Here is a 288,358-nt window from a genome sequence, read left to right on the forward strand (position 1 = left end):
ATACATTGAACCCACCTTGTAGCAACTTTCACTTGGAGACTAAAAACATAGCCACTACCCGTGGATTGCTTTGATGAGCAGGCCATCTGGTAGAGAGTTCACCTTCAAAACCCATGAGCATGATTACTAGAATGACAAGGACAGCACAATCATCAATATCCCCTCCAAGCTACTCATGATCTAGACTTGGGAATATATCACCATTCCTATAGTGTTGCTGGCCCAAAATCATGAACTCCCTTTCTAACAGTATTGTTGATCTATCTACACCAAATGGAGTTATAGCAGTTCAATAAGACAGCCCAGCACAACCTTCTCAAAGACAACTAAGGTTGGGCAATCAATACTTGCCCAGCCAAAATGGGGCTGTCTGTTCCTACTATTTCTATTGATTCCATTGTTTGCATTAGTACTGGTTTGTTTTGACAACTGTGCCTATTATGAATGCTTGGCTGAGTTTTGAATTCTACAAAGCTATTTATCTCAGCAGGCAGGCCTGTGCTTGGATATTGTTCAGTAATTTTAAGAGATTGGTAAAGAATTATCTAGTTGTGATGTGGTTACTAAATATGAGATTGTTTTTACAAGTTCATCACTTGAGTGCTATTCATTATTTATGAATAAGAGATTTTATTTCAAAATGAAGAGAGTTTGAATTACAGCTGGATTAGTATTAAAGGCTTTTAAAAGTATCTATTACAAAGATAAGCTCATAGTTAATAATGGATGTGTGGCTAGGGCATAGAGGGAGCATGGAGAGTATGTTTCAGGTTTATGAGGTTGCGGCAAGTGGAGAAGGGAGCAGGGAAGGAACAGAGGTGTTATGGGGTATGAGGGGAAATGGAGAATACAGCAGAACATGGAATGAGAATGTGTTGTGAGGGCAATAAAGATATAAGGACCATGAAGGGGTCATATGAAATAGGTATCAGAATGCAGGGTGAGATTTAGGCAGCGTAAGACTGATGTTGGGAATGATGTAGCTTGTTACAGTTTGGAATTATCTTTCCTTGTGGAGGTTTGATCCCTAATTATAGTAAAATCTAAGTTGGACAGATATTTCATTGACACAGGAGTTGAGGGTTATGGAGGGAGGGAAGCTGCTGAGGGACTGTCAGCAAAATGGAGGTAAGGCCATAATCAGATCAATCATGATCTTATTGAATGGCAGAATAGACTCAACGGATCAGTTTGTGTTCTTGTCACTGTCTCTGCCAATGTTTGTACTCAGCCTAAGTCTCCTCCCATCTTCTTCTCATCTAAATCAATCCTTGTAACCATCCAATACCTTTTCCCTCACATGATTACCTAGTTTCCTCCTTAAAAAAATGTCTCTGTGCTGTTTTATTTCTCAACAGTTTGCCTCTCGTGTGCTGAAACTAGCCATGACCTCAATTTAGTTTATGTCACTACCTTTACTAGGACACCTTGCTGCTTACTCAGCCCATTGTTACAAGCAGCTGTAATCCATTGTAAAACTATTGCCAGATTGAAAAGAAATTAAATGACCAACTTTTCAGGAAAAGAATCAAATAGCAATCTGCTGCCTTTTGTCAGGAATTAAACTAAATTAACTCTACGTAGCTCAACACTCTATACCATTGAACAAATTCTAAGTGAATCCCTATGGTGTCAAAATGTAATAGTACCAGTCATCTGTCAATGGTCAATTATTACTCAGTTAATTTTGAAGGGTTGAACGAACGGAACTAATGAGCCTAGCTTTCACTAACTATCTGATAGCCACTCAAGCTGGGAATGTCAGACCTATGATGAAGCCGACAAACAAAGGAATCAAAAGTGCAGCAGCTGATTGTTGAGTTTAGAGGAATTTTGTCACTTGGAACCCAGAACACCAGATAGAAAGAGGAAATTTCAATTAGCATGTCTCTAACATAAATAACATGAGACTGGATAGGAATGTATAAATTTGAACTGAGAGAACTGCTCAGCCGTCAGGTGGATCAATATACAAATGAGTAACTGAGAGAAATGAGTGGACTCTGCTACAAGGTTTGGATGGCAATCTTGTGCAGCAGGATTCAGTTTTCACATCTTCAAATTTTGTCTGGTTCCTACATTCTGGCTCAGGATTGATAGACTGTCAGAACTTATTCACTATCCAGTACAGATTTCAAACATAGCCCAAATTTTCATCATTACATTGAAAAATGATTTGTCTTTTTGTTTTGATAAATGAAGTGGGATGGAAGAGGGATTGCATCATCAACAGGGACAGTGGAATCATCAGGCACTCGGTCAGGACACAGAGGCAATTCAAAGGAAAAATACACGAATATTGTTCCTACAGCATGGTGCAGTGCAGGAAAACTTTATTGCTCTCACATAAATGGTCAGCTAGTGAGTGCATCCAGTATCCTACTAGATGCACAATTAGCCTAAGCCACTGCCGAGTTTGCCACTCCCATCACTCAGCTACCAACAATTTTGGTTATTCATGACACATACTAATAGTAAAGTGCATAGACAGTGTTGCTTGGGGTACCTGCATTGGTCCTAATTATACTATTTCTTCTTGTGAGATCTTTGGAACATTCCTTATTCCAGTCCAGTGTTTGGCCTCTTCCCTCAGCTCATTTTTTCGGGCATTGATGATTGCATCTTGTTGTTTTCTGCTCTCAACCTGAGCTAATACATATAATTAATGCTGCTTCCATTTTCCACCCTTCTGTTACCTTCACAGAGTCCATTCCTGTCTCCTTCCTTAACTTTGGCATCTCCGTTTCTGGGGACAAATACTATAGGTTTATTTACTCCCATAGCTACCGTGACTAGTCTTACTTATTCCCTGGGTAAGTGCAAATTACTGCGGATGCTGGAATCTGAAACCAAAAGAGACAATGCTGGAAAATCTCAGCCGGTCTGGCAGCATCTGTAAGGAGAGAAAAGAGCTGACGTTTCAAGTCTAACTGACCCTTTGACCTGCTGAGATTTTCCAGCATTTTCTCTTTTGCTTGCTTATTTCCTACTTCCTGTTAGGACTCCATTCCATTCTCCCAGTTTCTCTATTGTATCGGTTGTGATGACGTACTCAATTCTGATGAAAGACCAATGACTTGAAATGTTAAAGAAACTGTGAGAACTGTCAATGCTGAAAATCCAAAACAGAAACAGAATTTGCTGGACAATCTCAACAGGTTTGGCAGCATCTGTGGAGAGAAATCAGAGTTAAACGTATCGGGTCCAGTGACCCTTCTTCAAAACTCTGATTTCTCTCCACACATACTGCCAGACATGCTGAGATTTTCCAGCAATTTCTGTTTCTGTTTCTGAAATGTTCTCTGTGTCTCTCCTGTTGCAGATGCTTTCTGACTTGCTGATTATTTGTGCCGTTTTGTGTTTTCATAGTTCCAGTTCAGCCTCATACAATTTTCACTGTTGCTAAAGCCAGATTCACATCTCACAGCTTGCAAATGCTGGCAAGTGGTCAAAATGTTGGCATAGTGATAATGTCACTGGACTAGTATTGGCAGAGCTGGGAATGTTCATTGTCAAGGAGCATGGATGGGACTGGTACTAACTTGACATTGTACAAGGCTTGGAGCCCATCTTTTCTGAGATGGAATGGGCTCCTCTTTTCAGACGCACACTGTTGAACCAAGCACCGTGCAACATCTGGTGGAAAATGTCTCAGCTTTCATTCCAGCCCAAGAAGCATCTATCCAACAGAATGGTAAACTGGAATATACTCAGATGCTGCAATGGTAGCTTAGCCTTCTGGATACTAGTGTGCAAAGTGGGATTCCAGGGTACTGCAGCACTCCTAGAAATCTGTTCTCTAGCAGAATCATGACGGGTATGGATAGGCTAAATAGACAAGGTCTTTTCCCTTGGCTGGGCGAGTCCAGAGCTAGAGGGTTTAGGGTGAGAGGGAAAAGATTTAAAAGGACTTAAGGGGCAACTTTTTCACACAGAGGGTGGTGTGTGCATGTAATGAGCTGCCAGAAGAAGTGGTGGAGGCTGGTACAATTACAACATTTAAAACATGTGGATGGTTATATGACTAGGAAAGGTTTAGAGGGATATGGGCCAAGTGCTGGCAAATTGGACTAGATTAATTTAGGATATCTAGTCAGCCTGGACAAGTTGGACCAAAGGGTCTATTTCCATGCTGAATATCTCTATGACTCTACCTGCGCCTTGATAACCCTCTATGGATATAGCCTACTGCTGGGAAATGTTGCCCCTCAATCTGCACCCCATTCATACAGCCCTGCACTATGTGGTTTCTGCTCATTCTTCCTATTATGTACAATGTCACAGGAAGCTTGACTAGATTGTTCATAATCCAACTGGTTTGGGCACAAGCCTAAAACCACGTCAGTACAAACTAGATACACTGTCCGATGGAGGGGGTTCAGTTCAATGGGGTCATTCCTGTAGAAACCTGCCATCAGTGAACTTCTCTTTGAATATGTGAGTCCTTCATAAGCATCATCTTGTTAATTGAAGAGGCTCAGAATGCATAAGAATGGAACATTTTTTAGCCCATTTTCCTAGCACCTTTCTGAATGAAACACCTTTCCCCATTCACTTTCCTGCATTCTTTTAGTGATTATCTTTAAGTTATGTATGTTTATTAACAACTAATTGTCCAGGAGAAATGATACTTGATCAACACCTCAAAACTATGAACGCTCCTATTAAATCCCTTAGCCATTTGTATTTCTTTACTTTCTCCTGAAGACCAACAGCTTCTAGGTTTCTAATGGTATTTTCTAGGATTTCAATTCATTTTTTTAAAACACTGTCTATTGTCTTCACTCACACTGCCTCATTTATTTCCCATTCTACTAAAAAGATATTCCTTGGCAATCACTGGTGCTGGATCTGTCTTCAGCACTATGAGTGCTTGACTGTGGAATCAGCTCCTATGTTCTGGTTGTGACTGAACAAACTACTTGCAAAGGTGTGGCATTCACTTTTCTTTCTCAGTCTGTGGCCTTATTGATAATAGCTGGAGCCTCATGAGCTATATTTAAGTATATGTCAATGTATCGTTTGATGTTAAAAATTTATACAGTACACCTGAATACCTAAGGCCACCTGGTTAAAATTGTTGCCATTTAGTGTTTATTAGTTTTCCTGCCAAAATGTACCACAACAAACTTCATCCCAAATGTATCAGACTGTTCAGTTAATCGTTCCTGTCTTCCTAATGAGGATAGAGTTCTCTTTTCCAACAACTAGGAACATTATACATATTTGTATAAACTCATTTACAACACAGAAGAAGGCCATTTGGCACATCCTGCTCCACTGGCCAACAAAGATCTGACTACAGTAATCCCATTTTCCAGCTTTAGCTCAGGAGACTATGACAATGCAAGTGTATATCTAAATAGTGCTTCAATGTTGCCAGAGTTTCCAATTTAACCACCCTTTCAGGCAGGCAATTTCAAACTCTCACCATCTTCTGGGTGAAAACTATTCTCAACTCTCCTCTTAACCTTCTGCATCTTACTTCAAATCTCTGCTCCTGGATTACCGATTCCTCTAATAATGGATAAAGTACCTTCCTATCCCCCTATTTTTACCGATTATAATCTTACACACTTCTATCTGGTCCCATCTCAACCTTTGCTGATCCAGTTTGCTTCAAAGACATTATTAAGGTGTCGAAATGATATTGAACTTCCAAAAGGACACATCTTTATTGAAATCAGCGTGCATCAGTGGCACAGTGGTCAGCACTGCTGCCTCACAGCGCCAGAGACCCGGGTTCAATTCCCGACTCAGGCGACTGACTGTGTGGAGTTTGCACATTCTCCCTGTGTCTGCGTGAGGTTTCCTCTGGGTGCTTTGGTTTCCTCCCACAGTCCAAAGATGTGCAGGTCAGGTGAATTGGCCATGCTAAATTGCCTGTAGTGTTAGGTAAATGGGGTATGGGTGGGTGTGGACTTGTTGGGCTGAAGGGCCTGTTTCCACACTGTGAGTAATCTAAACTGAATTTAGTTAGTGACAACGAAAATACAAAATAATCGGAAAGGTTTCCACTTTTGGATCCTAGGTCTCTCAGCAGAGAATGTAGCGATTTGTTATTTGATTGGGTGTGACTTATTTTTCCTCCTTTTGCTGATCGCGATGTGTTGTCTTTTCACCAGTTTAGACACTCGGAAAGTTTCAGTTTTTCTCCACAGCGCGGCGTCCTTTTCTGCTCCATTGCCCTGTTTTAACAGAGCCCATGCCTCACGTTGCGAAAAAAAAATCAAAGACACTGTTTAACCGGATTTTTATTTTTGGAGTTCATTTCACAATCTTCGCATCTGAACATCCGGCAAAACACGATTCCAGAAAGCTACAAGGCTGGAAAGTTATTTTTGTTTTACTTCCACAAGAGTTATTTAATGTGAACTAATATTGATTAGAGGATAGTCGTTCAACATAATTGGTATTGATTTAATCCTCTGATTCTAGTGAACTATTCTGTTCACATTAGTATGACATAGATTTCACACTTTAGATTAAAAGCCCTTTCGGAGCAAAAGTAATTTTATTAGTACACTAAACATGGGCTTCGTTATTTGAAATTAATGTGAACTTATCACGAGTAATTCTCATTGGGTTTCTTTTAATTAACGCTGTGTATGTGTGTGATTATATGTGTGTCTCTGTGTGTGTATGTTAAGTGTTTGGGTAAGTTATCAGACATCTACATTGGCTTGAGGTTCGGAGAATATCACGCTACAATATTCACCTATTTTAATTATCTTAATTTCCCTGGTTTTACTTCTTTGTTTTTCATTTGTGGAATGTCAATCTAGCGTTTATTGCCCATCCAACGCGCCCTTGTGGTAGTGATTTGTACATATGTATTTGTTACTGACCCTGAACAAGACATGGGGTGTTAGAAACCGGTCCGAGGAGAAGTAAATATGGATAAAGTGGACTGGGATGAGCAGTGGAAATACAATAGGACAACTATAGAAGGAGAACCAAGTCAGTCTGGAATGCAGTGCAAATATAGCCAAGTTAGCACAAATAGGAGAATGGTAAGGCTAGATGGCCTTTATTTTAATGCAATGAGTCTTGTAAGACAAATGTGTTGATTAACATATAGGATGTGATATCATTGTTATCAAGAAAATGTAGCTGAGGGAGGGATGAGACTGTCAGCTCACTATTACACAGTGTAGAGTATTTTGGCATAATGGTGGGGTGTAAGAGATGAGTTAGCATTACAGTATTGATCAAGGAATCAGTGCTGCAGTATGGAGGGATGATAGCTTAGATGCTTCTTCAAATCGGGCATATAGGTAGAACTTTTATGAGGCAGTACAGTTGCTCAGTGGTTAGCACTGCCACCTCACAGCACCAGGGACCTGGATTCAATTCCAGCCTCGGGCAATTGTGCATCTATTTGTGTGGAGTTTTCACATTCTTTCAGCGACTGCATGGGTTTCTGGGTGCTCTGGTTTCCTCCCACATTCCAAAGGTGTGCAGGTTAGGTGGATTGGCCATGCTAAATTGTTCATAGAGTCTAATAGGGATGTGTAGATGAGGCGAATTAGCCGTAGTCAATGTGGGTTACAGGGATGGAGTAGGGGGCTGTGTCGGGGTGGGTTGCTCTTCGGAGAGTCCATGTGGTCTCTGTGGGCCGAATGGCCTGCTTCCACACTATAAGGATTTATGATTCTATGAACTTAACAACAAAATCACTTTGCTGGGTGTGGACGGAAGACCTCCAAACAATCAGGGAGAAATATGTAGGCAAATCTCAGAAATATAAAAAATAATTGGAGAATAAAAGTAGGGGATTACAAATTGCCCAATATTAACAAAGTATGAAAGGCTCAAAGAGGACAGAATTCTTAAAACATGTCCAGGAGAGCTTTTCAAGCCAGCGCACAGCAAGTCCTATAATAAAGGGAGGAGCTAGACCTAATTTTAGAGAATGAAGCCAAACAAGTGGTAAATGTGGCAGTGGGAGAGCATTTCTATGACTGCATTAATTTTCAAATCCTCTCTGGCCACAAGAGAGATGGGTGCCAGAGGACTGGAGGACAGCTAATGTGGTGCTATTACTGGAAATGGTGGTAGGGATAAAGCAGGGAACTACATGCCAAAGAATCTTACATCTGTGCTCAGAAAACCATTGGAAAAAAATTCTGATGGATAGAATTAATCTCTACTTGGAAGGGTAAGGATTAATTAGGGAAAGTCAGCATGGCTTAGTCAGGGGATTTCATGTGAAATAAAATTGAATACATTTTTCAAGGGTGACTAGGTGTGTAGGTGAGAGTAGAGTAGTTGGCATAGTTTACATGGACTTCATTAAGGCTTTTACGTAAATAGTGAGGTCTGCAGATGCTGGAGATCAGAGCTGAAAATGTGTTGCTGGTTAAAGCACAGCAGGTTAGGCAGCATCCTAGGAACAGGAAATTCGACGTTTCGGGCCAGAGCCTGATGAAGGGCTCTGGCCCGAAATGTCGAATTTCCTGTTCCTAGGATGCTGCCTAACCTGCTGTGCTTTAACCAGCAGCACATTTTCAGCTTCATTAAGGCTTTTGGCAAGATATATATCACAGACTGGATAAGAAGCTAAGAGGCCATGGAATCAGGGTAACTTGACAATTGGATCCAAAATTAGCTCAGTGGCAGAAATCAGAAAGTGATGGTCGAAGGGGTTTTTTTGTGACTGGATGTCTGAGTCCAATCATGTACCACAGGGTTTGGTGCTGGGCATTTGCTGTTTGTTGTGTATGTTAACGATCTAGGCATAATTGTCAGAGGTGTGAACAGTAAGTTTGTAGGGAATGCAGAAAATTGGTAGTGTGGTAAATAGTGAGGAGGAGAGCCTTAGACCACAAGACAATATAGATGGTCTGGTCAGTTAGGTTGAATGATGGCAATTGGAATTTAATCCTGAAAAGTATGGGGTGATGCATTTTAGGAGGACAAAATAGAAGGTTAAACAAGGCAAGGAAATTCACAATGAATAGTAGTACCCTAGGAAGTACAGAGGATCAGAATGAACTTGGTGTGCATGTCCACAGATCTTGGAAAGCAGCAAATCAGATCGGTAAGATGGTAAGAAAGCATCTGGTACACTTGCCTTTATTAGTCAAGGCATTGCATGCAACAACAAGGAATTAATAATGGAGTTGCATGCAATATTAGTGAGCTCACAACTGGAATACTATGTGCAGTTCAGATATCCACATTAAAGGAAGGCTGTGATTGCTTCATAAAGGGTGTAAAAGGAAAACACCAGGGATGTTGCCTGGGCTAGAGTGATTCAGTGAAGAAGAGAGACTGGATAAATCAGGGTTGTTTTCCTTAGATTGAGAAGGGGGATCTGACTGAGGTATAAAAAGGCCTGAAGGGCATAGAAAGGGTCAATAGAGAGAAACTACTCCCCTTAATAGAGAGGCCAATTTTATTTGAAATCCTTTTTAAAACCTGTATTCAGCAAATTAATTACAAAACACAGGACTTGTGAATTTAGCAAGGTATTGAATTTAGCAGTAAAACAAAGCAGAAATATTGTCCTCCTGGGAAAGAGGCCCAGTAGGAAATGTGTGTGGTTTCTGCAGGTTGGTATATCACAGATAATGATGTGAGAGGAGGCTATCAATAAGATAATTGCATGGGGGCATCCCACTGCTATTCCCTGAGGATCGATCTCTCCAAGGGGAGGGATGGCAGTTGTATGTTACCACACTAAATTCAAATGAACTTAATAAATAAACTGGTATGATCTTTGAAGCTCATTCACATAGGAATGTGTTATGGGCCTATATTCCTTTCCAAACCATTTTTATTCTGTGTTTCTTTCACCCTGGCCTTCTCTTCACTCCATAATTTGGTGGCCATTCTTCAGTGGCCTAGGTCCCAAGCACTAAAATTCTCTCCCTAAATCTCTACTGATCTGTCCTCCTTAAAACCTATCTCTTTCTTTAGGTTTTGTGACCACCGTTATAAATAACTCATGACATTTTCTGCTAACTTTTGTCTGACAGTACTCTGTGATGTGCCTTGGAATATGTTACAACATTAAAAGCATTATATAACTGCACGTCATTGCTTTATTGCTTATAGTTCATCTGTCATGATTTTAGTGAGCTTTTGCATTTTGAAGTTTCAGGATGTAACCTTGTACTTTCTGTCTTATTCTTGAAATGAATAGCTATTAACCCATTTATGCTGCATGAAGTTTCAAGGAACTTTAAAATCATGTGCAGTACAGTACAGCAAAAGGAAGGTAGCTGTTTGGATTTACCAGTGGTTCAGTAACAAGGGCTTTCCATGTATGATGGCTCATGTAGATCACAAAAAGCCCTTCTTAGCAAAAATCCAATTCTCCTCCATTGAGTTATAATGCTTCTGAATATGTTGCAATAAAATCAATGATTGTTAATTACCTCCAATCTCTAATCTTCTTTTCTGTCTAAAGTTTTAGAGACTACTGTTTCTGCCAGGTCCTGTTGCTTTGTCCTCCAGTTTCCTGTGTGAATTCAGTTGAATCATGATTCTGCCCCTTCCACATCACTGAAAATGACCTAACTAAACTCATAGAAAGACATTCTCTTTGATTGTGGCTAAGGTGCTTCTTTGAGTGGCACGGTGGCTCAGTGTTAGCACTGCTGCCTCACAGCGCCAAGGACCCAGGTTCAATTCCAGGCTCGGGTGACTGTCTGTGTACATTCTCCTTGTGTTTGCGTGGGTTTCCTCCGGGTGCTCCGGTTTCCTCCCACAATCCAAAGATGCGCAGGTTAGGTGAGTTGGCCATGCTAAATTGCCCATAATATTCAGGAATGTATAGGTTAGATGCATTAGTCAGCGGTAAATGTAGAGTAGTAGGTCTGGGTGGGTTACTCTTCAGAGGGTGAACTTGTTGGGCCGAGGAGCCTGTTTCACACTGTAGGGATCCTATGATTCTTGGTGATATATTCAAAGTTGATGTTGGAGAAAGTGAGCAAGCCTCTTTGTCACATTTGACATTTGAAGGAGCTACGAAATGAAATTACCTTCCTCAATTGCTCTGCAATCCATGGCATCTTCAATCACATCCTCTTCTTTCTACACTTCATCCCTTGTTCAGCTTGCTGCTCTTGCTTGTGAGGTTGTCTATCTGATTGTATCCAGAGCATCTACAATGATGACTTCTTGTCCTATGTTCAAACTAACAACACCTTAGTCTTCCTTTGTCCCGTCCTGTTCCTCATTTTCATGGTATCACATTGTGACAACAATTGAAACATGGGATTAGTCTTTACCAGCAATGTGAACTTGTCTACATTATCCTGAGCTGAATCAGACTGTGATGCCTTGATTGACCCCTAACTGAAACTGAGTTTCTGACCTCCTCCTCCTTCCCATCGTAAAGATGGAGGAGCTTCCACGTGTGTAGCATTGTTTTTCACCAGCGCTATATCAGCCTCCCCAGATCTGAAATCCTTGTACAAGCCTCTGCAGTCTTCACATATGCCGATGTTGTCCTGGCCAATGAAGCACACACTACTATCTCTAAGCTAAATTATCTAAAATTCTGTTGCTTTGATCAAGTACTCCCCGAAGTGCTACTTGCTCATCTCCTTGTCCTGTCAAATATACATTTGCCCCCGTGCCCAATATATCAACATTAAAATTTAAATCCTTGTATTTAAATTCCATCATATTTTTGTAACCTTATCAAATGCTGGAAACCTCCCCCTTTCCTGAACTCTATACTTGACTCCTAACTGTTGTATACTTTTCTCTCTTTGCCTCACCATTAGTCCCTGTGCCTTCAGGTGCTTAAGGCCTAAGAATGTGAATTCTTTCCTAAAACCCCTTTGCCTCTTTACCTCCCTTCTTTAAGGACATTCATAAAATCTATATCTCTGACCATGTTTATGGTCCTCCTTTCTTAATCTCTCCTTTGGCTTAGCATCTGTTTTGCCTTAAAGCTTACTGTGAAACATCTTGAAATGTTTTTCGATGTGAAATGTGATTATATAACTGCAGGTCATTGTTTGTTGTTGTTACATTCAATTTATATATAAAAAATTGAAATCGAGATGGATCGAGTGGAAATTCTGTCTGACCTGCAAAGGAGAATAAGATAATAAGTGAAAGTGTGGGTTGGTCTCTCAGCTTTAGTTCCTTTCTTTTAAGTGAAATGACTCACGATATAATATGCTAAATAAACAGTGTTGGCAGATGGATAGAGGAAGGGAGATGAGAGCATCAAAATTGAAATTAGTTATTAAAACATTTCATTTCAAAATTGGAATATTTGGACAGTAGTTGCAAGAATTAAGTAAAATTTGATTCATAGTTCTCTGCTCTATTGTTTCTGAAATTGCTGGGATAATGAAAGGCCATCTAAAATCAGCAGAGCAGTTGACAGGGGATTGAAATGAATCGTATACAAAGGAAAATAGAAACATCTACTTCACTGTTAGTGTGAAATAGAATAATCCAAAAGGAATGTCATGTCAGAGATTCTATAATATACAATCACGAACATGCACTCAGGTAAATTGCATTGCTTATGTTGATGTTTATAAAATAAAAAGTATGTGATATTTAATGTCCTGTTAAAGTTAGATGAATTTATTGAATGTTGGACTATTTTAAAACTGTGCTTAATGAGTTCAGACAATGTGGAGGGGAGGTGGAAAATTTTCCCTGGTCACTACATGATAGTGAAATTGTAAACACATTTTGTAATGCATTTGTGATGTTGCAGCACATAATAAACAAGCTCATTCTTTTGCCATGTTCTGAGCTTAACTCGACTAGTTTGAAGGTCCCTTTGTCACACCAAACACTCTAAACTCAAGAGAATTGTCCAGTTGCACTGAACTGATATAATGTTCTAGTCACTAAACAGGGAATAGGACACCATTCTCTGATTTTATACATCTGGCAGATCATCCAAAGACAGTTCAACAACCTCTGCCCTAAAATACTTGCAAAACTCTCTTTATCTACAAAATTTGGCTATTGTCTGGTGGGGAAGGAACTGAAGATATTCTAAGTTTAAGCATGTTTTTAAAAAGATTGCTGTGTACATATGTGCGATTGTAGTTCTTCAGGAAGACATGATTCACTTTGAGTGTTTGCTTTACCAAACACCACTGTTTTGTCTACAAGAGTGATCCTAATTCCCTTGTGGAATGACACTGTAATGTTCTGTTCTACCATCGTTGTTATCCTTTGAATGTGGCTTTCTGCATTGCTACAATCCTGCTCAACAAGGGATTCATGACTTTCCATTATGTTAGCATCCTGGAGTCTCCTGGTCTGAAGTCACCAGGCTATGCAGATCTGCAGTATACTTTCTAATTCCAAGCTTAGTTACTAGCCCCTCATCTGCTCTGTTGGCAATATAGAACTTTCCATCTCTGCATCATTAAAAGCTTCTACCACTGTTAAAAGGTTAAACCATTCCTAATTAGTTAAAATCTCAATGTCTCTGACACCCTCCTATTATCCTATCAATTTCAACTCCAGTGACAAGCATTTTGAAATGCCAACAATTCCCTTGCACAAAGTGCACTCCTGCATCTTAGCACTTCTCAAAGGCTCTACCTCTCTTTCGTAGTGTGTCAAGTGGGGTTCATTTTCTTGTTCCCACTTTATTTTGCTCCCTGGTTTTGTCCCACCCTATTCTAGTTATCTCGTAGGTTGGAATCACAACACTATAAGTGCGGGAGTGCAACATAGTCAAAAATGCTATTTTTTTAGATGAAGTGTTTTCTCTGTCTGAGTGGATGTAATAAAACCCCTGGCATTGCCTATGATACAGCAAGGCATTCTTTCTGTGTCTCAGTAAATAAATATCCCCCAATTAATGTCGCCAAAGTCTGCTCATTTAGCTCATGTCTCCTGTGGAGTTAATATTGTATAACAGCTTCAATATATTAAATGCTCTTTAAACAGTGATCAGAACAGACTTTTATGCACCTTAACCTAAAATAGTACCTTATTAAACACCTGCATTGCACTCTCATACAAATCAAACCTCACAACGTGACAAGCATTAACATTCTTTCCTGCTAACCAATCACCAGTCAACAGAATCATCAATTTTTATTTTATTCTTTAATTTTCAATGCCCTTCTATCCAATCTCTAGGTAACTATTGCTTCGTTGAGAATTCCATATTTAAATATAATGGAGTGAAAGTTAACATTCTTTAGAGAAAGAAATTGCTATCCCTTACCTGATGTGGCCTACATGTGACTCCAGACCCATAGCAATGTGGCTTATCAGTAATTAAGGGATGGACAATAAATGCTGGCCTAGCCAGTGACATCCACATCCCGTGAATGAATAATCACAAAAAAGTAATTACAAAGAACTAAGTCTAAAATAAACTTAATAAGAAGGTATTAGTATAAATTCAATTCAAGCACAGAATTAAATAAATCAGTAGAAATGTATAGCACGCACTCCTTTATGTGAAAACAAACTTGGCTGGAAACTCCTCTAGCCAATGACTGCTGACGAATGAATCACACCAGGGACAGAACCCTACTGCACATGAGAAGAAAATTGGGTTAACTGCTTGTCCATTCTTCCAGCCCGTGGGAGAGTAGGAATTTTCCTCGTCCTTTTCCTTACGTTTTCAGCTTTATTCCAACCCTTGCCTGAGTCCAGCTATTCTCACCATCCTCGAACCCTGCTGGTTCTGAATATTTCTCATTGTCTTGATTCCTGAAATATTTACGTAATTTTCAGCATCATGAATAATGCAACCTCTCCATCGTACATAAAGATAATTAAAACTCTACATTCAACAATGACCAAACAAGAACATTACTGGTATAATATGATGGGTAGTTACAGAATGTTCAAGATCACTTGGTGGTAGACAGGAGTTGCTATTATAGGTTTTTATTAATTGTGATTACCTACTGAAGACTTAAAACACACTGAAGAAAAACCCTTTGACCTGTATGTTCTGTTATTTAAGTAGACAGTATGTGGAGACTTACTCACTGTATTTCTGGTATATATACTCAGTAATTTGTACAAGTACGTGATTGCAGGCATTCTTTACGCTGTGAAATAATGTGTCTGGTCAACTGACAGTTAAACCCAAAATAAGCACTTGACACAGAAAGGATTTATTGCATGCTTGCATTGGTCTTGGCTAGCAATAAATTGCATTGCCCACCACAACCAATTCCTTTCAGTTCTTAAAATGATGGTAAGCAAAGGAGCTTGCAACATTTTGGTTTTTCGGCATTAATATTGCTGCATCTACAGTAGTAGTTGAAAGTTCACAATTCTGGTTTATAGTGTCCAGGCTCAAACAAACCCAGGTCGGACTGCTGCACAATGTGTGGTTACAATGCCTTCATTCCAGTGATAGAATTGTGAATGCTTATACAGCACAGTTATACTTTTCCAAGCTCTCTGATCATTCAATATAATACATCCATTTATATTTTAAAATACTCAGAAGTTGGTTTATGGCATAGGTTCCTAAGAACCTGGTAAATTTCTAACTCAGGAATTGACCTCACTATAATAGAATGCCAGCCATTGCCCGATGGTTGCACTTTACTTCTGAGCTATGGAGACTATGGATTTAAAGACTTGAGCACATGGTTCAAGTTGACCCTGCAGTGCTGTACCTTCAGAGATGCTGTTCCTTGGATGAGACATTGGAGCTCTCCAGTATCTGTGACAGATTCCATGCCCTACTTTTAATTGGAGCAGGGAATATTTATCTCTTAATCTACATCAATGCAACAAAAGGTTTTATCATTACTGCATTGCCATTTGTGGGCCCTTGCTGTGTGCACATTGAATGCCACAGGCCCCTACATTATAACAGTGACCACATTTCCAAAGCACTTCACATGATCACATTACAGCCCATCCAGACCACACAGCTCTCCAAATGAACATTGTCTTATTGCCATTTCCCTGCCTACTCCATTTAATCTTGCATCTTTTCTCATGCCCTAATTCTCTCTCGAATGCTGAGTTTGAATCATCCTTTGCCACGCTGCAGGTAGTGCATTCCAGACTTTAACCAGGGCTCTCCAATGTGGGCTTTGGTATATGAAGTGGGGTTGTGAGCTGAAATGTGGGGGTTGCAAACTTGGGGACAGCATTTCCTGACCCTGGCAACCTCCACTGCTCAGGATTGTGACAATTTATGCCTTGAACTGGCACACGCACCAACAGATTCAAGAACAGCTTCTTCCCTGCTGACATTAGACTGATGAATGGACTCTCTAACTTAAAATAATGTTGAGCTTGCTTTGACACGTGCGCAGTGTAACGTGCCTCACTCTGTCTAAGCACTCTTTGATCTTTATGTCCTTACTTGCTATGATCTGCCTGTACTGCTCGCAAAACTACACTTTCCACTATACTCCAGTACCTGTAACTACAATAAATCATATCAAAGGTGGTGACAGTGAGAAGAGCGCTTGGGATGCACCTCTCGCTGCATTTCCATGTCGCTTTTATTTCTTTTACTAGTGGCTGGAGCTCTCTCGTTCCCATTGGCTGCAAAGTGCTTCCGAGGTTGTGCAAGGTGCTATTTAAGTGCAAGTTCTTCCCTTCGTTCATGCACACCACGTTGTGTCAAACTGAAGCGTTGTTACTCTGTCTCCTCTAGAGGCTCCCGTAACTGCTTCAGGTAGACAGGAGAAAGTTAAAAGTTGTAGTTTAATTGAACATTCCAGGGCACAGAAAACAAAAGAAACCTGTCAGAGGTCTAGGTGAATAAACGGGTTGCCCTGATTTCTGTTGCCTCGAGGACACCCTTTGAGTAAGGGCTGCTTTTAAATTCTTCCATTGTTTACAATCACGATTTAATTTAAATTTCTGATTCAAGCTGTAACTTGTGAAATTGCTTGAAACTTTGAAGCTGTGTTTTACAGAAGTGTATTTAGTCGTAACCGAGGCAGGGGGCATAAAAATACTTACATTTAAACATCACATTTAGTTATTTACAGCATCTGGTACTAGACTAATAAAGGGTGGGCCCAGCTAAAGTTATGAGCTTCTCAGCTCCCCCCCGACCTCAGCGTTTTCTACAATGAGTTGTGAGTGTTCGAGTTGCACACCTCCAGGAGTTTGTGTGCGGGGGGGGGGGGACCAAAGACTGTCAATCAAACACCACTGAGCCAATTGAGCGCCAGGAGGCGGCGGTAGGAGTTTGGAACCCAGTCTGAGAAAGTAGACTGAGAAGTGATCGCGTTCAGGACGGACTCATCAGCCCACGGCTTCAGACATCAAAACGCGAGGCTTTTTACCCTGGCAGCCCATGGCTCGGTGCAGTTCCCTGGCTGCCCGTGTGGCCCTCGTCCTGTGCATTACAGCCGGCTGGAGTCTGGCTGGCCGCAAGCAGGAGGAGGAGTCGCTCGCCAACGACAGTGTCTCCAAAGCCAGATGCACATCCCGTTGCCTGAGCCTGCACATCACCCGGCTTTCAGCTTTGTTCAAGAACTTTCAGGTAGATTAGAGCTCATTACTTCCACACGGTATAAAGGGCTTGCTTCAGCCGGGGCCAGGCTGCTGTGTTGGCTCCCTGAGACTTACTGCACACTCACGGAGTTCTCATTCTCTCCAGTGATGCAGAAAGTCTTGGTGTGAGAATTGTTCAGGTGATGAAGGTTCGGTTCAGGTGCGGTCGGAAGTGTCCACAACACTGTCCAAGCACACACTGCGCCGCCAAACAACGCTGCCATTTCGGCTGCTCTTGAGATTTTACAGACGGCGAATGAATGGATAGATAAAAAACATGCAGGGTTCACTCCTTCAAACAAAATCACGAGTTTTGGAAATTGCCTTCCAACTTTTTGTATTCCCCTAATGTTTTGAAAGTGGATATGGCCGGCACTGAGGTGCTTTTATAGGGAAATAACTCGTGTGCTAGGATCGGGACAGATGGAGTTAGATGTTTAGTTTCATTTCTGTCAAACTGCCCGGGTTGACAGGATATGTGGGAGGTACCGTGAAGATTTTCTTGGTTAAATTTCGGGAGTCCAGTTCAGCGCTTTCGGCACATTATGTAACGTGTGAAACTTCGGTGAAAGAAAGTGTTGGGATCGTGCCAAACCTTTCCAGGAATTTTTCTTTTGGGAGAAAATCAACTGAAATAGTTGAAAAATCGATTTGGGGAGAATAAAAATCCGGGGGATGGCTACTTCATAATCAAGTGTTTGTACTCGACAGTGATGTCAGCTTCCATGTTCCAGTTCAGGTTTAATTCATTGATACAACAGAAACAACGATTGAAATATGAGATAGTTTCCATCCCTCTGTGTCTGTTGTCCAACCCGGTTCGGTTTCAATGTCGTTGTATATTCCGGTGGACCTGGAGTGCAACAGTTAAAAGTTGCACTGCACAAGGGCCATCTGCCGCCCTCCTTGTAATTGGGTTTAGTTTTGGGTGAACAGGCGAACAGGCGGCAAGTGTTGGTTAAAAATACGGGGTAGACCATTTAGGACAGAGAGGAGGAGAAACTTCTTCACCCAGAGAGTGGTGGCTGTGTGGAATGCTCTGCCCCAGAGGGCAGTGGAGGCCCAGTCTCTGGATTCACTTAAGAAAGAGTTGGATAGAGCTCTCAAGGATAGTGGAATCAAGGGTTATGGAGATAAGGCAGGAAGAGGATACGAATTAGAAATGATCAGCCTTGATCATATTGAATGATGGTGCAGGCTCGAAGGGCAGAATGGCCTACGCCTGCACCTATTGTCTATTGGTTGAGGGCGAAGAAGGGAGAGGGAGGTCAATTCGAAGTGCCGCGACGCCTTCTCAAGGTGGACTTTTTATAACCTGTCCTTGATGTTCCTTCACACTGCTGACGGCATTCCGATTGTTCCCACTGCCGTCAACAACAAACACCCACACACTCGGCAGGTCAGAGGGAAAACCCAAGTCTGTCTTTCTTTCTGAGTGGGAAGGTAACTTATTGGCGAAAATCCAACCATTTCAAGAGAATTTGGGTGCTTATATTGAATCGTTTTTTATTTAAGTCTCGCTTGCACTAAAATGATCCCATTTCTCCTGAAGAAACTTTGGGTGCAGTAACCCGGCGTAATATTGGTAGCAAAAGTAAATCTAGACTCAGTGCGAGGCAAATTTACCAGAAAAAAATGACGACAGACACTTTACCAGAACAAATAAACGAGCCGCCCCTTGACTTGATTAGCTGGATGGAGGATGCCCAGATTTAGCTCCAGGTATATGACAGGATTGGCCGAAGGAGTGAGAACAGCCACTATCTCAGTACAGAACATCATCCTGTTCTGTCCACCCTCCACGCTGATACTGTAGATCCAATCTGGGCACTGCATGAAACGGACGCCTGAGGATTTCTTTTGGGATCTCCGTTTTATTGGGTTTTCATCCAGCCAGCATGCTTCACATCAATATCTTAATTTCCTATCCAATTGCTGAGTCTGCAATGCAGAATAAATATTACCGAGGTACAGTGGGCAAAGCCACCGAGGCGGACACACGTGGCTCTGTTTATAGGTCACACCAGGCGAGGGCTGAAGGGAATTTTGGTCGGCACCAGTGTTGTCTAGTCTTTCTGCCCCCGAGGGTGAAGGCGAACTTCGCCTGATCCAACCACAGCAGTCACTGAGGGAAGGTTGGGGGTGTGGAAGGGGGTGTCTGTCATTGAGAGAGGGGGCAGTCATCGAGAGGGAGTCCGTCATAGAGAGGAAGGCAATTAAAGTGAGGGGGCAATTATAGAGAATGGAGGCAGTTATAGAGAATGGGGCAGTTATAGAGAGGGGACAATTATAGAGAGGGGACATATAGAGAATGGGGGCAATTATAGAGAATGGGGACAATTATAGAGAGGGTAGTTATGGGGGGCAATTATAGAGGGGGGCAATTATAGAAAGGAAGCAGTTATAGAGAATGCGGCAGTTATGGAGGGGGGCACTTATAGAGAATGGGGCACTTATAGAGAATGGGGCAATTATAGAATGGGGCAGTTATAGAGAATGGGGCAGTTATAGAGAACGGGGGCGTTATAGAGAGGGGGCAGTTATAGAGAGGGACAATTATAGAGAATGGGGCAGTTATAGAGAGGGGACAATTATAGAGAGGGGACATATAGAGAATGGGGACAATTATAGAGGGGGTAGTTATGGGGGGCAATTATAGAGAGGGCAATTATAGAAAGGAGGCAGTTACAGAGAATGCGGCAGTTATGGAGGGGGGCACTTATAGAGAATGGGGCACTTATAGAGAATGGGGCAATTATAGAAAGGGGGCAATTATAGAGAATGGGGCAGTTATAGAGGGGCAGGTATAGAGATTGGGGCAGTTATAGAGAGGAAGACAATTATAGAGAATTTGGCAGTAATAGAAAGGGGGCAGTTATAGAGAGGGACAATTGTAGAGAATGGGGCACTTATAGAGAGGGGGCAGTTATAGAGAGGAAGGCAATTATAGAGTATGCGGCAGTTATAGAGGGGGCAGGTATAGAGAGAGGGACAATTATAGAGAATGGGGCAGTTATAGAGAGGGGACAATTATAGAGAGGGGACATATAGAGAATGGGGGCAATTATAGAGAATGGGGACAATTATAGAGGGGGTAGTTATAGGGGGACAATTATAGAGAGGGGGCAATTATAGAAAGGAGGCAGTTATAGAGAATGCGGCAGTTATGGAGGGGGGCACTTATAGAGAATGGGGCACTTATAGAGAATGGGGCAATTATAGAAAGGGGGCAATTATAGAGAATGGGGCAGTTATAGAGGGACAGGTATAGAGATTGGGGCAGTTATAGAGAGGAAGACAATTATAGAGAATTTGGCAGTAATAGAAAGGGGGCAGTTATAGAGAGGGACAATTGTAGAGAATGGGGCACTTATAGAGAGGGGGCAGTTATAGAGAGGAAGGCAATTATAGAGAATGCGGCAGTTATAGAGGGGGCAGGTATAGAGAGAGGGACAATTATAGAGAATGGGGCAGTTATAGAGAGGGGACAATTATAGAGAGGGGACATATAGAGAATGGGGGCAATTATAGAGAATGGGGACAATTATAGAGGGGGTAGTTATAGGGGGACAATTATAGAGAGGGGGCAATTATAGAAAGGAGGCAGTTATAGAGAATGCGGCAGTTATGGAGGGGGGCACTTATAGAGAATGGGGCACTTATAGAGAATGGGGCAATTATAGAAAGGGGGCAATTATAGAGAATGGGGCAGTTATAGAGGGACAGGTATAGAGATTGGGGCAGTTATAGAGAGGAAGACAATTATAGAGAATTTGGCAGTAATAGAAAGGGGGCAGTTATAGAGAGGGACAATTGTAGAGAATGGGGCACTTATAGAGAGGGGGCAGTTATAGAGAGGAAGGCAATTATAGAGAATGCGGCAGTTATAGAGGGGGCAGGTATAGAGAGAGGGACAATTATAGAGAATGGGGCAGTTATAGAGAGGGGACAATTATAGAGAGGGGACATATAGAGAATGGGGGCAATTATAGAGAATGGGGACAATTATAGAGGGGGTAGTTATAGGGGGACAATTATAGAGAGGGGGCAATTATAGAAAGGAGGCAGTTATAGAGAATGCGGCAGTTATGGAGGGGGGCACTTATAGAGAATGGGGCACTTATAGAGAATGGGGCAATTATAGAAAGGGGGCAATTATAGAGAATGGGGCAGTTATAGAGGGACAGGTATAGAGATTGGGGGCAGTTATAGAGAAGAAGACAATTATAGAGAATTTGGCAGTAATAGAAAGGGGGCAGTTATAGAGAGGGACAATTATAGAGAATGGGGCAGTTATAGAGAGGAAGGCAATTATAGAGAATGCGGCAGGTATAGAGAGAGGGACAATTATAGAGAATGGGGCAGTTATAGAGAGGGGACAATTATAGAGAGGGGACATATAGAGAATGGGGGCAATTATAGAGAATGGGGGCAATTATAGAGAATGGGGCAATTATAGAAAGGGGGCAATTATAGAGAATGGGGCAGTTATAGAGGGGCAGGTATAGAGATTGGGGCAGTTATAGAGAGGAAGACAATTATAGAGAATTTGGCAGTAATAGAAAGGGGGCAGTTATAGAGAGGGACAATTATAGAGAATGGGGCAGTTATAGAGAGGGGGCAGTTATAGAGAGGAAGGCAATTATAGAGAATGCGGCAGTTATAGAGGGGGCAGGTATAGAGAGAGGGACAATTATAGAGAATGGGGCAGTTATAGAGAGGGGACAATTATAGAGAGGGGACATATAGAGAATGGGGGCAATTATAGAGAATGGGGACAATTATAGAGGGGGTAGTTATGGGGGGACAATTATAGAGAGGGGGCAATTATAGAAAGGAGGCAGTTATGGAGGGGGGCACTTATAGAGAATGGGGCACTTATAGAGAATGGGGCAATTATAGAAAGGGGGCAATTATAGAGAATGGGGCAGTTATAGAGGGACAGGTATAGAGATTGGGGGCAGTTATAGAGAGGAAGACAATTATAGAGAATTTGGCAGTAATAGAAAGGGGGCAGTTATAGAGAGGGACAATTATAGAGAATGGGGCAGTTATAGAGAGGGGGCAGTTATAGAGAGGGGGCAGTTATAGAGGGGGCAGGTATAGAGAATGGGGCATTATAGAGAGGGGGCAGTTATAGAGAATGCGGCAGTTATAGAGGGGGCAGGTATAGAGAATGGGGCAGTTATAGATGGACAATTAGAGAATGGGGCAGTTATAGAGAGGAAGGCAATTATAGAGAATGGGGCAGTAATAGAAAGGGGGCAGTTATAGAGAGGGACAATTATAGAGAATGGGGCAGTTATAGAGGGGGCAGGTATAGAGAGGAAGGCAATTATAGAGAATGTGGCAGTTATAGAGGGGGCAGATATAGAGAATGGGGGCAGTTATAGAGAGGGACAATTATAGAGAATGGGGCAGTTATAGAGAGGAAGGCAATTATAGAGAATGGGGCAGGTGTAGAGAATGGGGGCAGTTATAGAGAATGGGACAGTTATAGAGAGGGAGCAGTTAGAGAAAATGGAGGCAGTTATAGAGAGGGGGCAATTATAGAGAATGGAGTAGTTATAGAGAGGAAGGTAATTATAGAGAATGCGGCAGTTATAGAGAGGGGGCAGTTATAGAGAATGGGGCAATTATAGAAAGAGGGCAGTTATAGAGAATGGGGCACTTATAGAGAATGGGGCAGTTATAGAGAATGGGAGCAATTATAGACAATGGGAGCAATTATAGAGAGGAAGGCAGTTATAGTGAGGGGGCAGTTATAGAGAATGAGGCAATTATAGAGAATTGGGGGCAATTATAGAGAGGAAGGAGGTTATAGTGAGGGGGCAGTTATAGAGAGGGGGCAATTATAGAGAGGAAGGCAGTTATAGTGAGGAGCAATTAGAGAGAGGAAGGCAGTTATAGTTGGGGGCAATTATAGAGAGAGGGCAATTGTAGAGAGGGGGCAGTTATAGAGAATGGGGGCAGTTATAGAGAAGGAGAAAGTGAGGACTCCAGATGCTGGAGATCAGAGCTAAAAATGTGTTGCTGGGAAAGCGCAGCAGGGCAGGCAGCATCCAAGGAGCAGGAGAATCGACGTTTCGGGAATGAGCCTGAAGAAGGGCTTATGCCCGAAACGTCGATTCTCCTGCTCCTTGGATGCTGCCTGCCCTGCTGCGCTTTCCCAGCAACACATTTTCAGTTATAGAGAATGGGGGCAGTTATAGTGAGGGGAATGCAGTCACGGGGAGGGGGCGGGAACATTCGGAGAGAGGTCTGCAGCATGAAAAAAGGTTTTTGTACTCACCCAGTCCGGTCATTTACCTGCTGGTTCTAATCCCATTTCCCACACTTGGCCCAGAACCTTGTAGGTTTGGGTACCACAGTATTACTGATGTGTCTTGTTGGATGGAGGGCATGTAAATATGGTACAACACAGGAGGAGGCCATTCGGCCCAATACTGCCTGTGCTTACTCTCTCAACGAACTTACGCGATTAGTCCTACCTCCCCGGTCTGATCCCACTCCCCGCACCCCGTTATTTGTTAAATTCGAGCCTTTTGTAATGTATTGAACTGGGGTTCAGATGTTGTCAAGGTGAACCTAGAGCCCATGGTTCCTGTCTGAAGTACACACGGAGCAGCATTGGAAACCTGGTACTGTATCTGTCCAGAGGGAGATGGGATGGTGTTTTTCCTGGAGGTTCCGCGTGTGACCAGGCTGTGAGCTGGAAAGGCGAAGTTCACCAATGAGCTGGACAAATATTGAAAGACACTTCGCAGTAGAACGCAGAAAGTTCCCGATTTATGTGCTCGGTTTTCAACAGATCAAACACCTGTGGGTTTTATTGATCCGAGGCGGCTCTTGTTGGCTCTATTACAACCGCAGGTTGATACTCACCACGAGTAAATGTTTATTTCCCTTCACCCCTCCAGCCTGGGGCTCAGCATGTTTACAAATGAATTACAGCGCCAAGTCCCCGAAAGGTTCCTATCTGGTGTCAAAAGTTTTTCCTCCTTTGTTCACAGTGAGCCCAAATACTTGTATTATTTCAAGGCACATTCTCCTCCCCATTATGTTTGCTTTTTTCTATCACGACACAGGTATTTTCGTTGTGTCCCAGACCCGTTACTCTCCTGCCTGCCTCCTGCCTCAGTCACCTGTTTTTCTGAACTTCTTTTGAGATAAAGATTAAAAATCAACTCATTTTGAAATACAAAGCAACGAGAGAAAAGACGGAAAGATACTTCATGGTCAATGTAACTTCATTTGAGGATGAAGTTGTTCACCTGAACAATTAGTGCAAGCTATTACCATAATTTCCGAACGCACTTCTGTGCTGAACCTGCCCTGAAAGAATTAGTCCCCCTGCAGTAACGTGCAAATATGGAGTTAGATCAATGTTTAAGGCAAAGTGTCAATTAATTTGGTATATTCCCCAGAGTTAAAATTTGAATATTGCTTAGAAATGGGATGCACAGAGTAAATAATATTTTAATATCAGAAATACAGAAGGCAAGCATTCAGTACTCAATGGTTAATGAACGTGATACATCTTCAGTAGAGAGTAGACACTATGCTCACATTCTGTCATGTGCCAATCCCTTTATATTTAACACCTAGTTAAAGAAGTAAAACATTCTTGTGCTGCGTGGGTGTTCCCAGCAAACTCCATCTACTCCAGTAGCGATATAATGTAACTGTTTTCAGTGTATATCCTGGAGAGGGAGCTAAATTGCAATTGTAATGTTCAACAACGTTTCCTTTATGATACACCAACAATTAGCCACAGGATTCCTTGTAGCTGAATTATTTACCAGTAAAAATCTGTGAGTGGCATGCATTATATAACGAGTATAATTCACAGCCCTGTCACTGAGATTGACAGAAATGAATAATATGATTGCAGTGTTTTCTGCTAATTTCTTCATGGGGCATAGGCCACACTGGCTGGTCAGCAATTACTGCCCAGCCTTAATTGCACTGGAGAAAGTGACCACTGCAGTCCTGGGACTGGTGGGAACACACACAGTACTTTTAGGAAGTGGATTCCACGATTTTGAACCAGCAACACTGGTTCAAATAGTGATGTGGTTCCAATTCACAATGGATTTGCCTTTGAGGCGATCTTGCAGTTGGTGGTTGTCCTTCTAGCTGATACAAGTCAAAAGTTTGAAAGATGCCATCTGATGAGCCTTGGTAAGTCAGCACATTCTGTGGTTAGCATATACTGTACAGCTGCCACCCTGCCCCAGTGCTGAAGGAGCAACAATCAAGTAGGCTGCTTTGTCCTGGATGGTATCCATTGTTTTTGGGGGATATCAGAGCTGCACTCATCCAGGCAAATTTTTAAGATGGCATTCATGTATTTGAGAGATAGGAGATGGGTTACTTGCCACAGAATTCTTAGTCTCTGACCTGCTGTTGTAAATGCTAAAATGCTGTACATTTCAGTTTCTGGTCAATGGTAACCCCAGAACGTTGATAATGGGGAATTCAGTGATAATAATGCTACTGAGTATCAAGGAGCTATGGTTAGATTTTCTCCTGTTGGAGATGATCATTGCCACACATGTAATAGTACAAATGTTACTTGCCACGTAACATTCCAAACCTGGATATTGTCCAGGTCTTGCTATATCTGAATGCAGACTACATCAGCATCTGGGAGTTGCAAATGGTGCAAGTAGTTCAGTGCAGGACTGAGGGATGCTATGTTTCCAGGAAAGCCTTCTTTTGGAGGAGTGTTAGTCAGGCTCCCATCCACAAAATTCGGTGGATAGAAAAGAGCTTATGGATGATTTTGACAATTCTTTCCCTTGAATATTGGTTAATATCCTGGTGAATACTTATAGGAAACAAAGAGTAGTGATAAACGGCTCCATTTCAGAATGGCAGGCAGTGACCAGTGGGGTACCTCAGGGATCGGTGTTGGGACCGTAGCTTTTTACAATATATATTAATGATATAGAAGATGGTATTAGTAATAACATTAGCAGATTTGCTGATGATACTAAGCTGGGTGGCAGGGTGAAATGTGAGGAGGATGTTAGAAGATTACAGGGTGACCTGGACAGGTTAATTGAGTGGTCAGATGCATGGCAGATGCAGTTTAATGTGGATAAATGTATGGTTATCCACTTTGGTGGCAAGAACAGGAAGGCAGATTACTACCTAAATGGAATCAATTTAGGTAAAGGGGCAGTACAAAGAGATCTGGGTGTTCTTGTACACCAGTCAATGAAGGTAAGCATGCAGGTACAGCAGGTAGTGAAGAAGGCTAATAGTATGCTGGCCTTCATAACAAGAGGGATTGAGTATAGAAGCAACAAGGTTCTGCTGCAGCTGTACAGGGCCCTGGTGAGACCACACCTAGAGTATTGTGTGCAGTTCTGGTCTCCAAATTTGAGGAAAGACATTCTGGCTATTGACGGAGTGCAGCGTAGGTTCACGAGGTCAATTCCTGGAATGGCGGGACTACCTTACGCTGAAAGACTGGAGCGACTGGGCTTGTATACCCTTGAGTTCAGGAGCCTGAGAGGGGATCTGATTGAGACATATAAGATTATTAAAGGATTGGACACTCTGGAGGCAGGAAACAGGTTTCCGCTGATGGGTGAGTGCCAAACCACAGGACACAGCTTAAAAATACGGGGTAGACCATTTAGGACAGAGATGAGGAGAAAACTTCTTCACCCAGGGAGTGGTGGTTGTGTGGAATGCTCTGTCCCAGAGAGCAGTGGAGGCCCAGTCTCTGGCTTAATTTAAGAAAGAGTTGGATAGAATAGGATAGTGGAATCAAGGGTTATGGAGATAAGGCAGGAACAGGATACTGATTAAGGATGATCAGCCATGATCATATTGAATGGTGGTGCAGGCTTGAAGGGCAGAATGGCCTACTCCTGCACCTATTGTCTTGTCTACTGTCTATAGATTAGATTAGATTCCCTACAGAATGGAAACAGGCCCTTCGGCCCAACAAGTCCACACCGACCCTCTGAAGAGCAACCCACCCAGACCCATTCCGCTACATTTACCCCTGACTAATGCACCTAACTCCATGGGCAATTTAGCATAGCTAATTCACCGAACCTGCACATCTTTGGACTGTGGGAGGAAACTGGAGCACCCGGAGGAAATCCACACAGGTTGTGAGATGCAACACAGTTCACCAGTAAAGTCTTGGAAGCAACAGTTGTATAAAAATTAGTTTGACATAGAGGATCTTATTTTGATGAATGCAATGTAAGCCACACTGAGTTATTAGAGGAGGAGATTATATTGTGGTATGATTACTGGAACGTTGACTCCCTCAACATAAGAAAAGGCAGAATTGCTTCTATGAGCATGTGACAAGTACTTACAGTTCATGGTGAGAGGGAATCAGCTCAGTGCCTTTTTGCAGCCAATGGAACCTTGGATTGTCTTTTTTGAATTCTGGCCCTCAGGCGACACTTTTAAGATCACCTGTGATTACTTCTACTTCACAGAGATGGCCATGATCAATCTGTAATGACCAATGATATGGTTGCTTATGATTAGGAATTGTATCCCACACTTTTGGGCACATGCAAGATACTATGATAATAGATGTCTTCAGTTTGTACTGTGTAAGTGCCTTATTAATAAAGTTGCCCCTTGAATGGCCTCACATCACTCACAAGTAGATCCTTCTACCTCAGACAGAAAATTAACCAATGGTGCATGCCCAATCATTTTCCATTTCCATTGTGAATTGACAATTTGCGTGAAGATAGAAAACAGTGCAGGTTGCACTTGGCAGAGTGAGTTGCTGATGGTGGTAATCATTGCCCCTTCCCCACCCTGAACCTTCATGTTCCTTTCTTCCTGCTCTCTTTGTTGACCCCATCAGTGGTCAGATGGGCAGATCAGTGGCAAATGGAATTCAATCCGGATAAGTGTGAAAAGATGCACTTCGACAGGACAAACAAGGCAAGGGAATACATAGTGAACAGAAGCACCTAAAATCAGAGGGACTTTGGTGTGCACATCTACCAGTCCCTTTAGATAGAGGGTCAGGTAGATGAAGTGGTAAAAAGGACGTGTGGGATACTTACCTTTATAAGTGGAGGCATAATGTTTAAGAGCAGGGAGGGTTATACTGGAATTACATAAAATGTTGGTTAGGTCACAAGTGAGTCTTGTGTGCACTTCTGATCCTAATCATGGAATGGATGTGATTGTACTATCAAGGGTGCAGAGGAGATTTACCAGGATGTTGCCTTGGCTAGAGAGTTTTACTTATGAAGAGAGAAGTTGGATAGAATATGATTGTTTTTCTTGGAGTAGGGTAGACTGAAGGGGGACATGATTGAGATGGATAAAATTATGTGACAGAAGGATAAGAAGGAACTTTCCCCTTTGGTGAAGGGATCAATAACCAGGGGGCATCGATTTAAGGTAAATTACAGGGGATTTGAGGGATTGTGAGGAAATATTTATTCATCCATAGGGTGATTGGAATCTGGAGCTCACTGTCTGTACGGGTGGTACATGTAAAAAGTATTCAATGTACACTTGCCAAGGCGTACAAGGCTATGGACCAAGTACTGGAAAGTGGAATTAGATTAATCAGGTGGTTGTTTTTGACGGGTATGGATGCGATGGGTTGAAGGGCTTTATTTCTGTTCTGTAGCCCTCTCTATGGCTCAATGAGTACTGAGCTTCCACAATCTTGCATTTATATCTTAATCTCCCAATGTTGCCTAGTAAGGTCCAGCCCTACAACATAGTCATCACAACCGCATGCTACACTGCCCACTCAATGAGGATGAAGTGGCTGTGACCATTGAAGACTCCCCCCTCCATTGCCTTGTAGTAACCTGTACCTTCCAATAAGCAATCATCTCCTGCTATCCTGTCTGCCTCCAGTATGCTGCCTCCTAGTGCCCCAATTAACCTTCCAGACCTCCCTTGCCAAAGCACTGGCCCCGTAAGTGCTTTGACTTTCATTAAGCAGATCCCAGGACTGATGTTTAGCCTAAATCCCTCAACTGACCTAGGCAGACAGCCTTGACTGATAAAGGACTGGGTCCTTTACTGATTTTTCCACAGCTCCCTGCCTGATGAACTTCAAATCTCTGGGCTGTTTGCATTGAACCAGAAAGACTGATTGTGGGCAACTCCCTGGACTGTAATGATATGGACCTCCTGAGCCTGACCACTCCAAATAGCCAACTGGAGCCAACTCCAAGTATCCAAGCCCCTGAACTGAGATCAGATATCCTTCTTGACTGACCCCCTGGCTATAGGCTCTCTCCCGTTACCTGATGGGGGACTACTCCCCTTAAACTTCATGCACATGCGATGTGTTTGCAGCATAGTCTCCTGTTGTAGGTGTGACTTGGTGCCATACTTGCAACATGTCCATCCCTTTGACTGATCATTTCTGACAACCATGGCAAGTTACCTGGCTTTGGGTCTGTGCAGAAATACTGTGAATCTTTTAAGTTGTGAATTAAATGGAAAATTGCAAAAAGGCAGCACAAAGAAACACAGAGATGCTGTGAGCATTCAAGGAGGTGCAAAGTGGCTGAGTATGAAGAGAGTAAGCAAGGTGCTAGGAGATGCACCCTGGCTCAATCCATGTAATGGATGCTTGTTCCTCCTTGCAAAGTGTCCAGGAAGCAGCATTGCAATGAGAGGTGCTGGTGACCTCCAAAGTACTGCACTGATGTGGAGAACTGTCTTCTGATTGAGTAGGAGGTATGTTACAGAAGGAGGTATGGTGATGTATGTTCATTGCCAACCTCCAAGGAAGTGGTCACTGTCCATGGAACATAAAGTTGGTGATTGCTGTCCAGGATGGAAGACCGGAGGAGGAGGAGCCTGGTACCTGACCCACTTTCAGGTTGGCAATTAACTCTGTCTTGTTCCTATTGGTGCACTGGAGAATAGGAAACTGCATATTAATAAGGTATGATTAAGCACTAAATATATGAAAATAGGCCTCTCGCCATGCATATTTCTCGACTAGCTGTTCAAACCATGGTTGCAGAATTGGACTTTTTTATTCCTGGCATTGAGAATCTCATTTTACCAAACTCACCTTATTTTCTCATCTGACTAACCATTATTCATATCCCTCAGAGCCTGGATAAATTCAGCCCAAAGGTTGGGAGCATTCAGACCATATATTCTGGCCCCAAACACACCAGTTCAATTGTGAAGTGAATTAATTAATGCACCCTATGTTTTTCTCTGTTGTGAGTAATAGCCCTTCAATTTTACTTAGAACATTTATTTCCATAGGTTTTACAAAATTATTATGCATAAAATAAGTAACAAATGTTAAGAAATGCTGATATATAATGTTCGTTCATTTTGAGAGTTGAATTGCCACACAATTGCATGTGTGTTGTAGTGAACTGCTATGATATCATATTTGTTGTTGTATTGTGCTACATAACTAACAAATGCATAAACTATGACCATGTTTAGGGCAGCTTCCTATATTTTGAAACTATGAATTGAACAGCTTGTGCTCATTTAAGTTGAAGTGGTTTCACAATTTGCATTTATTTGTGTAGCTGGTAACTAATGGAAAAGAATCGCGTTGTTATGCATGATTCATTTTTTTGATTAACTTCTGAAAGAAAAAGTAATCACATGTAATAATTAGAGATATAACCCCTGTAGAGTGTGATATTGATTTACTGATGAAAAATGAGCCACACAATGGATTTACTCATGTGTGCAGTGTCAGGGAGTTATGGAGTCTATTATTCATAAAGTAAAAGTCAATATCACACTTGCGATGACCCGCTGTCCTTCTATTTATCATTGGTTGTAAGGCACTTTTGTAATTCTATTGAAATTACAAATCTTCCTTAATGATTATTAAACTATATACCTCCATTTTGAGAATAAAGCCATTTAATTTCTGTGTACTGAACCTCAAGGGATTAGCTGGTTAGTTTACTTGATGCAAAAAGTTTCACACCATTTGACAGAGGCATGATACATGAACATTGCACCTTTTAATAGATATATTCAAATCTTTACTGAATCATGTTTCACTGGTGATTTTAAATGAGGAGGTAACTTGTTATTTAAATAATTTCACTTTGAACTCATCATAATTTGCTCTGTTGGGAAAGACTACTCCAACCCAGCAAGGATTGTATTTCACTTGTATTTATGCTCTTGTCATAGAACGCAACCAGCATATGTTAATATATAAATGCATCATATTTTAGGCAAATATTATGCTGTCTTGCTGATAAACTGCTTTTCTAAGTTTTAAAATATTTTGGTCCATTATTATTATGAAATGCATGGAGGTTTTTTTTTACTGAAAACCAGAACAGAGAGGTGTTTATCTCTTTACTTATATGGGGAAATGGCCTTTATTGTTGTAGCTTGTTATAGCTGGGAACAAGTGAATACTTTACTCAATTGTACATAAATGTTTTTTGTCATTTCATCCATGCATCTTTCACCAATTTCCCCTTTTTTTGAAATTCCTTCAAGGATGTGGCCATCATTGGCCAGGGCACTTTTTCTTGTCCATCCCTCATTGCCTTGAGTGCAATCAAGAGTCAACCACATGGAGTGACCCCATGTGGGTCAGACTGGGGGGAGGACAGCAGATTTCCTCCTTTGCAGACATAAATGAATTGATTTTTTTTTCAACAGTGGATATTGGTTGCAGATTTCAGATTTAATTTCAAACTTTTCTTGAAATTTAATTGAATTCAATTTTCACCATCTGTCATGGTGGGAGTCAAACCATGTTCCCTGAATATTAATATGGAGGTCTGGATCAGAATGACCACTACCCTCCCGACTCCCCTTATTTCTTTTTTCCTCTCATTTCTGTCTCTGCCTTGTTTCCTTGTCACCTAGATGTTTCTTTTCATATCCTTTCTTTAGTTAACATCTTTTTCCTGTTTCTCATTCTTGCTGCGATATCCAGAGCCACAGTCTATATATGGAAGCTGCTGTCATTAAATTGGTTTCCACTGACATGTTTGCTGTTGCTATGGAAGACCACATCTTGTGCCCACCCGAGCAACCATGGTGATGACAGTGGCATTGTGCTAACCAGAGCTTTAGTACAGATTGTGGTCCTTTCAAACAGGAACATTTAAATGTTTTTTTTAACTCACTCATAGAATGAGGGTGTCGCTACCAGGTCAGTATTTATTGCCCATCCCTACTTGCCCAGAAGGCAGTTAAGAGTCAACCACATTGCTGTGGGTCTGGAGACACATGTAGGTCAGACCAGGTAAGGATGACAGATTTCCTTCCCTGAAGGACATTAGTGAATCCAGATGGGTCTTTCCAACAATCGACAATAGATTCTTAATTCCAGATTCATTATTGATTTCAAATTCCACCATCTGCCATGGCAGGATTTGAACCAGGGTCCCCAAAGTGTAAGCTGAGTTTCTGGATTAATAGTCTAATGGTAATACCACTAGGCTATTGCCTCCCCTGAAAAGTAAGTGGCATATGAATTTTCCTTTCTGTCTCTACTGAGAATGTGTGGCACATTGCCACCTAATTATCAGGGCCCTGAAGAATAATCTCCTGATTATCATTTTACTCTTTCATGGGATGCCCTGGCTTGGCCAGCATTTATTACCCATCCCTGATCGCCCTTGCAAAGTAAGTGGGGAGCTGCCTTCTTGAACTGATGCAATCCATCATGTGGTTTAGGTACGACAGTGCAATCAGGAAGGGATTGCCAGGTTTTTGACCCAGTGATGGTGAAGGAATGGCAAATGGTTCCATTATAGCTGGGAAGGGAATCTGCAGCTCGTGGTGTTTCCATGCATCTGCTGCCTTTGTCCTTCAAGGTGGTAGGGCTTGTGGGTTGGAAAGTACAATCAACTGAGCCCTGGTGAGTTGCTGCAGTCATCATATGTGCAATGCACCCCTAATTCATGCATAATTCAGAATTCTTCAGTTATTTTTGTTGAAAGGTGGTACAGTAGTTGAAACAGGAAACTGTGATGGCAATGCTTAATGTTTGAGGTGCCATGCAAGCTGTCGTATCTGCGCAATAACACTTTAAATAGTAGATTCAGTGGTATCATGTGAGCAATTCCAAGATTGTTCACATTTTGTGACAAATGTCTCATTGCAATGTAAGTAACACTGCTGAATCATATCTGAGAATCTTTATATCTGAGATTTCCTTTCTAGAAATCAGCCTGAGAGCTCATTTGTGAATGAGTGTGACAGAAATATTCAGTGTACAGGGATGAAAGAAGAATGGCGTGTCTGCGGATTGATAAATTGCTACTTAAATGAGATTACTACTAAATAAATTGCATACATTTATGTTGTTTGTTCATTAATATTCGCATGCCAAGTGTATGCTTGTCAGGTTATTATTGAGAAATAAATTGCAGGTACTAGTAAAGTGGATCTGACAGCTCTCAGAACCGTTGGACTAAAAGGATATTCAGAGAATTTTAAGTAGCCTGTTCAAACCTATTTCCAAGATTCCCACTTTTTTGTCCCATTATCTCCTCTCCTGAATTGCACTTTCTCCTCTCAGCATAGTCATTGTGCTGAAATCAAGAATACCTGGCATCCTGAAGCATTCTTTTTCAAAGACTTAACATTGTGTGCTTTCTTGCCTTCCCTTCCTTCAACTAGTCAACTAGCATTTAAACCCACATCTTGATGCCCAATAAATTCCACATCTTGATTCATTTCAGGCATTGCTTTTCGTCCTTGTAAGCTAGATGGTATCAAGGACAGCAGCTCCTCCTCCTTTACTGAGGCTTCTAAACAAAACACTGACAAACTTATTGTTTATGTTTTGTACTTTATTGAACTTATTTTAACCATTGACTTTTTTTCCATTCTTTCAGTTGATCATGAATATATGTTAACCTTACGTGTTCCCAATTATGTATTATCCCTTTAAAATTAATGATCTGTTTTGCTGACCCATCTGTGCGTGTGTGAAAAGGAAAGTGTGAACAACTCATTTGGCAGCAGCAGATTGGATTTCTATTTTTAGCTGAATTTCCATTTGGCTGCTGGATACCATTATTCAGAGTCACCTCAGGTAAATGGTGGTTTTTAACATCAGGAGAGAAGGAAAGGCGATGCCTTTTGTTACATTCCAAATGCTGTGGGATGCCTGCTTCTGGGTGTCCATTAGACCTTGTTGCACCCTTTGAAAGCAGCAGGAAGCTAACAGGCTGGCTTGTAGTCAGCTGCACAAATACTTTGGCCCTTTCAGCACCAAATGAGGTCCTGATGGGTAGCCTGGTTTGTGTAATGCTGCAGTATTTCTTGTAACTTGCACAACTTGAGCTGAGTTTATTCCTGTCACTTACTGTCTGGCAAGTGACCATATACCTCTGGACAAAAATAAAAGCATCTTTCAAACCATAAATGTAACAGCTGATTGTATATGTATGTATGTTTGTGTGTATATTAGGGAATATCAAAATGGTGTTTCTGATCATTACTTAAAGTAACTATAAACAAACCTTTACAATAACATGATATTTTGTTTACACAAAGTAAGTTTGCAAATTAACGGCTAACTTTGTTAATTGTGAACTAATTTTGCTTGGTTCACTAGAATGGACTTCCGACTTCACACTGTTTTTGGCCGTTGTAAGGATTATAAGGTAATTCAGAAATTAAAAAAAAATTGATGAGAAGCTGAATAATGGCCCCCTCCCCCAAATATCAGACACCATCCATAACCATAACATAACACCATCTGTCTCAATGATATTACTGTATGAGATTGTCTTATTAGTGACAACTTCTAATTTGTAATTTAGAGCAATGTTGATAGGGAATATGATTGAGACTTCCAAAATTCATTTAACATCCTTAATATTCACCAGAATAGAAAAGGTGTTTGTTGTATTTGTTGGGTGGGATTTAATCAGGTGAAAAATGCATGTTCTCCAGTCCATTTCCTTTCTTAAACAGGAATCTGTTGAGATGTGAATGATAATTTGTCAGCTTTGTCCCATTCCTGACGTAGCTTTCATACTCAAAACTACACATGTGACAAACACATCTAATGTGCTAAAGTGTGTTTGGAAAAAAATTACACAGTTCTCTGTAATTATTTCATTGTTGTGTTATTGCTGTGATAGCTAAAGTAAAGAAACAACGCAAAACAAAAGATGTTTAGCGAGTAAAACATAAAGCATCATTGCCTACATGTTTATGTAAGAATATAAACACTATCATTTGTATTGAAAAGCTTATTTACCCAACATGAATAATGTTATGCTAAACTGGAGTGTTGAATCCTTTAATTAAGAAAGGCATACCCACACGTTTTAAGCATGTGTTGAATTTTAATAGAGTCTCCTTCTGGCCATAGAGTTCGTGGTTGGCACTGTTTAAACAGTTTCAAATACTGCAGAAGAGATTTAGTCCTCAATGGTGGGCTCAGCAAGATCTTATGCAGCTTATATTGTATTGCTGTCATATAATCAAAGATATGTTGTAACCACTTAGTAGTGCGATGTTGTCTAGACAGTAATTTTTTTCAAAATTTATGTCCCAAAAGCAGTGGGAAGTTTGAGTCATTGACGTGAGTAGGGGTAAACAGGAGCTGAGTCATAAAACGTTTAAAGCTATCCCCAGTGCTTCCACAGTGGTGTTGTTAATGGAAACTCTTGTTTCTATTCAAAGCACTGTTTCTTTTCAACGCGACAAAGCTTTCATTTGAAGAGACATCCACTCGAAGGCCTTTTTGTTCTCTGTCCACTCTCCAGTGTTTACCAAGGACGCATGATCAGATAAAGAAGTATTTTGCTTGCTGGAGGATGTTCTAATTGAGAGGCTTCTGTAAATTAGCAGTGTGCTGAAAATGATCTCTAAATAAGGCCATGCCATTGTTTGGAAAGAAATTAGAGCCCCATTAACAGTAATCTTATGAAATTATAATTCTGACACATTCCCTTTTGAAAGATAGTCTAAGGACAAGAATGTTTGAAATTTTCAATTGCAGCCCTATCAGGAATGTCTAATTTGGTGAGGACATAGTTTTTAAATTACAGCAACAAAATAAAAGCCACTGAAAGTTGATGAATTGAGGGGAGAAAATGTTTTTCCAGGTTTTCAAATGCACAAAATATATTACTTTGATATATAATGTAACATAAATTTTCAAAGTATTTTGCACAAAGGCTTTATTGTTGCTGGTTCTTTACTGTTCGTTTATAGGCACCGTAGTGTTAGGTGAAGGGATAAATGTAGGGGAATGGGTCTGGGTGGGTTGCACTTCTGTGGGTCAGTGTGAACTTGTTGGGCCGAAGGGCCTGTTTCCACACTGTAAGTAATCTAATCTAATCAGGATTTCAAGTCCTATTTAGATTCAAATCAATAGGATTGAAGTTTATAATATAATAATAGAGCCAGTTGGCAAAAATATGGATGTAGAAACACATTCAAATATTAGAAGTAAAACTCCCTGGTAGTTAACATCAATAAATTACATTGAGCAGACTTTCCTCCCTCTGTTGAATTAGTTGATGTGAACTGGATGCCACATTGGTGTCAGTACCATTAGGTTAGACAAGGGTAACAATTGGGAGAAAGTGAGGAATGCAGATGCTGGAGTACCAGAGTTGAAAAATGTGGTGCTGGAAAAACACAGCAGGCCAGGCAGCATCCGAGGAGTAGGAGAATCGACCTTTCGGGCATAAGCCCTTCTTCAGGTAACAATTAGCCAGGCTTCCTTTATTCTAGTTACTATCATTGACCACTCCCTGACCGTATGTGAAAATTGGGTAAAGACAATGACTGCAGATGCTGGAAACCAGATTCTGGATCAGTGGTGCTGGAAGAGCACAGCAGTTCAGGCAGCATCCAACGAGCAGCGAAATCGATGTTTCGGGCAAAAGCCCTTCATCAGGAATAAAGGCAGAGAGTCCAGCACTACTGATCCCGTATGTGAAAATTGTTTTAAATCAACTTATTCAGCTAGATTATGTCACATCTCCAGGGCTGGTGGGACTTGAGCCAGGACCTTCGAGCATGGTCAAAGACAAAGGTTTTAAAGTAGGAAACAGTGCTGGAGAGAGGATTATCCAGGGCATACCAGAGCTAATGGAATAGCTGACAAAAACAGAGTCATTAAAGTTGAGGCTGCTCATGAAGCCAGAGTTGAAGGACTGCAGTTTTCTTCTGGAAATTATATCATAGTTTGGTCAAGTGATGTTGGAGGGATCTGTAAACAAAGTTAGGAATTTTAAAATTGATGTCTTGCTTAGCCAGAAGCCAATGTAGGCCAGACAGCATATGGTTGATGGGTGAGAGGGACCTGCTTTGAAGTAGGTCCCAAATACAACATCTCCCTTAGCCCTGAGCCCTGAACTGAGTTTATTGGCTCAGTGATAAAAGATGGCACTTGGCGACTTCAACATTGGCTGGGTCAGGTGTAGATGGTGGTGAGGCGGTAGAGGAGGGAATGGTGGTGGAGGTATCATTGAGAATGATCTGGCTCAGGACTGATGGACTTTCTTTAAGCTCTATCGTTTTTTTTCTTAGAACTATTCAAAATTGCACTGGATCATGGTGACTGGAAAAGCTTTTCATTGTATTTCACTACTTTGTCATTGTAAAATACAATAAATGAAAATAAATTCATTCATTCGTTCACAGAATAACAAGTCAGACATTGGTGTTGGAAACAAAAGGTTATGGTTGATTTCTCTGCATTGCTTTCAAATACAATTTTTGTTTTTTTTATCAGTGAATACCTTCAGTGCAATTATTTTCTGAACCATTATAAGTGCAACCTTTAGAAGCAAGATAGGGCTTTCTAATAATGAATTGCTTTTATTTCATGTCAAAAATTCTTAAAATGCTACACAAGTTTTATATGTAGTTACTGTGGTTGTAAAAGAAAACACAGACACTGTTAACCATTCTAAAGGTGAAACTGCTTCTCTAAATGTCTCCACTCTCTCCTCTTTTACAATCTTCTTAAATCTACTTCTTTGACAATGCTTTGGTCACCAATCCTAATATTTCTTCAGCTGCAAAATTTTATTTGCCAAGGCTTCTTCTGCAGGTCTTGGGACCATTTGTCACATTAAAGACTGTTATATAAATGCAAATTATTGCTGTCCCAGCAATATTCCACAAACTCAATGACATGTGCAACAGTCTGGTGCTGTTAGTTGAGAGAGGAATGTTAGCCAGGATGTTGAAAACAAATTGCTTGCCTGAACCATAGAACAAAAACTTGAGACTTTTAACTTCATGTTGTTATGATCTCAGTAGAGACTGGTGTTCCCTTTTTTTAGGAATCTGAAAACTCAAAGTACTTACTAAAAGAATGCTGTCATATGGTTCACAGTTTAACTCAAAGGAACTTTACAATCTAAGAAGATGGATATTAATAACTATGCCTTAAATAACCAGTAATAACCAAATATCAAAAGCATAAAAAACACAGTTGCTTGTATTTTATTCTCAATGCAACTTTTTCCTAACACTCATTTGATTTACACCTCCTATAACTTAAGTTGGATACTTATTAGAAATTGGAAAATTAGCCACTTAACCTGAGTACTGATTTGTCGAAGGGCTTTATATTTTTGGACTCTCTGCTTACTTCTGGCAAAGTTAAAGATCACACAACACCAGGTTATAGTCCAACTGATGTATTTGGAAGTACAAGCTTTCAGAGCACTGCTCCTCCGTCATGTAACTAGCCACTGGCTACCTGATGAAGGAGCAGCGCTCAGAAAGCCTGTACTTCCAAATAAACCTATTGGACTATAACATGGTGTTGTATGATTTTTAACTTTGTCCACCGGCAGTCCAACACCAGCACTTCCACATCATGGCTACTTCCGGGAAGGCTGTTGCTTTGAATCTCCATTAACTGTCACTTGGTTTGTAGGCTTGTAGTTGTTCACAGATGGGGCTATTGTCATAGCCTTATAGGCTGTTGGGGTTAGAACTCTCCTGGTCCAATTATTTTTTAACTCTGGAATGCTGCTGGACAGAGCTGTTCCTGACTCTGTGTATATCTTTAAGAGTCAGTGTGCCATATTTCCTTTAAGAGATGTATGCTCATGATATTATCGCTATATATGAACGGTGGGTGTAAAAGTCTCATACTCCATATTCCTGTGGATTACTTGAAATGTGACATGCTACCAAAAGCATAACATCTGTTGCAATTGACTCACTTAATATCAGCCTAGGCACTTACTTGTCGATGAATGTAAAGTTTGATCTAATTCTTAGCTATAATAAATGTCCATTGGTCTCTTCTATACCACAGGATCCACACTAGTTGCTTATGCTATGGAAGATAATATGAATATTGCTGAGCCCTTTGCTGGATACATTATTACATCAGTCCACAACCAGATTCCTGTTTGACATTGGAGTCACACCCACAATCTACTCACCCGATAATTCACCTTTTGAAGACACTTTGCTATTCCACTATTTATCTCTCAGGCAATCTAATCACAGGATTGGTTACAGGAAGTTGGCTGCTTTATCAGAAAATCTAATTCATATTGGGATGACTGTCTCATCGTGAAACATACTTTGTTCCTCAAAGCACATGGGCCAACACAGTATCGCATTTCTGGTGAAATAGTAATTTCTCACCACTGCGTTCGGGGTGTCAGAATGGAATAGAGACTGAATTCATCATGTTGGTACAAACTCTCAAGCTTCTGATGATGAGGCACTGCAGTTCCTGAACTTTGCAAGCAACAAAGGTGATTCTTAATTCATATTTTGTTGGCTGCTTTCAGCTTCAAACATAGCTGCACACATATTTTCTATTCCTTACCACTCTGGAGCAAATTTTGTTCAAAAAAACATCGGCATGAGTGAAAGTAAAGTGATAGCAATATTATACTGTGTGCTGCTTATGTTGGAATAAACTTGCAACTCTCAAGATCTAGTCCCGTACCTAAAAGATGGCATCCTACTTCAGAAAAATCATTCGTTCTAGCAAAAGAGGGAGATTAGAGAAGGAAAGAAAATCTCCTCTTGCAAAAGCATGACCAGCAAGTGTAATAGCAAAACAAAGTAGGATAAGCATTCAGAACAAGAGAAAAGCATTTAACATTCTAGCTAAATGCCAGTCCTCACATCATCCTAATATCCCTCTGAATCCAAAAGTCCTTTGATAAAGATGGACAATATAATACCAGCAAGTAGCATTGAATAATCATTAAATATAATTGAATAACATTAAATACATTTAGTTATCTAAAGCAATAGGCACACAATTGCTGATCTGCTTGTGGTCTCTTGTAAGAACAGAATACTTAGATCACAACAGATTAACCTTTTATTGGATACAAGTGACATATATTTTCATTTTACAATGCTGTTCTCATGTTTCTATCTTTCCTGTGGACTGAGAAATAACTTACTCCAGATATCAAAGACTAACTTGCCAAGCTTTAATCATTCCATCACTTATCTCTGTGAATGGTAGTTTATACTTTGTCACCGTTCTAACCTAACTGCAACAATATTTGAATTATGCCAGTAAATGCTCAGTTTCCAACTACAGCTGCACCTTCGCAAGCAACCACTGTACAATGTTGGATGTCACCTGCTTTTGGCTGTGATGTAGGCATTTTAATAACATTTGGCCCAGTATCAATGACTTTGAGCCTTTTAGGGTACTGTATGTTATCGGAAGAGGCAGAGATTTACTTCCCAAGTGCCATGTTTAGTACAAAGTAATTAATAGTCCCTTTCCTTGACGATGTCACTGATGTCTGTAAATGTTGAACATCCTTGACTTGTGTGATTTTGGCAGGAATGGCCTATTATAGGAGACCCTAATGGTTTTCTTTTTTTAACCATTTTTGTTCTTGTCAATTGCAAGATCTTAAGTTGGAACAAAAATGCTTATTGATGTGATGTTATGTGATAATTGGAATGGGATTAATTATACATGCGCATCAAAATGGTTTCAGGAATCTTTGGACTTTCTTCATTCCATATTATCTTTTCAGATTTTGTGACTGGAAATTTTCTGCACTTGTAATGATGAAAATTAAGATAGTCTATTTTAAGTTTCAATTAAAGCATTGGAAGGAACATAATATTTCACTGATTGCTGTTACTTCATAAGGCTGTTAAATGAAATTTTAAAAGATTGTTACATTTGCTAAATTTTCATTTATCGCATACTTTCACTACAACGTCTTTTAGACTGGAAGACAGTGAATGTAATTCCTTTGTCAAAACATGCAGGAGATTGAAAGAAGCAATCTCCAGGCCAGTTAACATTTAATATTTATCATCAAGAAGATGTTACAAGCTATTATTGAGTACTTTACAGCTGAAAATTTAGAAAAATTCAAGGTGTTCAGGCAGAGTCAACATGGCTTTATGAAAGATAAATCATTTTTAACTCCATGGTATTAGAGTTCATTGAGGAAAGAACATATGGTGTGGATAAAGGGGACTGTTAGATGTACTGTATTTAGATTTGTAGAAGTGAACAGGTGCCACATTCAAGGTTACTGCAGGAAATAAAAACTCATGGGGTATGTGGCAACACATTGGCATGGCGAGAATAGGAAACAAAGTGTAGATCATTTTCTGGTTGGCAGGTATGGCCTCAATTTTTACAATTTACGTGAAGTGAGATTCACCATAGTCTACCAGGTCATAGGGCTGCTCATAATAGAAAGAGATGACTGGCAGTGTTCCCACACATCAGGGAGATGGTGGGAAGGATTCCTTCATGATAACCCGCACTGTTGGCATCACAAACTAGCCATCCAACCAATTGAGCTATGTATGTATGACATAGATGAAGGAGACAGAGGTATGGTTGCTAAATCAGCTGACAATACAAAGATAAATGTATCTATGTTCAGGATCTGGAAAATGGAGCATCATGTGGGAAAATGTGTAATTGTCCATTTTGGCAGAAAGAATGAAAAAGAATCTGATTATCGAAAGGATGAGAGATTGCAGAGCTCTGAGATGTCCAGTGATCTGGATGTCCTAGTGCATGAGTCACAGAAGATTTGAATGCACGTACAGCAAATAATTAGGGAAACTAGGGCAGTTAATGGCAATTGTCTTTTCCCTAGGATAGGGGATTTCAAGACTATGGGGCACGTTTTTAAGGTGCAAGGAGAGAGAGATTTAAAAAAGAAATGAGGGGTAAATATATTACACAGAGGGTGATTTGCGTGTGGAATTAACTTCCTGAGGAAATGTGAATGTGGATATAGTTACAGCAGTTAAAAGACATTTGGATAAGCACATGAATAAGAACGGTTTGGAGGGATATGGGTCACAGGCAGGTAAGTGGGACTAGTTTAGTTTGGGATTATGAACGGCATGGACTGTTCGGAACGAAGGGTCTATTTCTGTGCTGTATACTCTATGTCTATGACTAACATTATTGTTACAAAAATAAGGAGATAAAATAAATAACTGCAGATGTAGAAATTTGAAACAAAAACAGAATTGAGGGAGAAACTCAGTAGATCTGAGAGCATCTGTGGAGAGAAAGCAGAGTCAATGTTTTGAGTCCATTGACCATATTGAAGAAGGGTCATGAAGTTAAAACATTTATTCTGTTTCTCTCCACAGATTCTGCTAAGGGTAAGGAGGTTATGTTTCAGTTAAACCAGGGCACTGGTAAGACGACATCTGGTAAACTGTACAGTATTGGTTTACTTATTTAAGGACATAAATATGTTGCAAGAAGCTCAGTGACAGGTTACAAGACTAAAACCCGGACTGGGTAGGCAATCTTGTAAGGAAAGGTTGGAGAGGCTATGCTCGTAAAAAAAGTAACTGGTGACTTAATTATAGTGTATCTCATGCTGATGAGTTCTGATAGGGTGCATGTGGAAAAGATGTCTTCTCTTGAGGGAGATCTAGAACAAGGGGTCACATTTACCACTTCCTCAGGAAGTTCATTCCACACGTGAATCACCCTCTGTGTAAGATATTTGCCCCTCATGTCTTTTTAAATCTCTCTCCTTAAAATAAAAAGTTAGTTTTTATGACAGAGATGGGGAAAAATTCTTCTCACAGCTTTTGGAACTCGTTTCTTCAAAAGGCAGTGGAAGCAGGATGTTTGAATATTGTTGAGCTTAGGTAAATTGATTATTTATAAGCATGAGGGTGTAACGTTATTGAAGGCAGGCAGGAATGTGGACAAATCATATCAGCCACGATCTAACTGCATGCCAGAACAGGCTCGAGAAACTAAGAGGTCCATTCCCACTCCTAATTCTTGTGTTGTTAAGAGGATCAAAGTTTGTTACAGCTCTGAGTGCAGTGCTTTCCAAACAGTGTTTTCTTTCTAAGCTACACGATGTTTTTGTGCACAATGATCACAATACAGTATTAGGGTCTGGAAGTTGTTTGCCATGCATGGGCATCGTTGCCTAGAGGGAACAATGCTTCCAAATCCTTTCTCCCTGTGGACCCATTTTAGTGTTCTTAACATGATGTTAACCCAGAGATGGAGGACAGCTTCTGACAGCTGTCAGTTGATTGGGGTTGGGTGAGTGGTGCGTGGGGCGGGGCATTGTGGTGTGAAGTGGCAACATTAAAACCATTTCTGTGGCACAATATGTTTCATACTCCTTTACTATGAAATGGATATCTTTGATAAAGGTCTTTCCATCCAAACACTTATACTGCCTTGTATGTATAAGTGCATCAAAATTAAAATAATACATCCTCCAACAGCAGACAGTCATCAGTGATAGATTGATAAGTCCATGCTGCTGTTGGGAGCACGACCATCACCAGGAGGTTTAAGATGATATATGTGCTTTTTTTAAAGAAAGGAAAGTTAGTTTTGTTGTTGGAAGATGTGGGGTGAGGGGGTTAATGTCAAGCCCCTCCATCATCACAGGTAAGTCCTCCCCTATAGGAACTGACAAGATGGCTTTTTGTGTTTAACCCATTCACAGGATGCAGGCCAGGTTTATTACTCAGAGGATAGTTAAGAGTCAACCATATTGCTATGGATCTGGAGTACATTTAGGCCAGACCAGTTGAGGACAGCAATTACTTTCTGTAAAGGACATTAGTGAACCAGTTGGGTTTTTCCACCAATTGACAATGGTTTCATTATACCCTTAATTCGAAGTTTTTAATTCATTTCAAGTTCCACCTTCTGCCCCATAATATTTCCTGGGTCTCTCTGGATTAATAGCCTAGTGATAATACCACCATGCCATCACCTCCACACGCCAACATTGATTTAGCAGTTGAGGAGCTGACTCTTTTCTATCTTGTCTTAATGCTTAACCATCTTAAGGGTCTGAATTGGCAGTGAAATGTGAAGGTCAAATTTGCCCAGAACTTAATTGCAGCAGAAGTGAGAAGGAAATGGAGTTCTGGCTTGCCACTAGCCAAGCAAATTAAGTTACCTCCTCACCTCTAGTCCGTCTGCCTCTGCCTCAGGAAGATTCTGCCCCTAGTTTTGGAACCCTTGCCATAAGGGATGCTGAATTTCTAAGTCAACTCTCCTGCCATCTAAACCTTAGTGGGTGGGGAGCTGTGTGAGTGACATACCTGTAGCACCGAGACACCAATTAGGTCATAAAATTATGCAGGAATTATCACTTAATGCTCTGTGGAGAAATTATATGTGAGAAAAGGATGGAAAATATTCTATGAGAAGCTGTGCACACCAGCTTCATTGATTGATAGTTTTATGCCTTCCTGAGTAGGATGTTATTAAAATGTCTTTCAGAAGGCAGTTACCGTCATTCTGAATCAGAGCTGTTGATGTTCTGATTTTGTCTGTTTCATTGCCAAATGAAATGGTGCTGATCTATCTTCATAATGATGCATTTGAAATAACTGCTTATGTATTGTTGTTATGTAATGATTCCAAAGGAGAGGGCAATTAGTTGTGCTGCATTATAAAAAGGAGATACTGCAAACTACAATGTTGCCTCAGAGTGCTTAATGGGATAGAGAGAAATGAGCTTGCTGTAGTCTTTTCTGAAGCTCCAGTTTTATTGGCCTCCCCTGAAGGTGCTCACTCATGTCTTATTATAAGGGTATGATCAGCTCTCTGGGACCTACCTGTCATTGAGACAGAAACAGTACACATTGATAAGCTAGTTGTTCCTGGCAGATATCATAGTCAAGCCCAATCCTGTTAATCTGGTGTCTGTGTGTGTTCACATTCTGTCAGAAATCACTGAGTAGCAATCAGGAGCAATAATCTTTTCCCTCCTCTCTGCTGAATGTAGCTAGACTGTTTATTGCCAAACCTAATTTTGCCTTCACCTGTTTGATGCTATTTCTCTTTCAGCACTTGCTGATTTCACTTTTTCTTGCCTAGTGCAGGAATGTTGTGGCTAATTATAATGTCCCACTTTCCATCACACTTCTGCTGAGCACATGTCGGCAGAATTTAATGTTTGTGTAGGGTATCTTGCTCATCAGTTGAGGAACTGGTGGGAGACTCTTGTTGCCTCTTTTGGGAAATGGTTAATTAGAATGAATTGCCAATCAGGCATTTAAAGGATCAGCATAAGCTTTCTATGGGATTTATGAATCTGAATGGAAATTCCAATCAGAGGTCAACAGCTCTCCATTGTTGACTTATTTTGAGCCCTTGAAATTAACAGTACTGTGACTTCACTGAAACTGGCTGCAAGATAGCAGTCCCCAGTCAGTACTTCATCATAAAAGGTAGAGTCACCATTGTCTTACCAGACTCTCACTAGAGAGCCTATGGTGGTTTAACATGAGGGTCACCACACCTCAGGAGAAGGTAAAAGTTGTGCCCTTCATAGTAACCTCAACTAGGGCAGCAATCAAACCCACACTGCTGGCATTACTGTGCATTGCAATCTAGTTCTCCAACCAGCTGAGCTAACAATCACATGGTTGTGGCACACTAGAAGGCATTTTGACACAGATTGCAATTCTATCCCAAAAAGTCTAAAAGAAATTGCATGCTTCCTCTTGTGGATTTTGACTTGCCCAAGATATACAATATATGCATGACAGTTCTAATGCATCAGTTGTTCATTATTCCCATCAGTCCCTGCATATGCAATTCACAACCAGTTGAAATTACAATCTGTTCTGTCAAAGATATGTTTGAGCTGATTTACAATCTTTGCATTTCTGCACATGATGATGACTTTCCTGAGAGTAATTTTCTCCTTTCTCAGTAGACGTGCTCTCCATGTGGATCACTTATGCCTAATACACTTTTGTTTTTAATGACTGGGCTTGTATACCCTTGAGTTTAGAAGACTGAGAGGGGATCTGATTGAGACATATAAGATTATTAAAGGATTGGACACTCTGGAAGAAGGAAACATGTTTCCGCTGATGGGTGAGTGACGAACCAGAGGACAGAGGACACAGCTTAAAAATACGGGGTAGACCATTTAGGACAGAGATGAGGAGAAACTTCTTCACCCAGAGAGTGGTGGCTGTGTGGAATGCTCTGCCCCAGAGGGCAGTGGAGGCCCAGTCTCTGGATTCATATAAGAAAGAGTTGGATAGAGCTCTCAGGGATAGTGGAATCAAGGGTTATGGAGATAAGGCTGGAATAGGATACTGATAAAGGATGATCAGCCATGATCATATTGAATGGTGGTGCAGGCTCGAAGGGCAGAATGGCCTACTCCTGCACCTATTGTTTATTAATTTAGTCATGTTTTCATTAGAAAGATTCTCAGTTTTCTGTGAGGTAAGTTAATGAAGTCACATATTGATCAACAGACCCTTTTTCACTTTGGGGCCGAATATTGAACACAACTTTCACAAATTATGTTCAGGTGGACTTCAAATCCATGCTTTATAAAATTTCTGCTGTATTTTTTTCTGTTCTGCAGAAAGACTTAGAGTGATGTACACTTTGAAACAATAGCCTGTCAGCAGTGACAAGATTGATAAGAGGGCAGCTATGCGAAGCTGCTCTGGCTTGTTAAGCAGACCTGTCACAATTTCAGAATTCAGGCGGGACGTGCAGAAAATTAATGGCTCTGCTTCATTTCATCTTCCATTTTGACTGGATGTGGAAGGGAAAAATTGCAGTCAGTGTGCCTCATCCTGTATTTCAGCTATTTCTTAGTACTTCCTCAAATCCTTTTCAGTGGCTTGTACCTCTGTGTGTCGGTCTGTCCGTAGTTGTGCTTTTTTTTCAACAGCTCTTCAACACTCGATCTCAGCTTCACTCCTGACACCGTATTTCAAGCTGTGATGACAACAATTTGTACAATACTGTAACTTTAGTGACACTGGTGAAAAGATAGCTGCCCACTGTCAGTGCCTCATAGAATAGATTACACTGGAAAGGCAAATTAAAGGGTACATTGGTTGAGACTACATTTCCATCCTAGACACTACTGGGAGCAGTCACTAGTCAGGGACCCAGACTATAGGTGACTGAGGGAGTGTAACAAAAGGATGGAGCCTTAATGTAGGTTTAGAAGGGGCCAGTGTTAATTGGAATAAGGGCAGAATATGGCTCTTAGTAGGACTTGCCAACTCCTGATGCCAGGTCTCTCGATCAAGCACTGAACTTCTTTTAACATGGGACCCACCAAAAGTCTATAAGCAAACTCAAAAAGGGCTTTGCTTCTTTGGATCCCTGCCTGGCAGCACCTTGCCCTACCAATAATTGCACATTCACTTAAGGGCTTGAATTACCAACCAAATGGGGAAGATCACCTGCAAGCCCCCCTGTCCCAGATTTTATTGAACTGGGGCGGGAAGGCAACAGGGTTTCCATTGTTCCAACGGCTAACCTATCCCAACACCTCCTAATACATTGCTGGGGGTGGAAACATTAAATTCCATCTAATGAGTTGAAACTTGGAACTTTGCTGATCCTCTTCAGTGAGTATGCGCTGTGGGCAAATGTTTGTTGAAAAATTGCACCAAACGATCATGGTACAGAATAATCTTGTCTCCTACCCCACTTCTTCACTCCTGGAATCACATAATTGGACTATTGGGGGGTCATCAAGCGTCAAACTGACATGCCCTGCCCGTCTAATTGTTCTTGATAAGTGCTCACAGTGATGTTTAGGAACACTTGCAGGCATGCATTTGTACTGCATTGTGAATATTTTTTGCAACATATTCAGACAGGACCTATAGGCCACCTCTAGTATGCAGAACTGTTACAATAATCTTCGAAAAACTAATCTGAATGAAATAGTTCTTTTTTACTGTGGAGTCTAATTTAAATAGAAGGTACGTGCAAGATATGTAAATGATTCAAATATAAAATTCTGTTGTTATATTAATAGCTTTCCCCTTTTTTTGCAGAATAATGGATCCCTGAATTGGTGTCAAAATCACAAACAATGCTCAAAGGTGAGTACACACCAAACAAGAGATGAGATGTAATTTGTAAGAACTTGCCATATGAAACTTTGCATATTTAATAGCAATGGCAGAGTAACATGCACTGTTACATGTATTACATGGCTTTATGTAGTGGCATGGTTTTAATTGAATCTGAACTGGCTGCACCCCTGCTCTCTTTCATAAATGTACTTGCTTGTGCTGGAATTTCACAGGTCTTCATTTCCTCTTTGAGTCTATGCTGCCACAGTGCTGCCAGGTTATTGAGCTATAGTGGGAGTTTGCAGACAAGTTTATTCTTGATTTGACCGTGTCCTTGCAGTTGTTTTTTTTTCCCAGTAGGGGGTTATTAACTTCCACTTATGAGTGAGAACCATTTCTGATTTTATCCCTGCCCTGATGTAGTAAGGTTGCAGAAACTAATGGCTGTTTTTCCATTACCAGTCAAACTGATTAATTTTCTCCATGTAGACTGGGGATTGAATATGGGACATTCCATAATGGACCATGCATTTACATTCTCAGCCTGGGGAGAAAAACTAACCTCAATGTCAAAGGATCAGACTATTTTTGTAAAAAAAGATTCTTGCTTAACTTTTGGATTCCTTTTGGAATTTTAAATCAATAATATGTATATATCTAATTATCGATTAAATATGCTTCCAGAATTGGGAGGTTTTTGAGGGGGCTAAAAATGTCATGAGCTTCTCAAGCAAATGATTTGAATTCATTTGAACAGCATCAGAGACCTACATCAGTTACTATTTGTCTCTGTTTCCTTGGTAAAAGTGTACACCACCTTTTGTCCTGCTTCTTGCTGACTCTTTGACCCCAATAGATCACACAGCAACAAAGCCCATATCTTCCTGGTCAGACTGTGTTCAAGACTCCTGGAGAGACGGGACAATGTGCTGGCATCATCCAGGGTCAGAATAGCACTAGAGACTGCAGGCTTCGGTTGTTCTTTTCACTCAGAAATAATGGAAGGATCACCCTTCTGTAGCTCCAGAAGATTATTTCACTCAAGGCTGAGAAGAATGAGTGAAGGCAAGCTGTCAGTTTCTTTGTCTACACATCAGTTGTCTAGCACAGCACATCAGTGACAGCAACTGAAAGAGTTGAGATTCAATCATTTGATGCAAGATGTAGCACTTTGAAGAGCTCTCTCACTTGACTGTAATGTATTAATTCATATTTAATGCATTATTCTATTCACCTTTCTGCCACACATGTCTGGATTATATCTCTAACAAATGCATTTTTTTCCTTTGTCAAACAGTAGTTCACAAATGAATATTTGCAAAATAATGAATATGTCCGATTACTATGATATAGCAGATGTTTATGTATCGCTAAAAATGAACTTCAAATAACTTAAAGTACTTAGGGCAAGTGATTTTGTCAATTGCCCTTGTCATTATTTAAATGTAGGAAATGGGTTTGAAATCTGTCCCAGTTAACCTGATATTATTTACAATAAAAATCTGTGTCAGTTATCTGCAAATGTTATCCCATTTTGTATCAGCAATTAAATAAGGAAGTGCTCACGTGGATGTTGCTGGCTGAGTGAGCATTTGTTACCCATCCCAAATTGTACTGGAGTTGGTGGTGATGAGCATCTTCTTGAACTGCTGCAGTCCAAGGCGTGTAGGGACAAGGGGAATCCTCGGGGTTCTGCCCTTAGCCTTCTGGGAAAGTGAGCTCCCAGGTTTGGAAGGTGCTGTCAAAGGATCCTAGGTAATTTACTGCAGTTCATCTTGTATATAGCGCACAAGACTGCCACTGAGCCTCAACAGTGAAGGGAGTGAACATCGTAGGTGGGGTGAATGGGATGCCAGTCAACCAGGATGCTTTGTCCTGAATGGTGGTGAGCTTTTTGAGTGTTATTGGAGTTGAACTCTTCCACGGAAGTGGAGAGTATTCTATCACACTCTTGACTTGTGCCTTGTAGGTGGTGAACATGACTTGAGGAGTTAGAAGGTGAGTTAAGCAATGCAGGATTCCTAGTTTCTGTGCTTACTTCTGTAGCTACATATTTTTACCACCAGCCCAGTTCAGTTTCTGCTCAAAGTAACTCCTGGATTGTTTATTGTAGGAGATTCTGCGATGGTGATGTCATTCAATGTTGAAGGGTAATGTTTAGATTCTCTCTTTATTGGAGAAGGCCTGACAGTTCAACAGAGAAAATGTTGCACTTATCAGCTCAAACCTTGAAGTTGTCCAGGTTTTGCTGCATTTGAACATGGACTGCTGCAGAATCTTAGGATTTGTGAAAGGTGCTGAACAGTATGCAATCATCAGCAAATATTCCCAAAGTGACCATATGATGGAGTGAAGGGCATTGATGAAGCAGCTGAAACTGATCGACATTAAGACATGACCATGAGCAGCTGGGTTCTTGTGGTGCAGTGGTAGTGTCTCTACCTCTAAGCCTGGAGGCATAACTTCACATCTCACTTGCTTCAGAAATGTGTCATTGGTTACTTAAAAACAAAACTCTGAGCAACTGCAGAGCCATCTTTTGACTGAGATAATTGACCTCCTTCACTTGTTTTTGTTGATCACTATGCGTGTTAGGAGTTTAAAATTCCTCCTCATGAAATTATAATTCCTTATTATTTAGACATTGAGTATTTTCAATCAAATAATAAACTAGAGAACACTGTTCCTTGGTGCATTCTGCATGGTAACTCCTCAGAGTCCATTTGATAACCCTGTTTCTCATGTGGTATAAATTGTTGTTCCCTTTGTATATTTGCATTCTTGTGCTATTCTGATGAGTTCAAGATGAAAAGCTTCTGCAGGATAACACTTTTCCAGCAATAATCATGTCATGAAATTGCTTGGGGATTGGGGGAATCTTGCCTTAAGAATCATTACTGCAGAGATTTTGACTCTATCATTTGCTATGTACAATGATGACCACACTAGAGAATAATTACAAGTTGTTTATCTAGAAATAGCTTGCAATCATTCATATACACAACTGACTTTACACAGTATTTTTATGTGCTGAATATCCATTGTTCACTTGGGAGCATGCAGGGGAAAACAAATTCATTTACTGGCTAGTTAACATGCATCCGTCTCTCTATAGTAATTTATTGCCAGAAGCTGGACCTATGCTAATCTATGTCTGTGACACCATGACCCTTACTCCACTAAATTAAATTGAGTTTCAGAAAAATCGGATTGTACCAGTCACCACCCTCAATACCTTCCCCATTCCCAGTACCTAATGTCATTGAGTAGCATGAGGCACAAAAACAGCGGGCTGACTCACAAAAACTGCTCTCCACTGAATCTCACCCCATCTTGGCAAAACATCATTTTGATGAGTTTCATGGAGGATTTCTCTCTGCGAGGCCTCACAAGCTTTCTCAAGCTATCATCCCCAAACTTGCCTCATGAATCATTCCTTTAAAGAGCCCCCTTATCCAGTGCCAGCCTCGTTCTCTCACAGTGGCTGGAAGTACTCACTCTGCCAGGATATCCTGGGACATTCTGCACCATGGTGCGGGCACTATTATGGAAACACAGATGTGCACCTAGTCAAACATTGACCATCTGGAGTTGCTCTTCACCATCAATGTAACAGCACAGCAAACCAATGCTTCTTATGGCACAGCCAGCACTTCCTTGCATAGAACTGCACACTCTGACACCTATTGTTGTTGAAGCACCAGTTCATACAGCTTACCCATATTTAATCACCATCCCATCTTATATTGTACTGTCACTGATACTCTAACCAATTCCCACTGGGGCCCCTCACCTCATCATTGTTCAATGTGGTATCATCGCCAACAGGGTAGCCTTCAGTTGCCTCAAAAACATTGATTTTATTCACAAACACTAAAACCAAACCAAATGAAACAAACAGAAGGTGCATTTGCCTCTCGGAATAGAAGGTAACTGTTTTGCCTGTAAAGCACCAACAAGTTTACAATTGATAAAGATCACTGCACCCAGCTCTTATCTGCTGGAATTCACTGTCAACTAATGAGTAGATTATTAATGAAACAGGCCAGGGCCACTCAGCTCCTGACTTTATTATAGCCTTGGTTCAATCATGGATAATAGAGCTGAATTCCAAAGGTGAGGTGAGAGTGACAATCCTTGACATCAAAACTATATTTAACAGAGTGTGGCATGATACCTGACACATAGGAAGATGGTTGTGGTTTGAGATCAGTCATCTCACCTCCAGGACATCTCTGCAGGAGTTCCTTAGGGTCCTCAGCAACCATCTTCAGTTGCTTCATCAATGACCTCCATCATAAAGTCAGAAGTTCTCAGACAATCGCACAACATTCAGAATGAATGTTAATACTAAAGCAGTCCATGTGTAAATGTAACAGAACCTGGACTACATCCAGGCTTAGGCTGACAAGTGGCAATAACTTTTGCACCACAGAAATGTCAAGCAATGGCCATCTCCAACAAGAGACAATCTAACCCCCACCCTTTGAAATTCAACAGTGTTACCTTCACTGAATCTCTCACTAATAACATCTGAGGGGTTATTATTGATCAGAAACTAAGCCATATAAATACAGTTGTTACAAGAGCAGGTCAGAGACTAGGAATCCTGCTGTGAGTAATTTCCCTCCAAAGCCTGCCCACCATCTTTTCAGGTATAAGTCAGGAATGTGATGGAATACTCTCCACCTTTCTGCATAGGTGAAGCTCCAACAATACTCAAGAGGCTTGACACCATCCAGGGCAGAACAGCCAACTAGATTGACACCACATCCGCTCCCTCCCTCAGTAGCAGCAGTATGTCCTATCTACAAGATGCACTGCAGAAATTCTCCAAAGATCCTTAGACAGCACCTTCCAAATCCATGATCACTTGTATCAAGAAAAACAAGGGCAGCAGATACATGGGAATATCAAGGGGTTGAAAGTTTCCCTCCAAGCTGCTCAGCATCCTAACCTGGAAATATATTGCCACTCTGTTACTATTGCTGGGTCAAAATCCTAGAATTCCCTCCCTAAGGGCATTGTAGGTCAACCCACAGCACATGGACTTTAGCGATTCAAGAAGGTAGCCCAGACAGCACCTTCTCAAGAGCAAATAAGGATGGGGAATAAATACTGACTCAGCCAGTGATATCAATGTACTTAAATGATTTTTTTTTAAATCACAAGGGAACTGAGTGTCATGGAGAAGTTGAGAATTATTAGATCAGGCATGATCTCATTGAATGGTGGAGTAACCTCGGCCAAGTCTTATACTATTACGGGAAACCTCTATAACTCCTCATGCCTTGGCCCTGAACATGCACCCTTCTCCAGTTTATTTCTTATAATTCCTTCATATTCCCTTGCTGAGCGAAACTTGTCAACGGGATCCACCTCTTGTCTTCTAGATACCGCCAAACTTTTGACTTCTAAAATCATGCTTCCTGGTCCCCAAATTAGCCAGTCTTTTTTAAATGGTTCTCCTTACGTGTTATTCCACTCACCTTTAAATCTGCAATCATTGCTCCTGTCCTGAGAAAAGTCAACATCTTCTGAAACTACAGTCATATCTCCAACCTCCCTTCCCTTTTTCAAAATCCTTGAACATGCCTTACAACTCATCGTTCCTGGTGTTCTAAGTTTAATTCCTTCCAATCAGATTTCCACCCCACTGCAGTTCTTGAATGGATCCAATCGACATCACAAATGGCTTCCTATGTGACTTTTGAAAAAGGTAAACTATCCCCTCTCGAGCTTCTTGACCTGTCTGCAGCCTCTGAGAAAATCAACTACGCCATCCTTCTCCAGAGAAATGTAGAAAATGTGAGCAGGAATAGGCCATTTTCCTCTTTGAGCCTGTTTTGCTATTCAAAATGATCGTGGCTGATTCTCTATCTCAATGCCGTGTTCACATTTTCTCTCCAAACCCTTGATGCCTTTAAAAACTAAAAATTCATCTATCTCTTTCTGAACATATTTGTGACTTGACTTCCACAGTTTTCTGTGGGAGATAATTCCACAGGTTCACTGTTCTTTAAATGAAGAAAAAAGTCCTCATTGACAAAATATACATAAATTACTGGAAAACCTCAGCAGGTCTGGCAGCATCTGTGGGGAGAAAACAGACTCAACGTTTTGGTTCCAGTGACTCTTATTCAGAACAAATATTCAGAACAACGACTGGAGCCATTGTTTTGGTCCCTGAACTAAACTCTTTCCCCTAGTTATCTGTGGTACTCATTGCTGCAGAAGGCTGTGGAGGCCAAGTCATTAAGTGTATTTAAGGTTAAGATAGGTTTTTGATTAGCAAGGGGACCAAGGGTTATGGAGAAAAGGCAGGGGAATGGGAATGAGAAATGTATCAGCCATGATTGAATGGTGGAGCAGATTCGATGGGCTGAATGGCCTAATTTTGTTCTTATGTCTTATGATTTTATTGTTGTGCTGCCATCCCTGTTTCTCATGATAACTTGAGTCTAAACCAAACTGTTCCTAACCTTGGTGTCGTATGTGACCCTAAGATAATCTTCTGACCATATGCTCCTACCATGAATAAACTGTCTATTATCACCTTCATAACATTGCCGGACTTCACCCTTCCCTCAACTAAACTCAATGCAACCTCTCCTCATATATCAGTCCCACCATCCCAGGAATCAATCTGGAAAACATTCACTGCACTCCATCTTTAGCAAGAACATACTTCCTCCAACAAGGAGACTAAAGCCAAGGGGCAGCATGGTGGCTCAGTGATTAGCACTGCTGCCTCACAGCGCCAGGGACCTGAGTTTGATTCCCACCTCGGGAGACTATCTGTGTGGAGTTTGCGCATTCTCCCCGTGTCTGCATGGGTTTCCTCCCACAATCCAATACAGCATGGAAGCAGATGCTTCAGTCCAACTCGTCCACGCTGACCAGACATCCCAACAATCCAAAAGGTGTGCAAGTCAGGTGAATTGGCCAGGTTAACTTGCCCATAGTGTTAGGTGCCTTAATCAGGGGTTAATATATGGTAGGGGAATGGGTTTTGGTGGCTTACTGTTTGGAGGGTCAATGTGGACCTTTTGGGCTGAAGGGCCTGTTTCCATACTGTAGGGAATCTAATCTAAAAAAAACTGCATACAATACCCTAAGTGCTGTCTCGCCAATGCTCTGTATAATTTCAGCAAAATCTCTCTGCTCCTGCACTCGATTCCTCTTTGCGACAAAGGCTAACATACCATTTCACAGCCTGCTGCACCTGCATGCTTGCTTTCAACAGCTGATGTATGAGGATACCTAAATCTCGTTGCACATACCTCTCTCTGAATTTATAGCCGTCAGATAATAAGCTGCTTCTATGAAGTACCTTGGGGCATGTAATCATGTTAACAGGGCTTTGTAAATATAAGTTGTTGTTGCATAGCATCATGTTACCTCTAATGTATGATACACTTGTGGTGTTGGCAACATTACTTTCAGGTGTTGCCATGGATGCAGCCTGCCTGCTGATGAGGAATGGACGATTTTGGGTTCGGGATTCTAGTTATGGAAGGTGTCTGTCATAGTGAACAGTGCATGACATTTTGAGTTGTTTTTGATCGGAAATGATCCATGTATCTTTATTCTTTCCATGACCCATCAAATAAGCTTTGAACTAAAAATGAAAAACAGAACTCACAAGCTTGAAAACATCAGTCATAGAGAATTAATGAGATGGATTATGACAGATGCTAACATTTATCTCATAATTGCTCTGCCTTTGGCTACAAACAAGTCCAGGTGCACTGATCTTGGTGAAGCAGACTTTTATGATCCATTCTTAAATTTCCTTTTATAGATTATTGCCAATATTTCAAAACCCACTGTGGCCTCTCCTCTTCCTAACTCTGTAAACTCCTCTCATCTCACAACATGCTGGGATATCTGTGCTTTTCTAATTCTGGCCCAACTGGTGCTTATGCCATTCGTTACCATGAACCCAAGTTCTGGAAAAGCCTCCTTCCACTTTTCTCCCTCAACTTCCTCCTTAATGTTTACCTCTTTGACTAAACTATTCATCATGTCCTCTTGTGTCTCAGTGCTATTTTTAATAATGCTCCTAAGCAATCTTAGCATGTTTATTATGCTAAAGATGCCAAATAAATTCATGTTATTGTTGTTGTACACATTGCAATTCTGACAAAGTGGGAGAAAGAGATATGATTGTGATGATCTGAGCAATTCTACTGTAAATTGAAGTATTTAGTTTAATGTGGTGTGGGACTTGATACTGTACGAAATGTGGGGTTGAATTAAAAATGGTAAGCAACTTGAATGCATAGAGCAGAATAAACAAATCGCCTACTCTTCCCTTTCTTCAACATGTTCTGACATTTGAAAGTTACCTATCTTCTCTTGACTACCAATCTTTACCTGTGCTGAATTTTCCAGTATCTCTGAAGTACAACATTTGACTTTGATGTACAATAACAGACGAAAATCAAAGTACCAATAATATCAGTGGTCAAAAACTTGTTGCACGTTACCTGTCTCAACATCTGTGGAACGCTTTGTCCTTGGGTAGTTTCAGATTCAATGTTGCACTGATGAAGAACTCAACAAATCACTTAATCTGTAATCTACACAGCTAAATGCAGTGTGATGTCTCCAATATTATTTAATTAATAGTCGCAAATAGGCTATGTTCCGTATTATCAATATGTGCCCTTTCCCATTTTATACTTGATGCTTTTGTTGTTTTACTTTGGGACCATGATAAATGTTGCTTTAACCCCTTGTTTGCAGACAGGAAGTGTTGGCTAATGTTTATCTAGAACTGCCCGGTCAATAACTTAATTTGCTCATTGAGTGCAGGTAGTTAGTTGGATCAAAGGATGAACACTGTTTGATGGAATTTTGTCATTGTGTTTATTTTGAGTTTTCTACAGAAAAGTATCTTCCATTGTGTACCTCATGAGAATATCCTGAAACATTGCAGTCTTCTAGCTAGTTTAAACCACACTGTATAATCAGATACAGTGATATAATTTTGTACATGTACTCAGGTCATAGAGATGTACAGCATGTAAACAGACCCTTCGGTCCAACCCGTCCATGCCAACCAGATATCCCAATCCAATCTAGTCCCACCTGCCAGCATCCTGCCCATATCCCTTCCTATTCATATACCCATCCTAATGCCTCTTAAATGTTGCAATTGTACCAGCCTCTACCACATCCTCTGGCAGCTCATTCCATGCACATACCACTCTCTGTGTGAAAAGGTTGCCCCTGAGGTCTCTTTTATATCTTTCCCCCTCACTCTAAACTTATGCCCTCTGGTTCTGGACTCCCCCACCCCAGGGAAAAGACTTTGCCTATTTACCCTATCCATGCCCCTCATAATTTTGTAAGCCTCTATAAGGTCACCCCTCGGCCTCCGACGCTCCTAGCCTATTCAACCTCTCTCTACAGCTCAAATCCTCCAACCCTGGCAACATCCTTGTCAATCTTTTCTGAATCCTTTCAAGTTTCACAACATCCTTCCGTATTTTCTTTTGAACTAGAATAGGAACTTAGGAGCAGGAGTATGCCTTTTGAACCTCCCCAACCATTCATTAATATCATGGTTCGACAGTTTGAGGTCTCACTTTCACTTTTCTATCTGCCCCTCATAACCTTCAATTCTCTAGACTATTAAAGTCTGTCTAACCCAGCCCAGAATAAATTTAATGACCAGGCCTCCATCCTTTTCTGGCAAAGATTGGGGCATGGAATAATGACCCTGTAAAGGAAAAAAAAATCTCATCTCCTCCTTAAAAATGACTCCTTTTATTCTTAAATCATGTTCACTGGTTTTATTCTCCTTTACAGAGGTATTTCCTTTTAAGATTGTACCCTGTCAAACCCACTCAGGAATTACACGTTTCAACAAGACCACCTCGTATTCATCTAAGCATTCAAAGGGTAAAGGCCAAACCTCTTTAACTTATCTTCATAAGACACACTCTTTATCCCAGGAATGGGTTGAGGTGAATGTTCTCTGACCTGCTTCTAACACAATTATGGCACTTCAAATAAGAAGCCACAATTGTATATCCAGATGTGGTCTCACCGAGGCGCAGTACAACTGGAAAACCATTTCCGTCGTCTTGCATTCCAATTTCTTATAATAAACACCAATTCGCCATGCTAATCACTTGCTGTACCTGCAAAGTGACTTTTGTACCAGGACTCCAATATCCCTCTATGCCTCAGAGTTGTGCAGTCTTTCCCCATTTAAATATCATAGTGTTTTTCTGTTTTTCCTGACAAAGTGGACAAGCTCATAACGTCTCACATTTACTCTAGCTGCTAAATTTTTGCCCACTTACTAAACCTATGTTCCTTTACAGACTCTCTACCTCCTCTTGTCAATTTATTTTCTTCCCATTTTGGTATTGTTGGTAAATTTAACTTTGATACGTTTTGATCACATTGAAATCATTGCTATAGCTTATAAATAATTGAAGTCCCACAACTGAACTCCAAGCATTTCACTGGTTAACGAATGACAATCCAAAATACACCCAGTTATCATTACTCTTTGCTTCATGTTAGAAAACCAATCATTTGTGAATGGCAATACATTACCCCTTACACTATAAGCTCTTATTTTGTGTAATAACTTTTGATGTGACACCTCATCAAATACATTTTGGAAATTCAAGGATACAACATTCATAGTCTATTGATGTTGTTTGTTACTTCCTCAAAAACCTAACTAAACATGATTTCCCTTTCACAAAATCATGTCGACTCTGCCTGATCCGATGACGCTTTTCCAAGTATCCTCCTATGTCTGGTTTAATTATGATTTTCGTAGTTTGTTGTGGTTCTGTTCGCCGAGCTGGGAATTTGTGTTGCAGACGTTTCGTCCCCTGTCTAGGAGACATCCTCAGTGCTTGGGAGCCTTCTATGAAGCGCTTCTGTGATCTTTCCTCCGCCATTTGTAGTGGTTTGAATCTGCCGCTTCCGGTTGTCAGTTCCAGCTGTCTGTTGCAGTGGTCGGTATATTGGGTCCAGGTCGATGTGCTTATTGATTGAATTTGTGGATGAGTGCCATGCCTCTAGAAATTCCCTGGCTGTCCTCTGTTTGGCTTGTCCTATAATAGTAGTGTTGTCCCAGTTGACTTCATTTTACTTGTCATCTGCGTGTGTGGCCACTAAGGATGAGTCCTAGTGGTCGCAGTAGTCTGGCTGTCAGTTTGGAAATGCTCTTGATGTATGGTAGTGTGGCTAGTCCTTTGTGTTGCGGCATGTCCTCATTCCATAACTTATAATAGCATACAAACCAACAGCCACTCTCAGACAACAACTCACCAGGACGAAGGACCTGATACCCAGCATGAGCAAAACCAATGTAGTGAACAAAATCCCATGCAAGGTCTGCACAAAACACTACATAGGATAAACAGGAAGACAGCTAACGATCCACATCCATGAACACCAACTAGCCACGAAATGATACGACCAGCTATCCTTAGTGGCCACACACGCAGATGACAAGCAACATGAATTCGACTAGGACAACACTACTATTATAGGACAAGCCAAACAGAGGACAGCCAGGGAATTCCTAGAGGCATGGCACTCATCCACAGATTCAATCAATAAACACATCGACCTGGACCCAATATACCGGCCACTGCAGCGGGCAGCTGGAACTGACAACCGGAAGCGGCAGATTCAAACCACTACAAATGGCGGAGGAAAGATCACAGAAGCGCTTCACAGGAGGCTCCCAAGCACTGAGGATGTCACCTAGACAGGGGACGAAACGTCTGCAACACAAATTCCCAGCTCAGTGAACAGAACCACAACAATGAGCACCCGAGCTACAAATCTTCTCACAAACTTTGAATTTTAGTAGTTTCTCTCTGACAGATGATAAGCTAAGCGTTGTTTACTTTCTGCATTCTGCCTTCCCCCTTTCTTGAATAATTGTTGAATTTCCTAATCTGCTGGGATTCATCCAAAATCTAAAGAATTTGTACATCAATATCAGCTGGCATCATATATTCTGACATTGCTATGCATGCTAGAGTAGATTTGTAATTTACAACCTTTATAGCTGCATCCATCATGAATAACAATTTGCTCATTTTTATACTTTGCTACAATGGAGTCACACATTGCTGTTGATTTGGCAATACAACGGTTTATGGTTTAAAGAATTATATTTTTTCATCCTTTTTGATGTTAAGCTAACCATATATTGGGACAATCTTTATTCCTACTTTCACCAGTTTCCTGAGCTTTAAACCTGCATATGTGAGATTTGATTTCTGTTCTGAGGGCCATGAACCATAATATTGACTCTCTGCTAAGCGACACTGCTGCACCACTGCCCCTTCAGCTGAAAATGGCCATCGTATGTAATTCTTACAGCTCCATTCACAAATCGTAAAATTTTGTGAATGGCTGTGCTTTTAATGTGTTTGGTGAGGAGTGTTTCTGAATATTCTCACACTGAATGGTGGCTGATGAGCAGAAAAACCTCCCTCAACAGTCATTATTGCAAATAATGCTAGGTAGCCCCATCACGTTGGTTTCAAACATAGGTGCTCCATACAGCCCTAACAGATGGCAGGAATGGACTGATAATCTGTGCCTCGATGCATGTACATGAGGAAAGCGGCTTCCATCTTTACTGTCAGTGGCTCGTTTCAAAGCTCTCCAATCCTCCACATGAAAAAGCCATTTGTCATTGACATTTTACTACCCTGCTGCATCTTACAAATAATGGCAGTCACCTCCAGCTGATGGCAGTCACCTCTGGCTTCAGCAGAAGCCCTCAGTACCTTCCATTTCTTTGCTGTATGAACATTTTAAAAAGTTTTGTCCTGGTAGGACAAAATCACAAATGTGTCTGTCTCCTTAAAGGCAGAGCTTCCAAGTTTGATAGCACCTTTCAAACAGCAATGCCTTTGCCGGTTCGGGCATTTCTGCAGAAAAGACAATGGTCCCTAACCGAAGGTCCGCTTTAAGGATGGTTACAAATATGACTTGAAAACCTTGAAGGTCGACTATTAAACCTGGGTGTCAGAAGCAAACTGCAACACCTGTGCTCAGGCCAAAATACTCAGTGGCTACAGTGGCACTGGTGTCGAAAGCATCAAGGAGCTGCACTCATGACACTTGTCACTCTAGCCATCTGCAAAGGTGCGCCAAATGACAGCATCCATCAATAATGGATCCTTTTTTCTGAATATCCATCACCTATCACAGATGGAAGGTACTGGTAGCAATGCTGTCAAACCAAGTTGCCATAGTCTTACTAGACTATAGGACATTAGAGAGAACTGACTGGTGGTGACTTAACCTGAGGGCCACGGTAACTTCAGATAACAGGAGAGGTTGAGAAGGAGAGCCCTTCATGGCAATTTCAGTCTGGCATGGAGATTGAACCCATACTGTTGGCATCACACTTCTTTGCAAACCAACTGTCCAGCCAAATGAGCTAAACCAACCCCCCTATGATGTAGTACTGAGGCATTGACAATTTCTCCTTATCTTTACAAGGCTTTGGCATCATTGGACACCCTCCAGCAACCAAATACTGATTTTAACCATCTAGTTGACTGTCACTTTGTTCTCAACATTTCTCAAAAGCTTCATGGTTTAACAATGATCATCCCTGTTGTGATGAGAAAATTTGTGCAGGGGACTAAAAATATTTTGTAAAAAGACCACTATTTATTGTTTGTGAACTCTGAAATTTCCGATGTGTTTGCAATGAAACAAAATCATTTCCAATCTTGTTTATCAGTTGTGGCTTTGAAAGTGTGTCAAGTGTAAATCCAATAAAGGGCGGATTCTGAAAGTCTGATGCCTGCTTAGAGGAACAAATAGGCAAATCGCTGTCCAGATCTGTCTGCTATTTCAAGGGCAAAGGTGAACGTCTGGCTTTCCATCACTGTCAAGTGCAAAAATAATTTATGCTGCAGTGGGAATTTGTAATGCACAATCCCTCTGCCTATATTTTGTTGGCTGAAGGAAATATTTCTTATTGTTATGTTAAGCGTGCTGTTTCCGAATCATTTAGGATAGTCTTAAAATAGAAGGTGAATAAAGACAGTTTTAGGAACAGCGCCAGGCTACCACATAACTTCATTTTGTAAAGGATTTTGTAGATATAGACTCAAGTGTAGCAATGAATCATTTGTTTAAAATGATCAAAGGGAATATTTACAATATATTTTCAGTGTAGATTATGTAAAATCTTTTTATTTAAATTTTGACAGTTACTGGTGAAAACATTTTATTTACAAATTTATGAATAAAAGATATGTGGCAACAGCAAGAACACCCTCCTGGTGTTCATGGGCAGAGCTAGAGATTGGCAAAGCTCCTCCAGTGATCGGAAGTGGCAGTGGCAGTGTCAGCAAGATTAGATTAGATTAGATTCCCTACAGTATGGAAACAGGCCCTTCAGCCCATCCAGTCCACACCAACCCTCCGAAGAGTAACCCACCCAGACCCATTTCCCTCTGACTAATGCACCTAACACACTATGGGCAATCTAGCATAGCCAATTCACCTGACCTGCACATCTTTGGACTGTGGAAGGAAACCGGAGCACCCGGAGGAAACCCATGCAGACACGGGGAGAATGTGCTAACTCCACACAGACAGTTACCCGAGGCTGGAATCGAACCTGGGATCGAACCTGGGATGATCTAGACAATTTTCTTACTTTCTCGTTTTCTATAATTTCTGCTGGTGTTCTTTAAAATTCTGGTTTTGTAACCAAAGTGGCACTGGAGAATGGTGACTTTGTACATTTTTCACTGTCCTCATGGATTCCTACACTTGAATACACATGATAATAAAATCTAATTCTAATTCTAATCAGTGTTGTTATAACCATGGCAGCTTCTTGTTATTATGTAGAATAATGACTCCTGTTGTGGGTGTTTTCACTCGCACTTCTTCAACATCACCAGGGAATATTTCCCATTAAAGAAAATATGTATGGAATATCTTTATCCTGTACACTATCTTGAAAATGAAGTTTGCTTTAAATTCAAGGTGAATCTTGGGTGCAAAAGTCCCTGATTGTAAACCATGTAAACATTTTGCCCTGGACAGGACAATGTAAGCTTCTCAAATACTCTGAACAATGTAATTTGTTGGATATTCTTTCATTTGAAGAGTTTAAAGAACATAGAATGTTACAGCGCAGTACAGGCCCTTCGGCCCTCGATGTTGCGCTGACCTGTGAAAATAATCTGATGCCTGTCTAACTAACACTGTTCTACTATTATGTATGTCCAATGCCCACTTAAATGCCCTTAACGTCAGCAAGTTTATTACTGTTGCAGGTAGACCGTTTCATGCCCCTACTACTCTCGGAGTGAAGAAACTACCCCTAATATCTGTCCTAAATCTATCAATTTAAAGCTATGTCCCCTTGTGTTAGCCTTCACCATCTGAGGAAAAAGGCTCTCATTGTCCACCCTATCTAACCCTCTGATATCTTATATGTCTCAATTAAGTCTCCTCTTTACCTTCATCTCTCCACGAAAACAGCCTCAGTTCTCTTAGCCTTTCCTCATTAGACCTTCCTTCCATACCAGGCAACATCCATGTAAATCTCCTCTGAACCCTTTCCAAAGCTTCCACATCCTTTCTATAATGCAGTGACCAGAACTGCATACAATACTCCAGGTACGGCCTCATACAGTGTGTTGTACAGCTGAAGCATGACCTTGTGGCTCTGAAACTCAATCCTCCTACCAATAAACACCAACACACCATATGCCTTATTAACCCTATCAATCTGGGTGGCAACATTCAGGGATTTATGCACCAGGACAACGAGATCTTTCTGTTAATCTACTAAGAATTTTACCATTAGCCCAGTACTCTGCATTCCTGTTCCTTCTCCTGAAGGGAAATACCTCACACTTTTCCACATTAAACTCCACTTGCCACTTCTTAGCCCAGCCCTGCATCTTATCCATGTCCCTCTGTAATCCACAACATCCTTCGACACTAACCACAACTCTGCCTACCTTACTGTCATCTGCAAATTTACTAACCCATCCTTCTACACCTACATCCAGATCATTTATGAAAATGACAAACAGCAGTGGCCCCAAATCAGATCCTTGTGGCACACCCACTGGTACCTGAGCTCCAGGATGAACATTTCCCATCAACGACCACCCTCTGTCTTCTTTCAACTAGCCAATTTCTGATCCAAACCGCTACATCACCTTCAATCCTGAAACTGTATTTTGTGCAACAGCCTACCATGTGGAACCTTATCAAACGCCTTATTGAAGTTCATTTGCATCACATCAACTGCTTTACCTTCAACCACCTGTTTTGTCACCGTCTTGAAGAACTCAGTAAGGTTAGTGAGGCACGACCTACCCTTCACAAAATCGTGTTGACTAACCCCAATCAAATTATTCCTTTCCAGATGATGATAAATCCTACTTTTTATAATTTTTTCCAGCACCTTACCCAGAACCGAAGGCTCACTGACCTATAATTACCAGGGTTGACCTGACTCCCTTCTTAAACAAGGGAACAACATTTGCTATCTTCCAGTCTTCTGGCACTACTCCTGTCAACAATGATGACATAAAGATCGAAGCCAAAGGCTCTGCAGCCTCCTCCCTGGCTTCCCAGAGTATCCGAGGATGAATCCCATCCAGACCAGAGGTCTTATCTATTTTCAGATCTTCCAAGATTGCTTAAACCTCCTCTTTGTCAACCTCAATCCCATCTAATCTAGTAGCCTGTACCTCCATAATCTCACTAACATTGCACTTTTCCAATATGAATACTGACAAAAAGTATTCATTAAGCACTTCCCCTATTTCCTCAGATTCCACACACAACTTTCCACTACTATCTTTGATTGGCCCTAATCTTATTCTTGTCATTCTTTTATACCTGATATACCTATAGAAGGCTTTAGGGTTCTCCTTGAGAATTCTCAGAATAATTTTAAAATCATATTTTTAAGCACAGCTGTAAAGCAACTTCTGCTGTCTTCTTGATCAAGTGTTTAGTCTATTGACATCTGTCTCGCTAGCCTTAGCTGGTGAGGTTCGCTCGGCTCAACTATTTTTCTTTGCCCTCCATATTTGGAATTAGAAAATTGGATGTCTGCATTTGACCTTTCCCAGGAAAACTAGTCAAGGCTGGAAGCATTACAACGTAAAGAGCCATGGACCACAAATCTGGAAAATACCATTCCAAACACATCACAAAAGCAATTCACCAAGCAATGCTATAATGAAGATCATTCTTTTCAAACGCCACAAGTTTGCCAGTTAACAACATTCCACATGTCTCCACCAATTTCCATCTTTACTACAATTTACTCCAATAAGGACAGATACAAAAAAAAACCATTGCTTGTAACACATGCTATATATGCAACACACCAACAATTTCAGTGAGTTATGCATTTTGGAAAGCTAGATGTTGTTCGTGAGCCCAGCTGATAGAGTCATAGAGATGTACCACATGGAAACAGACCCTTTAGTCCAACTTGTCCATGTTGACCAGATATCCTAGATAAATTTAGTCCCGTTTGCTATCATTTGGCTCATATCCCTCCAAATCATTCCAATTCATATACCTATCCAGATGCTTTTGAAATGTTGTAATTGTACTAGCCTCCACCACTTCCTCTGGCAACTCATTCCATACATGCATCATCCTCTGTGTGAAAAAGTTGCACCTATGTCCTTTTAAATCTTTCCCCTCTCACTTAAACCTATGCTCTCTAGTTCTGGACCCTCCCATCCAGGGAAAAGACCTTGTTTATTTACCCTATCCATGCCCCTCATCATTTTATAAACCTCTGCAAGGTCATCCCTCAGCCTCCAAACCTCCAGAGAAAATAGTCCCAGTCTGTTCAGTTTCTCCTTATAGCTCAAACCTTCCAATCCTGGCAACATTCATGTGATTCTTTTCTGAACCCTTTCAAGTTTCCCAACATCCTTTCTGTAAGAGGGAGACCAGAATAGCACACAGTGTTCCAAGTTAATACTAGACAAATCAAACCTCAGATTAGGATGTGAGATAGTAGACCCAAATTTTTGTGTTCAAATGTAGAGTTCAGTGGCTGAACAAGAGTCTGCCAGTATACAATTAGCATAAAAAGAAATTTATTAAACAAGAAAACTTGAACTATATCGCACTAAACAAAACGTTTGGAAACATTTCATTACAGACCTCAGAAAAAGATTTAATTTGATACAATTCCTTTTTCTCTTAATATCTGTACAAACATCAAAGCAACAGTGAAGAGTTACCACCATCAAGGTTGGGGTCACAATTATTTACGATACATATGAATGACTTGGTTGAGATAAGTTAAGATACTAGAGCCAAATTAGTGGCTGACACAAAAATATGTTGCAAGGCAGGTGATGAGGATGGTACAAGAAGTCACTTTATGTGATTGGTAGAAAACTTGGCAAATGGAATGTAATGTGCGGAAATGTGAGATTATGCACTTTGACAAGAAGAATAGAGAGAATATTCTTTAAATGGACAAAGATTGCAGAAAGCTACAGAACAAAGGGAACTGGGAGTCCTCATCAATGAGTCACAAAAAGGTATCGTGCAAGTTCAGTGGGTAATAGGGAAAGCAAGTGGAAGGTTTGCATTTATTTCAAAGGAATTGGAGTGTAAAAATAGGGAAGTCATGTTAAAATTGTACAAGACACATTTTACAATATATTTAGAACACAGTGAACAGTTTTGGGTCCCTTGCCTAAGGAATAAAATGTTGTCATTGGAAGCAGTCCAGAGAAGAACAGGTTGAAACCTGCACTAATGAAGAGTTATCCAGACTCAAAACATTAGCTTGCTCTCTCTCCACATATGCTGTCTTCCCTGCTGTGATTTCCAGCATTTCCTTTTGGTTTTCAGTACAGATTCCTGTATCTGCAGCAATTTGCTTCTTCATTAGGTTGATCCTGGGCATGGAGAGATTTCCTTATGAGAAGAGGTTGAGTGCATTTGGCATTATTCATTGGAGTTTGGAAGAATGAAGGGTGATCTTACTCTAATATATAAGATTGGTAGGAGTCTTGGCAGGATGGATGTGGCGAGAAGCATAGCTTCTCTACCCTTCTTGCCAGTGTGCATAACCTTGTATTTTCCTACATTAGATGCCATATGCCAAGTTTTTGCCCACTTGCTTAACCTGTTTATATCCCTTGCAGACACTGTGTCATCCTCACTACCTGCTCTCTGACTTATTTTTCAATTGATAACAGTATATCCACTACCCACATCCAAGTCCTTAATATGTATTGTACATAACAATGCCACAGTTTACAGGCTGGCATTCTGAAAACAACCTCTTTTTCTCAACTGTCTGCCTTTCATTAGTTTGCCAATCCTCTATCCAAGCTACTTTACCACACATAATATCATGGGCTCTTCTTATAAAGCAGGAGGGTTCTTGTGGCACAGCAGTATATCTCTACCTTTAAGCTAGGAGGTCATTGTTCAAGTCCCACCTGTTCCAAAAGTAACATCCCTGAACAGGTTAATTTAAAATAAACAAATTGAATAAACATATCTGCTCAGATATAGAGGTTGGGAGGTCATATTGTGGCTGAACAGGACATTAGTTAGGCCACTTTTGGATCCTGCATTCAATTCTCGTTTCCCTGCTCTAGAAAAGATATTGTTAAACTTGAAAGGGTGCAGAAAATATTAACAAGGATGTTGCTGGGATTTGAAGGTTTGAGCTATAGGGAGAGGTTAATAGGTTGTGACCATTTTCCCTGGAGCGTTGGAGGCTGAGGAGTGACCTTAAAGAAGTTTATAAAATCATGAGGAATAGATAAGATGAATAATTGAGATCTTTTCCTCAGGGCAGAGAAGTCCAAAACTAGAGGGGATAGGTTTAGGGTGAGAGGGGAAAGATTAAAAAAAACCTAAGGATCGACGTTTTCACGCAGAGCTGCTAGAGGAAGAGGTGGAGGCTGGTACAATTACAACATTTAAAAGGTGTCTGGATTGGTATATGAATAGGAAGGGTTTAGAAGGATATGGGCCAAGTGCTGGCAAATGGGTCTAGGTTAATTTGGGATATCTAGTCGGCATGGACAAGTTGGACTGAAGAGTCTATTTCCATGCTGTACATCTCTATGACTCTATAGGTAAAGCAGGCGCAGTCATATCTGCCTTCTGTCTGCCCATCTTCAATAAAGGGTAAAAAATGAGGTCTGCAGATGCTGGAGATCACAGTTGAAAATGTGTTGCTGGTTAAAGCACAGCAGGTCAGGCAGCATCCAAGGAATAGGAAATTCGAAGTTTCGGGCATAAGCCCTTCATCAGAAATGAGGAGAGAGTTATGTTCGTGCCTCGGTGTCCTAGGGTCGGGCACGACAGGAGATACAGTGTTTTATTTTTCCCTCCAACTTCACTGTAATTTACATAAAAACATAGGAGTAGGCCATTCAGCCCTTTGAGCCTGTACCACCATTCAATGTGATCATGGCTGATCATGTAATTTCAGTCTCCCACTTCCACTTTCTCTCCACACCACTTACTCCCTTTAGCTACAATGGCCATGTCCAGCTTCCTGTTGAGTATATCTAACAAACTTGCCCCAACAGCTTCCTGTGGTCGAGAATGCCACAGGTTCACAACACCGAGTGAAGAAATTCTTCCTCAACTTTCTTCCCGCATCTAGTCTCTCCAGTCCCACCAGGCCCACGAGCCCTCACTCTCCTAAATTCCAGTGAGTACAAGTCCAGTCGTTCAGTCTTTCTTCATATGTCAGTCCTGACATCCCAGGGATCAGTCTGATGAACCTTCGCTGGACTCACTCATTGGCAAGAATGTCCTTCCTCAGACTAGGAGACCAAAATTGCACATAATACACAAGATTTGGCCTCACCAATGCCCTGTATAACTGCAGCAAGGCATCAAATGCCCTCGCTATGAAGGCCAACATGCCACTAGCTGTCCTCACTGTCTGCTACACCTACATGCCAACCTTCAGTGGCTGTTCTAGCATAACACCCAGGTCTCGTTGCACCTCACCTTTTCCTAAACTGCCACCATTCAGATAATAATCTGCCTTCCTTTTTTGATGCCACCAAAGTGGCAAACCTCACATTTACCACATTATATTGCATTTAGCATTTACCCCCATCCCCTCCTCTCACTTTTGATGGTTTGCAATGCTCTTAACAGGCATTGCATGTAAACATCCAATTGGCTGAATTACTGGTGGTGGTTAACAGTAAAAAGAAAGACATGATAATTTGTTGGTGGGGAAAAAAGACCATTTGGTTGTGTGTGATAGCATTTCTGATTAAAACACAAAAAAATCAATTTCAGAAGGGCTCTTGTCACACAGTGGTAGTGTCCCTATTTCTAGGCCAGGAAGCCCAGGTTCAAGTTCCATGTACTCCTGAGGTGTGTAATGATACCTCTAAGCAGGTTGCTTAGAAATTATCTAAAGCTGGCTCAGGGATGGGTCTGCAGAACAGTCTGTCCAAGGCTGGGACTAGCCATTGTGTACCATGCGTAGTAGTTCTGTTTTGCTTTCCAACAATAAAAGATGTTCCTTTCCAATTGGGCTTCCTGAGGTATTACAGTTACATTTGCAGTTCTCCTTTATCTGTCCTGCTTGTTATAATTCTAATAAATTTGTCAGTGGAGTTACTTTCTGCAGGATTTCTTACCTCTAACTGTTCTTGTAGCCATTGTACTTATATGGTTAGTTCATTTCAGTTTCTGGCCAATTGTAACCCTTGTTCAATAGTGTGGGCATTCAGTGATGGTATTGTTGCTGAATGTCAAAGGTGATGGTTAAATTCTTTCTTGTTGGAGATGGCCACTTATATGGCACAAATGTCACTTGCCACCTATCGGCCCAAACATGGATATTGTCTCGGACCTACTGCATTTGGCCATGGGCTGTTTTAGTTTCTGAGGAATCATGATTGGTGCTGAATATTGTATAATCATCACTGTGCATCCCCATTTATGAACTGAGGATCAGTGAGCAGCTTATTGATGACAACTGTGACTTTAATGATGATCGAGTGTTGCCTGAGGGTAGATTTTGTTGTGCTTTTGTAGGTAGACATAGTTGGACAATTTTCCACTGGCAAATTGCACTGTTTTAGCTGTACTGGAACAATTTGGCTCGGGGCATGGCAGTTTTGGAGTAGAAATCTTCAGTACTATTGCAAAAATGTCTTCAGGGTTTGTAACCTTTGCAGTATGCAGTACTTCATGCTCTGAAACCAATATTCTCATTCTAATCAAAAAGTCCAAAGGTATATTGTTAATATACCACTCGTCTCACATTTAGTTGTTATATCTGACCCTTGCAGACAAAATAATAAAATAAAGCAAAGCACACTTGTTTTGCGCTAATACGTAATTTGTCAACGTCATTACTTGCATGGAGACAGCTTTGATCCACTAAAATGGAGAAACTTCGCTGTTACTATCTGTTACTTCGTGAATCTACAAAAATCAGCTTTTCAGCTTTCACGCTATAGGAATACAGCTAAAGGGCAGGGATCCTTTGATATTTTTAAGTTTAATTTTCTTTGTACTTTAATGTGATTTTAAAAAAAAAGCCTGTGAAAGGTTTTTAATTAACCTGGTCCCCAAACCTCAGGTATAGAGGAAGAAAAGTGGTTAAAGAAAATGTCTGGGACATTAATAGGGACAATCAAGACTTACTTTGTTCTTTGGCATGTATTTAATATTTCTTACAAGTAAAAACCTTTAAAAAGTAATGTATAAATGATGTACAAAGCAATTTACATGTAAATAACTGATTACAATACAGCACAGAAACAGGCCGGCCTCTTCAGCCCATCAAGCCTGCACCGATAAATGATGCCTTTCTAAACTCAAATTGCCACTATGCAGTCTGTATCCCTCTATTCATATATCTGCCAAGATATCTCTTAAATGTTGCTATTGTATCTGCCTCCACCACCTCCTCTGGCAGTGCATTCCAGGTACTTACCACTCTCTGTGTAAAAACATGCCTCTCCTTGAAAGCTAAAGTTAAAAATCACACACCAGGTTATAGTCCAACAGATTTTTTTGCCACGTTTCTCCAGTTTCTTGTTCATGTAGGTGGTATAGTTCCATTGCCTCGTCTCCTTGGTAGTACCTCATACTGTAATGCTGTATCTTATGCGCAAGCTGAGAATATGGACTCTATATCGATCTCTTACAGCGCCTGATGTAGAGTTGGTGTATGAGATGATTGAGGAATTTGCGAGAGGTATGATGGGAAAGTTTCTCAGTTTGGTCTGTTTTGTAAGTTGACTTGAGTGGGTTTGTGATCCATGGTCCTTTGGATCTTTGCTGCTTTCTTGCAGTTCTGCAGAAACTTGATGTCTGTGTTGATATGCGCAATCTTCTTGGAGGTCCTCTCCACTTTGAGCTGGCAGTTGGTGGTGTTCATGGAAGCCATGATGTGGAGGTGCCATTGTTGGACCTGGAGTTGTGTGATATTTAACTTTGTCCACCCCAGTCCAACGTCAGCACCTCCACACTATATCCTCGAGTAACTGACATTCTGCCCAGGGAGAAAAACTCAAACTGTCCATTCTATCCATGCCTCCCATAATTTTGTAAACTTCTGTCAGGTTTCCCTTCATCCTTCAGTGGTTCAAGGGAAAACAAACCAAGTTTATCCAACCTCTCCTCAGAGCTGAAACCAGGCAAGATCCTGGTAAACAGTTTCTGTGTCCTCTCCAAAGCCTCCACATCATTCTGTTAGTGTGATGACCAGAACTGTACACAATGTTCCAACTGCGCCTAACTAAACTTTTATATAATTGCAATCATCCTTAATCATAGAATTATGTTCACATGTATTACTGGTAAAGTGGTCATGAAATTATTTAATGGTAGTTCAGGCTCAAAAGACTGAATAGGCTACTTCTCCTCCAATGCCTTATGTTACATTTCTACACGTAATACCTAATGATGGAAGTTGCAGTACCTTCATAACAAAGTCCACAGATTGATTAGAAAATATCTTAACAGCTTTTATAGCCCAGTGTTAGTATCCCTACCTCTGTGTTGGAAGGCCTGGGTTTAAGTCTCTCCCTCTCTGAATAGAATAAGTTAAAAAGCATTAGAGCTTTGCAGCAAGTTTTTCCATCGCTTCAAATTAAGGATCCGGTTATGAATTTTTTGATTGTCCTCATTTTCGTAACCATACTTACATTTTAGAAAAAGGAGGAAGCTAAAGGCAAGAACAAATTGTTTTTAGCACAGTAGCTCAGTGGTTAGCACTGCTGCCTCACAGCACCAGGGACCCGGGTTCGATTCCAGCCTCGGGCAACTGTCTGTGTAGAGTTTGCACATTTTCTCTGTGGGTTTCCTCCCACAATCACAAAGATGTGCAGGTCAGGTGAATTGGCCATGCTAAATTGCCCATAGTGTTAGGTGCATTAGTTAGGGGTAAATATAGGGTCTTGGTGGTTTACTCTTCGGAGAGTCGGTGTGGATTTGTTGGGCCGAAGGGCCTGTTTCCATACTGTAGGAAATCTAATCTAATCTAACTATTTCACATCAATATCAACACTGCCTGAATGTTCATGGCCTTGGCCCTCAACAGTACAGTTGCTAAGTCTATGATGTTCTCTATTGGTATCCAGCTAAAAATCGATTTTGTTGTTTGGCTGAAGATGCTGTCGTACATAGAGCAGATGGCAGTCAGCATGGGACAATTGATTATTACAGAGGAGGGGGGATGATACATGATGAAGTGAACAGAATGGATCTAATTCAAAAGTTATTTATATTGTTGTTTCCAAATTAGCTTCAGCATGAGACCTTATTTAAACTAATTTGATAAAGTATGCATTACATGAAACCAGGAATCACACTTAGCTGAGTTCCGTTGTCTAGTCCACAGTTCCAGTTACCATTATAAATGAACTATTGGTTAGTATGCTATAGAATTTGGATGATAAAGAGTGTGCAAAAATTAACTGGATGAAGGAGACTGGAATGTCAAATGCAACTTGGCTGCAATGAGATTTTGTTCTGTTTATCGTTTGCTAATAATTCCTGTAAATGGAGAGTAGGCAAGTCTTCATCCTAGCCTTTCCCCCCATATAATAATGGTTATGTCTGAGAGAAGTTTCTGGGTTATTCTGGTATTTCTGCCACTTAGCTCCTGTTACATAAAATGAAAAGCAACTGTGTTTATTATATTGTTTAAATATCCAAACGGGAGCAATCGATTGATTACAATTAAAAATGTTCCCTAAGCAACTAAAGAAGATCACAGAATCACATGACTAATACAGCATGGAAGGAGACCATTTGTCCCATCATGTCTGTCCAGGCCCACCAAATGAGCAACAGTACTTAATGTCATTCTCCTGAATTTTCTCTGTACTCTTTCACATTGTTTCTATTTAACCAATAATCCAATACTGTTGAGTATTGCATCTGTTGAGCCTGCCTCTAACACACTTCCAAAGTAAACAAGCAGGAAGCTGGAAGAACACAGCAAGCCAGGTAGCATCAGGAGGTGGAGAAGTCACTGTTTCAGGTATAATCTCTAACAGACCTCCAGGCAGTACATTCCAAACCACTTGTGTGAAAAAGTGTTTTTTTTCTCACATCCCATTTGGTTCTTTTGCAAATCACTTTAGACCTGTGCCTTCCCATTCTTGATTATTTTGAAAGTGGGATCAGTTTTTCCCTCTCTACAGTATTCAGCTCCCTCATGATTCTGAAAACTTTTATCAGATTTCCTCTTAAACCTTCTTCTCTCCAGGGAAAATAATTCCAAGCTCTCCAATAAATGTTCATACCTGAAGTTTCTCATCCTTGGAAGCATTCTTCAAAATCATTTCAGCACTCTCTCAAATGTGATGACATTCTTCCAATAGCAGAGTTCCCAGAACAGTATACAATACTCCATCCAAGATCTAGCAAGGTGGCTTGTACAAGTTCAGCATCAACCACTGAGTCACAGAACTGTTACATCATAGGAGGAGGCCATTCAGTCTATTGTGCCATCAATAACTCGTTAAATAAGCATCATTAACTAGTACCAATTTTCTATTTTTTCCACACGGCCTTGCACAGTATTTTCATCCAAATAATAATCCAATGCCATCTTGAATGCCTTAGTTGAATCACCTCCTAGCTCTTGTAGTCTATGCCATTATTAATAAAGCTGAGGATACTGTTGTTTTATTAATTATTCTCTCCACCTTGTCCTGCCACCTTCAATGATTGGTACATGTATACAGCTGCAAATGTGTTGCTGGTCAAAGCACAGCAGGTTAGGCAGCATCTCAGGAATAGAGAATTCGACGTTTCGAGCATAAGCCCTTCATCAGGAATAAGAGAGAGAGAGCCAAGCAGGCTGAGATAAAAGGTAGGGAGGAGGGACTAGGGGGAGGGGCGATGGAGGTGGGATAGGTGGAAGGAGGTCAAGGTGAGGGTGATAGGCCGGAGTGGGGTGGGGGCGGAGAGGTCAGGAAGAGGATTGCAGGTTAGGAGGGCGGTGCTGAGTTGAGGGAACCGACTGAGACAAGGTGGGGGGAGGGGAAATGAGGAAGCTGGAGAAATCTGAATTCATACCTTGTGGTTGGAGGGTTCCCAGGCGGAAGATGAGGCGCTCCTCCTCCAGCCGTCGTGTAGTTGTGTTCTGCCGGTGGAGGAGTCCAAGGACCTGCATGTCCTCGGTGGAGTGGGAGGGGGAGTTAAAGTGTTCACCCAGGTCTCTCCACTCCTGCACCTCCTGAGAATTGTACTCCATATTTCATGTACTCTGTACATGTTCTTTCACACTCTCTGTGTTGAACCTCATCTGCCACCTATCTGCACACTCCTCCAACTTGACCTTGTCCTTTGGAAGACCTGCACTTTCTCACAAGGAATTTTCAAGCTTTGTGTCTTCTCTAAACTTTGGAATTATCCCTTGCACACCAATGTCTTGATCATTAATGTATATATCTGGAAAAGCAGGGATCCCAAGACTGATCTCTGGGTATTTCTGTTACAAATCTTTCTTAAGTTTAAGATATGTCCATTAACCATTACTGTCTTATTTGTACCAATCAGGCAATTCTGCATCCACATTCTCACAATACCTCAAAGAAAAGTACAGCAGATGCTAGAAATCTGTATTAAAACCAGAAAACATTAGAGAAACCCAGCAGGCCAAGCAGCATCTTTGGAGGGAGAAGCAGAGTTAACATTTCGAGTCCAACATGACTCTTCTCCAGATGGTAATTGTCACCTCTACCAGTCCGTGGTACCGGGTAAGAGTTGTTTGAAGGAGTTTTCTGCCACCACTTGTGGGATGTGGTTTTGTGGGCAGGGCCAGCATTTGTCGCCTGTCCCCAGTTGCTTGAAGAGGACATTAGTGAACCAGATGGGTTTTATTGACAATCGACAATGGTCATCATTGTATTCTTAATTCCAGATATTTATTGAATTCAAATTCCAACATGAGGTTTTCAAGCCCAGGTCACTAGAACATTATCTGAGTTTTGGCTTAATCTAAGGATATCTAAGCCATTGAATCCCCAGTGTTGAGATCTGAATTAAATAAAACAATCTAGAATTTAATAAGGACAGCCTATTGGCAACCACTGTCAATTATCATGCAAATCCAACTAGTTCACCAATGTCATTTAAAGAAGGAAATCTGCCCTCCTTTCCTGGTCTGGCCTACATGTGACTCCAGATGCACTGCAATCTGGCTGATTCCTAACTGCCCTCTTAGGCAATTAGGGATGGAAAATAAATGTTAGCCTAGGTAATAATGCCCACATCCCATGAATGAAGAAAAAATAGTTCATGAAGAAAACATCTAGGCATATTCTTAGTGAAATCTTTACTCCATTGGATGAATGAACAAACATTTGTTTTGTTGACTGGTTTTCCCCTTTAACTATTTTAAGAGATTGCACATTCCCCATACTTACACAGAAGGAGAATTGATTACCTCGGTAACATTCATAAAACGAGGATGGTTAGTGTTACTTGTTGTCATTCTTCCATTACATTTGATATATTATGTCTAGTTGTTCTAAAGGACTGTGACAATCAAAGTTCTTATTTAAATTAGGTTGTAAAGTGATTCATTAAATCGCAGGCGGCTGAGTCAATGTATAGATTAAGGTTGTAACATTGTTAATACCCTTTTAATATCTCTTCAGACACCACTTTAAACAGCCAAGCGATCTGTCAGTAAGTGAGTGAACTGAGCAGCTGTTTCTGAATCACTTTGTGTTTACTGTTCTCCAGAGATGTATCTTTACCCCATGACCTCAGTGGCTAGTGGGCAACTTGGGACATCCATTAGTGAGTACAGCAGCAATGTCTCTTCCCAATGTGCTGCTGGCTGATTTGAGGTCCCTGTTGATTCATTCAGGCTTAAGACTAGAAACTGGTGTGCCATTTTAGAATTGCATCTGCCAAATGTTAACTCTATCATAGCCCGAAAATATGTTGCTGGAAAAGTGCAGCAGGTCAGGCAGCATCCAAGGAACAGGAGATTCGATGTTTCGGGCATAAGCCCTCCTGAAGAAGGGCTTATGCCCGAAACGTCGAATCTCCTGTTCCTTGGATGCTGCCTGACATGCTGTGCTTTTCCAGCAACACATTTTCGGCTCTGATCTCCAGCATCTGCAGACCTCACTTTCTCCTCTATCATAGCCTGTCAGTAAGATGCAATCATTCATACATGAGCATAGAGTTTTGCAATATCAAGAATGTAGGAACCTGGAGAACACTTTGTTGGGTGCACTTAGGCTGGAAATCTAGCATTGGTGTGATGTATATTGTATAAATGGAGAGTGGTTCAACTTCTTCATGTAAAGTAGCTTACTCACACTTTCTCTTGTGTCAGACTGTATTCTGATACTAGATTCGAGCTACATTTGCAATAAAACTGGTAGTCTTTTGTTCTAGTATAGTTGTTCCCTGGCATTGATATTGACTGAAAAATGGTACCATTTACTATTAACATGAAACTGGTTAGCCTCGATTTGTCTCCATTACTTACATTCTGCCATTGTTGGTAACCCAATTGGCTGAAATTTTACCAGCTCCTTGCCAGGGGCCTGAGAGGAGGCAAGACTGACAAAAATGGTTCTGGAAAGACATTAAGCCCAAAGTCTTGATGCCTCCATGCCAATATGCTAATGGAATAAAAGGTAACATATTGGCTATCTCACATTTTTCTCATACTATCAGAAACCATCCAGTGATACCCAATACTGTCCAGGCACATTTTGGTCGGAAGATGGGTGGTCCTCATTTTCTGGGCATGCTAAAGGCCCATGGAGAGCCATTCCAGTGTCAATGACCATGTAATGCAATAGTACTATCTGCACACTCTGACTACTCTTACTTCAGTCACTGGGCTTGCAAACCTTCATAGAATTCCTACAGTGCAGAAGGAGGCCATTCAGCCCATCAAGTCCACACCAACCCACCAAAGAGCATCCCACCCTGATTGAGCCCCCTACCATATTTTAAATGGCTAACCCACCTGGCCTACACATCCCTGAAAATTATGGACAACTTCGTTTTAGCATGGCCAATCCATCAAACTGGCATATCGTTGGACAGTGGGAGGAAACCAGAACACTCAGTGAAAACCCATGCAGATATGGGGAGAACGTGTAAACTCCACAAAGACAGTGACCCAGGGCTGGAATTGAACCCTGTTCCCTGGCACGGAGAGGCACCAGCGCTAACCACTGGGTGTATATATACACCGGTATACTTTAGAAACAACAACATTTCATTAAGTATACCATGTCTCCCCTTGGTTAAATATCAAGTTATAGTCCAACAGGTTTATTTGAAATCATAAGCTTTTGGAGAGCAACTGATGAAGGAGCTGCGTTCCGAAAATTTGTGATTTCAAATAAATCTGCTCAACTCTAACCTGGTGTTGTGCGACTTCTGACTTTGCCCACCCCAGTCCAATATCGGCACCTCCACATCTTGGTTAAATGATTTGTTTTGGGCCACCAAAGTAATTCTGATCCTCGAGTAAACACCAGATAGTTTCCATTGATATTTTTAAAAAGTATTTATGTAGGGATGCTGGCTGCTTCTCTCTAATAAAAGCCAGTAAATGCACTCTTCTTATGTTTTGCTGTTATTCCAGTTTAACTGTAAAATAGTTGTTGTTTCTGTTTATGTAGGATTTATTCTGAAGTCACTGGCAGAGATCATTTGCCTGTGAATGGGTGATAACTTCAGTGATGGATGATGACTCAAAGCAGATGCAGAACCTAAGTGAAATGGTACAAGGTTTTCACTCAGTAGTCTGGCTCTCACTGCATTAGTATTAACCTTTGGTAATCGTGTTGTGATTGTCCCTCAAACAGCCTTTGGAGCCTCTTTTGCTGATTGAAGAAAGAGTGTGTGAAAGAAAAAGCAAACAAGATTACAAAGGCTTCAGCCCAAGCTGCATTATCCATGACCCTGACTTGCTTTTCTGGTTGCAGGATGATGTAGTCAGTTTTTTGCAAACCTTTCGCAAGTTATTACGATGCTGTGAAGTTAGTTAACCATTGACACAAGTAAAAATTTCCAACACCGTGCCATCTGTCGTTTTGGTGTAGATACAGATTCTGCTTTTGAAGTGAAGTTTGATCCTTGAACTCATCCTGAATGGTGTTAATGGGTTAGTTGTCCTGCCTAGATTTTGACAGTCATTAGAGCAATTCTTAAAGAGCTCGCTGATTCTGTTGCACGCATTTGGTAAATCGTTGGCTCAGGCTTGTGTAAGAACTTCCAATTTTTTCAAAAGACTTCCTTTTTAACAAGTGACTGTAAAAAAAAATTCTTAATGCTTTTACCATTGAAATATACTGCAGGCCCTAAATATGAGGTGAACTACTCATTATACCAGGTGAATGACAGAACTTAAATAGCATTGGCTGGCCTAGTCCTGGTGAATTTATACTACGTTACCTAATGAAACTGATATAATATGTATCAATGATAAAACTAAGATATTTGCACTATTTGAATTGTGTAGTTGGAGTTGCACTCCAGGAAATATGAAGTTGTTCAGTAAGTGTGAATCGTCACTGTTGGTTTAGAGCAATGTCTGCTTTCCCAGACCATGTCACCAAAGGATTTCAGAGCAGAATTAGGCCATTCAACCTACCAAGTCTGCTTCAGAATTTGATCATTTGATGTTTCTCAATCCCATTCTCCTATCTTCTCCTTGTAAAGCTTGATGCCCTTACTAATCTCTGTCTTAAATATACTCAATGACTTGGCCTCCACAGCCTTCTGTGGCAATGAGTTCCACAGATTCACCACTCTGCCTAAAGAAATTCCTCCTCATCTCAGTTCTAAAGAGTCGTTTCTTCACTTGACGACTATGTCTTCAGATTCTAGTCTCTTCTATTGTTGAAAACATCATCTCCACACCCAACCTCCCCAGCCTTCTCAGTATTCTATACATTTCAGTGAGATCTCCAACTCCATTGAGTGCAAACCCAGAGTCTTCAATCGCTCCTCAGATGAAAAGCTCTTCATTCCCGGGATCATTCTTGTGAACCTCCTCTGGACTCCATCCAATGTCAGTACATCCTTCTATAAAACTGCTCACAATACTCCAAATGTGGTCTGACCAGAGCTTTCTATGGTCTTAGCAGTACAACCCTGATTTTGAATTCTAGACCTCCCAAAATGAATGCTAACATTGCATTGCCTTCCTAACTGCCATCTTCATGATAACCTGAAGAAAATCATGAACTAGAATGATTTCTGAGGCCTTTCCCCATTTAGAAAATAGTCTCTGCCTCTATTTTTCCTGACAAAGTGCATAACCTTACACTCTCCCATGTTGTTTTCCACTTACCACTTCTCTGTCTACTCTCCTTCCCTGTCCAAGTCCTTATGCAGTTTTCCTGTCTGTCCCTCCAGCTATCTTTATCTCTGAGCATGGCTGGAAACATAAATCCAGAATCAGGCCCAGATTAAAGCGAGGCAAAGTGAGAGTGTAGGTACTTTAGCTTGAGTCGATAAACTGTGGAGCTAGAAAAAGCCCAGCAGGTCGAACGGCATCAGAAGAAGATGAGAGTTGACTCTTCATCAGGACTGGGGAGGGGGAAGGGGGTTGTAAAATAAATAGAGAGGTGTATAGGGCTGTGGGAAAGGTGGGAGGGATGGTGATAGGTGGATACAAGGAGGAGGTGAATGGGATTAGTCAGTGGAAAAGGTGGAGCAGATAGGTGGGAAGGAAGGTGTACAGGTAGGGTCAAGTTAAGGGGGTGGAATGGTCAGGGAGGACTGGGTCTGGGATGAGGTGGGGGGGCTGTGGAGATTTGGAAGCTGGTGAATCCTGTGCTGAGGCCATAAGGTTGTAGTTCCTGAGGCAGATGGTGAGGCAGTTTACTGTTGAGGAGGCCCAGGATATACATGTTGTTGGGGGAGTGGGAGGGGGATTTGAAATGGCTGGCAACTGGGAGGTAGGATTGATTGGAACATATGTATAAATAATTGTTCGCTGAATCCATTCCTGAGTTTGCGTTCGGTCTCTCCAATGTAGAGGAGACCACTCCAGGAGCAACGGATTCAGTAAATCAGGTAAGAGTAAATCTGTGCTGGACTTGGAATGATCCTTTGGGCCTTGGATGGAGGTGAGTGGGGAGGTGTGGAGGCAGGTTTTATGCCTCTTGCGGCAGCAAGGGAAGGTACCAGGTGTGGAGGAGGGGTTGGTGGGGAGTGTGGACCCAACAAGGGAGTTGCGGAGGAAACGACCCTGTGGAAAACAGATTGGGGTGGGGAAGGAAATATATTTTTGGTGATGGGGTCAGACTATAGGGGGTGCAAATGGCAGAGGATGATGCGTTGGATTTGGAGATTGGTGGGGTGAAATGTGAGGATCAGGGGGCTCTATCTTTGTTGTTGTGGGGGGTGTTTTGAGGGTAGAGGTTTGGAAAATTGAGGAGATGAGGTTGAGGGCATCTTTGATCATGGGGGAGGGGAAATTGTGGTCCTTGAAGTAGGAAGACGTCTGGGATGTCCTGGAGTGGAATTGCTCATCCTGCGAGCAGATGTGATGGAGGCTGAGGAACTGGGAGTAAGGGAGGGGGGCAGGGCGGTAGGTAAGGGATTGGAAGAGGTGTAGTTAAGGTAGATGTGGGAATTGGTGCGTTTGAAGTAGATGTCGGTGCTAAGTTGGCAGTCCTCACTATCTCCAAGTACTTTGGTTTGACATTATATGGCCTAAAAATTGGTTTTGATGTCAGAGCTACTTTTCAGAATACACTTCTGGATATTTAGTAAAATTTTAAAACTTAAGGAGCAGGAATTCCTCCCTCTTCACTCTCGGTTTATATCTCCAGCACCTGTGAAGTAGTTCAATTCTGAGCATGCATGAAGGCTTCCCCAGGGATTTATTCTCTACACTGGTCAGGCTGTGCCCCAGACACACAGGAGCCAGGTGTTGGTAAACAAGGTCAGAATTAGCTTCCCATCTTTTATTCTCAAGATCGGTGGTTGTAGTCACCTTTGGATAACTTCAAGATTGTCTCACAATACTTAATGACCCAGACAGACAAATGTTTGGTCTCTCAGGCAATCAAGGAATGTTGGGAATAGTTGGAAAAGTGATGTTGAAGACTAATTTCAATGATGTTTGTATAAACTGACAATGTGGGATTGATGAACCATGTAGACTCTTGTTTTGAACTTGTATGTTTGTGAGAATGTGAGAAATTAAGAATATATGAATGGCAGAGCAGATAGGCCTTTCTCCACCATTCAGTCAGATAATGACTGATCTGATTAATCCACATTCCTGCCTAGTCACCAGGTAAATGAGGATTATGCAGAGTCTACAGGGGCTGGATTTGCCACTGTTGTTTCTGGTGCCCAGCTTGTTGTATACAGCTGATTGGCTTGTTAGACCATTTCAGAAGGCAGATCACGAGACGAGCACATGGCTGTGGATTTGAAATCACATGTAGGCAAGGCTGAATAAAGATGGTGGATCTTCATCTCTAAAGGGTGTTAGTGAACCAGAGGGGGTTTTTACAACAATCAGCATTAGTTTTATGATCAGTGTTGGATGAACTTTTAATTCCACCTTTTTATAAATTGAATTTAAATTCTATAATTTTTCAGTGTAATTCAAACCCATGTCCCTAAAGTATTCACCAGAATGTCTCGGAATCTCAGCCACTTTACTGCTGCAGGACTGCTTCTTCCTAGGGTTCTCCTTCTTATGTTAACATTTGACAAAAAGGTTCCATCTGAGTGGCTTCAATACTGAGTTATGCTGTACATTTTTCTCTAATGTGAGGCCAAAATGACATAGATTAGAATGCGACGTGAAAGAGAAACCTGCATTTATATGGTCTCTTTCATGATCCCAGCACATGCTTTTCACTCAAGGAAGTCCTTTTGATGTGTAGTTAGTATCATAAAATGAAGGAGAAACAGGAACTAAATTTTGAAAAAAACTCATTCACAGGATGAAGGCATCACTGGCTAGGCCAACATTTATTGCCCATAGGGCAGTTAAGAATGAACCACATTGCTATGGGTCTGGAGTCACATGTCAGCCCAGACCAGATAGGCAGTTGACTTCCCTAAAGGACATTAATGAACCAGATTGTGATTTTCCCTCCAGCAATTGGCAATGGATTCATGGTCATCATTAGATTCTGAATTCCAGATTTTTATTGATTTCAAATTCCACCATCTGTTGTGAAGAGATTCAAACCCAGATCCCCAGAACATTACCTGGGTCCCTGGATTAACAGTCCAGCGATAATGCAACTAGGCCATCACCTTCCCCAATTGCACAGAGCAAAGTCCCACAAACACAACCAATAAAATAATGCCATCGCTTCCTTCATACATTTCTGCACAAGGAGAAGGGACCTAATTCAAAAGAGGCATTGGTGCACCATGGCTTCAGCCTAGAATTTTCACTTTAGCCTAGATTGTTATGGAGAAGTCTCTGAAATGGGTCTTGGAGGCGGAGCTTTGTGACTCTGAAGCAAGAGAGCTCCCATTGTCATCGGGATATGTAGATTAGCCAGCCTATTAAGTATTGAGTCCTTCTGTAGTTTGAAGACAATTGCTATCATCATGGTTATAGCACAATGTTAACATATCAATATGCCTCATGTGATGGTGCGATCCAGTATGGCTTAGCATCATTGCATCACCTGGCATGCATATTTTGCTCAAATCTAAATTTGTATTGATTTAAAACAGATGCGAGCTCCCTCTGAAGGCTTCTGAGAGCTCAAGGGGAATGCAAGTTCTGGCTACACATTCAAAGTGCAAGAAGTTTTTAAAAATCTGGAGTTCATCAGCAATTAGCATGCAGCTGCCTTACATGAACGCATTTCATTGAAGGTATCACATCATAAATTAGCTGCACTAAGTAAACTATTAAAATGACACCATCTTTAAAATGTGTAATTTGTGCATCTGTACCAGAAACACACTGTAACAGGCTTAGTCACACCTGAGTGATTGTGAGCACAGATTTAAATGGGATAGTAAAAGGACCTGAATCTGCCTTAAAACTGAACACACGTGTCAGTAATAAACAACTTACGCAGAAAGTAATGCGCATACTTCAAAAGCAAGTGGACTACACATTTCTCAGTGTTGGAAGAATGATGATTTCTCCTCTCCCAACTCTGCTAAAGTCACTCCTTTTAATGATCCTGTAAACAGCTGGCTTCCTATTTACCAGCCTTTACAGTCAATGAGCTCCGTTCACTTAATGCTCTGCCAATGCCATCCTATCCTTTACCAAATCCAGTTTGTCCAACACTATTTACTTCACTGAGCCACATCAGCTCCTAATCCCTCAGTACCTCAAATGCAAAATTCTCATTGTTGTGTTTTAATATCTCCATTGCTTACTCCTTATCCCTGCAATCTCCTGTTGTACTCCAAGGGCCTCCTCCTATCATATTGTTGGCAACTGTACCTCAGCTGCCCAGATCCAGACTCTCAGAATTCGCTCTCAAACACTTCCCCTTTACAACCCCTTTGAAAACATAGCTTTTTGACCAGATTTTCACCACTTCTCCTAATCTCTGCTTTGTAGTGACATCTGATTTTCATCCTGCCTTTGTGAAACAATTTAGGATGTTTCTCAGCAACTTGAAAGGTTCATTGGCACTTTAAATAGGAAGCTGTGAGGGTCTGACTTCCCATTCCGTAACCCTTTAAGGAATAAGACAGCCTTTTATTTTCAAAATATTATGTCTTATTTTAAAACATCTGGAAATGTTAGCTTTCTGAAAACAATATGCAAATGTATGGTGGCAAAAGGGCCAGTACCAAAAGGACATAGATTTAAGATGGCAGGCAAAAGAACCCAAAGTAACATGAAGGAAAAAAATATGCAGCAAAATGTTAAGACCCGGAATGCACTACACAGAATAGAATAGAATAGAACAGAAGTCTTTATTGTCACATGATCTTGAATGAATGCACTGAAAGGTTTGTAATGTTGCCTCTCGGCGCCATCTTAGTTACAGAGTATTTAGGTTCCAATACTTTAAATGTTGTCACAGATTTGAAATTGTAACAAAAGAATGGATTAGCATGCAAATACAGAGTTTAAAAAATGTCAGAATGAGAATAAAATGTGACTCGAGTTATCATCCTTTTCCAACACAAGCCCGAGCCCGCTGAGCTTCAGAACACGAGGCCATGCTGCATCCACGTGCTGGTCCCTATCCAGGACTCGCTCTGCTCCTGCTCCGGACTCCATGCAGGACTCACTCTGCTCCCAATCTGGGACACAGCCCGGGTGCTGTGCTGGCGCTCCGGTTCTGGCTCTGGATGTGAATTGTTCTGCTCCCTGCATTAGAATTTGGCTCACAAATCATCTTGCGCTCACTCTGATCCCTTCCGGGGCTCAGCCTGTGAATCGGCCCGTGCTCGGCCTGATCCTGCTCAGGGATCCAGCCTGTGAATCGGCTCATGCTCGGTCTGGTCCCGCTCCAGGACTCAGCCTGTAAATCAGCCCGTGCTTGGCCTGCTCCCACTCCGGGAGCCAGCCTGTGAATCCACCCATACTTGCTCTGATCCCGCTCTGGGACTAGGCCTGTAAATCAACCCGTGCTCAGTCTGCTCCCTCTCCAGGCCTTGGCCTATATTCACTCTGATCCAGCTCCGGGACGCGGCCTGTGCATCGGCCTGTGCTTGCTCTGCTTCCATTCCAGGACTCGGCCTGTGCATCAGCCCGTGCTCACTCTTCTCCTGATCCAGGACTTGACCTGTGAATTGGCCCATGCTCAGTCTGATCCCACTCCGGGACCCAGTGTGAATTAGCCCATGCCTGCTCCGAGACTCCGCCTGTGAATCGGCCCGTGCATGGTCTGATCTCACTCCGGGACTCCACCTGTGAATTGGCCCTTGCTTAGTCTGCTCCCTCTCTGGGACTCGGCCTGTGAATGGGCCCGTACTCACTCTGCTCTTGCTCCGGGACACGGCCTGCGATACAGCTCATGATCACTCTGATCTCGCTCCAGGACTCAGTCTGTGAATCGACCCGTGCTCACTCTGATCTGTCTCCGGGACTCGGCCTGTGAATCAGCCCATGCTCAGTCTGATCCCGCTCCAGGGCTTGGCCTGTGAATTGGCCTGTGCTTGCTCTAATCCTGCTCCGGGACTCGGACTGTGAATTGGCTCATGCTCAGTCTGCTCCCTCTCCAGGCCTTGGCCTGTATTCACTCTGATCCAGCTCCAGGACTCGGACTGTGCATTGGCCCAGGCTTGATCTGATCCTGTTCTGGCAGCTGGACTGTGTGGGCTCTGGCAGTTAATCATTTCCCTTCCTCTGGGCTCCATTCTCCAGGCAGGATAGGGTAATTTAAGAAGTAAAAAGTTGGCGGGGGAGGGGGGAGAAAAGAAATTGCTGTAAAAAGAGAAAAAGAAAGAAAAAGGAAAAGAAACTGATGAGCAGAAGAGCTCCGTCTGGACATTCTTACTCTGCCGCAAATGTGTTGCTGGTCAAAGCACAGCAGGCCAGGCAGCATCTCAGGAATAGAGAATTCGACGTTTCGAGCATAAGCCCTTCATCAGGAATAAGAGAGAGAGAGCCAAGCAGGCTAAGATAAAAGATAGGGAGGAGGGACTAGGGGGAGGGGCGATGGAGGTGGGATAGGTGGAAGGAGGTCAAGGTGAGGGTGATAGGCCGGAGTGGGGTGGGGGCGGAGAGGTCAGGAAGAGGATTGCAGATTAGGAGGGCGGTGCTGAGTTAGAGGAAACCGACTGAGACAAGGTGGGGGGAGGGGAGATGAGGAAACTGGAGAAATCTGAATTCATACCTTGTGGTTGGAAGGTTCCCAGGCGGAAGATGAGGCCCCCACCCCACTCCGGCCTATCACCCTCACCTTGACCTCCTTCCACCTATCCCACCTCCATCGCCCCTCCCCCTAGTCCCTCCTCCCTACCTTTTATCTTAGCCTGCTTGGCTCTCTCTCTCTCTTATTCCTGATGAAGGGCTTATGCTCGAAACGTCGAATTCTCTATTCCTGAGATGCTGCCTGGCCTGCTGTGCTTTGACCAGCAACACATTTGCAGCTGTGATCTCCAGCATCTGCAGACCTCATTTTTTATTCTTACTCTGCCACCATCTTAACATCAGGGGAAGCAAACTAAGTAATAACTTGTACATAGGAATTGGATAAATACGTGACAAGGAGAAACGTGCAGGACAATGAGAAAGTAGCAGGTGAATACTACTAAAGGGATTATGTTTTCAATGCACAATTGGAAAAAAAAGTCTTCTGTGTTGTATCATTCTGTGATTCTGTCATTTCATCTAGGACAGTTGAGGATTCTATATTTGTTAAATTTTGAGACTTTGCAATTCTGTTACTTTTGGGAAATTTTTTAGCAGAATTTTGACTACATTCTTCATAAATATTGTTGGTTAGACTGAACATGTGAGGAGAAAGTTTTACTAATGTACAGGACATTTGAACATGGAAGGACCCCTGAGATTCAATAAGATTAAATTTGGTGGTCATGGCCATGATCATTTTTATAGGTTGGCTTATTCAGATAGACATATGACCTGAACATATATAACTAACAATACAATTTTATAACTGAGTAGGGGAAAGTGCACATATTTTTACATCATTCTGAATATTTCCCTTTTGAGATCTTCTGACCTCATACCTGACCATCACAAATACTGTACCTCTGTGCTCACTTCAGTAATGTGCAGTGTGTATCTTTATCATCCTTAAACTGAACTCTAATGTCCTTCTGGTTTGACTCTCATTTCCTGCACTCCATCAACTTGAGCTTGTCTAAACTTCTGCACCAAATCCCACTCACTTATTATCCAATTGTCTTTTGGCATTTCAATATTGCAAACTTAAATTTATCCTTGCATTTTAATTTGTCAGAGGTGGGCCCAGCCTGTTTTGCTATCACCTTTTAGTCTGCCAGCCATATTCTTCATTGCTCTGACCCTGACCTCCTGTGCAAGCCTTTCTCACCTCCTTTGATCACTACCTTGGTCTAGTTATTGCTGAACATTTGGATGTTGTTCCTGTGGAACTCTTGGGCTGTTTTATCACATTAAAAATACCCAGCAAATGAAAGTTTATAAGAATCTGGCGAGTTCATTTACTGAAACAGTAAACCTCCTCAATGGGCAATCTCCTAAAATTCTGCCATGAAGCCGTTTATTTGGATCACATCTCTTGTGATTTACACAGAGATGCACTAGGAAATTAGAAACATGTCTGTCTGCCTTTACTCTTCTGGAGTCTTCAGCATCGCCTGCCCAAGTGGTTGAACAGGGAGTCTCGTCTGTGCAATTGTGCAGCAGAGCTTTCAAAGGCACCCTTAAAACCAGCACACTGAGGCATTAATTGTCCCTTTCGCTTCACTTTATCTGCATCAGTGAATGCAATGTGTGGAGTCAAGCAACTACATGAAGGGTCTCTTTTTTGTACAGCTCTTCCATTGACTTTTAATTTATCCAGTCAAAAGTCATTCTTGAAAGCAGTCTGTACTCACTGAACAGAGGATGTTAATCAACTGTAAATTCCAGTCAATTGGCATGAAGATGTTGATTAGCCAGCTCTGAAGTACCTGCCAAAACACATCTAAGGCAGAGAATTTCCCTGCTGTTTTCCCACTACGTAAAGCAACAATTTCTGAAACAAGGCTGTCTGCTTAATGGATGCCTTAAAAAAATCACATCTTAAACTCCCTTTCATGTATTTTTCAAAGGTTTGTCAATGAAAGTAATATCCATGTCCAGAATTGTTACAAGGGGAATTCTCTGAAGTCTGTCAGATCTGAATTAAAATTGAACTTTCAGTACGTTTCCCCCACAATCACATAACAAAGCAGAGAGTAGAGTCTGTCCTTTGGAGTTTCGCTCAGAAAGCCTGCTTGTTAACTACAGTAGTTGTGCAGGGTGGGGGTGGGGGTGGGGGCAGGGCTGGGCAGGTGGAGAGGGGGTAAGGTTGGCGTATCTGGTAACATTTCAGGGGTTTGAGGAGGAGCCTGATGAAGGAGCAGCGCTCTGAAAGCCGGTGCTTCCAAATAATCCTGTTGGGTCTCTGAGGTTGAATAGTTAATTCACTTTTGATCTCTTAACTTAAAAAAGGCAACCATGACTACGTGAAACAATTGACAGCTGACATATTGAATGAAAGTTTACAGACAATACAATTTGTTCTACAGGAACATTTTGGGCTATTTGAATATTGCTCCTGAACTGAAGCCACACTGTTTCAAAATCTGCAGCCCAGAGACTGAGGCTGTGCTGAATTTGGGGTTTTGCTGTCTTTGGATTTTGCCAGATTTCAGGGTGGGTACTTTCGACAATAAGTGGTGGACTGTGGCCAATAGTTGCTTGGAGGTAACTGGTCTGGTGCCAAGTAGTGCCCAGATGCCTTGTCCAGGTAGATTAATTTTCATTAAGTACATTTTTAAAAATATGCTTGGCAATTTCTAATTCAGTCTTTACACAACTCTGGTAATTGGACATCTGGTTTTCTGCCACCATGCTTCTATTTTAAAATAACTGAATAATTTGGTCACTGTGATTAACCATTTGTTCACTACTAAAGAAATATGGAATGTGACAAAAGTGAGAGGGAGTGACTAAAAATCCTTTTAAGAGTGTGAGATCCCAGGAGGAACAAGACTTATTAGGATGAAATAATAATGTATTAGAATAATAAGAAAGCTGTTTATTCCATTTTTTAAATGAAATCTTTTTGGCCAATATTTTATTGGAAATGTTGACAGGCTCACCAGCTGTTAAAATAGTACCAAACAAAAATTTCATAGGAAGGTGATAATATTAGTTAAAATGGAAAAAATCTTGTATTTGAAATAAAATCAGTCATATTCACACTGTTATATTGTATTTATTAAAAGTTGCACTATGCATTCTAGAATTTTTTAAACACCTCCTTCCCTATTCTCTGCCCTTCTTCTAAAAATTTTTTTTTGACAAAGTTATTAATGAACTTGCCTGATCCTATTCTTTCCTTTAATGCAATTTACATTCTCCTCATTTCTATTCCTGAAGTGCCTGGAGGACACTTTTTAAAAAAAACATTAAAAGCTCTCTGTATAATTATAAGTTAATTTTGTTGATTGTGCAATTGATTTCTAAAAAGCTTTTATTTATTCATTCACAGCATTTAAGGTGTTGCTGTAAAGACCAGTGCTGACAGCCAAGCCCTTGTTGTCTTTGAGAAGTTGGCTGGTGATCCTGTGCTTGGATTGCTGAAGCCCACGTGGGTTATCCTGCAGTGCAGTCAGGGAGGGAGCTCCAGAGTTTTGATTCAGCCAAAGATGATACAGTTCAAAGTCAGGACAGCGTGCAGCTTGAAGGGGAGCATGTCATGTCAGTGTTCTCAAACATCTCCTCATGTTAGAGATGATAGAGATCATGGGTTTGGACAGTGATATCAAAGAATTCCTGGAGAGTTGCTGCAAAGTATTCAGTAGATGGTAAATGCTACAGCCACCATGTAGTGGTGATGTATGACTCAATGTTTATGGTTGCGAATGGGTTCATTATCAAGCTTTCTTCTGGATAGTCTCTTTACTCATGTTGTCACTGCACCCATCCAGACAAGGATAATAAATATAGGACCTAATAGTGTCTGTCAGTTACCTCTTTTTTTCCCCACCTTAAGCCTTGGATAATAAGATAAAGGCACTTTTTTTTGTTCTCTCACTGGATGTGGGATTCACATCCTGGTGATCTTGAGAAGGTGGTGGTTAGTTGTCTAATTCTCCTCACCCACCTCATTGAACTGGAATTCCACAACCATATTCTTCCCACCAAGTACCTGGGCAGAATCTTCCCTGGACCTGCCCAGAGCTCCCTGAAGAGTCGGGGGGACTGAACTGGGCTGGAGGCAAAGAATTCCCTTTTATGGTGATGGGTTAAAATTTTGCTGTTAGTTCTGAGACCCTTTAAAGTGAGTTGAAGTTCCCGACTTTAAACCTGATTTTCATTCAGTAGGATGTAATGAATGCTCATTAACACCCCAGTTTGCTGTAGTTACATCAATGAATATGAATGTGTCAGCCAAAACAAAACATAGAAACAATGTTATTCAGAAGCAATAAGAGTGAGGTCTGTCCTGGTCAGGATAATCTTCTTTCTACAGTCAGTGCAAACATCTTCAACCACTTGGTTCCTTCAATGACAGGGTGTCTCTTTGCACAAATGCGTCCGGTGTTTTGGGTGAAGCCTCCGCAGGTTGATCAGCTCCTGCAGAATTTCAAGGATGTGCTGTCAGGTTTGTTACTGTTAAACAGTCACCGTGTAAGGGCTGAAGTCTGACTGGGCCAAAAAGCCTGCCCAGGTGACAGCACCAGACACAACTACGGCAGGAAAATGGGGCTGAACTCCGAAGGGAGCTCAAACTCAAAATGCCATCATTTGGGATTATGGCCTTGTCCCAGGAAAGCTTGGGTGAGAAGCCATTGGATGTGGATGAGAAGCTGTTGGATGTGGATGAGAAGTTATTGGATGTGGGTGAGAAGCTACTGGATGTGGATGAGAAGCTATTGGATTTGGATGAGAAGCTGTTGGATGTGGGTGAGGAGCTGTTGGATGTGGGTGAGGAGCTGTTGGATGTGGGTGAGAAGCTGTTGGATGTGGCTGAGCAGCTGTTGGATGTGGGTGAGCAGCTGTTGGATGTGGGTGAGGAGCTGTTGGATGTGGGTGAGAAGCTGTTGGATGTGGCTGAGCAGCTGTTGGATGTGGGTGAGAAGCTGTTGGATGTGGCTGAGCAGCTGTTGGATGTGGGTGAGCAGCTGTTGGATGTGTGCCCTCCCCTAGTTGTGAGGATGTTAGTGTCTGAAGACTTTGTAAACAATGGGAGGATGGGGCAGTGAGGAGGATACGTAGGAGGTCAGGATTAGAGCAATGTAGAGTTAAAATGAGAGTGTAGGTGGTAGGTGTTTGCGGGATTGGGGAGCGTTTGGGATCTTGGAAGAATTTAAATGCGAGGAAAAGAATTTTAAATTATGATGTGCTGGGGTTGGGCAGTAAATGCAAGCCAGGAGGATAATGGTGTTCCAAGACTTGGAATGGTAAGGTAGAAAAGGTGGAGTTGAGGGAGGGAGGATTTTGGGAAGGAAGCCAAGGCAGCTTTCGACCAATCAGTGCTGGAGATGGAGGAAGCATGTAAGAGGGATTCAGTAGTGAATAACTGTCTTAGATGTGCTAGAAGACACGAAGATATAAAACTCAGCTTAAGGTTGGATAAGACATTCAAATTGTGAACCATTTGTTTTAGTTTGAGACCAGGGGCACAAGAAGATTTGAATTAATGCCAAAGAACTGGGGCTAGTAGCAGGGGCTGAAGGTGATGATAGGTCTTTCAATAAAATATCGCACTGAAATTGGAGCTTGTATATTTGTTTTAGGCAAAGTGTATTGGGCTATTAACAAATGTTAGGCTACTGTGTTTGTTTTCAGGAATCCAGCACTGAAAGGGAAGAATTTCCCATACGCGCACACACACACGCACACATACATGCATATACACACACACACGCACGTATGATAGAGTAGACATGAAATAGTTGACTGAGAATGCTTAAGCAAGGCTTATTCAGGTACAACAGTATGGCCCACTGACTATGTTGAAATGGCTGACGCCTCTGTGACATTTCACTTCGACCACAGGACCATGCACCCTGACCGTTGATGAGATTAGACAGGACTCTAGCTGACAAAGTAGGTAGGTGATTAGATTATCAAACTCTGATTAAATTATCAAACTAAAATTAGAGCACATGATGTGACCTAGGGAGTGACCGCACTAGAAAGGGGGGTGGAGACAAACCGCTGACGATTGTTGGACAAGTTATTTATTTCTGTATATAAAAAGCTGTAACTTGTGCTCCTGAATGAGAGTGAGTCTGGTATCCTGCGTGTCTACCTGGAATTCCTCTCCCTGCAGTTACCAGTAACAGCTTGTCATAAACCGCTCGGTTTGCTTGGGCCCTTGAAGACAGAAACAGGGGAATATATTATGGGAAACAAAGAAACGGCAGAAGAATTGAATTGGTACTTCAGATCTGTGTTCACTGGGGAAGACACAAGCAATCTCCCAGAGGTAACAGTGGCTGAAGGACCTGAACTGAAGGGAATTTATATTAGCCAGGAATTGGTGTTGGAGAGACTGTTAGGTCTGATAAGCCCCCGGGGCCTGATGGTTTACATCCCAGAGTACTGAAGGAGGTGGCTCGAGAAATCGTGGATGCGTTGGTGATCATTTTCCAGAGGTCGATAGATTCGGGATTAGTTCCTGCAGATTGGAGGGTGGCTAATGTTGTGCCACTTTTTAAGAAAGGTGGGAGAGAGAAAGCAGGAAATTATAGACCAGTTAGTCTGACCTCAGTGGTGGGAAAGAACCTGGAGTCTATTATAAAGGATGAATTTACACACATCTGGATAGTAGTAACAGGATAGGTCAGAGTCAGCATGGATTTATGAAGGGGAAATCATGCTTGACTAATCTTCTGGAATTTTTTGAGGATGTAACTCTGAAAATGGATGAGTGAGATCCAGTAGATGTAGTTTACCTGGACTTTCAGAAAGCTTTTGATAAAGTCCCACATAGGAGGTTAGTGAGCAAAATTAGGGCACATGGTATTGGGGCAAAGTACTAACTTGGATTGAAAGTTGGTTGGCTGACAGGAAACAAAGAGTAGTGATAAACGGCTCCATTTTGGAATGGCAGGCAGTGACCAGTGGGGTACCACAGGGATCAATAATGGGACCGCAGCTTTTTACAATATATGTTAATGATATAGAAGATGGTATTAGTAATAACATTAACAGATTTGCTGATGATACTAAGCTGGGTGGCAGGGTAAAATGTGAGGAGGATATTAGGAGATTACAGGGTGACCTGGACAGGTTAGGTGAGTGGTCAGATGCATGGCAGATGCAGTTTAATGTGTTTAATGTATGGTTATCCACTTTGGTGGCAAGAACAGGAAGGCAGATTACTACCTAAACAGAATCAATTTAGGTAAAGGGGCAGTACAGAGAGATCTGGGTGTTCTTGTACACCAGTCAATGAAGGTAAGCATGCAGGTACAGCAGGATGTGAAGAAGGCTAATAGCATGCTGGTCTTCATTACAAGAGGGATTGAGTATAGAAGCAAAGAGGTTCTTTTGCAGCTATACAGGGCCCTGGTGAGACCACATCTGGAGTACTGTGTGCAGTTCTGGTCTTCAAATTTGAGGAAAGACATTCTGGCTATTGACAGAGTGCAACGTAGGTTCACGAGGTCAATTCCTGGAATGGCGGGACTACCTTACGCTGAAAGACTGAAGCGACTGGGCTTGTATACCCTTGAGTTTAGAAGACTGAGAGGGGATCTGATTGAGACATATAAGATTATTAAAGGATTGGACACTCTGGAGGCAGGAAACATGTTTCTGCTGATGGGTGAGTGCCAAACTAGAGGACACAGCTTAAAAATACAGGGTAGACCATTTAGGACAGAGATGAGGAGAAACTTCTTCACCCAGAGAGTGGTGGCTGTGTGGAATGCTCTGCCCCAGAGGGCAGTGGAGGCTCAGTCTCTGGATTCATTTAAAAAGAGTTGGATAGAGCTCTCAAGGATAGTGGAATCAAGGGTTATGGAGATAAGGCAGGAACAGGATACTGATTAAGGATGATCAGCCATGATCATATTGAATGGTGGTGCAGGCTCAAAGGGCAGAATGGCCTACTCCTACACCTATTGTCTATTGTCTATTGAACAAACTCCTCCTCTTCCGAGGTGTTGCTGCCCCCGTGAAGGTTGCTCTTACAAGGATCTTGTAAATGACACAAGATGATAATGGCGAGACATTGACTGGCAGCTCAAAACCACCTTCTCAAAGCAACGAGAGATGGGCAATAGCTCCATCCATATCTTGTGAAAGATTTTTTTTTCTAAAAATGAAAGGATTAGTTGAATTGAAATGGAGGAATTCTGTTGAATTGACACTCGAAGAGTTTGTGGTAGTAACCTAGGGCTAGGGCCCTAGGAGCCCCACTAGAGGGCCTGAGCACAAAGAAAAGTTAGGTTGACATTTAAGCACCAGTGCAAAGGGGTCAGTGCAATGCCAGAAATACCATCTTTTGGATCAAGTATCCAACTGAGGCCCCAAACCTTGTTCGGGTAGATGCAACAGACACCATGATACTATTTTGAAGATGTATAGGAAAGAGTTCCTGATGTTTAGGCCAATATTATCCTTCAACAGCAGAAAAAAACATATTATCTGATCATTATCACATTGCTGTTTTGGAGGAGTTTGCAAAATGGCTGCAGCATCTCCGAGCTGAAAATGAGTTGCTGGAAAAGCGCCGCAGGTCAGGCAGCATCCAAGGAACAGGAGATTCGACGTTTCGGTCTCCGAGACCACAACAGTTACATCACTATTTTTAAAAACAGCCTTCACAAGCTGTGAGACATTTTGAGATGTTCCTGTGATGGGGTTGTTACTGAAAGTACTGTACAAATGCAAGTCTTACATAGATATTTGGGTGGCTGTTGGAATATGAAAAATACACCGCTACACTCTCCTTCCCTATTAAAGAGGCATAACTGGAGATTGATGAAAAGCAGACTTGTGTATTAAAACACCTCAGGGTCAACTGGAAGCTGCTGAAAGGATTGTTTTCAGTGTCGCTTCAGAATTAAATCATTTCAAGATCAGAGAAGCATAAGTTTCAGATTAAAGCAAGTTGATCATCCTCCTGTATATTGGAAATTCTGCTGCACATCACCCTGTTCATATTATTCCAGCTGCAAGTTATTGAGGTGAGATTTGCTCTTTGTAAATGTGTGGAATCAAAGATTCCTTTCTGGAGCAGGCAAAATGGCATGCAGCAATAACAAGCAGCTGCGTGCAGAGATCCAGATAAAGGCAACAGACTTGACCAACTTCCCCATCCACGCTGATGCACCAGCCCTGCTTCTGGGTGGTGCGAGTGCTGATGGGAGGCTGTGCAAATCCCAGCAGGAAGAGCCAGATCTGGTTACGGTTGTTAATTTTCATTTGGTCTCGGGACTTAACTGCTGACTGATATCTGTGAGACTCATTATTCACACTCTGGGTGGTGGACGTGCATGTAAAATGTGTCGGAGCTCTGAAGACTTGAGTGGAAGACAGGACTGCAGCTGGGAAGAAAGTTTTGAGAGGAAGAAAATGGCAAGGAAATTAAAAATACATTAAAAAATAAAGGGTCAACATGTTCTTCAGGATGAGACTGATATTGTAAAAGAGAATGAATTGGGAACTGAAATGAATGGAGTCAAGTCGGTCGGACACTTAGAAAAATACACATTTTTCACAAGCCTCTGTATACTCTATTAAGGACATTCACATTTAACACAGCTTGGTAGTCCCTAGATCACTGTATATTGCAAGATCATGCTTTGATTTTGAACAAGACAAAATCCTTCAGTCTTTGAAAGTGCATGAAAATCACAAATTTCAGAAAGTTAAAAACACTGATCTTACCCATGTTTGTGAGAAAGGCAAGTCAATGCCATAAGTGAATAAGTTCCGATGAACAAATCCTTTTCCCTTTCAACTGCTGACTGACTTGTTCAAGAGAGGGACCATTTCTGCTGGTAATGCCTTCATGAAAACTCTTTGCAATTTCAAGCGCCAGTAGAGCTCTGGGTAACTTCTTTTTGTCCCAAGCACAATCTGGGCAAGTGTCATTGTAAATAGATTGATGGCTTCTAATTTATTGATGTTATTTCTACAGAAACAAAATGTGATCTATTGCAAAATGACTTTTCGCTAGATAAGTTGGTTACAGTGTTAAATACTGTGGGGATGAAAATTCCACTTCTCCATTTGCAGTTGTACCTAATACAGCTGCACGAGACTTTCTTACGGGTGCTGTCAAAATAGTGATGTGAACTGACCCTGCCACAGAGGAGCAAGATGAAAGTTTATTGCCTAGGCAGAGTACAGGGACAGATGTCTAGCAAACAGCAGTGGTGTGATAGCAATAGATGAAGATGTCATTATGCACTGGTGTCTCAGCTGCCTGTTAACAGCAAGGGTTCTGATTGCTCTATCAGAGCTTTGTCACAACCATGTTTATACTACCTTCCTCCCGATGTAAAACTGGCACTAAATCCCTGACAGGAGCATGCTTCATTGACAACAGCACATTCTTGGCAGGGCTGACTTCTATAAATTCAGGAATTTCTAAATGGAGCTGATCAGTCACTGCTGTTCCTTTCTCTTTGTGCAGTGTGAAGTATAATGCCCTCCATTTTAGGAAAGAAAAGTTGTTACTAGATTTAATAACTGAATACTACAAGTGAACATTTAATACTTGTTGAAGACCACAGTAAGTATGGAATGAACACTGAGTGATTCAGTACGAGCAAGGGGTCCGGTTGGACATGCAGATTATATTGACCTTACTTCATTACTTGCTGTGAAGACCCATATGTCAATTCACTGTTCCCATCACGATAGTATGCTATTCTTCATATTTAGCACTTTGTTCATGTACCAGTGCATCAGCTTGCATGGAACAATATGCATGATATATTTAATAAGCATTAACAGGAAAAGAAAGCTTTACTTAGACATCACACCTGAGCCAAATGAGAAACTAAAGAGAGCCTGACTCTGGACTCTTTAGTATTCGGCTCTGCAGCATACTAATGTCAGATTCTCCCTAGTTTATGATCATTGGTTCACTCCTTTGTAAAGTTACATGCAAAGTGGGAATCGTATGTCATCACTCCCTAATGCCAAAAAGACATCAAAAAAGTTACTTGAGTTGTTCTTAAATGCGTGCCATTTAGAGAATTCTCTGAACTAGTTGTATATTTTGAGCTGTTAGCTTGGGGTGATGTTGTTTTTGAAGTTGGTTTGTCAGTTTAAATCAACAAAGCACAAAGAGGAGAAAGAAAAATGTTTATATTAAACAAAAAAAAACAGAATATGCAACAACACATGTTGCACAGTTACATCTGAAAGAATAATTTTTTTTAAGTATTACTTGTATTCAACATCAGTCTCGATCTTAGAGAATCTGTCCCAGTTGCAAAGGCTGAGATTAGTAGAATTTTGTTGGGTGGATTAGCAAGGGATCAAGTAAAGATGGGTAAATTGGATTGAGATTATCATTATCCCTTAAAGATGAATTTCTTCACAACTGACAGAAAGAACTGAAACACAAGATTCATGTTTTTAAACTTTAGCTGCAACAAACGAACTAAAATCCACAGAGATCATAGAAAATAGGAACAGAAGCCCTTCGAGCCTGCTCTTTCATTCAATGTGGCTATGGCCGATTGTCTAATTCAGCCCCTGTTCCCACTTTCTTCCCATTCCATTTGATCCCTTCAGTTCATGAATAGTATCCTTGTTGAAAACATTCAATGTTTTCATCTCAATTTCTTTCTATAGCAGAGAATTCCACAGGTTCACCACTCTCTGAGTGAAGTGACTTCTCCTGGTTTCAGTTCTTAAACTGTAACGCCCAGTCTGGACTTCTCAGTTATTGGGAACACTTTACCATGTTTACCATGTTTAGTTCTTTTTTTTCAATTCATTCAGAGGCTATTTGCATCTCTGGCTAGGCCAGCATTATTGCCCATTCTGAATTGCCTAAAAATCAACCACATCACAGCTAGACTAGGTGAGGACAATAAATTTTCTTTTTTTAAAGCACATTAGTGAACCAGATGGGTTCTTCCTGACAATCAACAATGGTTTAATGATAAAAACCAAAAGGACTGTAAATGCTGCAAATCAGAGATGAAAATAGAAATTGCTGGAAAAGGTCAGCAGACCTGGTGGCATCTGTAAAAAGAAATCAGAGTTATTGTTTCACATCAAGTTACCCTGCTTTAATGACCATCATTAGTCTTTTAATTCCAGATTTCTATTCAAATCAAGTACCACCATTTGCCACAGCGGGCTTTGAACCCAGCTAACCCAAGGCATTATTTGAGCCTCTGGATTAATTGTTCAGTGATAATGCCACTAGACCTCCCCAACCTCCTGTTCGAATATTTTAGATATCTATGAGATCACGCCTCATTCTTCTTAGCTCCTGCAAATACCATCCTAACTGGTCCAGTCTCTCTTCATGTGACCATCCTGCTATCTCAGGAATCAGTCTGGGAAGGTGTGTTAAACATTAATTAACAGCTTAAGATACATCAAACTAAAGAGAAGGTATTTATGCATTAATTAACTAATGTAACTAGAAGATATTTTACAAACTCTTTCACTGTATACCGTACTTCTGCGAGATGTTTAGCATTACAGGAACAGTCCTTTCAGCAAAGGCTGTTTTCTCCCTCCCATGCCAGGTTGAGGTTTCCATTGCACATGAATGATTATTCCAATCAGACCAGGTTTCCCAGGTATGATTGACATCAGTATGGGAAACTACAGTGACTTCACATCCCTTAAATTTCAAGAGCCCCACCTGCTCTTTTCTCTTTCTTCTGAATCCTGAGAAACATCCTGCTTGATCATTCACACATATCCTGTTTTCCCAAAGCAGTAATTCCTTCTTTTGTCCATCACAAACAATAGCTGATCTTTCTATATAAGGAATGATGGGAAGGTATTAAAAATGGTGTGCCGCCATAATCGATTCTGTTTGAGAATTGCTCCCAATGACAATCAGATTACATGGGCATGTCTCTAGCACACTTTATCTGGAACTGTCTTCATTTACTTAGAGGTAAAGACACTTTTCAAAACATAACCATCTTATAAAGATCAGCATTCATGACAAGATAACCTCTCTAACTGAGTCTAACCGATTGGTGGAAGGTTTGTGAGTCTGATTCACTCCCCCGTTTCGATGTTGTAAAAACAAAATTGGGGGCACAGATAGGGTAAATAGGCAAAGTCTTTTCCGTGGGATCAGGAAGTGAGAACTAGAGGGCATAGGTTTCAGGTGAGAGGGGAAAGATATAAAAGAGACCTACGGGGCAACCTTTCCACCCAGAGGGTGGTACGTGTATGGAATGAGCTGCCAGAGGAAGTGGTGGAGGATGGTACAATTGCAACATTTAAGAGGCATTTGGATGGGTATATGAATAGGAAGACTTTGGAGGGATATGGGCCGGGTGCCGGCTGGTGGAACTAGATTGGGTTGGGATATATGGACGGGTTGGACCGAAGGGTCTGTTTCCATGCTGTACATCCCTATGATTCTATATTGAAAACATCTGACTGAATCGAAAATTCAGTTAGCCGGTTGGATTTTCCCATGGGTGTTGGATGCCATGAAACCAAAGAAAAGTTATAGCAAACAAAGAGGCCATTCAGCCCATCATGTCCATTTTGTCTGAATAAATTATTCATAATACAGGTCAACCTTGTTGACAGCAAGACCGCAAGGGCTGTCTTCTGGAAGGCAGCCTCCCAGCTGACTGCCCTATGTGGCCACAAACCCAAATACAGTCCCATTAGGAGAGGTGTGAGTTCCTGAGGCAGGTTAGTGCCAATGAGCATGCCTCGACATGGAGTGATCCTTGCAGTTATCCATGGAATGGCCATACTTGAGGCTCCCAAAGTCATCAGTGATATCAGGGAAAACCCCTCCATGATTACAGCCTTTCGTGTGCTCCTGTCATTAGGGCTTGGAGCCTCTGGTCCTCATGTGTCCCTGCCGCAGGAAGCCGTTTCCAATGAGCTGGTGGACTCCACATATGGCAGAGAGGTAACAGGGCTTCCCCAGTTGGATATCTCTTGGCCATGCTAGAAAGTTAATCTAAACCTTGAGCATTATTGACTTTCATTAACTGCTCACTTCCATGGATCAGGAGTGTTCCTGTTAACCAGCTCAACCCTGGGAATGTTCCAAGTCGTGGAAATGGGTCAGAGAGCCTTCCTGACGTGGCTGATGCCACCTCATATTCCTGTTGGCACTAATCTCCCTGCAATCAAACCCCCCCAACATCACCTCCACCTCCACCTCCAAGGCTATTCCCACAGGATTGGGAAAATCTATCCCAATGTTCGGATATATGACCTGCTTCCATGTTTCTCTTTAGTAATGGCACATTTGGGCAACCTTTGCATACAGTGTTCTTGGCTGTGTCAAGCTATCATACAGAATGGAATCCTGCTGAGCTATTTACACAGTCTGTTGCTTCATTACTTGTCTGACAAATACAATGAATTACCACACTGAACCTATGCTGCTCCTTCAAGCTGCGGCTCTTCTGTATAACACTAAATGCATAACAAATGAAATGATCAGTCCTTCTTCACTTTAATCCCTTTTCTTATTCCAGCACCATTTAAAAGAGACAAAAGAGGAACAAGATTACACTTGATGCAATGTGACTATCAAAAGAAAATTGCGTTTGTTAATGCAGTGCTGACTGGACTGATACAGTTGAACTGAAAGATATTTGGAAAAGATCAGAATACCTGGACAGAGATGAGTACTTGACTTTGTGTGAAAGGGTGCAAAGGGTGACTTCAGTGGAAGCTGAAAAAGGTCTTGTGCCCTTGTTATCACCCATTTCCCACCATCCCAAGTCAAAATCTGTCCAGACGTACTTCGACATCTGGCACCATGAAGCCAAATGAAAGTGTTGTTCCCTGTTCCAACCCTGGCAGGCATCTTTAATTTTTCTTACTGCCAGCTTTTTTATTCTGCCAATTCTTTTCTCTTTGAAGGCTTGCTGGAGCTTGTCAGTATAATCCAACAATAACAACTTGGCGGGTGGAATCTCTGATCGATACGGGCCTTGGCAGCGTTTATGGCCAAATCAGACAGGAGGTACGGGCGAGACCTACCTCGATGTTGGATGGATCTCACTGCACCTTTTATGTTTTAGCTGGGTAATAAGGCAGGTTTCTCACAAAGTGGGATGAAAGCTTGTTAACTGCCTTCATTAATGACCCAAGTTGCTTCGTTAATATTCAGTTCCTGATCTTACCCAACCCGCTGAACAAGATAGATGTTGGGAAATCTTGACACGAGGTCAGCGCAGGTACCTAGTGCCTTTAGCTCACTGCTGGCTGCCACCTTTCAATGCTAGTTGCTGTTGCACTTTGCAAAGCCACAATCAAGAGGTTTTAGTCAGGATGTTCTCAGTTGGGGGATGGGTGACTGTGCCTCTGCAGTGTGGGAGGCGATCATGGTCAATCCCATGGCTCCAGCCTCGGGCGACTGTCTATGTGGAGTTTGCACATTCTCCCTGTGTCTGCGTGGGTTTCCTCCGGGTATTCCGGTTTCCTCCCATAGTCTAAACATGTGCAGGTCAGGTGAATTGGCCATTCTGAATTGCCCATAGTGTTAGGTGCATTAATCAGAGGGAAATTAGTCTGAGTGGGTTACTCTTCGGAGGGTTAGTGTGGACTTGTTGGGCTGAAGGGCCTGTTTCCACATTGTAGGGAATCTAATCTAATCTAATCAATTCAACAACCTCGTGTGGTCATCATGGCCCATCTCTGATGCACTTGCAGGAAGGTCAGGAAATACACATTTGCAACCCTGACAGGCTGCACCAGCAACTAGCATTGCAAGGATTATTGAAGGACTGGAGAATCTCTGCAGTGCAGGTAGATGCCATTTGGCCCATGGAGAATGAACCAACCCTCTGAAGAGCATTCTACTCCGACCCTGATTAGACCAGGCTGCGTCTGAGGCCTGCTGTCATGATGCTAGCTCACTTACCACCTGCCTGCATGATGGCACTATCCCTGCCTTGCCTTGCCTTGCCCATTAGCACAGCCAGGCAACTCCTTGTTACTCAGCAGTCCTCAGTCACAGGGGATGGGCAGCTTGCTGTATGACACTGTGCTGTGTTCATCCCATACCTACTCCACGTGCCAGCAGTTTACCCAGCAACCACGCTGAACAGACAGCAAGGTCCCAAGGGGAGGTCCAAGGAGAAAGCCGGCAGTCAGGGGGCTCCTGTGCCTCTGCAGTCCGGTCAAGAGGAAAGGGATGTGGGGAGAACAAGAGATGGGTGCTACCGTGGGTATGCACTCTGACAACTGTGAATGGAGTAACAGTATCTGCAAAGGAGGGGATACAGTAAACATGAATGGAACAGGGGGTCATGTGGAAAAGGTATTCACCCACAGTCGGGGGCAGGGGAGCAGTATATGATCACACTTGACACAGTCACCTCATATGTTAGGGGCTGGAGGAGGGAAGGGGGAGGAGTAACAGGTAAAGGTTAATGTAGATGGGCAGTGTGGAGACTTGGGGATGTGTGAAGTCAAAGGAAGTTCACACAAAGGTCTAGTAGAAATGGTGTCTGGATGGTTGGGGTCTCCGTGACTTATCGAGGTGGAGACAGTAAGCCATGAGCTGGAAAGCGCTCCTCGGGGATGTGGAGATGGTGTTTCCTCTTACGGGAGAGCTCAGTGTCACAGTTTCAAAATCTTAAAACCCAGATGAGGCGAAATGGGTTCCCACAGAGGGTCGTGAATCCGGGACACTCCTGGTGAAAATGTGGTGGAGGCAGAGTCCTTTACATTTACTAAGTCAAAGGTGCTCATATTCACGATAGCTAAGAGGTTGAAAGGTTATCAGGTCCAAGCAAGTTATAATTGGATCAGCTGTGATCTTACTGAATGGTGGAGCAGGTTCGAGGAGCTGAAAACTCCTAATTCATATCTTTATATGTACGTACAATACTATATAAACAACGGGCAAAATCAAAGGAGTGAACCTTCCCGTTTTCTCAAATGGGTCATTAATACATTGCAATAATAGTAAGTCTTAGCAATAATTGATTCAATTAGCTACTAACTATAACTCCAAGGATGTTACTTATCCCTCTTGTGGCTTTCTGTCACCATTTTCTATTCAATGTGCACAATCTGACTGATGGCTCAGCATGAGATTGTGGTAATTCTGGTGAGCCTACTGAGTGTACTTGCTCGCAAAGCAGATGGTCTGGGTGCAATGGGAGTTTTCCACTGACCTCTCTCCATTCTAGGCCCTGTCAGGGTTTGTAGATGTGGATACACCAATATTGTAAGCAGACTCTCAAAAATTTAACAGTGCTTTAATGTGCCGGAGGCTATAAAGAAGACTCTGGGGTCTTTTAAAAGCCCTGTCGTCGAATGATTTCAAATCGAAAGCCAGGCCATAATTGAAAACTGTCTATGGTAAGACGTCTTGGTGGGCTGTGAAGTGTGATATTCATTGAGTTTACTCTGCTGGATGCTATGGGTCTACAGCAAGCCCTGGAGAAAATTCAATATTTGAGTGGAATTATAAGGCAATCAACCGAGTGCAGATCATGGAGCGGGCTGGAACTGTGAAGTTAATGTAAATCAGCAATATCTTCAACTTTAAATAGCCAACTTGTTTCCATCCAAAAATAAACAATGAGGAGGAAGAAATAATTATAAAAGACCTCGCTTTTGAGGAGGAAAAGTATGAAGAGGATGCATTTAGATAAAACAGAGTAACATTGAAGTTTAAAAATTAATAAAAGAAGTAGAGAATGCAAGAGAAGATGTGGACAAAGGAATAAAATGGTTTAAATGTTTTAACCTTAACTTGTTCGTGTGTGAGTAACATTTCAGTAGTGAATAATGCTGTCATCACCTAGTGTTCCCCTAGTTGAGCCTATTTTTCAGGAATAAAAACTGGTACCATGATAATAGAGTTCCTAAAGCCATTCAGCCCATCAAGTCCACACCAACTTTCCAAAGCGCATTCCACCCCCCTACCCTATCCCTATATTTCCCGTGGCCAACTCCACATCTTTGGAGTGTGGGAGGAAACCAGAGCATCTGGAAGAAACCCACACAGACACAGGGAGAATGTGTAAAATCCACACAGACAGTCACCCAAAGTTGGCATTGAACTGGCTAACCACTGAGCCACCATGCAGCCCACAAATGTAGCAGTGGGTCAGTTTGCTCACAATTAATTAATTGATTTTGACCAATGCTGAATTTATAGTTCAGACCCTGTCGGGAACTGTGTAATACCAGTGTTAGGCTAACACATTTAAGAGAGTGGCCTGTGCCAATTTTTGGGCTCAATTTGCTGAGCTTCAAGCAGAGCAGGAGTTGGCCCACTCAGCTTGGGCTTCAACAGCAGCCTGTGCAGCCACCAATGACTGGTAAGATTATTTTGCTTTTTTCTTTCAGATGTTGTACTCAGATTGAGAAGCAAATGTGTTGTCTCCGCAATGCTCCCACTTCAGTGTCCCCAGGGCAAAGTTAGAGTTGCCAGAGACCTACTGGACCATAGGACTCTTCTCTCAACAGAGAGAGAGAGACAGAGAGAGAGAGAGAGAGAGACAACTGGTGGTACTTTAACCTCAGAGTCACTACACCTCAGGTTAGAGGAGAGGTTGAGAAGAAGAATCCTTCATGGTAATCTCACCACTAACCTTCTGGTGACAGCAGTATGCCATTCATCTTCAAGAAGAGACCATGAGCCATCAGTTGATGCAAATAATGAAATGAATGAGCATTTATTTTATTTCTTTATCTGCAGAAAGGTGAGCAAAGTGGCCAGCTGACAGTAGGCAAACACTTGACATAAATCATTTAAAAACTAGCAAAGTTATTGCTGAAAATTGACTGTTCTCATTTGCCTCTGCTATAATGGTTGCATTGCAAATTCATTTTTTCCGTTCCAAAGTAAACGGCATGAGCAGGGAGAAAACACAAACAATTGTGGTAAAAGATTTAACCTCCCTTTAATTTTAGGAAGAAAATAATGAGTAAGAATGCATACAATTATATGAAACAGAATAACATTGACGTACAAAGATAAACAAACAATTGGAAGGCAAAAGCCAGACCAAATCGAAAAATGTGGATATGTTAGTCATTTCCCAAAGATAAAACAATTTTTTCTCCTTCATCATTGAGCTAATTACAGCCAGGCTGGGGTGTTTGTAATGGCTCAACAATTGACCTTTAGAATCTCAAAGATTATTGTTCCTTATGTTGTCAGTCATTCTACAACTCTTGAGGTTTACTTGGAATAAGCATCTTTAAAAAAGTGTAGATTTTGATTTAGAATTTGTGATGAAGATTCATACTACACTCTCAATCTTTGCAATTATGGGTTCTGAAGTGAAAAAAGAATGAATTTTAGTTTTGCAGCATTGTGGAAAATATGACATCTCTTTGAGGTTAGAAAATAATTTTGAGCATTAAAATCAGCTCTTTGAAGAAGACATGTGATTTCCACTGAATAACAATCAAGCCACCGGTTAGTTGTTGAGGTGTTTGCTGATTTTGAGTTTTCTAACCCCCAGAGAAAGGGAAGCTGGGGGGGGGGAGGGGGGTGGTGGTGGGGGGAGGTTACAGGGAAAGGGGACCCAGAAACAGGTTCGGGCTGGGAGAAGAGGTCCAAAGCAGCAGTGATGTTGTTACTAGCAGCGTCTCTAAGCAATCAGAAAGTGGGAGACGTCCTGAGCAGCTGAGGGGTGAGAAGAAAGCTCCAAAAACATAAGGCGGAGAAGTTGTTAGAGAGCAAGACATCCAACAAGACTTTTGAAGACATGAATTTCAGGAACACATGTTAAGTGATAAATGAGCCAATCTGGGGCAATATATTTTTCAAAGTCTTGGAGAGAAACTTTGACTGAAGAAAATAACATTGAGTGAATGCACAGAGACTGTCAAAAGGAAACTGGGTACAGCCATCACAACGGCGCAGGAAGCTTTATCATGGATAAGCCTTTTATGGAGGTTTGAGTATCTTTAAGGTTATCACTGAGATAAAAGAGAGTGAGACTTTCTTTCTGTTATTTGTCATAAGATAGTTCCATTAGTTCTCGTTATAGCATAATATAAAGTTTATATTTTGCTGAACAAACTTCTGTGATTTAACAAAATAAATACATTGGCAACCTCTTGTGAATGTAGAGTCACAGAGTCATAGAGATGTACAGCATGGAAACAGACCCTTCGGTCCAACCCGTCCATGCTGACCAGATATCCCAACGCAATCTAGTCCCACCTGCCAGCACCTGGCCCATATCCCTCCAAACCCTTCCTATTCATATATCCACCCAAATGTCTCTTAAATGTTGCAATTGTACCAGCCTCCACTACATCCTCTGGCAGCTCATTCCATACACGTACCACCCTCTGTGAGAAAAAGTTGCCCCTTAGGTCTCTTTTATATCTTTCCCCTCTCAACCTAAGCCTCTGCCCTCTAGGTCTAGACTCCCTGACCTCAGGGAAAAGCTTTGTCTATTTATCCTATCCATGTCTCTCATGAATTTACAAACCTCTATAAGGTCACCCCTCAGCCTCCGACACTGCAAGGAAAACAGCCCCAGTTTGTTCAGCCTCTCCCTGTAGCTCAGATCCTCCAACCCTGGCAGAATCCTTGTAAATCTTTTCTGAACCCTTTCAAGTTTCACAACATCTTTCCGATAGGAAGGAGACCAGAATTGCATGCAATATTCCAACAGTGGCTTAACCAATGTCCTGTACAGCCGCAACACGACCTCCCAACTCCTGTACTCAATACTCTGACCAATAAAGGAAACATACCAAACGCCTTCTTCACTATCCTATCTATCTTCGACTCCACTTTCAAGGAACTATGAACCTGCACTCCAAGGTCTCTTTGCTCAGCAACACTCCCTAGGACCTTACCATTAAGTGTAAAAGTCCTGCTAAGATTTGTTTTCCCAAAATGCAGCACCACGCATTTATCTGAATTAAACTCCATCTGCCACTTCTCAGCCCATTGGCCCAACTGGTCCAGATCCTGTTGTGATCTGAGGTAACCCTCTTCACTGTCCACTACACCTCCAATTTTGGTGTCATCTGCAAACTTACTAACTGTACCTCTTATGCTCACATCCAAATAATTTATGTAAATGACAAAAAGTAGAGGGCTCAGCACCGATCCTTGTGGCACTCCACTGGTCACAGGCCTCCAGTCTGAAAAACAACCCTCCACCACCACCCTCTGTCTTCTACCTTTTGAGTCAGTTCTGTATCCAAATGGCTAGTCCTCCTTGTATTCCATGAGATCTAACCTTGCTAATCAGTCTCCCATGGGGAACCATGTCGAGTGCCTTACTGAAGTCCATATAGATCACATCTACCACTCTGCCCTCATCAATCTTCTTTGTTACAGCATCAAAAAACTCAATCAAGTTTGTGAGACATGATTTCCCATGCACAAAGCCATGTTGACTATCCCGAATCAGTCCTTGCCTTTCCAAATACATGTACATCCTGTCCCTCAGGATTCCCTCCAACAACTTGCCCACCACCGAGGTCAGGCTCACCAGTCTATAGTTCCCTGGCTTGTCTTTACCGCCCTTCTTAAACAGTGACACTACGTTTGCCAACCTCCAGTCTGCCGGCACCACACCTGTGACTATCAATGTTACAAATATGTCAGCAAGAGGCCCAGCAATCACTTCTCTAGCTTCCCACAGAGTTCTCGGGTACACCTGATCAGGTCCTGGGGATTTATCCACCTTTAACCATTTCAAAACATCCAGCACTTCCTCCTCTGTAATCTGGGCATTTTGCAAGATGTCACCATCTATTTCCCTACAGTCTGTATCTTCCATTCCTTTTCCACAGTAAATCCTGAGGCAAAATATTCATTTCGTATCTCCCCCATTTTCTGTGGCTCCACACAAAAGCCACCTTGCTGATCTTTGAGGGGCCCTATTATCTCCCTAGTTACCCTTTTGTCCTTAATATATTTATAAAATCCCCTTTGATTCTCCTTAATTCTATTTGCCAAAGCTATCTCATGTCCCTGTTTTGCCCTTCTGATTTCCCTCTTAAGTATAATCCTGCTTTCTTTATACTCTTCTAAGTATTCATTCAATCTATCCTGTCTGTACCTGACGTATGCTTCCTTCTTTTTCTTGACCAAACCCTCAATTTCTTTAGTCATCCAGCATTCCCTATACCTACCAGCCTTCCCTTTCACCCTGACAGGAATATACTTTCTTTGGATTCTTGTTATTTCATTTCTGAAGGCTTCCCATTTTCCAGCCGTCCCTTTACCTGTGAACATCTGCCTCCGATCAGCTTTTGAAAGCTCTTGCCTAATACCGTCAAAATTGGCCTTTCTCCAATTCAGAACTTCAACTTTTAGACCTGATCTATCCTTTTCCATCACTATGTTAAAACAAATAGAATTATGGTTGCTGGCCCCAAAGTGCTCCCCCACTGACACCTCAGTCACCTGCCCTGCCTTACTTCCCAAGAGTAGGTCAAGTTTTGCACCTTCTCGAGTAGATACATCCACATACTGAATCAGAAAATTGTCTTGTACACACTTAAGAAATTCCTCTCCATCTAAACATTTAACACTATGGCAGTCCCAGTCTATGTTTGGAAAGTTAAAATCCTCTACCATAACCACCCTATTTTTCTTACAGATAGCTGAGATCTCCTTACAAGTTTGTTTCTCAATTTCCCTCTGACTGTTAGGGGATCTATAATACAATCCCAATAAGGTGATCATCCCTTTCTTATTTCTCAGTTCCACCCAAATAGCTTCCCTGGATGTATTTCCGGGCATATCCTCTCTCAGCACAGCTGTAATGCTATCTCTTATCAAAAATGCCACTCCCCCTCCTCTCTTGCCTCCCTTTCTATCCTTCCTGTAGAATTTGTATCCCGGAACATTAAGCTGCCAGACCTGCCCAGTCCTGAGCCATGTTTCCGTAATTGCTATGATATCCCAGTCCCACGTTCCTAACCATGCCCTGAGTCCATCTGCCTTCCCTGTTAGGCCCCTTGCATTGAAAGAAATGCAGTTTAATTTATTAGTCTACCTTGTTCCTGCCTGCCCTGACTGTTTGACTTACTTCTGTTCTCAGCTGTACTCTCTCAGATTGATCTCTTTCCTCACTATCTCCCTGGGTCCCACCTCCCCCACCTTACTAGTTTAAATCCTCCCGAGCAGTTCTAGCAAATTTCCCTCGAGTATATTAGTCCCCTTCCAATTTAGGTGCAATCTGTCCTTCTTGTACAGGTCACTTCTACCCCATAAGAAATTCCAATGATCCAAAAATGTGAATCCTTCTCCCATACACCAGCTCCTCAGCCATGCATTCATCTGTTCTATCCTCCTATTCCTGCCTTCACTAGCTCGTAGCACTGGGAGTAATCCAGATATTACTACCCTTGAATTACTACCTTTAAATCCTTTTTAAATTTCTGCCTAACTCTCCGTAATCTCCCTTCAGAGTGTCAACCTTTTCCCTTCCTATGTCGTTGGTTCCAATGTGGACAATGACCTCATGCTGGCCCCTCTCCCCCGTGAGAACATTCTGCACCCTCTCTGAGACATCCTTGATCCTGGCACCAGGGAAACAACACACCATTCTGCTTTTTCTCTGCTGGCCACAGAAACGTCTGTCTGTACCTCTGACTACAGAATCCCCTAACACAATTGATCTCTTGGAAGCTGATTTACCCCTTGTTGCATTAGAGCCAGTCTCAATGCCAGAAACTTAGCTGTTCAGGCTACGTTCCCCTGAGAATCCATCACCGCTTACATTTTCCGAAACAGCATACCTGTTTGAAATGGGTATATCCACAAAAGACTCCTGCACTAGCTGCCTACCTCTCTTACCCTTCCTGGAGTTAACCCATCTACGTGACTATATCTGAGACTTTCCCCCTTTCTATAACTGCCATCCATCACATGCAGTTGCTGTTGCAAATTCCTCATTGCTTCTATCTGTCTCTCCAACTGATCCACTCGATCTGATAAGATTCGCATCCAACAGCATTTAAGGCAGATATAACCCGCAGTAACCCTTAAGCTCTCATTAAACTCCCACATCTGACAAGAAGTACATATCACTGCAAAGGCCATTTTTGCTCCTTCACAATCTACAGACCCAGAAAATAACACCGTCTTATTCCTCTACAAACACTGCCCCAGGTTAAATTGATAGCTATTGCTTATATTTTAAGTTTAATCAAGAGACTTATCTCCAAAACATATATGTTCAGTGATTGACGTCTATGGTAACTATAAGGAAAAATATAACTTACGGTCCAATATTGGTCTTTATGTACCGGAATGCAGTCCTTTTGCTTGAGACTCACGTGGTGGGTTCAAACCTTACTATGTAATGGATGTTTATAATCTGAACTGACCATCCTTTATTGTTGGGGGGACAAGAGGAGTGCTGTCTTTCAGATGAGCTGTTGAACAGCAGCACAATCTGCTTGTTCACGTCAATCCTGAAGTATTTGAAGGCATTCTCTTGATGTCCAGGCCAACGTGCCATTGTAGATTATATATTCATTCATCACATTATTGCTCGTGGGGCTTCCTCATCCAGAAATTGCCTGTACTCTGAAAATTAACTTGTAGAAAGTACTTCCTAATATTTCCAAGATGTGAAAAGTGTAACAATGTAATTAATATAAATCTTTCATGAGAAAACTGAGGTGAAAGAAGAAAACAAATTTGAAATAAGTACCATTTCAATATTTCAGGCGTCTTACAAACCAGAGTTCAAAAAATGTTTAAAATGTTATTTTAAAAGTTCTGTCAACCTAACTCTTTGCTCTTGTGTCTATGGCATTACTGTTCTATTTTGGGATACAGTAAATGAGTAATTTGAGACATGCATGTGGTGTATGTAGCAAACCAGAGAGGAAAAGGTTGACTTTGAGCCAATGATTCCCAAAGCTATCGATTACTGGCATTTTCCCCATGCCAGTTCTAGCCCTATTGTAGTATGGAAATTATTTACTGTGATTCATCAAAAGCTCCAATTTGTTCATATCCTTCTGATAATGTGGCACCCAGAACTATACAAAATATTCCACCTGTGTATGTTCAGCGTAACCTCCCTAATCTTGTATTTTATGCTCCTATCATTAAAACCCAAATATTATATGCTTTATTAACTATTTTCTCTACCTGTCCTGCAATCTTCAGTGATCTATGTACATATACACCCAGGTCTCTTTGCTTCTGCAACCCCTGAAGAATTGTACCCATTACTCTATATTGTCTGTCCCATGTTTCTCCAACCAAAACGCAACAACTCCCACTTCTCCATTTGCCACCTATCTGCCCATTCCACCAACTTGGCTCTGCCCTTGTGAGGTTCTATACCATTCTTCTTGCAGTTGACAATCAGGATGGAAGTTGGTGATCTTGATGTTTATTTACCTGGCAATCCCTATGTTTCCATTGGAGGACTCAGTACTTTGTATGCCTGAAATGTTGACTCTCCTGCTCTTCGGATGCTGCCTGACCATCTGTGCTTTTTCCAGCACCACACTTTTCTACTCTGACTCTCCAGCACCTGCAGCCCTCACTTTCTCCTCACTTTTTGCATAAAGCAATACATCATATTTCTGTCTTCTTGGGTGTCAGAGGGCGGGGAAGAATGTGGACGTTATTTAATCAGAGAAATATTGTCAATGTAAGATCTGCGATGGAAACCATACAGAACATTTTTTTAAAAAAACAATCAACATCTCATTATTTGAAACCGCCTTATAAACCCTTACACAAATTCAGAGTGGGATTCTTAATTAATTATAACATTGAACAAAATATTTTTGCATATATAAATAAGTGATTCATGGCAGATAAAAATAGTAAGCTGAAACACAAATGGAGTGACAGTGAGTCACACCACTGACCAACTGCAGTGCTCAGAGAATCTGACTTCATCATTTCAGCATTGGCCCAGATACTTTCTTTTGGCCCGATGTACCTTTTGAGATCTCAAGTGATCATTGAAACAAAATTATTCAACTCACCATCAGCACATGACAGCAAACATTTGCCGTTGAGAAGGCCAGATGTGGATTATCAAAGGAAATCCATGACCTAGTTTACAGCTTAATCTATAGGATTCAAAATAATATTCTGAAAATACCTTGAGAACATCATATGGTTTTCTAGGATGTTTAGTACATTTAAGCGCCTTAAAAAGTTTAAGTTCTTGTTAAACAATTACATAGATTTGAAGTAAGAGGCAAAATCATTACAGGTAAAGTAGCATTTTTTTCGACTTAGGAATGACAAAAGTCTTTGTTAGTCACATTGAAAATTCATAGTGACTTTGATTATATTGAATCGGAAATTAACTTTGGAAAGAGTTCATTAGAACATTTCACAATTACATGGCCTTGGAATTAGCACAGTGCTGATGTACCCATTTGTAATTTGTCCTGTTCATCTCTGAGCTGAGTTGCAAACTGACATTTTATTCTGCTATCTCTACAATATTGACCATCTCCATCACAAGAATTAATCTTTCTAACACTCTTTCTTTGGATCATGAGTGCTTCCTGTATATGTCCCAAATGATTCCTAAACTCTAACTTTCTTCCTGTTCCACTCTGTGCCTGATTCAGTCCTAACCTTCTTGAAATAGAATCATCGAACAGCTACAATAGAGAAGGAAGCCATTTGGTCTGTTTAGTTTGTGCCAGTCATTTGCAAGCAATTTCATTTGACCCCACCTTTACCCAGTATCCTCACATGTCTCTTCCTGTCAAAGACTAATCTAATTCCATTTTGAAATCTACAATTGAATCTGTTCCACCTCACCTTTAGTGCTTTCCAAATTGTAACCACTCACTGCTTAAAAAGGTCACATTTGCCCTTAAAATCCCCTGTCCTCTGGTTCTTCTTTATTTTGCACTAGTGGGACATGGATGTTGCTGGCTGGCCAGCATTTATTGTCTATCCCTGGTTACCCTTGAGAAGATGGTGATGACCTGCCTTCTTGAACTGCTGCAGTACATGTGCTATAGGTTGATCCACAATGTCCTTGGGGAGGAAATTCCAGGATTTTGACCCAATGACAGTGAAGGAACAGCGATGTATTTCTAAGTCAGGATGGTGCGTGGCTTAGAGGGGAATTTGCAGTTGGTAGTCATCCCATATATATGCTGTCCTTATCTTTCTAAATGCAAATTGTTGTGGGTTGGGAAGGTACTGTATAAGGATGCTTGGTGAATTTCTACAGTGCATTTTGTAGATAGTACATGCTGCTGCTACTTAGTGACAGTGGTGGAGGGAGTGGATGCTTGTGGATGTAGTGCCAATCAAGCGAGTTGGTTTGTCCTGGATGGTGTCAATCTTCTCGCGTGTTGTTGGAGCTGCCCCATCACACTCCTGACTTGTGCCTGCAGATAGTCAACAGGCTTTAGAGTCATGAAGCAAGTTTCTTGCTACAATATTCCTATTTTCTGACCTGCTCTTGTAGCCACTGTATTTATATGGCAAGTCCAGTTGAGTTTCTGGTCAATGGTAACCCACAGGATGTCGATAGCGGGGGAGTCAGTGATGGTAACACCATTGAGTTTGAAGAGGTGATGGTTAGCTTGTTTGTTATTGGAGATGTCATTGTCAGGCATTTGTGTAGCAGAATTTTACTCTGTTCACTTCCATTGAGTTTTCAGTACAGAATCAAAATTGTCTTGTTTACTGTCTTTTCGATCACCACCCAACCCTAAGTCTACAACATTCTGCAGACCTAATCCTGCCTCGTGCCTAATGGTCCACTGACTTGGCCATCTGACCATTTGATGCAAGAGTTTTCAGCCATCTTTGCCCCACTCTCTCTGCAAGTTCCTCCACCAGCTTTTCCCCATGCAAATTCCTTTCATACCTCTTACAGATAAAAAGGTTGAAACTTAATTCAAGCTCGACATTTAGCTATGCAAAAACCTGAAACTCTCTTGCTTGAAGTACAATGTGATGCTTAATCCCATTAAATGTACAAATGCAAATTGTAGTTTGGAACTAAAGAAATATTTATATTTCACTCATCAGGCCTTAGCTCATCCTGACCCATGCAACCGTGCTTTGAAAATAGCAATGGAAGAGCTTAGAGTAGGCCAGTCAGCACCTGACAAAGAACAATAATTTAGCACCTCGGGTGAGTCTGTCATCAGCTCAGATTTTCTGTTTTTATTTTTCTTTGTTGCCCAGCTTTTAACATCAGCTGCTTTTGACCAAACACTCCAAGCCCTCAGTCTCCGATATACTGTACCTGACTGCTTTTGGATTAGATTAGATTACTTACAGCGTGGAAGCAGGCATTTCGGTCTAACAAGTCCACACCGACCCTCCAAAGAGCAACCCCCTCATACCCATTCCCCTACATTTACCCCTTCACCTAACACTATGGGCAATTTAGCATGGCCAATTCACCTAACCTGCAGGTTTTTGGACTGTGGGAGGAAACTGGAACACCCGGAGGAAACCCACACAGACATGGGGAGAATTTGCAAACTCCACACAGACAGTTGCCTGAGGCAGGAATTGAACCCAGGTCTCTGGCGCTGTGAGGCAGCAGTACTAACCACTGTGCCACCATACCCCCCATGCTTACTGGTGCCTAGGTTGCAGATTTGAAATAATTGTGCAACATTTTGAACTGGTTCCTTTGTTCTTGTTTGTCCTTCAAGGTGAAGCTGACCATGTTAGTAACCGGGAGGGTGGTGGTGATTGGCAGTGTTCTGATGGGTACCCACGTTCCCTCTAACCCAAGTAGCCCTACTTGGGTGTTCACTGATTGCCATGCCGACCCACTGCCATGCAAAAATATAGTCACAGGCAACGTCAGTGGATACATAAGTGACTGTCACTGGCCAATCTGTGTCCAGAAGCTTCGCTGCAACCAGAAAAGGATACTGTTGATAGTCGTGCCATAGGAATTTGTCTCTGCACATCCTCTCTCTGCTTTTGCTATAAGCGGTTACTTTCAAACGAGGCCAGAATGTCAGTTTTCATTTTAGCCAAATACAGAAATTACCGCTTTTTATTTAGTTGTGACATTTGCTGTGACCCTGGCTGAATCTCTCCCAGGATTTGATTTGATGAGATTATCTACGGTATGGAAACAGCCCATTCGGGCCCAACAAGTCCACATCGACCCTCCAAAGAGTAACCCACCCAGACCCATTTCCTTCTGACACTATGGGCAATTGAGCATGGCCAATTCACCTGACCTGCATATCTTTGGATTATGGGAGGAAACTGGAGCACCTGGAGGAAACTGGTGCAGACACGGGAGAATGTGTAAACTCCACACAGACAGTGTGGGAGGTGGGATGTCCACATCTATTTGATGTCCACATCAAAACTGTTAAGTGAATCTTCATGGTGACCTCATAGTGTTCCTTTTGACTGCCGTGAGAACGCACACCAGACTAAGTTCTCTAGTCAGATTTATTACATTTTGGTAAGCAGTTGTTGGGCAGTTTGGCTACATGAGCAGCCCAACTCTCCATTGTGGTTGTCTCACTATGATGTGGGTGGTTGGCATTGCCAGTACCTGCCTGGTACATTGTCCAGCCAGCTGATATTCTAAAAGCAGCTTCTTTAAACCAATATGTTACTAGTTAAGGCCAAGATTGTAGAAAGATGAAGAATCAAGTTTAAAAATAAGTCTTCAATTTAAATTTATTATTCATAATATGCAAAAATTGAAATTAAATTAAATTTGAAAAAGTTCACTGAGATAATCAAGGTTTTAACATTCCGTTATCTTTGTTGAACCCAACTAAATATGCTCCCCTATAGAAATGAAGGTCCAATTTGAGCAATCAGATTTTTGGCAGTTTTGACTGTATCTCTCTAAATATGCATTACTATCAGATGAAGTATCAGATAATGAAGGACAAGGGGCTGTTTTGTCATTTTAGTTGTATAGTACTGACAAGTTAGACGGAGGGAACAGTCCAGTCACCCTTTGTTGAGCTCTCTCCTTGTTGGGCTAAAGTTCACTGAAAGATGAAACCCATAAAATCTAATGATGTGTGGTTAGAAACAATGAGCTTCCTCTCAACCCCCACAAGTGATGTAAGCTCACACTGCACCTGTCTAATGTATGCAGAACACTTCTTAGTAATATGTGATATATATGTAATATATATACACACACAATGCATTTGTAATGATTCCTGACAGCCTGAAATTGGCCTGCAATAATTACATTCCCTGTGCATCTGATTCTGTTAGCTTTTTCTCAAGTGAAATGTGAAATTTCCATAAGGGCTATTGCTGACAGGTATGGTTTCGTAAACCAGTCCACGGTTAAATATTCAGAGAAATCCTTTATGCAGAGGGAAATCTTAGTAGCTAACAGAAAATCTTGGATTCCCAAGCCATGTGTAGCGAGTATTATATTACACTCAGAAAACACAGGCTTTTCTTTTTCCTTACAATTGTAGTGATAATACTTTTGTAATATGTCTACCAGACCAAGAAATTCCTGACTTCTAACTGGGGGTTATTGAGGAATATTATTAAGATTGTCAAGCGTTTAATCGGGTTCAATATTAACTTGGTGTTGGGTATCAGCTGCAAATGATTCTCCATATAGCTGCAATAATGTTGTTGTGGCTGTTTATTCTGCAGTGCCACCTTTATCATGAGTCAAGGGTAGGAAGTGCACTGACAGCTAATTGGCTCACTCAGGCACAAAAAAGAACTGCTCAAAAATAGAATGAGTGCTCCAAAATAGAACAAACTCAAAGCAGTGTGTATGACGAGCACTAACAAATGCTGGCGAGAGATGTCAAGATTGCAGCCTAATGTCAGGGTTCAAACAATGATTCGAAACCATGGAAACACCCTAACACAGAGATTGAAGACGGGGCAACTCAGCTGAACAGGAATTCCTCCCAGTTTGCAGCAAAATCTCTCTCAGGGTTCACTTTGAAACATCAAAGTCAGATTTCGCACAATGAAAAATTGAATTATGTCATCACGATTGCCACATAGTTTGAAGTGTTGTGATGATGATTGAAATTCTAACAAGGTTGAAGCCTAAGAATTGGATTTTCCCTTAGCTAACATTAGTATCACAGTATTGAGTTGTAATTGTGGGCACCGTTCTCATCTCTGAGGCAGGGCTTGATTGGCTTGCTGGGCCTAAGGTGAGATCTGGGGTGAATTAGGAAGGAGGCGAGTGGTAGACAATATGAGACAGCACAGTTCATGTGAAACTGGGATGAGGGAGGAGGTAGAGAGGCTTCAAAAAAAGAAACTTTTGCAGCCAGTTTCAACTTGGCAAATGGAGTATCTTACAATGCCACATAGTCTCCAACAGGCAACTGAGAGCTAAATATGGTGACCCATGATAACTCCAGCATTATTTTATTGTTTGCTGCTATGAAGTTCAAGAAAGTACCTATTAATTAATATAGGCTTGCTAACACAATTGTAACCCGGGGAAAAAAGAAGCAATAGTAGCACAGCTATGAAATTAGCTGACGAATAGGAAAGAGAATGGAGTGATGACGATGAATGAGTGCAGTGATTGGAATCAGGGCCAGGTGGATCTCACTCACGATGAGATCATTAATTGGGTTTGAAATTTTGCAGGGTTCTTAAGTTAGTCATTGGGAATTCAAGTACCTTTTTAAAAAATTTGTTGATCCCTGTGGAAACCGTAACAACATAATCCAGTTGACAAATCGCTGCTTTAATTGCAACTAATAATCCATTGGAAACCTATTATGAATTCTCTCATGTGACTGATAACCTCCATGCTGCATGCATATATGTTACAGTATGATCTCTACAGGGTTACAGGATTTAAAGGAAATAGGTCATTGCTACTTCCAGCTTACAATACGATCATGAATTGCCTTTTCACCACAATCAGACAATTTATCAACTCTATCAGTTTCTGTCCCAATTATTTAACAACCTTTCCAATCTCACTTAGTTGTCCCCCACCCAAGGTGTTCGACTCCCCATGAACTCTCTGAGGGACTTCTAGTCTCCCTAACCTCTGCCCACCCTACCAGCCCCCAGCCTCCAATCTCATCACCAAGGTTTCCAATACCGTTTCCCTTATCCCATGACCTCAGGTACTCGAGACTTGTGATGTCTTGTCAACCGAACTGACATCTGGGACAGATGGCTCTCGATGACATTGCGCTAACTCCACTAAAACTCCACAGCCTGCAGGAAAACACTGATTTCTTGAATTCCCATATGCTGTGCTCTCTCCCACTCTTGACAGATCAAAATGCTCAATCTTCTTCTTCACTGAAAAACCTCCTGCTTTTCCCAATCTGCATTCAACCTTTTCTTTCTCCAAAACTGTCTATCCAAGAGCTATACTTGATTTATGATGGGTGTGAACGAGCCTGCTTGAGTCATAGAGTTTCTTATGGTTCAGAAAGCTGTCATATGGTCCATTGAGAAAGTGAGGACTGCAGATGCTGGAGATCAGAGCTGAAAATGTCTTGCTGGAAAAGTGCAGCAGGTCAGGCAGCATGCAAAGAGCAGGAGAATCGACGTTTCGGGCATAAGCCCTTATTCAGGGCTTGATTGTATTGTAAGCTGTAAGTGGCAATGGCCTATTTCCTATAAATCCTGTAACCCTATAGATCATACTGTAACATATATGCATGCGGCATGGAGGTTATCAATCACATTAAAGAATTCATAATAGGTTTCCAATGGATTATTAGTTGCAATTTAAAGCAGCAATTTGTCAACAGGATTATGTTGTTATGATCTCTGCAGGGATCAACAATTTTTTTAAGAAGTTACTTGAATTCACAATGACTGACTTAAGAATCATGCAAAATTTCAAACCCAATGCCTGAAGAAGGGCTTATGCCCGAAATGTCGATTCTCCTGCCCCTTGGATGCTGCCTGACCTGCTGCACTTTTCCAGCAACATTTTCAGATATGGTCCATTGAACCTGGGATTCTGGCTCACCTGGGAATTTGAGATGCCTACACTTCCATTACTTTGTAAGAAAGCAAAGTACCTGATATTAGATTAGATTACTTACAATGTGGAAACAGGCCCTTCGGCCCAACAAGTCCACACCAACCCGCTGAATCGCAACCCACCCATACCCCTACATTTACCCCTTACCTGACACTGCGGGCAATTTAGCATGGCCAAGTCACCTGACCTGCACATCTTTGGACACGGAGAGAACGTGCAAACTCCACACAGTCAGTTGCCTGAGTCGGGAATTGAACCTGGGTCTCTGGCGCTGTGAGGCAGCAGTGCTAACCACTGTGCCACCATGCCGCCCACGGTGAACCATATTGTTCACTTATGATTGGTATTAAAATGGTGAAGGAAGTAGACTAAGATATGGAGAGCTCAGTTGACTCGGTGCTTAATATATCCAATGTTGAACTACAGAAAAAAATCTGCAATGCATCTCCTAGAAAGTTACTGCCCCCCACAGGGTGTTGGCACTTTGAACTGGACATTGACTGTGAGTAATAGAGTAACATAGGCAGCACCCAATCACCAGTCCATTGTATATCTCCTGTGACTTTTATTTCCATTGATTTTAGTGAGAATGATGAGAATGCAGGACTTGGCTCTACGAAGGGTAGTTGAAGCAAATCACCTTGAAGCGTTTAAGGGGAAGCTAGATAACCACATGAACAATCAAAGCAGGTAAAGTTCACTGAAGTAGAGTGGGAGAAGTCTCCTACATAATTTAAACACCAACATGAAGTAACTGGAACAAATGGCTATCTCTGTGCTGCACCTTCCGTGGAATGGGGAGTTGCTCGATAGTCTGTTTCTGGCCATGACCAGCAATCACTTTGTAACAGTGGAGACAGCAAAATTACACAGTTGGCAGACCAACTAACGGTATTAAATCTTGGCTCAAAATTATAACCAAAAATTGTAATTTACAGGTAAAATTTATGAATAAGAAGTGCCCACTTCACATGAAACTTTGATGAATATCCAGAAATGAATACTATCTCATAGTTAAGGAAATCTTGGTCAAAATCCAGAAGGATTCTTTTTGGTGCAGGTATCGGCAAAGTGCCTCGTTTTAACTTGTGCAGCAGTGAATTAACACATACTTCAAGGTGTAACTTTGTTCTGCTTTTATTGAGGTGTTGATGTGGTTGGGTGGAGGAAGCAAGATCCCCATAAGCTTCAATCGTTACTTTGTTCTTAATTATCACCAGATGAAAAGCATCACAAATTAGACTTAAAAGAGAAGGGGAAAGCAGTAATAATGATAGCTGGCAGTGGAGTCTGTTAATGATCGTTATTAATAAAACCTCAAAGTGCTGGAAAAACTCAACAGGTCTAACAGCATCCACAGAAAGAGAAAATGTATGATCACTTATGGTGTTTTGTATGTAAGTGGCTGTTTTGCACAGATACCTGAGCAGAAGCCACGGCAGTTAGAGAATATATTGGAGGTTTTAAAATCAAAGTGAAATAGAAAAGGAAAACTTAAGAGCATATGGGGAATACCAGGGAAGCGGGTTGGGAATGAGAGCTGATGCAAATACTATGAGCCTCTTTTCAAAATCTAGTCAGTAAAATCATTCGGACTAAACAGAAAAACACATGCAGTTGACATTCAGTGCTGTTTTTGGCAATCTCCTGAATTCCATGCTACATAAACTGCAACAAAGCAAACACTTCAAAATCCTTTGTCCCATTTTTTCTTTATGTCTGGCCAATCTCCAAAAACTCACACTGCTCACCAAAACCTTCATTTAGGATCATTGTTTTGTTTTATTTATCATTCAGTCCAAATCATCACAGCAACGTTTACAACACTCCATTGTGTGTACAGAGAAAATGTTCCATGCACTCACTGCGTGAAGAAATGTTCCACTAACACCCCCCACCACCCCCATGTACAGGTGAATGTCCCATTGTCCTGTGTACAGAGCAATATTCCATTGCCCCTCTGTGTACAGGTGAATGTCCCATTGTCCTTCTGTGTACAGAGCAATGTTCCATTGCCCCTCTGTGTACAGGAGAATGTCCCACTGTCCTCCTGTGTACAGGAGAATGTCCGACTGACCCCCAGTGTTCAGGGGAATGTCCCACTGTCCCTCTGTGTACATTGCAATGTTCCACTTTCCCCCTGTATACAGTAGAATGTCCCACTGCCCCTCTGTGTTCAGGGGAATGTCCCACTGTCCCCCTGTATACAGGGGAATGTCCCACTGCCCCTCTGTATACAGGAGAATGTCCCACTGCCCCTCTGTGTGCAGGAGAATGTTCCACTGTCCCATTCTGTACAGGGGAATGTTCCACTGCCCCTCTGTGTACAGGAGAATGTTCCACTGTTCCCCTGTATACAGGAGAATGTTCCACTGTCCCCCTGTATACAGGAGAATGTTCCACTGCCCCACTGTGCACAGGGAATGTTCCACTGTCTCTCTGTGTAGAGTGCAATGTCCCATTGTCTCCCTGTATACAGGGCAATATCCCACTGCCCCTCTGTGTACAGGGAAATGTGCCACTGTCCCCCTGTGTATGGGGAATGTCCCACTGTCCCTTGGTGTACAGGGGAATGTCCCACTGTCCCCCTCTGTACAGGGAATGTCCCACTGCCCTCTGTGTACAGGGGAATGTCCCACTGTCCCCTTATGTACAGAGCAATGTTCCACTGCCCCTCTGTGTACAGCGGAATATCCCACTGCCCCTCTGTACAGGGCAATGTTTCACTCTCCCTCTGTGTACATGAGAATGTCCCACTGTCCCTCTGTGTACAGGACAATGTCCCACAGCCCCTCTGTGTACAGAGGAATGTCCCACTGCCCCTCTGTGAACAGGAGGATGTCCCACTGTCCCCCGTGTACATGGTAATGTCCCATTGCCCCTCTGTGTACATGGTAATGTTCCACTGTCCCTCTGTGTACATGGGAAATACTTCAATCTTCCTCGTCCTCACTTCCTTTCACACCAGGCCACCCAAATAATGGGTTTCTGAATGTGGTTAGATTTCTAATTATTGAATTTTTAATATGCTATTTTCTGAAACAAGTATTTTTGAAAGTACGGTGGTTATGTCAGAGAGATGACCAGTTTGTGACGCTGTATTAACTGATACAATTGGACAAATCTCACTCATTTCCTGCCTAGGTAACATTTCTATGTCTCAAACTTATGTGACATAACTATGTCAGCCGCCTAGTTCAGTATCAATCTGTGTACTCTGACTGTCTGCTCTTTTTTAATGGAGCACTGCAGTGGTTTACTTTTATAAACCTTGGATGTGAGCATTAGCTGACTCAGGTGATTTAGTGTCTCAGATGAAGATAATTAATGTACTATCGCCAAGTTTGTGGATGTCACAAAGAATAGGTGGGACGGCAAGTGGTGAGGATGAGACAAAGAATCTATTGATGGGATAGAGGCAAGTTCAATGAATGGGCAAATACTTTGCAGGTTGGAGAAAGAACGGAGCAGCTGGATATTATTTAAATGGGAAAGACTGCAGATGGGATTTGGGATTTTTATTCCATGAATCACAAAAAGCTGGTATGCAAGTTCCAGTGAATAATATGGAAGACAAATGACATGTTGTCCTTTATTTCAAAGGGAATGGAGTATAAATGGAAGAAAGTTTTACTAAAACTATAAAAGCTGGAATACTGTGAACAGTTTTGAACCCCTTGTCTAAGAAAAAATATAATGGCACTAGAGCAGTCTATTGAAAGTTCATTAGGGTTGACACCAGATGTGGAGGGACTGTCTTGTGGAGAGATATTATGTTGATTGGACCTATACTCATTGGAATTTTGAAGAATGAGAGGAGGACTTATGCAATCATATAAGATTCTTAGGAGGCTTGTCAGAGTAGATGCAGAGAGCTTGTTTCCCTGTGGTGGAGAGTCTAGGACCAGAGGGCATAATCTCAGAGTAAATGTTTCACATAAACTAAGGGTCAAGAGCTGTTCTGGTTGATTCATTAAAGGTATTCAAGGATCAGATACCCTAACTGTCACCTGAATGAAAACACTTTCTAATATTACCCTTGCATGTTTTTGCAAATCACTTTAAATCTATTCCCTCTCATTCTTGTTGCTTTTACAGGTTGGAATAGTTTCTCCCTATCTACTCTATCCAGCCTACTCATGATTTTGAAAACCTCTATCAGAATTTCACGTAGCCTTCTTATCTCCAAGGAGGAAAATTCCAACTTCTTTGATCTATCCTCATAACTGAATTTTCCCATCCCTGGACTCATGCTTTTAAACCATTTCTGCATTGTCAACAATGTGTTTAAGTCCTTCCTATAATGTGGCACCCATAACTGTATCACAATATTCCAGCTGAGGTCTAACTTGTATTATATATGTCAGGGTCATCACTGGAGTATCTCCCAACTTTCAGAAAATTGTAATAATTTAAATACTCTATTCAAACTATGTTACTTGTTATTTGTTATTCCACTCTCAAGTCCACGTAGATGAAGTTAACATTTTTTCAGTTACTTGAGAATGTCAAAGATTTTCAGAGATCAGCATTAAAATCCTACAATTTACTTTAGGACACACGTGGTTTAGTATAATGTACATTCTTAAAATAATATATATTCTGGGTTTCAAAATATTTTGCAACGTTGCCATTGCTATATATGCTCTATGCCTGTTGTCCTTTGAGAGCCAGATTTTCTCCTGTGCTTTAGTACAGCCAAGCTTTTAAAGGACATTTTAGCTGACTGGAATGCTTCTTGATGCTGCCTGATCTGGTTTCTGTTAACACTCATTGCCAAAGGGTCTATTTTCACTTTCTGTCAATTACAGTAACTCTGCAATTAAATTCTGAGCCAGTTTGCACTGATTTTCATTCAGAACCTCTCGTTAATGTCAATGTGAATAAACTTGATTGAAATTCTGGGCTGCCTTGATGTTTAGAGAGATGGAAAGGGACAGAAGGAAAGATGAAGAGGCAGAAAGAACTGCAATTTTAAAAAAAAATGTAAGCAGAAGTGAATAATGGAAAGTGAGAGTTGTCAGGAGGCTGCAGGGAAAAGGGGAGTGATAACAGGCTGGAGACAGATGACAAATTAGGAGAGACTGGAGAATCAGTTATTCATCCTTTGATAGATGTGTTTCAAATCCTGAAAGGTTTAGAAAAGATTGCTGGAGATAAAGGACATAATATTGAATAGCATGTTGAATGGCACTACCTTGCTTTCCTGCAAGGCTATGTTTATTGTAAAAGTGATGACTTGGTGAAGTAACTCATATGCATGTGCAGGAACACAGAATTGCAATGTGACATTACCACCCAGCAATGGAGCAGCAGCAACTGTCTCTAACTAACATGGTGCTGCCAGTTTAATCTCACCGGGATTCTACACGTTTCCCCTGCTTATAAGCACTGACAAGGAGGATGACTAACTGAACCTTCCCTTCCGTATGTGCAGCACTTTTGTCGTGCCATGACAGGGGAGCTATGAGAGAGCACGAGAAGTGACCAAAACAACATTGGAAATTGATTGACCCTTTTAAAAACTAATTACAGTGAAATAAAAGTTGGACAGTCTGTACATGGGCTAGCACTGACATCACCACACACAGAACATGATGTTACTGCACATGGGACATGATGACACCACTGCACACACAACATGATGACATTATTGCACATGGAACCTGATGATATCACTGCACACAGAATGTGATGACATCACTACACGTAGAACTCAGATAAATCTTGAAGCCTGTCACAGTCAGCTGACATCACTGGCTATGTCTGAGCATGCATTGACAGCCATTTGCCATTCTGTTTAGTGTTCTTCAAGGACAGGTGTGCATCCAGCTTCATTCTCCTGTGTGGGAATGTGGTAAGAAAATAATTAAAGAAGTTAAAATTATGAATTTGTACTAAATGTAAATTGAATGGTTGCTTGTAAGTGTACAGTTTTAGATAAATAATTGATATTTTGACCCTACTGTTATGGAGTAAAGGGCATTACATGTTGGCTTCTCATGAGGTATGGTTGGGCATTAGCATCTATTAATGAGTGAGCTTGGTTCACTAACACCAGTTCACTTGAAATTAACTTCAGGATCTTCTATTTACTACAATTAGATTTTTTGTGGCCTTATGTAGATAAGACTCATTAAGCAGAATCTCACTTAACCGCTGAATAATGCATGCAATCATTCCTATTCTAATTATGTAACAGTTTTCCATTTGATTTGTGATGATCACTGTCATTATTTCTGTTGGAAACTGTGAAGAACTTAACTCAATTTTTACACGATCTTGCCTTGAAAATCTCCAATCTTTTTCGCACAGAATCTTACATTCTAATTACTCTGCTGGTTCAAGGGACAGAAAGTGCATGTTTATTACATGGGCAGCAACCATGCGTTCGAAATGATGACACATGCCATTATCAGTCCCTTAAATAATGCATCAATTTGAGTTTTCATCACTGTCAGCATCTATTATTGATTGAATGATTATATGAATATTTGCTCAAATGTTTTAAGTAAGGACAGAAACTGCCCACATGCTCAATTCCATTTGAATTAATTTTTTGATGCAGGTTTAATAACTTAAGTATTGAATTTTAAATGCCATAATCGGCTTTGTTGGACTATTCAACTTTGTGTCACACCATTCACTGAACTCACGTTAGAAGAGTACTGGATATGTGATTACCATTTACACTGGCATCAACATTGACGCTTAAATGTCATTCCCTCCCAGGTCACAACTTGTGCTGAAGATTCTCATTCCAAAGAAGACAAGCTAATCCATTTATTTTCAGAATGGTACATGTCAGGATCATTGCAATTATTTTTAGTCAGAAAAATCATGGGGATTGTTTCTCTAGCAGATTTATTGCTGTCTTTATTAGCCATCAGTGTGAGGTTATCCACTTTGGTAACAGGAAGGCAGATTATTAATGGAATGGCAAGAAGATTGGGAAAGAGGGGGTTGCAACAAAACCTGGATACCCTTCAACACCAGCTGCTAAAGGGTTAGCATGCAGCTGCAGCAGGCAGTGAAGAGGTCTAATGGTATGTTTGCTTTCATAGTGAGAGCATTGGAGTACAGGAACAGCCGTATCTGATTGCATTTTGTACAGGGCCTTGTTGAGACCACACCTGCAGTATTATATGCAGTTTTGGTCTCCTCTGAGGAAGGATATCCTGGCTATTGAAGAAGTGCAATGAAAATTTACCAGATTGATTCCTGGGTGGGCAGGACTGACGTATGAAGAGAAATTGGATTGGTTTGGATTATATTCACTGGAGTTTAGAAGAACAAGTGGAAATCCCATAGAAAACTATAAAATTCTAGCAGGGCTAACAGGAAAAATGTTTCCAATGACTGGGGGGTCCAGAACCAAGGGCTGCAGTCTAAGGATATGGGCTGGGCCATTTAAGACTATAATTAGGAGAAATTTCTTCACTCAGAGAATGGTGAGCTCATGGAATTCACTACTGCAGAGAGCGGGTAAGGTCAAAACATTGAATGTCTTCATGAAGGAGTTAGGTATAGTTTGGGGGTTGATTAGTTCAAGTTAGCTGGCTAGTTGGTTTGCAATAGAGTGATTCCAGAATGGGTTTAATTCTGGCATCGGTTGAGGTTACCACAGAAGACTGTCCTGTTCAACCCCTCCTCTTGCCTGAGATATGGTGACCCTCAAGTTAAACCACCACCCAGCAGTCTCTCTCTGTCTATCTGTCTGTCTGTCTGTTTGTCTCTCTCTCTCTCTCTCTCTCTCTCTCTCTTTCTCTCCCCCTCTCTCCCCCTCTGTCTAAGAGAGAGCAGCCCTTTGGCCTTGTAAGACTATGGTGACTTTTCCTTTAAGGTATAGTTCTCAAGGCTAAGGGGATCAAAGGGTATGGGGCAAAAACAGAACAAGATAATGAGTTAGATGATCAGCTATGATCATATTGAATGGCAGAGCAGGATTGAAAAGCTGAATGGCCTCTTCCTGTTCTTAATTTCTATTTTTCTAAATGACCTCAACATTTTCAGTCATTACTTTGAAATGGCACAATTATCAAACACACCAACGTTTTGCTGACCTAACTTATTTACCTTCCTACTCCTTAGTTATCTCCCTATCTCTACTGATTGCTATTTCTACTCGACAAGTGTTGCTCCATGGGGAACAACTCTACTCATTCACTGATCCATTGATCTTTCTTCACGCGTAAGGCTGGATATTGAATAAAAACAGAAAGAATTGCGGATGCTGGAAATCAGAAACGGAAACAGAAATTGCTGGAAAGGCTCAGTAGGTCTGATAACCTCTGTGCAGAAAAATCAGAGTTAATATTTCTGGTTAAGTGACCGTTCTTCAGTATTGGATATTGAATGTTGTAGCTCCTTAATCCATGCATACCACAGGTCAACATAATTTGATTTTCAAGAGTTCCTCTTCAGATTTTCTTGATTGCCATATTTTGATTTTCAGGGCTAGTTTTTGTTTTCAGGGACTCCCTTTTCATTCTTGTTAACCCCTTCATGAGATGATACAATCATGTAATAACATTACCTTTTGTTTATTTCTGTTGATGCATGGAAGCAGAATGTAACAATATTCTCAGTAATCATCATTGCTCTGTTACATTGGACGCCACAACACAAGGAACCCATTAATTTCAAGATGCCGCAGCATTTAAATTGGCACGAAATAACAGCCACAAGTCACCAACAAATTATTTTTGGAACAATAACTGACACACATTGCAATTCATGAGAAGCCAGCATTATTAACTTGTTTTCCATGGACTGGGGAAGTGACAGCTAAATATTTATAAGTTTGTCTCATACAGTCAATGCATTTCAAAGTTAAAAATCACACAACACCAGGTTATAGTTCAACAGGTTTATTTGGAAGCACTCGCTTTCACAGGCTAGAAGCACTAGCTCCTTTATCAGGCGGTTGTGGAGTTTAAGATTGTAAGACACAGAATTTATGGCAAAAGTTTACAGCGTGATGCAACTGAAATGATATATTGACAAAGACCTGGGTTGTTTGTTAAGTCTCTCATCTTTTAGAATGACTATATTGGTTTCAGTTCTTTCATATATAAATCCCCAAACTTTTTTAAAAGTTACATCCTCAAATAAACTTTAACAGTAGGTGTCATGTTAGATAATGTGTTGAAGGTGTAAAGTTAAAGTCTGTCCGTCTGTGTCCCTGACATTTGGCCTTGGACCTTTGGGTGACCATCTTCCATGTCGGCCTTCAGGACAGGCAACAAAGCAAAGTGGCCAAGCAGAGGCTGATAGCCAAGTTTGGTACCCATGGAGATGGCCTCAACCGGGACCTTGGGTTCATGTCACATTACAGGTGACCCCACTGCACTATACACATTCTCTCTCTCACACACACACACACACACACACACACACACACAACACACATACATGCGCATACCCTTTCTCTTACACGAGTTCTCTCTCATACGCTCACACATACACACACCCCACATTCACACCCACACATGCATCCTCTCACAGATTATACCCCTTTACACTCCACACATGCACATACATACATACTCTCTCACAGACACTCTCAATCCCCACACACTCACCCACATGTACGCACACACATATACATGTTTGAGGTGAATTTGTACTTGCTGAATTACATTTCATTTTGCTTAAAAACTGCATGAACCTATGTAAATCCCTTTTTAAGAAATAGAATCAGTCCGTACATTGGGACACAGACAGACAGGCTTTAACCTCTCATCTTCAATGCATTATCTGAGCTGACATGGCACCTATTGTTAAAGTTCACTTGAGAATGTTTCTGGGATTTACATATGAAAGAACTGAAACCAACATGCCCATTCTAAAAGATGAGAGATTTAACAAACAACCCAGGTCTTTTTAAATATAGCATTTCAGTTGCATCACACTGTAAACTTTTGCTATAAATTCTGTGTCTTATGATCTTATACTCTTTGGGCGGCACGGTGGCACAGTGGTTAGCAATGCTGCCTCACAGCGCCTGAGACCCGGGTTCAATTCCCGACTCAGGCGACTGACTGTGTGGATCGGTTCGCCAAGCTGGAAGATTTTGTTGCAAACGTTTCATCCCCTGGCTAGGCGACATCATCAGTGCTCTGGAGCCTCCTGCGAAGCGCTTCTTTGATGTTTCTTCCGGTATTTATAGTGGTCTGTCCTTGCCACTTCCGGGTGTCAGTTTCAGCTGTCCGCTGTAGTGGTTGGTATATTGGGTCCAGGTCGATGTGTTTGTTGATGGCGTTTGTGGATGAATGTCATGCCTCTAGGAATTCCCTGGCTGTTCTCTGTCTGGCTTGCCCTATGATAGTAGTGTTTTCCCAGTCGAATTCATGTTGCTTGTTGTCTGCATGTGTGGCTACTAGGGATAGCTGGTCGTGTCGTTTCGTGGCTAGTTGATGTTCATGTACGCGGATTGTTAGCTGTCTTCCTGTTTATCCTATATAGTGTTTTGTGCAGTCCTTGCATGGTATTTTGTAAACTACATTAGTTTTGCTCATGTTGGGTATCGGGTCCTTTGTTCTAGTGAGTTGTTGTCTGAGCGTGGCTGTTGGTTTGTGTGCCATTATGAGTCCTAAGGGTCGCAGTAGTCTGGCTGTCAGTTCTGAAATGCTCCTGATGTATGGTAGTGTGGCTAGTCCTTTTGGTTGTGGCATGTCCTTGTTCCGTGGTCTGTCTCTTAGGCATCTGTTGATAAAGTTGCGCGGGTATCCGTTTTTGGCGGATACGGATTCGCCAAAAATGGATACCCGCGCAACTTTATCAACAGATGCCTAAGAGACAGACCACGGAACGAGGACATGCCACAACCAAAAGGACTAGCCACACTACCATACATCAGGAGCGTTTCAGAACTGACAGCCAGACTACTGCGACCCTTAGGACTCATAACGGCACACAAACCAACAGCCACGCTCAGACAACAACTCACTAGAACAAAGGACCCGATACCCAACATGAGCAAAACTAATGTAGTTTACAAAATACCATGCAAGGACTGCACAAAACACTATATAGGATAAACAGGAAGACAGCTAACAATCCGCATACATGAACATCAACTAGCCATGAAACGACACGACCAGCTATCCCTAGTAGCCACACACGCAGACAACAAGCAACATGTATTCGACTGGGAAAACACTACTATCATAGGGCAAGCCAGACAGAGAACAGCCAGGGAATTCCTAGAGGCATGACATTCATCCACAAACGCCATCAACAAACACATCGACCTGGACCCAATATACCAACCACTACAGCGGACAGCTGAAACTGACACCCGGAAGCGGCAAGGACAGACCACTATAAATACCGGAAGAAACATCAAAGAAGCGCTTCGCAGGAGGCTCCAGAGCACTGATGATGTCGCCTAGCCAGGGGATGAAACGTTTGCAACAAAAACTTCCAGCTCGGCGAACAGAACCACAACAACGAGCACCCGAGCTACAAATCTTCGCACAAACCTTGACTGTGTGGAGTTTGCACGTTCTCCCCAGGTCTGCGTGGGTTTCCTCCGGGTGCTCCGGTTTCCTCCCACAGTCCAAAGATGTGCGGGTCAGGTGAATTGGCCATGCTAAATTGCCCGTAGTGTTAGGTAAGGGGTAAATGTAGGGGTATGGGTGGGTTTCGCTTCAGCGGGTCGGTGTGGACTTTTTGGGTCAAAGGGCCTGTTTCCACACTGTAAGTAACCTAATCTAATCAAACTCCACAATTGCCTGATAAAGGAGCAGCACTCCGAAAGCTAGTGCTTCCAATTAAACCTGTTGGACTATAACCTGGTGTTGTATGATTTTGAACTTTGTGCACCCCAGTCCAACAACAGCAACTCCAAATTAATGCATTTCAAGTAAATCATAGTATTTGAAATGTAATAGTAGATGAAAATAAATCTTTATGAAAATGAACTGTTCAGTAGTAGATTATCCAATTGACAATTGGACAATTCATTACATTATTCCTTTATTGAAAGATTCAAAACTGCTGCTCACATACACCTTGCAGCTCTCTTCCCCCATCTGTGCCATTCCTTTCCTCCTTTGCTGCCCCTCTTTCCCACTCCGCAGGTCCTCTCCCATCTCCCACACGTTGTGAGCCTCTCACTCTGTGCTTACCCTCTTTCCTTCTGCAGTCCATCTATCCCCTTGCAGCCTCTTTCACCTTCCATTAGCTGATCTCCCCCTCTTTTGTTGCTGATCTCCTCCTTTTGCTGTCCTGCCTCGGAAAATTTTGGCTGACGTACATACAGGAATTATATTCTGATGCTATTTTCCCATGGCCTAAACAAAGCTGCTGCAATTGTTTAAAGTGAAGAGAGAAAAGGTTAAGATGTTTGAAAAATACCATTCATTATTATGTCTGTCATCCCCATAACTACTTGGTTGACCACTTTGTAGCTGCCATTGTTTTAGCCATGATTGTCTGTTGAGTGTTAAACGACAGCCATTTGCAAATTATTCCAATTAATGATCAGAAATGCTCCTGTTGATAGCTGTGATTTCTCATTGGCAGTGGAAGGTTACATCAAAGGGATTTTAGCAAAACTCAATATTTGTGTTGCATTTAATTTAGTTTGCTATTTGCTTTGTTAATGATAGTAGCCCAATTTGTGTAAGAGGAAACTCGGTCAGTTTTAGCAATGCTGTGATAGGGTAGGTTGTCCTCTGGGAGTACTTTTTAAATGAAATTCTGATTGATGTGACGATTACTGCTTTGGTTTGGCTGTAGACAAGACAGGTTTCAGTAGTTTCTGTTGGTTTGTTGTGGTTGTGAGTGTTCAGCACAAAACTGTTAATAATTCAGCATCAGTTTGCCCCAAATGGATTTCTCAGTCAGAATGGTTGCACTGTTCTGAAGCTAATATGAAAGTAAATTGTTGGCAGCATCTGGCCTGGTTAGATAGGTGCTGAATAATTACATCATGTCATAAAGTATGAAAATCTTCAGTATTTCAACTTAATGCAGAACTGAATCAAAGATAAAATATTAATACATGAATTCCCATTGATGAGTTGTTTAATGTTCACATTGGCTGAGTCACACTAAGCATTGGGATTATGGTTTCAGGTGTGCTTCATGTGGGGGCTGACATTGTATCGCATAATCTGACTGCCGCCATTTCAGAGTATCCTCTCTCACTCCCTGACCCTTCAGCTCACTGCTTCAGTCATAGAATGTGCAGCACAGAAACAGACCCTTCGGTCCAACTCGTCCATGCCGACCAGATATCCAAACCAATTTAGGTCCACCTGCCAGCACCCGGCCCATATTCCTCCAAACCTTTCCTATTCATATGCCCACCCAGATACCTTTCAAATGTTGCAATCGTACTAGCCTCCACCACTTTCTCTGGCAGCTCATTCCTCTGCGTGAAAACATTGTCCCTTAGGTCTCTTTTACATCTTTCCCCTCTCATCCTAAACCTATGCCCCCGATTCCTGACACTTCTACTCACAGCAACTCTAGTCCCCTCGCTCACTTCTGCTCTCTTGCCATCCCTCTCCCAAACACTCTTCATGATTCTACAGCTATTTGCTGCACAGCTTGACAGAGAATGATCTATAACTTGTCAAACGAGTGATGTTCTCAACCTCCTTATAACCTGTGGGCCCAGCTGCTACTTCACACCGTATAGAATGGATGGAATTTAATGCTGGCCCTTCGATGGGTTTGGCGATGGGAGGGCATTTCATTGGGTTGGAGGATGGGGGCTGGAGGACCCTGCTGCCCTCTTGTCCATGCCTCAATGAAGTCCCTGGCGAGAAGGCAATAGAGAAAGCTTACTGTGCAGGGGATGCAGCAAGGAAACTTGCGTGTGATTAAGCGATCCCAGGGAGGGGTTCCTTGATCAAAGGCACTCAGTGCCTGATTGAAGTACTGGCGCCCACTGGGGGTAAGACTCATTCAGCACCAATCCCTTGCCCTTGCTGCTGATACCCCTCCATCTTCACCGAACGCTACGCCCCATCCCACCAAGCCCCACTTGCCATCTTTCAGTATTGGTCTGGCATTAAGTGATGATCCTGAGCCCTGGGTGGCTGCATTCCTGGCATTGCCTCATGGGCGTTACTGCCTTTCAGTAGAGTTGTCAGCTCCTGATCAGCTGGCACCTCTTGGGCACTGCTTTTCAGCTCCAGTGTCCTTGACCCTGAGCAAGGCTCACTGGAAATGATGTGGTGGACCTTCCCTAAAAGAGATGATTCATAACAAGCAAATCATGAGTCTTTGGAACTCACTTGCACAAAGAGTGGTGGAGGCAGGATCATTAGATACTTATAAGGCAGAGATAAACAGGATCCCCATGAACAAGGGTGCCAATGGTTAGCTGGAGTAGATGGAAATGTAGATTTGAGGCCGCAATCAGAGCAGCCATGATCTTTTCAATGGCAGAGCAGCCTTGAGGGTGGGGCGTTAACTCATATGTTTGATTGTGAGGGCCAATTCTGTGTCAAACATCATCAGATGTGGCTGCCACCCTGGCATAACAAGCCACAGTCTCTGTAGAGGAAGACAGATTGTCTGAGAAGCTGCACTCAGTGCTATTCAGTTCTGCTCCCCTCTTCCGGTGCCTTTTTGTATCTCACTTCTTTGTTCCCTTTCAAGTCACAGTCACTTCAACTTGGACAGCTGGCATCCTTCCTTCATTAACTTTGGGCCAAACTTCAAAGTAATTTCATCACACCAACTCCACATGGTTAAGATGTTTCATCATCACCTTCTCAAGAGTGATTATAGGTGGGCAACAAATTCTGGCTTTGCCAGCAATGCCCGCATCCTGAAAATTAATTTAGAAAATCATAGCATTGAGCTTGTTGCTTTGGCAATGTAAAGCACTGTCCTTTCATTACTCAGATCTGGATAATGTGAAGGCTTTTTGTTTAACTGTTGAACCAATCTTGTTTGTTTGTGGAGTCATAATGTGAATCACTTCATGGTCTGAATCATTTCGGTGATTGCATTTAGTACAGTAAGTCATTCTTTCTTTTAACTTTTAGTTTGAATAACATTGCAATTAAATAGAAGTTAGGATTTTAAGATACAAAGACAGGAGGAATACAACCATCTGCAGAACAGATTATTCTGCAGCATATACTGTACTAGGATTGCAAACTCAATGGGATTGCACTGGAATATATCCAGGAATTGAAAATTATTCTCCAGGAGTCTGCTGCAAGCAGCCCATCAGCAAAACCATCGCCACATTAAAGAAAAGTGGATCTTTCTATAAATTCTTTAAGCAATTTTGTTTTCGTCAGTTATAAAAAAGAAATTGGCGATGGTTAGAATCAGTGGTTGAAAAACCTCTGCTTGACTCTTAAGTCCGGAGTTATCCAATCAGATAATGAGGGGGACTGTGTGTATCCCAGTTAGTAGGAGAAGACAATGTGCCAGGTAGACAGACAGTCAGTGGCCAATGCTGGGGGAGTCAAAGTGGAGCAAAGAAATCTCATGTTCTCTGGAATATCTACAGCTGTTTACTCTGCAAACACAGAGATTTTGCAGCATAAGCTATTAAAGTCAAACCATTATGGCAAACGTCAAGTATTTTACTTCACTAAATGATGTGTTTTATATTCTTCCTATATTTTCAGTTTGAGCAGACTGAAAATTCTGGAAGCAGAGGTTTCCTAAAATCCTGAGGCCAAAGAAAATCCTTTCAAAGTGAAGGTCCTTGTGGGATTAATTTTACACTATCTGGTACTTAAAGAACATGAAAGCTCCAGCAGTAGGCTTCACCATTTATCCTGTACTCCTCTCCATCAATGTTTAAATGGAAAAGGTATCCCTGAGCAGCAGGATGTGTGATTCTGAGGTTGTAGCTAATGAACATTTTTAGAATACAGTGGGGAGTCTCATGCTACATTTGATTTGAATCTGTACAAAGGCACAACTGAGATCACTGTTCCCACTCCAACATCAGAATACCAGTGCCCAGGAATACAAATTACCAACAATTTGAAATCTAAACTGGGCAATCTGAGTAACACCATGACTCTATGCTATGTGACAGATTGTTGAGTTGAAACAGTAAGGAGCTCCTGCTTGTAAGAATGGAGTTTGCCATCACACAGAAGACCAAACCATGGTGTAATTCATTCCTGGACTCATTGTGGGCATTCCCTGTCATTGGACCACTGCTGTCTGTGATCATCTTCACAGCTTACATGGTGTTAAGGGAGAATGGAAAGGAATTTCTTATCCTTGATGAAATAAGATTAAAAAAGAAAAGTGAAATCCTGATTGACAAAGGCCAAATTTCCCTTTAGCTTTGTGTTGACTGTTGCTGGCCCACAATATTTTTGAACAAGTTGCACAGACAGCTAATAACTCAAATAACTGAAGATCTACTAGAAATCTTAGAAGTTATGGTTGTGACTAAGAAGGTGTTAAATTGTAAAGATAGTCTGACTCCTTCTCCTGATAGTCTCCTTCTGAGGTCCCCAGCATCATAGATGTTAGTTTTCAGCTAATTTGATTTAGTCCACGTGATATTAAGAGATGGATAAAAGCTTTGGGTATGGCCCAGGCAATGATACTGAAGAATTGTGCTTCAGAACTAATGGCATCCTGAGCCAATCTGTCCCATCAGTTACAACAATAGCATTTATTCAACAATGTGGAATGTCCTGTATGTATTTAGTAGGATGAATCCAACCGAACTAATTACCACACTCTCAGGCTACTCACCATTATCGTATCCAACTGATTGTACCCACCCAACCTGCATTTGCAAACATCCAAATTTAAATGTGATTTTGCTGGATAATCCTGTGTGTGGAGAATTATGTTCACAACCAATTTAGGATTGTCATTTGAGCTTGCAGCTGGTGTACATGCCTATACTGGAAGTTATGCATTTGAATACAGGGGACCTTTTTCTTTGCAGACGGAAAGAACATATTGTTGCGCTGTGCCTGTTTCAACTCAACAAAATAGGTGACAGCCACTCACTGGTTCATTTCTCAGTACAAAACCCTAACCAATCAGAATCATCCTGCCTGTTTGAAATTTAAGCAAAGTCTGGCAGTTAACTGTCAATTATCATTAATGGGTGCAATCTCCATGACAATATCTAAATTATCTTGAAGCCTCCTTGCATTCTACTCACAACTCACAATTCTGCTCAACTTTGTATCCTCAGCAAACTTGGAAATGTTGTGTTTGGTTCCTGATCCAGGCCATTTATCTATATCGTGAATAGCTGGGCCACAAGAATTAATCCTTGTGTTACATCACTGGTCACTCCCTGCCATTTGGTAAAAGGCCTATTTCTTCCCACTCTCTGTTTTCTGTCTGTCAACCAATCCTTGAACCATATACTACCCCAAATATATGTGCTTTAACTCCGCACATTGTGAGGCACCTTCTGAAAATCCAAATATACCACATCCACCAGTCTTACTTGTCTATTCTACTTGTTCTATTCTCAAAAAACTCCAGTAAATTTATTAAGCATGATTTGCCATTCATAAACTGATTCTGGCTATGTCCAATCTCATTAATGCTTTCCAAATGTGTCACATCTTTTATAATAAAGTTAAAAATCAACAACACCAGGTTATAGACCAACAGGTTTATTTGAAAGGACAAGCTTTTGGAGCACTACTGCTTTGTCAGGTAGCTAGTGGGGCAGGATCATAGGATAAAAAATGAGGTCTGCAGATGCTGGAGATCACAGCTGAAAATGTGGTGCTTTCTGCTGTGCTTTAACCAGGATCATAGGACACAAACTTTACAATTGATTTTAATATTTTTCCCACCACTGATGTAAAGGAATCAAATTGTAAATAGTGTGATACTTCTCCTGATAGTGTCCCTCTGATGTTTCTACTTTCTCTCTCCCTTTCTTTTTAAATAGAGTGGTTATATTTGTCATCCTTCAGTCTGTATGCACTGCTCCAGTGTCTTATAGAGTTTTAGAAGAGGACCACTACGACATCCAAACTTTCCAAGGCCATTTCCTTTTGTACTCTGGGATGCAGATTAGCAGGTGCTTGCAAGTTGTCAGCCTGTAGCCTCATTACTTACCCCAGCACCATTTTCTTATTGATGCACATTTCTTTCAATTCCACATTCTTACTAGACCCTTGACTCCTGAACATTTCTGAGAGGTTATTTGTGCCCTCTTCTGTGAAGACAAAATCAGAGTAATTCTCCCATTTCCTTGCCATTATAATTTCCCAGCTTCTGAATGTGAGGGACTTACGTTGATCTTTACTGATCTTTTTTGCTCTTCACATATTTATGGAAGCATTTATGGATAACTTCTGTGTTTTCTGCAATTTTACTCACTTTTTTTTCCCCACTTGATCAAACCAGAAGTGTTCTTTTGCTGAATTTTAAAATGCCTACAACCCTCAAGTTTACTGCTTTTTCTGGCAATTTTCTATGTTGCCTTTTTGGATCTAAAACTATCGCTAATTTGTTTTGTAAGCCGTATTTGAGCCACCTTTCCTCTTTTATGTTTGTGCTGGGCAGAAATGAATAATTGCTGTAATTCATACATGCGTTCTTTCAATATAAAGTTTTGCTAATCCCCCATCAACCCTTTTAGCAAGGCTGCTAAATCCATTCTTGAAAATTTGTACCTCATACCCTCACAGATTGCTTTATTTAGTTTCATTTTTTGATTTGACTACTTCATTCTCCATCTTAATGAAGAATCTTATCATGTTGTAGTTACTAGATTGACAGTTAACAATTCTTGCTATACCTCCATGGCCCAACCTCTTCTCATGCTGCATAATTGAAGTTCTTTTTCTAAGTCTGACTTCTTGTAACCCTGTCCTGATGAATGCAAGATGAAAACGTTTAGATTAATGTCTCTTTTAAGCAATGTTTATATTTGGTACGACCAAGCAACTAGGAATAACATCCATTGGGTTACAAATGTGATGAACTTCAATATCATATTGAATAGAGCATCTCAAATCCAGAATTTGCTTTCTTTTACTTATTCATGAAATGCGGCTGTTGTGGGCAAGTCCAGCATTTACTGCCCTTGAGAGCTTGGTGATGAGCTATAAACTGCTGTGGTCCATGTGATAATGGTACATCCACAGAGCTGTTAGGCAGGTAATTTCAAGATATTGACCTAGCATCAATGAAGGGAAATATTTCCAAGTCAAGACTTTGCTACCATAAATACTGGATGTCAGTGTCAAGATATATGACATGTTGGCAATGAAGCATCCGTAACTGTATGGGGTAGTAAATTGCAAAGATTCACAACCCGCTGAATGAAGAAATATCTTGTTTCTATCCTAAATATCCGGTGTCTATGTTTTAGATTTCCAGACCAGCGGAAGTGATCTCTCAGCTTCTGCCCTGTGAAGCCCCTTCAGAATCTTGTATGCTTTTAAAGAGTTCACTTCTCATTTCTCAAAACACAAGTGGCCGAAGGCCCAAATTATTTAGCTTCTAATTATAGGACAATCTTCATGTCCCAAGGGCTTATGTAATGAAACTTCTATATCCCACCTTCAATGCAATTATATCCTTTCTTAGAAATGGTGACCAAAACTATGCACTATACTGCAGGTGCGGCCTCACCAAAGGCAGTTACAATTTTAGCAACGCTTCTTGTACACCACTTGCCTTGTGATAAAGGCCAACACATCACGTTCCCACCCTTTTGCTCACTGTATCAGCGTAGTAGTAGTACACCCAAATCTTCTTGCTTTTCTATTATGAGCAACAAAGTGACTAACCTCATACATCCACACATTATGTTTCACTTGCCACCTTAATGTTTTATACCTTTTTGCAGCATTTTTGTATCTTGTTCCCAGTTTACATTCCCACCTTTGTATGATCAGCAAACTTAGGTACATTATTTCTGACCTCATTGTTCAGATCATTAATATAGATTCTAAAGGAAGTAACTGAGTCAATGTTAAAAATGAATGGAAATTAGTCTCTGTACATGAACTCCTGGAATGCTGATTGTAGAGGAGTCCTTTAGAAAGTAAAGAGTCTGTAATTTATACTGTTGGCTCTTGTTCAAGTGGCAGAGTGGAACTGTTAGTGTGTTTTAATGAATTCCCACTGAAAATAATTCTTCCAACACACCACATGGAGATTGCAGATACCCACCACAGCATTTTATTGAAATCCCACTGATACTGCTGAGTGCTTCCTGAACAGTTTAGACACACCGATTGTCCTCAGTCAAATAAAACAGTGGACCTGGACTCTACGTGAGATCCTTCTGAAAGCACCTCATTTCCATTTACCATAGTTTCAGTTGCAGTGTAGTTCAGAATGGAAGGCACCAGTGTTACAGTTTCCAGATTTTCACTCGAGTGGCAGAATATAATTGTGTCCCCATGAGAAGCGCAGTAGGAGACAGCTACTCTGTCCGTGCCCTTGGTATATGAGGAGGCACAGATGCCTACTGCCATGATGTATCATTTGAGCTGACGATCAAATACATAATACACCATTCAAGCTGTTTTCAGTCAGGCGACCTCTGTATTTTGTTCTGGTGTGAAATCCAGACTGAATAGCTTGCTTTAGCTCTTAGTCCTTGCTAATACAGAATATATTGCTCCTGGGTAAAAGAAACAATTAGTGTGTTAATTATGTGCACTAACACTTGTGTTCAGTGGCAGGAAAATACATGAACTTCATCTCTCAGTGCATTCCAATAGAACTGTGTAATTTTGACAGTCACATTGAAATGGTAAGGTACAATATAAAGATTCTTGCTGTGGGATAACACTGCATAATGAAGGCTTTGTTTTATACTTGCCTGTTCTCATTTATTCTCATATTTGGTCCACAAACAGGGAAATTGAAAATCCTGCTTATTGCAGGACAACAGATGATATGATGCATTATGAACCCTGGATGCAATATTTCAAGATTTTATCGTCCCTTAAGGTATAAAATATACATTTAAGTTTCAGTGAATAGAAGACTCACTGGATTCCCTGAAAGCTGAAGCTGAATGGCACCTTTGGCTATGAAACAAGGATAACTCTAAACTGCTGATTCATCACAGAAATGAAAAGAAGAGCAACTGTTATGATCCCACCTGATGGTCAGACCAGACAAGTAAGATCTCAGAGTAAAGATAATGTCACTGTAGTCTCATAGGGCTGCTGTCTTCTTAAAGAGATGACTGGTTAGTCAGTTTAACCTGAAGCTCAACATGCCTCAGGTAAGGGGTGAGTTTGAGAAGGTGGGATGTCTATGGTAACCTCAGTCATAGTGGGAGTTGACCCCATATTGTTGGCATCACTCTGCTTCACAGGCTAGCCATCTAACCAACTGAGCTAACCAATCCCCAAGTGAAACCTGTCTTAATAGATAGTACATTAAGATGTCTTAGTCTCATGAGAGAGATGGAGGTGAGTTTAACCTGAGGGTCACTACATCTCAGCTGAGAGATGAGGTTGAGAAGGTGGAACCTTCTTGGAAACCTCAACCAAAATGGGAATTGACTCCACACTGTTGGTGTCACGCTGCATTGCAAACCAGCTTTCCAGCCAATCATGCTGACCAACTCGCTTTGGGACCAAATGCTTTATTTTTGCAATGTAGTTATCATGGAGGTCAGTCACTGAAAACATTTACAAGATGTTAGCAATGTTATTTTAACAAAATCAAACATGTTTATTATGTAAAGTAATAAAAAGCAGCAAAATGAAAGAAACAGGCCTTTTACCAGTATACCCTTTCCAGTCATTCAATTCCAAGCCAGCATTTATTACCTATCCCCCTCATTATGCAGAGGGCAGTTAAGAGTCAACAGCACAGTTGTGGATTTGCAGCAATGTTCCCTGTCATTTTTCTTGCTGCTGTGCAGACCTTTGAGGTCAGTACAAGGCAGCAGAAGTTATCTCCGATATGCTAATCACTATGCACAGAGCAACCCACCCACTGCAAGGCCATGCTTCGAAGGAACATTGGGCTGGAGTCACATGCAGGTCAGACCATGTAAGGAATGGCAGTTATTGAGCTGCAGGAGTTTTACAATTATCAAAGTGGTTATATGGTCAGCATTAGGCTAGCTTCTAATTCCAGAGTTTATTAAATTCAAATTCCACTTTCTGTCACAGTGAGAATCAAACCCATGATCCCAGAGTATCCAATTGGTGTTCTAGATTACTAGCCCAGTGACATTATCACTACACCACTGCCTCCTTTAACTACACCACTACACCTTTAACTTCTTACTCAAATGACTCTTTCTAGCTCTTCACCTTGAATAGCTGAAACATAATAAGACTTCTTGCCAGGTCTGATTAGCCTGGGATATTCTTTCCAATTCTGACAGCCGAGAGATTTCTCCAAATTGAACTCTCGCAGTTCTGAAGAAAGGTCACTGGACCCAAAACATTAACTCTACTTTCCCTCCACAGACCTGCCAAATTTCTCCAGGAATTTCTGTTTTTGTTTCAGATCTTCACTTTCACAGTCGGGAGACTTCCACAAACTATAAAACTGCCTTTCTGCAAGCATGACATTTCTTCTTCCAAATTCAATGTACTAGTAGTAAACAAAATTAACTCCCAGATCACTTAACAAGTCATTGAACTGAAGTCACATGCCTTCCAAGAAAAGGCATCTATGGCGCTCTGCTCAACTTACTTTATATTTTTTGTTTACAATATTGTCAACTTTGTTGAACTGAAAACAAAAACAGAACATATTTTCCTCCATTTTCGAATCCAAGCTCCCAATTATTAATATATAATGAGCCCACGTCACACAATGAAAGCAAAGTTTAACTCTTTAAATCATTCCATAAAATGGACTGTCAATTCATTCTCATCCATTTTACAGAATCGTATATAGTCAAGATCTACCCCAATGCATCCCCTTCAGCCCATCAACTTGTGAAGGCGATAGTGCACTTCAATACAATGACGTTGTAACTTGCATCTGATTTCTTTAAATAACTACATTTTAAGATGTAATAGCAAGTCAAATGTATCAAATAAGCAAAATATAGACCAATGCAGAGAGTGCTAAAATAAAGGACATTACTGTCCATAAAAGCAGAATCTTCTTAAGAGGTGAAGAACATGGTGCATTTAGCGCTCAGTGGTACAGTTATAAAGACAAGTTCCATTACTCTGGTATTGTATTCCATACCATACCATGAGGAATTTGAAGGAACCAGAACCAAGCAGTACAGTCCCAGATATGAGAACTGTGAGGAGAAAGTGAGGACTGCAGATGCTGGAAATCAGAGCTGAAAATGTGTTGCTGGAAAAGCGAAGCATGTCAGGCAGCATCCAAGGAGCAGGAGAATCGATGTTTCGGGCATAAGCCCTTCTTCAGGAAGAAGGACTCATGCCCGAAACGTCGATTCTCCTGCTCCTTGGATGCTGCCTGATCTGCTGTGCTTTTCCAGCCACACATTTTCAGAGGAGAACTGTAAGGCATGACACACTTGGTTTGAGTTCATCCACACTGGATGACACAACCCTGTTCTGGTTTTATGATAGGTAACACAACAGTGTGAGTACTCTTTCAATAACGTGGAACAGGGAAGGAAAATTTCTTAAAATGAACAGTAAATCCAGAAGCATCTGTAAAGGAACACTGCTGATTAATGTGCTTTTATTTCAGCAGATCCTGCTTTTAGTTTAGATTTCCAGTATTTTCCTTTTCATCTGTTAAATCATAAACTGTATATATTACTGATCAGTACTGCTTTTTAGGCAGAACTGAGTGCAATTCTCTACCTCAATGTACAAAAGGATTTAGCAACCAGTCAAATACTATCATGTGAAATAATGAGCTGCCAGGCATTAATTTGTCAAGACGGTGAAAACCCAAACAGTCTCAGATTGGTGGAGAGTCTGTCACTCCACTCCATGTGTTCACATGAACATTCAAACTGACAAACTCAATTATGCCCTTTTTAATTGTTGTGGAAACAGTTTTGTCATGGAAATAATCTACCAGTTTTGTGTTCGGCAAGACAAGCTGTTTCTTTTTGAAATGCATACTCTCCCAGTTGTATTCATTTATTAGCACAGAATGATGCCCAGTTGAGCTCCTGGATACGTTTGCAATGCATTTGGTTATTGTGAGAGTCACAGGCTGCATTTAATGTTCACTGCGCATCCACCAGCTAGAAAGATGATTGCAACTCTGCCATGGTCATATGTGGGAGCCCTGTTGGGATGAAGCCATGAAAAGGTATCCTGCTGGCTGACATCAAAATTCTTGGCTCCACTGGGGAGTACGATCCTACCACCCTCCTGGTACAAGGCTCATGTACAATCAATCAGAGGCCAACAACTCTCAAGTCATCTGGCACATTGGCCACTGTTAATAGATGAGCAGGTGTACTCCCAGACCAAAGTGTGAGTAGGTGCAATTGCCAGTAGCAGGCAGGGATAGGAGAGGCGGGGTGTCCCCCCAGGAGGCCAGCCTTTGCCACTGGTGATATCCTTCATTAATGCAGGGTGCCTAAAAAGAGGTAACATCTTTACCCCCACTGCCCCGTATTCCCCCTTCCATCAACCGGCATGCCATGATCACTTGAGAGTCTCAGCCTACAGGTGGGAAGGTTGCTGTCAGATGGTCCTCTCTAGACTGCACCTTTTAGATCCATTATTTGATCATGCTGGCCTCTTGGGGAGCATTAAATTCCATTCTACATTTATCGTAGTGTGCATCATTTTCCAAACTGTGTGGGCAAACGATTTCTCCAGTTCATACGCAGTGGTAAAATTGTGAAAAGAGTCACCACATCCTTGTCCATTTCCTTCCTGATTGTCCTTGCAGGCCAGCTGATGTGACATTTCGTTTTGATAAAAAGAAGATAGGAGACTGGGCTTACAAATCTGCAAATTTGGATAAAAAAAGAATAAAACATGAGTCTAGAGTTTGCCATGTGTTAAAGTCCATTGTGTTTTTAAACCTGAATGTAGTTGAGGTCGGTAAAACTGACAACTGTAAGGAGATCCTGGGATATGGGGACCTGGGAAAGAAAAGATTTGGAAGACAACTGATTACTGGGATCAACACAGTTGGGAACCTGACTTGACATTGTCAAAGTTTCTAGATCAGAGTGGTGCTGGAAAAGCACAGCAATTCAGGCAACATTCGAGGAGCAGGAAAATTGATGTTTTGGGAAAAAGCCCTTCCTCAGGAATAGAGGATTTTTACCTAGTTTTTACCTAGTTGACGTTGTCAAAGACCAACCTGTTCTTTTATTAAAAGCTTATTCAAAATATGGGGAACTGATTAAAAGTAATCCTTCCGGCATGAAACTATTTGCTTAAACAAGGCAATTTAGCTGATAATTTACTGGAGCTGTTAGCGTTATGGAATCCAGTTCATTTGGACTGCCTGGATGATTCCACAGTAGCAGGAGCAGTGCAAACAGATTTTCTCAATGACTGGAGATGATCCAAAAAAGCAACCGGAGGGAAAACTGCATTCCTGCAAAAAATGCCCCGTGCAAGCTGTACATATTTGCTGCTACCCACAGTGCTGCCTCTGAAGGAGCAGTCAAGCATTACATCCAGAAAACCAAACTTCTCGACAATGCTGCCATTCAGACCAGCACACGGAATAGGAACAGGGGTTGTCCAACTGGCCCCTTGAGTCTGCTCCAACATTCATTAAGACAATGGCTGATCAGACTGCAGCCTCGATTCAATATTCCTGGCTGCCCCTGATACCCTTAACTTAACTCAAGGCAGCTGTTAATGACAGTGCTGAATCCAGATGTTACAACTGAGGACTTATTCATCCACGCAGAACAAGTTTATATTATTCCTGCCATCGTGGCATCTAATTGCTTCTTAAATGATTCCAGGATTTTTGATTCTTCAGTCTGGTAGATTACTGTAAGTACAGATTACTCTTTGCACAACCTCCAGATAGAAGTCCTGATAAATAAAGTTACCTGCTACTAATTTAAACTTTTAAAAAATCTACTCCTATTGTTATTTTAAAGAGCAACTCTGGAGTGAATGCTTTCATATAATTTTGACTCTTTTATGTCTCTCAGATAAACTCCCTCAGATTCTACTCCACGAAGACACGTTTCTCCAGTTTCACCTCACTTTGCCTCCTCAACTACAATTTTTCTAGGTTTCTCTTTGCCCCATTGTTCACCCTTTCAACCGATTCCTGCATAATTCAGAACTCACCCCTTCTCTTTCCCCTCTGCAGACCTTATAAAGGTAAAGTTTCCTCAGTCAGCTAAAGAGAATCAACTTAAACTATCCATGAAAAAAATTCTGCAATCCTCAACTACTTCTTAAATGGGTGCAAGGTGTTTATATTCATTATTCTTCCCAAAACTCCATTCCATCTATTGCTAGCTGGGTGATAATTTTCTAACATCATTGCTACGGTTGACATTTACTGAAATTTACACATGCATCCCGCTTTTGAGATGTAGCTTGAAGCAGCAGTTCAGACCTATCTTTCCTATACTGATAATCATCTTGTGAATCTGTAGAATGAATTGAAATAACACACTGTTAAAAAGGATTGTCAAACTAGCAGAGTGCAAGGTTCAACTTTCTTTCACACCAGAATGTAGTGTAGTTACGTAGACACTGTCACATGGAATAGTGCAGCTCAGCATGCTTTGGGAGAGGCTGCAAATGTACATTAGTCAGGTAAATTTGCACATGACATAAATATCTTGTATTCATTGAAGTGAAAGGAGATAAGTTGAAGGCCAAAGTTGGCCAAAGTTGAATGATGATTATCTGTTGACATAGACAGTGTCAAAAAGTTTGTCACCAGCTAGAAGTTTATAAAATCACGAAGGCATGGGTAGGATGATTAGTCAAGTTCTTTTCCCACAGTTTGGCAGGTCCAAAACTAGAGGCCATAGGTTTAGGGTGAAGGGGCGAAAGATTACAAGGTACCTAAGAGGCAACTTTTTCAAGCACAAAGTGGTGCATGTATGGAATGAGCTGCCAGAGAAATGGTGGAGGCTGGTACAATTACAAAGTTTAAAAGGCATCTGGATGGGTCTATGAATCGGAAAGGTTTCGAGGGATATGAGCCAAATGCTGGCAAATGGGACTCAGTCAGATTGGGATGCCTGGTCGATGTGGACGAGTTGGACTGAAGGGTCTGTTTCTGTGCTGTATGACTGTATGACTCCAAAATGTAATGAATCAATTACTTGTCATTGGGCGGTTAAGATATCTTCCAAATGTTATGGCTACAGCACTGAACTGGATGCTGTAGTTTATACTGTCTGTGAGTGGAGCCCACACTGAATAACAGGAATTAACTCTGTACTAGTTGTGTTTCAGTAAAGGATGTTCTCTCCCAGCATTATCAAACTTCTGAAAACATTGATACAGACATCTCCCTGCATCATGCGTTGTGAATGGCATGAATGGACATCCTCCGTTCCAGAGCTTTTTTTTTAACAAAAGGCTAGTATTAAATTTTGCATAATGTAGTGAATTAGATATAAATGCATAAAGGTTGAGAGTGAATAAAAGAAAAAGATCACGTGTTTTGTTAAAAATCGTAAAAGGCTGAAATTTCCTGTGGGTTTTGGGACCTGATTTGGATTAGATTGGATTAGATTAATTACAGCGTGGAAACAGGCTCTTCGGCCCAACAAGTCCACACTGACCCGCTGAAGCGCAACCCACCCATACCCATTTTGAGATGACGGACCTGAGCCCATACGTTGCTAAACAGTGAGGCAGGTTTCTGAGAGGCAGCATCTAATTGGTCACCTCGGGGGTTGCCCACATTTAATGGGGGTGACTCAGATATAGGTCACTGACCCAATCAGTGGGTCTGCAACTTGGGAGGCTCAGCCAACCAGCTTCCTATGAGCCAGTGGGTAACCAAAGACACCTTTATCATAGAGGCGTCCTCCGAGACATTGAGTGGAAGCTTCTGCTTGTCGGTAGAATGGGCATTTAATTAAATAGGGTGATGGCATACCTACCCTGTGTCACCTTTCTGCTTTCATCAGAAATAAGTTCTGGGTGGGAAGGCCCCTGATCTAACCTTCCTATCTCACTGACAGTTCAGGCCCACAAGGGCACAATCATTGGTCAATTAAGAGCCTCATCTTGCCCTTACCCTTCCCATGACTCCTTTCCAAATAACCTGCTACTTTCTAATAAAGTCTGAAAGGATGTCCGAGGCCTAATGGGTCAAAGTGGATGTGAATTGGTTGTATAAATATTGGGAGCTAGTAATCAGTGGGTGGATTTCATAGAGTGTGATGAACTGAAAGATAGCTCTCACTGGAAGTGAGGGAGTGTGAAAGTGTGAGCTTGAACTCTGTTCAAAAACAGTTATCTTCTAGCATATAACATTGGTTGTGGATGATTGAGAGTGAGTGTAAAGTTTGATTACCCATGCCTGTTTTTCTGTAAGTGCGCCTTATCGCTCGGAGAAGAATGGAGTTACGATCAGGAGCTGTGCTACATCTTTACCAAAGAGGAAGGAAGGGATGGCCTTCACGTTTTTATTGCAATGCACAAGCAAAGATAAGAAGCAAGTTTTTTTCCCCTTTCATTGGAGATTGCAATATAGTGAAGACTGATAAAATATACCAAAAACATTATTTGTTGACTGTATGAGACATGAGTTGAAAATGTGTTGCTGGAAAAGCGCAGCAGGTCAGGCAGCATCCAAGGAACAGGAGAATCAACGTTTCGGGCATAAGCCCTTCTTCAGGACTGAGGAAGAAGGGCTTATGCCCGAAATGTCGATTCTCCTGTTCCTTGGATGCTGCCTGACCTGCTGTGCTTTTCCAGCAACACATTTTCAGCTCTGATCTCCAGCATCTGCAGTCCTCACTTTCTCCTCCTGTATGAGACATGATCCAATTTTGACAAATTTACAAAGACAGAGAGTAGTACTATGGAAGAGTACAAAATAGAATTTTGTAGACTGTATGCCAGACTGTCAAAATTTAATTTGGAAATTCCCCAATCTTATGTTATTAGCCAAAGTACAAAATACAAAGATGTCTGGTTTCCATGGAAGCTAAATTTGCAGGGAAACATACATTGCTAAAGCAAACGTTGGAAGCACTAAAAAATATCCTCGGAAAGCATTCCTTGTCAGCAGATTCGTGGTGCAAAGGGACAATTGGTATATTAATGCAATGTTAACAAATTGGTGAGACCTGGTTGAAAGTTATAGTACAGAAGGACAACAGTAATTAAAAGAAAGGAGGACAGATAATTTTCATAAGCAAAGAAAACTTAGGATTTGCAATAACAGAATGAACCCTAGAAATTCTCAGGATGTACTCAATTAATAGTTCAAGTGTGATTTAAAATACCATTACACCGTGAACTGTCTCAAACAGTATAATCTAGTATTCAAAACTAAACTTGAAATGGAAGATTCAAAGAAAAAATAAAAGCAAAAGTTATGCATGCTAGAAATCTGAAATAAAAGGAGACAATGCTGGAGAAACTCATTAGCTCTGACAGCATCTATGGATCCAGAGTTCTGAAGAAGAGTAATATTGGACTCAAAATGTTAACTGTTTCTTGCTCCATAGATGCTACCAGATCTGCTGAGTTTCTTCAGCGTTCTGTTGTTAATGCAATAAATTGGAGATATGGGTCAAAGAGAGAGTATTGAATTGCTCACAAGAAGTTTCACCTCAGTGATGAATGCGCTGGTGATACAGTCTTTCAATTGTTCACGTCAGGCAGTGAAAGTACTTGTACCTTGTGTGGAATAGACTGGCTGGGAAGGAGTTACAATTAGCTCTGCTTTCCCAGCTATGTTGAATGCACTGCATGCAGGAAAAAAGACTTTCACTAAAGCTGAAGTCTCAGAAAGAATTTGTTGAGCCTTAAGATATATGGTAAGACCCCTAGAAACGAGTTTCAGTTAGGGAGATATGCTTTATTGTAATAAGGATGGCTTAATGAATGAAGAGGCCCAGAGAAGGTTCTTGGTAAAGACAACAAAAGAACCAGACTGTTTGTGTAGTTAAACTTGTTCAGGCTGTTTGGAATGGAATACAAATTTGCGAGAGTTATGGAAAATATAAAGGAGACGGATACTCTCAAACCCAGGCATTGCACAGCTTGAAAATCAAACTGCTGCAATTGCTAATTTGTCGATATGGACAGATCAGTCGAGATGGTCATCTGAGGCCATTGGTCCCAAAGAGCAACTGCCAAAAGTGCATACTAAAGTTAATACTTACCAGAATGACTAGCCAATGGAGAAATGTGACTTTTATAAGGAGAGAAGCGAGGTCACTGGATAAGATGAAAGCTGGATGAATATACAGGATGTTAGTCAGGGTTTTTGGGCCCACAGGTTGGGAACATGAAATACAAAGGTGGAAAGCAAGAAAACACAGTGTTAGTTCAAACAGTGGCTCTGTGAACAAATATATCACCTGGAGGGAATCATGGACTGCTGAAAGGAAGGCTATTAATTGAAAGGGGAGATCAAAGAGTAGCAATCCATAAAGAGATAGAAAGCAATAGATATCTGGTTTAACAAGGTCAAAAACAAAATACAAATCAGGACTATCACCTATGTGGTGCAGCAGCCCATGTCATCAAGAGATTCTGTGGCCATGAACAAACCAGAAGACAAACTAATAAAAGATCCAATTACAAAGATGGAGAGTATTTGGGGTGTACACAGAGATGCCTGAGAGAGGACGTGAGGGTCAGTATGCATGGAAAAGGTCTGTTCTGATGGGATTTCTAAATCAAAACATCGGCTGCTGACACAAGATTTTGAAGAAAAACTGGGGGAATCAAGACTTAAAAGCAGATTTATCAATGCAGTTTTGATTTTTTTTCTTGGCTTTGTTAGCAACAAATGCAGATCATTAGGAGCCATTAGGAAGTAGTGACCACAATACTTTAATCTGCTTTAATCTGCAGTTTGAAAGGGAGGGGGTAGAATCGGAAGTGACAACATTTCAGTTGAATAAGGGAAACTATAGAGCTATGAGGAAGGAGCTGGCCAAAGTTCAATGGTGCAATACCCTAGCAGGGATGGCAGTGGAACAACAATGGCAGATATTTCTGGGTATAATGCAGAAGATGCAGGATCAGTTCATTCCAAAAAGGAAGAAAGATCCTAAGGGGAGGCAGGGGCGGCCGTAGCTGACGAGGGAAGTTAAGGACCATATAAAGACAAAAAGGAAAAAGTATAACATAGCAAAAATGAGTGGGAAATTGAAGGACTGGGAAGCTTTTAAAGAACAACAGAGGATTACTAAGAAGGAAATAAGCAAAGAAAAAATAAGGTATGAAGGTAAACTGGTCAAAAATATAAAGGAGGATAGTAAAGGCTTTTTTTCAGGTATGTGAAAAGAAAAAAATGGTTAAGACTAAAATTGGGCCCTTGAAGACAGAAATGGGTGAATTTATTGTGGGGGACAAAGAAATGGCAGATAAGTTGAATTGGTACTTTAGATCTGTCTTCACTGGGGAAGACACAAGCAATCTCCCCGATGTAATAGTGGCTGAAGGACCTGAACTGAACAGACTTTATATTAGGCAAGAATTGGTGTTGGAGAAACTGTTAGGTCTGAAGGTTGATAAGTCCCAGGGGCCTGATGGTCTGCATCCCAGAGTACAGAAGGAGGTGGCTGTAGAAATCGTGGATGCATTGATGATCATTTTCCAATGTTCGATAGATTCAGGATCAGTGGATTGGAGGGTGGCTAATGTTGTCCCACTTTTTAAGAAAGGAGGGAGAGTGAAAACAGAGAATTATAGACCAGTTAGTCTGACCGCAGTGGTGGGAAAGATGCTGGAGTCAATTACAAAGGACAAAATTACGACACATCTGAATAGGTCAGAATCAGCATGGATTTATGAAGGGGAAATCATGCTTGACTAATCTTCTCGAATTTTTTGAGGATGTAACTCTGAAGATGGACAAGGGAGATCCAGTGGATGTAGTATACCTGGACTTTCAGATAAAGTCCCACATAGGAGGTTAGTGAGCAAAATTAGGGCACATGGTATTAGGGGCAAAATACTGACACGGATTGAAAATTGGTTGGCTGATAGGGAACAAAGAGTAGTGATAAACGGCTCCCTTTCGGAATGGCAGGCGGTGACCAGTGTGCCGCAGGGATCAGTGCTGGGACCGCAACTTTTTACAATGTACATTAATTATATAGATGAAGGTATTAAAAGTAATATTAGCAAATTTACTGATGACACAAAGCTGGGTGGCAGGGTGAAATGTAAGGAGGATGTTAGGAGAATACAGGGTGACCTGACAGGTTAGGTGAATGGACAGATGCATGGCGGATGCAGTTTAATGTGGATAAATGTATGGTTATTCACTTTGGTGGCAAGAACATGAAGGCAGATTACTACCTAAATGGAGTCAAGTTAGGTAAAGGGGCAGTACAATGAGATCTAGGTGTTTTTGTACATCAGTTAATGAAAGCAAACATGCAAGTACAGCAGGCAGTGAAGAAGGCTAATAGCATGCTGGCCTTCATAACAAGAGGGATTGAGTATAGAAGCAAAGAGGTCTTTCTGCAGCTGTACAGGGCCCTAGTGAGACTGCATCTGGAATATTGTGTGCAGTTCTGGTCTCCAAATTTGAGGAAAGACATTCTGGCTATTGAGGGAGTGCAGCGTAGGTTCACGAGGTCAATTCCTGGAATGGCGGGACTATCTTACGCTTAAAGATTGGAGCGACTGGGCTTGTGTACGCTTGAGTTTAGAAGGCTGAGAGGGGATCTGATTGAGGCGTATAAGATTATTAAAGGATTGGACACTCTGGAGGCAGGAAGCATGTTTCCGTTGATGGGTGAGTCCCGAACCAGAGGACACAGTTTAAAAATAAGGGGTAGGCCACTTAGAACAGAGTTGAGGAGAAACTTCTTCACCCAGAGAGTGGTGGGTGTATGGAATGCTCTGCCCCAGAAGGCTGTGGAGGCCAAGTCTCTGGATACTTTCAAGAAAGAGTTGGATAGAGCTCTTAAGGAAAGTGGAATCAAGGGTTATAGGAATAAGGCAGGAACAGGATACTGATTGAGGATGATCAGCCATGATCATAATGAAAGGTGGTGCTGGCTCGAAGGGCAGAATGGCCTACTTCTGCACCTATTGTCTATTGTCTATCAGTTGATATTGAAGCTGCATTTCTGTAGGGAGATCAGCTCAAGAAGGAAATTTCTTTGTCCTCCAAATCAGGAAGCAGTCACAGTGGGGACCTCCTGGAAGTTAAATAACCGCCTATAATCTCTGTTGTTTCTAGAGTTTGACACTTCTAAGTCTTCTTCAAATTGAGCTGTCTTCAATTAAAAGTCTAGGTTAGAGTGGTGCTGGAAAAGCACAGCAGGTCAGGCAGCATCCAAGGAGCAGGAAAATCGACATTTCGGGCAAAAGCCCTTCATCAGGAATGAGCTCATTCCTGATGAAGGTCTTTTGCCTGAAACGTCGATTTTCCTGCTCTTCGGATGCTGCCTGACCTGCTGTGCTTTTCCAGCACCAATCTAGTCTAGACTCTGATCTCCAGCATCTGTAGTCCTCACTTTCGCCTGTCTTCAATTAAAAGCAGACCCTGCCACATTTTGTGGTGGGCGAAGTAAATTTGAGAAGATTGTCACAAATGGGCTTTTAGCAGAAGTCAAAATTGGAATTCAAGCTTCTGTAACTTCGTGCATTGGATTGGAAATCAGGCAGGATGGTTCAGATGTCAGTTTGCATTACCAATGATGTCTTGAAAATACTAGCCCCACTACGAATATGAAAAAAAATATGAAGCAGCTTTCAAAATTTAAATGGATGAATTGCAAAGTCTAATTGGACAGTTCAACTGGCACGTAACCAGTTTGAAAAAAAAATGTCGCCATAATCTTACCAGACCAATGGGCTGCTCTCTCACTGGAGAAAGAGATAATTGGAGGTGACTTAACCAAACAATCCCCATACTCCAGGAGAGATATTGAAAGATAAATCCCTCCTAATAAACTCAGCCAATCTGGGAATTAAGTACACATTGTTGGCATCGTTCTGCATTGCAAGCTAGCTTTGAGGAAGTAGACTTAAGTGCATCAAAGGAAAATCCCAAGGTATAACTTATTATTCAGGTGAACAAAGCAATAATAAAACTTTAAAATGGAAATTGTGTTTTGGAAGTCCCATCATAGGATTGGGAGATGCCAGGAACATGAAACCTCTTGTTTTTAATGATGCTTCCCAAGTAAATCTCTGTGATGAGTTTCTGAGTGCAGCAAGTCTAAAAATATCAGAGGAATAGTGAAAAGTACCTGAATGGCAGAAACTTTCCCTGTTGCTGAGGCAGTACGCATAACTTTTTTCTTGGAAGAAATTTTAAAAAGTGATTCAGCAGCAATGTCCATTAAGTGTTAGATCAAAAATAAGTCACTATGAGATGACCTACATCAATGGGGATTGATTTTGCAGTTTTAAAACAGATGCCTGAGAATGGAGAAATCATCAATTTGAAATTGATAGATCGCTGTAGTTGGTTTTCTGATTGATTTACAAAGAAAAGAGCAAGCGTTAAGAAACTGTTGAACATGCTGGAAAAGGATAGTTAGTATTTTAATATACAGAGACAAATAAACAAGGAATATGATATGTTGACATTTTTAGATTTTGTTTCCTTAAATTATTGTTTAATGAATAATAAAGAATCTTCTATTATCTAATAAGATTTGAAGGGACACTTGAGACTTAATGGAACAGGGGAACATCTGATGGATATACAGCGGATGTTAATTGGCTGGTTGTGAATTGGTTTTATAATTATGGAGGGTGAGAAATCAGTGGGTGATGGGATTCTTCAGGTCTAGTGATTGTGACACAACCTCAGGTCCAAAAGTCTGGGTTCAAATCCCACCCGCTCGAGAGGTATGTCACAACACGTTTGACAGGTTGATTAAAAATATTGAAAAAGAACACTTTAAATTCAATAAAACCATGTTACTGGCTCACTGTGTGAAAAACAAAGATTATCTATGGAAGTGAGGTTTATTTCAGTTAAGTGAAATAAAGGTCTCACTTTGACCTGGACACTATTCAAAAAGAATCACTTTCTCATGCATAACCCGGTCTCACCATAATTCTCTTACCTCAGTCCTGGGTTCTAGATTCCAAGACTGCTTTTCTGTTGGAAGCCAAACCTCCTCAGTCGTGCTGTTGAGTGTAAAATGGTTTGTATTGGCTAACAGCTCTTGCCCTAGTTCCAAGTGATGGCCTGATGATGTCCTTATCAATGCCTGACTGATGTGTGATTCAGAGGGTACTCCCTGGAAGAAGCAGTGAAGGCCTTTTTGGGGCTTTCCAATTGGCTCTGCCCCCTCACCAATTCACTTCAATAAATAGAGCTGGAGCTGTTAGGACATCGTGGATTGTAATAGAGAGGAACCTCTCCCACGGAATCAACTCGAAGGTGAGTTTGGCCTTTCCCTGCCTGTGGCCTAGTCATTGAGGCATGGAGTGTCCAGCTTCAGCAGACCCTGGGCTTGCCACAGGCTACCTGCCTCTACTGGTCAAGGAGCCTATGCATTTAGAGAGGAAGCCTACTCCACTACTGGTTTAAAATGCCAATGACAATGCAGAACTACCCTCAATGGGCCAACATCTTTGGCTGTTTGCTGGCTTGGAGGGGTAGCTTACCTTCTTTCCAACTTGCTCCAGAGAAGTTACCTGGCAGCAGGAATGCATCAGGTCACAATCCCAAAATGGATCTGGATTATAATCCCATCCAGACATCATGGAGCTGGGACAACTTAGCCCAAACACTCAGCCTCATGAGAGCCAGTTATTCTCAATATATTCACCCCCTTCCGACACTTTTTACTCAGAAACCCTGTATTAATTTGAAAGCATTCCCAGGAACCTTTCATTTCTAAATAATCTATGAATGTCATGACAGATATCAAATTTGAGGTCACTGCATTCCATTCATACATGGTGAGGTATTCATTGAAGGATTAAATTAGTGACATTGTCACTGCAGGAGTACTGGAACTTGATCATGCATGAATTATTGGGAAATAACATGACACCGCAGCATAAATTTTACGATGTAACACTCGGGGCACAAAGCCTTAGATGACAGGTGAACGTATTAAGAACTTAGATGTTGAGGTCAGCATGCCTAATGCATTGCCTCTTGCTCCATATAAAGAATTGACAAATGAATTTACTGTTGCACATGTCATGTAGTCTTGGATTTCTAATGTGAACTGAAGAGGACACAGAATAGGATAAGCGAATTTGATCCAATAACAAAGTCTGTCTGTTCCAATATGAACTCTACCCGATTCATGTAAGATTGTGTAAATTTGCCTTCTGATCTGCCAAAGGTAGCTATTTTGTTAGTTCATGAAATCTGGCAACTCTGGCTGGGCCATCATTTATTGCTGTTCCTTAATTGCCCTGGAGCAGGTAGTGGTGGGCTGCCTCCTTGACCCACTGCCATTCTTGGGATGCAGGGACACCCACAGTGCTATTAGGGAAGTGGATTCCAGGATTTTGATCCATCTACAGTGAAGGAACAGCAGTATATTTCCAAGTCAAGTGGATGTGTGACTTGGAGGGTAACTAGCAGATGTTCAAAATGCTGTGTTTCTGCTGCCCCTGTCCTTTTGGTGGTAGAGGTGGCAGGTTTTGAAAGTCCTGTTGAAGACATCTTTGTGAGTTGTTGCATTACATCTTGTAGATTGTGTAGACTGCTGTCAGTGTTTGTTGGTGGTGATAGGAGTAAATCTTTGAGCTGGTGAATGGGATGCCATTTAAGCAGACTGTTGTGTCCTGGATAATGTTGAGCTTCCTGAATGTTATTGGAGCTGCACCCCACCAGGCAAATGGGGAGTATTCCATCACACTCCTGACTTGTGCCTTGAAGATGCTCATCAGGCTTTGGGAAGTCAGCAGATGAATTACTTTTTGCAGGATTCCTAGCCTCTGACCAACTGTTGCAGCCACAGTATTTGTATAGCCAGTCCAATTCAGTTTCTGATCAATGTTAACCCCTAGTATATTGATAGTGGAGGAATTCAACTATGTCCAATGTCCAGTAGAAATAGTTAGATTCTCTCTTGATGGGGATGGTCACTGCTTGGCACTTTTGTGTAAAAAATGAGGTCTGCAGATGCTGGAGATCACAGCTGCAAATGTGTTGCTGGTCAAAGCACAGCAGGTTAGGCAGCATCTCAGGAATAGAGAATTCGACGTTTCGAGCATAAGCCCTTCATCAGGAATAAGAGAGAGAGAGCCAAGCAGGCTGAGATAAAAGGTAGGGAGGAGGGACTAGGGGGAGGGGCGATGGAGGTGGGATAGGTGGAAGGAGGTCAAGGTGAGGGTGATAGGCCGGAGTGGGGTGGGGGCGGAGAGGTCAGGAAGAGGATTGCAGGTTAGGAGGGCGGTGCTGAGTTGAGGGAACCGACTGAGACAAGGTGGGGGGGAGGGGAAATGAGGAAGCTGGAGAAATCTGAATTCATACCTTGTGGTTGGAGGGTTCCCAGGCGGAAGATGAGGCGCTCCTCCTCCAGCCGTCGTGTAGTTGTGTTCTGCCGGTGGAGGAGTCCAAGGACCTGCATGTCCTCGGTGGAGTGGAATGCTGTTTGCAACTTGTTAACTCAAACCCGGATGTTTTCTAGGTGTTACTGCAATTGCACATGGACTGCATCAGTATCTGAAGAGTCATGAATGGTGCTAAACATTGTACATTAATGAACATCCCCACTTCTGACCTTACGGTTGAGGGAAGGTCATTGGTGAAGCAGCTGATCTTTTCTTCAGCTTCTCAAGGGCAATTTGTGATGGGCAATGAATGCTGACCTAGCTGGCAACACACACATTCCATGAATGAACTTAAAAAATGTGCAAGCTTTTGGAATATCTACTTGCCTTTGCAGCTTGGATTATAAACGCTAAACCAGTTGGAATGGCATTTCCTAGCAGCTCAGCTTCCATTACATTCCACACAGTACTTAATTGCCTCTACCCTTACGTGTTCTTATAACTCCCAGGATTCATGAAGCCTTATTTATAACAATATTAATCATTTTAGCATTAGCTTGTTCAATTGAGAATATTCCACATAAGACACTGAGGTGGGGAGGGAAAGGAAATCTTCTAATCCCAGACCTTTCTTTCTGCTTGTTAATTTTATACTCGTCCTCCAGTTACATTCATGTTTTCTAAATGAGAATTATAAATGTTTTCCTTGCGGTTTGCAGTGTCATCTGAGCCTTTTGACTCGATTACAATATACTAACTTGCTCAGGGTTATGACATTTTCAATGCCATTCACATGATGATTTGCAAGAGGAGGCCAAATACTTCTTGATTCCCAGGCGCCCACATAAATAAGGATATCAACCACCCTGTGTTTAGAATCAATGATGCTAAGCAACAAGTTTGAACTATGGATAGAAATGAAACTGAGCCATGTTGGCTTAGAGATTCAACTGTATTCTTACTGTGAAGAACTTTTGTCCAATGTTATTTCTTCATTACCTGGATAGTTTCTGTTTTCTTCCCCTACTTCTAAAGGTATTGAGTGCTAACTGTCCTACCGCTTTTTAACATGCTCATTCTGAATGCACTGATGGGCTGTTGGCTGCATTGGACATCCAGATCAACATAACTCCACTGAGTCTGGTACCTCGTCACGAAGTCACCCTTCATTTACACGTGGAGAGTCCATGATACTGATCCAGCTTTCTCAGAGCCAGCTCTGAGATTAACAGCCCCAATTAGGGAACTCATATTCTATGAGGTCCACGTGGCTGACCTCATTACAATCACTACACAGCTATTTGCACTTCCCAGAATTATGGGAACATAGGAAGAGGATTAGGCCATTCAGCCACTCAAGCCTGTTCCACCATTCAATGAAATTATGGCTGATCTGTTGTGTAGCTCTGTATTCCTGCCTTTTGCCGATATCTCTTAATATCTTTACTTAATGATAATTATTCTGTCTCAGATGTGAACTTAACAACTGATCCTGTATCTACTACCATTTGTGGAAGAAAGTTCCAAACTTCTACCACCCTTGGTGTGTAGAAGTACTGACTGGTCTGGCCCTAATTCTCTCTGTCTTCAAATGCTCAATTCCCCAACCGGTCAAAATAATTTATCTTTTATCTACTCTGTCTTTTCCTGTTAACATCTTGAAGATTTTGATCAGATCACCTTTTAACTTCCTAAATTCTAGAGAAAACAGATCTAATTTGCGTTCTCTCCTCATAGCGTAACCACTGAAGTGCAGGTATCAGTCTCATAAACCTATGAGGTACTCCCACTAAGGCCAATACAGCAAACCCACTGTTAATTGGTTCCTATGGGACCCGGAGTGTGCCAGTTGAGCAAGTATTTTGGATAATCAAGAGGTACAACATAACCACAATAAACCCTGATCAAACGGTGCTTTGAGAAATCAACATTCCTCAAAAGATCTTTGTAAAATGATCAACAAACATCCTAAAATCAACATAAAAACACATAGTAAGAAATAGAAACATAATGCAAGGCATATATACATCATTGTTATACTTCATTTATTGCATAAATGCTGGGACACTGTGATAGGTATTTGAGGTATATACTTTTGCTGGGTTATCAAGAGTGCTAGTTGATGAGGTGCTGGTTAAAACAAAGTTTGCTGTATTCCTTCAAAAGGTGTGGTGCCCAGATCTATTCAGGTGGTCTCACCAATCCTCACTGTGTGGCAATCCGGATTCAAACTGCTGCTTCTGATCTTTTGTACAGTGTAACTGAAGTCTTTTAGTACCCCATTAGAGATCAGGAATCAAACTTGAGCGAATGTGGCTGCTCAATATTTTTTAACATTGGTTTACACCTAATGCAGAGGCGTAAAATTTGGAGGTGTGAAATGAATCTTTATTACACAAATCCTTCACTTGAATTTGGTTAAACCTGCGGCCTGAAGATGTTCGCTATTGAAAATTGGATTGTTTACACAGCTGCTAAGGAGAAAGAGATGTGATCATAAACCTTTATTTTTATGAAAAGATATGAAATAGATGTAGAGACTGTGAAGTGATAGATCAATAATATTGTGCTGCAAACACTTTTAAAATAAAAATAAATTCAATTCAGAGTGACTCCTGGCCAACATTCTAGGAACGTTTTCAGAGTCACTTTCAATTTGCCTTGCTTCTTGAATTATATACCCAAAGGAATTCTAAAATAATGCAGCTGACATTCTTCAAGAAATGATTGTAGGTGGTATGTAGAAAGGAAGGAAACAGTAGATTTTAGTGGGATCAGCTTGAAAATCAACACAAAGGCAGACTATGGTGCCCAGTTGGTGTCATTATAACTAAAAGGTATAAAGTCAAGAGCAAACAAAAACAACCCCTACGGCCAATTTCCTGTATATTCTGCAATGTTTATAAAGAACTTATTGGCATTTTATCAGAGGTCAATTTGGAGAATTGGGAATCCTGCGCTGGATTTTTATTTTGGGGGTGGAGGAATCTCCTGATGTTGTGGTCCTGTTTCCTGACTGACAGACCCTACCTTTGCTATTTTTAGAGAATCAGAGATGGAATGCATTTGTGGCTCCTGGTCCCAGAGGCAGGTCTGAGATGAAAATAGAGTTGGGCCAATGCCTAGGCGTACAGGTGAAAAGATCTGTTTGCTGGACCGTTGGCTCAGCTCTGGAGATGAGTGTGAGAGGCCCTGAGTCCCACATCATCCCACCCTCCCTATCCCTCATGGACCCTATAACCTTTCTCTCAGTATCCATTATAAACAGAATTATCAGCATTGAGCAGATATCTAAGAAGAACCTTAAGAAGAGGTTTGTAAAAATCATGAGGGGCATGGATCGGGTGAATAGCCAAAGTTTCTTTCCCAGGGTAGGGGAATCCAAAACTAGAGGGCACATGTTTAAGGTGAGAAGGGAAAGATTTAAAAGGGACCTGAGGGGTAACTTTTTCACGCAAATGGCAGTGTATGTGGAACAAGTGGTAGAGGCAACATTTGAAAGGTATATGGATGGGTATATGAATACAGGGATAAGGACCAAATGCTGGTGAATGGAATAGATCAGTTTAGGATATCTGGTTGGTGCGGATGAGTTGGACCCAAATGTCTGTTTCCAAGCTATAGAAGTCTATGAATCTATGACTCTGTAAGTTCATAAAACTGTCCAAATAAATAAATATTACTCAAAAATTCAATTTTAAAAATCCTCTTACTAACTTATAATTGATGAAATAAAACCAAGCTCATATTTTTCTTGAAAGCTGTTGAACAAACCCAGCTGAGTAGAATCAATTTGTGAATATGAAATTCTCGAGCATTCAAACTTCACTTCCATTGAACAACTGTATCAACAAACTCTCATTATGACACGTGAAACTGGTAGCAGCTTCTGAATTTACCTCTCAGGTGTTTCCCCGTTATAAACCATATTCCTCTTACCCCCCTCCCCATGCCCACAGTTGTGACAATGTCTTTGTTGATGTGCCTCACATGGTCCAACTCCATGAAAACAATGCAAGTTTGAAACCCACAATGGCACTGGCAATATTGCGACAGCTGTGTGCATGCTCCTTCATTTTACTCCAATGAAAATTGCTGACATTAAGAAGGGAAATGGGAATTGTGAAGTCAGCACTATTCTTCAAGCCTGCCAGTGCAATTTGGCATTGCATTGGAACTGAAAAATCGACTCTCCGGCAATGGTAGTTATGGGTGTGAAGAATGGATAGCTGTTCCTGCCATTTAAACTAAAGAGGTAGAACAAGCTTGAAGTAATGTGAGTACTGTCAGTCAGAAGTAGAGCAGATTAAATCCTGCTGATAATCTTGGCTCTGAATTGCTGCTGGCTAGGCAGTCCATCGCAATGAAAATCTCAACGTGCTGTAGCTGAAGTAAAGATTCTTTGATGTCTTAACAGCATTCAACTGCACTGTTTGTCTTTATATATGCTCTGCTTCCTGTAATGTTTTAATCCAAAACAGAAAGGTAACATTTTCTAAGCTGAATAATGCAGTTACATGATTTTGTTGGGCAACAGGAACATCAGCACTGGAAATATGCATTGTCACGTAAATTGTTGAGTTGTGGTTTGCCTATGAATAGATAAAAATAAATATTAGGTAACCAGACAGAAGAGGGTGCATCTGGTGGCTAATAGTCTTCATTGGAAATGTGGTTTCAAATAAAGAATAATGGAATGATGGATGGTTTTTCCCACCTTATCACTGATATTCCCACCTTTTAAAAACAGAACAAGTTGCTCATGATAAATGAGGCAGAAGGACAAATGACAAGCTAGAGCCTCATTAAAAATTGCATTCAACATTATTTTCTACTTAAAACTAAGGTCTGCAATGTGTAACTTTTAACCCTACTTTGTATGTTTTACACTGTACTATAATTACTGCAATGTCTAATTTTAACTTTATTCTTTCTTTCCACCTTGTTCTTAAGATTCTGTACCTAGGTACTTGCACCTAAGATGGTGCCTTGAGGGGTGACATTATACACCTTTCACTGCACTCCTGTATTTTTGTGCTTGAACACACCTGACAATAAAATCAAGTCAACTCAAAATCAAATCAGGTCCTGATTGAGCACCAGCAAAGACTTACTATTGAACAGAGGAAGCCATTCTGCCTATTGAGTCTATGCTGGTTCTCTGTAGAGAAATCCACTCTGTCCTATTTCTAATATTAATTCTTATGCCTTAGTCTGAATTAAAAAGCAGATTGCATTGGAAATGCTCCAGAAAATGGAGTTCCATTGAGATCCTGATGTGATCTGTTCCTTTTCTTGGTTACTTGGAAGCTAGTCAAATGGAAAACTCATAATTTAGTAGGAGCATGAGCAATTTAATAGGTAATTTATGAACTTTTTAAGCCTGTATTCCTTCTTTCTCCTCAGGCATGTGTTCTATTCTGCGTCTGCAACTCAGAGGAGATGGATACATAGTGGGAATTCATCATTGAGTGATACTGATGCCATAGGAGCAGTTAGACAGTGAAATTAGCATGTGGCCACAGTGAAAGGTTTCTGCTGACTGATGCAATTCCTTCAGGTTAATCTCATCTATTAGGGATAGTAACATTTTGCCACTTCAAGCCTCTCAGACCTGAAACAGCAATAAAAGCACAAAGTGCTCGAGAATCTCAGTAGGTATGGCAACATCTATGAAGAGAGAAAGAGTTAATGCTTTGACTCCAAAATGACTTTTGCTCAGAACCTTGAAATATCAACCCTATTTCTCTTCCCCTAGATGCTGCCAGAGCCGCTGAATATTTCCAGCATTTTCTGTTCTTATTTAAGATTTTCAACATCCACAGTATTTTAATTTTGCCATAAATATAAGACAGTGATTAATAAATCCAATAGATGTTCTGAAAATGTAATGTTGAATTAAAGAACACATTTGCTGCACACTAGAAAATGGACAAGCAGGGAGGGTAAGGCAAATGCTTTTAATTGTATTACCTTTCCTGCCTGTCTATTTTCTGGTGTGCAGCAAATGTTTTCCATAATTCAACATTACATTTTCATATAAATGTTTAAGGACAAGTTTTAAGGCTTTAGACTTTCTCAGTTAAAGAGGAACTTCTTTACTCAGAGACTGGTGGAAATATGGAACTCACTTCAAGAAATAATTGAGGTGAATGGGATTGACACATTTAAAGGAGAACTGGAAACAAGCATGAATGAGAAAGGAATAGAATGTTATGTTAATGAACTAGGTGGAGAAGGGTGGGAGTCAGTCATTGAGCTGTTGGGTTGAGTGGCTTGTTTCTATGCTACAAGTAACATGTATTTCTAATATACAAGATACGCGATGCTGTTCAGGGACATTTTCCATGATTTGTGATAAGAACAGCTATGGCTATGTGTGCCCAACACATTGCTTTACTTGATTTTTGCATGATCAATCTGTGCAAATGAATAAGAATGCATTTACAATCAGTGTGTTTGGGAGCATTCATTCAACACGCTGTAAAATTCCTAACCTAAATCATAATGTGGGACAAACCATTTGTGCATGACTCATTTCTTTTAAATTTCAAACCTAAATAAATCCATAATTGCCTCCTCAATAAGAATAGAAAATGATGGTCATTCAGCGAATATAAAAAGGAAAGATAGATTCAGACAATCTGGATGTGTCACCGTGCTCAGATCTGAGGTTGGAAACATTTTGGTTTATTTGGAAGATGGAAATGGAGGGGAAGGCAAAAGGGTGAATAGGATAGGAGGGTAGTTGGGTTGATGGATCTACAGTCTGATGGAGAGATTTAAACTATCATCAATGAGATGATAGAGGTTTTTTTTAAAATGGAGGAAGATTTTACAATTGCAGTTCAGTGGAAATGAAATTCAGAAAGGATGTATGTAAAATTGCGGTTGAAACACCAGCAACCAAATGGCAAAGTGTTTCCCAGTGGAATGTTTAGCACTAAGACTTGAAGCCTTTCTTCCTAAATAAAAGGTAATTTTCTCAGATCTTATTTCCTTTGTTCTCTAAACTACTTGGAGGCAAAAAGCATATTTTCTTCCATCCACCAGACTGCTTACTCTGTGTCCATTTAGAAATCTGACCTACTATCAAGATTAATTTCTAAGCTCTAGAAACATGTTCAAATGCCACAGTAATATGAGGTTTCTACTCTTCATTTCAGTTTGAAGAACAGTCACTGTATCTCAGTATCTCAGACAATCAATGGAATGGCCTTAAACATTATTGAATCAACTTAGATTTGTTTTCTTCTGAAGATACTTGGGCTTACTTATGGTTTGACTGGATTTTAGCCAAAATACTTACTTCTGGCCAAACATTATACAGAATTTGCTGCAATGTTTCAAAAGTAAACAGTTTAGCCTTCAGTTAAAAATAGTTGAATATAAAGAGGCTTTTTCTGGTTTGTGTGAACTATTGGGAATGTTCACATATTGGGTCAGATCAACAATTGTTTTAATCATTTCGTTCCTGCAGTTAGCCTCCAAACACCATAATGAATGGAGTTCAGATACAGAACACTAAACTCACTTGACATAAAATCCTTGGCAGTTAATATTGTATTACAAATAAAGCAGCAGTTATTGGCTTAGTCTTTGTCAACAACAGCTACCAGATTTTAACTTTGGTCTTTAAGTGAAATCATTCCAGATGATTTGTTTAAGTAAGTAAAGTTCTTTAGATCCCTAAAGGTGTTGGTAGTAGAGTAGCTGTATGATTATTTACTATGAATGAAGCTCATTTAGGCTGGATGCTGGTGTAATAGCTGTTTACCTTGTGCTTTTCCTTAGAGTAAGCATTATATTAAAAAGCAATAGCTCTTTGGGTGGTCATAGAAATATCCAGCAATATGATCTAGCATGCAAAACTGTAAATATCTATTTGTATAACAGTTACATTTTGTTTAAAGACTGTAAATTTTATTTGAGTTTACTTTAGTAAGTTAAAGGCATCATAATTCTTTCACTGAAAATGCCTATGCCAAAGAAAACATTGCACTATCTCTCCCACATCAAAATAGATTTGACAACTGTTCAAGTAGTGTTGCTATTTTTTTTAAGACACCATTCCTACCACTTAGATAAAAGAGGGTATCAGTGTGTGACAGTAAACCACTGACATGGATAGACATGGTCAATAATGCATCTTGCCCCTTTGATGTTGCTTTTGACACTAATAGGCACTTTATTCTACTTTACAGTGCCTGCAGCCCTGTAAAGAGTCTTGGGACTTACAGGAGGTTCACTGCCAAAGCAAGTGTGAGGTAAGGTCCATCCTTGGGTGATTTATTTTAGCTATTATTAACTTTGAAAATAAATCAAATTGTTGGCTCAGTTTGTAGGTAATCGAATGTAAACACCAGTGGCAAAACCAAGAGGGATGTGAAATCACAATCCAAAATAGAAAAACAGGACAATGGGTTTCGTCCCTTGAGACCATTTTTTAAATATGTGACTAGAAATGCATTAATTATAGAATTTCTCCTGCCTTGCAGTTTACTACATGAATGATGCGTTTGTTAGGGTTTCAACATATAAGCTGTAGTGATTGTAACAAGGTCAACCAACTGAACCTCATAGAATATGAGCTCCCCAATTGGGGCTATTAATCTGGTCCAATCAGGGAGGCCTGGCCGATATGTAAAAGGTGAGTGTCACAGACACTGACACTCTGGTATCTGACTGTGAATGACTAAAGTCTTGACTAAAGTCAAGGACCGTTCATGTCTAAATAAAGGGTGGTTTGGTGATGGGTACTGGCTTCTGTGGAGTTATTTCATAAGCAACAAAATAAAGTATTTTTCTGGATGCATTAGTTTTTTTTAATTTAATTTCCAGTCTCTCTTTCCAAAGAAACACTATGAGTGCCTGACCAGCTGTGAGTTTCTCAAATCAATCCAGTCAGTGAAACAAGGTGACTGCCCAGCTCCAGAGAAGGCCAGTGGCTTTGCTGCTGCCTGCGTTGAAAGCTGTGAGGTAGATAATGAGTGCTCGGGACTGAAGAAATGCTGTTCCAATGGCTGTGGTCATACGTGTCAAATACCACGGAACCTGTTCAGAGGTACGCACCGGCCTTGTATGTTGAAAAAACCTAACTGAAATATTAGAATGTATCCCCTTATATCAAATGTTTTCCAATAAGATGACAGGTTGTGAGGATTATATAACAGCTTTAAGATGTCACTGTAATCATGTCTTTCCAAAGTCATGAAGAAATTCAGAACAATTTTCATTTGCATAGCAAATTTGGTATTATAAAGTGTCTCAAAGTGTATCAACAAGATGTTAAACTGCCCTTGACAACGACAAAAGGAATTCATCAAGACAGTGATCCAATTAGTCAAGAGAATGAGTGTTATTTGTGTTCTGGGTTCTGTTCTCTCAGCTCTTTTGATTTAACCAACTATGCCCCTTTTGCTCAAATTTTCCTTCCCCTCTTTACATTGCCTTGCGCTAAAAATGTACCGTACCCTGCTGGATAAACAATTGACTTGTTACCAATGCTCTGTTTTAGTCTCTGGGCAGATTACATAATTAGGTGTCACTAGGATTGAGTTGTTCTATCTGCCTTTGCACATAGGAACACAGGGACAGGACTGGGACAAACAAGTCCTTTAAGTCCACTCAGTGATATCATGACTAATCTGTGACCTAATTTCATTTGCCCAGTTTTCTCCCATATCTCCCAACATGAACAAAAATGTTCACTCACATTAAAAAGTAACTATTAACCTAGAATGAAAATCCATTTGCTGAAGAAAGTATCAAACTTCTATCATCCTTTGCAGGTAAGAATTGTTTCCTAACTTCACTGCAAAAGCCTGTCTATAAGTTGTGGACCATGTCACATCACTTAGGGTTGAAAGGGTGGCCCATGAACACAGTCCTGACTCCTTTTCCAAACATCACCCCCACGGCAAAGTTCTGCTCCCTCCTCTGCAAACAGTAAAACAATTTATGGAGTCATTGAGTCGTAGAGATGTACAGCATGGAAACAGACGCTTCGGTCCAACTCGTCCATGCTGTCCAAATATCCTAACCTAATCTAGTCCCAAGTTAGAAATCACACAACACCAGGTTATAGTCCAACAGGTTTAATTGGAAGCACACTAGCTTTTGGAGCGTTGCTCCTTCATCAGGTGGTAGTGTAGGGCTCAATCCTAACACAGAATTTATAGCAAAAATTTACAGTGTGATGTAACTGAAATTATACAATGAAAAATTGCTTGTCTGTTAAGCCTTTCATCTGTTTGAATACCGTGATAGTTTCACTTCTTTCATGTGTAAATCACAAAGCTTTTTTTAAAAAGTTGCATTCTCAAGTTAGCTGTTAACAATGGTGATAGCTAAACAATATGTTGAAGGTGTTGGCCCCCTGTGTTCTCTGTCTATGCCATGATGTTTAGATTGACTCTAATCTAAAAAGTGAGATAACGGAGTTCTACATGAATGCATGCAGTTTTTGAGCAAAGTACAATGTAACTCTGCAAATTCAAATTCACCACACAAAATATATATGTGCCTGTGGGTCTTTGTCTGTCTGTGTTGGGAGTTGTGAGTGTGAGAAAGTGTATATGTGTGTGTAGTGAGTGCAGAGCATCTTACATCTGTGAGGGGGTGCATGTGTGATTGTGGGGGTGTGTGTGTCTGTAAGAGTGTGTGTGGGTGTCTGTGTGCGCGTCTGTGTGTATGTGTGTCCATGTGTATGTGTGTATAGGAGTGCCTGTGTGTGTGTGAGAGTGTGTGTGTCTAGGAGTATCTGTGTGTGTGTATAGTACAATGGTGGTCACCTGTAATGCGACATGAACCCAAGGTCCTGGTTGAGGCCCTCCCTATGGGTACCGAACTTAGCTATCTGCCTCTGCTCGGCCACTTTTCTCTGCTGCCCATCCCGAAGTCCACCTTGGAGGATGGTCACCCGAAGATCCAAGGCTGAATGTCCTGGACGACTGGAGTGCTCCCCAACTGGGAGGGAACCCTTCTGTCAGTTGATTATTGTGCGGTGCCCATTCATCCGTTGTCGTAGCCTTTGCTCGATTTTCCCAATGTACCATGCCTCCGGGCATCCTTGCCTGAATGTATAAGATAGACAACGTTGGCTGAGTCACATGAGTACCTGCCATGTATAAGGAGGGAGGTGTCCCCACGCGTAATGATGGTATCTATGTCCACACTCTGACACGTCTTGCAGCACCTACTGTGACAGGGTTGTATGGAGATGTCCTGAGAGCTGGGCAGCTTGCTACGAACAACGATGTGTTTGAGTTTGGCGGTTGTTTAAAAGCAAGCAGTGGAGGTGTGGGGAAGGTCTTGGCGAGGTGCTCATCCTCATTGATAATATGTTGCAGGTCATGAAGAACATGGCGTAGTTTTTCAGCTCCTGGGAGCTGAAATGCTACGCCATGTTCTTCGTGACCTGCAACATATTATCAATGAGGATGAGCACCTCGCCAAGACCTTCCCCACACCTCCACTGCTTGCTTTTAAACAACCGCCAAACTCAAACACATCATTGTTCGTAGCAAGCTGCCAAGCTCTCAGGACATCTCCATACAACCCTGTCACAGTAGGTGCTGCAAGACGTGTCAGAGTGTGGACATAGATACCACCGTTACGCGTGGGGACACCTCCCACCTTGTACATGGCAGGTACTCATGTGACTCAGCCAATGTTGTCTATCTTATACATTCAGGCAAGGATGCCTGGAGGCATGGTACATTGGGGAAACTGAGCAAAGGCTATGACAACGGATGACTGGGCACCTCACAACAATCAACAGACAGGAGTGTTCCCTCCCAGTTGGGGAATAATTCAGTGGTCCAGGACATTCAGCCTCAGACCTTTGGGTGACCATCCTCCAAGGTGGACTTCGAGATGGGCAGCAGAGAAAAGTGGCCAAGCAGGGGCTGATAGCTAAGTTCGATACCCATGGGGAGGGCCTCAACCGGGACCTTGGGTTCATGTCACATTACAGGTGACCACCATTGCACTATACACACACACACACACAGATACTCCTACACACACAGACACTCCTATACACACACATACACACGGACACAAATATACATAGATGCGCACACAGACACCCACACACACTCTTACAGATACACACACTCCCACACGCACCCCCTCACAGACTTAAGACACTCTGCACTCACTACACACACACACATACACTTTCTCACACTCACAATCCCCAACCCAGACAGACAGATACACACATACACAAACAGACAAAGACCCACATGCACACATATATTTTGTGGGGTGAATTTGTACTTGCAGGTGTACTTTGCTCAAAAACTGCATGAATTCATGTAAAACTCTGTTATCTCACTTTTTAGATTAGAATCAATCTAAACATCATGGCATAGACAGAGAACACAGGGGGCCAATACCTTCAACATATTGTCTAGCTATCACCATTGTTAACAGCTAACCTGAGAATGCAACTTTTTAAATAAAGGTTTTGTGATTTACACATGAAAGAAATGAAACTATCATGGTATTCTAACAGATGAAAGGCTTAACAGACAAGCAATTTTTCAATGTATAATTTTAGTTACATCACACTGTAAACTTTTGTTATAAATTCTGTGTGTTAGGATTGAGCTTTCTACTACCACCTGGTGAAGGAGCAATGCTCCGAAAGCTAGTGTGCTTCCAATTAAACCTGTTGGACTATAACCTGGTGTTGTATGATTTTTAACTTTGTACACCCCAGTCCAATACCGGCATCTCCAAATCATAATCTAGTCCCATTTGCCAGTACTTGACCCATATCCCTCTAAACCCTTCTTATTCATATACCCATCCAGATGACTTTTAAATGCTATAATTGTACCAGCCATCACCACTTTGTCTGGCAGCTCATTCCATACACGCACCACTCTCTGCGTGAAAAGATTGACCCTTAGGTCGCTTTTATATCTTTCCTCTCTCACCCTAAACCTATGCCCTCAAGTTCTGGCCTCTCCCATCCCAGGGAGAAGACCTCTCTATTTATCCTGACCATGCCCCTCAGGATTTTATAAATCTCTATAAGGTTACCCCTCAGGCTCCAATGCTGCAGGGAAAACAGCCCCAGCCAATTCAGCCTCTCCCTATATATCAAATCCTCTGATTCTATTTATTGTGTCAGTTCCTTATAATAACTTGGAACTTTCAATAAAATCATCACTAAACCTTCTAAAGCCCTTTTATTTACTTGGCAAAATACCTGAAGCTAATAACTCAACATTGTCTGGTGTTTAGTGCCACAAGCTCACAACCTATTGTCCTTTGTTAGAAAGCAGATTCATCACCCAAGGAGTAAGTCACATTGTATTCAAGGCTGATTTCACTGTCAATGGATACTCACAGGGTGTAACCAAGAATATCTAAAAGCTTTTCGGCAAATATTCCAACTGGGGAATAGGGTTGAGAAACTTATCAGCCATGACTATTCTCTGAGAAGCTGGGGAGGAGATAGCAGAGACTTTGGCTTTGATCTTTGAGCCGTCATTGTCTACAGGTTTAGTACCAGAGGTCTGAAAGATTGCAAATAGAGTCATAGAGATATACAGCATGCCAACCAGGTATCCCAACCCAATCTAGTCTCACCTGGCAGCACCCGGCCCATATCCCTCCAAACCCTGTTGTGCCCTTGTTCAAGACGGGCAGTAGAGGTGACCCAGTTAATTATAGACCAGTGAGTCTTACTTCTGTTGTAAGAAATTTTTGGAAAGGATTATAAGAGATAGGATTTATAATCATTCAGCAAGCAACAATTTGATTTCAGATAGTCAACATGGTTTCATCAAGGGCAGGTCATGTCTCACAAACCTCATTGAGTTTTTTTGAGAAGGTGACCAAGCATGTGGACTTCAGTAAAGCCTTTGTTAAGGTTCAACATGGTAACTGTTAGAGAAAATGCAGAGGCATGGGATTGTGGGTGATTTAGCAGTTTGGATTAGAAACTGGCTTTCTGAAAGAAGGCAGCGAGTGATGGTTGATGGAAAATATTCAGCCTGGAGTCTGGTTACTAGTGGTGTGCCACAAGGATGTTTTGGGACCACTGCTGTTTTGTCATTTTTATAAATGACTTAGATGCAGGCAAAGATGGATGGGTTAGTAAGTTTGCAGATGATTCTAAAGTCGGTGGAGTAGTGTATAGTGTGGAAGAATGTTACAGGTTGCAGTGGGACTTGGATAAACTGCAGAATTGGGCTGAGAAGTGGCAAATGGAGTTCAATGCAGCTAAATGTGAGGTGATTCACTTTGGGAAGAATAACAGGAAGGCAGAGTACTGGGTCAATGGAAAGATTCTTGGTAGTGTGGATGTGCAGAGGATCTTGGAGTCCATGAACATAGATCCCTAAAAGTGGCCACATGGGTTGATAGTGATGTACGGTGTGTTAGGTTTCATTGGTAGAGGGATTGAGTTCCGGAGCTGTAATGTCATGCTGCAACTATGCAAAATGCTAGTGCAGCCGCTGTTGGAATATTGTGTACAGTTCTGGACGCCTCATTACAGGAAGGATGTGGAAGCATTGGAAAAGGTACAGAGGAGATTTACCAGGATGTTGCCTGGTCTGGAGGGAAGGTCTTATGAGGAAAGGCTGAGAGATTTGGGTCTGTTCTCATTGGAAAGAAGAAGGCTAAGAGGGGATTTGATAGAGACATACAGGATGATCAGAAGATTAGATAAGGTAGACAGTGAAAGTCTTTGTCCTAGGGTGATGATGTCAGCTTGTATGAGGGGGCATAATTACAAATTGAGGGGTGATAGATTTATGACAGATGTCAGAGGCAGGCTCCTTACTCAGAGAGTGGTAAGGGCGTGGAATGCCCTATCTGCCAACGTAGTTAACTCAATCACATTAGGGAGATCTAAGCAATCCTTGGATAAGCACATGAATGATAGGATACTGTAGGGGGATAAGCTTCGAATAGTTCACAGGCTGACGCAACATGGTCTGTGTTGTATTGTTCTATATTCTATGATCGAATAGTGGAACAGACTTAATTGGCTGAATGGCCTAATTTTGCACGTATGTCTTATGGGCATTAATGACTTATTCACCAGCCTGTGGAGGTAATATAAAACTGACATGATGATGTGTTTAACTCATGTTTTAAAATTATTTTAAAGGTTTTATTCTGTAACGTGGTACCCAAGTAAGAAGTCTTGTTTAAAGGAATAACAAATGTAGATAGGGAACATCATTATAGACCTGATTTTCTGATCCATGCCTTCTGTGAACACAGCTCTCTGCTGAGAATGAGGAATTTACGAGCTGGCCCTGGTGTTTAAGGAACTTGTCATTTCAACTTATGAGAGTTCAGGTCATGTTTCGTCGGTTACAGAGCAATCCAATAATCAATGCAGACTTTAATATTGTAGAACAATGGAGGTCTATGCTGTGGTTAGGATAGAAAGCGAAGCTTAGGAATTTAGTAAAAATACTTTCAGGAATTAGACAGCTTTGCCTCAGCCTCCATTAGGACATTTGAAAATATCTGATAAATTACTTAGTAGTAGCCATTGAGACTGAACAATCTTTGTATTAATGTGAAGGAATTTTAAACATTCCGACTTCAAAACAATTAAATTACCAAATAGTAGTTTTCCTTGATGGCTATTTCTACTTAAAGTGATGAGAGGAGCCATATAGATTATGAAAAGTCCTTGATTGAACTCCTGTTCTGTAATGTTCAGGAGGGCAGCAAGAAAGACACATGCACTGATTACCTGAACAAGCTTCCAGTTTGTAATCATGATTTTAAAACCTCAACTGCAAGTTAATATCCAGATTGGAAAGGGCTATTAAAAAGGGAAATGGATATTTGCAATCTGTAACTTTTCCAATTTGGATTTCAGTGTCAAACATGCTGGGCTGGATTTGACATCCAGTGAACAGATGTCATGACTAGATGCGGAAATAGTGGATTTCCTCTGGGTGCTCCGGTTTCCTCCCACAGTCCAAAGATGCGCAGGTCAGGTGAATTGGCTGTGCTAAATTGCCCATAGGTTAGTTGCGTTAGTCAGAGGGAAATGGGTCTGGGTGGGTTACTTTTTGGAGGGTCGGTGTGGACTTGTTGGGCCGAAGGGCCTGTTTCCACACTGTAGGGAATCTAAACTAATCTAACCTAGGCGTACCTTCCCAGTTTACAGCAAGATGGGTTGAGAGAGACTGGGAGCCGGGATGTACGAGATGCAGAAGTATGAGGTTGCCTGACGTTTGGGGGTGGGGGGAGTGGGGGTAGAGGCTTTGATCAAAACAGTGGACCCACGCTTGCCTCTTTCATCCTTCAAGTTTGACCAGTGTTGCTTGTCAGGTTTCTGAACCATTGCCAACTTCTGTTCACTGCCCACAGTTTATGGTCAGGGCAGAATGGGGCCTCAATTGCCTCATGATTGGGTAGATCACTCAAAGAAAATGATCTCCCTCCCCTCTGCATAAAATTGCAGAGGTGGCTGAGAGGTGACGTGATGCCTTTGACAGCAAATGTGCCCAACAGCGTGCAAACCCACTTCTGATGTGGGGGATGGGCAGGGTTTAAAATTCTGCACAACACAGACAAAGGTCACGGTCACACTATTAACTAAAAAAGTTGTGTGGATGTCTTTCAATTCATTTAGAATATCTATCATATACTTGGAAGACCTAATTTCAGAAAGTAATTATTTAAGATATTTCAAGAACATTTTTGTCTGCTCAAGAACAATGTAGACATGATGGACGAGAAAAGGTGTTCACAGTGGAAATGGTCGAATTAAATTATAGCCATTTTTCAATCATCAAGCAGTACTTTATATGGATTAAAGCACCATTAATTTATTTACCAAATCATTTTTAAAAATTAGCCTTGTGAGGTAAAATCCTTTTGGGGATTGGTCCATGGTTGGCAAAAGTACCCTTCACAATTCTACCAAAGAAATGCAAGAATGTGAAAACACAAACAATGTTTAAGATTCGAACCGATGCTCATCTAGCATAAACTTCCCTTTTTATTGATTCATTCAAGTCAAAAAGTACTCAATTGACTGTGAAGTACTTTTGAGACATGCTGGGACCATTGAAGAGGCTAAATGCTTGATTCTCGTGAAGAACCTAAACTCAGAGGGGGGGGGGGGGGGGGGGGGGGGGGTTGATGTGGAAGAAACAAAGCCTGAAGAAAGTAATACAGTAGGTGGTATTTTGGGAAATTTAGCAAATTGAAGAGGGAGATGGCAGTGGCAGCCAAACTGTTGGACTCTGGTTTAAACATCCATGAAGTCTTCTCATTGATATAAAAGGAATATTGAAAGCTCTATACTGCAGTTCTATAATTTCATGCCATATCTTAGGATGCCTAAAAAAACTTCACAAATCAATTAATTTGAAGAGCATTCACTGTCACTACATTAACACATTAAGCAGCCTTCTCGTATGAAGTAAGGTTTTACAAACAATATAGCTTGAATGGTCATTGAATCTATTTTCTGGAGATGGTGTCTGAGGTAACATTGTTGGCCAGGGTTCAGGGACAGTCTCTTGCCTCCTTTGAAAAATGCATGAGACATTATCATAAACCTGAACAGGCAGACAGTGGACGCTTCTGCATTTGTACTTTTGTGAGCAGTGTTGCATGGCTTTTATTTTCAAAGTTGTTTACAAATGTTGGATTCTATTCTCCAAATGTTCCCTTCTCCTATTTCATTTACCCCACCCAACAGCATTCAAAGCCAATGAGATTGCTTCAAACTATTGCTGCCCACAAAAGTGCTACCACAAATCCTCCCAGTATTTGTTTTCTACAGTGTAATTGCTAACATGTAACTCCTTGTTGCTGTCTGGGGCTGAATAGTACAATAGTACATCAGAACTTCAACCTTATAACCTTAAGCTGCTGTATCTGAGATTCTTCAAAACTAATACGACTTGCTAAATTTCAACACATAAAAATGATAAAAGATGAAATGGTCATAAAATATCCGTCAGAATTTTCTTTGGATAAGATTTTGAGAAATTACTTTTGCACTGTTTTTTGCTTCATTTGTGAGAGAAACCTGGATGAGGAAGAGTCTGATGGAGCTATAAAGTTATGAAGCATTGTCATGTATAAGATATAAAAAAAAACGAAACTGTTCTTAGACTTTATGTCTGATTAATGCAATTTCTGTTTATGATGAAGATTTTCCTATGTGTTTTAAAATACCGCAGAGACTCTCTAAAATGTATACTGCCCAGTTGTATTAAAGTGGCTGATGGACAAGATTGAAGAGTTGGAAGCCAATTTAGGATCATGCATACTAATTCTAAGAGTTCATTATGTTCTGGCTTAAGATGGGACTTTTGGGATTTTGTCCTTCCATAAGCAATCTCTGGAGCAGCAATGCAGACTGCAAGTTTGTAAGTTTGGAGATATGGAACTCGTGAAGTCTAATCGTGCTGCCTTCGTCTAATGCATAGACAGAGGAGTGTTTCCCAGGTCAGGAATGTGATTGCACGAATAGTGGGCCTTACAGTTCAACTTTCTGGAATCTGATCATTCGGCTGGTTGGTGGAATGATGAGTGGATCGTGATTGTGTGTGTAGGATGTACAGTCTTCACAGTGGCTTGGCACAGATACTTCTGAAGTACAGGAACTGACTAAGAGAAGGTCTTCAGCCCCATTGAGATGAGGAAGTCTTTTATAGGAACCATCAGCAATTTTCTCACCAGCATCAAAATAATTAACCTCATCCTCAATTACGTGTTCCTGTTGTCACAAGCTTTTGCCTGTAACTCACCTCAAGTTGCCACTTTTCCGCATTTCAGCACTAAATGCCTGTCAGCTACAGGCCTCATTGACTTCCTGTCTTACACTCACTTCCTCTAAGCAGCTAGAGGCCATTCAGCCCATCAAACCTGTTCAGCCATTCAATTAGATGATGGCTGATCATCTGTCTCAAGAGCACTTTTCCTGCTAGCCCACACCTCTGATGTCATTAGCATTGGGAAATTTGTTGTTGTGTATGATTGATTCACTGTTGGCAAATAGCCATTACAGATGCAAATTATCCTTCAGTTGCCTCCTTAAATAATTTTATTTCCTTCCTGCTGGGCAGGCTACCAACAGAATTCACAACCTTCTCTGGAAAAAATCCAGTTTTTTTAGGAACTTGTCATTACTGACAGCAGTCTCCTACAGTGTTGTGAGATGCATGGAATATGGTGGTGGTGGCATTTTCTAATTTTTTCTTAAATATTCACGGGATGAGGTCTTTGCTTCAAGGTCTGCATATATTTCTTTTGCGAGGTTCTGATGATCTACCTTCTTAAACAGCTACAGAACAAGTGCTTTTGGTTGATTCACAATGTCCTTAGGGAGGGAATTCCAGGACTTTGACCAATGACACTTAAGGAACAAGGACGGATTTCCAAGGCAGGATAATGAATGACTTGGAGAGGAACTTGCAGGTGGTGGTATTCCCCTGTATCTGCAGCCCTTTTCCTTCTAGATGGAAGTGTTTGTGGGTTTGGAAGATGCCTTATGAGAAAATTATGCAGTGCACCATTCAGTGCTGCTACTGAATGTTGGTGGAGGAGTGAGAATTGCAAATTTGGCGCCAATCAAGCGGCTGCTTTATCTTCAATGGTATCAAGAGTTTTGAGCATTTTGGAGCTGCACTAATCCAAATATATGGGAGAATTCTATCGCACTCTTGACTTGTGTCTTGTAGATGGTGGACAAACTTTGGAGAGTTAGGAATTGCTAGCCTTTGATGCGCTCTTATAGCCACACTATTTCATTTACTGGTCAGTGGTAACCCCCAAGATGTTGAGAGTGGGTGATTCAGTGATGATAATGACATTGATTGTCAAGGGACAATGGTGGCACCCACTCTTATTGAATATGGCCATTACCTGACACTTGTATGGCATAAATATTACTTCACATTTGTCAGGGAGAAAGTGAGGACTGCAGATGCTGGAGATCAGAGCTGAAAATGTGTTGCTGGAAAAGCGCAGCAGGTCAGGCAGCATCCCAGGAACAGGAGATTCGACGTTTCGGGCATAAGCCCTTCTTCAGGTATGCCCGAAATGTCGAATCTCCTGTTACTTGGCTGCTGCCTGACCTGCTGCGCTTTTCCAGCAACACATTTTCAGTTCACATTTGTCAGCCCAATCCTGGATTTAGTCCAGGTCATGGTGCATTTGAACATGGATTGCTTCACTATCTGAGGAGTCACAAACATTTTGATATCATCAGCGAACATCACCACTTCTGACCTTACAATAAAGGAATGGTCATTAGTGAAGCAGTTAAGATGGGTCTAGGACATTACCCTGTGGAAATCCTATAAAACTGTCCTGGAGTTGAGATGATTAATCTGCAACCACTGCAACTATCTTTATTTGTACCAGCATGTTTCCAACCAGTGGAGGAGTTTGTTCCCTGATTCCCATTGACTTCAGCTTTGCTAGGGGTCCTTGACATCATACTCAATCAAATGCAACCTTTATATCAAGGGCAGTTTCGCTCACCTCATCTGTGAATTCAGTTCTTTTGTCCACGTTTGAACCTAGGTTATAATGAAGTCAGGAAGCTGAGTGACCCTGATGGAGCAGATTATTGCTAAGTAAATACAGCTTGATAGCACTGTTGAGGACACCATCCATTATTTTGCTGATAACTGAGAGTAGACTGATGGTAAAGGAATTGGTCAGATTGCATTTATTCTTTTAGCATGTAGGGCACAACAGGGCAATGGATAGTGTAATTGTTGTAGCTGTAGTGGATAGCTCAGCTAGGGTTTCAGCAAGTTGGGGAGCTCATCTCTTCATTTCTATTGCCGGAATATTGTCAGAGCTCATAGGCTTCCAGTATCCAGTGCCTTCAACTGTGTCTTGATATCACATTGAATGAATAGAATTGTCTGAAGACTGGCATTTGTGAAACTGGAGGAGGCAGTAATGCAGCGTTCATTTGACACCTCTGGCTGAAGATTGTCGCTAATGCTTCAGCCTTACATTTTGCACTGATATGTTAGGCCTGCCCATCATTGAGACTGAGTGTATTTGTGGAGCATACTTCTCCAATGAGTTTTTAAATTGTTCACCATCATTCACATTGGGATGTGACAGAATAGCAGAACTTAGACCTGATCTGTTGGTTGTGGAAATATTTAACTCTGCCTATCACTTGGTGCTTATGCTGTTTGGTATATCAGTAGTCCTTTTTTTAACTTTCCCAGCTTGACACCTCATTTTTCCATTTGCTTGGTGCTGCTCCTGGTATACTGTCCAGCACTCTTCAATAAACCAGAGTGAATCCCTGAGTTTGATGATAATTGTAGATTGGGGGTGTGCCAGGCCTTGAAGTTGCACAAGTACAATTTTACTGCTGATGCCCACAGCACCTCATGGATCACCAGTCTTAAGTAGTTGGATGTTTTCACAATCTATCCTGCTTAGCACAGAGGTAGTGACCCACAATGCAATGTGAAGATGGGACTTTTCCTCCACTTGGACTGTGCTGGCAACCCCTACTGTGAATGTAAGGGACAGATGCATGTGTGAGTGGTAGATTGGTGAGGTAATTTGGTTTTCCTTTATGATTTCCTCACCAGCTACCACAAACCCGGTCTTGCAGCTATGTCCTTTAGGACTTGACCAACTCAGTAGTGGTGCTCCTGAGTCACCCTTGGTATGGGCAATGAAGTCACCCACCCAGAATAATTCTGCACCCTTTGCCAACCTCAGTTCTTACTCCAAACTGTTCTCAACATGGAACAATACTGATTTATTAGCTTGGGGTTGGTGGGGTTTTTTGGGTTTGTTGGAGAACATGGAAATCAGCAGGAGGTTTCCTTGCCAATGTTTGATCTGATTCCATTCGACTTCCTGAGATCCAGAGTCAATGTTGAGTACTCCCAAGGTGATTCCCTCTGACATGATAATGCTGTGTTGCCACCTCTACTGGGTCTGTCCTGTTGATGGGGAAGGGATGGTAATGATGGTGTCTGGGACATTATCTGTAAGAGATGACTCGGTGATGTCAGGCTTATGCTTGTCTAGTCTGTAAGACATGTGACCCTTCCTTGACACTAGACCCAGATGTTAATAAGGAGATCCTTGCAGGTATCAAAAGAGCTGTGTTTTTTTACTTTCACTTCTGGTGCTGAGAATCATGCTGGGTATTCCATTTGATTATTTATTGCTTTGAGGCTTTTTAGCAATTTTATACAGCTTGAGTAGTGTGGCAGGCCGCTTCAGAGGGCAGTGAAGGGTCAACCATGCTATTGTGGGTCTGGAGGCACAAAATAGGCCAGACCAGATGAGAATGGCAGCTTTCTAGATGGACATTAGTGAACCTGATGGGTTTTTGTAATTACAATTGACAATAGTTTAATTAGACTTTTAATTTCAGATTTGATTGTTAATTCAGTTTCCAAACTTTGCCAAAATGGAATCCAACCATAGATACCCAGAACATTTCCTGGGTCTTTGGTTTGCTTATCCAATAACCATGTGCTATGCTAAGGCCTCCCCCTTCGCTCTTGAACATATGTATTTTTGAGGCTATTCAACCTGCTCCTGTGGCCTGTAGAAGCAGAGGAAAATATTCATTCAGCATGTCTGTTTGTTGCTATGTTGCATCAGCCTTGATGAAGAGTGGTGCCCTTTAAGCTATATATACAATTGTCTTTCTCTAATGGGAAGAGATTCCTATGGAACTTCATGCACTATGGCTAACTATCCAGTAACGTACCTACCATTCCAGTATAAGTTGCCTCTCTTCATCCTATTTTTAAATATTGTTGCTAGCCCTTAGGCCACTGATATCAATTGGCATTCCATCTTCCAAAGCAGTTAGAATCAGCTAACTCTACATGGAAATTCAAGCTTTGACTCTCTGGTCTGTGTGGCTTAGTCGGACACCTGATGGTGTTTTTAACCACAGACTCAGCAGGAGATTTACACTGACTTATATTTACCTATGATGTAACTGCAATGAATAAAGAATCACAGTTATGTTTCAGAATCTAGCCTTGGGATGCAAAGTTACAGGTTGGAATTTACGCTTACTGAAATAGGCAGTGGTATGCGCTCCTTGTATTTCCAAAGAACATCAAGAGAGTTGTTACTTTGAGAAACAAATTAAACAAATGCTAATTTAAAAAAAACAGAAATGCAGTACTTTCACATGTAAAATGCAATTTCATTGCACACTCCGGTCAAACTTGAAGGCTATGATTTAGTTTGACAGGAAGTATAACATGATAAAAAATCACCTTCAGGCACTTATCTTGCTTGAAGTACTGTTTATAATTGTAAGTGAACTGAATGCTAATGTCTGTCACAAATAATAAAAATAAATTATGATAAGTCAGAATCAAAAATCATACCTCCTCTTGTAAAGTTTTTAACCTTGCCCTTAGCTGCTTATAGTTTGATTCTTATTCTGGTGAAATATTGTACAATAATAGTCTTTAAAGGTTCTTATAATAATGTAACTTTAATATATGTGGAGTTACCCTAATGTATAGCTTCACATTCTCTGTAAGGGTGCAACATCTTAAATTTGCTGTTGGGAGATGTTGGGAACTGAATGGCTTTGGCACATCCAGCATTTATTACCTACCCCTAATTGTCTTTCAACAAGTGGTGGTGAGCCATGAACCATTAAATAGTTAACAAGGCCATTTCAGAGGGCAGTTAAAATTCAAACAAAATGCCTTCGGTCTGGAGTCACATCTCGGCCAGACTGATAGAAGATAGTGGACTTCCTCCTCTGAAGGATTTTAGTGAGTTTAATGAGTTTTCACAACTAAACAGTAAGGCTGGGAAATGCAGGGTTACAGGGATAGGGTAGGGAGGTGGGTCTGTGTAGGATGCTCTTCAGAGGGTTGGTGTGAACTTGATGAGCTGAATGGCCTGCTTCCATGCTGTAGCGATTCTATGAATTGACTGTAACCTTGTGTTCTTACCTCCCTGTGCCCATGCAACACTTCATAGCAGTCATCAGTTAATAAACATCCAAATGGTATGTGACCATCCCCAAATCATTAATGGTAAGTTACAGAAAGTAACCACAACACCCATATTTTATGGACACTATGAATTGCCCATTTATTTTGTTAGAAATTATTCCAGGATAGGGTTATTAACTTTAGTTGAGAGTTATGGCATTGCTGTGCAATTCTCCATTGGCTCCAATTAAATGCTTATAATCTGACATGTGAGATGACAGCGTCATAATTCAGGATGACATTAAGTGCACTGAAAGGAACTGTTAGAAAAATGGCATTGGGCCAGATATTCTGAGGAGAGGCAATCTCTACCCTTTTTTTGTGAAAGGAGAGTGATCCTTATTTCTGTGAGGTGATCGTGGTCAGGGCTCCTTCACAAATGCAGAGCATTATTTTCATTCTGACAGTTCTGTCATGGTGCAGAACAGTTGGGGGAAGACAAACCACTACCCCCATTTTAAAGCAATCAGCTGCCATATTCTGAAATTTAAAGGTCCAAAATCAAGGACAATCACTTTGATAGCAGCTCATAAAAGATAAGTATATAATGTAAGTGTGAGGTCAGGGACCAGCTAAGTAGGATGTAAGCTAGGTATTGATAGTGTGTCAGCTGGGTGGGATGCCAAGTGGTTAGAAGAGGGGTCAGTCATCTCGGTAGGGCAGGTTGCCAGCGTAGGGGGAGAGTGCCAGAGGATAGATTGCCTTGAGTGGGGATAGTTTGCCTGGAGGTAGGATATTATGGGTGAGGGTAGGTTGCCAGGAGGTAGTTAGAGTGAAGGGGCCGATTTCCAGAGGGTTGTAGGGGGTCAGGGCTGAAGCAGTGAAGTGGGTTGGGTCTGATGTTGGGCTCAAAGAGAGTGTCAAGTCCAGCTCATGTGAAAGGGGAGACAGGTCCAGCAATGGCCAAAGGAGGATGTTGGAGCCAGTGGCATGGTAGGGGTGTTGGGTCTCTGGGGTGTCAGGTCAGAGACTGGGGCATTTAAGTGGTCTGGGACAGATATAGTTGAGGGTGTGTATGATAAGTTTGGTGTCATTCAAGAGTTAGCCAGGAGTTAGACTATGTATTTTCCTGAGTAACTATTTACTTCATTGCTTCAGAACCCTCCATACTCTCTGATTTAAATGAAGACTTTTGGAAGGTTGAAGGTGTAAAGGAATTGCCTGTGGAAAATCAATTCTCCTGGGCAATTTATGTGGTGTCTGCTACAATGCAGATTTTGTGAGTTCCCACCTACACTGGAATACTGCCTCTCTGGCCATTGGAAACTCCAGGCTAAGGTCATTGAAAAAGTATATCCATTTTTCAGGAAGATGAACAGTGACCTGCCATGAGGAAGAAAAGCTCAAGGTGTAGCTTGAGGAAAAGGAGCACAGTGGTGGTGCAAGTTCAAAAGTTGCTACTTGAAATTTCACCCAATGGTAGATCTAACACTTGCTGCTTGGTTCCTGAGGTGTCAGAGACCTGTTGTGTATTTCCAATGTTCTGAGGTATTCTTCAAGCTACAGTTTACTTTGATTCTTGAAGTATAAATTGACTCACTGTGGCAATGTTGTTCTTTTTGCTTAACAAAATCCTGTCCTCCCTCTAATGTGTGAGAAGGAAATTACCTTTTGCTTCTTCATCTGTGTAATCACATTATCACCAGAGCCTTCTTTCTTTTGGGACTTATACTGTAAAATGCCCTGTATATTTATCTCTCTGCCAAATTTCAGCCATCTCCTCCTTACTGACGTCTTTCAACATGCTGTTGTTCAATTCTTCCAAAGTTTGGCTACATTGATATCTATGTCGAGAGTGTGGTGCTGGAAAAGCACAGCACATCAGCAGCATCCGAGGAGCAGGAGAATCAACGTTTCGGGCATAAGTGTCTGAAATATCAATTCTCCTGCTTCTTGGATGCTGCCTGACCTGCTGTGCTTTTCCAGCACCACACTCCTGACTCTGATCTCCAGCATCTGCAGTCCTCACTTTCTCTACATTGATATCTATATCATATAACTTAGAATATTTCCTACATTAAGAAGTGCAATAAAATACATATTGCTACACTGTTTAACTGATAAAGTCGTATTCTTATGATATTTTTCAATTGACTACTCAGTTGACTATTTTTCAATTGTTTATCACTGTGTGCTCTGGCAAATCAGAGTTTCTTACGGCATTTATGTAGACATATTTAAGAAGAAATGGCAAAGATTTGAGCTTGTGTTTAATTTATCATGTGGTTCTTGAGTCTTGTCATTCCTGAGGAAAGGTCACATGAGAAACTCAGCTACAAATTATAAAGAAAAGCAGCAGGTCACATAAGAAACTCAGCTACAAAGTATTAAAATATGCAGCACCCTCTTGTCTTACTAATGTTGTATCTTTTGAAAAGTGTTGTATGTAACCTTTTATATGTATTTTATTTTATATATACCTAAATGTCTTCTGTATCACGATCTGTACTACTTAACTGCTATAATGATAATCCCCTATGGTGCCCTCTAATACAGGTGTCCCACTGAAACCCAGAAAGGAACTAAGTTTTACAGAGTTACCAACTGGAAACCTGGAGATCAAATGGTCATCAAAGTTCAACATTTCTGTCGAACCAGTTATCTATATTGTACAACGAAGATGGAACTATGGCATCCATCCTAGTGAAGATGATGCCTCTCACTGGCAAACTGTAGCACAGGTCAGTAATACACATAAACCAGATGGTCATTTTTCATATTACACTCAAATAATAATCACTGCTTGGAAACTTCATGTAAGACAGGAGTGGTTGAATTCTTGACTGTCAATGAGTTAAAGGCTATTGGGGTGAGAGGGAAAATGGAGATTGGCCATGAGATAATCGAACGATGGAGCAGGCTAGAGGGTCAACGGGCCTATTCCTGCTTCTAATTTGTATTTTCACATGTCAAAGTTATTTGGGGAAGCGAATTCCAGCTTTCTGCTACACTTTATGTGAAAAAATGCTGTCTGACTCTGCTCCTAAGTGGCATTGATCCTATTTTGAGATTATGTTTTCTTATTATGGATTCCACCATCACAGGAAATAGTTTCTCTGCATCTACTAATAAATCCCGAAATAATTTAAAATACCTTGTTTAGATTATGCATCAACCATCTGAACTCAAGGGGATACAAGCCAAGTTCATGTAATTGTTTCTCATGATGTGACTTCTTAAGCTCTAGTGAATCATTCCAGCCGAACTGTGTACTGTAACTTCATGTGCCAGCTGTGGTTGGTAGCACACTTGCCTCTGAGTCATATGGGGCCAAGTTGCAGTCCAGGGACTGGGTATTACATAAATCGACTGGAGTTTCTGTCATGGAGGCACACAAAAAATAGGAGGACAAACCACACTCCCACCATCACCACCCCCCCCCCACACTTGCCCAACACAACTAACACTGCAGAGGTCTTAACTTTAATAAGGATGGAGCAGGGAAAGGGGCTGTGAAATTAGCAGCCAGCTCACCAGATGTAAATAAATAACAGAAAACACAAAAGAGCAACCAACCCAATATTATCATGCCCAACCATAACATAGATTTTTAATAGCAGAACAGAAGGTGAAGTGCTCCTTGGCTTCCCTGGGTTAGGGGAACCATGGGAACTTCAGTCTGGGCAAGTTGCCGTACCAGCAGCAGCCACCACTATCAGAATGGCTGACAGCTCCAGCAAGTGGGATTTCTTGCCGCTGAGGAGCAGATATCCCACTAGCCACTAAGTTAGCTCACCCCAGCAAGTTATAGATGCAGACAGGCTGGTTCTGTCTCCAATAGTTGGCTGCAAACTTACCTGGTGGGAGTTGGGTGTGAGTTGGTGGGAGGGGTGGATCCCAGAGAACTTGCTACCAAGGTGGTTAACTCGAGTCAGGGAATTTTCAAGGGCAGTTAGAGATGGGCAATAAATGCTGGCCTTGCCAGCGATACTTTGTGGTAGAATAAGTAAATAAATAATTCCTGACTCATTTGACCTCCCTCTGCAGAAACCTTCCCAAGTGACATGATCTTCACTCCACATACTGGGTGTGAATAGAGTCAGTCCTGGTATCCTTGGAAGTGTACTATAGGAGGCAACATGGACAGCCTCAATGAGCTGGTAAATAGTCTGCCTTAGCTCTCTGGAACTTCGTTATGATTGTATTGTAGCATTTTCTGCCTTTGAGACCTCAACAAAAGGCGCTAAATGCACTTGTCATTGCTATCAACTAGTCAAGAAAATCATTTTAACTAGGAATGAATAGAAGTAGTTGCTTTGAATAATTGTCAACCATGGGAAGCAGGCTAATATCCTCCTAACATCTTATTTCTCTAATTTTAACAGAGCACACAAGACAACAATCTCCTCAAAGGGTCACCCCCTCAATCACTCCACCCTCTACTAACTCCATATAATGGCCCTCCATATGATCTTGCCAGATCTCAGGAGCCACACTGAAATGAAATGTCATTGTATACCCGATTCATTATACTAAAACAACTCCCACTCCTGAAAAACCATTCAGCTTCTCAAATCTCTTATAAAAACAAACCAACTTCTATTCATACTCTACATCAACACAGCAATTCTTTGAATAACCTTTTAAAACTGTCAATTTATGAATGAAGTCCCAACTGAGATATTTGTAAACTTTGGAAATCAGCCAAGCTTTCATAAAACATCCTTAGGGAGGTGTTAACAAATCAATTCTGAAGTGGCTAGAGTAGCTTTGTAATTATAACTAATGCTTGCAGCCTATTTTCTCTCTCTTTTTTCATAACTTCACATCATTTAATCCTGATCTACCCTTTAAAAACGTTTATATCTACAACAAAAATTTATGACTCCCTCACTATGGTTTTAAGATTCATGTGACAGCCAAAGCAGTTTCTATTTGAACTCACCTTGTTGAGTTTGTGTCTCTATCATATGTGAATCATGCCTTGGCTCCTTTCTCTTACTAACAAAAACCGGATCTATCAGAAAGGGGATGGGGGATCTGGACGAAAGAACTAAGGGCATTTTTTTGCCAGGTTTGCAGATAACAAAAAGATAGGTAGAGGGATAGATGGGTAATGTTGAGGAAGGGGAGGCTGCAGAAGGACTTGGACAGGCTAGAAGAATAGGCAAAGAAGTGGCAGATGGAATATAATGTGGAAAAGTGTGAGGTTATGTACTTAGAATAGAGGCATAGACTATTTTCTAAATGGGGTAAGGCTTTGAAAATCTGAAGCACAGAGGGACTTGGGAGTTCTAGTTCAGGATTCTCTTAAGTTTAACAAGAAGGTTCAGTTGGCCGTTAGGAAGGCAAATGCAATGTTAGCATTCATTTTAAGAGGCATAGAATACAACTGCTAAGGCTTTGGTCAGACCGTATTTAGAATATTGTGAGCAGTTTTGAGCCCCTTGCCTAAGGAAGTATGTGCTGACTTTGAAGAGGGTCCAGAGGAATTTCACATGAATGATCCTGGAGATAAAATGCTTGCCATATGAGGAATGGTTGAGGACTCAGGGTCTGTAATCAATGGAGTTTAGAAGGACGAGGGAGATCTCCCTGAAACTTAGAGAGTGCTGAGAGGCTTGGATAGAATGGACATGAAGAAGATGTTTCCACTAGTAGGATAGACAAGGACTCAAGGCAGAGCTTCAGTTTGATGGAACAATGCTTTAGAACTGGGATGAAGAGGATTTTCTGTAGCCAGAGGATGGTGAATCTGTGGAACTCAATACTGCAGAAGGCTGTGGAAGCCAAATAATTGAGTGCATTTAAGACAGAGACAGATAGATAGGTTCTTGATTCGTAAGAGGGTCAAAGCTTATGGGGAGAAGACATGAAAGTGGGGTTGGGAATCATATCAGCCATGAATGAATACTGGAGCAGACCAGATGGGCTGAAAGGCCTACTACTGCTCCTGTATCTTCTGGGCTGTGGGCTGAAAGGCCTACTACTGCTCCTGTATCTTCTGGGCTGTGGGACTTTCAGGGCCAGCCTGTCATTTTGGAAGCTCTGTGGAGTTTGCACACATGCAAGAGTCCAGGCCCTTGAATGGGTTTTGAATCTGGTATCATGTAACCCTAAGGTGAGAGAACCATCAACTGTGCCACACCTAATACAGATCTCTAGACTTCTGGCCAGTATTTATTCCTTAATCAGCATCGCAAATGCAATCTTTCTGGTCATTATCACATTGTAGTTTGTAGCAGGTGTCTGAGTGTAAATTGGTTGTAGCGCAATTACTACACTGCAACAGTGACTACATTTGAAACATACTTAGGGCAGCACGGTGGCTCAGTGGTTAGCACTGATGTCTCACAGCACCAGGGTCCCAGGTTTGATTCCAGCCTCAGGCGACTGTCTGTGTGGAGTTTGCACATTCTCTGTCTGCGTGGGTTTCCTCCGGGCACTCCGGTTTCCTCCCACAGTCCGAAGATATGCAGGTTAGGTGAATTGGCCATGGTAAATTGCCCATAGTGTTAGGTCCATTAGTTAGAGGGACATGGGTCTGAGTGGGTTACTCTTCGGAGGTTCGGTGTGGACTGGTTGGGCCGAAGGCCTGTTTCCGCACAGTAGGGAATCTAATCTAAAAATGCTTGAAAGGCTTATATGAATGCAAATTTTTTCTTTCAAGGCCAATAAACCTTTTTTGACGTTCAGTGAAAGTAAAACTGAACAGTACTCCACGTGTGGATCTGACCAAGGTTCTGTATAACTGAGGCATCACTTTGTGATTTCCTCACTTTTATACTCTAACTACTCGTGATAAAAGCCAAGATTTCATGAGTGTTTGGAGTACTTTTTATACCTGTACATGAGCTTGAAGTCCACCAAGGTTAAGTAATAGCACACTCACATAAAATCACGCTTGTCCTGCCTGAGTTAAAACAACCACAGCAGGAGCAAACGTCTGAGTGGTATCTTGTAGGGGCCTGAAAATTGGGTGATATGGCAGAAAAAGTGTAAGAATCACACGAGACGTCCAGCGGGGCCTATCTCGAAGTTGGGAACAATTCACCACATTTTTTCATTAAGTACCCAATGTCAAAGACAGTTTCTCACTAGGCAGAGGCAAGTTGTGTATTAAAGGGGGTTATTGTTTGTTCATAACCTTAATAGCAGCAGAGTTTGCCTCATCAATATGAAACATTCTATCATAGCACCCCTGTAAACAAACAGGATGCTGAAAGTTCTTGACATGGAAGTCACAACCACTGATACCTGACTACTCCAGCTCCCCCCTTGCTCCAAAGGACTTCCATATTGCACAACAACAGCTGACATCTCAGAGCATGCTGCATGGGTAGTGACCACATGTAACCAAGTCCACAGACATCTGACCCGTGCCAGCCTCTAAGAACCTCATGCCATGATTCTGGTCCACCGACAGTGTGATTCTGCATTTCAGTGCTGCACCTTGGGCTGAACTAGCAGCTAGTTTCTAATATTGCTGTAGGGGCATTTTGTGCTCAGGGGCATGCGTCCAGCTGATGGACTGGACCAGGCTGCTTTGCTGGGTTGTTTGCTTGCTCACTCACTTTGAGCTTACCTGGATACTCATAGCATGCCTCCTTTAACTTGCCTTGCCTCAATGTAGTACACAACTCTGCCAGAGATACACTGGGCTCATCGTTTGAACAAAGAGTCATTGGATTTGAAATGTTAACTCTGATTTTCTCTCCATGCTGCAAGACCTCCTGAGTGTTTTGAGTATTTTTCATACCTCCAGCATGTGTAAAATAAATGTGTTTTATTTTATTTTGTTCTATAAGTTGCTGCCCTGCAATGTTCTGGGCTGTGTTATGCATGATATTGAATTGCAGGCTCACTGGTGAATAACCAGTAGATGACTTCCCTTACTGCCAGTATATTGACTGTGTTCAGAACCATGATGACTTGTGATTTGTTGTGACATTTATAACTGTAAGAGGTTTACCAGTTTGTAACTGAAGTGTTTTATCAATCAAAACTCCAAACAGAAATCCAGTCACAGCAAAGACATTTTCAATTGACACCAGTTTTTATTTGAAAAGCTTTAATGGATCAGCAGATGTTAAGCCAAAACCTATGTCAGCTAATTGGATGGTAGGAGAAAGTGAGGACCGCAGATGCTGGAGACCAAAGTTGACAAGTGTGGTGCTGGAAAAGTGCAGCAGGCCAGGCAGCATCCGAGGAGCAGGATAATCAACGTTTCAAGCATAAGCCCTCTTTCCTGAAGAAGGGCCTATGCCCGAAACGTCGATTCTCCTGCTCCTTGGATGCTGCCTGGCCTGCTGTGCTTTTCCAGTACCACACTTTTCAACAACAGCTGATTGGATGGTGTCTTGTTTATCTCTATCTGTACTTTAACGACTGTATAATCAGTTAAACATTTCAAAGGGTTTGTGAGTGATTTCTACTTTAAAGTGTGCAGTACTGTTATGTACACAGCTAACACTGATGGTATATCGACAATACACAGGGCACAGCCTGCCTCCATGAACCTACACCAACAACCTTTGAGGAATTACACCTTGTAGGTTTAATGGAACAAAGCTGCATTGCACTGGTAGATTTGTTTTTTTCATTCTAATGTTTGAACATTTTATCAACAATATACACAGTTAAAACTAGATCTTTTTGAACAAATTTATTCCAACTTTGGTCTGAGATTCTTTGTAAATATGGGCAGATTTGTGTAACTGTTTCTGCTTCAAACTTCTGCATAATTGTATTTCACAATTTGCCTGAGTGTGAGAAAAAGGAGACAATGAGGAGTGAGGTCTGCAGATGCTGGAGATCAGAGTTGAGAGTATGTTGCTACAAAAGCACAAGAGATCAGGCAGCATCTGAGGAGCAAGAGAATCGATGTTTCAGGCCGGAGCCCTTCATTAGGATTCCTGCTTTTCCAGCAACACACTCTCAACCGTGAGAAAAAGAAATTGAGGGAATCAGAAACAGACCAAAGTGAAAGGTAGTTCTTCTTTAAACTCTGAAATTCAAGGAGGAGGCATTTTAGTTTAGTAGCAAGAATCTAAATTCATGCATTATTACAATTAGTCTTTCATAGCTTGGTATCATAACATAATGTTTGTAAAATACAAGAGAGATTCTCTCTTATGGTGCTTCAATATTCCCTTTGCTCTCCCCCAGATCCTCAATCTATAAGGAATTAAGAAATAGGAGCAGGAGTAGTGAAGCTGAAACATTATCTCTGTTTTCTCTCCACAGATGCTGCCAGACTTACTGAGTTTCTCCAGCAATTTCTGTTTCTGTTGCAAGAATAGATAATATAGTCCAATGACCCTATTCCACGATTTAATATGATCATGGCAAATCTAATACTGCTATTCCATTTTCCTACCAGTGCCCTAACCCTTGAATCATTGAGAGACCAAAAGTCTGTCTATCCCAGTCTTAAACATTTTCAATAATCGATAAGTTTTCAGCGCAGGAATGTAGAAGATGTTGTCGCTGGCGAGTGAGTCAGGGGACATAGGATGAAACTATTTCGGAATGTGAAGAGGAATTTTTTCACTCAGAGTGGTGAATCTTTGGAATTCGCTAGCTTGTTCAAGACAGAAATTGATAGATTTCTAAAGATTACTTACATCAAGAGATATGTAGGTAATGCAAGAAGTGATACGGATGTGGATGATCATCCATGACCTAATTGAATGGCAGTGCAGGCTTGATTGGATGAATGAGGTAAAAACAATGACTGCAGATGCTGGAAACCAGATTCTGGATTAGTGGTGCTGGATGAGCACAGCAGTTCAGGCAGCATCCAAAGAGCAGCGAAATCGATGTTTCGGGCAAAAGCCCTTCATCAGGAATCATGGATGAATGGCCTACTCCAGCTCCTATGTTCCTTTGATCATCCGCAACCCTTTGGGATTGTGAATTCCAGAGATTCACAATCCTTTGAGTGAAGTAATTTCTCCTCATTTCAGTCCCATCTGATTATCCCTTTATGCAAAGACTGTGACCCTGTATTTTAGATTCCTCAGCAAGCAGAAACTACCTCTCAGCATCTAGCTGTCAAGCTCCTTCAGAATCTTGCATATCTCAATGCTTCTTGTTCTTCTAAGTACCGTGCAATATCAGACCAATTTACGCACCTACTCGTCACAAAACTATTCCTTCCTCCCATGGATCAATTTCGTGAGCCTTCACCGTTTCATATCAAAGTACATCCTTCATAAATATGGAGACCAAATGGCAGACAGTACTCCAGAGTGGCTTAGCCAAAGCTCTGTACAATTAGCAAGGCTTCATAATTCCTGTACTCTAAACTCCTTGCAATAAAGGTCAACATGCCAATTGTCTTCCTAATTGTTACTGCACTTGCATGCTTTTATTCTGCTCTTTTATTTTAATGACCAAAGTAACAATAAGAAACTCACATTTTCGTCTGCCATCCTGTTGTCTCTTCAGTTAATCTGTCCATGATTCTTTGAAGGCCCTCTGTGTTCTCCCCATACCTTACCTTTTCTCTTAGCTGGATTCAAAATTAGATACATTACTTTCTGTATCTTCATTCAAGATTGTAAACAGCTGGGACCTTAGCACGGATCCCTGCTTCCTGTCCATTAACCAAACCATAATTCTTGCTAATATAATACATCTTACTCTATGAGATTTCATCACAGTTATTAAACTGTTGTATGGAGACTGAATGAATGCCTTTGGAAATCCAATTATAGTAAATCAAATGCTTCCCTCTTATCTAACCTACTAGTTGCTTCCTCAAATAATTAACACATTTGTTCTTAAAGTAAAATCCTGTTGACTTTACCAATCACTTTCCAAGTGCATTGTAAAGACTTCCTTAATAATAGCATTCCTTCAAATTACTGAAGTTGGGCAAGTATAAAGTGATGTCTTCCAGATGAAATTTTATTGGTCAAACTACTCATTGTAAACAAATTACAATTTATTTGAACACTATAGTTGAAGTACAACAAAAGAAAGTGGAATTTAGAATAACAACTCTATTGGAAAACTTAGTAGAATAATTGATACAGTAACTGTTACTAATTAACTCTTCTAATATAGTAATATCACAAAATGCAAATCTGAAATCAGATATTCTCACATGCAACCCAGCAGCAGAGAGAAAAAATAAATCAAGCAAAGACTCAGCAAAAGCAGAAGCCAGGAGACCTTTACTGCAGTTTCCAATCCTGCTGAGACTCTAGCAACTAACACTGAATATCAAAGCTAAATAACTACAAGCTACAAATCCTGGTCTATGAGAGCTGGCCACACCCATCCAGGCTGCTTCTATTGTTCCAACTTTTAAATAAAACCAAGGCCTCACAAGCGGTTTACTTTACTGGCTTTCCAACTAGACAGCTCTTCACCTCTGTCTGAAGACCACTTAAAAAAAATATAAATAACTTATTAAAGCCATAGCACCGATACACTATCTTTTAACAATACCCTGGTGCTCAGGGCCAGCAGATGGCCGATTTTAGTCCCTCAGGTTTCTCCAATATTTTTTCTCTGCTGGTATTGATATCCTTCATTTCTCCATTTTTTTCTCCCCTAGGTTACCTTCTACTATCGGTACTGAAACTAGAGCCCTCCATTCTGAAGACAGACAAGATATTTGTTCAATGTGTGTGCCATTTCCTCATTTCCCATGATAATTTCTCCTGCCTCTGTACCAGTTCATTAGTAAGATTGATTATCGCAGTCATAATGATGCTGTGACACTGTAGTTAAGCTAAGTACAGGTAGTCCCTGGATTGTGATCAGATCCGTTCTGGACTCTGTTTGCAAGTTGTTTTGTATGCAAATCAAAACACAATGCAGGACAGCATAATGCAGCCTTTTATAAGTACAGGAAGTGTTCATAATGTCAGGTTTTTAAAATTACACAATTTTATGGGATTGTATTTGCAAGTATGAATTCCTGATGAAGGGCTTATGCTCGAAACGTCGAATTCCCTATTCCTGAGATGCTGCCTAACCTGCTGTGCTTTAACCAGCAACACATTTTCAGCTGAATGTTTCTAAGTCTGACCTTCATAAATCAGGGACCCTCTGTACTCCAGGATTAGGGAGGAAGAAAATCATTCAAAGTTAATGTTTTGAATGAATGTCAAGTCACAACCAAAAGAGTTTGCACATTGAGTGAGGTTAAGGTTGGCCTGGGGTACAGTGCCCTCTAATATCTATTAGCCTGCTGACCCTTAGCACCAAGTGTTTAATATAATATGATGGAGTTCCTGAGAGACTCCCAGTGTTTGTGGCCAGAATGCATTATAAATATGTTGAGCCATGAACAACCACAGGTTTAGTATGTCAACGCCAGGTATATTGAAGAATGTCAGAGGGTCATATATTGGTCACAACCAACATTTGTGACATGAGTAGAATCTTCTGCATCCAGAGGTAGTGAACTAGGGAGTAGGATGGGCACTTAGTTGGATGGGATGGTGGTATATGCAAACCTGTTGCCTTTCCACCTCCACTGGAATTAATGCTTGACCAGCCCATCCCCTCGCCAATTGAAACCTTTAAATGGCCAGTTAAGGAAGACTAAAAGGTCTCAGGCTGCCACCATTGGCATTCAGTAGAAAGTGAGGACTGTAGACGCTGGAAATCAGAGTCGAAGAGTGTGATGCTGGAAAAACACACCAGGTTAGGCAGCATCCGAGGAGCAGGATACTCGAAATATCGACTCTCCTGCTTCTTGGATGCTGCCTGATCAACTCTGCTTTTCCAGCACCACACTGTTCGACCATTAGCATTTGCTTAGCTGCTGGAGGTCCTGCCACTGTGCAAAATTCCCAATAGCCGCTAGCACTGGGCACCATACCCCCTCAAGCAGTGCTGGGGGGAGTATGGGGACTCTCGATCAATCAATCAGAGCTTGATCCAGAGACTAGACCAGGTGGGGGTGGGGGTGTTGTGGGTATGTGGAGTAGGAGATTGCTGGCTGGTTACTATATCCCATTCATTGCTTCTGACTCCTTTGCCTGCAACTCCCAGCAACCTTCCATCCTGACAATCTGAGAAACCTGCCCCCACATCATTGGCTTTTGTCCTGTGTCCTTCGTCATCCTAGGTTTTCAGGGATAGCTCATCGGCCAGCCTCCCTTATGGCCCTGCTGGGCCATCCTAACAGCTGCCCCCTGGGGTATTGATTCTGCCAATACAGATGTCTCATCAACTCTCCAGGCAGCCAGTGAGTCACCTGATGTGTCGTTACAATTCTGCCTGAACTTTCGGAATGGGTGCCCACAAACATGCCTCATGTGCAAATTGGTGTGATTCTTGTTGGTACTGATTTGATTCAAATTATTAGTTTGAATTTCTTAAAACCATTTGAAAAACCTTTCTTTATGCCACCAGACCACAGAAGAGCGGGTTCAGCTGCATGACATCCGTCCCAGTCGGTGGTATCAGTTCCGTGTTGCTGCTGTTAATGTACATGGTACAAGAGGATTCACTGCACCCAGCAAACACTTCCGCTCCTCAAAAGGTTTGTACTACCCTTTACATCTTGCACCAGCCTAGAGTCTGTCAGTCAGAGATAAGAACTGCCCTCATTTTCTTTTCACTCCCTTTGTTTAAAGGTCTTGAAACAGGTGGATTTTCCCAGATTTAGTTAAGTGCCTGAAATAACTGTGGTTTTGTGGTGAATGTAGTTAGTAGTCTCACCAGAATGAAGCATTCTTTGCAGCTGCGCTCATAATCCTCAGTAAATCTACTGCATACAATGAAAATGATTTGGTGCCATTATTTTCTTTATGAACGGCCCTGTTAAACATTAACCTGTAAACTGTGCACAAAAACCCAGGAAGATTGAAGAGTCCCTGGTTCGACCCTTTTTGCAGTTTTCAGTTCATGAACTGTGAAGATCCAGGAAATGTTAGAATTTCAATAATGAAATCTGAATGTCAAATATAAACCATTTACAGCTCACACGAGCGAGTTCAGTATTCTGGGGATGGGAGGCCTTCATAGACATGGAGATGGAAATGGAGTTTAATTAAAGTCCAGACGGGAAGGGGTGGAGATGAATATCAGACACCCAGTGCAATTATCCCTGAGGCAGCTGGATGTCTTGTGGGAGGGAGTTTGTGGAAAGACCTGGCACCTCACCATGGCACCTGCAATGGCACAGGAGATTCAAAGACTGGCACTCATGAGAGAGAAAGGAGGCAGGAGGAGGCCACCTCATCGTGGAGCAGAGGCATCTTTCTGTTCAGCATTGTCTCCCTCTGCCTCCAACTCCTCTCCTTCCTGTCCTCCTGTCCACCTCCTCTGAAAAATCGTTGCCTTCCAGGGCCTCAGTGTCCTCATAGTCAACACCACTGTGAAGGGCCAGGTTAACGGGAGTGCAATATCACAGCACAGTGACTGAGATTCTTGCAGGCACTGCCTGATTGGTCCAGGCACTCGTCCCAGTGCCCTCTGAGTGAGCTTGTGGTATCTCATCAGTTATGAATTTAATGTGTTGTTGACCTTTGATGAAGACGACATGTGCAGCCTGGATGATGTACCACAGTGAGATGCCACTAACAGAGCATCTCCTTAACAAGCCTTAACGAGCCTCTTTTGGCACTGATTCTCAATCATTTACATGTACCTTTGTCTCTGCCTGAAGATGCTGTTAAGGTTTCTGTTCTCTTTTGCCTTTCCGTTCCCAGCTACACTCTTCCTGATGTTCATGTGCAGTCCGAACAATCTTGCTCACTGCTCTACTGCCCAGGTCTTGTCAGGAGGACGCCAACTACCTCAGTGAGCGAGGTTCTGACTGCTGTGGCCTTCCCTTCCCCTTGCCATGCCTAATCCCCCACCCCGGTATAGTCCTCACCTGTTCGCAGCTGCACTGATTCAGACAGCCACTGTACATCAGTTACTGCTGGGAGGATTCCAAAGGGTTGCGGAATTAGTCTTTAAGAAACTGTTAACAACTTTAGAGTTGGCCTGTTTAGGAGAGTGGGTGGGTTAGGAGACTTGCTGTCCCTCTTCACTATCAGGAAAACATTGCCTCCTTAAAGTGCCAATGGGGTGCATGAAGGTGCTGCCATTTTTTCAGGCTTTCCAGTGCTGTTACAGCCCAACTAAGAGCCTGGTGTAACGGGTGGAAACATATTGCATGGATATGACTAATATCTCTGGCTTGTTCAGCGTGGAATTCGGGTAAGCTTTCTGTTCACTTGTAGTAGCATTACTGCAGAAGAAACCTCAGAACTTTATTTTTTGTTGAATATCTTCAGTCTGGAATTGCTATGCATGTTAAGGTAAAAGTGAAACATTACAGTGCCAGTCTAAACGTTAAACTGCGAAGGTTTCAGTTATAATAGGTGAACAAATGTTATTTTTGCACATTTGTTGCACTTAACCCTTATTAAAATAAACATGTTGAAATCAATATTAAAACATTTTATGTTGGAATATATAAGCCACAGTGATACAAATCAAAGAAAGAGGCAGTGGTCTTTTCAACATTAAGCTTTTGACAGCCTTTTGGGATTCCAATATGGTTCAACCAGGAAACTACCATTCAGGAACCGAATGTAATATTTCCAAGTTTGATGATGATGCAAAACTAGGTAGTATTGTGAACTGTGAGGAGGATGCAAGGCAGCTTTAGAGTAATCAAAACAAGTTGAGTGAGTGGGCAAACACATGCAGATGCAGTGTAAGATGGATAAATGGGAAGTTATACACTTCATTGTGCATTACAGAAAGGCAGAATAAAGATGGTGTTGCCATAGTCTCAGAGGACCATAGGTCTGCTCTCTCATCACAGGGCGAAGACCTGCAATGGTTTAACCTGAGGATCACCAGACCTCAGGCAAGAGGAGAGATTGAGAAGGAGATTGCTTTCTGGTAACCTCAGCCGGTATAGGAATTAAACCACATTATTGGCATCATTCTTTGTTACAAACTGGCTGTCCAGCCAAGTGAATTAACCGATCTCCCTGAAAGGCACAGTATTACATTAATGGTGATGTATTGGGAAATGTGGATGCACAAAGGAATCTGGGTGTCCTTATACATTAGTCAATGAAAATAGACAGGTGCAGCAAGCAATTTGGAAGGCAAATGATGTATTGGCCTTCATTAGGAGAGGATTTCAGAAGCACTGATGTCTCACTGCTGTTACAAGGCCTCACTGAGATAGCTGCTGGTGTATTATACATAGTTTTAGCCATCTTTCCCAAGAAAGGATATACTTGCCATGAAAGAAATGCAATGAAATCTCACTAGGCTGATACTAGAGATTGTCATAAGAGGAGATTGGTCCGAGTGGGCCTGTAGTCATGAGGATGAAGGGCTTATGCTCGAAACGTCGAATTCTCTATTCCTGAGATGCTGCCTGGCCTGCTGTGCTTTGACCAGCAACACATTTGCAGCTGTAGTCATGAAGGTTTAGAAGAATGAGAGGGGATCTTATTAAAAATATATAAATTTCTAACAGGGCTGGACAAAATAAATGCAGGGAAGATATTTCTCCTGTTTAGGAAGCCTAGAAGCAGGATCACCATCTCAGGATATGGAGTAGGCCACTTCGGGTGGAGATGAGAAACATTTCTCCACTGCGACAATGGCACAGTAGGCTGGAGTGGCTGGGTCAATGCACATATTTAAGAAAGAGATGAATATATTTTTATACTTTAAAGGCATCAAGAACAATGGAAAGAAAATGGGAATATGGCATTGAGGTAGAGGTCAATCAAGGTTATATTGAATGATAGAGAAAGTGAGGGCTGCAGATGCTGGAGATCAGAGCTTAAAATGATTTGCTGGAAAAGCGCAGCAGGTCAGGCAGCATCCAAGGAGCAGGAGAGTCGACGTTTCGGGCATGAGCCCTTCTTCAGGAAAAGATTCCTGAAGAAGGGTTCATGCCCGAAACATCGATTCTCCTTCTCCTTGGATGCTGCCTGACCTGCTGCGCTTTTCCAGCAGTACATTTTCAGCTATATTGAATGATGGAGCAGGATCAAAGGGCTGAATGGCCCACTCTTGCTCTCAGTTTCTATATTTCTTTGTTTCTATGTAAGAGATGCTGTGAGTGTTACTGGTCACTTCCATTCCTTAAAGGTTTCAAGAACACTCTGATAGCAGTTTCTTATTCAAATATTAGAAAACATACGTCTCTCAGGAATGACCTTTCTCTGTACGCTGTGTTTAACTAAATTGAAGTATGATCTAGAAGACTAAAAGGTGAGTTGTGGAGAAACTTTTTCACCCAGACAGTGGTGAGAGTGAAAAGGAGATTAAGTCAGCAATTCTTAAAGCATACAATGAGAATTTACATAATCACTTGGCATTGCCATAGTCTCCAGGACATTTGGGCAAGAGGTGAAAAATGGGATTGGTGTAATCAGATCTTTATTGACTGGTGCAAACATGATGGGCTGAATGGTCTCTTTCTGTACTGTAGATGTCCATGAGTTTATAACCAATTTACCAAGAACACTCATGACTCCAAACTGTGCAGATAACAAATTCTCTCCCACCTTGCAAGTTGAAAATCCTATGAATACTATGCCTGCAAACCTGATCACGTTTAGAGTCATAGAGTTTACAGCATAGGGAAAGGTCCTTTTACCCATTGTGTCCATGTCAGTCAAAAACTACCACCTACCTATTTAAATGCTATTTTTTCAGCACTTGGCTCATAGCTTCATTTGCCTTGGCATCTCAAGTGCACATCTAAGTAGTTTTTAAATGCTACAAGGGTTTTGCCTCCACACCTTTACAAGCTGTGATTCCCACCACTCTGTGGGTGAAAACATTTTCCTCACTTCTCTTCTAAACCTTCTGCCCCTTACTTTAAAAGTGTTTTTTTTAATTCTTCTTTTTCTTTTGACTTGTAGACTTTGTTAGATTTTTCTCTGGGTGGAAGCCTTCCTAATATTCGTACCCAAAAGATGAAAAGAACTCAACTATAGTTGAAAACTTTTGTTTGATGCTTTTGTACTAATGAATATGTCACATAAATTGCTCCTTATATTTCTATTCTTGAAACACATTTTGAAAGATAAAGAGCACACAGATTACTAGCAATAATTGAAACTTTCAGCTTGGGGGAGCTTAACTAATAAAAAGAAATAAGTGCAAATATAAAACCTTAGACATCAGTGACAGTGTAATAGCCACTAAATGGACAAGACTGTGGCAGGCTTCAAATTCATCGCCTACATTGTTAATAGAAATCCTGCCATCTTCACAACTGAGGTTAGTATACAGGGAAAGTTCAATTAAAACATAAAAATACGTGAAAAGTATTCTCAATCCAATATGTGCTCAGTGAGTATCCCATCTAGTGATTACCAAGCAGATGAAAGGTAATCAGGGTCTATGTCAAAGGGTTGGCACGGTGCCTCAGTGGTTAGCACTGCTGCCTCACAGTGCCAGGACCTGGGTTCAATTCCAGCTTCAGGTAACTGTCTGTGTGGAGTTTTCACATTCTCCCTGTGTCTGCGTTGGTTTCTTCCCGCAATCCAAAGATGTGCAGGTGAATTGACCATGCTAAATTGCCCATTGTGTTCAGGGATGTATAGGTTAGATGCATCAGTCAGGGGTAAATGTAGAGTAATGGGGAATGGGTTCGGGTGGGTTAGCTTTCAGAGGGTCGGTGTGGACTTGTTGGGTCAAATGGCCTGTTTCCACACTGTAGGGATTCTATGATTTCTATGAACTGAGGTTAAACTTAGGTCAGCCATGATCTTATTGAATAGCAGAACAGGCACAAAGCGTTGAGTGGCCTCCTCTTGTTCCTTATTTGTATGTTCACATCGTGTGAGGCAGAAAAGTTAATTAACATATTTAATTGCCTGTTGCCCTCATCTTGCTCTCAGGGAACAGCTCTCCAGGATCACTGGCTACAGTCTCCTGCCCTGTTAGGTTGGCTGGTTGCCAACTTAGAATATCAGTTTAATGGATAGAAAACTGGCACTTTTTAGCGCTAGTAAAGATGAGTTTTAAATGGATAGTTAAAGGTACTACTACCTGATTGATGTCAAGAACTGAGTCAATTAGAGTCATAGAGATGTATAGCGTGGAAACAGACCCTTTGGTCCAACCTGTCCATGCCAACCAGATATCCCAACCTAATCTAGTCCCACCTACCAGCACCCGGCCCATATCCCTCCAAACCCTTCCTATTCATATACCCACCCAAATGCCTTTTAAATGTTGCAATTGTACCAGCCTCCACCACTTCCTCTGGCAGTTCATTCCATACACGTACCACCCTCTGTGAGAAAAAATTGCTCCTTAGGTCTCTTTTATATCTTTCCCCTCTCACCCTAAACCTATGTCCTCTAGTTCTGGACTCCCCCACCCCAGTAGAAAAAAAATCTTTGTCTATTTATCCTATCCATGCCCTCATAATTTTGTAAACCTCAGTAAGGCCATCCCTCAGCCTCCGACGCTTCAGGGGAAACAGCCCAGCCTGTTCAGCCTCTCCTTATAACTCAAGTCCTCCAACCTTGGCGACATCTTGTAAATCTTTTCTGAACCCTTTCAAGTTTCACATCTTTCTGATAAGAAGGAGACCAGAATTGCACACAATATTCCAACAGTGGCCTAACCCAACGTCCTGTACAGCCGCAACATGACCTCCCAACTCCTGTACTCAATACTCTGACCGATAAAGGAAAGCATACCAAATGCCTTCTTCACTATCCTGTCTACCTGCGACTCCACTTTCAAGGAGCTATGAACCTGCACTCCAAGGTCTCTTTGTTCAGCAACACTCCCTAGGACCTTACCATTAAGTGTATAAATCCTGCTAAGATTTGCTTTCCCAAAATGCAGAACCTCGCATTTATCCGAATTAAACTCCATCTGCCACTTCTCAGCCCATTAGCCCATCTGATGAAGAGCCTGTTGTAATCTGAGGTAACCTTCTTTGCTGTCCACTACACCTCCAATTTTGGTGTCATCTGCAAATGTACTAACTGTACCTCTTATGCTCACATCCAAATCATTTTGTGTGGTATCTGCTTCTATATATCTTTGTCTCAATACTATATCCACATCTTAAGAGTATCTTTAAGAGTAATCCATGTAAGTGGCTCTATGGATTAATAAGACAGTAAAATGTCGAAGCTAAAGCAGGCCATTCAGCCCGTTAAGCCTATCCACTATTCAGTGAGATCATGGCTGATCTGATCATCCTCAATTCCAAATTTCCTGTTTTTTCCCGTATAACGTTTGATCCCTTACTGATTAAAATTCTGCCTTGTGTATACTTAATGACCCAGTCTTGTCAGCCCACTGCAGTAATGAATACCACAGAATTTAATACTTCTCAGAGAATAAATTCTTCCTCATACCTCCTTTTCAAAATCGCAACCCTTTACTCTGACATTATGCCCTCTGGTCTTTGGCTCTTCCACAAGGGGAGAAACAACTTCTCCCCTCTACCCTGCCAAATCCCTAAAGAATCTACTATTTTTCAACAAATTTGCCTCTCATTATTCTAAATTCCAATGAGTGCCAGCCCATACTCTCCTCTTAAGACAGTCTTCCATCCCCAGAATAGGTCAATTGAACTTTCTCTAGACTGCCTCAATACAGAAATGTGTTTCATACTACAATGACCTTCCTTTTGTCTCCCTGATTAACAGCATAATTTGTGAGAATTAAAAAAATATGTAATTGCAACAAAAATTATAAATAAACAATTTTAAAAATCAATTTTCATAAAGCATTCTATTGGATAGAAAATGTCAGAGTTTGCATGAGAGGAGTTCTGGCCACTAATGTTATCTCTGAGATTTGGGAAGATATGTGGAAGAAAAACTCTGATAAATAACTTAGCTGAGGTAACTCTGTAAAACACCACACTCATATGTAATGAGAGATAGAGAGAGAAAGAGAAATACAGGATTTAATTTCTTATTGGGCACACCTTACTTTTCCAGAGTGGAAAATATCTGACAGTGGGCCTTAAGTTTTTGGTCGCGAAAATGTTTAAAATCTTGATTTAATCTGCTGTTTTCAGATTTTCTTTTAACATTTTCTTTGCCTTTTTCAAAACTGCAATACTCTTAAAAGCAGCAACCTTTCTGAGCCCTGTGTAAAAAGCTATTGGATGAATGTTACCATGAGATTTGTGCCATTTCAATGGGAAATGGTCTCAATTATTTATGATAGCCTCAGAATAATGAACAAAAAAATCAAATAATAGCCTAATTTGTTTATGTTACATTGGTTTTACTAAGGGCAGCTCAGTTAGACATATCAAAGAGACATGCATGAGTTTGGATGTGTTAATTATTTCTTTCTGTTGTGGTATTTCACTAATTGCTCTTCTGATGATATCAAGAAGTCTTTAAAATGGAGAGCCTTAACATTACCCATCATTTATGATTGTCCTGAATTATGAATTGTAAACAACAATGGATGTTTGCTTTTACAAATGGCCACCAGAGTCCATATGTCGTGACATGGAAGCTCCAAGTTTTCATTAGCTAAAATCTAAAGAGTTTCATTTGTCTAATTTTAATAGCTGGTTAATGTCCTGGATCATTGAAAGAATTTTTTCTTTCAAGAATAACAAACTTTATATGCAAAATAGAGATTTTTACATAGCTGACTTCTGAGGTGAAGTTAATTTTAGATAGCATATGAAATTATGTGACAAAGTAGATGTATTTCCCAACCAAATACCGACATCCAGTCCTTTGACCAGGACATCCCAAACTGGATTCCCAAAATGCTTGTGATGACTCTATTTTAATATCTGACAATTGGTAAAGCCCTAGAGTAAAAATTGGGAGCAGGAGATGGGGTGATGTTGAGTGAGGCAGTGAGATGGAGGCAAATTCCAACAATCGTGATGTGGGCGTTTGAAGAAAATCATTTCAAGGCTTAGTGATAGGGTCTCAGAGCTAAACTAAAAGCCAGTCTGTATGTTAAAGGAGCCACAGGGCTGACCTCAGGACCGAAGCTTCTGAGACATGATTTGCTGACCCCTAGATCTTCATGTTTGACAACTCAGGCCGTAGATACTGTCAATCGACCCATTGTAGATGGTAAAATCATGTACCAAAGAAGGCAAACAGCTTGCACAATCTCAGAGCCCTTCAAAATGAGCCGAAGCTTGATTGAGTGGTCGATTCAGACAAATGGTCAGAATTCAGAAAGAAGCTTCTGGTTTTTGTAATAGTCTAAAAGTAACATCCTATTGTAAGAGATCATTCTCCTTTTAAAAAATGCGATCCAGGAAAGGAATGACGTTTATCTTACGCATTTTCTTCATTTGATTTCTTGGTGTTAAATTCACAATATAATTAAGTTAATCCTATTCTTTGTCCTTTGCACCAAGCAGGTTTTCAGACTCCTAAGTGCGAGTTCAAACCCAATCCAGTACTGTAAAAACTCTTATGTATCTAACTTCCCTATTACCTGCTGATCTGGGCACTGAAATTTGCCAGAATTCCTCCAGGAAAATGGTGATGTATACGGTGCCATTGTTTGATTGCCTAGCAACAGGAGTGCTGGAGACAGAGCCGGAAGCAGTCTCCCTAATCTGGGAGGTCTGGTTGTGAGGGATCGTCATGTCTCTGTAGCAGTTAGTATGCAAGAAGATTGGAAGCAAAGTCCCCTACAAAATCAAAAACAGAAGCAGCTGGAAAAGTTTAGTAGGTCTGGCAGCATCTGTGAAGAGAAATCAAAGTTAATGTTTTAAGTCCGGTGACCTTTCTCCAGAACTGCAAAATGTTATTTCAGCCTCAATTTCCAAATGAGATTTTCCACCAAGGCAGCAGCCTTGATATCAACCATCGTAGCCTCCTGACCCTTGCAGCTGAGGGGCATGTGACTAGAGATTTAGTTGAGTGGGAAGGCAGGGCCTGGACGAGCCCCTTCAGCAACGAGTTATTGAATGGTACAGTTTTATTTGACACAGAACCAGAGACAACAGAGTTGCATCTGAAGAAGTGTTTGTGCTTTCTAATGAGAGGTTTCTCTATTCACCCCAAAACCCTCAGCAGGACGATTACTGGAAGACTCTAGCAAATACTACCCCAGCACTACTAATGTAGCAAATATCACAGGGATGCATTAAGAGTTGCTGTTTTATGGAAGATGTGAGGGTACAATTTTAAGGCAGTATGAAGATTCACATTCCAACTGATTATACTTTCCTTCATCTGGATTACCTGGAGCATTCAAAATTTGAAGTCAAAAGTAGCCTCAAAGAAGACTAAACACATGTTCTGCTCTTCAGATAGAACGTAAACTGGGATAAAAGATATTAGAAGGGTGGTTTTGCAGTTCACACTCTAGGATGAGCCTAGCATGCCAAAGCATTGATTGGAAATTCAGGTGTGGACCATACATATTTTTGTCAGCAGGAGAGGTTTGTTAGAAATCACTTCATTTAATGACAATTTCACTGTAACATTTGGAGTGGTTTATAGAATTCTCCACTTAAACGCAATTTATCCTCATGTTTTGGGTGGGAGACCAATCAACAGCAATAGAGAAAGGAGAAAACATGTAAAAACCTTAAGGCTGTAATTAAATTTTGATCTGTGTGCATTTCAAGAATTTTTGATACTTCCCAAGACATTTAGAATATTGTGCTTCCTGAAGCAGAACAAGTGTTAAGCACTCGAACTTGAACTCATGTTTCTAAGTGCATTCTGGTTTTACTAGAAGCTAGTAATTATATACACCAGGATGTCAAATCTTCACCTTTCACTGATTACTTTCTGTGTGGTTTTAGATCCTTCAGCTCCACCTGCACCATCAAATGTGAGAGTCGGCAACTTTACTGCAAATAGTGATGGCACTGTTACCACCAAGATCATCTGGGACATATTGGAAGAGCCTGATATTCCTGTGCACCATTACAAAGTGTTCTGGAGTTGGACTGTTAATGCAAAGTCAGGAGTGCCAGCCAAAAAGAAAAGAAGGAAAACCATAAGTGGGGTGAGTGTGGTCAGCAACTGAGGGAAAAAAAGGAAATAGCGTGAGACACAAGTGCTTTGTGTGGTAATACCTTTCCCACACAGTGAAACATTAATATAGTACAACACAACATATTTGTGTGCATCCACTTAACAATTTATGATGATTATATGCTATTTTATTTGGCAAACAAAGGCTATATTTGGAGGGTGGTTCAATAAAACACAGGAGTTCTATTTTCAATGTCTATATTTGAATGTTTTGGAATGTTGAAAGCATAATTTGAATGTTTGTAATCAGACAATGTAATGTATGATATCAAGAGTGTTTTGTACTCCTTACAGTCTCAAAATCATGTGGTCCTGGAAGGTCTCCAGCCTAACAGCAGCTATTTAATGGACCTGCAAGGTGTAACCTATTGGGGTCAAGTGCGACTAAAAGGTGCCAAGGTTTCTCTGTATTTTGGCACTCCTCGAGTACCCAACACAAGTAAGGGATCATTTTCTTTTCTGATTATGGCAGTGTTAATAGCTGTGGTAACTGTGCTTAAAATAGCCAAGGATTGTGGTTTGATGCTCATTGCATTGAGGTCTTAATTTTAAAAAGTATGCTGAACCTACACCTGGAATTCACGTCGGTGATGTCATTGTCTGAAAGCTTGATGCAGCTATGTCATGTTCCACTATTTTAGCAGAGGCATCATCCCAGCTGAAATGATTGGGTCAAAACAAATGAGAAAGTCATTTTGTACTGACTCATAAAACATTTCACAAAGTACATTTTTAGTTTCTATCGACAAAGTATGTGAAATAAATTGGTCCTTATTGAATGTCCTATACAGTAGTGAATGACTCATCCATCAAACTATCTTCCCCCAAATCAGATCCATTGCAATTCATGTCATCAGTTCATTGTTCTTTTGCTTTGGTAGTGGAAGATACCATGTAGTAGAGATTTGAGTATTCCTGAAAAAAGGCACAGCTTGTCCAAGTCTTTCGACTGGTCCTCATCAGGACAATTTGCATGAGTCTATTTGCCAAACTGTCAGCATTCATTCCTCATTTAAAATAAATGTTATTTTCCCTTTACTTTGGTATTTTTTGCAAATTGTCTCGATGAGTGCAAGACGAAAAACTTGGACAAAATATATCTTTTTTCAACAGTACCCAGAGTCCTTGAAACCTCTATGTGTTACTCCACTTTGTATAATGCCCATGGGACACCATCTTGACTGAACTGTACATTCAGATGGGAGCTGGAGGAATTACCCCATCACCTTATAGACAGGCTGATTAGCAGTGGAGTGGGAGAGCCGAAAGAAGAAGAATGTAGTAGGGAGAGATCGCAGACTGGGGACAGCAGCGAGATGGTGGTTGTGGATAGTGTGGGCAAGTGGTTTGCTGGACAAGTTCACAGAGCAGGCACTAAGTGTGTGTTGAAAGTGTTTGCAGATTTCCTGGTTAGGCATAAAAGAAACACTCCTGGTTAACAACAGTGCTATTAAAACACTTGCCTACGGATTGAAATACCCTTCCTTATATTCACTGAGATTCTCAAGACCCAGTAAAACCACGCAATATTAGTCAAGCTTAAAAAGCATGTCAACATAGAGGGATATGGCTTCCTTAAATGTGTCTAGTGAGCAGGCCACCATTGCCAGTGAACCGGTCACCTTCCAAACCCACCTGCATGAAAACTGGCTCGATTCACTTTGGAGTTGGAATCGTAATTTTCCGCATTTTGATGTCGCACCTGCAGTTAAAAATACCTCATAGTATTTACGGCATTATGCTGCCCATTCAACCAAACAGGTTTATGCTAATGTTTGTGCTCCATATGAACCTGCTGTCACCCTTTTTCATGTAACTCAAAAAATATATGAATCTATTCCCTTCATATACTTATCGAATTTCTCCTTAAATAAATTTATGCCATTTGCCTCAATTCCAATTCCTGATTATTAACACACTGACAGGGAGACTATGCAAGATTGCAATAATATTCCCAGCAAAATTCCAATTTCCCAGAGAACTGTGGATCTGCAATTCTGAGAGTCTCTGGTGGTCAATGGCTTGAAGATGGAGTATATTACAGATGATGGAAGAACCGCATCTGTCCTCTTAATGACTGCCACAATGAAAAGTGCCCTTTTTATCTCTTCCTTCAAATCTTTGTCACTAGATTTCTTATGGGAATTTTGTTATCCTGTCTTCCTTCACTTTTGGTGCCATCCCCCATTATTTCTGTTTTTTAAAAACTTTTTTGTCTCTCCTTTTGTCTATATTCCTCTCATGTTTGTCCTGGTCTCGACAAGGGATGAGGAAGGCAGCAGAATTGGGAGTCAGTTTGGCAAAGGAGAGGAGCAGAAGTGATTTTGGGCTGGCATACAGGGAGAGGTGTGAACCTCAGGGTTTGAGTAGACAGGCACAGAGAGGCTTTGCATCAGGTTGAGGGAGAAGTAGGATTGCAGTCAAATGAGTAGGTAGAGTGAGATTTCTGCACCTCTGTACATATTTTACCATTGCTATCTCCAGTTTGCTGCCAGATTAGATGGAAACTTGTGAATAAAAACAATGTAAAGACTGACAAAAACAAAAACCTTTAACATTCATTCTTTTATGTCTTAAAACACATGAGTGTCAAAATCTTTTAATTATGTATTTATTTGCGATAAACAGATATTAAATGACTTTGTAATCTTCTGCAAATGAGATCAGACAGTAAGCAAAACTCAGATTTTTCAGACGAAATTACAGTGGCATGACCTTTGACTCCAGCAACAATGAATTCTCTTGTCCTCTCAATGTCTCACTGTACCAACTGGCTTCCCATATTTCTTACATGTTGTCACATTCCGCATCGTTTAAAGTTGGGAATACTTTTAGAGTAATAATTTATGATGAAGGGCTCTGGCCCGAAACGTCGAATTTCCTGTTCCTTGGATGCTGCCTGACCTGCTGTGCTTTAACCAGCGGCACATTTTCAGCTCTGATCTCCAGCATCTGCAGACCTCACTTTTTACTCTACTACTACTTAATAATTTATCATCTCAATTTCCAAATACTACTATTAGAATATAAGCAAATAGGTAAACAAGCAAGAAACCTGATTATAGTTCATTAAATGTAATGTAATTTTCAGTACAGGCTACTGACTGACTGGGAAGTGCTGTATTCTTCGTTTTGTCATAAGAAGGGAGTAGAATTCTAAACCCAAGACAGTGACTTTTTTGTCCCACAACAAAGGTGATAGTTGTCAAATACAAAGAATTGACTTCATCTGGCTAATGAGCAGAACTTCTAGGAGTGAATACAATCAAAAAGTAACTATAACTAAAACAAATAAAGTACTCAAACATGGTCAAATTTACAAAAGCCTTTGACTTTAAGTTCAATAACTTACTCTGAGTCAACTTGCTAATCTATAAGGCACTAGGTAGTGCTTTTGAAAATATTTAATATCTGTGTAACATAACGCAAAGTTGCCCCATTTTTCAGAAACAGAATGCAGACAAATTTAAACATTGAATTTGAATTATTTGTATCTTGACTGATAGTGATGTTAAGCACATATCTGAAATTCATTGAGCGAGCACATAAATTTCACTTAGTGGCCAAATGCAGTTTAATGCTGTGTAAAGATGCATTTCATATTCACTATCCATGTTTTTGGACATATTTAGTCAAAATTTCAACTTACACCACACATAAAATTTAAAGGTTGTTTTTTAAAATAATTGTGAGGCACAAAAGGACACAAATGCTTCCAAGTCTGTTTTACAAAGAGCAGTGTAATATATACAATAGCAAGGGACTAAATGAAAGGAGGGAATGGGTGACCACCAGACAATCCAGAAAGAACAGGCATGTATGGTCCCACTCATTAACCAGTATTCCATTTTAGAAGCTGATGAAGGTGCTGGTACCTCAGAGGAATGCAAAGAGAGCTAGGCTTCTGGCACCACACATGGCTTGACTAAACTGGGAGGAGGAAGAGGAATAGTGAGAAGGGATTCTTTAGTCAGAGGAGCAGATAGGCATTTCTGTGGCCAAAGACACAACTCTAGGATGGTGTGTTACCTTCCTGCTGCCACTGTCAGGCTTGTTATTGAAAGGCTGCAAGGGATTCTGAAAGGACAGGGTGATGAGTTAGATGTTGTGGTACAGGTTGGTACAATGATATGGACAAAGTGAGGAGTGAGGTCTTGCATCAATAATTCAGGGAGCTAGACAGTAGATTAAAAAGCTGGACCTCAATGTTTGTAATCTCTGAAATAGGAAAATTGGACAGCTGGATGTGTGGCTCAAGAGCTGGTGCAAGATTTTAGATTCCTGGATCATTGGAATCATCTTTGGGGAAGGTGGGATATGTACAAATGGGATGGTCTGCACCTGAACCACACTGCCTCCAATATCCTTGCAGGTAAGTTTGCTACTTCTGTTGGGAGGAGTTTAAATTAGTCTGGTAATGGGAGGGGACACATAATATCGATGAAACGGAGACACATCTGGCTATGGCAAAAGAAACAAGTCAGACTGAATTCAGCTATGTTGAGTGACAAGAGGGTAAGGCAAGGCTGGATTGTCTTTAATGCTAGAAGTGTAATAGGTAAGACTGATGAGTTAAAGGTGTGGATTGACACATGGAAGTATGATACTGTTGCCATCACTGAAACATGATTGAGGAAGGGCCTGGACTGGTAGCTCAGCGTTCTGGGATATAGGATTTTTAGGTGAGACAGTGGAGCATGTAAAAAGGGTAGTTGTGCAGCATTATTAATTAAGGAGTCAATTACTATAATAAAGGGAGATGATATCTTGGAAGGGTCCTCAAACAAGGCTTTGAGGGTAGAATTTAGGAATGCTAAGGGGTAGCTACTTAACTAGGAGTTGGGACCCCAAACAGTCATCGGGAAATACAGGAGCAAATATGTGGACAGTTCACAGAGGTGTGTAAGAGTAATAATTCGGTAATTATATTAGGGATTTCAACATTCCCAATATAAATTGTGATGGTCATCGTGTTAAAAGTTTAGAGGGGTGGATTTCTTAAAATATATCTGGGGAATCATTTTGTATGAATAAGTATAGCACCCAACAAGGGATGGGGCAGTGCCAGATCTGGTTCTGGGGAAAGAAGTCAGACAAGTGTTCAGATGGCCTGTAAAAGAAGGCTTTGGATTGGGGGAAAGATGGATTTTATTAAAATGAGGCAGGATCTGGCCACAGTAGACTGGAAACAGCTCCTTGCAGGTACGTCTATAGTGGAACAATGAGGGGCATTTGAAAAGGAACTAGGGAGAGAGTACAGGTACAACATGTACCCTTCAGAGGGAAAGGTAAGAGCAATAAGTTCAGAGAATCTTGAATGTCTGGACAATTTGTGACCGGATAAAGAAGAAGAGTAGGGCTTTTAACAAGTTCTGCAGCTCTAGAGGAATGCTGAAGGTACAGAAGGGAACTTAAGAAAACAATTAGAAGAGCAATAAGGGGGCATGAAAAAATACTGGCAAACAGGATTAAGGAGAATCCGAAGATATCTTACAGATACTGCAAAGGGAAGAGGCTAACCAGGGAAAGAGTAGGGCCCATTAGGACAACCTGCATGTGAAGCCGCAGGATATTGGGAGAGTGCTGAATGAATATTTCTCTTCAGTCTTCAGTCTAGTAAACGAGAATGTAGATAAGGAATTCAGGAAAAGGGACTGTGAGGAACTACACAGGTTGACATAGAAAATGGGGAAGTATTGAAGGTTTTGTCAGACTTAAAAACAGGCAAATCCTCTGGTCCAGATGAATTGTATCCTAGGCTGCTATGGGAGGCAAGGCAGGAAATTGCAAGGGCTCAGACCCAAATTTCTAATTCTTCTCTGACTACGGGATAAGTCCCAGAGGACTGGGGGGGGGGGGGGGGGGGTTGGCTAATGTGGGTCTACTTTCCAAAAGGGCTAGTAAGGATGATCCAGGAAGTTACAGACCAGTGAGTCTCATGTCAGCGGTTAGGAAACAATTGGAGAAAATTCTGAAGGAGCGAATTAATAGCCACTTGGAAAGGCATATGTAAATTTGGGATAGTCAGCATTGCTTTGTCAGAGGGAGATCATGCTAACCAAATGGTGAGAATGTTTTGAAAATGTGATCAAGTGTGTGGAATGAGGAAAGTTCAGTTGATGTAGTTTATATGGATTTTAGCAAAGCCTTTGACAAGGTCCCACATGGGAGTCTGACTGAGAAGGTTAAAGCACATGGAATGGAAGGAAACTTTATGAAATGGATCAGAAACTGGTTTAGTAATAGGAGACAAAGAGTAGAGGTAGAAGGCTGTTTGAGTGACTGGAGGTCAGTGTCCACAAGGATCAGTGCTGGGAACCTTACTTTTTTTTTGTTATAGACATAAATGATATAGATGAAAATGTGGGGGACATGTTAAGCAAATTTGCAGATGACACCAAGATTGGTAGAGTGGTTAATAGCAAAGAAGGTGGCAGTAGTTTACAGGAAGATATAAATGGGCTGGTCAGCTGGGCAGATCATAATAAGTGGGAGATGATGCACTTTGGAAGAAGAAACAAGATGAGGGAGTACTTAATGAATGGCAGGACATTGGGTTGTTTAGAGGAACAGAGGGATCTTTGGGTAATTATTCATTGATCCCAGAAGTTGACAGAATATGTGAATAGGCTAGTTGAATGGGCATATGAGACACTTGCTTTCATCAGTGGTGACATAGAGTATACAAGCAAGGAGGTAACGGAGTTATGTACAGCATTGGTTAGGCCACAGCTGGAGTACCGTGTGCATTAAACCATAGAGTCATAAAGTCATACAGCACAGAAACAGACTCTTCGCTCCAAACAGTCCATGTTGACCCATTTGCGTGCGCTTGGCCTATATCCCTCCAAACATTTATTATGCAATTACTTATCCAAATGTGTTTTAAACGTTGTGACAGTAGCCACATCCACCACTTCTCTGAAAGCTCATTCCATACATGAACCACACTCTGTACAAAAAAGTTGTTCCTCATGTCTTTTCAAAGTATTTCTCCCCTCACCTTAAAAATAAGCCCTCCTGCAGTTCTGGTCACCTCACTACAGGAAGAATGTGATAACGCTAGAGGGGTACAGAGGAGGTTCACCAGGATTTGCCTGGGATGGAGAAATTGAGCTATAAGGTGGGCTAGATAGACTTGGATTATTTTCATTAAAGCAGAGGAGACTGAGGGAGGACATGATTGGAGTGTACAAGGTTATGAGGGGTATGGACAAGGTAAATAGGGAGCAGCTGTTCCCCTTGGTTGAGGGATCAATTGTAAGAGGCATGGTTTTAGGGGAAGGGACAGGAGATTCAGGGGAGACATGGGGAGAAAAAATGTTTTCACTCAGCAGGCGGTGTGAATCTGGAATGCACTGCCTGGGAAGGTAGTGGAGGCTGGAAACCTTACAACCTTTAAAAAATATTTGGATGAGCACTTTGTATATCATAACATTCAAGAATATGGGATAAGTGCAGGAAATTAAGATTAGCGAATTTTAGTAGTAGTTGTAATGGTGTAGACTCGATGGGCCGAAGGGCTTCTTCTTTGCTGTATGAATCTAGATTGCTGTGTGGATATCAATAATTTGAGATCAAATGATTTAAGTGATTGCTGTATACAAACAAAGTGGAACATAGATTGTAAACAACTAACTGACATTTGCACTTTCTGCAACCTGATAATGCATGTTAATGATGCACAGTGACACCAAAATGTCATTATTTAATACTGCTTTGATTTGTTATGACTCATATATCTTCTGCCTCATCTTGACCAATGCCACTGAATTGAAAGATTAAGTTCACACCTCATCATAGGTTTGAGTATCCAACCTAAGCTGCAACACTGGTGTAGTACACAAGGAGTGCTGCTTTGTGCTCCTTGAATGAGATGTTAAACTGAGATTTTGTTTAGCTGTTTCATTGGGTCTGGTGCAGTTAAATATTCCAAGGCACAGTGTAGTGAAGAGATATGAGTTCTCCCACTATCCTGGGCATTGTTCCTCCCTCAGGCAATCACCATTCCAAACTGATCATTCACCTCAATGCTGTTTGTGGAATCTTTTTGTGCAGCCACAATGGCTTTTGCCTACCTGACAAATCTCTGCACCTGCTGTACTTCACTGTGTGTAAAGTGCATGCCTTTATTTCAAATTCAGCTCAAGGTGTAGTTTTGCAGTTGGATTGAACACTCTGCCTGTGTGACGGATCAGTAATACTGCCTCTGGAGCTGCTCAGGGAGAACAAAAATCTGTGTTGGCTCTTAATGTTCTGAAGACAGTGTCATTGCTTTGCTTGCATTAATCTGTTGATGCGATAGTTGAGCCTTTTGGTAAAAAACATTGCAATGCAAATAGTTTACTTATAGATTAACAGCAACAGTGAGTATGAACCAAGGCAGCCATTTTCACAAATCCTCTTCTGCATTGAGATTGAAGTCATCTTAACTTGTCTAAAATACTGAACAGAACTTGCATTTGGATGGTGTAATCCATCAACTGCTGAAGACATGATGTGCTATTTGTCAGTAATTAGATTAATGCCGGCATTATTTCTTCAAAGGATCATCTTCAGCAACAAAATCCAGACATGGTGTTGTCAACGCCCTCCCAACATCTCATGGGAAAAGAACTATGCGTCTCATTGATGTTGGGGCCCCTTTCTATCAGGACAATCAGCTTCAGGTTAAAGTTTACTGGAAGAAAATGGAAGGTATGTATTACTTTAAGATGCATATCTTCCAACTTTAAGTAACCCTAGACACACAATATCACATTTTCTTCAGTGTAAGAAAGAAACAGTAAAATTTATCATCCACAGGAGAGAAGCATTAGGAAAACAAGGACTGCAGGAATAGATATTAATTCTGGATGATGTCTGGCAGTAATATTTGTTACAGCTAAAGGTGTATTTTCATCTGTTAATGATTTATTTTTCATAAGGCGCTGGTTTCTTGTCTTTTATTGATTTCTTGTGCTCACCTTTTTGTGAATTGCAGTTGTACTATTCAAGGAACAGCGTGGATGTCAAACTGGGTTAACAACACTTATTCTTAGCAGTGCCAGCGTGATGGGTCAAACGGCCTTCTTCTGCACCGTAATCATTCTGTGATTCCTCCTCCTCCCAAGACCGGGATTTGAATCCAGCTAGAGTGATAGGATAAACGTTTTCTTCCTTTTCTCCTCGGAGTAAAGGTCTGACATGACATGAATTTGCAAAACTTCATTGGAGGGCTAAGCACTCAAAATTACACCACCTTGCATTTATGTAGCACCTTTAACACAGTAAACTGTCCTTGATTGCTTCGCAGGAGCATTATAAAGTCACCTAAAGAGTTATTGAAACAGGTGACCAAAGGAACGTTGAAGAAGTAAATTCCAAAGGACATCTTAAAGGCGCGAAGTTGATTAGAAAGTGGATTTAGTCAGTTGGCTATATAGAGCACTAAACAAAGATAACAGTGGTTAAATGATGGTGGTTGTCTTGGGAAAAGGAGAGGTAGTACTGGTCTATGAGGAACTATTATGAAACTAAGATCATTTTAATTCTTCAGTTGATTCATTTGACACAGCCCATAGACTTCCTTTCCAGAGAGGTTTTGATACTCCTATTGAAAATTGAGGAGGAAACATGTTTCATAAAAAGTTTTTAAAAATGCTTCATTAATACCATAATTGTCATAGTGGCTTTGCATTGCTTTGTCCTGTATGCTAATTGTGAGATCATTATTGTGGCAGTAATTTAAATTAAGTAACAAACTCTCTTATTTTCCAACATCCTTAGCTGGAAAAATGCCTTTCTGAGCAGATGGGACTAAAGTAGTTGTTTAATCAGATCTTGTTCAAAATAGGATTGATTTAACTAGGAATGACAAAGGTGATCAACTTGAATGTAATATCATAACTAAGACTAATACTGAAATTATTTATAATATCATTTAAACTCCCAAAATTAGGTTGCAACCTTTATTTGCTCCTTTGTATCTCAATTATGTAATATGCACCGTCTAGAAATAAATGTATATTTTGTAAGTGATTCAGTAAAATATCTTAAGTTATGCATTGTTAAAATTTCCCAGAATCTGTGTGACATTACTAAAGGCCATTCTGCTCCTCAGGGAAGGAACTTCAAAACTTTCAAGTGAAAAGTTGATAGATGTTTGAAATAGAAGATGAGAGAGGGAGAGACAGAAGGACATTGTGAAACATTTTGGATTGCTCTTTGAAGATGCTGGCAGTGCAGAATGGTTCTTTCATTTACTATTCAGTGATATCTTCGTGGCTTGAAGAAACTGGCCTGTATTATTGTGTTACTTGTTAATATCATCCATTTATCTGAGATGCTTCAGCTTTCCCTGAGCTTTGGAACACCAAAAGAGCAGAAAGGCATTGTGAGTGAAGTTCCAAGATTCCATTGAAGGAGATTGGATAGACCTTATTTTGTCACATTTAAAAATACATCACGACAGTTAATGTAAAATATTTTGCAGTTAACCAGTTTATTGGTACACACCATCAAAAGGGTTCCTCGAAATTTATCTTTATGACAGAAAAAGCTAATCTTCTCTGCCTGTTGCTGGGGTTCTGTAGTATCATTGGATTAGTAATCCAGAACCTCAGGGTACTGCGTGGGGGACATGGGTTTAAATCCCATTATAGCAGATGGTAGAATTTGAATTCAATCAAAAAGCAACTAGTGTAAAAATTGTAAATGCAATTGTCTAACCATTATCAATTGTTGTAAAAACCCATTTGTTTCACTAATGTTCTTTGGGGAAGGAAATCTGCCACCCTCACACCTTGCCTAGTCTGGCCTACATGTGACTCCAGATCCACAGCAAGTGGTTAACTCTATTTATCATCTGGGCAATTAGGAATGGGCAACAAATACTTGGCCATGACCTTCACATCTCATGAACAAAAGAAAAGGCACCCTTGTGGAATGGAAGGAGCACTGTACTTCATTGGCATCATTTCCAACAGCTGTAGCAAGAATCTGTGCAAACTAACATCCCAAAGGTAATTGGTACAGTGTCCCACACACACAGAATGCCTTAATGGCCTGTTTAAAGGGAGAAAGTTGATTGCACATTGAATTGCTTAGCTAATAATAGGGTAGCAGATACAGACCATAATCAAATTCCATTTCTAAATCCCATTCCAGAAAGTAGTGTTAGAAGAATGCCACTGGCCATTCTTTTGTTTTAATTTATTTGTGGGATATATTGCTGGCAAGGTCAGCATTTACTGGCCATCCACACTTTTTAAAGAGCTACCTTTTAAAACAGCTTTTACAGGAATTTTGATTTAGTAACAATGAAGCAATAATGATAAAGTTCCAAGTCAAGATGGTGTGCAGTTTGGAGGGGAAATTGAAGAGGGATGGCGTTTCCATGTATTTGCTGCCCTTATAAAGGGCATGGGTTTGAAAGGCTCCAATCGAAAAATGCTATTGAAAGAGCTTTGGCAAGTTGTTGCTGTGCATCTTGTAGATGACACACCCCACTGTACTAAGCATCTGTGGTGGATGGATGCCTAACAAGTGTCATTTGACCTGGACAGAGTTCGGCAACTTGCATGATGTTGAAACCTCAGTCAACCAGACAAGTCAGTAGTATTCCTTGTTCTGACTTACTCTCACAATCACAGTAATATTTCTGGTCAAATGTAACCCTGAAGATGTTGACAGTGAGGGATTCAGTGATGGTAATGCTGTTGAATGTCAAGGGATAATTGGCTTCTCCCTTGTTGGAGAAGATCATTGCCTGATACGCGTATGCTGCAAATGTCACTTGCCACAATCAGCCGTAACCTAAGTCTTGCCCAGGAGGTATTCCAATCAGGCATAGAGAGCTTCACTGAGAGGTTACTAATGGGACTCTGCACTGTGCAATCATCAGCTAATATCTTCACTTTGGATTGTACGATGGAGGATAGGAAGTTGATGAATTAGCTGAGGAGGGTAGATCTAGGAGAAACTCTTGCAGCAATATCCGTGGGGTGAAAAATTTTGTTTCAGCATCCACAACCGCCCTCCTCTGTGCTACTCCAACCTGTGGAGAATTCTCTAATTGCTATTGACTTCAATTTGCCAAGGGCTTCTTGATATCACTGTCAGTAAGAGCAATCACTCTCACCTTACCTTCAGAATAAATGTAGAGGGCAATTTTAGTAAACCTGAATGTTACTAAGGAACTAGAAGTGTTTGGGTGATTCTTTGTGTCATTTATCTAAGGCCATGCAGAATAATCAGATTGCCATAGACACTTTCATAAAAATAATATAGTACAGGTTTTGTGGGCTTCATTGACTCAGGGAACCTACTAATCTTACTGTGATTGAGTTTTCCAGTGAAGTTACAGTGATGAAGTGGGAGCTGTTGGGATGAAAATTCCAGCAATGTGGATCCATACATTTCCTGATATAGTATAAGCAGGCATCCGGAGGGCCGGTGCAAATGATCACTGGGTTATGAATAGCTCAACTTGTATGTTAAGCTCTTGTTAAGTCTGGAAAGACAGTGTAGAAGGCTTGCAGTCCAGGCTAATGATGCGGGCACATGGGTGGTCACATTTGAAATCAGTAAAATTAAAGATTTGGCCTGATTATGACCATGTAACCATTGTTAGTTCATGTGAAGCCCATCCCCTAATATCCTTTATGTAAGGAAATCTGCTGTCTTTATCTGATCTGACCTACATGTGGTTCTAGATCCTCTGTGCAATTAGAGATGGTTAATAAATAACAGCCAATGACACCCACATCACAATGAATAAGTTTTAAAAATATCTTCTTGGTTGCTCAGTTATACCTTAACTGAGAGATTCAGTCACATGTCATGAAGGATAGCATAAGAAAACAATTATATTAACATGGGCATCTTCCCCATTGGAAACATAAGTTGCAATTCCCCATGGACTCTCTTTATTGTGAATTGGAAATCCTACACATCATAACTGCTGCTATTACTTCATCATCATGTCCATTAGTAAAAGTTATAGTATTGCCTTGTCCACCTACATAGAGATTAATGGATAGTAGAGACAATATAAAGAATTAAAACAGCTTCAGACACAAAAACAATTTTTTTAGCCATTACCTGAATACTACGGTATGGTTAGAGGCTGATAATAAATCTTTCTTTGCTCTCACCTGCGGCTGTGTATCCATCTCACGAATTTGTCCACATCTTAAAAAAAAGCAGAAGTTTTCAAGAATTTTTTAATGATATTTTGATTCTCATGATCATGACTAAAATCATCTTTTTCCTCACTATTAATAGAGGCATAGAAATTGTGAAAGGTTCAGGTATAAATCTTTGTGTGTATGAGTTAATTAGTAGTTGTTGTATTTATCAGTACATTTTTGAGGTTAGCAGATAGATTCTGAGAAAATATTACAACTGGTCTATATTTTCTACAAATACTTGTAAATTTCAGCCAAACAAGGCTTGATTAGTCTTTTGGGCCCAAGAAGATGTTAAAAAATCTTTGCTAATCCTGTTAGCTTAATCTCTTGATCAACCACGTAACCATATCATTTGCTGACAGTGAGCACTAGAGAAAAAGATAGTTTACTGGGGGAATGGAAAGATGGCAACTTTGAGTGTAGAGTCTTTCAGCAGGACTTCTCTTTTTGTATCAGGCTCCCAAAGTTGGGGTCAAAAGCAATTCCCACACCATACCATATTGGGATGTGGTAACCCAACACAGATTTTTGATTGAATTGACAAATTAATGACTGATATTGCCATCCAATTAAGGTGGGGTATCAAAATTGGAGGGTCAGTAGGAAACTCTCTAGTAATTACAGCTCCATGGCTTGAGGTGTTTGCTGGTCAAGACAGTAGAGTGAAGAGAGAGGTAATGCCTCACAGTGGAGGCATCCTTTGCAGATCAGGGAAACATTTAATAGGTTTATATAAGTTCCTTTGAATGGTTAGCAATTGTAGCAGTTGTCTGTCTACCATGATGGGTGTGAAAGGTGGTGTACTGAGCAGGATAAAATGCAGGATTTCCCTCCTCCCCCAATATGTCTAACAGGTCATGTTTCAGCTGTTGTGTGAAACTCACCGACTGACTAGAAACTTCCTTCATTATGGGAGAGAAGATTTAATAAGTTCCTTAATTAGGAATTAAGTTCCTTAATTAAGGAAGTAACTTAATTAGGTTCCTCAACTGGCTATCCACCTGAGTGCTGGCAAGTGGCTGTCCCACCCCTGACTTAGCCTTCCTGAAAGTGGCTTGGGGCAGAGTGGTATTGGCACTTGAGTGAAAAGGAAGTATAAAAAGAACTACTGTATATGAAACGATGATATATTGGAGTCTTCAGGGATAAGTCAAGCCCAGGTTGCAGGACTTTAAACAATAGCACCTTTGAGTTTCTTACCATTCTAGCGACTGACCAGTATAACTACACCCAATATCTGATTTCATGCAGTTTGTCAATCCAGTAGTTGACTATACAGCATTAATGTTCACCTAGTGTGACAGATGTCAGTTTAATTTTCCAGTATTCAGTCACAATTAGAATCAGGAATGTCTCGCACTTTCCAATAAACAGTTATATTCACACAGGTCACATAAATGGCCACCTGTCATAACAAGAGTTAGGAAAGTAATTATCCAAACATCCTACTTATGCAGTAACTGATCAGACTGTAGAAGAAGGGTGCTTAATCTTCCCAACAATTATAGAGATTTGTTGCAGTACATTATTGTACTGATGTCTCTAGTTTATCTTCGATGTATGGCCACTGCTCTCATTGTCTGTCACCACAAATGGTGCTTCTTACTAGATGGATTATAGGATTATTTTGAATTGGTTGTAAAAGTCCTTTTAGTGCTCCTAAAACAAAAAAAAATGCCCACTAGTTTGTCACTAGGATCCTGTGCACAATGTTCATTGTTCATCTATTGCTTCATGACAATTTTCATGCTCATGGCAGTTTAATGATGAGGTAGTTTAGTGTCTTTTAGATGGTATATAATAATGTTGAGATATGTGATATTGAACTCCTGTTTAAAGGTTGTAGATCTGATATATTCTGTGTATAGTATCAATAGTTTGATATTTAATCAATACATTAGGGTAGATTTTCGAGATTACTGCTGTGGCAATGAACTTTGCTTGACAGGGCACCATAATGTTTGCTAGGACATTGCTAGAATAAATTACATTCTATATAGTGTTTGCCCATTACAGTTTCATTTTATTTATCTCTCATTAACTTGAATTGATGAAATAATTGACCTTTGCTATTGAATTTCTAAAATAGGTGTCTAATTGTGTTTTGTCTATTTTGGGAGTGCTAATTTGACTCATGCCTTTTGCACTTACCAGTAGAGTAATGTTTGTAATCTGTAAAGTCCCAGGGATCTGCTTCTGTAATGCCCAAAAGTCTCATGCTGGTCATTTATGCCAATGAAGCAAGCTATATGACAAATTAGACTTATCAGGAAGTCCCATTTGCAGGAGTGTCTGATCAATATTACATTTTATTGCTTTCTCAGTCATTTTGTATTTCATGAAGCTTCCAAATTGTTTTCAACAGCAGAGAGCTGCAGTTATCAAAGAGTTGCTTTGATCGTAAAACTGCAAACAAACTTTTGGTGTCCAATCAAATGCTGAATCATTGATTAATGTAGGTTAGCATTTTGAATTTTGTTGTTCAGATTAGCTTTAAAAATGGAGGCAAATGATTTGTGATATCAAGTAGAGATGTTTTAATTCTATTGGTTTATTTTGATGTTCTTCAGCCTGAAACTGTAAAACTGTGAATCTGGGAGTCTGTTCTCATCTACACTCATACATTTCTATTGATGAAGGTCAACAATGAGAATACTACCCAGAAAATATGAAGTCATGACTGCATGCAACTTGACTGTCAAACCACAAAGCTTTCGAAATGTATGACTAAGTAACAAACACAACATGTTTACCCTATTATTTGAGGTGGGGAATAGCAAAATTTAACTGAGAAATGCTTGTGTATTTTGTGGAATTGGCTTTAGTTACATGATGTGCTCATAGCATTTTAATCAAACTTCAAGTTTTAACCAACCACTGATGCTGACAGCTTTTTATTTGTAGGCCAGCCAAACATACAGTTGAGAAACAATTGGGCCATTGTACACTTGGTTTTCTTTGTGTTTTTCAAAATGTTAACTCTACACGCCCAACAGGTCTTGTTGACTCAATAAAGAGGATTTTCCCAGCAAATGTATTTTCTGAGATTATGTGAGTTTGCATTCATATGTTGTGTGCAATTTTAGTGTGGTTCAATGTGGTCAGAGCAAAGCAGCCGAGAACAGATGACTACCTCAAACCTCGAGCTGTTTGTTTCAGGAGCAGAGATTTGTCCATTTCACTGTCAATATTAAAAAAACTCTGGTGGGGAGAGAGTGCACATGCAACAAATGCTTAACGCAGGTAATCAAATGTATATAATACTTGTCACTTGGACGGAGAGATTCTAATTTGACCTCTGTATATAACAAAGTTAATCATGTTAGTTCACCCTGACTCTTTTCATGCTGCTAATGAGCCCAAATCGCCGCCACTTGTGAAGTTGCAGAGGATCATCGTGCTTACTTATCCAAATGTTAAAAAACAGAATTCCAATTTCCAGGATATGTGTTGGTCAGATCCACGCAGCCTAAATCTCAATTGCTGACTTTAACTGTTCATTTCCATTTGTTGAGAATTTTCACTGAAGCAAGATCTGAAGTTGGAAAGGTATACTTCTCCTAGAGACGGGAGAAAGTGAGGTCTGCAGATGCTGGAGATCAGAGCTGAAAATGTGTTGCTGAAAAAGCGCAGCAGGTCAGGCAGCATCCAAGGAACTGGAGATTCGATGTTTCGGACATAAGCCTGAATTATGATTCCTGAAGAAGGGCTTATGCCCGAAACGTCGAATCTCCTGTTCCTTGGATGCTGCCTGACCTGCTGCGCTTCTCCTAGAGACCTCAAGGATAGCACTGACTCATGTCGATGGTTGAATTGGACCCCACCTTGAATCAGAACAACAGATCTGTTTTCAATTCTTGTCAACATTTCCTCATTCCAAAAAAAGTCAAAGTACTTGGCATTATCGTTCTTCAGACCAAATATTTCCCTGAACATTTTGTTTGTCAAATCTGATTATTTTGTCACATGGGATTGATAATGTCTTCCAATTTGGTCTAGAATGTTTATTGGATGATAACATGTGAGTTGCTTTGTTTCCAGATCCACGTAATGTTGTGGAGCGATACCTTGTTCAGTGGATGCCGGAATCCTGTACGCACAATCAGACTACAGTTTCCAGAAAAGCCATCTCTCATGTAGGTTCCAACACCTCATCTTTCTTTCTTATGTTAATTGATCATGAGCGCATGACTTTAATGAGCTTCTATAGTATGAACTTCAATTATGAGAGTTGGAGTTCTGTTCATTTGTATAGCCTTCCTGCAATTCTCTCTACTTCGTACTTGTTATATGTCTTGACAGTCAACTAGAATTCTCAGAAAGTTCATCCCCATATCATTACTTATTATGTACATTTTGACAGAAAATATCAAATTTGGCTTTGGGAAATATTGCATCATCCCAAAAAGTCTGTCCCTACCTGATAAACACACATTTCTTTGCAAAAATATACTTTATTCATAAATTAGTTTTCAGTACAATACAAAACAGTTCAGTATGGTCATTGCAGAAAGTACAGTAAAATGATGACATGTTTCATTTTGCTCATCAAACCAGTTGTTAAACAGTATCACAGAAATGCACATCTATCAGGATTGCTGGACACAATCTGGAATGGGAATCCTCGAGGAGATTTTTTTTATCCTGCCTAGCCAAGGCACAGATCTATTGTAGTGTCTCTGCTGATGCTGAACTCAGTTATATTGAATCACAGAATCTCTATAGTGTGGAAGCAGGCCATTATGCCCATTGAGTCCACACCGACCCTGCGAAGAGCATCACACCCTAACCCACCCCATCTCCGTAATCCTTTATTTCCTGTGATTAATCCACCTAGTCTGCATATCCCTACACACTGTGGGCAATTTAGCATGGCCAATCCACCCAACATCTTGGACTGTAGGAGGAAACTGGAGCACCAGAGGAGACCTGTGCAGACACAGGGAGAATGTGCAAACTCCACACAGGAATCAAACCCAGGTTCCTGGTGCTGTCAGGTAGCAATGTTAACCACTGAGCCACCATGTCGCCCTTCAACACCCCACAGAGTGATCAAGGGGTCCTGTGATTGATGTTTGCTGAATACATGATGCTTTTTAAACATTTATTATTTTGAAATGTGAATTATATTTCAGCAACCCAACCCTGCTGCTTTCCTTTCCAAGTCACTATAGGCCCCAATCTGCCCTACACTAATTGGCCTGAGCTGGATTTTACCCTCTACCATAAGTGGGGTTTCAGATGAAGGGGAATTCCTGCACCTATCCTGATCTGTGGAATTTATGGTGGGGCATTGAGCATGAGGTAGCTGATCACCTTAATGTCAAGTGGACAGCATGAGGACCATGGTGCTCCACAAAATCTGGCCTACATTAAAAATAGGCATTGGGGTTGAATTGAATTGAAGTGAGTTAGCTTTATTGTCACATGTACTCGAATGAGTACTGTGAAAAGTTTAGAAATCACCACATTATCGTGCCATTTTATATACAAATTCACCTTGTTACAGATCATTAATAAAAAATTCTGAGGAAGAAAAGATTAGAAAATTAAAGAAGCGCAGTAAAGAGAGTCCAGGGAACCATAAACCAGCGAGTCCCACATAAGCAATAGAGAAACCACTGGAGAGAAGGAACATCCACTTAGACAGGTAATGTCCAATCAGGGACAGTGAGTATGGCCTTGTCAGAGGGAGCCATGACCAACAAACCTACTGGAACATTTTGAGGATGTGACCCACCGTGTAGATGATGGTAGAGCACCTGATGTAGTTTACATGGACACCAGGAAGGTCCCTGACAAAGTCCCACAGGGGAAACAGACAAAGAATGCAAAAGCACACGGGATCCAAGGCAAGATGGATCCAAAATTGTCCCAGCCCCAGCGACAGGAGACAGATGGCTGTGGTAGAGCCCAGTCCACAGTGGTGGTTCTAATTTTATTATCCATCCCATTTTAAGCATGGCAAAATAGCACCGAAGCAAAAGCCTGACAGTTCCTGAAAAGTAGACTTGTTTACTCTAAACTAATAAATATTGCAGTAGTGCACAAGTGACAATCAAACAAAAAAATCAGAAGACATGAATGTTGAAAATAATTACAAATGCAACATATTAAACAGGTCTCCTAATGCTATGTGGTATTTGTCTGCAGTTGCAAATATGAAAATAATAATGTCAGATTTATCTTTCTCTCATAAAGTATAACCGTTGCAAAATCATCATTAAAATATTGATCTGCTTCATGACTTAATCCATTCCAGAGGACTAACTATAAGATCAACCCAATAAGTAGAAAAAATATTTTATTTTCTACACAGGATAATTACATAATTCTCCCAGGACTATATTTCTCTTGCAAATATAAAGTTACAGTCCAAGCAATAACAGCCAAGGGTCAAGGAAAAGCAGAGGCCGTGATCTTCACAACCCCATCATGCTCCTCTTCTCGAGGCAAAGGTCACAAGCACAGCAGCTGTCCTGGAGAGGGGAGTAAGTAAAGCCACATGATAGAATGATATTCTTCCATTGATGTTTCTATTTTATCCACCTTCATGTTTCTAAACAAAATAGCATACAAATAAATGAATGCCAACTCAACAGTGTGGAGAGGCGAGAATCCTGCTATTTGCCAAAATGCTGTCAGTCTGAATTCCTCAGTTTTCTGAGTTCTCCTTCTCAGTAATTCTCCACTTGGGCAAGTGGATACTGAGTCATTCGATAGGATTCATGGCTATTGGGGCCGTTCCTAATCAGAGCAAGTGAGGGGGTAGATGAAAGGCTTTTGCCCGAAACATCGGATTTTCCTGCTTCTCGGATGCTGCCTGAACTGCTGTGCTTTTCCAGCACCACTCTACTCCAGAATCTGGTTTCCAACATCTGCAGTCATTGTTTTTGCCTAAGTGAGGGGGTAGGACATGCTGAGGGCAGGGAGAATGATGAAGTGAGTGAAAGCCTTTGGCTGGATGTGCATGTGGAGAGTTTTAATAATAAGCCTTGGTGAAATGTGTGAATGTGCATTGGCAGAGTTAGAGTGGTGGTTCTTTGAATGTGATATAGCAGTGATACTTAGTCTTGTCGAGCAGTGAAGTTCCTTCTTACTTGATCTTCTTCTCAAACAGCTGAGCATCTCTATTCACCCAGGACAGAGACTGACCCAAGTTGCTATCTGGGTCCAGGCTTGCTGGGTCTGATAGCATAGCCTCCTCTGACAGTCAAATGGAGAAAGGATGACAATCCTCTCCACCACACTGTCACCAGCAACTCCATGTCCCTGTCCATCAAGCAGGCTGCACCTTAGCTTTCTGGGCCATGTCCTTAGTGATTAAGGTCGAGAACCACACTACGACAGCCTCTGAAGTGTTTTGGAGCTGAACAGAGCCCAGCAATCCCATATATGTTCACTTTTCCTGCTGTGTGATTCCCCAGGAAGGGTGCCAAAGAGCCTTGTTGCACAATTACTGAGGTGAGGAGCAGAAAATTGCGTGAGACATGTCGCTTCAAGGCATGATGGATCAGACATTGTGAATCTCACGCTACAAAACACCTCAGATGAAAAAGGGTCAGTTCCACCCACAGTCTCTGGTGCTGTTGAACCTCCCCACTATGTGCTGGAATTAATGGAGGTGATGAACATTTTCTGTCCAAACCTGATTGCAGTTGAACCTACCTTCAACTCATTTGTGACAGTTTGGTTATTGGGCATCTCTCTATGTTTGTAATTCCTGTAACAAAAGCACAATATATTTTGCAACTGATGTGAAATATGCATTTGAATAAACTGCTGTGGATGCGAGAAATCTCAAATTAAAAAGAGAAATACTGGAGAGCTTCAGCAGGTCCGGCAGCATCTGTGGAGATTTAACATTTTGAGGCTGCTCTTTCTCTTCATCAGATCTTCTTCAGAACATCCTCTGTTTCAAGCAGAACAATCTGAGCTTCGTCAATCTTTCCTATAACTGAGGTTAACTCACCTTGGAAGTTAAGTTCTGTTAAGTCTATTCTGTATCATATAATTCTTCTGAACGTGTGTCTCCAGAATTGGACGCCGCTGATTGGAAGTGCCTGATTTTCATTCCCAAGTCCAAAGTGCAGCGAAAGGATATTTCCTGGCCCCAAACCTGAGAGACTGGTGAGCAGCTTTCCTTGGGAAGGCTGTCTAAGTGAACCCCAGAAGGAGAGTGGAGGCTGCCTGCTGCAGATTGGGTTGGGTGCTGGGGTTGTTGCTCACTCCAGCATTAACCTGTGGTTTAATCAGTCAGAAAATTACACCAAAGACATCCCTCTAACCCTCACCCACTCATTCCCTGTCCCCACCAAACACTCTTCATGCTTCTTCCTTGTCACCTTATGCCATTATCATTTATATGATTAGATTTTGCAATTGGCTTATAGGATTGGCTGCTCCTCTGACTTTATGGATGAATCTTAAGCTTAAGCCCAGATCAATTTGCAGCCGCAGGAGCTGTACAAATCCCATTTTCATATATTTTCTGATGAAACTAATCTTGGAAAAACATCCAAATACAATTGGAAAACTTGTTCTAAAATTGGTCTGAGCAGTCACACATGGATAGCTGCCAAACGTACTTGTGGATAGGATTAAATAGCAGAACAGCTCCCACAAACCAGTTTTTTGGATGTTTGGTTCCACTACAGTCTTTCAGAAGTTTTAGGGCGGCACGGTGGCACAGTGGTTAGCACTGCTGCCTCACAGCGCCAGGGACCTGGGTTCAATTCCTGCCTCAGGCGACTGACTGTGTGGAGTTTTCACGTTCTCCCCGTGTCTGTGTGGGTTTCCTCCGGGTGCTCCGGTTTCCTCCCACAGTCCAAAGATGTGTGGTTCAGGTGAATTGGCTATGCTAAATTGCCCGTAGTGTTAGGTAAGGGGTATATGTAGGGGTATGGGTGGGTTGCGCTTCGGCGGGTCGGTGTGGACTTGTTGGGCCGAAGGGCCTGTTTCCACACTGTAAGTAATCTAATCTAATAAAAAAAGTAATCTAATCTAAAAAGTAAATTCTGCAAACATTTAGAGCTTATATAGTCTAGATTGTTGAGATACCTGCACTTTTTTGTATAATGTCCTTGATGTATATGTTGATAGTTTTAAGCACAAAACATTAAATTGAATTTATTGTCATGTGTACCGAGGCACAGTGAAAAGCTTTGTTCTTCTAAAAGATTGTGTTCTTTAAGTTTAAAAACAAATATTAAAATTTTGTGCTTTGCCTGAAGAATGAGGAAGTTCAATTAGGATTTAGCAGAATTTGCAAAAAGTTATCTTTCATCGGATATTTTAATTGCTGATGAGGCAGGCAGATAGATAACTAAGTTTAAAAATCAGGCAGTTGTGTGAACTGTTTTCCTCTTTTACAGTGACAACTATTCCCAAAGTGTTGGTGAAACCTGAAAATCTGTCAGCATCATTCATCATTCATGCAGGGAACATTACAGGACACTTCCACTGGAGAGTATCTAAAGCACAGCTTCATCATCCGATAACAGGATTTCAGGTTACCTGGGCTGAGGTGACCACGGAAAGCCGACAAAACAGCCTACCGAACAGCATTATATCCCAGTCACAAATATTGCCACCAGTAAGTCTGTTGCTATTATTCAACTGTAGTCTCAAACAGTTTATTGGCACCTTTTCCTGTTTTGGATGCTCCTGATGTGGCGCCTTACCTGACCAGAAAATCAGGGACACACTGGCCATCAGCTGATCAAAGTTAATGCAGAGTGGGTCTTCTTTCACCCATATGAGACCATCTTGTGGCAGATCAGTAGTGTCCCTACCCCTAGACTAGGAGGTCCGTGTTCAAGTCCCACCTGCTCCAGAGGCGAACATCTTTGAACAGGTTGATTTGAAAGAAAAGGTAAAGCTCTTATCTGAACGCTGAGCATGTTCATAGCAGTGAACGTTTGTGTTGAACTGAAGAGCCTGGGGCATTCAAGTGCAGCACTCCATGAGTAGGAACATTAATGAGGATTTTCCCCAATTGATTTTGATTATAATAGCCCTTTGCTAATCTTGCACAATAATTCATGGATCACATGGAAACAACTGTGATATGAAAACTCCATCAAGCAAGATAAAATGCATAATCTTTTCTGTACCTTTGATTTTAAGTGCTGCAAAAATTCACAATGAAATGAGCATAAAAGATAGTGGTGTAATAGATCACATGAATAAAATTGTGTAAATATAGGTAAAGCAATAGAACTATTTTCTTTTAATATATTTACATATTTTCTCTTAAAATATACCAAACTGGTCTGATAGGCAAAGGCTACTTTCTTGGTTCTCATAATGAACTCCATGCTACTAATTAATGCAGATATTTTTGGTGTTCCATAATCTGAAGGAAGTTATATTTTGTTTAACCACAGTAGGGAATTCTGTGTATTCTGTAAAGCCAATTAGATTCAACATTTCAGAAAAGAATGCTGAATCATTGTGCTTCTCTTGTTCAGGACCATCACTCGCTCATTGTCCTCAACCTGAGGCCATCAACATGTTATAGGTTGGAGGTACAACTACTGACTACAGCTGGAGAGGGACCAGCTACTGTCAAAACATTCCAGACACCTAGTTTATCTTCATCCCTCTTATACAGTAAGCTTCAGTGTCTCCACTATCCTGTTATCGAGAATAATGTCATAGATTGTCAATACTTTGAATGCATGAGGTACTAATTACAGATGATGAATTTGTCAGAATTTATCTTAAAGAATTTAATATGTACATGTAAATTAATTAGCATGTATATTCATTGTCACCTGGCAATTTTATTTCTCTCATCTTCACATATTGATGTTAATACATATCAATGGTAAAAGCATGTGACTTTGGTACGATTTCTGTATGGTGTTTTATTCCTTCATGCCAGTCTCTCATCTGTTTTATTTCAGGCTCCAGACTGAAACATCATCAGCAGCAAAAACCAGTATCAGTAAAACACTGAAGCAATTCTAATAACATTACAGAAGATACTTAAGGACTGTTGATGTGACGAGAATAAAAATAAGGTTCATGTCCCCTTCCCAATAGAAACTGAAGGCAGAAGACTGTCTCCCTCCAGATGCTCCTTTAAAATTAGGTGATCAAATCAGTGCCATAAAAATTGTATGCTTCAATGTTATCATCACTGTAATGTACCTTCAGAGGATGGCTTTGAAATTGTGCTATTTATTAACCTGTTTTGTTGAATGTGCTGATCCAGATATATGCAACATTTTACATATTTCCCGTGGATACCTGTGATTGACAGACAGTTAGGAAAATGTGACTAGAAGCTGAATATTTTAACTGGGAATGATAATAATGTCAGTTAATTAATCTATTGCATGTAATAAAGTTATTAAATTATAATGTAAATGAATCTTATCAGATGTTGACAAAATATGGTTGCATGGTAGACCCGTCAGTGTTCCATGTAGGCATGAATCTTATGTCTATGTTACCTCTGCTGAATATATTAACATGATACAGTTTACAGAATAATTAACAAAGTCTATATGTACAAATTATTTACTTTTTAATATTGGAATGATATGTAGTGTGGAAATACCTGTACTGTATTGTCTATTACTGAACTGGCTGTAGAAATCATGATCCTCATTACAGTCATTTTTAGATCAATATTTATTACTGTATAACACCATTTTTGGTCCATTTAGTGTATCTCGGTTGTCTTTGAGATAATGAACCTCTTGTAAAGACATTTTGTAAAAATTGAATTGTAAATAGAGTTTGTTGTAAGTTACATTACCCAATATTTTCATGTTAGACTTTGTACATATTGTTGAAGTATTAAATAACTTCCCTAAACAAGTATGTGGTGTGGACAAAATGTTTGTGATTAGAGCTCCATATTTAAAAAAATAATAACGTACTTACCTATCAGATTAATTCACAGAATACTTTGTATATCGATAAATTATAGATGAGTATTGAGTTTGTTGGCAAGGTCTTTTTATTGTGAATGAGAAGGATGGTTCAGGTATTAGGCTGAAATGGGATCTGCAGTCTGCACCTCCACTGAGTGATATCTAGACCCAGGTCCTGTTCTTCCCTTGTGGCTGGGATTTAATCGTTTTAACTATGGCATGAATGTCAATAGCAATTGAATTTGCAGAACACCACCTTATAATGTGGCGGATTCATATTCAGGAGCAGCCTTCAAAAAGAGATCAAAAAGAGAGAGTTGTGTGGATGTGGAGCAATGGTGGGTGACTGTGTCAATGGTGGGTGATTGATCTTTGAAATAGCTAGTGCAGACTCCTGGGCTAAATGGCCTCCTCTGAGTTCAATAATTGTAATAAAGAAGTTGTAAATGTTGCCAAATAATATTGGGCAATTTACAGACAAGAAAGTCCTGAATCTAATAAGTGAATGAAATATGAATAGTAATTTAAAATAGACACACAAAATGCAGCATATACTTAGCATATCAGGTGGCCGTGGAATAGAGTTAAAACAGCAGAATTTTCCAGGCTTTGTAAAGATGTACTTGGAAGCCAAAGGGCTGGAAAATGGTGGAACCCCTTTGGAATGACTCCTCAATGTCTTGCCATCTTTGGGATCTGGTTTTGGATAAAGTCAGCAGCCTATTCCACCAAGTTGGGTTGTCAGTTGGAACTTGGGACAGCAGTCCCCAGCATCTCAGGTGACAGTCCATACAGCTGCCTGCACCTGCTTCTATCCACAGGGGCTGGCATCAGACATGCTCCAGCCTCACCACATCACCAAGACCCATCTTCAACTCATTTACAACATAGTCCTCCATTTCAAACCTGCACTTGGCTCCACGCTCTTAGTTCTCACTCACTTCATGCCAGTTCAGATGTACAAGGCATCTTTGATTTGTCTAGCCTTTTAGTAGACATAAAGTCAGTTAGTTTATCAGGTTATGGTAGTGAACTCCTCCAACCTTGGTGTCTATTTGTCCAGTATCTCTAACAAATCTGCCTGCTGCTCTAGTGTCTGGACAAAGTTATTAATAGACAATAGGTGCAAGAGTAGGCCATTCTGCCCTTTGAGCCTGCACCACCATTCAAAATGATCATGGCTGATCATCCTTAATCAGTATCCTGTACCTGCCTTATCTCCATAACCCTTGATTCCACTATCCTTGAGAGCTCTATCCAACTCTTTCTTAAATGAATCCAGAGACTGGGCCTCCACTGCCCTCTGGGGCAGAGCATTCCACACAACCACCACTCTTTGGGTGAAGAAGTGTCTCCTCATCTCTGTCCTAAATGGTCTACCCTGTATTTTTAAGCTGTGTCCTCTGGTTCGGGACTCACCCATCAGCGGAAACATGTTTCCTGCCTCCAGAGTGTCCAATCCTTTAATAATCTTATATGCCTCAATCAGATCCCCTCTCAGTCTTCTAAACTCAAGGGTATACAAGTCTAGTCGCTCCAGTCTTTCAGCATAAGAAAGTCCCGCCATTCCAGGAATTGACCTCGTGAACCTACGCTGCACTCCCTCAATAGCCAGAATGTCTTTCCTCAAATTTGGAGACCAGAACTGCACACAATACTCCAGGTGTGGTCTCACCAGGGCCCTGTACAGCTGCAGAAGAACCTCTTTGCTTCTATACTCAATCCCTCTTGTTATGAAGGCCAGCATACTATTAGCCTTCTTCACTACCTGCTGTACCTGCATGCTTACCTTCATTGACTGGTGTACAAGAACACCCAGATCTCTTTGTACTGCCCCTTTACCTAAATTGATTCCATTTAGTAGTAATCTGCCTTCCTGTTCTTGCCATCAAAGTGGATAACTATACATTTATCCACATTAAACTGCATCTGCCATGCATCTGACCACTCACCTAACCTGTCCAGGTCACCCTGTAATCTCCTAACATCGTCCGCACATTTCACCCTGCCACCCAGCTTAGTATCATCAGCAAATTTGCTAATGTTATTACTAATACCACCTTCTATATCATTAATATATATTGTAAAAAGCTGCGGTCCCAGCACTGATCCCTGTGGTACCCCACTGGTCACTGCCTGCCATTCCAAAATGGAGCCATTTATCACTACTCTTTGTTTCCTGTCAGCCAATCAACTTTCAATCCAAGTTAGTACTTTGCCCCAGTACCATGCGCCCTAATTTTGCTCACTAACCTCCTGTGTGGGACTTTATCAAAAGCTTTCTGAAAGTCCAGGTACACTACATCTACTGGATCTCCCTCGTCCATCTTCAAGTTACATCCTCAGAAAATTCCAGAAGATTAGTCAAGCATGATTTCCCCTTCATAAATCCATGCTGACTCTGACCTATCCTGTTACTACTATCCAGATGTGTCGTAATTTTATCCTTTATAATAGACTCCAGCATCTTAACCCACCACTGAGGTCAGACTAACTGGTCTATAATTTCCTGCTTTCTCTCACCCACCTTTCTTAAAAAGTGGTACAACATTAGCCACCCTCCAATCCACAGGAACTGATCCCGAATCAGTCGAACTCTGGAAAATAATCACCAACGCGTCCACGATTTCTCAAGCCACCTCCTTCAGTACCCTGGGATGTAGACCATCAGGCCCCGGGGACTTATCAACTTTCAGACCTAACAGTCTTTCCAACACCAATTCCTGGTAAATATAAATTCGCTTCAGTTCAGGTCCTTCAGCCACTGTTATCTCAGGGAGATTGCTTGTGTCTTCCCCAGTGAATGCAGATCTGAAGTACCAATTCAATTCTTCTGCCATTTCTTTGTTCCCCATAATATATTCCCCTGTTTCTGTCTTCAAGGGCCCAATTTTAGTCTTGACCATTTTTTTGCCTTTCACATACCTAAAAAAGCTTTTACTATCTCCTGTATATTTTTGGCCAGTTTACCTTTGTACTTCATTTTTTCTCTGTGTATTTCCTTCTTAGTAATCCTCTGTTTTCTTTAAAAGCTTCCCAGTCCTCTGTTTTCCCACTTATCTTTGCTATGTTATACTTTTTCTCTTTTAACTTTATATGTTTCTTAACTTCCCTTGTCAGTCACGGCCACCCATGCCTCCTCCTAGGATCTTTCTTCCTTTTTGGAATGAACTGATCCTGCATCTTCTGCATTATACACAGAAATATCCGCCATTGTTCCTCCACTGTCATCCCTGCTAAGGTATTGCACCATTGAACTTTGGCCAGCTCCTCCCTCATAGCTCCATAGTTCCCTTTATTCAACTGAAATATTGTCACTTCCGATTGTAAACTCTCCCTCTCAAATTGCAGATTGAAGCTTTGGATGGGTAAGTGTAGATGCAATGGGCCAAAGGTCCTCTTTTGTGATGTTTGTGTCTACTATGAGTGGAGAGTGTGTTGCTGGAAAAGCACAGCAGGTCAGGCAGCATCCAAGAAGCAGGAAAATTGACGTTTCAGGGATAAGCCCTTTCCTGATGAAGGGCTTATGCCCAAAACGTCAATTCGTCTGCTCCTCGGATGCTGCCTGACTTGCTGTGCTTTTCCAGCAACACACTCTTGACTCTGATCTCCAGCATCTGCAGTCCTCATTTTCTCTTGTGTCTACTATGAGTCAATGTGGCAGTACTGCAGAGCTTAGATCTGATCCATTGGTTGTGGAGTCAGTTAGTTTTGACTATCACTTGCTGCCCATGTTGTTTGGTATGCAGGTAACTCTGTGCTGTAGCTTCGCTGGATTGCTACCTCACATTTAGGGATGCCTGCTGCTGCAGCTGGCATGAACTTCTTACGCTTCCTGGGTTTGTGGTAGTGATAAACTGGGTTATACATTGTGTCATGAAGCTGTAGATTGCATCTGAGTGCAATTCTGCTCCTTCTAATGGTTTGAAGTACCTTATGGATTCCTGGTTATGGTTTGTTAGATCTGAGCAGTTTATCCCATTTAGCACGTAATACAAAAGAAACATAAACACAAGTTAAACATGTTCAGAAACGGAAACAGATATTGCTGGAAAAACTCAGTAGGTCTGGCAAACCTGTGGAGAGAAAGCAGACTTAAATCATTTGAGTCCAATGACCTTTCTTCAGATTGTTTCTGATTTCCAGCATTCCCAGTGCTTTTGTTTTTTTTTTGTTTAAAACATGTTCACCTCTTTAACTGACTGAGGTGACTTTTAAACACATGAAACTCATTCACTGAATGTGAAGGTGAAACTTTGATCCCTCAAGGACTTTGTAGTGGTCATTCTTACTGACAGCTAGACAGATCATGGACAGATCTGAAGTTGGCAGATTGTTGAGGATGAAACCAGGTAAGCTTTTCCCTCTTGTTGGTTTCTTCACTAGCTGCTGCACAGCCAGCCTGTCAGCTATGTCCTTTAGACTCAATCATCTTGATCAGTCATGCTGCTGCCCAGCTGCACTTGGTGCTGGAAATTCAAGTCCCAAACTGGAGTATGTTTTATGTCCTTGCCACCCTCAGTGCTTCCTGTGACATTCAACATGGAAGGTCCACAGAGTCAACAAACAAAGGGGCAAGGGGGAATGTGGGTACATGGTAATCAGCAGCAGATTCCCCTGCTCCAGCAAAAAAAAAGTCATGAAGTAACAGAAGTTGTTTAATCTGTTAGCACAGACTGCAAGAAACATATTGGGAAAGTGCCAATAACAGAAATCATGTTAAGAATGAAACAATTCTCAATAACACATTGAGAAAATGAAAATCTTGGTTTCAACAATAATTCAACTAGTGTGTGCTCCTCATCTAATGAACAAGTTAAAGTAAAAAGGTCCACTAGCACAGGTTTGCTGGTAGATTAAAAGTAAACAACTGGTCACCCTGATTGGAGAATTGGTGGCTATAACTCTGTGGAAGCTGCCAAATATCCACAGATTCAGGACCCAGTCAAGATGATCCAGGATACCGATGAAGATATTGCCTTGCTCAGAGATTCAGGATACTGACAAGAAGGAAGTGCCTAGTTTGGAGATCCAGTTACCACCAAAACTAAAGCAATGCCATTTCAGAGATTCGGACTATTACCCAAAAAAAAAATTAACATGCTTCAATAGGACACCGTCTTCTGCAAAGGAAATGCAAGATGTGAAAGGTCTACAGATTGAAGGGATTTACAAAACTCACACAACCAAAAACAGAATCAAAGTCAACAATCATTTGGACTTGTCAACCCTGAATATTCATGAGGCTTGACTTCAATTGTGGATGATGAGAATAGCTGACAAAGGTCACCAATCTGTAATATTGGACCAAGATTTCTCAGTTGGGCCCCCAATCCTGATGTCAACCATTATTCCAGGTTGTAATCTAGAAATGACCTTGATGAGACGTCAGTCATGAGTGTCTCAGATTCAGTCAATTAAGTAACTGCCACTGGGAATGCAATGATAATTATAATTCAATTCCATTAATTATAGCATACACATATTTCATGTTAATTTTAGTTCTTGGTATGCTACCCTCGCTGAAAGGCATGGCAAGTAAGTTATGAACCTGACTTTCCAGAATAAAGGAGATTAGAGCGGACAGGTTTAAAATGAAAGCAGAGTTTAGAAAACACTTTTTTCCACAGATTATTATGAAAATTGACACCTCTCTCAAAAATACTAATGCAATTAAATAATTAATTTGAAACAGATTGAAATTGATACAAACAAATATGGATAAAAGTAACTAATACTCTAAAATACAATAGTAAGTGTGTTGACAGGTTATAGAAACAGTTCTCAGACTGTGGACATTATTTGAGGAATGCAACTGTGTGGAATAATATAGATCAGAATGTCAGATAGACATATTTCAATTATTTTAAGATGCCAAAGAAAAATTTTAATGGCTGTACTCATTAGCAAGTAGAAAGGAAGTAAGTGGTATGGGCTTCCCTGTTGCGAAATTGTACATCGTCTGAAGAGGAGAGATGGTGGTTTACTGATAACGTTATCAGATTAGTTACCGAGAGACTCACCGAGAGTCACTGAATCCTGCTGGATAAGTGCAAGCTGAAACTAGACTCAATAACTGTGACTATGAGACTATCATTGATCTTTCTTGTCATACACTATTCTTGAAGGCTCACAAAGTAAAGACGCAATATGATAATAAAGACTGAAGTGCTGGAGAAACCCAGCCAGTCTGGCAACATCTGTAGAGAGGAAGAGGAGTTAATGTTTCATGTGCAGAAGAGATTTTCTGCAGATGCTGTCAGAAATGCTGATCAACTCTGCTTTAATGAAGACACATTTCTAAAAAAGACAGATCTAAGCAATCCAACTCAGATCTAAACACTGTGATCCTGTCACATCAAGCCATGACAATGGACAATTGGACAATTGGACAATTTATTGGAGAAGGTTGCTTCTTTCTTGATCCCTTGATCCTTAATGAGAGAGAGCCCAGCACATCAGTGCAAAAGATAATGCAATCATCTTCAGCCAGAAGTTCTGAGTGGATGATCCATCTTGGCATCCTCCTGGGGTCTCCAAGATCACAGATATCTCAGTCAATTCTATTCACTCTACATTCACAAGAGGTTGCCAATGTATTTATTTTGTTAAAAGAAATCATAGAAGTTTGTTATGCAAAATATAAACATTATATTATGCTAAAATGAGTACTAATGGAAGTATTTTATGACAAATAACAGAAAGGAAGACTCACTCTCTTTTATCTCAGAGTGTTGGCAGGTGGGACTAGATTGGGTTGGGATATCTGGTCGGCATCGACGGATTGGACCGAAGGGTCTTTTTCCATGCTGTACATCTCTATGACTCTATGATTCTATGACTCTAAGTACCTATTGGGCTCAAATGCAGGACAGGTCTAGCCACTGGTCTGGTCTCAATCATCAGCAATTGACTGGAGGTAATTGTTGACAGTGCATTCAATGAACACTTCCTCAATAATCTGCACACAGACACTCAGTTTGTACACTACCATGCTCACTTAGCTCCTCACTACAGCCTTCATTCAAACAAGGATAAAATAACTGAATTCAAGAGGAGATGTGAGTGTGACTGCCAAGGACATCAAGGTCATATTAGACTGAATGTGGCACTATGGAGCTCTGGCAAACTGGAGGCAATGGGAATCAGAAAGAAAATCTGTTAGCTGACTGAAGTCATACCTGGCACAAACAGGCTCAGCACCATCTGCCTCTCCTCTGATGCTCAAGTAACCCATGCCCAAATGCAGTAAGACCACGTGGGCTGACAAATGGCAAATAATACTAGTGTCGCAAGTGCCAAGCAATGACCATGTCCTTCGTCCTAACTTTTGTCCCTTCACATTCAATGTGTTACTATCACTGAATTCCCCTCTATCAACATCCTGGGGGTTACCATTGACAGGAAACTGAACTGGACTAGCCATACAAGTACTGTGGCTACAAAGCAGGTCAGAGGCTGGGATTCCTGCAGTGAGTAACTCAAAGCCTGACAGCATCTACAAAGCACAAGTCAGGAGAATGATGGAATTCACAGCTTTTGCCTGGATGAGTGCAGCCCCAAGCTGGACACAGTCCAGGGAAAAAAAGCAATCCACTTGATTAGCATAATATCTATAAGCATCCACTCCCACAATCACTGATGCATCATTATAACAGTGTGTACCATTTGGAACAACTCAAAGATCCGCAGACAGCATCTTCCATACCACCACTATTCAAAGGATAGGGGCAGAGAATAAATGGCAACACCACCACCTACAAATCCCTTTCCCTGCCACTTTCCTGATTTGGAAATATATCACCATTCCTTCATTGTCGCTGGGTCAAAATCCTGAAACTCCCTCCCTAACAGCATTGTCGATGTACCTACAGCAACTGGCCTGCAACAGTTTAAGAAGGCAGCTCACCACCACTTTCTCAATGGCAATAAGGGATTGGTAATAAATGGTGGCCTCAGCAATAGCGCACATTCAGTAAATGAATGAAGACTTTATTCCAGTTCCTCCAACAAACATAAATATGATATTCAGTCCATAAATTATATATTGTAAATTAGATTATTATGTTTTCTTTGTAACTCATACTCACCCAATCGTGAAGTAGTATAAGAATTATACTGTTGCTTCTAATTCATTGCTTTCTTGTGAATACTTGTATTTGTGTGATCTATGGTTGAACTATACAACTTTGATAATCAGAAATATAAAACATGCTTTAAGTTAGTTAGATTTATTATCTCAATGGTTTGTTTGTTGCATGAATTTAATCTCTGGGGATTAAGTGTTTATCATTACATAAGTAAACCTGTTGGATTTTCCTCCTGGTTTTAGCATTAACCAAACTTATTGGCTTAGATGGAATTGATCCATTAGGAATCATCAAATATCCAAGATTTTGCTCTATACATTTAGACAACACCTTAAGTGAAGACATGTACTGAAGAACTGGAAGTCAGTGACTTCTATCTGAATATTTTACAAAGGAGTGAGGCAAGATGCTGCAAATGCAAAACCAGTGAATCCAACATTTTTAGATGAGAGCATTTTAAAAGATGCTGCCAATGTTCTCCTACAATGTTAGAGACCAGAAGAAGCAGTTAGAATAGTTTTTCAAGCAGTAGGTCATGCCTCATGAACTTACTGGAATTCTTTGAGGAGGTAACAACATGGGAGAAGGTATTTGATGCGAAGAATTACATATGAATCTTTTCAAGAGATCGCAGTTCTGGGATTAATAATAAATTGGCGAGAAGGATTGAAAACTGTGAACAGTGGGAACAGTGAGAACCTTGACATAACAGTTGATGAGAAAGTTTTGGTGGGTTGTGAAATTTTGCAATATTCTTTTTTGGGTCTCCTGTAGTTGGCATTACTCATAAAATCTGCAGAGAAATGTATTTGTGGTCAAATAAAATGCTTAAATGATGCCGTGTATGAGGAAATTTGATGTTATCAAGATAGATAAAAAATTAAATAGAATCTTAAATGTTATGGTGTTACTTTCAAGTCTTCATGTTCATAGCTACTGTTTGTGCAGCTTCAAGGTAATTGAATGATATAGAGGGCAGTCAAGATAATAGAAGCCGTAGTCAGATTAACCACAATTGTATTAAATGGTTTAACAGACTTGAGAGGCTGAGTGTCCTATTCATGTGTTTAATTTGTATATTGGTATAAGAGATTATCCATACATAAAGGCATTTCCATCTTTGATGTGAAGGATTGATTTAGCAGATTGAGAGAAACTGCCATCATATACTGCATAAAATCCATATACTATTCACTTTAATACTTGGCTTAAGCAGGTAGTTGTTATGTGTTCTAGACCCCAGTGAGACAGGGCAAGGTGTGGTTAAAAGAACAGGAAGAGCCATAGAAAAGCAGAAGAGGATTCAAGTTGTGAATTTACCACCAAACAGTACAGGCAGGCATCAAACATGTCATTGTTGTGGATAGCTGTTGTATAATGTAATGATACTGAAAGAGTTAATGTTGGAGATTACAATAGGATCCACCCAATCTGATGATGTCACGTTATCCTGGGTGGCGAGCCAAGAGTGAAGCTCTAGATCTTGATAGGGTGGGATGAGAGTTAGAGTTTTATCTAACAGAGTTAAATGCCAGCCACTTGTAATTATTTACCAGTAGCTTGAGTCTCTTCACATTTTAATGGTAATTATTATTAAGTACAGAAACCTGGTCCATGCTTTCTGATCGGAAAGATAAATTGGGAAATTCTGCGTACTTTGAAAAAAATAACTTTTGTGAAAACTCTGGAGATAACAGGGCTGGACTTCGAATGCACTCTCCCAGTGATGTGCAAACAAAGTTTGGAATCTGATAAGGAATTGATTTGAAACAGAGGCAATGAGGATTTTGGGGGTGGTATCAGGAAAAAACATTAGTAAAGGAAAATACATGGTCTGTCCTTCATTTAAGACAGGTGCTGCAAATGGCAAAGGATTTCCTGCAGGTGGCAGAGTTGACCCTGGTGGTTTTAAGAAAACTGGCAAAGGCCATGTAGTTTGATTTGGTGGGTATATTGGAGGCAGCAGCACCTGGAAGACATACTGAGGCAGAAATACTGAGGTATTAGCATGACACTTGGGTTTAGAGGATATGCAAGAGAGGCTGGATAATCTGGGTAGTGAAACATTGGAATCAGGTAGTATTCACTTAAGGTTGGAGCAACTCGAGCAAGAGGAGAAACATTTTAAAAACTGAAAATGGTATGTCAAAGGGAAGAAAAAGGCAAAGAGACGGCAGAAAAAGATAAGTAAATGGAATGGAATTAAAATGAATTGGAATGAGAAAACTACACTTTGAACTGCAAGATCAAGGAATGAGACAGTATGAGCTTACAAGGATATAGTTGGAAGAGATGTCAGTTACCGAAGCAATCTTGGGGGGGGAGAAACTAAGTCATAATTTGACTCCAGTTTTTCACAGGACCTACCAAAGTTTGAGGAAAAGAATGTGGAAATATTCTACATGTCAATTTGAAAATGGCTAGGCAAATGAATTGGACAAAAGAAGGCTGGACATTTCTCATGCAGAGTTAGTTGACAGGTAAAGCACAGGAAGATAATGCTTTGCCGTCAGAGAAAGTTTCTTGGAATTATGATGCTATAAAGAAAGCCGTATTGGCAGCATACGAGCTAGTACCTGAGGCAAATTGGCAAAGACTCCTGGATTTAAGAATGCAGCCAGGGCAAACCTATATTGAATTCAAAAGGGTTAAGGAAAGAACTTTTGACAGGTGGACATGAGCATTAGAAGGTGAAACCACATGTAAAGCACTTAGAGAGGTTATTCTCTTAGAGGAGTTAATAAAAATCATTATCTTCTGTAATAAGAAAGTATGTTGAGAACCAAAGGTTGGAAGTGTTAGAAGGGCAGCAAAAATGGCTAGCGATTATGTGCTTAAAATCTGATTGAAGATTTGTAGCTCGGGTATCCGTTGTTGTGGTTCTGCTCGCCGAGCTGGAAGTTTTTGCTGCAAACGTTTCGTTCCCTGGCTAGGGAACATCATCAGTGCTGTTGGAGCCTCGTGTGAAGCGCTGCTAATGTGCTAATCCATAGAACTAAACTCTTTGTTGCAGTACCTTCATAAATACAAAAAGGATCAACAATGGAGGACTAAAGCGAAGGCATGCAATGGATAGCTGAGAATGCCCCAAGACCTCCTCCCTCTCAGATCAGAAAGGGAAGTAATGAGGGTACCAATATGAAAATCAGAAGCCAAGGTGACGCTATTGTTACATGGCAAGGCACATTTGTTTAGAATGTTAGAAGCTGAGAGGGAAAGCTCTGGGATTTATTGGAGTTCATAAAAATAAGTATGAAAAGGAAACTCAGAAGGAAAAAGCCATGGATCAGATACCAGAGATAAACACTGCTGTGAGTGCTGAAGAAGGTACACAGGGTAGATAAGAAATATGAGGGTTTTTAATCGAAAAGATCTTTTCTTCAAAAGAAGTACCCAAGTCCTTAAATAATTCTGGGAGATACAGGGCTACTCTAACTCTCTTCTAGAGGAGGATTTAGAAATCACTCCAGAAAATTCAACGAAAGTTAAAGTGTTGGTAAGCGGGATGAGTGGAGAATATATCCCAGTTCCACTGTACACAATCCCATTGGAGATTTCTTGTCTGGACTAATGTCAGTCAGAGTAGTTCAGGAATTATCTGTGGTTGAGCTTGATTTACGTCTGGGGAATGATTTGGCAGGAGTGAAAGTTTTAGCTTCACTTATACTATGATTACTGAAAGTCCAGCAATGCTAAAGAGATGGAACAATTGCAAGAACAGGAATTTTTCCATCATATTTAGTGACCAGAGAAATGGCAAAACAAAGTCCATTCCCAGAGGTTTTAGTGATACCATAAGCAGATGGGAGAGCTAAAACTCCATTTAAGAATTGGGATAATTCAAACAAAGTATTTGGCACATCTTTGTTAACTGAGGCTCAGAAAGCCGATCCAAAGTTAAGCCATTTAGCAGACAGCTTATGCTGTTTCTGAGATTGAAGGAGTTCAAGAGTGTTATTAAATCAAAAACAAAGTGCTGAGGAAGAAGTGGAAATATCCTCATAGACCCACCAATGAAAAATGGACAGTTGTTTATCAAATAGTGGCACAACCCAGATATTGTAAGGAGATGTTGAAAGTAGCATATGAAGTTCCTATGATGTGACACAGAGAAATATGGAAAGGGCAGGTGTTCATCACTGGGTATTTTACAGGACTTTTGCAGTGGGTTAATCAGTGGCTTCAGCACGGCAGAGAGAGAGTGGCAGCCTCCTGGCAGTCTGAGGTGACAGTGGCAGATGTGATTCCTCCTGCCAATCAGAGGCAGCGAGACTGGCAGCTTTAGCAAAAACCCGGCTTGTCCCGGTGATCGATGCATGACTCACAGGCTAATCAAGACTGCAGATCGTGGCTAGGCTTTGGTGCTTGTGTTGGTGATTCAGATACTTTTATGGAGATAAGATTTAGACTTTAAGATTTGGATGTTTTTATTACCTTTTAGTTATCTTTTATTTCTGTTGTTGTTCTTTAAAATTCTGGTTTTGTAACCAAGATGGCATGGGAGGATGGTGACTTTGTACATTTTTCACTGTCCTTATGTATTCTTATACTTGAGTACACATGATAATAAAAATCTACTTCTAATTCTACATGCCCAAGACTTCACTAAGATGTAGTGCAGTTCTGTAAATCATGTCATACATGTCAAGTGGTAAACAAATCTCAACGCAATTACAATGTTTAAAAGACATTTGGATAGGGTAGATGAATAGGAAAGGTTTGGAGGGTTATGGGACAGGAGCAGGCAGTTTAATTTGGGATTATGTTTGGTATGGACTGGTTGGACCGAAGGGTCTGTTTCCGTGCTGTATGACTCTATGACTCTATGTAGTCAAAATGGCAACTTTTCTACCCATACCAGATTTTGAAGAACCATTCAGTCAAGTGTTTGTAGATTGTGTAGGACGATTACCAAGAATGGAAACAAGGCATTGGTATGCCCTTACAGTTATAAATGTGACAACCTGATTCCCAGAAGCTATTTCTTTAAGGACGATTACCAGCTGGAGCAGTAGCGGAAAAGTTAAATCACTACCAATTCAGATACAGTCTGATCAGGATTTTAACTTATGTTCCCCCAGGAAATCATTAGCAGTCTGGGTACAAAACAATTGATGAGGAGAAAGTGAGGACTGCAATTGCTGGAGATCAGAGTCGAGAGTGTGTTGCTGGAAAAGCACAGCAGGTCAGGCAGCATCCGAGGAGCAGGGGACAATCCTGATGAAGGACTTATGTCTGAAATGTTGATTCTCCTGCGCCTCGGTTGCTGCCTGACCTGCTGTGCTTTTCCAGCACCACGCTCTCGACTATAAAACATTTGAAGTCAACAGTGTTTCATTCTCAAACACGCGGAGTTTGGAGGAGTACTGTACTGTTATAATCTCAAAATAATGATGAAAGCATACCCACGGGATTGGGATAAAAGATTAGATTTCTTAATATTTGTTACTAGAGATTTCCAAATTAATCTTCTCGATAAATTTCAAGTGGTTAATATTCATGAGCTCAGAGGTCCATTAGAATAGGTTTTAGATTAGATTACTTACAGTGAAACAGGCCCAACAAGTCCACACCGACCCACCGAAGCACAACCCACCCAGACTCATTCCCCCCTCCACCTAACACTATGGGCAATTTAGCATGGCCAATTCACCTAACCTGCACATTTTTGGACTGTGGGAGGAAACCGGAGCACCTGGAAGAAACCCACACAGACACGGCGAGAACGTGCAAACTCCATACAGTCAGCCGCCTGATGCGGGAATTGAACCCAGGTCTCTGGCGCTGTGAGGCAGCAGTGCTAACCACTGTGCCACCATGCCACCCACATTTGTTCAACCAAACGTTACATTATATTATTTTTCAGAACACTTGGTTCCATCAGGTAGTTCTGTTGCCTTTAACTCTCTTAAAGGTACAGTACACTCACATCTTCATAACAAGGGACCTTGTAAAACTACTGAGAAAGCATGAGTTAATCTGTAGAGAAACATCTGGGTGTATTCCAATAGCTAGCCACAATGTGGCCATAAGAGAGTCAGTAACACTAAAATGAGATCCTTCTCGCCTGAGTCCAGAAAAAGCTCAAGTTCAGCTGATAAGAACCTAGTGAAAGAAGCTGGAATTCAACGATAGTGTTAGCTCCTAAACTAAATGGCTCAACTAGACTTTCTATAAAGTATAGAAAAGTAAATGCAGTTAGGAAGGCAAATTCATCTCCAATTCCATGAATAGCAGACTGTATCAGTAGGGGGTGGCAATGCCTCATTTCTTTTTAAGATTGATCTGTGAAATCATACTGGCAAGTACCATTGACCTCAAAGGCTAAAGAGGTATCTGTTTTATTTGTGCCAAATGGGTTACGTCATTGTTAAATGATCCCATTGGGTTAAAGAAAGCTCTAGCTACAGTTTGGAGGCTTATTAATCAAGCCGTAGCTGAAGTTCATAACTGTGTAGTTTATTTGGATCATATTTTGTTATCTCCATAGCACATGGAAGAGAATATGTGACAAGTGGTGCTTCAGCAAGTACATTTGGGTTGCTTTAGTAATAAATTTAGTCAGAAGTGAATTTGAAAAAGCAAGAGGAACTTGCCTCGGGCATATTGTAGGACATGGCCAAGGCTAACAAGAATGGAGGCTCTAATATAATTCTGTCTTCATAAAACTAGTTCAGAAATCATAAGAACTTTAAGGGAGGTGATGGCATAGTGGTATTATCTCTAGATTTATTAATCCAGAGACAGAGGGAATGTTCTGGGGACCCAGGTTTGTTTCCCACCATTGCAGATGGTGGAATTTGAAGTCAATTAAAAATCTGGTAATAAGAGTCTAATGATGATCATGATACTATTGTTGATTGTCAGGAAAACCCATCTGGTTCACCAGTATTCTTCAGAGAAGGAAACTGTCAGCCTTACCTGGTCTGGCCTACATGTGAGTCTAGACCAACAGCAATGTGGTTGAATCTGAACTGCCTTCTGGGCAATGAGGGAGGGGCAATAAATTGTGCACTGTCAGCAACTCCCACATCCTATGAATGAATAAATAAAACTAGGAGTATGTAAAATCTTACATGACATTTCATTATAATTTCAGCACAGTATGTGTGTCTTGAAAAAAGTTGTTAAGGAAACAAATATAAGGACAGGTATCCCCTGCTTTTCCAATGTTTGCTTTGCACCACTTCACTCTGACAAAAGACCCACATTAGTACCTGTTTTTGCGGTCCAAAGTGGATTTTCACTTTTACGATAAAAGGCAAACTTTTTCCCATATAAATCATGCATCTTTGCTTTATTCCATTTTCAGCTTATGAAAGGTTTCCTGGGAACACTCTGTTTTTAGATAGCGGGAGATACCTGTAGCATGGTCAGCAGAATGTCAAGTACCCTTGAATAACTGAACCAATATTGGCCACTCCTGATTTTTCCAGACATTTCAAAATGACAATTGAAGCTAGTAATTTTAGTGTGGATGCAAAACTCCCTCTAACCTCTGGTTATCACTGTTCAGACCTCCGAGATCTGTGGGTGGTAGCAACCTCTGAAACTGGAGGGCAAGGTGTCAGTATGCCAAACACACTGCTTTGGTGTGCTTGGAACCTCAGAGGAATATCAGAGTGACCACATGGCTGCACAAGTTAGTGAGAACACTGAGTAGCTACAGGGTGATAAGTTGGGAACAGAGAAACCAATAAAGTACTTCTCTGAATTGATATCAGAAGAAATACTCAACCAGAGAAGACAAATTGCAAATGTTGGCCTTTCAATACTTTGAGGTCTTTGTCCAATATGATATCAAGGAAAGACCAATTTAATTATAAACCTCTGGTCTTCATTGAAAAATTTGAATCTTGGAATGCAAGACTATTCAGGCAGAACTTTTTTGTTTCAGTGATTTAATATAAAGGTTGTTCAGTTTGTCACAGAGATAATGTAATTGCAGATGCATTGTCCCAGATATGAAATGTTGGAATAGGTTAAAGGTCAACTAAGTACTAAGATGGTATACAGTCGTACAAAGGAGAGAATGAATGAATGGATGTAGCTTTGTTTTCTGTTGTTAGTGTATCACATATTTTGTAATAAAATATATTTCAATATGGAGTTCAATTTTTCAAGGGCTGAGAAATGAAACAACAGTGTCTTTTTGTCTTTTTTCAGTGTTTTTGATTGTGGCCTATTAATTGTTGAAGATTTACAGAACTTCCTTGAAATCAAGGAACTTGATACTCATTACAAATGCTGTTTGCAGAGCTGGAGGTTCAAGGATTGGTTGAAATGTAGTTTGCAGATGACCTAGAGCCAAGAGCTGTGTAGAAATAGAGATTCAGTAGGCAACTTGTGGCTGGTATGTGGACCAGTTATTGTTGACAAAGAGCCTCTGCAGGCCAACAGCTATATGATTGGTTCCGGGTAGCTGAACAGCTTGGTGCTGTGAACAAGATAGGAAAAAGCCATCAGATCTCCACCAGCCAGGCTCTTCAATAACTACCACTTTAAGGCAGAAGTAAACCAAAGTATTTTCCCTTCAGAAGTTGCTATAAGCTGTGATTTGTCAGAGATCTTTATAAGTGTGAACCAGCCACCCTGTACCTCACACAAACCAGTGAAAGCATCTAGAGAAAGGAGATTGAGAAGCAGCATTTCGATCAGCACAAGAATCATTTCATGGACCAATAAACTCCTTTCCTGGTCTTCGCCCATTTTTTTGGTGTGTGTGTGTGTGTATGTGTGTGTGTGTGTGTGTGTGTGTGTGGTGTTTATTCGAACAGTTAGTTGTGGTTAGATGGAGCAGAGAAGGTTGAAGGGTGCCTGATAGAAGTGTATAAGGCTGGGAGGAGCATGGTCAGGGTGAATGGACAGAAAGCAGCTATTTCCCTTATAAAGTGAAGGGCAGGAGATTTAGAAGGAATCTACTTACTTAGAGGATAATGGAATCCTCTGTGATGGTAATTCAGGAGAGAAGCATCCAAAAGTATTTGGGTGAGAACTTGAAATAACCTAACATTCAAGGATAGAGGTCTTGTGCAGGAAAGTGGGACTAGTGCAGTAGTAGTGGATTCTTAGTGGTGAAGAGTTGATGGGCTGAAGGACCTCTTTTGTACAGTATTAATCTTTGATAATTGGTTGCCTGTGGCTAGCATTGATGTACTTGTTAATAGTAATTTTTGGTAAGTACAGAAATCTTGTCCATGCTTTGTATTGATCTGGGTCTGAAAGTCAGGCATATTAGGGAATTCTGCGTACTTATTAAAAATCTTTAACTTTAGTGACAACTCCAGGATTAACAGGGCTGGACTTCTATTGCATTACCCTGGAGAGACATAACAGTGAACAGCAATCCTCCACGATCACAACTGAAGATGGTGAAGATGCCAGTTCACCAGGAAGACTCTTGCAGAGGACGAACGAAGATGTCCAGCTACTTCCACAAGTTGTAATAAAGAATTTACAGATTTCAACACTGGCATACTAACAAGTTGAAAATAAAAGTTTGCTTAAACAACGTAGAAATAATCCACATGGAAGCCAGTTAAATATCCATAGATTCAGGACACAGTCAGAAAGTAGGAATTGGCTGGCCTGAAAATCCAAGGTAGGTAAAAACAATGACTTGCAGATGCTGGAAATCAGATTCTGGATTAGTGGTGCTGGAAGAGCACAGCAGTTCAGGCAGCAGCTCCTGGTCTGAAAATCCAGGATATTGCAAGGAAGATAAAACTATTTGTTTCAACAGAGCAACAATCTTCCATGATAGTCTTTCATGAGATTAAATGTCCCCAGATGGTGTTATGGTGTAACTACTTGAATTGGCAGGGAAGAGTTCCTCTGCACAGGGAATTCTAGACATTGAGCTCTCTAGGTGAGGTAATGAATCAACTACTGGCTATAGCAGCAACAATATCCTCTATAAAGAACTTTCATCAGAGAAATGATTAACAAAAGATCAGATTCAAGATCAATGGAACTTAATCTAAAATTTACCAACTTTCCAAGTCCAAAAGGAACATATTGTTGAAGGATTGTGAAACTTCCAGTCTGCTTGAATTGGAAAGTCAGAGACTTGGAGCGATCTGGGATAATAGTAAATATAAAAGTAGACATATACTTGAATGTAACAAATATTAACTGGAGTGATTGTAACAAGGTCAGCCAGGTGGACCTCAGAAACAAGTTTCCTGATTGGGGCTGTTAACCTAGTCCAATCAGGGAGCTCTGGATGACAGATGATAGAACAGGATTGTCAGACATCCTGCTCACTCTGAGCGCTGGCTCTGAGGGAGCTGGATCAGTGTCAAGGACTCTCCACATGTAAATAAGGAGTGATTGGTTATGGGATAGCGGCCTCTGTGGAGATTATTTCAATGGTGATGACAGAAAAACATACTCCTGAAGAAATTGGCTTGCAACTATCATTTTTCGGTAGGAGTAAGCATTTCTGGCATCAACTGAATTGAATTGAACTAAATTAGCTCTATTATCACATGTACTAAAATCAGTAGAAGGAGAAGTTTACAGTTGTTGCATTGCTGCACCATCTTAGATACAAAGTTACAAATACTGAAGATCAAATTCTTATCAAGCAAAAAATATTAGAAAAGTAAAGTGATAAATAGTCCAGCATTATCAGTCCTAGAAATAAATTAGAAAAATAAAAGAAGTAAAAATTTCAGAATGTCAGTCTTCCTGCTGTTAATTGGGAAGTTTGACTTGTTCAATCCTGCCGATGGAGACAAAGCCCGATATGTGGAAAGAATGCATTACTTTATCCAGGAAAATGACATTGGAACAGACGAAAAGCAATGAGTCATTCTCCTGACAGCTTGTAAACCTGCAGGTTTTTTGGTTGTTAAGCACCTAACTTTCTGTGAGGCACCAGCCATTAAAACGTTTGAAGAGTTATGGATTTAGTGCAGGAATATTATGACCTCAAGCCTCCTCTAATTCTGAGGTGCTGTCAGTTTTACTTGACAATTCAAGAACCAGGGGAATCTGTTGGGATTTTGGACTAGGTTAAGCTGACTGGCTGAGGTAAATGACTTTGTTTTAATCCTTAATGAGATGCTGAGGGACCTTTTAGTATGTGGGATTAATCTTGTAACCATGCAAAAGTGCCTAATAACTGAAGCCCAACTGGACTTCAAACAGGCACTAAACAGGCTTTACCATTGCAAAATGCATCAAATGGAGCACATGGAGTTACAGGGTATTCCAAAGAAAGTGGACACCCTTGTCAGTCTGACTGAGCTTGGGGAATACTACGTGAGTAAAGCCTCACTCAGGACATATCTGGAGCTGAGGGACTCTTGGTCAGCCCACACCAAAACACCAAAACAAAGCTAAGCCTCGGCCAAATGGTTAAACTTTTTTTCAGGATCTAGGCCGAGAAGCCATTGTAGGTGCTGTTGGTATATGGACTTGAGACAGCAAAAGCATCCTGTTAGACCTAAATTGATTAAGAGAACTCATAGCTGAAAATGTGTTGCTGGAAAAGCGCAGCAGGTCAGGCAGCATCCAAGGAACAGGAAATTCGATGTTTCGGGCATAAGCCCTTCTTGAAGAAGGGCTTATGCCCGAAACGTCGAATTTCCTGTTCCTTGGATGCTGCCTGACCTGCTGCGCTTTTCGAGCAACACATTTTCAGCTCTGATCTCCAGCATCTGCAGACCTCACTTTCTCCTCCTAAGAGAACTCATAGGCCAGTATCCAGGAGGGTACACACCCTGGAAAGTCCACCTACATCTGGATATTGGAACAGTTAAATTGCTTAGCAACATCCAAATCGGAAGCAATCAAAATAAACATCTGGTTAAATGGTCACCTGGTTCTAATGGAGGTCTATACCAGCGTGGCTGTTTCAGTGATCACAGAACTAGTCTCTAACAAAATTCACTCTGGAGTCCAACCCTTAAGTTTGCACAAGACCTCGGTTAGGCTGAGAACCTATACCAGGGAACCACAGCAGATTAAGGGTAGAAGTTTGTAGAAAAAGGCTTGGGCCCAAGCCAGATGGGGCGAAATTGGTTGAGATAAATTCACTTAAGTTGACTCAAGTTTTTCTGACGAGAGAACGGCGGCCTGAGTGAAGTCCTAATTAAATATCTGAAAGGTTTTCAGGAAGGTCTAGGAGCTATCAAAGGAGCCCAGGTCACCTTACTTGTTGACCAGGAAGTAATTCCATGATTCTGCAAGGCCCACTCAGCACCATTTGCCTTACGGGCAAAGGTTGAGACAGAAATCAGAAGGCAGGAAGGCAAAGGAATCATCAAACCAGGACAGTTTGCGGATTGGGCAGTATCGGTCATGTTGATTGTGAAGCCTGATGGGTTGGTTTGCCTTTATGGGGATTTTAAAGAAACGGTAAACCTCTTCTCGTAGCTGGATAAATACACAATTCCTGGCATTGAAGGTGGCATTCACAAAGTTGGCAGGAGGCTGTTTTTCATAAATCTGGAAGTGAGCCATGTGTCTTTGCAAATGTAGTTAGAAAAGGATTCCTAGAAGTATGCTATAGTTACGACCTATAAGAGTTTGCATTAATATACAAGATTGTGATTTGGAGTATCGTTTGCCTGTGCAATATTTCAATGGATGGAGAACATTTTACATGGTCTGGCAGAAAGAACAGTCCAAACTTCGAAGGCAGGCTAAAATAAACACCCTTCAGCTTCACTGGATATCAAACTATCCTGAATCCTTTGTGATCATAGGACCACCCCTCATGCAACTGCAAAGGCAGCTCCAGCAGAGTTGCTAATTGGGAGAAGACTCCACAGCAGTTTAAATCTGATCTTCCCGGACCTGGACAGGGAAGGTGAAATGGCATCAGGAACGCTAATGCTGGACACAAGTCTCCGCTCAGTGAGAGAGTCAGTTTATTTCAGGGGTCGAAGTTTGGAGTATTCCAAGTGGAAATGGTCCTGCAAGGCTAACAGGCATGGTTGATATGAGATCAGCTTCTGTGATGTATAAAGTTCCGGTTGGTGCCACTGTCCTGAACAAGCACATGAACTATATGAAAGCTGAAAACTCACAAAGGGTGTGGGAGCAAAATATGCCAGGCTGCCCGCCAAAATATGCAGGGCAGCACAGTGGCTCAGTGGTTAGCACTGCTGCCTCACAGCGCCAGGAACCTGGGTTTGATTCTAACCTTGGGTGACTGTGCAGAGTTTGCACATTCTCATTGTACCTGGGTGGGTTTTCTGCAGGTGCTTTAGTTTCCTCCCACAGTCCAAAGATGTACAGGTTAGGTATATTGGCCTTGCTTAATTGCCTGCAATGTTCAGGGATGTGTAGGTTAGGTGCATTAGTCGTGGGTAAATATAGGGAATGGATCTAGGTGAGTTATTCTTCAGAGGGTCGGTGTGCACCTGTTGGGCCAAAGGACCTGTTTCCACACTGTAGGGATTCTATGATTATTCCTCAACAATCTTTCTGACTGATCTTGAACCCATGGGTTCTCACTCTCTGACAAGTGTTGAAGATACCTCAGAATCATTTTTTTGAATTCATTTTGTGGGATCTGGGCATTGCTGGCTGGATAGTATTTAGAACAAAGAACAAAGAACAAAGAAAATTTACAGCCCAGGAACAGGCCCTTCAGCCCTCCAAGCCTGAGCCAATCCAAATCTACTGTCTAAACCTGTCACCCAATTCCAAAGCATCAGTATCCCTCTCTCCCCACCTACTCATGCATCTGTCCAGACGCATCTTAAATGAATCTACCGAGCCTGCCTCTACCACCACTTCCAGACATCCACCACCCTCTGTGTAAAATACTTGCCGCGTGTATCCCCCTTAAACTTTTCACCTCTCAACTTGAAAGCGTGATCTCTCGCCCTGGGAAAAAAGCTTATCTCTTTCTACCCTGTCTATACCCTTCATGATTTTGTAAACCTCAATCAGGTCCACCCCTCAATCTCCTTTTCTCTAATGAAAACAAACCAAACCTACTCAACCTATCTTCATAGCGAGCACCTTCCATACCAGGCAACATCCTCGTAGACCTTCTCTGCACCCTCTCCAAGGCATCCACATCCTTTGGTAATGTGGCGACCAGAACTGTACACAGTATTCCAAATGTGGCCGAACCAATGTCTTGTACAATTTTAACATGCCCTACCAGCTCTTATACTCAATACACTGTCCAATGAAGGCAAACATACCATGTGCCTTCTTGACTGCTCTATCCACCTGTGCAGATTTCTCTGCTCATCAACTTTTCCCAAGGCTCTTCCATTCACTGTATAATTCGCTCTAGAATTTGACTTGCCTAAAAGCATCACCTCACATTTGTCTGGATTAAACTCCATCTGCCACTTTCCTGCCCAATTCTCAGTCTATCCATATTCTCCTGTATTCTTTGATAGTCCCTTATGCTTTCTGCTACTCCACCAATCTTCGCGTCATCTGCAAACTTGCTGATCATACTAACAGTGCCCTCTTCTAGATCATTTATGTATATTACAAACAACAGTGGCCCCAACACTTACGCCTGGGGAACACCACTGGTCACCTTTCTCCATTTCGAGAAACTCCTTTCAAATACTACTCTCTGTCTCCTGTTGCTCAACCAGTTCTTTGTCCACCTAGCTAGAACACCCTGCACACCATGCGACTTCACTTTCTCTATTAGTTTACCATGGGGAACCTTATCAAACGCCTTACTAAAGTCTATGTATATGACATCAACAGCCCTTCCTTCATCTATCAACTTGGTCACTTCCTCAAAGAACTCTATTAAGTTGGTAAGGCATGATGTCCCCCACACAAAACCATATTGCCTATCACTGATAAGCCCATTCTTTTCTAAATATAAATAGATCCTATCCCTCAGTAGCCTATCCAGCAACTTTCTGACCACTGATGTCAGGCTCACTGGTCCGCAGTTACCCGGAATATCCCTACTACCCTTCTTGTACAGGGGGCAACCTTCCAGTCCTCTGACACCTTACCTGTGTTTCAGGATGCCACAAAGATATCTGTCAAGGCCCCAGATATTTCCTCTCTCGCCTCCCTCAGCAACTTGGGATAGATCCCATCTGCCCCTGGGGATTTATCCACCTTAATAACCTCTAGCCTACCTATCCATTCCTAGTTGTCCTTGAGGTGGTGGTGTTGAGCTGCCTTCGTGAACCACTGTAGTCTATGTGCTGTAAGTTGACCCATAATTCCATTAGGCAGAGAATTAGGAAGGAATGGTGATATATTTCTAAGTCAAGTGGCTTGAAGGGGAACTTGAAAGTGGTGGTTTTCCCATATACCTACTGCCCTTGTCCTTCTAGATGGAAAGGTTTGGAAAGTGCTGTCTGAGGGGTTTTGGTAAATTTCTGCAGCGCATCTTGCAGATAGTCCTCACTGCTGCTACTGAGTGTCGGTGGTGGAGGGAGTAGATACTTGTGGAAGCGGGTTGCTTTGTCCTAGATATTGTCAAGCTTCCTGAGTATTGCTGGGCTGCACTCATTCAGGCAAATGGGGAGTATTCCATCACACTCCTGACTTGTGCCTCATCGATGGTGGATAGGTTTTGGGGATTCAGAAGGTGGGTCACTCACCACAGTATTCCTAGCTTGTGACCTGTTCTTGTAGCCACTGTGTTTATGTGATGCGTGCAATTGAGTTTCTGATTAATAATAACTGAGTTTCTGATTAATAATAACTGCCAGGATGTTGGTAGTGAGGTATTCAGTAATGGTAACACAATTGAATGTCAAGGGGCAGTGGTTAGATTGTCTTTTATTGATGATAGTCATAGCTTGGCATTTGTGTGAAACAAATGTTACTTGCCACTTGTCAGACCAAGCCTGGATATTGTCCAGATTTTGTTCCATTTGAACATTGACTGCTTCAGTATCTGAGGAGTCGTGAATGGTGTTGAACATTGTGCAATCATCAACGAACATCCCCACTTCTGACATTATGATGGAGGGAAAGTCATTGATAAAGCAGCTAAAGATTATTAAGCTAAGGACACTACCCTGAGGAACTCCTGCAGAGATGTCCTGGAGCTGAGATGACTGACCTCCAACACCCACTACTAACTTCCTATGTGTCAGGTATGACTCTAACCGTCAGAGAGTTTGCCCTCTGATACCCATTGATTCCAGGTATGCTAGGTCTCTTTGATGCCACTCTTAGTCAAATGCAGCCTTGATGTCAAGGGCTGTCACTCTCAATCTGAGATAGACACAGCAGATGTTGCTATGACTATCATCAATAAAAGACAATCTAACCACTGCCCCTTGACATTCAATTGTGTTACCATTACTGAATACCTCACTACCAACATCCTGGCAGTTATTATTAATCAGAAACTCAATTGCACGCATCACATAAACACAGTGGCTACAAGAACAGGTCACAAGCTGACCCCTTTACCACCTGAAGAAGATAAAGAATTTCTTCCAAGATGTACTGGGTATAAGAGGTGAGCCACTGTGCAAAATATGGCAGCTGGATTAGAGGCAGAATTGGAGAAACCTGACCCAGTGCTAATAAGGCTCAGGAGGAGCTACTAAAAAAAGAACTGACCTATATCTTCAGACTCGGAATGGGGGTGGGGAGGTGATGTACTGATTGTAATGAGGTCAACCAGGTGGACCTAATAGGATATGAGTTCCACGACTGGGGCTATTAACTGGCTGACAGATATAAACAGACCTGGCTCTGAGGAAGCTGGATTAGTGTCATGGACTCTCCACGTGTAAATAAAGAGTGACTTGGTAATGGGTACCGGCCTCTGTGGAATTACTTCCTTAACTATGAGGAGAAAGTGTTTGGGGGAGCTTTAGTATAAATGATGGTTCATAAAGAATAAATGTTGGAGTTTACTTAGGCTCCACCCACGTTTTTAGTATTAACACAGACCTCGGGGAAGAATGAGGAGTCAGCTGTAGATCGTAGTGGGGTCAGATGTGCCATCGCTGACTCCTGACAGTCTTTGTAATTATGCTTGGCTACATAATGTAACTCATACCTATTGATGCCATGTAATAAACCATACTGTATTAGGAAGGCAAGTGCCTCTTCTTGTTAAGACTCTTGAATGATTGGTCCTCTTCTACCAGAATCGACTGAGCATGCCTTCAAATCCAATACAGATTGGAGTTTTAGTAGTGGCATTCTACTCCAGATCACAGGTTCCCATTGATTGGTACCATAGACATGCAACCATAGCTGTTTATGAGATTTATGTTGTTAATACTTGTGCTATATCATAAATGCATATTATATATGATTTATAGTAGCAACAACACCAGACTTCAGTTAGTTTTGAGAAGAATCAAACTTTTGTTAGTCACTATCAATAAGGTTTTATACTCCTTCTGAAGCAAGAGGCATGGAGTTAAATTTAACTCCAACCAAAAAGTCTATTGTTCTTAGGAATCAAACAGCTGAATTGCTACTAAATTAGCAGCCATGAGCCAGAGTCCCTCTGAGTCAGCGAGTATTTTTAAGCTGATCATTCCACACGTCACTACTTCCTGCCAGGTTACAGAAGCTCTAATTGAAGAAATACTGAATAATGGCTTGAACAGATCCCCTGCAAGGAATTCTTACGCTCGGCTCTGCCAGGAAAGAACCTGTCACCCTAGGAAAATATTTATCCTATCAAATAACACGTATGATTAATTTGATTATTACTAATGGTATCACAGCTGCTTCAGGCTTTCCCCCAACCCCTAAAACACATACAGACATATGATTATATTCTCTACTCAAATCAAAAACGGCTTCACGCATGCAGAGCAAGCTTTCTATGAAGTGAAAACCAAAAATTTATGAATGCCATGAGTGAGATACCATGTCATAGGAACAGGAGTAGGACATACAGCCTATCAAGTTGAGAATGTGATGTTAGAAAAGTACTGCAGGTCATGAAGCATCTGAGGAGCAGGAGAATCGACATTTCGGGCAAGAGCCCTTCATCAAGAATTATTCAGCCTAGCAAACTTGCCCTGTCACTCAATATGATTATAACTTCAATGCCTTTTTTTCTTTTTTTTAAGATATTTTTATTAGAAATTTAACATTTTTACAAGTTTACAAAAATAAACAAAACTCTCAAATACAAACATTGATATACAATTAAATCAAATATACAATAGTCAAAATTTAACAAAGGAAAAAAAAATACCGAAATAGAAAAAAAACAAAACTCAACTTTCTACTAATCTAACCTACAACTAACCAGAGTGTATACTTAAGTCTCTTACATGCTTGGAATGTATTAACAGCAAATGTAATAAAACCCGTATTCGTGCGGGATTCCTCTCCTAAGGGGCCCCGGAGCAGCCAGGTTTGTAATCTCCATTAAATAAAAGCCCTTGTTAGGATAGCCGAAATATCTGCATTTATGTAATTCAAGAAGGGCTGCCATATTTTATAAAATAATTTGGTCTTTTGGTGCACCATATTTGTAAGGAAGTCAGGGGGAATACACTCCATAATTAATCTGTGCCAATTTGAAAGTCCAGGGGGGCCCTCAGCCACCCAGTTCACCAAAATATATTTCCTTGCACAGAAAGAGAGAATAGAAAATAGTCTCTTCCCGTGCATATCCAGGGAGGGAAAGTTCAAAAAGCCCAAAAGGAGAAATATAGGGTCCACTCTAATTTCCGTTCCTAAAATTTCTGTCAGGGTACTTGCTACTTTAGTCCAATATCTACGGATCTTATGACAAGTCCATAGGCAATGTACAAGAGTGCCCACCTCTATTTTGCATTTGGGACTCATTGGAGATGCTCCTGCCTTAAATTTTGCCAATCGAGCCGGTGCTATATGGGCTCTATGAAGTATCTTCAGCTGGATAGCCTGGGTTCTGTTACAGATTGTAATTCTTCTAGCATTTTCCCAAATATCATTCCACATTTCTATAGATATTTCTAGTCCCAAATCCTGATCCCATGTTTTAAGCAGATTGTCCATATCTCCCGATACTTCATCATGACTTCAATGCCTTTTAATCACCCTATACCTACAAACCTGTGCACTATTGGTAATCAGAAATCTATCAATCTCTATCTTCAACATACTCCAAGACTGAAATTCCATGGCCCTCTATGTTACAGAATTCCAAAGATTCGCAATCCTTTGAGTATAAAAAAAGTTCTTCATCTTGGACATAAGTGGCATTCCCCTCATGTATGGATTTTTCCCCCTTGGTCTGCACTTCCCAAGTAGAGGAAACATCTTCCTTGCATTTATTCTGCCCATTCCTTTAAGTATTTTCTCAGTTCCAATGAGATCTCCTCTCATTCTTAGAAATTCTACCTAGTACACAATAAGTTTCCTAATCTATTTTCACAGGAGAGATCAGTCATCCTGGGAACATGTCTGGTGAACCATTGTTGCACTGTCTCTATGGCAATAATTTTTCTCAGATAAGGAGACTAAAACTGCACATAGTACTCCAAGTGAGGTATAATCAAGTTCCTGTAGAAATAAAACAAGACTTCATTATTTCTGTACTCAAATTCTATTTTAATAAAGACTATCATTCCATTAGCCTTTCTAATAGTTTTCTGCATCTGCTTGCATTTTCCACCTCATATTCCATCGGCCATGTTCTTACCCATTCACTGAGCCTGTCCAAGTCTTTCACACAACACACAATGCAAATGAGCTTTGCAACATCCCAAAAATTTTGAACCTTACATTTGACACCAAATTCCAAATAATTAATATATATTGTGAATAGTGGCGGCCCAAGTACTGATCCTCATGGTACCCAACTGGTCACAATGTATTTTAATTTTTTTGAGTTAGGGACCAAATGTATGATTTGCCAATAAAAGAAACATCCATTTATTCTTACTGTCTGGTTCCTGTCAGCAAATCATTAATCCATGCCAGTGCATTATATCCTGCCCCAGGTTCTTTAATTTTTCTAATCAGCCTCCTGTCGGGACTTGGAATAAGGAACAGTACAAAACAGGAACCAGTCCTTCAGCTCGTGATGGTGCACCAGCATGATGCCAGATTAAACTAATCCCTTTTGCCAGCCCTTTATCCTTTCATTTAATTCCCTATACAGATAACCTCAATTAACCGGAAAACATGGGCGGGGAGTATTTTGTTCGGATAATGGAATGTTCGGATAACACAGTTTAGCTAAGCATCAGGACCTTAAGATCTTGTTCGGATAATCTGAAATTTAGATAATCAACTTTCGGATAATCGAAATTTCTCTGTATATTCACGCGCTTGGCTAAAAGTCCCTTAAATGCCCGACCACATCTGCCTCCACCATCACCTTTGGCATCTACTTTAAAGACTTTTGAAAACCTAAATACTTTACATGCATACCTCTAAGAATTTCCATTGCTTATAACACATGCTCCTGGAGACTATGAAACATTCTCACCAGGGTTCAACTCTCTGCTGTAAGATTGCATCTTGACAGCCCTTTATCGTTAGGCTAAAACTCGTCACCAAATTTCTTTCTGAGCATGATGATTCACAGAAGCTGTTTGATGGGGTAAGTTATTCATGGTATAGATGTCTAGAAAATAATAAAAGCAACACATTGTAAAGATTGTAAATATAATAGAATTTCCAGCAGTTGTTTGCAGCTCATGTTTGTACACTTTAATATTCCTGCCATGTACTGGGTTACCATTACAAATTTAATCACTATCTTACGAAAAATATTCAACCGACTCAGAAATAAATATGTGTAGAACGGATCAGTTGTGATAATTATTTAGAAGGGCTTGTAAAATACAAGTTAGGCTGTTTCCCTTCTTCAGAAACCTGAGCCTATCACTTCTGCCCATATTGTTCATGTTTTAGAAACAGAAAATCAGAGCTGAAGTAAGCCATCCGGATCTTTGGCAACGTGGAAGGGAAGACTTAACAGTGAGTTTGGCAATAGTTGTATTCTTGCATTGGCAAGCTAAAATAGAGTGTAAGTCCTTGAATTCAAGGTCAAGAAGATCAATTCTACTGAGGGTTATTTAAGATGAGAAGCTGCAGAATGGAAAGAATCACATCACTGTGTAAAATATTAGAGTGCTTTTCTTTAAACGCTTGCAATCATTTTATTAAATCAATAATAAACATTTCCACATGGGTTTCATTTTCCCCTCCCCTCCCATTCCACTTGACTCATGCTGGGTGTATTCTACAATGCTGCCAATCCTTCTACATCCCACCATGCAGGAGCTCAGACAGTCGGTTGGAGGTCAAGCATTGTCCTCTTCATCAAAGATCAGAGAAAGAATTTGGGACCTCCCTCATCTTTTTGGCATTGTATGTTGCCTAAGCAAGAACATATAACAGAAAAATAAGTGAAGGTTTGGTACATTCCAACAAAATGAATTTTCAAAATTCACTTGAAACTTTCAACTCAATTATAGAACCATTCTCATGAGTGGACTCAGCTGTGTCCAACCTGTTACCCAGTGTGTGTCCAATATATCCATATATTATAAATTTGGTTCAGATTTTAGCCCGAGGGTATTGTCTTGTTTATCTTTTGTCTATTTTAAAATACAAAGTTAAATAATTGAAAACATGACCAAAATAATTACTGTTACATATACAGGAACATGGAAAAGTAAAGACAGCTGCAAAAACTGAAATGTTAGAATAATGCACCGTGGAGAGCATTGTGGGTATAAGCACACGTTTTTATAATTATAAGGTAAAATAATTGATGAAATGATTACAGTACTTGGCTATGGCTCAGGTACTTCCATCATCCTTGTTGTGTTAATTAATGCTATTAAATATGGCATAGATTTATTTATTCCCAGTTAAATTGAATATTTTGAAGGTGCTAATTTAGCAGTAAATTACTCCTCTTTGCCTCCCTGCATGTTTACAGTGCCTCAGTGTCTCTTTTGAAAGATACAAAGCAGGGAGAAACTCAGCTAACATCACATCACTGTGGCCACTCCCAGCCCAATAGAACTGGCACCAACTTCAGCAAGTGTCAGCAATTTCAAAGCTCATAAATTTGATTAAATTTTTACAGAAGGTGACTAGGTGTGGAAATCATGCCTAAACTTACAAGAATTCTTTGAGGAGGTTTAAGCAGGATAGATAAAGGGAAAATAATGGATGCAATGTATTTGAATTTTCAGAATGTGGAGGAGCCATTGTTGGACTGGGGCCTACAAAGTTAAAGATCACACGACACCAGGTTATAGTCCAAGTTGTATATTTGGAAGTACTAGCTTACGGAGCACTGCTCCTTCATCAGGTAGCAGTGGAGCAGGATCATAAGACACAGAATTTATAGCAGAGGATCACAGTGTCATGCATGCAGCTAGTACAATATATTGAACAAACCTAGATTGCTGTTAAGTCTTTCATCTTTTAGAATGGGTTGCAGGTTTCGGTTCAGTAATATGTAATTCCCAAAACCTCTTTCAAATCGCATTCTTGAGATCACCTAAGGTTTCAGAAGGCACTTGATAGTATACCCACTTCAGGCTACTTAATAAGATAAGACTCTGCAGTACTGGAGATAATATATAAACATGCAAAGATGATTGGTTAACTAATAGAAGACAGAGAGTTGGGATAAGGGAGCATTTTCAGATTGGCAACCTACAACCAATGGGTCAGGATCAGTGCTGGGGCAACAATTACTTACAATATCTGTTTATGACTAAGATGAGGAAAATGAATGTACTATAGCCAAGTTTGTGGATGACACAAAAACAGGTCAGAGGGCAAGTAGCAAGGATGATACCAAGAGTATGCAGAGAGGTAAACAGGGGTTCCTACTCTCTCCCCCTACTCTTTGATCCCTTTAGCCTTAAAACCATATATAATTCCTTCTTGAAAACATTCAATGTTTCGGCCTTATCTGCTATCTGTGGCAGAGAATTTCAAGGGTTCATTGTAATCTGGGTAAAGAAATTTCTCCTCATTTCAGTCCTAAGTGGCAAAACTTGTATCCATATACTATGATTCCTGGTTCTGGACTTTCCGATCACTGAGAATATCCATCTTGTCTAGTCCTGTTATAATTTTATATGAGATCTTCATTTATTCTTCTAAACTCCAGTGAATATAATCTTAACTGATCCAGTCTTCCTTTGTCCCATTAGTCCTGCCATTCCAGGAATCAGTTTGGTAAATCTTCTTGTATTCCCTCTAGAGCCAGAACATCATTCCTCAGATAAGGAGATCAGCACTGCACACAATACAGCAGGTGCAGAGAAGTGTGGTGCTGGAGAAACACAGCAGATCAGGCAGTATCCTGGGTTATAATGAAGGGCTTGTGTCTAAAGCATTGACTCTCCTGCTCCTTAGATGCTGCCTGACCTGCTGTGCTTTTCTAGCCCCATCCTTTTTGACTTTGATCTCAGCATCTGCAGTCCTCACTTTCTCCCATACTCCAGATGTAGTCTCACCAAGGTCCAACAACCAGTGCATAAGGGTACTCAAGTCTCATTGCACCTCCACTTTCCCAATCTAACATCATTCAGAAAATAATCAGCCTTCCTGTTTTTGCAACCAAAGTAGATAGTTTCACATTTATCACATTGGCAATGCCAATTGCCCATTCACTCAACTTGTCCAAATTATACTGAAGCATCTCTGCATCCTCCTCACAGTTCACCCTCCCACCCAGCATTGTGTCACCTTCAGACTTGGAGATATTACAGTTAGATCCCTCATCTGAATTATTCATATAAACTGTGAATAGCTGGTATCCAGGTCCCTGTAGTATCCAACTTGTCACTGCCTGACATTCAGAAAAGGACTCATTTATTCCTGTCTGTCATTCCTTTGATTCCTGTCTGTCAATCAATTCTCTATCCATGTCAGTACATTACTCCTAAACACTTTAATTTTACATATTAATCTCTAATGTGTGAAAGTCCACATCCACTGGCTCCTCTTATCAACTTTGCATGCTACATCCTCGAAGCATGAATGCTTTTTCATAAAATTGTGATAAAATCTGTTTGTTTGATCCTGTCACCGTTTTCCAAATTTTCTGTAATTTAAATCTTGTATAATGGAATCTAGCACTTTCCCCACAACTGATATCAGGCTAACCAGCCTATAATTTCCTGATATCTCTCTACCTCTTTATTTCAAAATGTTAGGGCAACATAGACAGGCTGGTCAGATGAGGAAACTATGTGAAATGGAATGTAATCTTGAAAAATGTGAGGTGATACTATTTGCAAGTTCTAACAAGGCAAGGGGGGGAAGGCATAGTGGTCTACACCTTAAATTTTCAAGTGACATAATAACATTGAGAAATCTCAACCATTTCAGTGAGAAAATCATTAATGACCACCCTGCCTGAAATTGCCAAAAAGCATCAACTTTGGATGAAGTGTAGCCACACATAATTGGAATATTACCTTCCCCATGTGAACACTGAAATTCCAAATTATTTTTTCAGTGAGGTAATGTGTAGAGTAGGGAAAGGTGGAGACTTTCCTTGTATTACTCCACGGGAGAATTGGGAATACTATGGAAATGAGCTAAACTGGCACATTGAATTTGGTCTTCTCCTCAGAGCTCTTGTGAAAATTCAGTTGAATTCGTACAGAATTTCAGAGGCTGACTGTCAAAAGGTTTTTGCTCCTGCAATTAGTTACTTCCAGATCTGTCCTATGACAGTCACTTTATTCGCAACTCCTTCCTGTTCAATGTCTAAAGCCCCTTTTTTTTCACTCATGGAACATGGGATACATTGGCTGAGCCAGCATTCATTGCCTGTCCTTAGTTGCCCTTGAGAAGATGGTGGTGAGCAACCTTCTTGAACTGCTACAGTCCATGTACAGTATATAAACCCACATGACCTTAGGGAGGGACTTTGAGGACTTTGACCCAGCAACACTGAAGGAATGGTGTTATATTTCTAAGTCAGGATAGAGAGTACCTGGAGGGGAACGTACAAGCAGCAGTGTTTCATACATACCTGCTGCTCTTGTTCCTGTGATGGCGTTGGTCATGAACATAGAACATAGAACATAGAACAGTACAGCACAGAACAGGCCCTTCAGCCCACGATGTTGTGCCGACCACTGATCCTCATGTATGCACCCTCAAATTTTTGTGACCATATGCATGTCCAGGAGTCTCTTAAATGTCTCCAATGTCCACAACTGCTGCTGGCAACGCATTCCATGCTCTCACAATTCTCTGTGTAAAGAACCCACCTCTGACATCCCCTCTATACTTTCCCTCCAACCAGCTTAAAACTATGACCCCTCATGTTGATCATTTCTGCCCTGGGAAATAATCTCTGGCTATTGACTCTATCTATGCCTCTCATGAGTTTGGAAGGTGCTGCCTAAGGAGCCTTGGTGAACATCTGTAGTCCATCTTGCACATGGCACACATTGTCCCCAGTGGAGGGGGTGGATGATTGTGGGCTTGGTGACAATTAGCCTGGCTGCTTCGTCCTAAATGGTGTCAAGCTTCTTGAATATTGCTCAAGATTGTGAACGTTGAAGCAGGGAGTATTCCATCCCATTCCTGATTTGTGCCGTGTAGATGGTTTGAGGAGGCATCGGGGATTCAGGAGGTGAATCACTCATTGCAGTATTCCCAGCTTCTGACCTAGTTATCAACTACTGCATTTATATGTGTAGCCCCACTCAATTTTAGTTTGATAAGCACTTTGAAACGTTTGCTCCGTTAGAGTGCCATAAGTGCAAATTATTGGAGGTGATATGCCAACTAGTTGAAAAATGTAAAATTTGGAATACCATTGTCATTGCAGTGAAGTGGAAAGAATTTGGAAACATAAAACTTTTAAAACTTTTGATGGACCGGATCAGAAATTCACTCCAACAAAATCAAATGTTCATTTGCAGTATTTTTCTGGCACTTAGACATTGGAGTAATGTGCGCCCAGAAATATGGGGCTGGTTCAATTCAATTTGAGCTAGTATATTTATACTGCAAAGGTTCAAATTGTGGCTCATTGGACTGGAGAAGAAAAACATTGCTCTTCAGGTTAATAAGTTGAAGAACAGCTGGGTGTTAAGTTATTTAACCACGAAAACTAACAAATAACGTCAACAGATCTGTGCCAGGAATTTTCTTGATGTGAGAATTCTCGTCTGCTCACTTTCCCCCTACCCATCAATTTTCTTCTTTCTAAAGTAGCTATCTAATTTATGTTTAAGAGAATTCATCAATTCAGTTTTAACAAAGCATGGGAAAAAGATTTCTGCATACCTTTAGAGTGGGTTTGGTTTTAATTGCAAGTGGAAGGAGCAGGAAGGGGACGTGGTGGGAGCTAAATTGGAATAATTAACATAACCTCACCTTTTTTCACCCCAATCTAGTCGTTTGAAATGTTTAATTGTAACCTGTAAGTGCGCCAGCTCTAAGTTAGTTGGCTCCATGTTAACTATCAGGCTCTGATCAGAAAGATGATAGATTAAAAAAAAGGCAAGGCAATCCATCATGAATGATTTTTGCCTGAAACGTTGATTTTCCTGCTCCTCGGATGCTGTCTGACCTGCTGTGCTTTTCCAGCACCCTACTCTCGAATCCCTCATGAATGTACAGCGTAAGCCACAGGATGACAGGGTGCACATACTCAGGCTCCTATTGGTGATTGGAGACAGTGACAGTACAACATTGGCAGTGAGAGCAGGTCATGCATGGAATGGCAGCAATGTCCTGCCAATCAGAGGTGGCAGCAGGGGATGTAGCTCCTCCTGGTGATTGGAGACGGCAGTGACAGCGGCAGCAAAAACACAGCTCCTCTAGACAATCGATGTGAGACTCGCAGGCTGACTGAGACTCTAGGCCATGGCTAGGCCCAAGTGCCTCCATTGTGGTTCCAAACACCTATAAGGAGATAAGAATTAGACTTTAAGATTTGGATATTTTTCCTTATCTTTTGGCATTTCTTCTTCTTCTCCTGTTGTTTTTCAAATTCTGGTTTTATAACCAAGATGGCACCGGAGAACATAAGAACATAAGAAATAGGGTAGGGGGAGGCCATCTGGCCCCTCGAGTCTGCTCTGTCATTCAATAAGATCATAGCTGATCTTTTCATGGACTCAATTCCACTTATCCCCCTGCTCAGCATAACCCTTAATTCCTTTACTGTTCAAAAATCTCTTTACCTTAAAAAAGTTCAAAGAGGTAGCCTCTGCTGCTTCACTTGGCAGGGAGTTTTACAGATGGTATTTTGTCCACCTTTCACTATATTCATGTATTTCTATATTTGAGTACATGTGACAATAAAATCTAATTTGCATTCCAATCTAATTCTAATTCTAATTCAGTTGCACAGGGATAGAGCACTGATTGCATTTGGAATGGGAGTCAATTAGTTGGGCTGACAACAGCCATTTTTTGTCCACCAACTTCTTTCCCTTCCTTTTTATCAAGCCGGTCAAAATGAAAGAGGTAGCAATTTTACCAGCAGGAGGTGAAATCACAACTTTACGGAGCTAATTAGAAAAGTGCCAGTGGGCTACATGCAGTAATAAAAGCTTTGATTCCAGCTCAGCTATTGAAAGCAGGCTCAGATCAGCATCACAGCCTGAAGAACCAGAAAACGCAATACTTTTTTCATTTAAACATCCTTGAACCAATATCAAGAATGCGAAACTTTCTCGCTTTGCTGAGCATTTACTCAAACCTGCTGCCTCCTCCACTTTATCAAGCTGTCAGTCAGTAGCAATCAACAAACTGAAGGAATTGTTAAGTTCTTAATGCATGAAGACATCATGACAAATAATAACTCACTACTAGAGGGTATTAAATAAATTATACTCACTTTTAGATGAGAAGGTTAGTGTTCTTATATATCTTTGGAAAAGTTGATAATCTTTCAGTACATTTGACTAGCATAGTCAATATGAAACTTTCTTGGAAAAAGTAGTGTGTATTTCAGTTCTATCACTGTCATTGTTCACCTTGGTAAATGCAAGAGGTGTAAAGGAAATGTGAAGTTTGTTTACGTTCATTTTAACATGCTCTGGATGTAGACTGAAAAAATGATTTAATCGATGCAATGAATCCGACTGTAACCTTTGATTTCAGACATCTTCAGAATTTTATTGTGCTATTTGATTAGTGCTTTTATCGAAAGTTTCATTATTCATAAAATTGCTAAGTATCTGCTTTAAATGTCACAGGAGTGATTCTACCCTGAAGTGGCAACAATGGATTTATTACTGGTACTTTTATCTGTAAATACATTGCAACCAACAACCTTTATTTTTCTATCAGCTGAAGGAGAACATTGTTCGTATTTCTTCTCATTTTTCTTGTATCCTCCTCATTTTACATCGCCCTTCTTGAAGGCAGTAACACACACTGCAGTTTGATTCTATGTTTCTTAAGTGACATTTTTTACTTCACTTAAGAGGCTTTATTTCACAAATAGTAATGGATATGAAAATTCTTCAACTTCTGCTTCAAAATATGAAGTTAAGACCATGGCAGCTTTAAGTAAGAGATTATTTCAAGCTATTTTCCTGTTTCTTGGGAAATCCTTTCTCATGGGCTGCATTTTTAAAGACTTGCCTTGACTCAGTGATAGCAATGCTGAATCTGAGGCAAAGGGTTGTAGGGTCAATCACCACATCAGAGTTTTAAGCGCATAATCTGCGCCATTGTTGTCTGAGGTACTCACTTTCAGATGGGATTGTGGTGGTGGTGGTGGGGGGATGGGGGGTGGGGAACATGGTGGTGGTGGTGGTGGTGGTGCAGAATGGTGGTTCAGTGGTTAGCATTGCTGCCTCACAATGCCAGGGACCCAGGTTTGATTCCGGTCTCAAGCGACTATCTGTGTGGAGTTTGCACGTTCTGAATTGAATTGAATTCATTGTCATGTGTACCGAGGCACAGTGAAAAGCTTTGTCTTGTGAGCAATACAGGCAGATCACGTAGTTAAGGAGGATAGATAGTAAATAATAGGTAAACAGCGGCAAAAACAAAAACACAAGAACAAGCAAATGTTAAGAGCTTATGAATCAATTCAGTATTCTAACAACAGTGGGGTAGAAACTGTTACGACACCAGCTGGTGTATGTATTCAGGCTTCTGCAGCTTCTCCCCAATGATAGAGGTTGTAGAAAAACATTGCCAGGATGGGATGGATCTTTAAGAATGTTGGCGGCCTTGAATGGTACAGTTGCCATACCAGGTTGTGATATATCTGGACAGAATGCTCTTGATGGCGCACCTATAAAAATTGGCAAGGGTATTCACCATCATGCTGAATTTCCTCAACTGCCAGAGGAAGAAGAAACAGTGTTGGGCCTTTGTAACCACATGAAGAGTCCAAGAAAGCTTGTTGTGGATGACCACTCCCAGGAGCTTGACACTCTCCACTCGTTCCACCTCTGTGCTGTTAATGTGTAGGGGGGCATGAGTAACATCCTGCCGAAAGTGAATAATGTCAATTCTCCCCATGTCTGCGTAGGTTTCCTCCAGATGCTCTGGTTTCCTCCCACAATCCAAAGATGTGTGGGTTAGGAGAATTGGCCATGCTAAATTGCCCATTGTTCAAGGGTAAATATAGGGTAAGGGAATGGGTCTGGGTGGGTTACTCTTCGGAGGGCTGGTGTAGACTTGTTGGGCCGAAGGATCTGTTTCCACACTATCGGGATGCTATGTAGGATGAGTAGTTAAACAAAAGCCCTGTCTACCTTGCATGCAGATGTACACAATGGCACAATACTGTTTGAAGTAAAGTTGGCCTGGGTGATGTGCGATTCTGATCAAATACCACCAGAAAACAGATCTTATATATTCCCCACTCTTCATTATTCTCAATGTAATGGCCATGTTTAGTTTTGTGACAAAGATAACACTTTAAAATATCGCACTGGCTAAGAAATACTTTGAGAGAACCCCAGGATATGAAAACCACAATAAATAATTAAATATTATTTCTATTTTACTTGATAATGTGCTGTATTGTAGTATGCGTGACTCATAAAATCTTTATATATTATTCTCCTTAAATTCAGAGGAGAAAAGGGTTAAATATTTAATCCATCCTTGCATTTGAAACAACTAGGATGTATTCAAGCATTTGTTATTCTTGCTGGTTTTGTTTATTGTGATTTTTGGATTTAATCCATTATGCTGCCAAGAATTTTTTTCCTCTCAATTTGATGCCAATGTACTCTTTCCTCGTTTGTGACAGCTATCTGCCATGGACACTTGATTCTCATGAAACAAAAAATTACACAATTCTTTATGCTTCCATGCTTATGCAAATGTCCATGGAAAGCAAATTAAATGCCACATTGCAAGCCAGAAATCATTACAAATTAAAGATTGCCCTTTTCTACACAGAGAATCAGTTATCACAGTACCTAAAAGAACAATTGAAATCAATCTGTGATGTATCAAATAGTGTGCCATCTTTCCACAATCCTATCATAAACTCAATATTGATGACATTTAATTATTATTTCTTGACATATCGTTTTTGTTCTCCCATTCAACTGGAATCCTGCACCTTGCATTAAGGGCTATGACCTTTACTTATGTTTCTCAACAATAAGTATTTTCAACTCAGTGGCAAGTTTTTTTAAAAAAAATTTATCACAAAAATGATGCTTGAAAAGAAACTGAGAACCCCATATTATTGGATTAGTTTCTAAACATTGGGGATTTTAAAGCACAGTTTTTATTCATTTACAAAATAAAAATTTGAAAATCATTACAATTATCACTCAGCATGTGAAAAAATGCCTATTGAGATGATTTGGTTGTTCCTTAGATGATGATTTGAGAATGTTAATGTTGTATTAAATTCCATTAGGTTTCAATACAACATTTCAAAAATAGGACGTACACCTACTTTGGTGAACTTTTCAAATTAATGCACAACTTATCCCAAGTATAGCTATATTGAAAATGCAAACGTAAAGCTCAAAGTGAAATTCCAGCTACAAACTGAAACTACAAAGATTGTTTTATCACTGGCCTAATTGGTCACACCTAAATCCTAGGCTTTCAGCATCTAAGACTCAGATTAGAAGTGTAATTGACCATATGGTGGTGTTTCTAAGTCTCCTATGAACAAGCTGCTCTTTAGTTGTTTTTTTCACTCAGTTCCAGTTACGTTGTCCTGAGGCTAGAGCTCTGGGATGCTAATCCTTTCAGAAATTATTGTCCATGGTTTTGTTCCTGGCCAATTATCAGCCACTGGGCAACAATTGAACCTTTGACTGGTTTCAACCTGGTTTCAGGTTGAAAAACACTTGTATGAAAGGGTTAGGGAAGGCTTAATGCCTCTCAATAAAAAGGAATGCAAGAACAGAAACAGAACATGATGGCTTTGCCTTTTAATCCACTCAGAAGATCTTCCAAGTGAGTGAAGTGATTCAAATGGAAGGTCAAATGTTCCTATAAGAGTCTGAAGTACTTTAACAAATTGTTTTCCATACCAGTTTCCTCTGCTCAGTTTACTCTGATTCTTCACTAATTGACTTATTTCTTCATTTGACTAAAACATAAATAAGTATCTCTTTTGGCATCAGACATTTCTCAACTATATCTTTTCTGCCTTTTCTTCACTTATTCACTTCAAACACCGACTGATGATGAGGCATGGCACCACAGTTACAAACTGCCTACTGTATGTAAGTAGCCATATTTCATTAATGGGCCTCCACAATGAAGGTAGAATTATAACAGAGCATGAATGGCACCTTCACTGAAGTGAAGTAGGTTAATTCAGTTCTATTTTCCAGTTAAGGCTAATTTTAATACTGGAATTGAAGTCCTAATAGTATTGACACCTCTGAAACTAGCTCTTCAATGGATGACAAACTGAATGATGATATAGAATATAACTTGGTTTCAGGATTGCAAGGAGAGCTATCTTGCAGTTTCCTTAGATTTCAAGCATCACCAAATCTCCTCACTATATATTTGTTCACCAGGGCTACTAATGAGAATAACCGGCCTTAATGTCAAGGTCATATATGCCTACAAATGGCATCAAGGAGCCTTAGTAAAACTGGTGTCAATGGGAATTGGGGGAACTTTTCCATTGGTTGGAGTCACATACCTGACACATAAGAAGATGTCTGTGGTTGTCAGTCATCTTAGCTCCAGAACATCTCTGCAAGTGTTCCTCAGGATAGTATCCTTGGCCTCACCACCTTCTGCTGCTTCACCAATGACCTTCTCTCAATCATAAGGACTGAAGTAGGATATTTACTGATGATAACATAACACTCAGCATCATTCACGACTCCTCAGATCTTGAAGAAATTCCTGTCCAAATGCAACAAGACCTGGACAATATCTAGGTTAGGACTAATAGCTGGCAAGTAACATTCAGGCCACATAAGTATGTGTAACCATTTCCAAGAAGGGAGAATGTAATCATTATCCCTTGATATTCAATGACATTGCCATTACTAAATTTTCCCACTAGTAACATCCTGAGGTTTACTACTGATCAGATACTGAACTGGTCTAGTCATGTAAATATGATGGCTAAAAGATCAGGTCAGAGTCTAGGAATCCTGCAATGAGTAACTTACCTCATGACTCCCCAAAGTCTGTCCACCATCTATAAAGCACAAGTCAGGAGTGTGATGGTATAATGCCCGTTTGCCTGGATGGGAGCAGCTCCGAAAGCACTCAAGAAGCTTGACACCATTCAAGACAAAGCAGCCCAGTTGATGAACACCACATCCACAAGCATTCAGTCCCTCCACCACTTATGCTAAGGAGCAGCAAACTGGACCATTTAAGTGAACATCATGTTTCATGAAGTAGATCTTAGTTTGACATCCTTAGAGCCCAAGGAATGAGCAATGAGAGGGAAAAAAAAGAGAATCCTGACCTGCTAATGAATAAATGTTGACTAACTGAAGAAAGCCACTGCAGCTGTGGCTTAGACTGTGTTGCACCCCACATCTCCCTCACCAATCCTTTCTCAGGGCAGAATCTACAGGGGACTGAGTGACAAGCGCTATGGGAGATGTGCGACAGAATTGGAGGAAAGGTGCGGGAAAGCCCAGCTCAGTGTTGGGAGATTGTGTGCCATCTTTTATGCCCTATTGAAAGCCTACAGAAAAGGCACTTTGCATGCAAGAGCAGGCTGGGCCAGGCCTGCATCTGAGAGCTTCTCACTTGGCATCTTAGCATTCACTGTCATACCACCTACCTGCATGCTCACACCATCCATAGCTGCCTTGCCCTGCAGTGCCAATGAACACAGTCACACAACCAGGCAGCTGGCTTTGCTGGTCAACAGGCTTGGACAGCTTGATGTATGACAAAGTGATCCGTCAAACTCACACTGGCACCATGGGTCAAAGTTCATGTGGAAAGCACAGAGTGCACATGCAGCAATTAGGCAGCCATGTTTCAAAGCCTTATGGGAGAAGTCATCACCATGGAGACACCCAGCAGTCATGGGGTCCTGCCACAAAAAGGCAAGGGTAACTGCGATAAAAGGACAGAGGATTGGCCATGGTCAGTCACCCGCTCACGGTGATTCCTGTCAGAGAATCCATGCCTCCCTAGTCTAACTAGTGAATCAGGGTCAGTCCATAGCTCCACAACAGCCAGTCTGGTGGGGATAGGGTGAACATGCTCAGGAAAATGTTCCATCTGCAGCCAATTTCCCCAGAGGGTAGGCCATGGTCAGTCCATTGAGATTGTCCACAGAAACTAAAGGGAACAGGGAGATGGGGGCCATGGGGCAAGGCTGTATGTTGTCTTTGGGATAAGTGACAGGGAGGACAGTCGACTGCACAGTTGGATGTGTTGGGCCTCCATGTGGGGGTGATGGGTTGCTAGAGTAGTGCAAGGATATGGATGCAGTCAGGGCTAGTGCTGTTGATGTTCACCATTGTTTGTGTTCTTTCTGTTCTCTAAATGCTATGTGCTCCTAGAAAACAGCTGGGACAATGGGCAGAGCCAATGTCTTTTTAAAGGGTGAAAACACAAGATCGATGTCAGCTGGATGTTCGTACATTGGAGGAACAAATTCCTGTGGGAGCCATTGGAAAACCCCGACTCCAATTTGCAATAATTTGATTGACCATTTGTAACACATGCAAAATAAAGGTCAGATGCTGGTCAAAGGCAATTTACAATGTGCCCTGGTGCTTGCAAATTGCACTTGAGCATTTCAATGATTTGGAAGTCAGCAACAACAACATTACATAAAGCCAATGTTGGCTGAAGGGGAACCATTATTCATGCAACCACTGTGGGTCCTATGTAAGCCACACAACATCACTCCATCATCTGTCATGTAAGTTTACTGGTGGTCTGTACTGAATGCAGTGAGAGGTTTTGTGGTTGCTGTGGGTCTGGGGTAGGAAGGGTTTCATTGCAGTGCAGGTATCCCTTCCTAACACCATTTGGTGGCCACTTAGCCAGTACAGAAACATCAACACACCGCTGCATAGGCTGAGCCTGACTCTGGACAGATGATAAAGACATGTCAGTCATTATCGAGTAAGATATTGAGGTGTGGAGAGCTATGCTCAATTCTTAACTGCTGAGGGTATGACAGCAATGACTATTCTAAGATCCAAGAGCTTATTTCATTCATTCTCTTCCCATTTTAGGCCTTTTACACTAATCAGTCTGCTCCTGGGGTTGGAGTGTTTGTTGCTGTGGTTACCTGCCTTCACAGGTATAGGCGAAACTGGGTCTACAGTCAGCCCAGACCCAAGAGCAGCAGCAGTCAACGTGGATAAGGAACAGCACCCAACTCTGGGAGAGCTCATATCTACAAAGCTCCTCAGGATGTCAGGGGTGTGCTAGAAACCCAGAGGTTTCCAGCTCTGATATCATTTCCTGGGCATATTGAACTGCAGGATTGACACAAGTTCTGCACGTCCCTGGGCATTGAAATAGAGCTGCAGTGGGCACTGAGAGATGCAATGCTATGCTCTCTTTACGGCTGTGAAAGTAACTGACATACTAAACATCTAAGTTACTGACTCTTTCCAGGGAGCAACGGGTGTCCTGTGTGGAATCTGTCATAAGTTGCACCCTTAGATGCACCAGGACAGTGACCAAGGTGAACGGTGGAAGGAAGCAGTGGTTTATTTTGCTTTTCCATGACAAGGTCATGCTGTAGCCTAGGCAGTAGGATTGTGAAACATCGCGAAACATTGTGAAACATCTGTGATTACTGGTACCATTTCCTGGAGGTGTGTGTCCACTTTACTGATAGCTGCCATGATTCCTACATCCAGGAACACTCTTGAATACCTGTTGTGCTTCAGGGTCCAGGGAATTTACAATGTTGGTTGTTGGGGGACAAGAGGCCCCATGACCCTGTGGGATGTACAATGCTGCTTATGTTTCAAGTAGAATCATGGTGGATCAGATGATGGGGCTGCTGAAGATACGGTTCCATTGCTTTGACATGTCTAGGTGCAAAGCAGGAGCGGAGATCTAATATAAACTGCATGGAACACAAGGCATCGTTCTGCTATGCCAATCACTGCATAATTGGAGTGGACCAATGAGGTGATGGGTAAAAACAAGGAACTGCAGATTCCAGCACCATTCTAATCTACAATGAGGTGATGTGCTGAAGAAACAGAGGAATGGGAGATGGCTTCTGAGAAAGAGGAGATTAGAGATGAGTAAGTATCCTTGTCCATGACAGAGCTCAGCTGCTCTGGGTGCAACAAAATGAGAGCTGAGTACAGCAGACCAACATGGACGGGAAGATATTTATTGCTCAAGGTGTCAGGATCTGGTTTGCAATGTTAGAGGAAGCTTCACTTTCTGTTGGTTTAGTTTGTGTTCTTTTTTGGTGTCTGTGAATAAAAGTCTATGTTTGTATTTGCCTGATTGCATACCTGCTTGTGACATTCCCCTACTGGACAATGGCAAGCTCCAGGTCTACTGGGCATTGTGGGCAGGGTACCATTGACTTGGAGGGTGTTCAGATGGGATATAGCTCAGGACAGGTGAACTGTGTGCTGTAAATACAGAAAGTGCTGGAGAAACCCAGCAAGCCTGGTAACGTCAGTACTGAGAGCAAGTTAATGTTTGAGTCCAATGTAATTCTTCTTTGGAACTGAAGTCGAGAAACGTTAACTCATTTTATTTTCTCTCCACATATGATGCCAGAACTGACGCATTTTTCTGTTTTTATTTTAGATTTCAAGCACCCGTAATATTATTAAATTGTGAGACCTGGTGGTTAAAGAATGATAGGGGTGGAAGAATCATGTGCATGAGGGAGGGTCAGCCATGCCAGTTATGTGTCATGAGCAGTGCGGCTTTGTTGCTTCTTTGCCACTACTTTGCTGATGAAAGACTTATGCCTGAAACATAGATTTTCCTCTTCCTCGGATGCTGCCTGACCTGCTGCGCTTTTCCAGCACCACACTTTCAACTTTGATCTCCAGCATCTGCAGTCCTCATTTTCTCCAAGTGGGGGTGGGGGTCAGCACTGGATTGCCAACATGTATGTGGTTGCACAGTGGCCTTTCAAAGATGAGTGCAAGGGATGCCAGTCTTGTTGCAGATATCATTGAATGGCAAATTGTTCGGTGAATGGCGCAGAGTGAGATGGGACTGGAAGAGAACATGAGGGAAACCATAGGGGCTGATTATGTGGCATGTTTGATAAGATACATTGAGAGAGCTCACTAGGCCTTGCAGTGGAAATCCCTCCAAAACACTAAATTCACCTTGGACTTTGGAAATATAGTGTAAGATTCAGCTCTATTTGAATTGGTCTTTCATCTGGATTTGCTGTCATTGTTTATATTGTTTCTGAAGCAGCACTAAACAGGAATAAATCTCCTTTGCCGTTGTTGCCTGACATTTGTCCATCCCTTCTCCCTTCATTCATGTATTCACTAAATTTATTGAACTCACAATTATTGCAACATGTTTCTATCGTTCAATGGCAACCTGTAATATGTTATGATCTGACATTTAACTCAGTTCTTGCCAAGGGAATAAGCAGTTGAAATGAACAAACTGTTTCTGTCAGGGAATTACTAACACAGCCCAAATTTCAGTTGGAAACAAAACATGACAACAATTCTTCCCTGGGACTGAGTTCCAAAATTTCTTGTGTGAGGTATGAAGTAAGTTTGTTTTGGCATTTGCTTGCAGCTCTGATAACCTCTGGGATTGTGAGAAAATCTCTAACCTTACTCCAATGAAAAGCTTGACAGTTAATGATTGGATTTACTCATTGGTCACTGTAATGGAGGAGGGGTGAAGAAGATTACAGTGCGTGGTAAAAAATAGGCAGAGCATTTTGAGGGAGGAACACACATCACAATATATTATATCTCAGTAAGAATTCACAAGTCCTTTTGAAGAGCTCAGATGGAGCTCTATGTCAAGCCAGAAGCTATATCTGCAAGTGATCATAATACAGTGCTTTCCAGCAGGACTCCAGAGTTTTTATCAGCTTGTACCCTTGCCCCAAGTGCCTGGACTGTTGTAAAGAAATGGTTCTGCATTACGTGTCCCCCACTGCCTCCAGGAATGCAGTATGTTCTCTGAGAGGGAGTGATTCTGAGCAATAAAGTTGATGTATGCTTCAACTACCTTTCCCTTCTCTATTGCAGATCATCCTGGACTGACTGATTGTCAAACTCAATCCTACCTATCTAACCTCTTGTAACCAAGTTTGGCAGCTACCGTTTGGCAGCTGGGTAGTTCATCCAGCAAGCTGTTGGACCGGAACCTCCAGTAATTTAATTAGTTGAGAACCAGTTAAGATTCGAATGGCCTTCATTTTCCTCTTCTTGTTGTGTTCTTCACCTCTACAGGGTTCTTTTGCACCTTCCCATCACTCTATCTCCTCCATAATATTGGGGCCATTCAAATGCCAGCACATCTTTTCCTCCTTGTCTTAAATGTCAGCTCTCTTCTTTGGCCAGCCATAGAGTCATAGAGCCATACAGCATGGAAATAGACCCTGCAGTCCAATCAGTCTATGCTGACCATAATCCCAAACTAAGTAGTCCGATCTTGGTTCATATCTTTCCAAACCTTCCTTATGTGTGGATTTACCCAAATATCTTTTAAATGTTGTAACTGTACCTGCATCCACCGCTTCCTCTGGAAGTTTACTTGATACATGAACCACTGTCCATGCAAAAACGTTGCCCTTCATGTCATTTTTAAATCTTTCTTTTCTGACCTTAAAAATATGCCTCCTGGTCTTGCCATTTACCTTATCTATAGCCCTCATGATTTTCAAAACCTCTATAAGGTCACCCCTCAACCTTCTACACTCCAGTGAAAAAAGTTCCCGTCTATCCAGCACAGTGGTTACCATTGGCTTGATTCTCCTGCTGGAGGTTTAATGCTCTTGATATATTTTAAAGATGAGGCCAATAATTTACCACCACCTCTGTCCCTCCCTCTCTCCTGATGCTGCAGGAGCCCTGTGTTACACAGAAGTGATTAAGTTACTGCAGGGTCTGCATGAGCACAGGCCATGTGGATAGATATATTAGCACAGGAGAAGGGGACACTGGCCCAGGATTACTTTACAGCCCATGCAATACACTGCTGCTTGAGCGTACCTGTATGTTCCTTTACAGCTGCACAGTCTAAATGACGGGAAGTAAATCCCGAGTGAGTTCACTTTAAGGTTAATTGCCAATCAGACTGGAGATCAGAACTCTGGCTCTGTTCGGAAAGGTTTTGAAGCTGTATTTCCGCGGGTGTTATCCTGATCGACTGCTGTAATGTCAATGGAAGAGTTTTCGAAGCCCTAGGAGAATGGTATTCGACACAGACCGATGTTTGAAGTGTGATAGACAGGATGTGTGCGTGTATATAATGGTTTTATGGCTTTCCAGGTGGATCATCCGTTATTCAAAACAAACGCTGGCAATTCCTGCAGCATTTTCCTGACCGCTTGCTGTAACGTTGCTGGAAGACGAGCAGAACCATCTCTCTCTCTTTGTGTAAGCAGCTGCTTCTAGCCATTTACGGAATTTCTCTGGCAGTTTTGTAGATTTCCTAGTGATAGGCATTGTCACATTCAGAGACCTATGAAATCTGATGTTTGGGAAAAGGCTGGAAAATAAGACCTTCAGATTTTTGATGACCATGGCCCAGATCTCCGGATGGCGTGATAGTTTTTCCTGCAGCATTGATGGGTGTTGGCACCTTGTCGAATCACTGATGCAGCAGACTCCAGTGGATTTGCATGGGAAGATTCCGAAGGACAAGTCTCCTATTCCTGGAACCCTCCAAATGTATCAATTTAAATCAGAGGGTTCCCCTGTAGTGAGCCTGATAACTACCCAAGAAATGTTCGGCAATTAAAATGTACTCACCTTAACTCACCACCTCTCCCTCATTTATACCTGCCCCATACTACTTAGGACAGTCCCCTCCCTGGGACCCTATACCCACCTTCAACCCTCAGGACTCAGCACACCCCTTGCAGTCCCAGAATTTGAAACCGAACCCCGGCTACTGGATTCAACAGTGCCACTCCCCCCTGCATTTCTGACGGAGTCTATGACTGGAATTTTCTGCCAGCTCTTAATGTAAAAACAGTAGGATTGGAGTTGAAATCTGACTGTAATAATTATGTCTCAGAAATTCAGGCCAATTCATTTCATGAATGTTGAAACTCCTCCTGCCCCATATAATAGGAAAATGGGCAGAGACCACTCCCAGCCCCTACCATTCATCCTCTACACACTATTAACCCTGCTCATTGAGACCCCGTCTCAGATCTCTTAACCCCGGCCTTTGATCAACCCAGACCTTTGAAACTACCAATACCCCCCCTCCTTTGCTTCAATGAAACAGCCTTCCCAGCTCTAGATCCTTCTCCCATCCTATCCTGACTGCTGGATCTCAAGGCCCCTAATCTCCCTATTATTATGTCCTATCTCCTAACATGCCCTTTCCCAACTTAAAGCATTCCATCCTTTGACCTTTTTCTGGCCTTTGGCATTCTGACTATTTCTCCTTCATTCTGCCTCTCATTACCACCACCACATTGGTTTGTTGAAAGAAAAAGAGCTGGGCCCACTAATTAAAAATGGTCATGGGCAAATTACTAGGAGAAGGGATGTTCCTGATAAAGAGCCTATGCTCGAAACATCGACTCTCTTGCTCCTTGGATGTTGCCTGACCATCTGTGCTTTTCCAGCACCACACTTTTTTACTATGGGCAAACTACTACTTCACAAAATCGCTAAAACATACGTATAGAAGCAGGCCATTCAACCCATTGAGTCTGCTGTACCATTCAATGAGATCATGGCTGATCTGATATCCTCAACTCCACTTTCCTGCCTTTTCTCTATCACCTTTCATTCTCCCACTGATTAAAAATCTGTCTACCTCAACCTCAAGTGTACTTAATGACCCAACCTCAACAGCTTGAAATAAAGGACATTTTATTTGCCCTCCCTATCACCAGCTGGACTTGTATACTATTCTTTTGTGATTCATGGACAAGGAATCCCAAATACCTTGTACTGTAGCTTTCCGAAAGCTTTCTCCATTCAAATAATATTCAGCTCCTGAATTCTTCCTGCTAAAAGTCATGATCATGTTGATTGGTGGAGCTGGCTTGATGGTCTAAACAGCTTACTCCTGTTGCTATTTTCTACCTTTGTGATGCCTCCTATCACCATCTCCACCCTTGCATGAATACTGATGAAGCAATTTTGATGGAGTCATCACCCTCCAATCCCCATGCTGCAGACTATGAGCATCTCAACAGCCAGAACAAGGATGTAAACTATATGTCTGTACCCCTATTGAAGCCATAAGAATCACATGTATGTATAAGTGCTTGAGGAAGAGTAAAGAGTTATAAATGCAACAGGGTGCGTGCAGGGTATATTGTACATGCTAGTTTGTTTAAGCTTGTGTCATAAATATTATTTCCGTTCACCAGTCTGCCACATGGGCCATTTTGCTTTCTGCCTGGCAAGTGCCATTTTCACTTGTTATGAATGGTAAAGATTTTTGGTGAACAAGTCTACACTCAGCTATTATCTGGATTGGTTTGAATTAGTATTATGGTAAAGGAGGTAATGTGGTGTTTGAAAGTGCTGAACCTGAAGAACCTTGAAGTAATGAGGACATCCCTGGTAGCAATGAAGAACACATTGGTCACATTACGGTCCATCTTTTGTGATGCTTTGTGCCCAGATATGTTCCTTCTCCCAGTTCACCTCTTACTTCTGTGTGCAATATTGTGGATTTTGGAGACCCACACTGAAAGGCACCTCTCAGCACCAGTGCTACAACCAAAGTCTTTCATACCAACACATGAGAATGCAGCTGGGAGGGGTCAATATTTACTGATGCATTTTCCTATCATGTCTTCAGCCCTTCACTCGTTCTCAGCTTGTTTTCAATGGCAAAAACCAGGAAATCAACATCTAAACAGCAAAAAGCATGTTACTATCATTGAAACTGAGTGAGTCACATTGAAGTTGACAACTACCTCTCCCGTGGGGATTGCTCAATACAACCTAACCCATTGGAGCTAAATATGAAGTCAGCTAAATATGCGTCAGCCATATTGGGGCCAGTTTCCTAAAAGGCATACAATTCACCAGAAGTTAATCCCCATCAATATACAAACCTCCCTACTTACCCATGTCAAAATAAATCCTGGCCACGGGGCTCTTCTGAACATGAAGACCTCTCGTCCCATCACACTTCCAATGCTTTTGCCAGAGCTGATAGAAACTTCATGATCTGCAAGCCAGGAGCCAATGTCTGTAGCCTGTGTCTTCCTGGTGTTTGTACAATGATGTCCTGGCTGAAAACTGATAGATATCAGCTTCTATTGGTCCCACTGTCTTTCTGGCACTGCAGTGGTTATTTGCACTGGCTCATCACTCTCATTGATTCCTGGGAGAACAGGCAGCAGAAAATGAGTTACTTCTCGTAATAATAGTTACTTACTCCACCAATCTCACACAGGCAGATGTCTATCTACTCAACGACATGCACAGTTAGATTTCTATTTACTTTTCATGATTAATTTTCCAAGACCCCAACATTAGCTTTGAGAAATTAAGACAGAAAAATTACTGGTGCAAAAATGACGTACCTCCATTAACTCTTGATTTCTACCGTGTGGAATCTTCATGCTCAATAAATGTTTATATTCCTAAATTGCAGCAATCTTGCAAAATTTTATTTGCAGAGAATATAATTACTATTACAGTATACACAAATGAAATGACTCAAGAATTGATTCAATACTTACAGGCATTAGCTTAGTTAGCATTTTAAAACGTATAAGTTTTATTTCAGCAATATTTTCATAATATGATAAACTTTTTAAAAACTTCTTCATTCATGCTGTTAGGCTATGTCATTCTCACAGCTTTGATAATTTCAATTAGAATATTAACTGCCTATGAGGTACTTAATCATTTGGGTGGGTGAAACTAGAACTAGGGGGCAAAGCCTCAAAGTAGGGGGGTGCAGATTTAGGACTGGGTTGAGGAGGAACTTCTTCACCCAAAAGGGTGCGAATCTGTGAAATTCACTGCCCTGTGAAGCAGTTGAGGCTGCCTTGTTTAATATTTCTAAGGCAATGATAGATAGAACTTTGAACTGTAAGTGAATTAAGGGTTATGGTGTGCATTTGGGTAAGTAGAGCTGAGTCCATGATAAAAATCAACCATGATCTTATTGAATGGTGGAGCAGGCTTGAAAGTCCAGATGGCCTACTCCTGTTTCTATTTCTTATGTTCATATGTTCTTATGATCTTAGGTTCTCATGAATATTATTGCAATGTTTTATTGAATGAGATTTAAACCTTGTTGGTCTTGTCCATTTATACTTCAAGGTTCTCTGGATAATAGCCCAGGTCCAATCTTCATCAGCTGCTTCATCAAGGACTTTCCCTTCATTACAAGGTCAGAGCGAGGATTTCACTTCAATTGGATTTTTAGTCATCTGCTAAAATGCTGATGACTAGTCCCTAAAAAAATACCAATCCGCTGACCTACCAGTTGTTTTTGCCACTCTGTATTTCTTAACTTTTGATTGGAATCCACCTTCAGTAATTTGACTGAATATGGGTGAGCCATCCCTCTCTAAACAGGGTAACATTTTGCTGAACATTATGAAATATCTTTTTGAAATTTCTGCCACTGCTCATTGACTGATCTTCCCTCAGTTTATTTTCCCAGCCCATTTGACACAATTCTCTCTTCATTCATCTATAATTGCCCTTATTTAAGTTGAGGGTAGTGGTTTGAGGCCCAACTTGCTCTCCCTGAAACTGAAATTGAAATTCTACCATGATATGTTCACTTGCCTTAACTATGAGATCTCTTCTCAAGCCTGCATCATTACACATTACTGAATCTGAAATATCTCGCTCCTTGGTAGGTTATACTACTCTCAGAAACAATCCTCTTCGATAATACCCTTGCCCATCTGATTTGTCCAGTCAAGATACAAATTAAATTCACCCATGATAACTGTAGTGCCTTTCTTACATGCCTCCCATTATTTCCCGATCTCCACTTTGTCTCAAGGTGAGGCAATGCTTGAGAAGCCTCCAGCTGACTCCCACCTATCACTTCTTTCCCTTGCAATTCTTTATTTCCACCCAAACTGATCTCACATCCCAATCTATTGCACCTAGATCACAACTCACCACTGCACTGATACCACTCTTGATTAACAAAGCTTCCCCACCTCCCTTTCCTTTTTACTCATTCTTCTGGAATGTCAAATACACTTGAATATTGCGCTCCCAGTCTTGGTCACCCTGCAACCAGGACTCCATGACAGCTATCCAGTCATAGTCATGTATTTCTATTTGTGCCATCAACTCATCTATCTTCTCACAAATGCTGTGTAAATTTAGATAAAGAACTTTAAACTTTGACCCAGGATCATCAATATTTAATCTAGTTCTAATTTCAACTGCACTCATTTACTAATATTTTCTACATGTTCCTGACATACTTATTGTATTCATTGGAGTTTAGAAGATTAAGGGGAGATCTAATAGAAACTTACAAGATAATACATAGCTTGGAAAGGGTGGACGCTAGGAAATTGTTTCCGTTAGGCGAGGAGACTAGGACCCGTGGACATAGCCTTAGAATTAGAGGGGGTAAATTCAGAACAGTAATGCGGAGACATTTCTTCAGCCAGAGGGTGGTGGGCCTGTGGAATTCATTGCCGCAGAGTTCAGTGGAGGCCGGGACGCTAAATGTCTTCAAGGCAGAGATTGATAAATTCTTGATGTCACAAGGAATTAAGGGCTACGGGGAGAATGTGGGTAAGTGGAGTTGAAATGCCCATCAGCCATGATTGAATGGTGGAGTGGACTCGATGGGCCGAATGGCCTTACTTCCACTCCTATGTCTTATGGTCTTATACTTCAATTATGGTTCACCCCTTAATTACCCTGCACTTCAACTCTCTCATTTCTTTTTTTTTCAACTTTCCTTCAATTCCTATTGGTTTGAAGTCTCATATATAACCCTACTCATAGAATTGTTAGGCTACTGGTCCCAATATGGTTCAGATGAAGCCCATCCAAATGAACAGCACTCCCTTTCCCCAATAGTACTGTCAGTTGTCCATGAATTGGATTTATTTCTTCCCCATCAATCATTGAGCTACATTATTACCTCTCTAATTTATTTACACTATGCCAATTTGCACGTGGTTTGGGTAGTAATTCAGAGCTTGTTACCTTTGCAGTTCTGCTTTCTAATTCAGCCTTAAGCTGCTCATAATCCTTCAGCAGAACCTCTTTCTTAGTCTTAGCTATGTCATTCATACCAACGTCGACCATGCCAACTGAATACTTTTCATCTCATTCCAAGGTCCTCTCCAATCCAGAAAGGATGTTCTAGAGCTTGGTACCATGGAGGCAACACACTCTGAGGCTTTCTGTCTCTGTTAGGGACAACAGAATCTATTCCCCCAATGATGCTAACCCTATTACTAATACCCTTTTCTTTATTCTCACCTTGAATGGCACGATGATTCACAGAGTGTGTTCAGTTTGCATTTTCACTGCAGACTATGTCCTTGTTTGTACTGGCCGCAAAATCGTTACACTTATTGGACAAGGACACTGACTGAGGATCCTCAAAGCTAAATTCTGGATCTCCATACCTGCCTCACTCACAGTCATACCTTCCTGTCTCTGACCACAAATCAAAAGTTATGCAAGTAATCTCAGGGATTGACTGCCTCCTGAAACAGTGCCCAAGTAACTCTTCCCCCTTCCTAATGTACTGCAGTGCCTACAAATTAGACTCTAGTTCATCAACTCTTAACCACACTTCCTTGAGTAAGCAACACTTGCTGCAGATAAGTGGTCACTGTGGATCATATCGACACCCACATGCTACAGCTGCAACACATCACTCCAGCCACCTCAATTCAATGTAATTAATTTATTTGGATGCTAAAATGCTTTCAGAAGTGAATTTCCTAACTGTACTCTTCAGCTGTTATAATATCCCCTGACTTAAACAACTTAACCAGTCAGAAGAAGAAAAAATACCCACCAATCACCTCTCTGTTTTCCCGTGATGTAGCACTTTGGCTCTGACAGGGAGAGACAGGTTAAGGCTCTCTGTCACAGATTTTTATCGACAACATTCCCCAACCATTCCTGCCTCCATTGCACTTCTCACATCGATGCTAAACTCTACACGAAGCTGCTGTCACCACTCTCATGCTATTTCTGAAGTTGCTGATCCCACTCTTAATCACATTCTTTAAGAAGCCCTGCCCTGCACTCTCTCTCTCTCTCACTGTGTCAGAAGCATAAGGTTTTCCTCTCTCTTTCTCCAAATGGACTATGATTCAAGCGAGCCTTTTAAGAATGTAAACAGAAAGGATATCAATAAATGAAACTAAAGGATATCAAGGGCACAGTTCAATCTCAAGGAATTGATTATATGCGTATTACTAACTAGGCATTCAAAGCATTCTAACACAGTGATGAAGCAATCCTTTTAAGTAGCAGACTCACAGGAGAGAATGTCTTCTTGAAGATGTTAGTGCTTTATTTTAGTGACTTGGTGAGGTAATTACAGTTCTGGAAAAAGTTAAGAAAACAAGTAGTGAAGCAGGCACTCCTGTCCCAGCAATCTCCTGCCAATGCCTTGAGCAGTTCTTCTTTGAGTTCCTTTAGTGTTCTCTGTTAATAGTTATTCCTTGCCTCACCACCTACACCAGTATTTGCGCCACCTCCTCTTGAGACTGTGCTGAAACAGCCACTCGACAGTCTCAGGTCTTTTTCTGAGATAAGCGCTAATGATGATGTCTGGATCTTTAAGTAGCTGCATACGTTTGCATCCTGAAGGGGCTCAATGCTTCTTTTCTTGCTTCAACAGGTAAGTTCCCAAGCAAAAGCATTTCTAATGTCTGAAGCTCACCTAAAATGCTATAATCCAGCCCAGCCTGGGAATTACAGTGAGATTGGAAGTAATTTTGCAAGCTGAATTACAATCAACATTACTTTTGGCGAAGTTTAAATAGAAAATATATGCTAGTTGGTTCCATTTAATCATTTATATGGTCATAGATATATGGTGGATGTAGAGAGACATTGAATGCATGACATGATATTTAAGTACTTGCTGAAGCTAAAATTAAAACCATTCCTGTAACAGCATCAGCTACAGTTTTTGCAACAATTTGTTTTGAATTGTTATTTATGACTGAAACCTATTGGACTTCTGCAATTGTTAGGAGAGCAGGCAGCAATGTCAATGCATTTATAATCCATCCCATGATTTACAAACCTCTGTTTAAAATCCTGCTGACTGTTTCAAAAGACAATTTAGGTGCATAAAAATAGGGCTAATTCCATCTGAGGAAACCCCATTTTACATTATTACTCAAAATCAAAATCACTCCCCAATGCCTATTTGAAATTTGATATTGAGGGGCATTCAGCAATTGATAAAACAATATTTACATTCTTTATTTTATAACCATTCTGCATTTTAAATGTTTTGGGAAATAGGTAGACACTGATGAATCACTAAGCTGGTCTTTATTCTCACAGATGGCTGGTTTAGTTTTCTGAGCTCAAATCTGACATAATGAATTTGAGTTGAACCACAAACAAAACATACAATCACTTTGGTGCTTCAATTGATTAAGTGGTATAGTATACTGGTCTTGTGTCCCAGCGATCTGGACTGGCGATGGGAGTTCAAACCCAGTCATAGCAGCTGGGGAATTTAAATTCAATTAATTGACTAAATCAATTGTTAGGAACAGTGGTGAAAATGACTTAGAGTGGGGAGGCAACAACATAGTGGTATTATCACCAGACTGTTAATCAAGAGACCAGGTGATGTTGTGGAGACCTGAGTTCACATCCCGCCATGGCAAATGGTGGAATTGGAATCTTTTAAAAGTCTAATGATGACCATTAATTCATTGTTGATTATTGAGGGAAAAATCCATCTGATTCACTAATGTTCTTTAGGGAAGTAAAGTGTTTTCTTTAACTGGTCTGGCCTATATGTCACTCCGACCCGCCACAATGAGATTGACTTTTAACTGTCTCTGGGCAATTAGGGATAGGCAATAAAATGTTGGCCTATCCATGTCTCATAAATAACAAAGAGTATTGAGATTTTTGTAAAAATCCATTTGGCATTCTCTAGGCAAGGAAATCAAATATTCTTACTTGATCTGGCCTACAATTGACTCCAACCCAATAGAGATGTGGTTCACTCTCACTTGCCCTCTGAAGCAGCCCATCAAATTGCTCAATTTGGTATTACAAGGCAGCTCATTATCGACCTCTCAAGTACAATTAGGGATGGTCAATAAATGTTGGCTTCTCAGTGACGCTAACATCCTGTGAATGCACAAAAACAAGACTGAAAAATTGTCACCCAAGTATGGTCTTTCTGGTTGATGACAATTGGCGTTCAATAGCACCATGATGACAGTATCAAGGCCCATCAACTGTAGCCATAAACAGGACAGCCCTGTATCGCCAGCTCGAAGTGACTAGTATCCAATCACTCCAGCATCAGATTACTTGAACAGTTGCAGGGTTTGGAGTTCAAATCCAATCTTTGAATTGCTTTTAGCCATTTATTTATTTTTAATTCTTCACTGGCTCAGCTCTGGCCAGCAAAAGCCAAGTATTTTGTTTGATCCAGATGATTCCTCATATTGATGTATCTGAGACAGTCATCAAGTAGACAGCGGGGCAACATTTCAACTGTCCGGTATTGGAAGTTTCATTTAAATGCATGTAAAAATGAAAATAAATAATTAGATGTAAAGAAAGGGATCTGCTTATTTACTTAGGATGTGTCTTCTGATATGTTAGGGAAAATTGAAGTACTCAAGATTTATTTAATCAAAAACAGATTATTTTTCTTTCAGCTTACTCAGAGGGTCATGACAATTTGATGAAGCAAAGTGGTTGCTTCAGTATCAATCTCTGATTGTTTTTTGTTTAAAATCACAAACAAAAGGACAATAGTTTATAAACTGAAATATGCATGAGACATTACGCTTGTTGACAATATGTCAGTCGTGCTGCACACACCAGCTTTGTAAAAGATTTCACACATTTAAAATAACAAGCTTCCTTCATAATCAATGGTGTTATTCATTGCAACCTTAAGTGTTATTGAAATTAATAAGAACCAGCGGGTCATTTTCCCTCCTGACATCCATCGGGAGGCTGGATATGTTTAAAATACTGACTGTGGTGTTGTTATTTTAGATAAAGTACTTCTGTCAGGAACAGCTGTTCAGAATTAACAGTTATTCTATTGTCTCACAGATGTGGATTCTTTGAAATTCTTGTTTGGAACATTTTCCTCAAACAACATCCAATTATTAATACATCATGACTGCTGCCAACTTGTTTGGCTTCTTCCCTGTTCTATACTTACTTCCTGGCACAAGCTTCCCACTTAAAGTCTTAAGCCATTGCTCCTTGTCTGCACTGAATGTGGCAGTCAATATTGATCTTAACTTCAAGAGTTTTTTTATGTGTGGGCTAACACAGTATATATGTTCTGATTTGGAGGTGCCAATGTTGGACTGGGGTGTACGAAGTTAAAAATCAGGTTATCGTCCAACAGCTTTGTTTGGAAGCACTATCTTTCGAAGTGTTGCTCCTTCATCAGGTAGTTGTCCCCTGAAAGCTAGTGCTTCCAAATAAACCTGTTGGACGGTAACCTGGTGTTTTGTGATTTTTAATACAGTACGTGTTGGCAGATTGTTCAACTGCTGGGGTGAGGGGGCAGGTGTTGGCAGCTGAGGGGTTGGGGGAGCATGTGTGTGCCATGGGGAATGTAAGCTGACCCTAATTCTATTCTTTCTTGCCCTTCTGCAGGCACTTCCCAGAAGAGATCACCGGATCAGTACCAGGATTCCTAAATGATCCTTTTATGCCTTAGATAAGAGATGTGAATTCTGTGCTGGAGCAAATTACTGCAGATGACAGAATATGAATTGAAACCAAAAAGTGCTGGAGATCAGGCAGCATCCATGGAGAGACAGTATGCTAACGTTTTGAGTCAAGGTGACTCTTCATCAGAGTCAACCAGATAAAGAGATATCTAGACTTGAAAAGTTAGCTTGCTTTTTCTCTATGGATGCGGCCTGATCCACCGTGATCTCCAGGATTTTTGAATTCTATGCTGTTGCTCTGGTTGGGATCAGCAGAGATGGGGAGGTGTGAATCTGCTCTCTCTGTCAGCGCCACGCATTGTGTTGGAACCGTTTGCTCCTCTTTTGGCATCAAGAAGCAAAGAGGGTTGGGTCAGATTCAAAGCTGTACAACTGAATGGGTCTCTAGGCCATTGCAGAGAGCAGTCATAAGCCAACAGTGTTGTCATGTATCTGGAGTCACATGTAGAACTAAAGGTCATTAGTGAATTTTAATGGGCTTTCATGGCAATGGTGATAACCAATTCCAGATTTTATTACGTTTAAATTTCACTATCTGCTTTGATGGGATTTTAACATTTGGCTTGGAAGTGTAGCTCAGTGGTTATCATTGCTGTCTCACAGCACCAGGGATCCGGGTTCGATTCCACCCTC

At 41.1% G+C, this 288,358-nt stretch overlaps 1 protein-coding gene across 2 annotated transcripts; it reads left to right on the top strand.

Moving 5' to 3' along the window:
- Positions 1-17,177: 17,177 nt before the first annotated feature.
- On the top strand, positions 17,178-230,243 carry LOC132816834 (anosmin-1). Of its 2 annotated transcripts, XM_060826808.1 has the most exons (14): positions 17,178-17,434; positions 48,688-48,735; positions 165,548-165,610; positions 166,185-166,407; positions 183,830-184,014; positions 194,654-194,783; positions 205,005-205,210; positions 205,534-205,678; positions 213,787-213,936; positions 222,453-222,547; positions 224,731-224,902; positions 227,786-228,006; positions 228,884-229,025; positions 229,322-230,243. In XM_060826808.1, exons 1-14 carry the CDS (start codon positions 17,246-17,248, stop codon positions 229,372-229,374), a joined length of 2,022 nt encoding a protein of 673 aa, XP_060682791.1. In that variant the 5' UTR covers positions 17,178-17,245; the 3' UTR covers positions 229,375-230,243. The 2 variants fall into 2 exon arrangements, with proteins under 2 accessions (XP_060682791.1, XP_060682792.1); XM_060826809.1 differs by lacking the exon at positions 228,884-229,025.
- The last annotated feature ends 58,115 nt before the right edge of the window (positions 230,244-288,358 follow it).

The sequence above is a fragment of the Hemiscyllium ocellatum genome, chromosome 6 (assembly GCF_020745735.1).
Source record: "Hemiscyllium ocellatum isolate sHemOce1 chromosome 6, sHemOce1.pat.X.cur, whole genome shotgun sequence".
Lineage (NCBI taxonomy): Eukaryota > Metazoa > Chordata > Chondrichthyes > Orectolobiformes > Hemiscylliidae > Hemiscyllium > Hemiscyllium ocellatum.

Coding starts and splice junctions, on each gene's coding strand:
- LOC132816834 (XM_060826808.1), top strand. CDS start 17,246: ATGGCTCGGTGCAGTTCCCTGGCTGCCCGTGTGGCCCTCGTCCTGTGC. Junction 205,211..205,533: donor GAAGGAAAACCATAAGTGGG/GTGAGTGTGGTC, acceptor TACTCCTTACAG/TCTCAAAATCATGTGGTCCT. Junction 229,026..229,321: donor ATCTTCATCCCTCTTATACA/GTAAGCTTCAGT, acceptor GTTTTATTTCAG/GCTCCAGACTGAAACATCAT.